This window comes from Myotis daubentonii, chromosome 1, assembly GCF_963259705.1.
Source record: "Myotis daubentonii chromosome 1, mMyoDau2.1, whole genome shotgun sequence".
Taxonomy (NCBI): domain Eukaryota; kingdom Metazoa; phylum Chordata; class Mammalia; order Chiroptera; family Vespertilionidae; genus Myotis; species Myotis daubentonii.
The window spans coordinates 136,505,842-136,780,894 of record NC_081840.1 but is presented as its reverse complement, the minus strand read 5'-3'; the positions used below and the strand labels follow the sequence as shown (position 1 = coordinate 136,780,894).

At 41.8% G+C, this 275,053-nt stretch overlaps 1 protein-coding gene, 1 non-coding gene and 2 pseudogenes across 17 annotated transcripts; 3 read left to right on the top strand and 1 right to left on the bottom strand.

Annotated features, from left to right (window-relative positions):
- Positions 1-18,820: 18,820 nt before the first annotated feature.
- On the top strand, positions 18,821-20,597 carry LOC132230336 (arginase-2, mitochondrial-like; annotated as a pseudogene).
- An 11,199-nt stretch (positions 20,598-31,796) lies between these two features.
- MLLT10 (MLLT10 histone lysine methyltransferase DOT1L cofactor) lies at positions 31,797-274,626 on the bottom strand. Of its 16 annotated transcripts, none has more exons than XM_059660730.1 (23): positions 274,200-274,623; positions 273,768-273,927; positions 271,123-271,202; positions 208,920-208,974; positions 202,382-202,491; positions 187,104-187,207; positions 184,841-184,934; positions 182,749-182,844; positions 151,250-151,345; positions 136,540-136,792; positions 132,785-133,354; positions 123,101-123,145; positions 122,258-122,290; positions 78,196-78,374; positions 60,511-60,628; positions 59,096-59,168; positions 49,525-49,679; positions 44,949-45,137; positions 44,447-44,535; positions 43,949-44,310; positions 42,778-42,874; positions 36,492-36,695; positions 31,797-33,573 (listed from the first exon to the last, which is right to left on the bottom strand). In XM_059660730.1, the coding sequence occupies exons 2-23, from the start codon at positions 273,925-273,927 to the stop codon at positions 33,529-33,531; spliced, it is 3,207 nt and encodes a 1,068-aa protein (XP_059516713.1). In that variant the 5' UTR covers positions 274,200-274,623; the 3' UTR covers positions 31,797-33,528. The 16 variants fall into 16 exon arrangements, with proteins under 16 accessions (XP_059516713.1, XP_059516702.1, XP_059516706.1 ...); XM_059660719.1 differs by having other exon boundaries at positions 274,103-274,621; XM_059660723.1 differs by having other exon boundaries at positions 274,077-274,207.
- Positions 211,843-212,650, top strand: LOC132229567 (large ribosomal subunit protein eL8-like; annotated as a pseudogene).
- Positions 240,066-240,131, top strand: LOC132224406 (small nucleolar RNA SNORD42). The gene has a single exon (XR_009450674.1). It is a non-coding gene; the product is annotated as a small nucleolar RNA SNORD42 (small nucleolar RNA).
- Positions 274,627-275,053: the final 427 nt, after the last annotated feature.

Below are 275,053 nucleotides of genomic sequence, written 5' to 3'. Positions count from 1 at the left end.
GAAAAATCGCTGGACTAATGTGTAAGAATTAAAACCGAATGTGTTTCTTTGACCAGAGAACTCCCCAGTTAATGCTTTTACTGGTAGCAGAGTGCAGGTGCCTCAGGAGAAAAATCCAGCTTGGTAGTAAGGAAAGTGGCTAAGAAGTGTGTGAGATTATCCTAGTGATATGTATCTGTAAGGGGAAAAGTCCATGAACAAGGACATAAATAAGGGAATAACCTCTGAGTTTGTTCTTGACTGATAGAATTTCCAGAGAACATGCAAAAAAACGTTTTTAAGAACTGATGAAATTGGGTCTTAAGTTAAAAATCACTATTTTGTCCTATTAATTTTTTTAAAATATGTATTTATTGATTTTTAGATAGAGAGGAAGGGAGAGGGGGAGAGAGAGAAAAACATTGATGAGAGAGACACATCTATCGGCTGCCTCCTACACACCCCCTACTGGGGATCGAGTCCGCAACCTGGACATGTGCCCTGACCGGGAATCGAACCTGGGATCTCAGTCCACTGAGCCATACAAGCCGGGCTGTCCCGTGAATTTTGATTGAACTTTTCCTTACTGTTTGTGTTTAAACTGTCACCATCAAGCTGAGTGTTGCTGTTTATATTTTCTATCGTTTGCTCAAGGCTCGGAAACAGTTTGCTAAGTGCAAACTGCCTAAACTTAAACCATTCAGATCACCAAAACACATTTCAGGGAAGTGATTTGATAAAGTATCTACAAAGTTGCCGTATTTCTGTAAGGATGGAAACCAGGTTACAGTTTCCCTCTTTTCCGGTTCCTCCCATAGAAAACCAGGGATGATGGTAGCATTCGTCACCCTGCCAGCTGAGCCCTCCGCCCCCACCCACCCCCCGGGGTGGCCTAGCTCCCTGCATGGACTCCTGGTGTCTGGGGAGCTGCCAAGTGTATGCAAAATCCCTATTTGGGGTGTGTAGTTCCGGGAGAGGAAGCACGTCTTTCACTAGGTGCCCAAGGGTCTCTCACCCAAAAAGGTGACAGCCTGGCTGTGGTGGCTCCTCTGCTGCAGCCCATGCAGGGCCATGGGGCACCAGGGGGGCTTCAGACTTGGCCTCGGACACAAGGCCCTGAATTCAAATCATTTCCGACCTTCAAATGCAGACAGGAACGTCTGAGCTGCCTCAGGAAAAGGTTTTCACATTAGGACAGCGGGTCTCAACCTGTGGGTCGAGGCCCCTATGGGGGTCGAACGACCCTTTCACAGGGGTCGCCTAAGACCACCGGAAAACACATGTATAATTACATATTGTTTTGTGATTAATCACCATGCTTTAATTATGTTCAATTTGTAACAATGAAATTGGGGGTCACCACAACATGAGGAACTGTGTTCAAGCGTCGCGGCATTAGGAAGGTTGAGAACCACTGCTTTAGGGGCTGCCTGGCCTTGTTTCCTCAGAGAGGACGGCTAAGAGAGCCCCATGCCTGAGTCCTGATCAGGTCTGGTGAGCAAGAAGGGGGACCAGATGGAGCGTGCAGGGTCCGGATGGCTTGGGGCTGGGCACAGGTGGCTGGGCAGTGAGAGTTAGAAGCCTTCTCCCGGGGTCTGGGCAGCCCTGGCCTGGCTGCAGGTACCTCACCCACACCCTCCTCCACCGGCCCCCAGCCAGGGGCTCCCAGAGCCTCTTCCTGAGGACCTGGCCTGTGCCCTGTAGTAACTTAGATTTTCTTTCTCCACTGGGCAAGGTCTTATAATCAGCCAGGTCTTTAAACTATTTATAGCACCATTTTCAAAACCCACTCACACACTCTCTCCTCTGTCCCCAGGACACCCCTGGCTGGTTGGACAGGTCCTCTCCTCCCTGCCAGGTGCTATCAGCTGCTCCGTAGGGAGTTGGGCTGTTTGGGGAGCTACAGCAGGGGCAGGAGGGGGTGTCATCGGCAGACCACAATGTTTAAATCCCCAGCAGGGAGTGCGGTTCTGTGAAATTGGCTCTGGGAAGCAGGAGCAGTCCTACACCCCTGTCTTGCCCAACTGATCCCCAGGTGCCTGCAGACACTGCCTATGGGGCCCGAGGTCTCCGGTCTCGCTGGAACCCACAGCCAGGGGCCTCTCTTTAACTGGCGTGTTTTCAAATTCCCATCTCACTTTTGGAATAAAGTCACAGGCAGCTCTAATATTTAAATTGCGGTTTGAATTGTGCTGTCCTATGTACATGGGGTGATCGTAGGCCCAAGGGGCTGGGGACAGCCCGCTCACTGCTCAGGGTGTAGGCCGCTTGCAGTCTGGTCCCCTCCGGGACCCTGCATTCCCGCCCCCGAGGACGGACAGCTGAGAGGGTCCGCATTCTATTTGCTTTTGGTTTGGAAAGCCCCAAAGATAGAGGGGCTTGCTGACCCTGACCCCCAGCTCCCCCTGAGGCACCCACCCCACCCAAGGGAAACTGAGGCACAGAGACCCCCGCCCTCCGATCTCCTGCAACCGGCTCTTCCTGCCGCCACGCTCGCTGGCCTCCCGCAGCCCAGCCCAGGACGGAAGGCCCGAGGGCGGACCAGGCGAGGCGCCTCCAGGTGGGACGGTGGGTGCAGGGGCCTGGCGAGGCGGGGTTCCTCCTTTGATAAAAGCAGACTTTGATGGTTCATCACCTGCATTTTGAAGTCCTCTCCCCCCACCTGGTCCCAGAACAAAGCCAGCTGTCTAGACGCGGAGCCGAGGAAGAGCGCGGCTCAGGTCCCGGGTCTGCCTGCGCCGGGTCTGCAGAGGAGGGCGCGTCCTGGGGGCCGGCCTGCGGGGAGAAGCAGGACCCCCGCCCCCACCCCGCGCCCTCCCCTCGCAGGCCCCGGCTTCCGAGGACGTTCAGGAGAGCCCTTTGCACCCCGTCAAGGCGGGGTGGGGGCGGCCTCAGGACCCAGAGGTGAGCGGGGTGAGCGGGTCTCTTGTAGCCGCTTGTAGCCGCACAGCGCCCGCTCCCCCTGCTGGAGCCGCGTGTCCTCGCCGCCTGCGCTCGGAGCACAGCCCGCAGCGTGGACGCCGCCGTCTTGGCACCAGTCCCAGCCTCCCGTCTGAGCAAACTGCTCGGCCTCCAGCCTTTGACTTCAGTCACCGGGAGCCACATTAACACGCTGTAAAACAGCGGCTACAGTCCTTTCCTTTGGGTCCGGAGGAAAAAGAATGGCTGCATGTAGGACAGAAAGAGGGACACCGCTTTAGCAATCTGACTCCCCGGGAACTACTGGTGTCTCAAAAGCAGTGTCCACACAGAGCGGGGCCCTGCCCCGGCCCAGGCCTGAGGGAGGGGGCGGCCTGGCGGCTCGGGAATGGGCTGGAAACACACACACACACACACACACACACGCACACGCGCGCGCGCACACACACACACACACACACACACACGCACACAATTATTCTGCAGGGAAGGTGGCTGCTTGCCTGCCTGCCGCCTCCCCCGCCTCTAATGAACAGCCCGGCCGGGAGCAGAGCCCGGGGCAGCCCCTCCTGGGCCATCACAGGAGTTTAACTCGATGAAGCCCACCGTGGGTTACCACAAGTTAAAAAGACACCCTAGTTTTTACAAAATGAAACCGACCAAGAGCAGGGGGCCATGAGGGAGCGTTTAACGTTAGTTTGTACGCCCTACGTTACAGGGGGAGATGAACAGCCTCTGCCAGGTTTTCTTCTATCACTACTCAGAAATATTGTGTAAATTCAGATAAAATACCAAATTGTTTATCCCAAATTATCTTGGTTCCAATCTGTTTCACAAAGGAAGACGTGAGCCGCAGTGAAGAGCCGGCTCTGGATCTGTGACCGCAGCAGCGCACCCCCCTTTCAGAGGCTTAAGAATCCTATTGGAAGTCTCCTCTCTGGCTGAAGTGAGGGCTGTTCTGTTAAAATGGGAAAATTCCGTGTGGAAGTTTTTGTTTGGGGCTCTCTGACCGTAATAGGAGAGGAGGGGTCGTGCCTGGGGTGAGAGAGGCAGTCGGGGCCCGGCTGTCATTGGGACAATGGACCCAAACTCGCTTTAATCCCGACACTGGTCAGCTCCAGACCCTCCACCTGCCCTGCTCCCAGCCCCTGGCGCACAAACGCCCACTCTGGTTCCCTGAGGCGCAGAGGCTGGGCACACCGCACCTGCCGAGGGCAGGCCCGTGGGCGAGGCGGGCGCAGGCGACGCTGCCAGGTGCGCGTCCTAGGTGTGCGCCTGGGCATGGGGTCTCTCTTCCTTGGTCTTGGGTTGGACCCAAGTCGAGTCCCAAAGTCGAACGGAAGGCAGAGCTGCAGGGGTGGAGAAGAAAGGCCGTCCTGACGGAGGGGCCAAGTGCTGGTCATAAGTCAGAAGAAAATAAAGACATTTCTGAGAGCCCAGCTGGCGTGGCTCAGAGGTTGAGTGCTGACCTATGAACCAGGAGGTCTCGGTTCGATTCCTGGTCAGGGCACATGCTCAGGAGGCAGCCGATCAAGGATTCTCTCTGACCACTGATGTTTCTCTCTCTCTCTCCCTTCCTCTCTGAAATTAATATAAATATATTTTTTAAAAAAACAAACAACAACAAAAAACGCCTGAGAACTGGAGCAGTGAGAGCTGTGGCCAGTGTTTCAAGGGCCCGCAGTCCTGCTGCTGCGAAGACTGAGGCCAGCGGAGCTGCACTGGGGCCACAGTAAAACCCAAGACTAAGCATTTATGTCCGCGATTAAAACGTCAAAGTTTCGCCCTGCCAGCAAGGTGTCTACCTATGAACCAGAAGGTCCCAGTTCGATTCCCGGGCATGTGCCAGTGGGGGACGTGCAGGAGGCAGCGGATCAATGGTTCTCTCTCATCATTGATGTTTCTGTCTCTCTCTCCCTCTTCCTTCCTCTGAAATCAATTTTAAAAAATGTCGAAGTTCCTCATTGGTATGAGCAACAGGCCCCCTGACTCACGGCTGGGAGAAGAGGCCCTCCTGCAACCACGCCGGTTCCTGGGGCAGCCGCACAGCCAACAGGACTCCTCTCCGAAGCTCCCTACGCAGGAGGCTTCAGCCAGAAGTCCGGGAGGAGGGCATTCCCCAAAGGGCAGAGGGGCCGGGAAGAGACAGGAGAGCAGCCTGAGGCTGGGCTGAGCCCCCAGGTGAGCGAGGCCCGGGGGCCTGTGGGCCCACCCCCTCTCCCCCTGGCTGCACGGGGGAGGTGCGGGAGCTCCAGCAGCTGCCCTGTCTGAGCCCCACTCCGAGGCCCCACCTCTCGGTCCTGGGTGAAGGGAACCTGCACAGAATTCGAATCTCCGAGCCAGGGCACAGCCAAGGAGAGCCGCTGCTTGAGGCCACGTGTTTGCAAAGAAAATGTGCGCCTTATTTTGTTCAAAGAATCCTATGTACGTGAACAGTTCAGCTGCACAAAACACCTGCCTCTACTCGCTTTGGGAGGAGACCAGGAGAAGCAGAGAGATGGCTGCGGCAGGCGCAGTGGTGGTGCCAAAAACGCAGCCTCCTAATTAATCCGTCTGCTTGTTGCGTGAGCCAAGCGAAAAACACCAGATGCATCAATCAGAGTTTGAGAGAAACCAAATTAACACGATCAGCAAAAAAAAGTGAATGTCTTGCTTTAATTTTAAACTTCAAAAGGCACCAGCACAATCACCACGCTGAGAATTGACTGTCGCAACCCCAGGGGTCACCCCCGTTATGACTGGTTTCACAGGACTGCCCTGTAACGGAGACACCTCCTGCTTGTCACCCGCCCCTGCCGCTCGGGCCACGGAAACTGCCCCTTCTATGTGGCCCACAGCCTTTCCAGCCACTGCTCTCAGTCCCGATGCCAGTGGGCGGTGCCGCCTTCAGCCCTCCCAGCCTCGCGTTCGCTGTGGGACCATCGATGTGGATGAAACGGGGGCTCTGCTCATCAGGGCCCCGTACACACGTGTCCTCTCCCACCTGCTTCTTAAATCTTAGTGACCGAAGGCTTGTCTCCAGCCTCTCCTCCCCCCTCCGCCCACCCGGGGACTTCACTGCCCCCTGAATTTGTGGTCAAGGGCCAACTTTCCGGTCCCCATGCCCTTGCCATCATCCACTGTCGTGGAACCTGGTGCTTCTGGAACACCCCAGACAGAGCACAGGCTTGGTTGGAGGCCTGCTTCTCGGCAACCTCAGCAGGAAACGAGAGAATTGGGAAACCGACACACATGCAGATCACTAGCCCAGGGCCAGCGACAGAGGCCCTGAGGCCCTTTCCCCTAAAAGCCTCTCCTCCCTCACCCCTTCTCCCACCCTGTGACTGCACCGGCCTCTGAACTTGCCAGACGTGGGCCAGCCCCCCCTTTCCCGGGCCTCCTAACTCAGCAGTCACTGCCCTGAAGGACGAGCTTGCCTCTCCTCCCCAACCCTCCCCATGACCTCAGCTGAATCCTTCTAAGAATCTAAGGGCTCAGTTCCAGTCCCTCCTCCCGGCCCCCCCTCCCGGTCCCCACGGTGCTTTCTCTCGCTGCTTCCCAGGCTGCTCTGCAGCGCCAGGCTCTTGATTCAGTCCGACTGCTCCGGGCCAGGCGATGGGACAGTGCCCAGCTCGCCGCGAGCCTCACAGCCCGGCCGAGGGGAGGTGGGAAGACAGCACTGGCTACTGCTGGGAAGACATGCAGGACGAGGCCAGAGCCGGTTCCCAGTTGCCATCACGCCCGTGAAGGCCCGATCTTAGAGGACAGGCCTGTTCCAGAGCCGCGTGGCTGGGTTTGCTGGAGGTGGTGAGGGGAAGAATTGTGGCAGCTACAGCTGGACACACGGCTGAGCCCAGACTCCGAGGGGCCGTCTGCCCTGCTCGCTTGGGGATGAACTACAGTAGATTTTGGGGTGGGTGGAAGGGTCAGCTTTTCTGGAATCATCATTAAGTGCGTCCTACCTCACTGGCCTCAAATATTGTTCGTATTTGTACCGATTCACACTTTGGCAGTTACGTGAGTGCGTAGCCTCGCCAAGCCTCAATTTCCTAATCTGTGAAATGAGGAAAACAAGTCATTCCTGGCAGGGCGTGTGAAGACTGACGAGATTGGGCACATAATGTGTTTAACGGAAACCCTGGCTCCTCGCAGGCCCTCACCGTGCAGCTTCACTGACCCCCTGTCCCAAGTCCCGCCCGACAAAAGGCCAGCAGCCACGGGGCAGCTAACAAGGGCTGATGGTGCGATGTCCTTACACACCAGCCAAATACCGGCAGCTGGTTTGACATAAAGAAACCAGAAGTGTCAGGCACTGAGAACAAAGCCTGGCACCCGGACAGGAGCCCCTGAAGCTGCCGATGGCTTCCGAGGACTTCCGTGAGGACTGTCGCTGAAGAGGCAGTCACTGGGAATAGGTCATACGGCTGCTGGCTACGGGTCCCAGATCTAGAAAACACGCAAGTCCTTCTGACGTCCCGCCTCCCGCCCCCTCGGCCCACCGGCTGCTCTAACTTTGCATGCTTCACGCCTCTCCACCTTCCTGAGCGCTGCCATCTCATTTCGTAACCGTGGAAATAGGAACCGCACTCCGGAGCGCCATCCAGAACCTCCTCTTTCTTGCAAACCCACAGAAACTCACCAACCCCCCGTTCTGAGCCCACTTGATACCATTTGAAAAGCTCATATCCCTCCCGCCTGAAACCTGTTCCGTTTCCACAGGGCTGCACGGTGGCCCTGGCGCTGGCCTGGCTTCCCCCCAGTTCCGGAGGCCCTCTCCCCTAAAAGCTCTGCTGTGACAACCACTCTGGTGATAGATCCCCAGATGCTGTCAGAGGCTTGGTCAAAGGCCTGGCTTTCCTCTGAAAGACTGACCGTGGATAAGGGTGGTTCCCAGCGCCGGGCCCTTTCCAGGTGAAGGGTGCATTCCCAGGGGAAGAGATGCACTGAAACGTGTCCCATAGGATCGGACAAGTCAGGACTTGGGAAAACTGCACAACTGGCCCAGAAAATAACTGAGTGACGGCATGCTACAAAATTCAACTTCTAAAATATTTCAGGTCGTTGTCTCCTCATCAGGGAGCAGCGTCCCACCGAGACCCGGCTATTATTCTCTTGTCTGTCTTTCCTTAATCCTTTCACCCCCCCCCCCCCGCCCCCCCCCACTCAGGATCACCCTTGGTCATGCTGGCGTGGCACAAACTGGCTTCATAATACATTGGTCTTTTTGTTTGTTTGCTTGTTTTTTCCCTTTCTTTAAATATATTTCATTGATTTTACACAGAGAGAGGAAGGGAGAGGGATAGAGAGTTAGAAACATCGATCAGAAGCCTTTCCAGGGAGAAACCAAGATGGCGGTATAGGTAAACACCGGAGATTGCTGCCTTGCACAACCACTTCAAAAATACAACTAAAAGATGGAACGGATATCACCCAGAACCACAGGAAGGCTTGCTGAGAGGAAATTCTACAACTAGAAGGAAGGAGAAAAGCATACCGAGACTCAGAGGAAGTGCAGTGTGGAAAATACAAAGGTGTGGAGGTGCGTGAGGAGCGGGCTGGTGGCTGAGGGCGCAGTTGTCTGTCTCAATCCGGAGGGAGTCTCAGGCTCTGAGCTCCAGTTCCAGGCGAGTCTCTGGGGACCCAGACTCAAACGGGAGAAGCGGGACTGTCTGGCATCGGTCGGAACTCGAGGGCAGCTTTCTCTCTGAGGTTTGCAGTGGTTGCTGGGACACTGAGAGGCAGAGCCTCTGGGGACGGGACTGAGAGCAGCCATAACTGCTCACTCTGTCCGCCTTGTAGATCCCCTGGGACCCGCCCTGCCCAAGCCTTGCACAGAGGCATTTGTGGGATAGCCTTAGGCAAAGGCTAGATTAGCACCTCCCTAGAGGACAGAAGTTCTCCCACTGCAGACACAGCTGATTCTCAAAGCCACTTGGCCTGGAGGTCAAATCCCCCCCAGTATTACCTACAACAATCAAGGCTTAACTACAACAAGACTGTGCACAAAGACCACTAGGGGGTGCACCAAGAAAGCATAAAAAATGTGGAGCCAAAGAAACAGGACAAAAATGACAGAAATGGAGGATACAGAGTTCAAAACCACACTTTTAAGGTCTCTCAAGAACTGTCTAGAAGCCGCCGATAAACTTAGTAAGGCCTTCGAAAAGACTGGTGAGACTGCCGATAAATATAATGAGATCCTCAAGAAATCTAATGAGACCCTCGATGTTCTGATAAAGAACCAACTAGAAATTAAGCATACACTGACTGAAATAAAGAATATTATAAGGACTCCCAACAGCAGACAAGAGGAGCGCAAGAATCAAGTCAACGATTTGAAATGTGAAGAAGCAAAAAACACCCAACCAGAAAAGCAAAATGAAAAAAGAATCCAGCCAAAACCGGTTTGGCTCAGTGGATAGAGTGTCGGCCTGCGGACTGAAAGGTCCCAGGTTTGATTCCGGTCAAGGGCATGTACCTGGGTTGCGGGCATATCCCCAGTAGGAGATGTGCAGGAGGCAGCTGATCGATGTTTCTCTCTCATCGATGTTTCTAACTATCTCTCTCCCTTCCTCTCTGTAAAAAATCAATAAAATATATTTAAAAAAAAAAAAGAAAAGAAAAGAAAAAAGAATCCAAAAATACGAAGATAGTATAAGGAGCCTCAGGGGCAGCTTCAAGCGTACCAACATCTGAATTATAGGGGTGCCAGAAGAAGAGAGAGAGAGCAAGGTATTGAAAACCTATTTGAAGAAATAATGACAGAAAACTTCCTCTACCTGGTGAAAGAAAGAGACTTACAAGTCCAGGAAGCGCAGAGAACCCCAAACAAAAGGAATCCAAAGAGGACCACACCAAGGCACATCATAATTAAAATGCCAAGAGCAAAAGACAAAGAGAGAATCTTAAAAGCAGCAAGAGAAAGAAACTCAGTTACCTACAAGGGAGTACCCATATGACTGTCAGCTGATTTCTCAACAGAAACTTTGCAAGCCAGAATGGAGTGGCAAGAAATGTTCAAAGTGATGAATGCCAAGAACCTACAACCAAGATTACTTTATCCAGCAAAGCTATCATTCAGAATTGAAGGTCAGATAAAGAGCTTCACAGATAAGGAAAAGCTAAAGGAGTTCATCACCACCAAACCAGGATTATATGAAATGCTGAAAGGTATCCTTTAAGAAGAGGAAGAAGAAGAAAAAGGTAAAGATACAAATTATGAACAACAAATACGCATCTATCAACAAGTGAATCTAAGAATCAAGTGAATTAATAATCTGATGAACAGAATGAGCTGTTGATTATAATAGAATCAGGGACATAGAAAGGGAATGGACTGACTATTCTTGGGGGGGAAAGGGGTGTGGAAGATGTGGGAAGAGACTGGACAAACATCGTGCACCTATGGATGAGGACAGTGGGTGGGGAGTGAGGGTGGAGGGTGGGGTGGGAACTGGGAGGAGGGGAGTTATGGGGGGAAAAAAGAGGAACAAATGTAATAATCTGAACAATAAAGGTTTAATTAAAATAAAATAAAATAAAATATTTCAAGCATTTGTTGCTTTTTTATTTAAGTTACAAAAGCAGGCCACAAAATTATGTGTATAATATAATTCAACTATGTAGGAAAAGTGCACATGAGAAAATATGCCGTCGCTGGCTTGGCTTCGTGGATAGAGCATCGGCCTGCGGATTAAAGGGTCCCAGGTTCGCTTCTGGCCAAGGGCACATGCCCGGGGTTGCAGGCTTGATCCCCCCCCTCCAGTAGGGGGCGTGCAGGAGGCAGCCGATCAGTGATTTTCTCTCATCATTGATGTTTCTATCTCTCTCTCCCTCTCCCTTCCTCTCTGAAATCAATAAAATATATATATATTTTTTAAAAAGAAAATATAGAAAAATTAGATATATATGTGTATTTTAATATAAAATTGTCAATAAAATGACAGAGCAATGGGAGGTTTTTCCTTTCTCTTATCTGGTTTTCAATTTATTTTCAAAAGTGGTCATGATAACTTTTGTAATTTAAGAAGTATGTTAATGCCAGCACTTAATAGTGTTACAAGAGCGGAGAGATAGACAGGGAGAGTCAGGGCAGCCACATGGATGTATGTACGAAGTGGTGCCGCCTCGCAGAGGGGTTCGCACTGCACAAACCGGCGCCGCCTCACAGAGGGGTTCACACTGCGTGAAGCGGTGCCGCCTTGCAGAGGGTTTGCTTCTGCATACAGATTGGCCAGACCTCAACGATGACCAAAGTCACAAAGGAAACTCACATGGCACAGAAATCTCTACTGTGCACACAGAATTGTAAACATTCAGGTCTTAGTATGAAAGAGATATATCTTTTAATGCCCATAACATTTCAATTCCTTTAAAAACACAACAGCTTCCAAATGTTTACAAAAGTTCACAACTATTTCATTTTGAAAAGCCCAGTTTAATTTATACAAAAAAAGTAGGTTTCATTTTCAATAAGTGAAAGTAAGATTAATAACATTTGTCTCCTTGAGAATTCTAAAATCCAACACAAAAGTCCATTCCCTACTTCTAAGAACAAAAATCTCAACGCCTGGCACACTGAGGCAGCCTTTGCCCACAATCCCAGTGCCTCTCCTGTCTGTTTCGGGGACAGTCCAGTTACAGTGACGGGTCACGCCATCCTCTGCCTGGTTGACAGAGAGCTTAAGAAAACAACTCAAAGCTTGTTGTTCTTAGCATTCACCCCTGGTGCTCACTTTCCAGCCACAGTGCCTGTCACACCCCCACAGGACTAACGCAGAAGTCCAGACGGGAGCCATGTGAGGGAAATCCCTCCCGCACCCTTTCCCAAGCATCACTACTGAGCACCGACCAGCAGTCGCTCAGAAATGTCCCGGAGAGGAATCAACAATGGGGCCACAGAGCAGCCGCCAGAAAGCTCGGGTACTGTTTATGGTGGAGGTGGAGGCTACCCGCACCTCCACCGAGTCAGCACGCTACAAAAGCACCAACGGCTAGCACAAATAGATGGCCAGATAAAGGACACATTTTTTAAAGGACACATTTTTAAGAAATGGAAAATGGCACAGCCACTATAATTTTGCTCAGATTAGATATTTGCAGAGTGAAAACTGGTGAGTTGATGAGTCACCTGTCATTCCTTAGCCTTGGAAAAGACATGTCAGAATGAAGTAATTACTTTCCATTTGTGTATAAAAAGTCTTCCTAGGAACCTAAAATTCACTCTTTAATAAAGGTAAAAGCATAGAACCAGTTTTTGTTGTTTATTCAATTCTTTTTCTTTGAAAGAGAGAGAAAGGGAGGCAGGGAGGGAGAGGGGAGAGAGAGAGACAGAGAAAGAGAGGAGAGAAAGAGAAACATTGATTTGTTGTTCCACTTATTTATGCATTCATAAATAACGAATGGTTGACTCTTGTATGTGCCCTGACTGGGGATCGAACCCGCAAGCCCTGCGTATGGGGGCGATGCTCTAACCCAGCGGTTCTCAACCTGTGGGTCGCGACCCCTTTGGCGGTCGAACGACCCTTCCACAGGGGTCGCCTAAGACCATCCTGCATATCAGATATTTACATTACGATTCATAACAGTAGCAACATTACAGTTATGAAGTAGCAACGAGAATAATTTTATGGTTGGGTCACAACATGAGGAACTGTATTTAAAGGGCCAGAAGGTTGAGAACCACTGCTCTAACCAAATGAGCTACCCAGCCAGAGCCTGTTTATTCAGTTCTTAATTAGGAGGAGCAAATGATGCATATCTGTATATTCTGGTTCAGTTAAGTCTGGGATAAGCCTGGCGCTTGCTAAGCACCACAGGTGATTCTGATGTATACCAACAGCCAGCACTACTGAGGAGATCTGGATTTTTCTCATTTCAATGTCTGTGTTTATTTTTTTATTTTTTTTAATTAAATCTTTATTGTTCAGATTATTACATTTGTTCCTCTTTTTTTCCCCCCCCCATAACTCCCCTCCTCCCAGTTCCCGCCCCACCCTCCGCCCTCACTCCCCACCCACTGTCCTCATCCATAGGTGCACGATTTTTGTCCAGTCTCTTCCCACATCTCCCACACCCCTTTCCCCCCCAAGAATAGTCAGTCCATTCCCTTTCTATGTCCCTGATTCTATTATAATCAACAGTTCATTCTGTTCATCAGATTATTTATTCACTTGATTCTTAGATTCACTTGTTGATAGATGCATATTTGTTGTTCATAATTTGTATCTTTACCTTTTTCTTCCTCTTCCTCTTCTTAAAGGATACCTTTCAGCATTTCATATAATCCTGGTTTGGTGGTGATGAACTCCTTTAGCTTTTCCTTATCTGTGAAGCTCTTTATCTGACCTTCAATTCTCAATGATAGCTTTGCTGGATAAAGTAATCTTGGTTGTAGGTTCTTGGTATTCATCACTTTGAATATTTCTTGCCACTCCCTTCTGGCCTGCAAAGTTTCTGTTGAGAAATCAGCTGACAGTCGTATGGGTATTCCCTTGTAGGTAACTGAGTTTCTTTCTCTTGCTACTTTTAAGATTCTCTCTTTGTCTTTTGCTCTTGGCATTTTAATTATGATGTGTCTTGGTGTGGTCCTCTTTGGATTCCTTTTGTTTGGGGTTCTCCACGCTTCTTGGACCTGTAAGTCCATTTCTTTCACCAGGTGGGGGAAGTTTTCTGTCATTATTTCTTCAAATAGGTTTTCAATATCTTGCTCTCTCTCATCTTCTGGCACCCCTATAATTCGGATGTTGGTACGCTTGAAGCTGTCCCAGAGGCTCCTTACACTATCCTCGCATTTTTGGATTCTTTTTTCATTTTGCTTTTCCGGTTGGATGTTTTTTGCTTCCTCGCATTTCAAATCATTGACTTGATTCTTGCGCTCCTCTGGTCTGCTGTCGGGCGTCTGTATAATATTCGTTATTTCAGTCCGTGTATGCTTAATTTCTAGTTGGTTCCCCAATATAAGATCGAGGGTCTTATTAGTTTTCGTGTAGATCTCATTAAGTTTATCCGCAGCTTCTAAACAGTTCTTGAGAGACCTTAAAAGTGTGGTTCTGAACTCTATATCTTCCTTTGACAATTTTGTCCTGTTTCTTTGTCTCCGCATTTTGTTATGCTTCCTTGGTGCATCCCCTAGTGGTCTTTGTTCGCAGTCTTATAGTTAAATCTTGATTGTTGTAACTAATTCCAGGGAGGGTTTGACCTCCAGGCCAAGTGGCTATGAGAATCAGCTGTGTCAGCAGTGAGAGAACTTCTGTCCTCTAGGGAGGTGCTAATCTAGCCTTTGCCTGAGGCTATCCAGCAAATGCCTCTGTGCAGGGCTTGGGCAGGGCGGGTCGCACAGGATCAACAGGGTGGGCCGGAGAGAGCAGTTATGGCGGCTCTCAGTCCTGTCCCCAGGGGCTCTGCCTCTCTGAGTCCCAGCACCCGCTGCAAAGCTCGGAGAGAAAGCTGCACTCGCTCTGACCGAAGCCAGACAGTTCCGCTTCTCCCGTTTGAGTCTGGGTCCCTAAAGACTCGCCTGTATCTGGAGCTCAGAGTCTGTGACTCCCTCCCGATTGAAAACAACAACCGTGCCCTCCGCCGCCAGCCCGCTCCGCTCCGCGCACTCTGCACCTCAGAATTTGACTTCACCACTGCGCCTCCTCTGAGTGTCCGTGTGCGTTTCTCTTTCCTCCTAGTTGTAGGACTCCCACTCAGCCAGCGTTCCTGTGGTTCTGGGTGATGTCCCTTCCGTCTTTTGGTTTCACTTTTGAAGTAGTTGTTCAAAGCAGCAAACTCCGGCGTTAACCTATGCCGCCATCTTGGTTCCAAGAAAACCTCAATGTCTGTGTTTAAAGCTAACTACATAAAGAAGAGACATTTAGTCTTTATCAAGCATAACTATAATGTGCTACATTTAACTAACTCACCTGGAATTTATTTCCTCTACTGTGACTGTTCTCTTCTTTGCAATTTTCAGAAAGCACATTTCTCTCATCCAAGGAGTACCTAAGCTTTAAACCCAGGGCGGTTTGCTCTGCACAGCGCTTAGCACAGTGCACCAAGTCTACTCATAAGCAAAGTCTGGGTAACGCCAAGGTGAAGCTACCCGGATGTTCTAAAGCACAGCCGGAGACGCAGAAGCTGCCACAGGGGCCACATCATCCTCTCCAAGCAGGAAGGGCACAGAGAGTGACGCCTCCGCGTTGTGACAGACGTCACTCCTGACTTCATCCCCCTCACAAGAACAATGACCACCTGTTCGTGGATAAGACACCACTGAGAGGAATCTCAGAACACGGGTAAGGCTGAAGCACCCTGCTCCTCAGAGAGCCAGACAAACATTGCGAGGGCGAGAGGAGGTACTGCACAGACTGCACTGCCCCGCCGCCGGCCAGCACAGCACCACACGGAGAGCTCTCCCCTGAGCCTACAGAGCCCAGGGCCTGACAGCCAGCCGGCTCCCACCCCCAAAACTCTGGGTCGAGTCATGGGAACCTATACCCCCGTTCCAGCCCATGGGGATCACAGGGGGATGTATGGGCTCCGCCACTAGGAATCTGATTGTGATGGAGAAGGGGCACAGGGCCTGGCAACCACCACCACTTGGGACTTGGCAGACCAAGTTCCTACCTGCAGTCCAAGGAGTAGTCCTGGTCAGCTGCTTCCCCCACCTGCAAAGCCAGGATGGTGCACAGTGTGAGCAGGAGCCTGGGAGGCAGGCCTGCAGCTGGAGCGCGGCGACCCCGCGCAGGGAGTGCAGCTATTTTACAGCTCTGCCCACAGCTGGTGTAGCTCCTCACCCTCCCCGCCACACAGCTTGACCAGGAGCGCCTGGGAGGTGGCTTGGACTTGGCCATCCTGATCCACCCAAGGAGGGAGCTCACTCAGAGCCCCGCCCAACCAGGAAGCCTGGGTAGGGACACATGGAAGCTGCTTAGCGGGCAACATGGGAGCCGAGTCCAAAGCCGATCCTCTGCAGAGCGAGCCAGCGCCCTCCTGTTCAGCCAGGGAAACGGATGTGAGCCCACTGCTGAGTGCAGCCTTCGGCCACCCGAACCTAACCAGGCACACAGGAAGCTAGCTGTGTAGCGATCTAATACCCCTGCTTACAGGGGCACTGGAGCAGAGAGCACATTCTACGGTTTCCCAACCTGCAGAGCAAATCCTGTGGCCCTATCTGACCAGAGAGTTCATTACTTACTAATATCCTCCTGATCCGGGTCCCCACACAATAAGCCACCCAGGCCCTGGGGCTATTCTGCTGCCCCCGGCGTGGGGGCATGGAAACTAATTCAGAGACCACCCACTACTTAGCATCCTAGTACCAACGGTCTAGTCAGCCTGACGAGAGCACCCAAGCACTGCCCACCCTTAGCCTCACGTGGGCAGGAAACCAGCAATCCTGACTCCCGGCAGCAGCACCCTCCACCCTGACCGCAGGGCTCAGGCAGTGGCTTTGCCCCAAAAGAGACCTTGATGGAAGGTCCTACCTCCCCAAGGATGTTACCAGCAGACACATTCAAAACCCCAAAATGGTCTGTCTAGGGCAGCCGTGGGCAAACTACGGCCCGCGGGCCGGATCCGGCCCGTTTGAAATGAATAAAACTAAAAAAAAAAAAAAAAGACCGTACCCTTTTATGTAATGATGTTTACTTTGAATTTATATTAGTTCACACAAACACTCCATCCATGCTTTTGTTCCGGCCCTCCGGTCCAGTTTAAGAACCCATTGTGGCCCTCGAGTCAAAAAGTTTGCCCACCCATGGTCTAGGGGAAAACTCACTCAAAGCAAACCTGTAAAATCTGGAAAAGAAAATTAGGGACACTAATTTACTCAGATGCACACACACCAATGTAAGGAATCAAGGATCATAAATAAAAACAGGTAAATGTGACACCACCAAAAGGAAACAAATAAAGCTCCAATAACTGACCCTAACGAAATAGAGGTCTGTGATCTGTTAAAGAATTCAGAATAATCCTCTTAAGGAAATTGAGTAAACTAGAAGAACACAAACAACTAAACAAAATTGGGAAAATAATGCACCAAACAAAATGTTTAACGAAGAAACAGAAAGCATTAAAAAAAAATCCTAGAGCCTAGCCGGTGTGGCTCAGCGGTTGAGCGACAACCCAGGAACCAAGTGGTCACAAGTTTGGCCCTAGCTGGTTTGGCTCAGTGGATAGAGCGTCGGCCTGTGGACTAAAGGGTTCTGGGTTTGATTCTGGTTAAGGGCATGTACCTCGGTTGCAGGCTCCTCCCCGTCCTGGGCCCTCGTCGGGGCAGGTGGAGAAAGCAACCAATCGATGTGTTTCTCTCACACTGATATTTCTGTCTTTCCCTTTCTCTTCCACTCTCTCTAAAAATCAATGGAAAAATATCCTTGGGTGAGGATTAACAAAAACAAAACAAAACAAAAAACCCCGAACAAAAAAAGAGGTCACAGATTTAATTCCTGATCAGGCTATCAATCCCAAGTAGGGGGTGAGCAGGAGACAGCCAATCAATGATGCTTCTCTAGCATCAATATTTCTATCTCTCTACCTCTCTCTTCCTCTCTCTAAAAACAAAAATAAATGAAAACATTTTTTTTTTTTAAATCCTGGAGCTGAAAAAATACAAGGACTATACTGAATAACTCAATAGGGAACTTCAAAAGCCGACTTGATCCTGAAGAAAAAATGACCTAGAACACAAGACATTTAAAATTATCTTAGAGTAGGAGAGAGAGAGAGAGAGAGAGAGAGAGAGAGAGAGAGAGAGAGAATATGAAGAGTTGCTCTGGCTGGGTAGGTCAGTTAGTTGGAGTGTTGTCCCGATATGCCAAGGTGGCAGGTTTGATCCACAGTCAGGGCACATACAGGAATCATCAACCAATGAATGCATAAATAGGTGGAGCAACAAATCAATGTTTCTCTCTTTCTTTTTCTTCATTCCTCTCTCTCTCTCTAAAATAAATAAGTAAAAATTAAGAAAAAAAGAACAAAAGGAGTGAAGAAAGCCTAAGGGATTTATGTGACACAACCAAAAGAAATAATAGCTGCAATATGGGAATTTCACAAGGAGAAAAGAAAGTATATTTAAAGCAATAATGGCTGAAAACTTCCCAAACCTCAGGAGAGAAACAGACATGCAGATCCATGAGGTACAAAGGACCCCAAATAGGTTGAACCCTAACAGGGCTACACTGAGACACAGTATAATTGAATTACCAAAAGTCAAAGAAAGACTTTTTTTTTTTTTTTTTATATATTTTATTGATTTTTTACAGAGAGGAAGGGAGAGAGATAGAGAGTTAGAAACATCGATGAGAGAGAAACATCGATCAGCCGCCTTCTGCACATCTCCTACTGGGGATGTGCCCGCAACCAAGGTACATGCCCTTGACCGGAATCGAACCTGGGACCTTTCAGTCTGCAGGCCGACGCTCTATCCACTGAGCCAAACCGGTTTCGGCAAAGAAAGACTTTTGAAAACAGCAAGGAAAAATGTTACATATAAGGGAACCCCTGTAAGACTATCAGCAGATTTAAAATATTGAAAGAAAATAATTATAACCAAGAATACTATACCCAGTAAACCTGTCTTTCAGAAATGAAGGAGAAACAAAAATTTTCCTGAATAAACAAAAGCTGAGAGGGAATTCATGGCCACTAGAAATCCTAAAGGGTGCTCTTTGAGTGGAAGTAAAGGGACACTAATTAACATAAAAAAATAACAAGTTAGTGGAAAACTCACTGGCAATGGTAAATATATGGTCAAAGATAGATTCTGTAATATGGTGATGGTGGTGCATAATTCACTTACAACTCTAGTTTAAAAAGCTAAAAACCAAACATATTAAAAATTACCATAACTACAATATTGTATACACAATATAAAAATATGTAAACTGAAATATCAATAATAACTTAAAATGTGAGGGAGACGGTCGCTTGGCAACATTCCGTACTGCCCACCATGTTCTTAAGCAGTAGCCTCTCGCATCTCCGGACACAACTGCATTTCATTCTTGAAAAGTCTGTCTGCTCCATGGCTGTGATTGGAGCCCCATTCTCACGGAGACAGAAAAGAAAAGGAGTGGAATATGGTCCTGCTGCTATTAGAGAAACTGGCGTGATGAAAAGGCTCTCCAATTTGGGCTGTGGCCTAAAGGACTTTGGAGATTTGAGTTTCACTCCAGTCCCCAAAGAGGATCTGTACAACAACCTGACAGCAAACCATCGCTCGGTGGGCCTCACCAGCCAGGAACTGTCTGAGGTAGGTAGTAGAGCAGTATCAGGAGGCTACAGCTGTGTCACAGGGGCAGGAGACCACAGCCTGGCAATTGGTACCATTAGTGGCCACAGCCGACACTGCCCAGACCTGTGATCTGGGTTAATACCCATGCTGACATCAATACATCCCTCACCACTTCATCTGGATGTCTCCAGGGACAGCCAGTTTCATTTCTCCTCAAAGAACTACAGGACGCCGAAACCGGTTTGGCTCAGTGGATAGAGCATCGGCCTGCGGACTGAAGGGTCCGAGGTTCGATTCCGGTCAAGGGCATGTACCTGAGTTGTGGGCATATCCCCAGTAGGAGATGTGCAGGAGGCAGCTGATCGATGTTTCTCTCTCATCGATGTTTCTAACTCTCTCTCTCTCTCCCTTCCTCTCTGTAAAAAAATCAATAAAATATATTTAAAAAAAAAAAAAAGAACTACAGGACAAGGTGCTACAGCTCCCAGGATTTTCCTGTATCAAACCTTGTATCTCTTCCCCAAGTCTTGTGTATATTGGTCTAAGACAGTGGTTGGCAAACCGCAGCTCGCGAGCCACATGCGGCTCTTTGGCCCCTTGAGTGTGGCTCTTCCACAAAATACCACATGCGGGCGTGCACGTACAGTACGATTAAAACTTCATGGCCTATGCGCAGAAGTCGGTATTTTGTGGAAGAGCCACACTCAAGGGGCCAAAGAGCCGCATGTGGCTCACGAGCTGTGGTTTGACAAGCCGCAGTTTGCCAACCACTGGTCTAAGAGATGGACCCTCCTGAACATTTTATTTTAAAGAATTATGATATCCAGTATTTTTCCATAAGAGACATAGACTTGGTATCCAGAAGGTCATGGAACAGACATTCAATCTACTGATTGGAAAAAGACAAAGGCCAATCCATCTGAGCTTTGATATTGGCTCCAGCCACAGGAACTCCTGTTGTAGGGGGACTGACATATTGAGAAGGCATGTATATTACTGAGAAAATACACAACACAGAGTTGCTATCAGCACTGGATCTTGTTGAAGTTAATCCTCAGTTGGCCGCTTCAGATGAAGAGGCCAAGGCTACAGCTGGCCTGGCAGTGGATGTGATTGCTTCAATTTTTGGTCCAGAAAGGGAAGGAGGGCACAATGTCTATGACCAACTTCCTACTCCCAGTTCAACACATGAATCAGAAAATGAAGAACATGTGAGAATTTAGAAAATAATGCATGATGACACATTCGTCACAATGGGCATTTCAGAGTTGTGAGGTGTTTGAGGGGGCAGATACTACATGGTCATCTGGGTCAATACTGCCTTAATGAGAACATTTGTGTATTCTCGCAATTGTAAAATTTCCTTTCCCTCTCCATTTTGGTGACCAATGATACTACTGTAAATGTATTTGTGGGTGTTTTTTTGTTTTTGTTTCTTTTTTTCCAATTCATGAGGTATTACTATGTTGGAGTACCATGTAAATTTAAAGAAGTCATAAACAGCATTTATTACCTTGGTATAATTTGGAAAAAAAAATGTGAGGGGAGAAGTAAAAGAGTAAAGTTTAGGAATAACAAGCTATCAAACTTGTTATCAATCTAAAATAGGATGTTATGAGAGTTCCAAAATGGTGGTGGAGTAAGTGGAAGCTACATTGACACTCTCCCAGGACCAAACTGGAATTACAACTAAAATACAGAAAAACTATCCTGAATAATCAACTAAAGACTAGCTGGAGAGAACCTGATAACCAAGGATGGAAAGTGGAGCCTGCATAGAGACTGGTAGGAAGTGTGAAGGTATGAAAGGGCTGCCCGGGCTCCCACAGACAGCAGCTGAAGGTCCAGAGGGATAACTCAGCTATGGGGGGTTCCCACTGAGAATATGGGGTCTAGAACCGGAGTGTCTGCCTTCCGAGCTCCAACCCCAGATCCCCCAACTTTGGCTTCTGCTCACGCAACTCCAGTCCACTCGGCCCTCCCTCTGCTGGAGCCCAAGGTTGACTGGCTGTGAGGACTGGCCATGATTACAGTGGATGAACTGTTGTACCCGGGCTGACCCCATGGAGTGGAATTCACTTTAGCAAGACCCTAGTACCTGGGGAACGGCGGAGGAATCCTTGAGAAATCGGATTGAAAGTTGGAGACTGCGGCTGAAATCTCTCCCGGAGCACCGGCTCAGCCGCGGAGACTGTGCCATCTTGAGTGGCTGTTTTTTGGAAATGTATACTGTACACCCAAAGACCCGGCATCCAGAGATCGGCTGCTAACCCAGAGACACTGGATCTGGGACAGCGCGACTACGTGTAGTCCTGCTTCTCACGGAAAGATCCAAGCAACAGCAGCCTCCTGATCACCACACCCTCTGTCTGAGGAACAGCAGCTGTACGTGAAGCCTCCCCCAACCAGCCAGAAGAGCCACCACAGCTGTGAACAGCACCCACCAGAGGAGCTGCTGCCAACTGAGGAGCAGCTGCTACCGCAACCACCCGAGGAGCAACCACAGCCCGAGGAGCCACTGCTACCCAGGGAGCAGCCACTGAACAACTCAACATCTAGATATGTCAGTGAGATCAAACATGGGTAGACAAAGAAACCCCCAAAGGAAAGAAAAGGCGGACTCGCCAGAAAAGCAGCTAAGTGATACAGAGGCATGCAACATGACAGAAAAATAATTCAGAATAAGGGTCCTAGAGTGCATAAACCAGATGGAGGAAAAAATCAACAACTTATGCAAGAAGCAAGAAGAAACAGATGAAAAAATCAATAACTTATGTAAGACCCAAGAAGAAATGAAGAGTGTTATACCATTGAAAGTATCAACAGTAGACTAGGAGAAGCGGAGGACCGAATTAGTGAATTAGAAGACAAGGAAGCAAAACACACCCAAACTGTACTGCAATTGGAGAAAAAAATTAAAAGACAGGAGGAGAACCTAAGGGAGCTTTGGGACAACATGAAACGAAACAACATATGAATAATAGGGGTGCCAGAACAACAGAAAGAGGAACAAGGATTAGAAAACCTATTTGAACAAATAATATCAGAAAACATCCCTGAGGTGGGGAAGAAAAAAGTCACACAAGCGTAGAGAGTCCCAAACAAGGTGAACCCAAAAAGACCCACACCAAGACACATCATAATTACCCTGGCAAATGTTCAGGACAAAGAGGGAATGTTACAGGCTGCAAGAGAGAGATGGAAAGTTACATACAAGGGATCTCCCATTAGATTATCAAATGATTTCTCAACAGAAACACATCAGGCCAGAAAAGAATGGATGGAAATTTACAAAGTGATGCAAAGCAAAGGACTGAATCCAAGAATACTCTATCCAGCAAGGCTATCATTCAAAATTGAAGGGGAAATAAGAAGCTTCACAGAGAATATGGGGTCTAAACCCCAAACTGGGCTCCCCAGCCCAGAGCACCAGAACTGCGAAAGGTGACCACATAACATGAAGCTGTGAAAAGCAGCAGGGTTGCTATCTGCCAGGGAGAGATAGCTAGAAATGCAGGTACCCTCTGAAAGAGCCAACACACAAAATTTTGTGTGCAGCCACTCACCTTGGGTTCTGGTAGAAGGAGGCAGAGTGGACTGGAGCTGTGGGAGCAGAAGCCAGGGTTGGGGGGCCCAGGGGTTAAAGCTCAGAAGGCAGAAACCCTGTTTTCTTGTGCTGAGTCATTCCCTCACACTGCAGAGGACATCTTTCTCGGGCACACATTTATCTTCCAGGCAGCTGTTGCCTAGGGGGGAAGCAATTGCCCCACCCTGTTGGAAAACCTCTCGCTCTACTCTGTGGTCAATAACCTGAAGCTAATCAAGACTGAATACAATCTGACTGCAGGCAGAGGCGGATCTCTGGAGGCTTTGAGTCTTCACCTGATCTATTTCTGGACCTGGGGCTAGGAAAAGCAGACCTTGGTGCACATCTGGTCCTTTCCAAAGGCATCCAGCCCCAGCAGCGGGATCCATAAGCTAGGGATAGCTGACAGCTCCACACAGCACTCAGGGCTAGTCAGAAACAGTATGTGACATTTCCTGCACTAGAGATTGGGAGGCATAGCAGATCTACCTAATACACACACATACCTAAACAGGCAGCCAAAATGGGGAGACAAGCCCAAAACAAAATAACAAGAGAATTCTCCAGAAGAAGAGCTAAATGAAATGGAGATAAGAAATTTATTAGACATAGAGTTCAGAATAATGATAGCAAAGATGCTCTACAGCATAAGAAAAGATATAATAATTACGAAAAATGACATAGCACTAATAAAGAACACAGTGGAAGGAATACACAGCAGATGAGGGGAAACAAAGGATTTGATCAGTGAATTAGAAGACATGGAAAAGAAATCACTCAGAGAACCAAAACAACAACAACAAAAATGCCGAGCCAGCATGGCTCAGTGGTTGAGTGTTGACCTATGAGCCAGAAGGTCGTTTGATTCCTGGTCAGGGCACATGTCCAGGTTTTGACTCGATCCCATGTGGGGCATGCAGGAGGCAGCCTATCAATGACTCTCTCTCATTATTGATGTTTCTATCTCTCTCTCCTTCTCCCTTCCTCTCTGAAATAAAAAATATATTTGAAAAAACAATTAAAAAACAAGAGGACAGCTTAAGGGAGCTGTGGGACATGAAATGTAACAATATTCGCATCATAGGACTACCAGAAGGGGAAGAAAGTGAGCAAGGGATAGAAAACGTGTTTAAAGAAATAATGGCAGAACACTTCCCTAACCTGGTAAAGGAAAAAGTCACACAAGTTCAGGAGGCACAGAGAGTGCCAAGCAAGAACCCAACCAGGTCCACGCCCAGACACATCATAATTTAGATGCCAAAAATTAAAGGCAGCAAGAGAAAAGCAATTTGTTACCTACAAAGGAGCTCTCACAAGGCTGTCAGCTGATTTCTCATCAGAAACTCTACAGCCAGAAGGAAATGGAATGAAGTATTCCAGGTAATGAAAAGCAAGGATCTGAAACCAAGATTACTATATCTATCAAGGCTATCATTCAAAATAGATGGTGAAATAAAGAGCTTCCCAGACAAAAAAAAAACAAAAAAAAATAGCTACCACCAAACCAGCACTGCAAGAAAGCTAAAGGGACTGCTATAACGAGGAGAGAGAGAGAGAGAGAGAGAGAGAGAGAGAGAGAGAGAGAGAGAGAGAGAGAGAGAGAGAGAACATAGCCATACAGAATTAAAATGACTATCAATAAGTACCTATCAATAATAACCTTAAATGTAAATGGCTTAAATGCTCCAATCAAAAGATATAGGGTAGCTGAATGAACATGAAAACATAACCCAGATATATAAGAAACCCACCTCAGAACAAAAGACTCATACAGGATAAAAGTGAAGGGATGGAAAAAATTTCCATGCAAATGGAAACAGAAAGAAGTTGGTGTGGCAATACTCATATCTGACAAAATAGACTTCAAAATGAAGGCCATCACAAGAGACAATAAAGGTCACTATATAATACTAAAGGGATTGATCCAACAAGAGGATATAACCCTGGGAAACATATATGTACCCAATATAGGAGCACCTAACTATAATAAAAAAAACTTCTGGAGGACTTTAAGGGAGAGATTGACAGCAATATAGTTATAATCAGGGGTTTTAACACCCTGTTGACTTCACGGGATACATCTTTCAGACAAAAAATTAACAAGGAAACAGTGATTCTAAATGACACACTGGATCAGATGGATTTGACATTTATAGAATAATTGACCCCAAAGCTGTAAAATATACATCCTTCTCAAGTGCGCATGGGTCATTCTTATAGAGAGACCATGTTAGGACACAAAACAAGTCTCTACAAGTTCAAGAAGATTGAAATCATATCAAGCATCTTCTCAGATCATAATGGAATGAAGTTAGGAATCAACTACAGTAAAAACTCAAAAACATTCAAACTCATGGAGGCTAAATAGCATATTATTAAACAATTACTGGATTACCAATGAGATCAAGAAAAAAATAAAAAACATCCTGGAAACAAATGACTATGAAAACACAACAATCCAAAATCTCTGGGACACAGCAAAAGCAGTCCTAAGAGGGAAGTTCATAGCACTACAGACCTACCTCAAAATACAAGAAAAATTAATAATATACTATTTAACCCTACAACTTAAAGAATTAGAAAAAGAACAAGAAGAAAAGCCTAGAGTAAGTAGAAGAAAGGAAATAATAAAGATCAGAGTGAAAATAAATGACACAGAGACTGAAAAAAACACAAAAGATCAATGAAACCAAGAGCTGGTTCTTTGAAAAGATAAACGAGATAATGAACCTTTAGCCAGACTCATCAAGAAACAAAGATAGAGGACCCAAATAATTAAAATTAGAAACAAAAGCGGTGAAGTAATCATTGACATCACAGAAATAGAGAGAATTGTAAGAAAATACTATGAGCAACTATATGCCAACAAACTGGACAATGTGAATGAAATGGACAAATTCCTAGAATAATACAATCTCCAAAAACTGAATCAGGAAGAATCAGAAAACCTGAATAGGCCAATAACAACTGATGATATTGAAGTAGTAATAAAAAAACTCCCAACAAACAAAAGCCCTGATCCGGATGGCTAAACAGGGAAGTTTTAACAAACACTCAAAGAAGAACTAATACCTATTCTCCTCAAACTATTTCAGAAAATCCAAGAGGAAGAAACACTTCCAAATTCTTTTCCTGAGGCCAGCATTATCCTAATTCCAAAACCAGATAAAGACACTACAAAGAAAGAGAATTACAGGCCAATAGTGTGTGTGTGTGTGTGGGGGGGGGGGGGGGGCGTGGTGGAGGGTGGCAGTTAGCTACAAGGGGTCAATGGGGGGAAAAGGGGGACATATGTAATACTTTCAATAATAGTCTTTAAAATACTAGGTGTACCAGTTAATAATGCAAATTGTTTTCAATAGATGGAGTTACACATATGTTGATATATATATGTGATTTGATATGTATGCTATTTTGTTGTATTGACAGCAAGCTGCAAAACTTCGTATGTCAAATTTGCTGAAGGTGTTAACATCATAGATATTTTTATGCTTAAAAATGTCGAATTTTGTGTCAAAAAAAGGGCATTTGAGGGAAGTTTTAATTCATTACTTTATTTTGAAGAAAAAGTTATCGTATACTTCAGGAAGCTTATGGTGAACATGCTCCATCTCAAGATGCTCGTGAACGCTGGTTTAAACACTGATGATTTCAATGTGAAAGACAAAGAATGTCCAGGTCAATCGAAAAAGTTTGAAGACCATTACAAGCATTATTGGATGAAGATGCATGTCAAGCTCAGAAACAACTTGCAGAAAGATTAAACGTTGCTCAGCAAACAATTTCCGACCATTTACAATCAATGGGGAAGATTTTAAAGGAAGGAAAACGGGCGCCACATCAACTGAACAAAAGACAAATGGAAAAACCAAAAAGTCATCAGTAAAATGTTGCTTCAATGGCACGAAAGAAAGTCTTTTTTGCATCGAATTGTGACTGGGATTGAAAAGTGGATTTATTTTGAGAATCCAAATGCACATCATGGGTTAATCCAGGTCAACCATCAACATCGACTGCAAGGCCAAATCGCTTCGGAAAGACAATGCTCGCTCTGCGTTTGGTGGGATCAGGAAGGTGTGGTGTATTATGAGCTTCTAAAACCAGGTGAAACCGTTAATACTGACCACTACTGACAACAAATAATCAATTTGAACCAAGCTTTGATCATGAAACAATCAGAATGGGCCAGAAGACACAGCAAAGTAATTTTGCTTCATGATAACGCACCATCACACACTTCAAAACCAGTTAAAGACACGTTAAGAGATCTTGCCTGGGCAGTATTAACCCACCCGCTGTATTCACCAGACCTTGCTCCTTCAGATTACCACTTGTTCTGATCGATGGCACACGCACTTTCTGAGCAGCACTTCAAAACGTACGAAGAAGTAGAAAATTGGGTCTCTGAATGGTTTGCCTCAAAACAAGAAAAGTCCTATTGGGACGGTATCCACAAATTACCTGAAAGATGGGGAAAATGTGTAGCTAGCAATGGACATTACTTTGAATAAAGCACTTTTGATGTTTCTCTTGAAATTATCGTGTTTTCTTTGATTACAAAATCTGCATTATTAACTGGTACACCTGGCATATCAGATAAAACAGAATTTAAAACAAAAACTGTAATGAGCAAAAAAGGGTGCTACATAATGATAACAGGGTCAAACCAATACAAGAATATAATATATTTAAATACTTATGCATCCAGTTCTGGCCAGGTAGCTCAGTTGGTTAGAGTGTCATCTAGATACCCGGGGTTGCGGGTTCGATCCCTGGTCAGAGCACATATATGAATCAACTAGTGATGTTTCTCTCTCTCCCCTTTCTTCTCTCTCTAAAATATAAATAAAAATCTATTTAAAAATACTTTTGCATCCAACACAGAAGCACCTAAATACATAAAACAAATATTGTCAGCCCTAAAGAGAGAAATAGAAAGCTAGACAATAGTAGGGAACTGGAATTCCCGACTTACTCAATGGAGAGATCATCCAGACAGAAAATCAATAAGGTCACATTGGTTTAAGCATGTCCAACCAGATGGACTACCAGATAGCTACAAAGCATTCCATTGGCAACACATACACATTCTTCTGAGATGAACATGCAACAATTTCCAACACAGAGAATTTTAGACCACAAAACAAGTCTTAATACAGTTAGAGGATTGAAACCATATCAAACATCTTTTCCAACCACAATGATATGAAACTAGAAAATACACAAGGAAAACTGGAAAAATCACAAATATGTGGAGATTGAACAACATTCTACAGAATAACCAATGGGTCAAAGAAGAAATTAAGCGAAAAAACACCTTGAGACAAATGAAAATGGAAATGTAACATATCAAATTTATAAGATGAAGCAAAAGCAGTTCTAAGAAGTTCATAGCAATAGATACCTACCCCAAGAAACAAAAAAGTCTCAAATAAACAACCTAACTTTATCTCTCAAGAAAGTATAAAAGAACAAATGAAGCCCCAACTTAGTATAAGAAAGAAATAACAACGATTAGGGCAGAAATAAATGAAATATAAACTAAAAAGAATATAGAAAAGATCAATTAAACTAAGAGCAGTTTCTTTGAAAAGATAAAACTGATACATTGTAGATAAACTTACACACAAAAGAGGACTCAAATAAAATCAGAAATAAAAGATGTTATAACTGAATACTACAGAAATACAGGGGATCATAAAAGACTGTGAACAATTATAATCCAACAAATTGGACAACCTAGAAGAAATAAATAAATTTTTGGAAACATAACCTATCAAAACTGAATCATGATGTAGAAAATTGAAACAGACCTTTTACTAGCAAGGAGATTGAGTCAATAATCAAAAACCTCCAAAGAAACAAAAGTCCAGGACCAGCCTGCTTCACAGGCAAACTCTACCAAATATTCAAAGAATACTAATCCTTCTCAAACTCTTCAAAAAATAAAAGGGGAGCCCTTCCAAACTCATTTTACATGGGCAGCGTTAACCTGATCCCCAAACCACACAGAGGACACCACACAAAAAAATCCCAATATTCCTGATGAACATAGATGCAAAAATTTTCAACAAAATATTTACGAACTGAATTCAAGGACACATTAAAAGGATCATACAACATGATCAAGTGGGAGTTATTTTAGTGAGGCAAGATGGTTCAGCATCCATAAGTCAGTCGATGTGATGCTCCACATTACCAAACAGGTTAAAATGACAGGCGTATCTCAGCAGATGCTGAAAAAGCATTTGACAAAAATTCAAAATCCATGTGTGATACAAGCTGCAAATGGATGGGTATAGGGAAAACATACTTCAACATAAGAAAGGCAGCATAATATGACACGCACATACCTAGCATCATACTCAACTGTGGAAAGCTAAAAGCTTTTCCTCTAAGATCAGGGACAACACAAGAACACACTCTCTCACCACTTTTATTCAACATAGTATTGGAAGTCCTAGTAGGAGCAATGGGGAAGAAAAAGAAAAGGCATACTAATGGAAAAGAAAGCACAACAGTCACTATTTTCAGATGACATAATAAACATATATAGAAAACTCTAAACACTCCATCAATAAACTATAAGAATTTAGTAAAGTTGCAAAATACGAAATCAATGTACGAAAATCTGTTTCTTTACACTAATAATAAACCATCAAAAAGAAAAATTAAGAAGACAATCCCATTTATAATGCATCAAGAAATAACTAGGAATAAATTTAATCAAGAAGGTGAAAGACCATGTTGAAAACTACAAAACATTTATAAAACAAATGGAAAAAGGCACAAATAAATGGAAAGAAATTTCATGCTTCTGGTTTGGAAGAATTAATATTGTTAAAATGTCCATATCTACCCCAAGCAATCTATAGATTCAGTGTAATCCCTATCAAAATTCCAGTATCATTTTGCATAGAAATAGAATTTGTAGGGAAGCACAAATAGCTAAACAAATCTTGAGAAAGAAGAAGGCTGGAGGCATCACACTCCGCTATTTCAAACTATATTAGAAGGCTATAGTAATTGAAACAGTATGGTATTTGGCATAAAAACAGACACATGCCCGGGTTGCAGGCTTGATCCCCAGTAGGGGACTTGCAGGAGGCAGCTGATCAATGATACTTTTCTCTCATTGATATTTCTATCTCACTATCCCTCTCCCTTTCTCTCTCTTTAAAAATCAATAAAAACATGTTTTTTAAAAAATGGGCAGAAAACCTAGTAAACATTTTCCAGAGAAGACATTTAGATAGCCAATAGAACCATATGAAAAGATGCTCAACATCATTAATCATCATGGAAATGTAATAAAAGCCACAATGAGATATCACCAGACACCTTTTAACCAACATCAGAAATAACAAGTGTTGGCGTGGAAGTGGAAAAAGGGAACCCTGTGCACTATTGCTGAGAATGTAAATTGGTGCAGTCGCTATGGAAAATAGTGTGGTGGTACCTCAACAAATTAGAAATAGAACTAGTATATGACCCAGCAATTCAACTTCTGGGTATTTATCTGAAGAAAACAAAAACACTAACTGGAAAAGATATACGTGCCCCCCCCTCCCCCCCCCCCCCCCCCCCCGCCACACACACACTCATGCGCATTGTAGTAGCCAAGATATGGAAACAACCTGCATGCATCCATGGATGAATAAAGAAATTGTGTTAACTACACTAATAAAAGACAAAGATGCTAATTGACTGTAACTTTGCCATGCCCCAAGCCACGCCCACCAGCCAATCAGAGCGGCTGCATGCAAATTAACCCAACCAAGATGGCGGCTGGCAGCCAGGGAGCTGGAGCAAGCAGGAGGCTTGATTGCCCAAGCGATGGAGGAAGCCAAGCTTCCTGCCTGCCCTGAGCTGGCTGTGGCCTCCGCTCATGGCAACAAAGTTTCAATTATAGAAGACAAATAAATCCCAGATACCTGCTTCCAGCCAGCCTCCACTGGGAGCTTGGGTGGCTGGGGGCTGTGGCCAGCCTGCAAACAGCCATCAGCCCCTCACCAAGGCTGGCCACACCCTCATGGGGTGAGGGTCCCCACTGGGGGGCTTAGCCAGCCTGAAAACGGCCCTCAGCCCCTCACCAAGACTGGCCAGGCACCCCTGCAGGACCCCCCACCTTGAAAGGGCTGTGGCCAGCCTGCAAACAGCCATCAGCCCCTCACCCAGGCTGGCCAGGCACCCCAGTGGGGACCCCCACCCTGAAGGGGGTGTGACCAGCTGCAAACAACCATCAGCCCCTCACCCAGGCTGGCCAGGCACCCAAGCGGGACCCCCACCATGATCCGGAACACCCTTCAGGGCAAACCAGCCAGCCCCCACCCATGCAACAGGCCTCTATCCTATATAATAAACGGGTAATATGCAAACTGACCCCAACAGCAGAACGACTGGGAATGACTGGTCACTATGACACACACTGACCACCAGGGGGCATATGCTCAATGCAGGAGCTGCCCCCTGGTGGTCAGTGCACTCCCACAGGGGGAGATCTGCTCAGCCACAAGCCAGGCTGACGGCTCCCAGTACAGCGGTGGTGGTGGGAGCTTCTCCCACCTCCTCAGCAGCACTAAGGATGTCTGACTGCAGCTTAGGCCTGCTTCCCGCTGGCAAGTAAACATCCCCTGAGGGATGCCAGGCTGCCAGAGTGATTTCTGACTGCCAGCTTGGGCCTGATCCCCCAGAGATCGGGCCTAAGCCAGCAGGTGGACATCCTCTGAGGGGTCCCAGACTGGGAGAGGGCATAGGCTGGGCTGAGGGGACTCCCCCCCCCCCCTCCCCGCCAGAGTGCACAGATTTTTGTGCACCGGGCCTCTAGTAAGATAAATAAATGCTAATGGATAAAATGTACATGATGACTATAGTCAACACTGCTTTATGGTATACTTAAAAGTTATTAAGAGAGTAAATCATAGGAGTTCCCATCACAGAAAAAAAATTTGTGTGTGTGTGTGTGTGTATCTTTATGAGATAATGATAACTAAACTTATTGTGGTAATCACCTCAATATATGTAAGTCAAATTATTATGCTGTACACCTTAAACTTACACAGTGCCATATGTCAATTATAGCTCAATAAAACTAGAAAAATGGCAGAGTTATAAACATTATTAAATTTTATTAACAAAAACTTTGTACATTTTCTTTAATACATGTGGATTTTACATCTAGGTAAAATAACAACACATTCAAAATTTGCCATTTATACAAATTGTTACAGAATAACAATCAGTGGGTTAAGTAAGTAAAATAAACCACACCGATTTTTTTAAATTATCTACAAAAGATTTGACTTTCTTTAAAATTCCCCTGAACATATAAAAATAAATTAATTTTACTTTTCAATTAAATCTACTAATTAGAAATATTACAAATCAAAATATCAATGTTATCTTATGAATTTTTCACAATACAAAACAGATTCACAAAACCTTATTTACAGAAATGAGGTAAGAACTGTGCAATGTTTAACCAAGAGACATATTGCAGAATTAACATGTTCTTCCAGCTAAGTACACAGTGGAGGTCTAATTACAGCTGGGTCTTTTCCACTAATAACTCACACATTTAAGAACAGTTCAATGATTGTGTTCCCAATTGTTTAATTTATACACAGCCATCCTGTCACACCAGGAGTGTGGCTACCCAAAGTAGAAGGTCTGTCATACAGATTTCACCTATTTCAGGAACTGTCGTGGTCGGTTGCTTGTCTTATTTTGTTTGTTTGAAATCAATTATCAGAAATGGGAAGTTTTTAAATTAAAAAAACAAAAATCCTTACCAAATCCACTCATTTCCTTGTGACTCATTAGTGGATAAATACCCAGGTAATAGTTTTGCCTGAGCTATCTATGGTGGCATAGAAAGTTTTTAATAAAGGCAGAACCATGGGGAAGGCTGCTGGTGCAACATGACTATCCCTGCTACTCACAAGGACTGACTATAGTATAGTATAGTGCAAGCTCAGCTGTTCAGAGCCATTTCAACACCATGGAGGTACTAACAGGCACTTGATTCAGGCCAAACTCTACCATCAGTTTCCAGAGTGGCCCCTCTTTCTGAAAGAAATCTTTCACTTTGAATTGATCTGGTTCCCCCAGCAGCCTTAGAACTCACTTAACTCAAAGCTTTTTTGAAATATGAGTAGGTCTTAACACTAAAGAAAAAGCATTTAGCAAAAGAAAATTACCTTTAGCAGAAGCAGACATTACCCTCCTAACTTGATTACCAAAATTGGCCAAATCCCATTAGAAAGGAAATTTTTATAACAAAGACTGCCACGTCCCTGTTGGTGACCTATTTATTTGCAATAACCAATAAAACTCCAGAAGAAATTGGACAGTTCCTTGAAATTTGTTTTAAGTTTTGACTCAAAGAGCAAGCACACTGTAATTCAAACAAAATATACTTGTTACTCAGACAAGCTTCATTCCAACTCATACAAGATAAAATAGTTTATAAATGAAGCAAGTCTTTAGTTTTGCTGTTCATCTCTCCAATTTGTAACAAAATTAGTTGTGTACCAACTATATTAAATTTCTCTTAGGTTGATAAACGCATTGCATGTAAATTATTTCACTGACAAAAATTTTCTTTCAAAGTTCAAAAAATCTGAGTGAGGGGTGGGGGACATGGGAATTCCATTTCAGTGCAACAAAGCAACAAGAAAATTAATCAAAGCCTTAAAAGAATGTCCTTGTGGCAATTAGTCCTTTGTTGTGCGGTTAGTTTCTTGTTGCGTTTCTTCATAGGTGTAGTAAGAGGACTGCAAGAGCAGCCAATGAAGTGCTAGGACAGCAGGACAGGCAATTTTCAGCCATTTCTCAACTGTCAACTTTTCTCTTGAGCAACAGGCCCGGTTTTATCACTAAGTCTCTGCAGTTAAAACAAACAAAATCAGATGCATTAGCTAAATCAGTTTTTGGCCCACAATTGAGGTAATACCCTCTAAATTAAAATTGTAAGTGAGGTAAAATGTGGTATATACGGTTATTCATTTTTTTTTCTATAAGTCAACATGGTTATTTTTTAGCATAATATAAACACATACATTTACTAGTAAACATTATCAGTTGTTTTATAAACATGAAATTCAGCGGTAAACAAAGACAGAAATGCCTATCTCAGGAACAGACTCAAGGAATGAATGTAGAAAGCATCTCTTTTTTTAAAATATATTTTATTGATTTTTTACAGAGAGGAAGGGAGAGAGATAGAGAGTTAGAAACATCGATGAGAGAGAAACATCGATCAGCTGCCTCCTGCACATCTCCTACTGGGGATGTGCCCGCAACCCAGGTACATGCCCTTGACCGGAATCGAACCTGGGACCTTTCAGTCCGCAAGCCGACGCTCTATCCACTGAGCCAAACCGGTTTCGGCAGAAAGCATCTCTTGAAATTGACTTATCCACAGAAGTAGTAATATGGTATTATGGAAAATGAAATTTTTATGGACTAACAGTCATGGGTTCTGATGTGACATGTGCCTTTTATCCTTTGATCTTTAAATTCTTTGAGTATACTCTTATTAAATTAATAAAAATGGGATTACAGCTCATTATTATTTTAAAGACTAAAATCCTGCATACTACTGTATCTGGCCCGGTCGGTGTGACTCAGTATTTAGTGTTGGCCAGTGCACTGAAGTGTTGTGGGTTCAATTCCCAGTCAAGGGTATGTACCTGGGTTGCATGTTCACTCTCAGAACCCTAGAGGGGCACATGTGGGAGGGAACCAGTCAATGTGTCTCTCTCACATCAATATTTCTCTCTCTCTCCTCCTCTCTTCCCCATCCCTCTCTCCCTTCTACTCACTCTAAAAAGCAATGGAAAAAATATCCTCAGGTGACAATTAACAACAACAAAAAAGATGTCTAGCCCTAGCTGGTTTGGCTCAGTGGATAAAGTGTCAGCCTGTAGACTGAAGGGTCCCGGGTTTGATTCCAATCAAGGGCACATGCCCGGGTTGCAGGCTCGATCTCTAGTAGGGGGTGTGCAGGAGACAGCCAATCAATGATTCTCTCTCATCATTGATATTTCTATCTCTCCTTCTCCCTTCCTCACTGAAATCAATAAAATAAAATAAAAAGGATGTCTAACATATAGCAGGAACTTATAAATATTATTTTCCAGCCTTGCTTTTCTTCATTAGGTAATTAATACTGTTTATTTTATATTATTTACTATTGTGATTTTCCATTAAAAAATACATTCATGCCTGGCCAGTATGGCCTGTGGTTAAGCATCGACCTATGAACCAAGAGGTCACGGTTGGATTCTCCGTCAGGGCACATGCCTGGGTTGCGGGCTCGATCCATAGTGTGGGACGTGCAGGAGGCAGCTGATCAATGATTTTCTCTCATTATTGATGTTTCTATCTCTCTCTTCCTCTCCCTCTCTGAAATGTATTAAAAATAATATAAAAAATACATTCATATTGTAGGAAAAGTTAGCTTGGAATTCACTTTTTAACACAAGAGGAAAAAAACAATACAAAAAAATTACTAAATTAATATAGAAACATTTAAATTTCCCATGTCGGCAAAACACGGGAGAAGTAACTAAGTTTGTGGTAAGGACTGTATGTATTCACAATCCAGAAACAATGGGGCAAACAAAAAGCACTAAAGAGTTGAGTTAATGAAAACCAATCATCTGCCAAAACCGGTTTGGCTCAGTGGATAGAGCGTCGGCCTGCGGACTGAGGGGTCCCAGGTTCGATTCCGGTCAAGGGCATGTACCTGGGTTGCGGGCACATCCCCAGTGGGAGATGTGCAGGAGGCGGCTGATCGATGTTTCTCTCTCATCGATGTTTCTAACTATCTCTCTCCCTTCCTCTCTGTAAAAAATCAAAATATATTAAAAAAAAAAAAAAGAAAACCAATAATCTAGATCTTAAACCAATTCTTGTTACTAAAAGTTTCTAAAGACCAAAAGCACAGTAAACAGCAAGCTTTCCAAGTTATGGGAAATAGCCAACATTGTGACTTTTAACACTTTTATTTGCCAAGTCTCACATCTCATTCTTTCCCTTTTTTCTTTTCCTAATATCCAGTCTCCACTCTCTTCCAATATCCTTCCCCTACCAGGTTCTGCCCTGAGCTGGAATTTAGGAAAAACAATCACACTCCAATAAAGTAAACCTATGCAAAGGGGAGCACTGATAGAAAGAAACAGCCATAAAATGTATGCTACTATATGTATAGTATACTGTTCCTCCATCCATTTTCAATTTATGTTAACTTGTACGTTGACAGGGTAAATTGCTATCACTTACATAAAATAAAAATTTAAATTCATAATAAATGTGATAATTTACTTTCTTTTTGGTAGAATAGTTGGATTATCCTAAAATTTATATATTAATTTTACTATAAGTCAGTTTTAGAAAACACTTCAGAACAAATAAAAATATTCCTAAAATATCTAGATTAGTTCGACAATTAAACAAATTATAGATACTCACAAAGCACCAAGTATTGTCATTTGAGTGAACTGTCCCCATAAGTAAAATGTATTTTCATTTTGAAAACTGCTGAATTGTAAGATAGCCTTCAAACCTTATGTGCATATTCAAACTGACATATTTAGGGGATATATAATTGGCTTAGGTCCTTTGTATTTACAATACAAAGCTGCTAAAACAACTAAATTTAAGAAGAAATTACCAGGGGAATAATGTATTCTTTTTTAATGGGAGAGATTGGAGATAATAATCTCTAATCAATAAAATTCTTCTGATTAATCAACAAATTTTTTATTTCACTAGATATAACAACACAAAGATACTTACTGTTCCTTTCTGACTTGCATTATCGCCATGGATGGTGAGAAATGGGTTGGTGGTAGCTGGGTGAAGCGGTGGTGCCTGAGTACCTGCAAGTAGGTTGTTGATTGGCATCTGTGTCGGTCCAGAGATCTGTAGCTGCTGCAGTTCGGGCTGGTGGTGCTGGTGGTGGTGCTGCATTAACTGATACAGAAGGGCCTGATGTTGCTCCTGAGGTAAAAACACGTGAGAGAAGGTGAGTCCCTTCACAGAATTCAGCCGTCAGTAAGGTCTGCCTTTTCTATTTTCTTCTTTTTTTTTTTAATATATTTTATTGATTTTTTACAGAGAGGAAGGGAGAGAGATAGAGAGTTAGAAACATCGATGGGAGAGAAACATCGATCAGCTGCCTCCTGCACGCCTCCCACTGGGATGTGCCCGCAACCCAGGTACATGCCCTTGACCGGAATCGAACCTGGGACCCTTCAGTCCGCAGGCCGACGCTCTATCCACTGAGCCAAACCGGCTTCGGCTTTCTATTTTCTTCTTTATTTTTATTTATTTTTTGTTGTTAGTACTCACCCGAGGATGTTTTTCCATTGATTTTTAGAGAGAGTGAAAGAGAGTGGGAGAGACAGAAATATGAACGCGAGACTATCGACTGGCTGCCTCCGCACGTGCTCAACCGGGACCGGGGTTCAAGCCCGCAACCAAGGTGCAGGCCCTTGACGGGAATTGAACTCGTGACTCTTCAGTCCATGGGCCGATGCTCTATCCACTGAACCAAACCAGCCAGGGTTATTTTCTTCTTTAATATTTAAATGTAAGTTACATTCATAATACCAAGAAAGAAAACTAGTATCTCATCTGGAAAAATATACTGCACTAGAAAATAACTGTCTAATATAAAATGTCAATAACATCAGTGAATGGCTTGTTTTCAATAAGGGCAAACAAATACAGGAGACCACTATTCTAAAATTAGGTTCTCCATGAAAATCAAGAACAGCAACTTACAGAACTCACAAGTTATCTGTATTTGACTTTAGAATGCACTATGTGGGTCAAATCCATCCTCTAATTCTGGGAACTTAAAAAATAAATTTAGAGTTCTCATTCATGCCAACAGGAAGGGTGCTTTTTTTATGTAAATGAGACCATTCTTCATAGCAAGCATATATTTCATTTCTTGAGTGATTACTATGTGCCAGGCAATGTTTTGAGACATGTATTTTGTGCTGGAGACATATGGGGGAGGGGGGAACACCCCTGTCCTTATGTAGTCCACTCTGGGGGGAAGAGGGAGAGACCAACAAAAATGTTAGAATATGATTATTGCTAAAGGTCAGGGGAACCCTGGTTGGTGTTGCTCAGTGATTAGAGCATCAGCCTACAGAAACTTGCCTTTAAAGGTCTCGGGTTCTATTCCCAGTCAAGGGCACAGAGCTGGGTTGCAGGTTCTGGTCTGAGGCAACCACTTGATATCACTCTCTCTCTCTCTCTCTCTCTCTCTCTCTCTCTCTCTCTCTCCCCTTCCCTCCCTCTCTCTCTAAGGGTCAATCAATAAAAAAAAAAATTAGCCTAGTCACTTTAGCTCAGTGGCTAGAACATCAGCCCACAGACTGAAGGGTCACGGGTTTGATTCCAGTCAATGGTATGTACCTCAGTTGCAGACTCAATCCCCGGCCCTGGTCGAAGCAAGTGCAGGACACAACCAATCAATGTATCTCTCTCACCTCGATGTTTCTCTCTCTGTGTCTCCGCCCTCTCTAAAAATCAACAGAAAAAATATCTTCAGGTGAGGATTAACAAAACAAAACAAAAAATAAAAATAAAGGTCAGGAGAAAGAGAAGGGTGTGAGAGAGAGTATGGCAGGGGTGGGGGGTCATGTGAAATGGATTCATCAGGGAATTCTCTGAGTGGATCTGGGGAGGGGGCGCCTAGGCAGATGGAACAGCCAGTGCTCAGAGAACATCCTGTATGATCAAAGAAGTTAGCAAGACCAGGGGTGCTGGAGTGGAGAGAGCAAAGAGGAAAGAGAATACAGCAGTAAGGCTTTTACTCAGTGAAATGGGGAGCCAGTGGAAGGTTTTGAGCAGAGGAGTGATACAGCCTGATTTAGGATTTCTTGATGGAATCAATGTGAGACATGAGAGGAAGAGGAGTGAAGGGTGACTGTAAGGTTTTTAGCTCAAGCACCAAGAAGAATGGATTTGCCATCAGCTGAGGAAGGGCAACTATGTGGAGCAGGTGTGTGGTGGAAGATTATCATTTCGGTTTTGGACATTTTGTGCTTGAAATGTCTAGCAAGATAGCCAGGTGGAGATATCAAGTAAGCAGTTGGGTAAAGAAGTTTGAAATTCCAGAGAGAGGCCAGGGCTGGAGAAGCAAGTACCTACATACGAAAGGTATTTAAAGCTACGTGACTGAAGATCTTTGAATTCTGAAACACAATAAGGGGCTGAGGAGGAGAGAAGGACCTAGGAAAGGAGGCACAGTTAGGTAGGAAAACAAGATAATGTGGTGCCCTGGAAAGTAAGGTCAGAAAGGGTTTCAAGGAGGGAGGAGTGATCAATTCTGTCAAATGCTGTCACCAGTCAGGTCAGGTGAGATGAAGAACTAGAACTGACCATGGGACTTAGCAATAAGAAGGTCATCAGGAGGAGACAGCAAGTAGAGAAACAGGGTAGCAGCTGGTGGGGGCTGTAGGGTCAAGCAGTGTGCCTTATAATAAAATTCTTGCTTACATAAATGAGCAAACTTTACCGGTTTCTGAGCAACAATTTGTGCTAAAAATTCCTTAACCATGTTCTGGAAATATGACATCGATATGTGCTATTATTAGAGTAAAAATCTTGATTAATAGGAAGAACTCCAAATAAACTAAATTTTAGTACTTCATATTAAGATGAGGCATGAGATAATAAAACAAGATCACATTTTAGTGTAAGCATTTAAGAATTTATATACAGCCCTGGCTGGTATTGCTTAGTAGAGTGTTGGCCCACACACCAAAGGGTCTCCGGTTCAATTCCTGGTCAAGGGCACATACCTTGGGTTATAGGTTCAATCCCTGGTCCTATTTGGCAGGGAGGGTATTGGAGGCAACCAATCGATGTGTCTCCCTCACATCAATGTTTCTTTCTCTCTCTCCCCCTCCCCGCTTCCATTCTATCTAAAAGCAATGGAAAAGTATCCTCAGGTGAGGATTAACAAAAATAAATAATAAATAAAAAAATTATGTACAATTTATCTTTGTATCACTATAAATACAGTGAGAGTGAAAATGCCTTAGAATTAAAACAAATATTTTCAGTATATTTTTGACTAAATCAAAGTAGTAGGTAGATATATTTTAGAAAGAAATGATAAAGGCTGAAATTCTGAGTTAACTGAATAGTACCTTCTCCAGGTAGCCTAACTTAATGAAGTGTGCTAAAGAAATGAAGCTAGAGAAAAGTCACACAACCATATCAACTTGGTCTCACTTTAAATTTATGACCACAGAGGGTCAATCAGTGCTGCCCTTGTATGTGAGCCACACACTTCCTTCCACACGTGTCTTAGTAAATTCTTTCTCCCTCTTCACCAAGGTATCTATTCACATCATCTTTGTTCTTTAATATATTTTTATTTATTTCAGAGAGGAAGAGAGAGGGAGAGAAAAAGTGATGAGAGAGAATCATTGATTGGCTGCCTCCTGAACAACCCCCCTGGGGATCGAGCCCACAACAAGGTATGTATCCTGACTGGGAATTGAACCGTGACCTCCTGGTTCATACGTCGACATCCAACCATTGAGCAACACAAGCCAGGCTGTTCCATATTCTTAAACACCAATACTCCATTCTCCCTCAGCTGATAACTTTACTTATAATTTAATTAAAAATGTAAAACAATAAAAGTAGATTTCCTCAACCTCCTATCAAAAAATCCACTGACAACTACTCTGCCTGCCCTCTTCTTAGAATACAATGCTACCCTTAGCTTCTCTCCTTTCTTAGGAACTTTGCTGTTCTGGCCCTATTCTTCCTCTCCTGCACCAGAAATTAACCCATTGATATACATATATGCTGTGATATTCAAAAAGAATAGAAGCTACCTCCTTAGACCATGTCTTTCTTCTGTTAGGTGCCTATTTCCCTACTTTTTACACTAAAACATCTTTGGTTATCTCTATGCTACCTTCACTTCCTCTCCTCCCATTTTCTTTTGAACCACTCAGTGAGGCTTTTACTTCTTACCAAAACCGCATTTGTGAAAAACTTCTCGACAGTCAAATCCAACGGTCAATTTTTGCTTGTCCTTCCAGAGGCGTTTTACTTGGCGGAAGCTTTCTCAGTTCCCTCCTAACTCAATGGCCACTTTCTTCCTAGCTCCTTTACTAGGTTATTCTCCTTGTCCAGGATGCCCAGGACTCAGGCTTCAGATCTTATCAAATCTTGTGAATCTAAACATCACATATGCAATGATGACCCCAAATTTATATATTCAACTGCATTCTTTCCTTGGACTAAAATGTAAAACAATAAAAGTAGATTTCCTCAACCTGCCTAGTGCACAGCTCATCTAAACAGCCATCTTAAACTCAGTATGTTCACATCAGACTCCTGTTTTCTCACCAAAACCTGTTCCTTCTGGTCATCCAAATCTCAGTAAAAGTCAACATCCAACTGTTTAGGACTCTTCTTTTTCTTGAATGTCCAACAAACAAGTCTTGTTGGTTCTAACTTCAAAATATACAATTCCAGCCCTGGCTGGTTCTCAATGATTAGAGCATTGGCCTGCATACCGCAGGGTCATGGGTTTGATTTCTGGTCATGGGCACGTACCTGGGTTGCAGGTTCGATCCTGCCCCATTTTGGAAACATGAGGCAGCCAATCAATGTGTCTCTCTCACATCAATGCCCCCCCCCCCGCCCCCGCGCCCACCCTCCTTCCCATTCTCTCTAAAAAGGAATGGAGAAAATATTCCTGGGTGAAAATTAACAACAACAAAATTTCAGACAGTTTTCTGCCATATTTATCGTGCTATTTTAAGAAGCCAACATCTACCTAGACTGCTCCTGTTTCATTGTTGCCACCATCTCCCCTCCTAATACACACAGGCTATTTTCCATAATGCAGCAGCTAAACTCATCTCCTCTTTTAAAAATGTAATTATCATGTTACTATTCTGTTCAAAGCCCTCTAATTAATTATTTTAAATAATCCTGAAAGAAAAACTGAGAATATATAAAACAAAACTCTTAAAAAAAACTTTTAAAAAATTTGGATAATTATTAAAGCTAGGTGATTAGTATATTATACTCTCTATTGGTACACTTTAAATTTTCCATGAAGAAAGTTAAAAAAAAATCACCGATGGCTTTCCATCGCACTTAAGATAAATCTAAATTTCTTGCCACAAACAGCCAAACAAGACAGTCTTATCTCTGGACCAAAACCACCTATCTGATCTTCTTTCCTCTGCATGAGCCTCTCTCATCCTATAGCAGTGATGGCAAACCTATGACACGTGTGTCAGAGGTGACACGCGAGCTCATTTTTTTTATTTTTCTTTGTTAAATGGCATTTAAATATATAAAATAAATATCAAAATTATACATCTTTGTTTTACTATGGTTGCAAATATCAAAAAATTTCTGTATGTGACACGGCACCAGAGTTAAGTTAGAGTTTTTCAAAATGCTGACAGGCCGAGCTCAAAAGGTTCGCTATCACTGTCCTATAGTCATGCCAGCCTATTTTCTAGTCTCGAAAACATAAATACTTGTACAGCTGAGGTCTTTTACAACTGCTATTCCCTCTACCTAGAGTGTGCTTTCTCGTCTATTCCCATGTCAGAAAGTCATGCTTCTTTGAACTTCAACTTGTATTTAGATCTGTGCTCAAAAGTCACCTACACAAAAAAGCTGGACCATCCTATAAAAATGGCCTTATGCCACTGTTCTCTATCCCTATCCTGCTTTATTTTTCTTCTCAATATTTGTCACTACCAAAAAGTATATAGTTATTGTCCATCTCCCCTATCAGAACGAAGCTCCATGAAAATACAAAATCTTGCTCACCACTCTATCCCAGAATGTACCACAGTACCATAGCACATGTTCTAATATTTGTAAGTGAATTAATATAATGTCACTACAGGAACTGCAGATAATACCAAATGACAAAGACAAACTATTTTTATATTATGCATCCCATGTTATTTCACAAAATGTATAATCAATAAGGTACACTGAATATCTATTACAACTTAGATCACTTTCTCCTAATAAAAATCAAATATTATCAAAAGGAAGCACTTACTGGAGTGAGCTGTTGAGAATTTAACAACTGCTGAAATTGCTGTTGATGAAGAAATATTTGTCTTTGCTGGTCAGAAAGTAATCCTAGTCCTGAGGCACTGAAAAAAGATTAAAATTCTTACTTTCTACTATATACCTTTAATGTTTTTTTAAATGTAAAATGAAAGACCACTCTTTGATTTGATGTTTAATAAGTTAAGTCAAGTTTTTAATTATAACATTCTTGGAAACAATGATGTACAAATTTATTTCTGTGTGCATATGTGTGTGCACACACTGTGAGCACGCATACAAATAAATAAGAATTCACATTGTCGAGAAATGTTTTGTTTTCCTTTTTTATTGTAAACCAAGCAGGCACTAAGTTATTTTATGGAATAGAAATTTACATGTGTTTATAACATGCACATGTAATAATTTATTCTTAATTATTCACGAATCATTTAACCCCCACTAAGTAACACATATTTAAAACAAGAAATAATCCAAACATACTACTGAGTGATTTGACCTAAGCTTTTTAAATGGTCCCAATGATCAGTAAAATTAAGCACCAATGAAGAGAGAGCCATAAAGAAGTTTACTAGTACCCACTGAAAATCCATTTAAAGTGATTTATTCCTCAAAAGTATGTTCAATAACATGATCTTAGTCTCCTTATGCTGAACAAACATTCAAATAAAATTCTAGTACAATGAAACAGAGAGTCTCACTCCCTAGATATTCAATATAAATATTTAAACCTTCATCCTATATCAAAGATTTTTTATTATAAAACTAAGGAAATTACATAGCTCAATTTTAAGAAACCAATATTCATATGTGATCTTCATTACAATACTTCTTTTCTTCAGAATTTATGATACATGAAGGCAACATACACAGGGATAAAAATTAGTATTTAAAATATACATCACAGATCAAGACTGAAATTTTCAGCACAGAATATAATGTTTTGTTACTAAAGTGGTTTAATTTTGCTTTATTCAGAGTTAGCTAAGTTTCAAAAATAAATGGCTCTCAATATTATATACTTAGTTTAAAAGTTTGGTTGGCTTTAATTTCTTAGAGTACATCTACAAGGAGCACATTAAAATCCCAATCTAAAACATGGACAACATGGTATTAGGTTGCACTGAAAAACCTAAAATATATTTAAGTAAGTTTCTCACCTGTTAGTCAGTGTAGCTGGCATTGGATGAGTTGCATTAGGTGGTACAGTTGTATGGGTGAGGGGGGTAGGGTTCTGGGATATTGTGACAGGAGTCTGAATAACCCCATTTAAAGCTCCTACAATGCCATTAATTGCCAGTTGGTTACCTGGCAAAGCTCCAATTATCCCACCCACTCCAGGCACTGCAGGAATGGTGGATGTTACAGTCTGCATTCCACTAGCCAGCGCCCCCACCGTCACACCATTGACCTGCTGAACTCCACTAACGCTTGAGCCCTGCTGAGCAGGACTCTGCCCAGCAGGAGGTGGAGTAGAAAGAGCTGATGAGCTGCTGGTGCTTTGTCCACTGGAGGTTAAGTCCTAATGGAAGAAAAAACAGAAATTTAAATTGCAAGGAACACAGAAAAACTGTTTAAGATAATTTAAAACCATTTAATGTGATATACTATTGTTTGTAAGTAAAATAAACAAATTAAACTAACCACAGCAGAATTACCTGATTTAGTACAGGAAGAGAATTCTCAGGTAAAAAACTGTTTCCTAGATGAGGGCTCTTACTGCTGTTCAAGGAATCAGTAGTAGGAGCTAGAAAAATAAAAGAAAAAAATAAACCTATTTACCCTGTTAAATTACATCAGGTATAAGATTAAAGGCTTATCTAAAAGCTTATCCTGTGGCCCACATTAAAAACACTTAAAAATTAAGTCTTGCTCTTCCTAAGACTAGTTTAAATAATAATAATAAAAATATTTATCTCTATTGAATATCTTGGCTTTCAATCAATAAAAAAATCATTACACATTTAAATAAAATTTATCATTAAATTATGTGATAAAGTTGGAACAAATTCAAGTTCATCCCTTAACAGGATTCTTTATGCTCTTTGAAATAACCTATCATTCCTTTTCTACATCTTCATGTAAGTTATTATTCACTTATTTAAAAGGTATTGAAAGTCTAGCCTACTTTTCATAGATACATGATAAATATTTTCATACCATTCTGTGCTGAAAATGCATGAATTTGATGAGATGGACTAGGATTTGTTGTTATTGCTGGAAAAGGCACTGAGAGCTGTGCATTCAATAACTGAAGGCGTTCCTTTTTGGCAGTTAAGTTTTTAATTTGTTCCTCTAATCTTCGATTTTCAACTTGAAGTTGGTGTAATGATTTCAGCATTCCTAAAACTAGCAAACATTTGGATAGTTTTTAACAAAGACAAGTTCACACACAAGGCTAAGTACATAAGTGTCGATAACTTTAGAAATAAGTTGAAATAGAAAAATAGAAATTCTGTAAAGCATTTCTAAATGATTAAGTTTTATTCCTAAATTTATATGTAGATATAAATATACCATAATGTATTTGTACATATATAAGCATAACCAAAAAAGCACCCACCTGGTGCAGGTAATTTCCATTCTCAAAAAAAAAAAAAAAAGACAAAAACATTTTATTTTCATCAAAATAAAAACCTAACTAAAGTCAAAGTGCCATTTTAGGGTATTTTACATTAATAGTATAAAGTGAGAAAGAATCATAACAATATCCTTCAACACAATAATCACCACATGCTTTTGTTTGCCGCTTGGTTAAGTTTGCTACCAGACAGGTGAGGAACCCCCAAGCCCAGCTGCTCAGAATGCTAATGCATACATCTCCCAGCAGGGGGCAGTGTGTGTGCACCACAACCCCCACTCCCAGAGAAGGCTCATCATCTGTAAACAGGCCCAGTTTCTGTCCTTCCTCATCACCTCAAAAAAAAAACTGACCTCTAGACTAACAACACAGAGTGCTACTGTTTTTTTTTTTAATGTCTTTATTGATTAAGTTATTACATATGTGTCCTTATCCCCACATTACCTCCCATCCCCCCTCCCACTCATGCCCTCACCGCCCTGTTGTCTGTGTCCATTGGTTAGGCCTATATGCCTGCATATAAGTCCTCAGAGTGCTACTATTATGCCACAGTGACAGACACTTTAAAAGTTCTATGTCTTAAAAAGTTGTATTTGCTTAACATGCTGCCAGGGCCTTAAAAAGATATAATTCTACTGGTATAAACACATATGGTCATCTCCCAAGGATTTAACTTTTAGTCCTCCTATTCAAGATCCCACAAAGAAACTCTTAGTGCACCCAAATGAGATGCAGTAAGACTAAGCAAAACCTGTTCTCCAGCTATCATTTAAAGGATTATCCCAGCATAAATTTTCTTACAATAAGCATTTTTTTTTCTGTCAGGGCACCATTCATAAATATACAATTTATGGCACTTGTCTACTAACAATAAGGAAAATAAATATATATAATAGTAGCCCGGTGCATGAAATTAGTGCACTGGGGTGGGGTGGGGGGCATAGGGGCCCCTCAGTCTGGCCTTCACCCTCTCCAATCTGAGACCCCTCAGGGAATGTCCAACTACCTGTTTGTGCCCACACTTTTAACAGATAACAGCTCCATTGTTGTTTCTTTCTTATGCTTAAAACCATTGGAATTAGTAGGTATTCAAAGTGTGTATACATTTTGGGGGGACACCCTGCATATCTCTAGTCAGCGGTGAAAGAAACCAACAGCAGATTTGGAACCCCCAGACAGGGAACCTCGCTCACTCCCCACATGTCTCCCCACTTCACTTTCCACCTTTGTGGGCAGCAGGAGAATCAACGTGTTCTCTCATTAATTCGGAAAAGCACGTCCTGTCACCCGCTGCCCAGGGGTGTGTGGCTAGGCCCCAAGCAAGCGAGGCTCAGTCAGAGCAGCCTTCGCTCATGGGTGCTGGCACCCAAAGTGCACATTCCTCTACAGTCGCCCCGACTATCCCACTGTTTCACTGAGAGGACGGAATTCCTCTCTACCTCTGGGGTCTTGATCTTGAACGCTGACAAAAGGCACCTCAGCGAGGGCCGCCTGCGCCCACCAGGTGTGTCTGTCTGCACCTGCTCCTGCCTCAGCACCTGCATTAACCCCCCAGAGGTGATCTCGTAGCTGCACTGGCCTCCGTGGGAACAGGGCATCGCCACTCTGCCCTCTCACTGTCATCTCACAGGCGCCCACCCTCAGCACCCAGAACACCCAGACACTCTCCAAAGGACGTGAGCGCATCAGAGGGTATGTGTGTACATCCTGTGGGGGTGTTAGGCATGCCGGGTTGATGAGGTGCGGTGGAGAGGTGGGGGGACCTTGTGCACGCCTTGGTTTGCAACTGTTGCAGGCGTGGGAGGGTGACAGTGTGCTGGGGGATGTTCGCATACGGGGGGGGGGGGGGGGGGGTATGTGCACACCGGAGGCCTCTGACTTTGCAGATCCGCAAACCCCCGTGGTGTGGCCAGGAGGACGTCAGTCTGGCCCACCATGGTGGCTGTCCCTGCGATCTTGCACCTTCTGGGCCAGGAGGCGGATCTTGCGCAGCCACTCCTGGGCGCTGATGGCCTGCAGGTGCTACTTCAGTTCAGCCTGCAGGCTCCGCTTGGCGTGCTCACAGCTGTCACCACCGCCATGTGGGGAGTACAGGCCGCCCTCCGCCGGCCTGCCTCCCCTGTCCAGAGGCTCTCTGCGCTGCTCACCTGCCCAGAGTGACTGGGGCTGGGCGGAAGCCAGGTGTCCTGCCCTGCCCAACCCTGGCCAATCCGCCCCTGTGCGAGCTGCCGCCCTGCCAGGAAGGGTCACAGATCCGGTCCCGGGACTGCGGACAGCCTCAAGCATTGCCCCTGGTCCGGCAGGGTCACAGATCCGGGTCCCAGACCACGGACAACCTTGCCCGCTGCCGCCTGCCTTCAGTATGCAAATTAGCCGCCATCTTGTTGCTTCAGGGTGGAGGTCCCCACTGGGGCGCCTGGCCAGTCTGGGTGAGGGGCTAAGGGCTGTTTTCAGGCTGGTGGGCAACTGAAGCTCCCAACCTCTCCGTTTTTTCTTTTTTTATTCTGGGATTTATTTACCTTCTATGGCTATCACTGGAGCTGAGAGCCGGCTTTAGCTCTGAGGCTCGGCTCCAGCTCTGAGACCTCGACGGCTGAAAGCAGGTACTGGGTTTGTTTGGGTTTTATAATTGTAACACTGTTGCGATCTTGCTGGCTGAAAGCAGGTTTCTGGAGTTTGTTTAGGTTCTATAATTGCAACATAGTTGCTTAGAGTTGTAGCTCAGAGGCCGGCAGCGGCAGGCGGGGAACCTTGGCTTCCTCCTTCACTGGGACAAGCAAGCCTCCTGTTCGCTTCAGCTGCCTGGCTGCCGGCCGCCATCTTGGTTGGCAGTTAATTTGCATATCGCCCTTATTAACCAATGGGAAGCGTGTCAGAGGTATGGTTAATTACCATGTTTGTCTATTATTAGATAGGATAAAAACCTAAGCGACCATTACAATCGAATGACTGGTCATCATGACGCACACTGACTACCAGGGGGCAGACGCTCAACGCAGGAGCTGCGCCCAGCCTGCAGACCCCAATCGCCCATGGGGCCTGCCAGCCAACCTCCTGGGTCCCTCCCCCCAGCCGGCAGGTCCCAATCACCTGATCAGGGTCAGGCCCCAGGCTGGGCTGAGAACCGGGAGTGGGTGGTGGTGGATGCGGGCAGCGAGGGAAGGAGGAGGCAGGGAGGCGAGCAACCTGATCAGCCCTGATTGCCGGCCAGCACTAGGGACCCCACCCATGCACAAATTTCATGCATTTGGGCCTCTAGTGTTTTAATAAAATAAAGCAGCAAAAGTTTATATCCCAAAATATAAAAACCACCTATTCCTCATCCTGCCCCCAAATATATTCTTAACACTAGGCCACTTTTCTAGCTAACCACCACCTTTACTGTAACTTTGCTGTTTGGCATTTTTTTACCTATGGTCTCCCTGCCAATACTCAAAATTGTAAAGATGCTAAATATGTATATATAACATATATTATATAATTTTAAAAAGTAAATGATATGTAGTATATAAAAATTATATATATTATTTACATATATATAATTTAGTAATTATTCTTTCTCATACAAATTATAAAATCAAGATAGTTGGCATACTTGACTATATGCACTGTTTACAATAAATTCTCCCGAAATAAGCAACTTTTATTCAAAATTAAGCTAAGAGAAAAATATAACTCGTGTATTTTAGTAAAAGTTAAAAATTTATCAGAACAAAATACAATGAGAAATAATATATCCATATTATAATAATTATAAACAGTAACAATCACCAATGAATAGATTAGAGTTTTCTATGAGTCAGACAATGTTCTTTACATTTTTTTATGTCATTTAACCCTCAAAACTATGATATAGGTACATTATTACTCCCATTCTACAAATGGGAGACTAAAGCACACTGACATTTAAGAAAGTTACCCATGATCATACTACTAAAGTATGTAAAGACAGGATATAAGATCATGCAGTAAAACTAGAATTTGTTCCACTAAGCCACTATATTATATTTTTCTTACCTTTTAATATAAAACATGTATCATCATTTCATTGCTATTCTTGATGAAGTGTGACTTCTGCACCTATCCACCTCTCTCATGTTTCATCCACCCATCCATCTATTCATCTTTCTTTAAAGACAAGAAAAGAATACTTACTGTCACTAGGAGTACCCTGTTCTAATAAAAATTGCTGTCCTTCACTCCACTGCCTCTCCAAAAGCTGTTCTATGCTGGCTGCTACTGGAGGCAGATTTTCCAAACTGCTGTTGCCTGGTGGGTCATAGCGAATCTGTAAGCTGCTTACAGGGGATCTGTTGAAAACATTAATTCTCAGGTTAAACAGCAGAACCCTTCAAAGGAGAGCATTCACATTTTTCAACTTACGCTGACCTTTTTCCTGTACAAGTTTTCTAACACCAGGCAGCCTATGCTAGAACAATCAAACCATAATCTACCCTAAGATTTAGTAATTATCATTCTTCCCCCTCAAATGCAAAACCAAAGGACTAGCTGGCCATACTTGATAATTAAAAACCACTAGAAAATATAAATACACTGACAATAATATCTGAAACAGGCTATACAAGAACTTATAGGTTTATAAGATAAAAGGGAAAAGGGGGATTAGAAAGATTTTAGCCTAACTAGCCAGAAGAGAAAAGAGTTCCACCATTCTGCTTTAATATGCAAAATATCAGAATTATAATAATGTAGAATGTATTTTAATTTACAACCAAAAAAAGCTCAATCAAATATTAGTAAACAGATATTTTTAATAATTTTGAAGGAGCCTTTTGTTCTAAATCTAAAATACTTATTTGTAAGTATTTTCAGTATTAAGGAACATTATCAAGACCAAAGTAATTTTTATTTTACAAATTTTTCTAAAATGTCTTATCTGCACTTCAGATGACTTAATTAGCACTTCCAAACCAAGTATCTCTATATAAAAAAGGCTGATATGCAAAGTGTTCCCTCGGGAGTTCGATCAGGAGTTCAATCGTTCGCTATGATGTACAATGACCACCAGGGGGTGGCGCAGAAAAAGGAAGGCCCTGGCGGCAGCTGGAAGGCCCCAATCACTGGCCAGGCCTAGGGACCCTACCCGTGCATGAATTTTGTGCACCGGGCCTCTAGTTACTTATACTGAGATGAATATGCAATGTACCCAATCACCCCCTTTTTTTGTTTTAAATTAGTAAATGTGGCTATTTCTAGTTCCCAGCTCCCATATTAATGTAACACATTAATAAAGGGTTTTAGAGTGTCCAAAGTGTTTCTACATAATCATCTCATATGATTTTCTCAACAACCTAGTAAGAAGTCAAAGCCTGGCTCTACTTCTGAGTAAACAAATGGGGCTTGAGTGTCCTATCCAAAGACACAAAGCTGATAAATGACAGAGTTTGGGCTACAAGGCAAGTCTTCTAACAACAAACAGTTGTTTTGCCACTGCCTTAAAATGTTTCTCTAGAAAAATATCTTTAAATAAGAAGTTAAACAAATGAGGCTTTTTATTCCATATGAAAACACCATGTGCTACATATACATACATTTGGCTATCACACTCCAAATAGATCATTATTCCAGGAAAATTTAGGCTATTACCTTTCAGGCTGATCTTTAAGGTATAATATAAAGTTGAAGATATATGATAAAAATAATTTTGTATCATTTATTGTGTTAAATCCCATCTAGCTAATGAAAAATAATGACACGAAACAAAATAGCACTGAAGGGTCTTAAATAATTTCTGAGTAGCTTGTACGGTATTTTAAGTTTTAAAAGGAGAACGCAGAAATGCTTCCTCTACTACACATAAGAGCAAAAGCCATTAACTTTCGTCTTTGAAAGGAAGAATAAAACAATATAGAAGTAAACACAGTATAAAATTAGAGATTAGTCAGATGTTGTTACCACTGTGTACTTCATATATACCTAGTTTCGAAAGAGAGGATATTTAATTTTCTGCAGTTAGGAAAAACAATACTACTTTTAGTTCACTCCAGAATTATATAGGATTAAGGGAGCTTTGGGACACCATGAAATGTGACAACGTCTGCATCACAGGAGTGCCAGAAGAAGAAAAATCTGAGCAAGGAATAGAGAACCTGTTTGAACAAATTAATGACATAAAACTTCCCTAACTTGGTTAAGAAAAAAGTTACACAATTTCAAGAAACACAGATAGCCCCAATCAAAATGAACACAAAAAGACCCACACCAAGACTTATCATAATTATGTCCTGGCCAGTCTGGCTCAGTGGACAGAGTGTCAACCTGCGGACTGAAGCGTCCCAGGTTCGATTCCAGTCAAGGGTGCATGCCCAGGTTGTGGGCTTGATCCCCAATGGGGGTTGTGCAGGAGGCAGCCAGTCACCGATTCTCTCTCATCATTGATGTTTCTATCTCTCTCTCTCCTTCTCCCATCCTCTCTGATATCAATAAAAATGTTAAAAAAAAAAGACATATCATAATTAAATTGGAAAATGTTAAAGACATAGAAAGAATCTTCTTTTTATAATTATTATTTTTTAAAAATATATTTTATTGATTTTTTGCAGAGAGGGAGAGGGATACAGAGTCAGAAACATCGATGAGAGAGAAACATCGATCAGCTGCCTCCTGCACACGTCCTACTGGGGATGGGCCTGCAACCCAGGTACATGCCCTTGACGGGAATTGAACCCAGGACCGTTCAGTCTGCAGGCTGACGCTCTATCCACCAAGCCAAACCAGCCAGGGTCAGAGTAGGGGATTTTAACACCCCACTGACATCACTGGATAGATCTTCCAGACAAAAAATTAACAAGGAAACAGTGACTCTAAATGACATACTAGGTCACATGGACTTAATCGACATTTACAGAACATTTCATCCCTAAACTGCAGAATATACATTCTTTTTAAGTGCATATGGAAAACTCTCAAAAATTGACATGTTAGGACACAAAACAAGTCTCTACAAGTTCAAGACTGAAATCATATCAAGCATCTTCTTGTTTCACAATGGCATGAAATTAGAAATCAACTACAGTAAAAACTCAAAAACATTCAAACACATAGAGGCTAAATAGCATGTTATTTAAATGAATGGGTTACCAATGAGATCAAGAAAAAAATTAAACACTTCTTGGAAACAAATGAAAATGAAGACACAACAACCCCAAATCTCTGGGACACAGCAAAAGCAGTCCTGAGAGGGAAGTTAATAAGCCTACCACAAAAAAACAATAAAAATTAATAATATACTATTTAACCCTACAACTTAAAGGATTAGAAAGTGAAGAATAAAAGCCCAGGGTAAGTGGAAAAAAGAAAATAATAAAGATCGGAGTGGAAATAAATGACACAGAGACTAAAAATAATACAAAAGATCAATGAAACCAAGAGCTGGTTCCTTGAAAAGATAAACCAGATTGATGAACCTTTAGCCAAACTCATCAAGAAACAAAGAGAGAAGATGCAAATAATTAGAAATAAAAGCAGTGAAGTAACAACTAACACCACAGAAATAGAAAGGATTGTAAGAAAATATTATAAGCAACTATATGCCAACAAGCTGGACAATGTGGATGAAATGGAAAAATTCCTAGAATAATACAATCATCCAAAACTAAATCAGGAAGAATCATAAAACCTGAATAGGCCAATTACAACTGATAAAATAGAAGCAGTAGTAAAAAAACCTGGCCAGGACAGCTTCATAGGGAAGTTTTACCAAACCTTCAAAGAATAACTAACACGTATCCTCCCCAAACTATTCCAAAAAATCTAAGAGGAAGGAACACGTCCAAGCTCTTTTTATGAGGCCAGCATTATCCTAATTATAAAACCAGATAAAGACACTACAAAGAAAGAGAATTACAGTAACATCCCTGACGAACTTAGATGCTAAAATCCTCAACAAAATATTAGCAAATCAGATCCAGCAATATATTAAAAAGATCATACATCGTGACCAGTGGGATTTATTCCAGGGATGCAAAGCTGGTACAATATTAACAAATCAATAAATGTGATACATCACATAACAAATTGAAAGACAAAAATCACATGATCATATCAATAGATGCAGAAAAAGCATTCAACAAAATCCAACACCCATTTTTAAAAATATACTTTTTAATTGATTTCAGAGAGAAAGGGAAAGGGAGAGACAGATAGAAAAATCAATGATGAAAGAGAATCATTCATTGATCGGCTGCTTCCTACATGCCCCCCACTAAGGATCGAGCCTGCAACCCAGGCATGTGCCCCTGACCGGAATCCAAGCTGGAACCCTTCAGTCTGCAGTCCACTGAGCCAAACTAGCTAGGGCCCAGCACCCATTTTTGATAAAAACTCTCATCAAAGTGGGAACAGAGGGATCATACCTCAATATAATAAAGGCCATATTTGAAAAACCTACAGGAGGATGTAAAATTGTCATTATCCACAGATGACATGATATTGTATACAGAAAACCCTAAAGACTCCACCAAGAAAGTACGAGATTTAATAAATGAATTCAGCAATGTAGCACGATAGAAAAATAACACCCCGAAATCTATGGCATTTAAAAAAAATCCTCACCTGAGGATACTTTCCCACTGATTTTTAGAGAGATTGAAAGGAAGAGGAAGAGACAACGAGAGAAAAACATCGATCTGAGAGAGTCACATGCACCCTGACTAGGGCCGGGGATCAAACCCAGGACCCTTCATTTTGCGGGCTGATGCTCTATCCATTGAATCTAACTGGCTAGGACTCAATGGCATTTTTATTATTTTTTAAAAAAAAATATATATTTTTTTGATTTTTTTACAGAGAGGAAAGGAGAGGATAGAAATGAGAGAGAAACATTGATCAGCTGCCTCCTGCACACTCCCCACTGGGGATGCGCCTGCAACCAAGGTACATGCCCTTGACTGGAATCGAACCTGGGCCCCTTCAGAGCCAAACCGGTTAGGGCCAATGGCATTTTTATACATCAATAATGAACTCTCAGAAAGAGAAACTAAACAAACAATTCCTTTACCATTGTAACAAAGAAATTAAGATACTTAAAAATAAACTTAACGAAGAAGGTAAAATACCTATATTTAGAAAACTACAGATGTTGAAAAAAAGAGACAGAAGAAGAGATAAGCAAGTGGAAGAATATACCATGCCCATGGATTGGTAGAATTAGCATCATTAAAATGTCCATACTACCCAAAGCAATATATAGATTCATTTCAATCGCTATTAAAATACCAATGGTATAGCCCAGCTGACATGGCCCAGTGGTTGAGCGTCGACCTATGAACCACGAGGTCACGGTTCAATTCCTGATTGGGCAAACGCCTAGGTTGTGGGCTCTATCCCTAGTGTGGGTCATGCAGAGGCAGCTGATCAATGATTCTCTCTCATCACTGATCTCTCTCTCTCTCTCCCCCTCCCTCTCTGAAATCAATACAAAAAATATATATATTATAAAACGGCATATTTCACAGATCTAGGACAAATACTCCAAAAATTTAAATGGAACCAAAAATGACACCAAATAGCTACAGCAATTTTGAGAAGAAGAACAAGGTTGGAGAGATCATAATACCGGATATCAAGCTATTCTGTAAAGCTACTGTAATCAAAACAGCCTGGTACTGGCACAAGAACAGGAATATAGATCATTGGAACAGAACAGAGAACCCAGAAATCAACACAAGCCATTATATTCAGTTAATATTTGATAAAGGAGGCAAGAGGGCACAATGAAGTAAAGATAGTCTCTTCAATAAATGGTGTTAGGATAATTGGACAGGTATATGCAAAAACATGAAACTAGACCACCAACTTATACCATACACAAGAATAAACTAAAAATGGATAAAAGATTTAAATATTAGTCGTGAAACTATAAAAATCCGAGAAGAAAACGTAGGCAGCAAAATATCAAACATCCCTTGTAGCAGAATTTTCCCTGATAAAATGTCTACAGCAAGAGAAAGAAAGGGGAAATAAACAAATGGGACTACAGCAAAATAAAAAGTTTGGCAGGGCAAAAGTAACCATCATCAAAATGAAAAGGGAACCCTCTGTATAGGGGAACATATGTGCCAATGATACATCTGATAAGGTGTTAATTTCCAAACATACAAAGTAATCATGCAAATCAACAAAAGGAAGACAAATAATACAATTTAAAAATGGGCAGAGAACCTAAATAGACACTTCTCAAAAGAGGGCATACAAATGCTCAAGAGACATATGATAAAAAGCTCAACATCACTAATCATCAGAAAAATGCAAATTAAGATGATGACAATGAGGTACCACTTCACACCTGCCAGCAAAATGGCTTCCATCAATAAATCAACAAACAACAAGTGCTGGTGAGGATGTGGAAAAAAAGGAAACCTAGTACACTGCTGGTGGGAATGCAGACTGGCACAACCACTTTCCTCAAATGTGGACTTTCCTCAAAAAATTAAAAATGGGATTGCCATTTGACCCAGTAATCCCACTGCTAGGAATATAGCCTAAGAAGCCTGAAACACCAATCAGAAAGAATATATGCACCCTTATGTTCATAACAACATCCTATCTAATAAAAGAGAAAAATGGTAATTGGCGTACGACGATACCCTTTTCATTGGCTAATCAGGGCTATATGCAAATTAACTGCCAACTAAGATTGGCAGTTAACTGCCAACTAAGATTGGCAGTTAACTGCCAACAAGATGGTGGTTAATTTGCATATGTAGGCACAATGCAGGGAGGCGAAAGGGAAAGCAGGAAGAAGCCCCCTGCCACTGACAGTGATTGGAAACCCAGGGGGGAGCTAAGAGCTGGGGGGAAGGGCAAAGGCGGCCCTGGGGCCGCCTTTGCCCTGCCACTCAGCCATGATCGGAGAATCAGGCGCCTTTGCCACCCTGGCCAGTGATAGCAGGAAGTAGGGGTGGAGCCAGCGATGGGAGCTGGGCACGGTCGAAGCTGGCAGTCCCGGGAGCTAGGGGTCCCTTGCCTGGGCCTAAAGCGGAGCCCACGATCGCGGGGCCGCTGCAGCTGCGGGTCCCAGCTGCCCGAACCGGACGCCTCAGCCAGAGGCGTTAGGCCTGGGCAGGGGCGGAGCCTGCAACCGCGGGGACCTGGGGGTCCCCTGCCCAGGCCTGACACCTCTGCCGGAGGCCTCAGGCCTGGTCAAGGGGCCGATCCGGTGATTGGTGATTGGAGGGTGATGAGGGTCAACTCCTCTGGCCGAGGCATCAGGCCTGGGTGGAGGGCAGAGCCGGGGATTGGGGGGATATGATGGTCCCCTTGCCCAGGCCTGAAGCCTGGGTCAGAGGCGTCAGGCTAGGGCGGGGGGTGGAGCAAGTGATCAGAGGGAGATGGGGGTCCCCTGCCCAGGCATGATTCCTGGACCAGAGGCCTCAGGACTGGCGGGGGCCAGAGCCAGTGATCAGGAGAGATGGGGGTCCTCTGTCCAAGCCTGACACCTCTGGCGGAGGCATCAGGCCTGGGCAAGGGGCTGATCAGGCGATCGGAGGGTGTTGCGCGTCTACGCCTCTGGCCGAGGCATTAGGCCTGGGCTGGGGGCAGAACCAGTGATGGGGGGAAATGAGGGTCCCCTGCCCAGGCCTGATGCCTCTGTCAGAGGCGTCAGGCCTGGGCAAGGGGCTGATCAGGCGATCGGAGGGTGTTGGGCGTCTATGCCTCTGGCTGAGGCATTAGGCCTGGGCTGGGGGCAGAACCAGTGATGGGGGGAAATGAGGGTCCCCTGCCCAGGCCTGACGCCTCTGTCAGAGGCGTCAGGCCTGGGCAAGGGGCCGATCCTGCGATTGGAGGGTGATGGGGGTCAACGCCTGAGGGCTCCCAGTATTTGAGAGGGGGCAGGCTGGGCTGAGGGACACTCCCCCCCCCCCAACACACACACCCAGTGCACGAATTTCATGCACCGGGCCCCTAGTTATTTATAATAGTTAAGACCTGGAAACAGCCCAGGTACCCATTTGTAGATGAGTGGATAAAAAAGCGGTGGTACATTTATACAATGGAATACTATGCAGCTATAAAAAAGAAGGATCTCTTACCCTGTGAGACAGCATGGAAGAAACTGGAAAGTATTATGCTAACCGAAATAAGCAATGTAGAGAAAGACAAATATCACATGATCTCACTTATATGTGGAATCTAATGAATAGATAAACTGGCAAACAAAATAAATCCAGAGACATGAAAGCATGCAACAGATTGATGATTCTCAGAGGGAAGAAGGGAAGGGATTAACCAAAGAACTTATATGCATATATGCAAAATCCATGGACACAGTCAATAGTGTGGTGAAGGCCTGAGGAGGGAAGGAAGTGAGAAGAAAGGGGTCAATGGAGTGGAAAAAGGGGACATCTATAACACTTTCAACAATAAAGATAAATTATTTTAAAAAAGGAATTATGTAGGAAAAAAGGCACTGCTAGGATATACTACTACCTAAAAAATAGCAAAATTAGAGGTTACTGTACTAATCTCTTTAATGACAAATATGTTTCTTAACAGAACATCCCTGGTGATATCAGAAATACAGTAACACTGATACTCATGGCAGCTATCACATAGAAATTTTAATTTTTTTTTTAATCCTCAACTAAGGATATCTTTCCATTGATTTTCAGAGAGAATAGAAGGGAGAGAGGAAAGGAGAGAGAAAGAGAAACATCAACATGAGAGAGACACATTGATTGGCTGGTTGCCTCCCCAACTGGGGCAGGGCATTGATTCTGCAACTGAGGTTCATGCCTTTGACCAGAAATCGAAGCTGAGACCCTTTGGTCCATGGACTGGCACTCTAACCACTGAGCCAAACCAACCAGGGCTAATAATTTTAATTTTTAACAGAATTTTAAAAAATTCCCATAGTTGAACATTTTTAGTTTGCCATGGTTGAAAAAAGTTTCTAGAATGGGCTTTTTTCTCCTTCTGCTCTACATTCTCACCCAGTCTAATTCCATACTTGAGGCAGAACTTACAAAATTAGAGAACAGAGAGAAAACAAACCAGGAGAAGGTGTAGAAGGTGAAAGTGGAATAAAATTAGTAAAACACAGACACAACATTTCCTACTATTATTCTCCCCATTAAGAGAGAAGATTTGGGGCACTTAGATTGTGCTAAGAGAAATTCAATCCTTCAGTACAACTCTGGTTAAGAGCGTCCTAATAAATGGTCCCTGAATTCTTCCATATAATATCTAAAACAATTTCAAAAAATAATGTAACACATTTGCTATACTTTGATTCAAACAATTCTAAGAACTAGAGGGATTTCAGAGATGAACAAGAACTTCATTTACTAAATTAGGAACTAAAGGTTTAAGCAAATTGCCCACAACAGAACTAAAACGGGAAACCAAAGTTGAAAGCCTCGACTCTGTAGCTGTAAGAGATTTGAAGACTATTTTATGAGCAAGGAGAATTACCCAAATTAATACGTTAATAGTACCAGCAGCTAAATATATAAATAATAAAAACAAGAGATTTCAAATTGATTGGAAATCTAAAGGAATTATAGCTTTAAAAAAGCTTAGAAAACTGTGTTTAAATGAATATTCAAATTAATTCAGAATCATTTTTCTTGACTGTCCAGACATGCCTTTTCTCCTCAGAGTGCTTTCATAGCCTCACAAATGTACACTCTGCTGATAGGAAATGAAGAAGTCTCCAATCTCACAACGCCTCTCGCCTGTCCTCCGCAGTGTGGGTAACGCTTACCTTGGTGAGAGACTTCCTCGGGGAGAGCTTCCTCTGCCGACAAGGCTGCGGCCATTGTCTCCAAGATCCTGATCTGCAGTGTAAATATTTCATAGCTGATAAAGTGACTCTCTAGATAAGAGGTTTTAATCTCTTGCCCTGATTTTTCCCTAAAACGTACATAAAACCTTTACCACTATCTTTGTAGTTACTATGAAAATAAAAGATTTAGTATGTTCCTAGTTTAGAATTGCTGAACTGTGGCATGTAAGGCGTTGTCTGTACACGTTTCTATGGGTGTAGAAGGCCATGGATTATGTTCTGTTCTTTCATTCCTTTCAATTTTACAGCACAGAAGTGTGGTTTGCATTTGCAGTACCCTCCCCTCAGCCACTTTTAATTTCTACGGTTAATGAATCACAGCAGTGGACAGGTAATCTACATGCTTATCACAGCAAATCCTTACACTTTAACACTTTGCAACCCAAGAGAAGTAATAAAATACATAATGTATTACATAGAGCCAAACACCAAGATTAAAATTATATATATGTATTAATTACATGGAACCTCACACCAAGAATAAAGTTAAATATAACATTAAATATCCAAATTGACAAAAATAAGTAGGAAGACAGAATTCTGTCTTTAAAAAGAAAAATTTAATTTCTTCAAAATATTCCTGAGGTAACAGAATATCTCTGCTTGAAAAGTAACTTGTATTTCCTAGTTAGTTGCTTAAAAAATCACCCTATCTGGCCTCTTTCAAGGTTGTCCTCCCCTTATTCTGAGTCAGGTAACCTTTGACCCTTAAAGGGTGAAGACATGACTGATCCATTCTTGGTGAACTGCTAAACCCATTCCCTTCCCCCAAACAGGCATGACTACTTGGACATGTCAACAAATCCATAAGGATGGAATGAAACAAAGCAAATCCAGCAACTCATTAAAATAGTACAAGAGGCAAATGCTAAAAAATGTCAACTGGTAAAAATTCACAGGATTACTAAACACTGTAGAAATTCTCTAACAGGATTTTTTTTAAACCAAGTTTGTGTAATGCAATTTCATGAATTATGCAAATAAAGGTTTAGGCTATTCACCGAAAAGCCCAGTGTTATGTTACTTTCATTGAATAGAACTGAGAACCGAACACATCAATCACAGAAGTCACATGAGACATTGTTGCATTCCTGCCTGCTGATGCCTCTGCTTAAACATTTACATTTCAGAGAGTGAGAAAGGCACATAACTATTTTGCAGCACAGCATACTATTTACTTCCAACTGTGATTCTTTTGGTAAAGGGGAAAAAAAAGGCAGATTTCTATATTAAGCATACCTTTAGATTTTTCAACTAAAATAAGCCATTGAGGGGAAAATTTCATTGGGTAAGAGGGGCAGAATTTTAGAGTTTAAAAATTCTTGAAAACTTACCTGTTTGAGTGTTTTCAGACTGAGCTATAAGAGCTGCCATTGAAGAATTTGGATTTAATCTATTGCCATACATATGAGATGGTGCCTGACTAAGAGAAGATCCAGATAGGGCATTTGCCTAAATAAAAAGAGTTACAAGGACAAGTGAATTATATTTGAAAATATCTTAATACTTTTCCTCCTGATAGACCCAATAACTAGTTTCTCCAACCTACGAATATAAGCAAAAATTCCTAACTATCTGAAAAGCAAATTTCATTCTCATTTGTTTTACCATTACAACATTTTAGTTTTTGAAGTTACATAACTCCATAAAAAAAAAAAAAAAGGAACAGAACATTTAAAGTTAAGTATTCCTGCTTTAATTTCCAAGTATGTAGTCAGTATCAAAACCCAGTGGGGCATGGTAACCACGTGAACATATGACCATTTAATCTTACTAAATCACTGTAAAATAAGGGCAGGTAGACAACAGATGTCTAACATGCTTTTTAGTCTCTTACATCATAGGATGCTAAGGAGGTCAAAACGTCCACCATCTATTCTTAGTATTTTAACTCCACAGAGCCTTATTTCCATTTACTGTCATTATTAAAACCTGCACACTATTTTGTTATTTTCTATATTGATAGACTTGGAAGCCTGCTGCTTTTTCTGTTTTGTTTTTATTTTAAAAGGAAGCAAACGGGCATTACAAGTATGTTTTCTATACAATGCAAGGCTCAACGAATCACAGCTTTGCTCTGACCCCATATAAGGCACTGTCTTTTTGGCAGGAAGCCAGCTCTACTAACTGAAGAGCTGGTCCAAAGTTTGTGATTCATTCATGTAGCTAACCACAATTCTGAAGGCCTCTACTGGGACTTGTGCCAAACAAGCAAAAATGAACCCTTAAACAGATGAAGCTAAGGAGGCTGGCCAAAGTCTTACGTAATCCATTGTAATAAAAATGCCTTCTTTGATATGAACAGTTTCTCCCACTTTCCAAGAATATTTTAACCTTAAAATGCCGCATTTTGGAAGCAAATCCCTTGTACACAAAATACTGTTATATTCACAGAAGGCTAGTACTAGCCTGAAATACTCTTCAGATTTAACAGAACCACAAAATTTAAAGTACACTTCATATTCTTTTTCATGAATGAAATCAAACTTAAGTTTTTATAAAATGAAATCACTGTATAGTTATTTCAGAACAAAATTCTGAAAAATAATTTCAAAGAATTGAAGCACATCTAATATAAAGTAGTTGAGTAACAGCAGAACAAAAGATGTGGGACATTTTGACATGTATAACTAACTACACACAAGAGACCAAGACGACATAGTAGTTATAAAAAGCGAAATCTTACAGAGAATAAACAAGGTTTCTGGAAAGACTTATACTCTGACATTATATCTAGCCTCCAGACAACTTATTAAGCAAGAAAATTTGACTTTAAATTCAGTCTTCTTGATGCAGAATCATGCCTGTCCTTGCTTTCCATCGTTTCAAAGGGTATATTTCACAGTTCAGACTTTAATGTCTAAGATCAATTGGTCAATTTCTGAGTTTCGTTTTTCCTCTTATTAAAGATATGTATACAAAGCCAGTAAGTTTGTATTGTAAAGTCCTATTTAACCATCAATTAGCTTTAGTAAAAGGTAAGTCATAATTTTAACCTGATGATCATACTAGATACTTGTCATGTATTTAGTGTTATATACATAAAATATACAATTCATAAATAAAAATATAGTGAGATTTTTTTTTTCTTGCCTCCCCAGAAGTCAAATACTTGGGAATCTTGGCTACTTATCAAATAACTTAGAAAAATAAAAATCCGAACAAACAGAAAGACCAGATGTTACCAGCGACATGTGTTAAAATCTCAGGTACCTTGTACTTAAAAATGCCTTTCACTGAGCCAATTTATTCTTACTCTAGACATAATTCCAAAAAGATCAACTAAGCATAAAAAAGATTAGAAGTGGAAAATTAATTAGACAGAGGAAGAAAAAGTAATATCTTGAGACAGTTTGTTGGCAGCAAGAAGTAACAGTTGACAGCAAAAGAGGAGAGAGAAAAATACGAGCAAGAATAAACATTTTAGAGTTCTGGTGGGGTGATGCTCAAAGAACATGGATATCTAGATGCCTTAGTACTGCATCTTAGCTTTAAAAAAAAACAAAAACGTGTTTCTATTGATGAGAGAGAGAGGAAGGAAGGACAGAGAGGTAGTAGAAACATCAATGAGACAGAAATATTAACTGGGTGCCTCCTGCACATCCCCTATTGGGTATCGAGCACGTAACCCAGGCATATGATCTGACAGGAATTGAACCAGTGACTTCTTTGTTCATGGGTCAATGCTCAACCACTGAGCCACACTGGCCAGGTTACACCTTAGCGTTTTGATTCTCCTTTTTCATGCAGTCATCTTTTGACTGAATCAGAACTAATATGATACCAGTTGGATTGCTTTTTTAGTTACAATTACCAGTTTTATGAGCTGCCTTAGTCTGTTGGTAAGAACCAAAAGACCCTGCCTGGCTGGTGTGGCTCAGTGGTTGAGCTTCGACCTAAGCACCAGAAAGTCGCTGGTCTGATATCCGGTCGGGACACTTGCCAGGTTGTGGGCTCGATCCTCAACAGGGGGTGTGCAGGAGGCAGCCGATTGATGTTGGTCTTTCTCTCTCATCGATGTTTCTATCTCTCTTCCTCTCCTTCCCTCTATCTCTAAAAAAACAAACAAACAAACAAAAAAAACCAATAAAAATATATTTAAAAAAAGAATCAAAAGATCCTACTCTAATCAGAAATACATCCTTTTTTTCAGGAAGGGTTCCTTCTATCAAGGGCTTTATATTTACATTAGCTTCAAATTTCTTGATGTAGTCTCCAAATTATCTTAGTTTGCATATCACATGACACACTATACTAAAAATTCAAAATGCAAAGTAGTACAACAGCATAATAACTGATCTGCATAATGACTATTATCAGGAAAAGGGTAAGTCATCTTTAACATAATTCCAAAGCAGAAAAGTACGTATTTAATAAAGATGGCAGGCAAAAGTAAATTAATACTAATAATAAACTAAAATGGGAATGCATTCTTTATTATCCTAAATGACCAATTTCCCAAATTTTCTGAATGGGCAAAAATTATCTGGTAGTAGTTGTTTTTAAATTATTGCATTTATCTAAATGAGAAACTTTCAAAAGAGATAAAAAGTTATTAATTTTACCAGGTAGAGTTTTGTGGTGTATTCAAACATCTAAACTACTCTACATTAAAACTCAATTCATTAACATCATATCATGTTAAGCAGATAACATGGGTCACCACAGACTCCACAAATGTCTGACACTATTTAGTCACTACTTCTGAAATGATATTTATTTAGAACTAGAGGCCCGGTGTACAAAAATTTGTGCACTCGGGGGGGGGGGGGAAGAGGGGGTCCCTCAGCCCAGCCTGTGCCCTCTCGCAGTCTGGGACCCCTCAGGAGATAACGACCTGCTGGCTTAGGCCCGCTCCCGGGTGGCAGAGGGCAGGCCCAATCCCTAGGTGCAGCCCCTGGTCAGGCTCAGAGCAGGGCCGATTGGGAAGTTGGGGCGCCGCCCCCTGTCACGCACAGAGCAGGGTCAATCAGGGGGTTGGGGAGCCCCCCCTGTCATGCACAGAGCAGGGCTGATCAGGGGGTTGAGGAGCTCCCCCCTGTCACTCACAGACTAGGGCCAATAGGGGAGTTGGGGCACCGCCCCCTGTCACACACAGAGCAGGGCAGATCAGGGGGTTGGGGCGCCGCCACTGTCACACTCAGGGCAGGGCCGATGGGGAGGTTATGGCTCTACCCCGTCACACACAGAGCAGGGCCCGTGGGGGGCGGGAGGGGGGGGGGGGTTGGGGCGCCGCACCTTGTCACACACAGAGCAGGGCCGATCAGGGGGGTTTGGTCGCTGCCCCTTGTCACGCTGATCCCGGTGCCGGGAGGCCTCATGGCTCCACTGATCCCAGTGCTGGGAGGCATACTACCCTTTTACTATATAGGATAGAAGCCTGGTGCACGGGTGGGGGCTGGCTGGTTTGCCCTGAAGGGTGTCCTGGATCAGGGTGGGGGTCCCCACTGGGGTGCCTGGCCAGCCTGGGTAAGGGGATGATGGCTGTTTGCAGCAGGTCACACACCCTTCAGGGTGGGGGTCCTCACTGGGGTGCCTGGCCAGCCTGGGTGAGGGGATGATGGCTGTTTGCAGCTGGTCACACACCCTTCAGGGTGGGGGTCCCCACTGGGGTGGCTGGCCTGCCTGGGTGAGGGGCTGAGGGCCGTTTTCAGGCTGGGGGTGACTGAAGCTCCCAACCTGTCCTTTTTTCCTTTTTTTTTTCATTCTGGGCCAGCTTTAGCTCTGAGGCTCGGCTCCAGCTATGAGACTTCCACTGCTGAAAGCAGGTTTCTGGCCTTTGTTTACCCTTCTGTATTTGAAACAATGTTGCGGTCCTGCTGGCTGAAGCCCCGGGTTTTGTTTAGCTTCTATTTTTGTAACATAGTTGCAGCTGAGAGGCTGGCAAGGCAGGTGGGGAAGCTTGGCTTCCTTCGTCATTAAGCAAGCAAGACTCATGTTAGCTTCCAGCTGCCTGGCTGCAGGCCGCCATCTTGACTCTCAGTTAATTTGCATATTGCCCTGATTAGCCAATGGGAAGGGTAGTGGTTGTACACTAATTACCATGTTTCTCTTTTATTAGATAGGATGGTTAATGCTGGGAACCCTTAATAACTGTTAGCACCATAGGTAGGGCCAAAAAAATCCCCAATATGTTAGTGAAAAGATTCCGTAACTTAGTATCAATGAAGGAGGGTACCTAAGAGAGTAGGGAAAAGAAAGACACCTTACTGAGAAGAGTACATGCATAATGCCGGGCAATGTGTAGACTCAAAAATCTTCATTATCATTAGTAAGTGAAATCACTAAGATTCAGGGGGGATGGAAGGATGTCCATGTGAACCTAAAGAAACAGTGGTTATGAAGCATAAAGAGCACTGAAAGCTTTTATATAAAAGAAATCTGGAACAAGGAATAAAGGAAACAATGTGCACACACTTCTCCACAGCATACTTTGGACATAGACTTTAAACAGTATATAGAAAGCAAATTACTAATGTAGCATAGGTCTCCTTCAGAAAACCTGGTATAAAGACTGGAAATCCTTTAACTGTAGGAATATGCTTCACTTTGAGGGGGGGGGGGAGCCTCCCCTCCCAGTTTTCTTGGTCTACATTTGTTTTTTTAATATTTGATCAAGACATGAATATAATAAATGTTTTCCTCTTTAACTATACTATGAGAACAACAAAGTGTAAGTACCAGGTCAAGCAACTGAGGACTAAGGCCAATTTTAGGGTACACAAGAGAGGACTATACTAAACAGGAGAGTGTGAGTCCCACCAAAGAGGGTTGACCATTACTCAGGTACAGCCCATGGTTGACATGTAGAAATGATGGTTCATAGTTACCAACTGTTCTAATTTTTAATTTTAAATACTGACAGGAAATTTAAATTTAAAAAATACACATATGAAAACATATGTTACCACAAAAATTCGCACATGAATGTTTAGAGAGGCATTATTCGTAATAGCTAAAAAATGGAAATAAATCAAATGTCTATTAATTCATAAATGGATCAACAAAATGTGGTTTAAGAAAAAAAAAAAGACTGGCAATTCTTTATAAAGGGAAGTACCTACCTTATGACATGTCAATTTTATCTTGCCCAAGTAAGGAAAATGGCTATGTGGACAGATATCCTCCTTGGATCTACTGGCACTATAAGAATATGAGTTGTTAACATTGAGTGAAGGGTACCCATGATATATGTGAAATCTACTCTGTACTGTTTTTGCAACTTTTCTATACATCTAAAATTTTTTCAAAATAAGAAGTTAAAACAAAAAGATATTGACTAAAAACAAACTAGGTACTTGACTTTACAGTGTCCCACTGAAATCAAGTCATCTCAAAATGTGAAAGTAGGTGTTAAATTAGTTCAAAGATAAAAATATTTTATAGAATTATAAATTCATATTGCCATAATAAACTTTTGCTTTAACTTCTAATATATGTTATCTTAGAGAAGTTATTTTGTTCTCTCCCCAAGATTAATAGTTGAAAGGAACCACTTCCATTCAAGATGTTATATTACTCTTACTCTAACAACACTTTTGTAAAAGCATAATTATTTTACAAGATAGAGCCAAGGACAAGCAAAGTAAGAATAAGCTGAACAATTACTGAGGTAAGGCTAAGTTATTTCGAAACAAAATATGTTTAGGTGCTCGAATCAAAGAATAGCCTTAGCAAAGTTCTAACTTACTATGTTAAACATCTAAAAGATATGTGAGTCTACCAAGGCAGTGTTCAAACTCAAAGCAAATCAAAGAAATTTACTGTTTTCTAAGTAGACTTGACATATTAAAATATTAATAGGATGAAAATTACATTTCAGCTTGAAATGTCCCTGTTAATAGTTTACCTCTTATATGAAACTAGAGGGCTGGTGCATGAAATTCATGCACGGGTAGGGTCCCTAGGCCTAGCTGGAGATTAGGGCCGATCTGAGGGGCGACCAGTGGGGATATCTGGACCCCCACTTTCCTCTTCCTTGGCCTGGCGCTGGCTACTCACCAGCCCCGCCCCCTGCTGCCAAAGTCATTTGCTGGGGCGACTAGAGGGGTGATCAGGGCTGGCAGTGCCTCCACTACTGTCTGCTGCCAGCGCTGCGTTGCTGACACCCGCCATGTTCCGTGCCGCCCCCTGGTAGTCAGCACACATCTAATTCCCAGTTGCTTGAACTCCTGCTCTTGGGCCAATTTGCATATTAGCATTTTATTATATAGGATGTCTACTTGTGACTACAGAGAAGTTTTAAAAGAGCTCTCATAGAGTAAAGTAACTACCAAATTCCTAGGAACTCGGCTCATTCTAAAGGAGTTAGTTGTGGAGGGGAAAAGGCTAAGTCTATTCAATTATGTGAATATCAGACTTAAAAGTGGGTACTGTTTTGGTAATTTATTTTCCCCTCTAATGTTGGTAAAATAGGAAAACAATAGTACCTATAGCAAAAATTTCACATGCCTGGGTTGTGGGCTCAATCCCCAGTACAGGACTTGCAGGAGGCAGCCAATGATTTTTTTTTTCTCAGCAGAAAAATAGGAAATGAAGAAAATTTAGGTTGGAAACAATTGTACCTATAGCAAAAATTTCACATTTAGAAAGTATCATGGCAATACATCATCTAGAGGTGGATATGAAACTTCAAACTTCAGTCATACAGAAAAAGGTTATAGTATTGGCCCGAACCAATATGCTCAATTAATATTTGACAAGGGAGGCAAGAACATACAATGGAGCCAAGATAGTCTCTTCAATAAATGGTGTTGGGAAAATTGGACAGATATATGCAAGAAAATGACACTAGACCACCAACTTACACCATACACAAAAATAAACTCAAAATGGATAAAGGACTTAAATGTATGACAGGAAACCATAAAAATTTTAGAAGAATCCAAAGGCAACAAAATCTCAGACATATGCTGAAGCAATTTCTTCACTGATATAGCTCCTAGGGCACTTGAAACTAAAGAGAAAATGAACAAATGGGACTACATTAAAATAAAAAGCTTCTGCACAGCAAAAGAAACCATCAACAAAACAACAAGAAAACCCACTGTGTGGGAAAACATATTTGCCAATGTCACATCTGATAAGGGCCTAATCTCCAAAATTTATAGGGAACTCATACAACTTAACAAAAGGAAGATAAACAATCCAATCAAAAAATGGGCAAAGGACCTAAATAGACACCTTTCAAAAGAGGACATTCAGAAAGCCAAGAGACATATGAAAACATGCTCAAAGTCACTAATCATCCAAGAGATGCAAATCAAAACAACAATGAGGTGCCATCTCACACCTGTCAGACTGTCTATCATCAACAAATCAACAAACGACAAGTGCTGGAGAGGATGTGGAGAAAAAGGAACACTTGTGCACTGCTGGTGGGAATGCAGACTGGTGCAGCCACTATGGAAGACAGTATGGAGTTTCCTCAAAAAACTGAAAATGGAACTCCCATTTGATGCTGTGATCCCACTTCTAGGAATATATCCCAAGAAACCAGAAACACCAATTAGAAAGGATATATGCACCCCTATGTTCATAGCAGCACAATTCACCATAGCTAAGATCTGGAAACAGCCTAAGTGCCCATCAGTAGATGAATGGATTAGAAAACTGTGGTACATCTACACGATGGAATACTATGCTGCTGTAAAAAGGAAGGAACTCTTACCATTTGCAATGGCATGGATGGAACTGGAGAGCATTATGCTAAGTGAAATAAGCCAGTCAATAAAGGAAAAATACCACATGATCTCACTCATTCATGGATAATAGAGACCATTATAAACTTTTGAACAATAATAGATACAGAGGCAGAGCTGCCTCAAACAGATTGTCAAACTGCAGCGGGAAGGCCGGGGAGGGTTGGAGGGCATGAGGGAGGGGGGTAAGAGATCAACCGAAGGACTTGTATGCATGCATATAAGCATAACCAATGGACATAAGACACTGGGGGGTAGGGGAGGCTAGGGGACTGTCAAGGGCGGGGGGGAAAAAAGGACACATATGTAATACTTTAAGCAATAAAAAAGAAAGAAAGAAAGAAAGAAAATGTGCTCCAGACATTCGAAAGCCTAAAAAAAAAAAAAAAAAAAAAAAGAAAAGAAAAAAGAAAAAGTAAAAGGTTATAGCAAGCATTTTTTAAATGCATAACTAACTTGTCAATACATGTTAAAGTCAAACAATTCAAACAAGTAGCTTTTCCTTCAAGCTCTCCAACCCTGACACATAATTTAAAAATACATTCTTCCAAAATTCTTCGAACTCACTAAACTTTTTTAAAAATTGAATATTACTTTTTAAAAAATTCCTATTTTACATATACTATTAGAAGGAAAACCTATTTATTATCACTGAATCTGCCATACACTAGGCCGTCTCACTTGGGGCAAGGTACTTAACCTCTCTGTCATCAATCTATAAAAATGGAGATAACAGTACCTATGCTCATAAAAATATTGTGAGAATTAGCTGAGTGGATATATGTAGAAGGCTTAACAAAATGCTTAGCACATGCTATACAAATTTTAGCTTGTATTTAAAGTATTGTTTTCATAAATTATTATGCTTCCATCTTTGCCATTAACTTTGTTAGACAATATAATCTAGCAATTATATTCTGATTAATATGGCTATACTTCAAAGACTGAAACGTATTTGCCTAAGAAAAATCAGCAGGTATAAATGTCTCATTATGCAATGATATCTTAATTTATATACAGGGGTAGGCAAAAGTAGGTTTACAGTTGTGAGTATGTGAAAGTTTATTCTTATAATTATTTATTTATTATTGTATTATTTATTATTATTATCCTACTTTTGCCCACCCCTGTATAACAGCATAGCAATATTACAAATACAATGTAAGGACACAAATATTTACATATTTTTTCAATTTGCAAACACATTTTGACTAGAAAAGCTTCCAGGAAAAATTGGGGAACACTGGAAAGCTTCATATATTCAATATTCAATTCAAACTGCACTATGAAACGTATTCTGGTAACAGCCCCTATTTCTATGTCAGCTCTACCACTAAGGCTTTAATACTGAGCGTGTGATGAGAGATGAAACCAAGTGTGAACAACTTTCAGATCCAATGAGTAGGCTGACTGTTAAAGCTGTCAGGTTCAATTGCATCATTCCATGTTATTCAATGCCCCAAACTGCTCCCTAATTGTTAGGAGCTTAACAGATTCAAAACCATTGTTTAGGCTAATGCTGAAATGCCCTACAATTGAGTTTCTAATAAACTCAGTGGGAGGGATTAAACTATAGTTAAATCACAACTGAACTCATGACTGGACAACAGGACTATATAGAATAGCCAACCAATTCTAAGGTGTTTCCTAATTGGTTAATATCTAATTAATATATCACCTATCTTCTGGGGGAAAATTAAGTCCCCAGTACTACAGTGGTTACTGAAATAACCTAAGAACTGGGAAAGACCTTAGTTAACAGCTGAACCTAAAATGGGTAAAATTGCCCAGCCAGAGCTGCTCAGTGGTAGAGCATCGACCCATGAATGAATCAGGAGATCACCGGTTGATTCCCGGTCAGTTCACATGCCCGGGTTGTGGGCTCAATCCCCAGTGCAGGACGTGCAGGAGGCAGCCAATGATTTCTTTTTTGTCTGTACTGATGTCTCTATCTCTCCCTTCCTTTCTCTGAAATCAATAAAAACACATTTTTAAAAAATAAAATGGGCAAAATTCATGTATCTGTGTTAACATGGAATTATGAGTTTTAAAGAAAAATGTAATACTATTTTTAGCAAAGGAGGTGCTTCTGTAACAGTTGAAATTAATTATGTCCTATAATATCAGTGTAATAACCACTAATTCCAAAGTACATTACAGTCTGCAAAGTACTTATTTTCATTTGGACTTCCTAACATACATGTATGGCAGGTAGAACAGGTATTTAAAATTTTTATTTTATGTATGAAAAAAAATGATGCCCACAAATTTATAAGACCTGTCCATAGTTACACTAGTGAGTGGCAAAGCTCTTGGAACCCAAGCTTTCTGACTCAAATTTCTGCTAGTTTTCACTGTGTGACACAAATGTAAACAGTAAAATTCCTAACAATGATTTTCAAAGAGATACCTCTTTCTAGTAACATAGAGACCCATGATTGGGAAATTCATTTTTATGTTACAGACTAGGGGCCCGGTGCACGAAATTCGTGCACTGGGTGTGTGTGTGGGGGAGTGTCCCTCAGCCCAGCCTGCCCCCTCTCACATACTGGGAGCCCTCAGGCGTTGACCCCCATCACCCTCTGATCACCTGATCGGCCCCTTGCCCAGGCCTGACGCCTGCGCCAGAGGTGTCAGGCTTGGACAGGGGACCCCCATCTCCCCCTGATCACTGGCTCTGGCCCCCACCCAGGCCTGAGGCCTCTGGCCCAGGAATCATGCCTGGGCAGGGGACCCCCATCTCCCTCTGATCGCTTGGTCCACCCCCCGCCCAAGCCTGACGCCTCTGACCCAGGCTTCAGGCCTGGGCAAGGGGACCATCATATCCCCCCAATCCCCGGCTCCGCCCCCCACCCAGGCCTGATGCCTCGGCCAGAGGAGTTGACCCTCATCACCCTCCGATCACCAATCACCGGATCGGCCCCTTGACCAGGCCTGAGGCCTCTGGCCTAGGCGTCCGGCCCGGGCAGCGGGGACCCGCAGCTGCAGCGGCCCCGCGATCGTGGGCTCCGCTTTAGGCCCAGGCAAGGGACCCCTAGCTCCTGGGACTGCCAGCTTCGACCGTGCCCAGCTCCCATCGCCGGCTCCACCCCTACTTCCTGCTATCACTGGCCAGGGCGGAAAAGGCGCCTGATTCTCCGATCATGGCTGGGGGGCAGGGCAAAGGCGGCCCTGGGGCCGCCTTTGCCCTGCCCCCCAGCTCTTAGCTCCCCCCCTGGGTTTCCGATCACTGTCAGTGGCAGGGGGCTTCTTCCTGCTTTCCCTTTCGCCTCCCTGCATTGAGCCTACATATGCAAATTAACCGCCATCTTGTTGTCAGTTAATTTGCATATAGCCCTGATTAGCCAATGAAAAGGGTATCGTCGTACGCCAATTACCATTTTTCTCTTTTATTAGATAGGATTGGTAAACCAGAGCGCAGGCTCAGTAGTCAGATTGCCTTGCTTCCAAACTTAAGTTTCACCACAAACTGGACATGATCATCCAAGTACGTTACAGAGCACTGATAAAAACTTATTTTGCTCAAAATGTTAACTTCCTTAAAATTATAATCTCTATAAATTTACTAGGGGCCCGCCACATGGATTTGTGCACTGGTGGGGTTCCTCGGCCTGGCCTGTGGGGATCGGGCCAAAACCAGCTCTACGACATCCCCCCAAGAGGTCCCAGATTTCGAGAGGGCAGTTCTCGGGTGACGCATCCTGGAACTGGGTTCACTCCTCTCTGGTTCCGGGTGTGTCACCTGAGAACCGCAGCTGCCAAGTCACCGCAGCTGCCAAGTCATCGCAGCTCAATAGCTCCTGAGTTGAGCGTCTGCCCCCTGGTGGTCATTGCACGTCATAGCTACCAGTGGGACGGGTGAATGGTCAGACGGTCACTTAGGCTTTTATATATATACTAGAGGCCTGTTGCACGAAAAGATTTGTGCAATAGGCCTGTGTCCCGGGTGCTGGAGGAAAACCAGTGCCGCTCCGGCTGGAGCCGCCTTCAAAGCCCTCGCTGCTCCGGCCGGAGCCGCCTTCAAAGCCCTCACAGCTCTGGCCAGAACCACCTTCAAAGCCCTCACTGCTCCGGCCGGAGCCGCCTTCAAAGCCCTCGCTGCTCCGGCCAGAACCACCTTCAAAGCCCTCACTGCTCCGGCCGGAGCCGCCTTCAGAGCCCTCACAGCTCCGGCCGGAGCCGCCTTCAAAGCCCTCGCTGCTCCGGCCAGAACCACCTTCAAAGCCCTCACTGCTCCGGCCGGAGCCGCCTTCAGAGCTCTCACAGCTCCGGCCGGAGCCGCCTTCAGAGCCCTCACAGCTCTGGCCAGAACCACCTTCAGAGCCCTCACAGCTCTGGCCAGAACCACCTTCAAAGCCCTCGCTGCTCCGGCCGGAGCCGCCTTCAAAGCCCTCACAGCTCTGGCCAGAACCACCTTCAAAGCCCTCACTGCTCCGGCCGGAGCCGCCTTCAAAGCCCTCGCTGCTCCGGCCAGAACCACCTTCAAAGCCCTCACTGCTCCGGCCGGAGCCGCCTTCAGAGCCCTCACAGCTCCGGCCGGAGCCGCCTTCAGAGCCCTCACAGCTCTGGCCAGAACCACCTTCAAAGCCCTCACTGCTCCGGCCAGAACCGCCTTCAGAGCCCTCACAGCTCCGGCCGGAGCCGTGTTCAGAGCCCTCACAGCTCCGGCCGGAGCCGCCTTCAAAGCCCTCACAGCTCTGGCCAGAACCACCTTCAAAGCCCTCACTGCTCCGGCCAGAACCGCCTTCAGAGCCCTCACAGCTCCGGCCGGAGCCGTGTTCAGAGCCCTCACAGCTCCGGCCGGAGCCGCCTTCAAAGCCCTCACAGCTCTGGCCAGAACCACCTTCAAAGCCCTCACTGCTCCAGCCGGAGCCGCCTTCAAAGCCCTCGCTGCTCCGGCCGGAGCCGCCTTCAGAGCCCTCACAGCTCTGGCCAGAACCACCTTCAAAGCCCTCGCTGCTCTGGCCGGAGCCGCCTTCAAAGCCCTCGCTGCTCCGGCCAGAACCACCTTCAAAGCCCTCACTGCTCCGGCCGGAGCCGCCTTCAGAGCTCTCACAGCTCCAGCCGGAGCCGCCTTCAGAGCCCTCACAGCTCTGGCCAGAACCACCTTCAAAGCCCTCACTGCTCCGGCCAGAACCGCCTTCAAAGCCCTCACAGCTCCAGCCGGAGCCGCCTTCAGAGCCCTCACAGCTCCGGCCGGAGCCGCCTTCAGAGCCCTCACAGCTCTGGCCAGAACCACCTTCAAAGCCCTCACTGCTCCGGCCGGAGCCGCCTTCAAAGCCCTCACAGCTCTGGCCAGAACCACCTTCAAAGCCCTCACTGCTCCGGCCGGAGCCGCCTTCAAAGCCCTCGCTGCTCCAGCCGGAGCCGCCTTCAGAGCCCTCAAAGCTCCGGCCAGAACCACCTTCAAAGCCCTTGCTGCTCCGGCCGGAGCCGCCTTCAAAGCCCTCGCGGGAGGGCTGGATTGAGGCTGGGCAAATGGCGGATCACCACGGTCCCGCCCGCCAGCCCCGGGTCCCCCTGCGGGAGGGCCGGATGGAGGCCGGGCGTGTGGCAGATCGCCGCTGCACCACCCGGCAGCCCGGGACGCCCGCCACCCCTCGTCTCAGATAGCAGGCCCAGATGGCGGCGGGGCAGATGGGATGGCGCTGTCCCGCCCTGCCTGCAGTATGCAAATTAGCCGCCGTCTTTGTTGGCGGTTAATTTGCATATTGTGCTGATTAGCCAATGGGAGGCATAGCGAAGGTACAGTCAATTACCATGCTTGTCTATTATTAGATAGGATAGATTTATTGAAACTTTCATTCTGACCAATCAAGCCAGGTGAATTGGTGGGAAAGTGAACCATTTTCTCAAACAGAATAAAAGTGTCATAATATTAGACACTCATTTGAAAGGAAATTAAGGACTACATCTAAGACAACTCCCCAAAACACATGCCAAAGTTATGCTACTAGAAAACAAAATATTCATAATTGAAATAAAAGTCACACAGAAATTTATAAAACCTTAGCCACTATATTGTACCTTCAAAATACTTAAATATCTTAATTTACTAAATATCACATAAACCTTAGAAGTTCCTTTATTTAAATTATTTTTAAGTCTATATCCTTTTTATAAGAGCAACACAGAGTAAACAATGAACCAGGATTATCTACATGAAGACTGTATCCAAAAGCAAAACCTAGAATGCAGAATATATTAGAATACAAATTATTTTCAACATATTCAGCCTTAAATTCTTCTATTAAAGAAATCATCCTTCAAACAAAAGCACTTGAATTCTCCCAAAGACAGAACAGAATGAATGTAGAACTAGGAAACAGGGGAATGTGAAAGGCAAGATGGAAAATTAATGGCAGTCCTACAGAAACCAATTTATACCTATACTCATGATACAACAAGAGCATAGCACATCATTAAGAAAATCACATGGACAGTAGTTCTATCTTCCAATAATGTAAAAAGAACTATAATTTAACTATATTGCTGATATGTGAAAGAATAATTATTCTAAAAACAAGTATACTGAATAAAACAATGATTTAACACTGAAGAAAACAAAGCTGAATTATCCAACATATTAACCAGTGAACTGCCACACACCCAAAATGGAAATCATCCCCACATCTTGTTTTTATTCTATAGACGCTTATGGCGTACAAAGGGCTGTAAGAGGTTTTTTCAAATCAGGGTTCTGAGCATCAGACATGTTTTCTCCCCCGCACCCTCCCTCCCCCCTTAACACACACAAACATCTCATTTTGTTCCCATTAAAGGCACAAATCTATTCCCAGTTTTAATTTCTGTTAGCTTCCTGATCTTACTTCCCTGACCACTTTGCAGGGAACAATTCTTAAAATAGCAATTAATCTAAACAAGAGGCCTATCTAAAAGCAAGGCCAGAAAGATCAAGAATCACCTATGGATTCTTCCTGCCAACACCAACCCAGTCACCAAAAATTACAACTTTCATTAAGTTTTTTGGGGAAAGGAGAGAGGCAAAACATTATTCAAATTTAACATTTCTATTCACTGATTTACATGTCATGGTTTTCTTAATAACTGTAACAAGACTTCTATAATTACATTTTAAATATTGATCATTTTAATTTATCTTACAGCACTGCTCTCTTAACTTTAAATCAACTACCTATAAAAAAAACCTATATAAAAGGCTAGGATCTGATTATCTAAACACAATGACTTGCGTGAACTGAAAACAAAGAGGGCCTATATGAAAGTAAACCAGAAATAAACTTTTGTCATTTTGAAAGTATTCAATTACCAACTACATCACAATTTTTAACAGTCCTATCTAAACATTCTATTTATTCTAAACATTTTTGTATCCTTTCCCTTGCATACGGCCTAGAAAATTCACATTTTGCACATTCAATACCAATACTATTGTCTCGGGCAGCTAAATTGAAGTAGTTCCGCTCTCAGTTCAACTGAGAGGTCAACCTGCCTCAGTTGCCTGGAGACTGATGGTTGCTACAGCAGCACCAGATAAGCCAGGCTAAATAAGCTGCAGCTTAAAGGCAGAAAGCCTTTACTGCTGGACTGAAACATAGATACAGTTGTCTCAGCATGTAGCTAGCATTTGAGTCTAACTGGCTGATCACATTTATAAGAGACCCATCTTATTGAAACATGGAAAGAGGATAAACACTAAAGATTTTAATTGGACTGAATCCTGGATTACTTGCAATTGTGATTTCTTTGTTCTTTAGTTGTGTCATATGTTAAGTGGAATTTTCCCTCAAGCTATAAATTTCTCTTTACCACCACTTCCCCCATCAACCTCCCTAATGCCAACCCCTAAAACCACAAACATAATGAATAAGAAGAAATGAGATTTTTGCTTAAATCAACCTGGAATTAACCAGAGAGTAATTAAAACAGACTTTATAAAGAAAGAAAAATGCAGTGAAAATGTTCCTGTGAGACTTTATCCAAGAATATAAAGCTATCAACAGCATATGGCTACACTCAATTAAAATTAAAAGAGATAAAATAAAAACATAAAGCTATTTATCTTTTCACCCTGTCTATCTCCAAGTCCCTATTATTATGGCTACTTCACTAAGGCTAGTGAAATACCCTAAAGAAGAACTCTCCGAAACCAGTCAAACTCCACTTATTCAGGTTAACAGGCTCACCAAATAGTTAACTTTCATTTTCAAAGATAATACCACTAATTATGCCATTGATTTTCTGTGACAAACTGTCCGTTGTTTATTCTAATATGTAACCTAATTATAATGGTGATTGTTTATACTGCACCATTATATACTTTAAGAATAACAATGCTGTGCTTTGATGTACAGCCTACAGAAAATACTAGAAAAGTATATACATTCTAAAGGCCCATACAATGGAAAGTATGAAGACATACATAAAGCATAAGTTTGTAGCAAGTTACAAACAACTATTTAGTTATTTGCCATTAGACATTTACCACTGTTATAGTTTTCTCAAAATGTTAACACACTTACTTCTAGAGCTTTGTATAAAATAAAAGTAAAATAATAAAGAATTTCAAATAAAATATTTTATATACTTTAGGAATTTTAATGTATTACATTTAGGGAAATGTGGGGGTAAGAGTAGGCTGGAGAAGGGGTGTGTGTGTATGTGTGTGTACATAGCTTTGCGCATTTGTTGTCCTTTTTAAGTAATTCAAGATCATGATATTTCTGATTTGACTCTTGCTTTTAAAGCATTCCTGTAGACTAGATCACCTATCAAATTACAGATCAAAAGTGGAGGAAAAGCATAAATAAATAAAAAACCAACAGCATAGTCACCATTATTTACAATATTTATGAACATTCCTTCTCTGCCACTAGGAGGAAAGTCATATTGTACTTAAAGGGATCATTCACTCTTTATTCTATATTCACTTTTTATTCTATATTCTCCTACACTGGTTTTTAAAAACTTAGAAGATATTCATACATTATTTGTGTGGGTTTTAAAATTATAAATTTAATTCCACAGGTCCAAAATTGGTTCATAGTTCTTTTAAAAAGTCCAACTTTCTAAAAGAAATAATAAAAGCACCCTCCAAATTACTATTTTGCATCATTAGAAAACATTTAGAAACTCAGAAAATAATCAGTTGGTGCCAACATTTGTCTTCTCTCATGATTATCATGTAAAAATGTCTATGATTTCCACTAACATGTCAATACAAATTGAGAAGATACTCTATAAATTCCTATAGGAAGCCCTATCTCATTTCTCTCTCCTCCAATAAAACTCACTTTCAAAACTGATAAACCATCTTCATGTTATTTTATAATATACCTGAGTTGTAGCAACAGTAGGGGTTGCAGATGATGCCACAGATGGAGACAGAGCTCCCACTTGCTGCAAATGCCCAGAAGACTGCTGAGGTAAATGAGAACTGGAGACAGGAGTACTAGATCCTGAGCCAGATACTAGATTTGGAAATGATACTGCTACATCATTGCTGTTATAAATACCTGAAAGAAAAGAAATATTTTACAACTTAGTGGTGAAATTTGTCACAGTCACACATTAATCAGTAAGTTAGAATACCCACATTTCCTCCTGATCCCTCCTCCAATGACAAATTTTATTGGTGATGACGGTAAAAAAAAAAAAGGTGCCAGTAACTAAATACATAGTGATTTTTCATAAAACATTTTTTAAAAGAGCCTAAGTCTCTATATATGTGTATATACATATGTGTATATATGTGTGTGTGTGTGTATATATATATAATGGCTTTGGCAATCGACAGGGATCACATCAGGAATTGCTTTGTAAAAGAGCAATGAAATGTTTCTTAAGTAGAACAAAGCTATTAGAGTTGCATAAAAAGTACTTGGTCAGCCTTTCAAAATGCAGATACTAAGGCCCCAGAACTCATGATTGAGAGGAGGTGAAATGGGAAAAGACTTTGTTTTAAAAAGGTCACCCACGCTAAAATGTAGAAAATAAAATGGAGGACTAGACTTGAGATTCAAAGGCCAATTAAGAACTGATGACATTGTGGGGCACAGCTGTGAGGATAAAGAACAGGTGGATTCTAGGGCTATTCAGGAGGTAGAATAGATAGGGCTTTGACTGACTAAATGGGGTGCAAAGGTGGGAGTAGGGGTGGGAAGGGGACAGAGGATTAGGGGATAATCATGACAGTGGACTACTGGGTGGTGGTAACAGTCTCTTCAAGGAACAAAGAACAAAGTGGTATCATGGTAAAAGCTAGGGAAAAAAAAGGGGGAAATGAGAGTGGCAGCAAGTTAATCTCAAAAAGTGGATGCGAAGAGGAGGAAAAGTGAAAAAAAAATATTAAAGAGAAAACACGGAGTTATTGGGGGAAAAAAGTGGTTTGTTTTCTGGTGTGTGTGTGTGTGTGTGTGTGTGTGTGTTTTAAGACGGGAGATCATGCCTCTGGCTGGGTAGTTCAGTTGGTTAGAGCATTGTCCTGAAAAGGTCCAGGTTGTGGATCCAATCCCGATCAAGGCATATACAAAGAATCAACCAATGAATGCATAGATAAGTGGAACAACAAGTTGATGTTTCTCTCTCTCTTTAAAAATCAATTTAAAAAAAAAAAGATGGGAGATCATGGTCATATGCTGAAATAGAGGATCTTTGCAGATAAAAGTAAGAGATGGGATCATCTATAAATCAGTGGGGTTCTCAATGAGGGGTGATTTTGCTCCATAGACGACATCTGACAATGCTTGGAGACATTTTTGGCTGTCAAAGCCAGGGAGTGCTACCGGTATTTAGTATGTAGAGGCAATGGATGCTGCTAAACCTCTTAGAATACCCAGGACAACTCTTCCCAACTAAGAATTATCTGGTCCATAGTGTCAATAGTGTGGAAATTGAGAAATCCTGTTATAAATTCTTGGGAGTGTGGGAAGAACTAAGATCCTAAGAACTTGACACTGTAACAAGAAGCAGGAAAATAATGAATATTAAGTGAACTACAGTAAAAAAAAAAATATTTTTGAGAAACTATAGCCCTTGAAGGCAACAACAGTTATTATATCAATAGTACAATATACTCTGTTCTAAAGTACATAAATATTATTGATTCATAATTTTTTTAAAAAGCACCTACAGTCTTTAAACAAGGGGAATAAAAGAATTGGGACATTATAAAGTCTTTACAACTATAATTGAGGTTCCTAAGATATCTACAATTTCTCCAGAAAAAAAAAGAACACCCATAATTTATTCATTCAACAAATACATCTATTACGCAAACACCTGAGAGCCCACTGTTTGCCAGACATTATTCTAAGCCCTGGAGATACAAAGCCATTCAAGATATGTGGTCTTCTCCTTCAAGAAGCTTAATGAAGGGAGGAGGGTTAAAGGGGGAGATGGAGAGATAATTTCATAAGACTGTGAAGAGTGATAGGAACATCCTCAGGGGACTATGAGTGCATATAAAGGGGAATCTAACCCAGATTCAGGGCAGAGAGGGTGGGGTGGAGGTGGGAGGTCAAAAAAACTCTCTGGTAAAAGCTAATTTCCAAAGGAGCTATATATAGAACAGAGGCAGAGGGTGGTGTGAGGAAGAAACACATATCAGAGAGTAGGGTAAATTCTAACAACTTTTAAGAACCATCTGTATAGGCAAAGCAAGAAGTGAGAAAAAAGAAGCAGGAAATAGATTAAGAACATTACAAGTTAAAATGTAAAAAGTTAAAAATTGTAGAGACAATAGGAAACTACTGAAGATTGTAAACAGAAGCTTGATGTGATCAGATTGGTGTATAAGGAAAACATCAATCACTGGCACACACAAAGAATAAATTGGGAATGATATTTAAACAAACACTGAGAAAGCAGTAAGGATTGCTACAATAATATTGCTGAACAAAAAATAGGAACTAAGGTAACAGCAGTAACGAGCTATTACAAAGGCAAAGTTCAGAGGACTGGTAACTAATTAGACCTGAAGAAGAAAAAAAAGGGAAGACTCAGGAATGACTCTGAAGCACCAGTAAAGTAGACATGAGGGTGGCGATACCAGTCACTGAAGCAGGAGTAACAATTGAGAATATCCTGCATTTGATTACTATATGTAGGTAGGTCACTAACATTATACCCCAATGAGGTAAATATCATTTCCATTTTACATATGAGCAAACATTAAAGAAATAACTTGTGCTGTTTGAGCTCTAGCTGAAGGAGAAGATTTCTATACCATGGCTCATACAAAGCAAATTGTCTGCAAATCAACCAGTGGTAAAGCACAAGGAAGCAACTGACTACAAAAGCTGCTCCCAAGGTGCGCCCTCTACTGGAGGGGTGAAGAAACCTCATGTTACAGGCCTGGTACAGTAGCACTCTGAAATTAAATGTTATCAGAAGTCCATTGAATTTCTGATTTGCAACTTCCCTTCCCGCATCTGGTGCAAGAAACTGCACAAGATTTCAAAAACAGATCTGCGCTTCCAGGGTGCAGCTATTGGTGCTTTGCAGGAAGTAAATAAAGCCTGTCTGGTTGGTCTTTTTGAATACATCAACAATTATGCCAAAAGACATCCAACTGGCATACCACATATGTAGGGAATGGGCTTAAGAATCCACTATGGCCCTGGCCGGTCTGGCTCACTGGAGAGAGCCTCGGCCTGCGGACTGAAAGGTACCGGGTTCAATTCCAGCCAAGGGCACATACCTGGGTTGCAGGCTTGATCCCCAGTAGGGGGTGTGCGGAAAGCAGCTAATCAATGATTCTCTCTCATCATTGATGTTTCTATCTCTTCCTCCCTCTCTCTTAAATCAATATATATATATATGTATATATATATATATTATTTTTTTTAAAAGAATCCACTATGATGGAAAGCATTTCATTCTTAAAAAAAAAAAAAAAAAAAAGGAAAAAACTAAGATGGCGGCATAGATAAACACCGGGAAATTGTCGCCTCCCACAACAATTGAAAAATACTGCAAAGGACAGAGCGAACATCATCCAGAAAAACAGGAAGGCTGGCTGAGTGTAAATTCTATAACTAGAAGGAAAGAAAAGCACACGGAGAGCCAGAGGAGCTGCAGAGGTGAAGTGCAGAGGTACTGTGGCTTGCGCGCGCCGCGCGGAAAGAGGGTGGCACCTGAGAACGCGGCTGTCTTTTTGAATCACAAGCTCCCGACTGCTCTGAACTCCGGTTCCGGCAAGTCTCTGGGGACCCAGGACTCATACCGGAAGCTGGACTGTCGGGCAGTGGGCGAACTTGAGGGCAGCTTTCCCTCAGAGGTGCTTGCAGCAACCATCGGGTCACTGAGACCCGCGACTCCTTAGGGCTGGGCGGAGAATCAGCCATAGCTGTTTGCTCCGCCCTTTGATTCCCTGAGACCCTGCCCCACCCAGGCTTTGGCAGAGGCTTTTGCATGTGAATGTACCTAACTGCAGCGGAGCCAGGCAGACCCAGAACTTTCAAGAGAAGGCCCAAGGCCCTGCAGTGGCTTGCATTGCTTCACAGCTGAGCCTCTTCGTGGCTCCTGCTGTGTGGCCTCAGGCAGAGGCTGAATTAGCACCTCCTTAGATCCAGGAGCCACTGTACCCAGTGGTCAGAGGGGGACCATCCAGATTGCAACTCCTCAGATCCATAAGGGACACACTCAGGGAGCAGACTCAGTGAGCACCAAAGCCCCACTGAAGCAAGTCTTGCCCCAGAAGGGTGTCTTCAGCACAGAAGTTCTCCCACTTCAGACACAGCTGATTCTCACAGCCAATTGGCCTGGAGGTCAATTCCTCCCAGTGATCCTACAACAACCAAGGCACCAAGAGTGCACCAAGAGTGTCCACCTCAGGTAACTGGGGAGGCTGAGCCACTGGGCCCTACAGGACACCTGGCGCGCAGGGCCACTCTATCAACACAGGGAAGCAGCCAAAATGCGGAGACAAAGAAACAGGTCACAAATGGCAGAAATGGAGGAAAGCAAACGACTGGATATAGAGTTCAAGGCCACGTTTATAAGGTTTTTCAAGAACTTTATGGAAACCGCCGATAAATTTAATGAATCCCTCAATAAGTATAGTGAGACCATGGAGGACATGAAAAAGGACCAACTAGAAATTAAGCATACACTGACTGAAATAAAGAATAATTTACAGAGATCCAACAGCAGACAAGAGGATCCCAAGAATCAAGTCAAAGATTTGAAATACAAAGAAACAAAACATACCCAACCAAAAAAGAAAAAAGAAAAGAGATTCCAAAAATATGAAGATAGTGTAAGGAACCTCTGGGACAACTTCAAGCGTACCAACATCAGAATTATAGGGGTACCAGAAGGAGAGAGAGGGCAAGATATTGAAAACCTTTTTGAAGAAATAATGACAGAAAACTTCCCCTACCTGGTGAAAGAAATGGACTTACAAGTCCAGGAAGCGCAGAGAACCCCAAACAAAAGGAATCCAAAGAGGACCACACCAAGACACATTAAAATGCCAAGAGCAAAAGATAAAGAGAGAATCTTAAAAGCAACAAGAGAAAGACAGTCAGTTACCTACAAGGGAGTACCCATACGACTGTCAGCTGATTTCTCAACAGAAACCATGCAGGCCAGAAGAGAGTGGCAAGAAATATTCAAAGTGATGAATAGCAAGAACCTGCAACCAAGATTACTTTATCCAGCAAAGCTATCATTCAGAATAGAAGGTCAGATAAAGAGCTTCACGGATAAGAAAAAGCTAAAGGAGTTCATCACCACCAAACCAGCATTATATGAAATGCTGAAAGGTATTCTTTAAGAAGAGGAAGAAGAAAAAGGAACTGTTACCATTTGCCACAGCATGGATGGAACTGGAGAGCAGATAAATACCACAGGATCTCACTCATTTGTGGAATATAATGAACAACATAAACTGATGAACAAGGGCTGATCCAGAGGCGGAGGGGCATTGATTGGACTGTCGGGCCTTGGAGGGAAGGTAGGGGAGGGGAGGGGTAAGGGGGTAAGATCAACCAAAGGACTTATATGCAAGCATATAGGCCTAACCAATGGACATGGACAACGGGGGGGGGGGGGGGGGTGAGGGCATGAGCGGGGGGGAGGGGGGGTAGAGGGTAACGTGGAGACAAGGACACATATGTAATATCTTAATCAATTAAAAAAAAATCAGAGAGAAGAAAACGGCGGAGGTATTGACGGAAATGTCCTGTGCCTTGTCCAGGAGCAGATAAGGGTGACCAGCAGAAACGGGTAACATGGAGCCCTAATAAGCAGAAGATATTCATCTGGGAGGCAGTTTGCAACCGGGAAAGACAGAGAACTCCCGGAGAAAGGGAATGGTTGGAAATTGTGGCTAAAATCTCTCCCGGAGCGCCGGCTCAGCTGCGGAGAATGCGCCATCTTGAGTGGCTATTGGAAGCGTATAAAGCCAAAGACCCGGCATCCACGGCATCCAGAGATCAGCTACTAATCTGGAAACAACGGAACCCAAGCAGCGCGACTACGTGAACTTAGAGGAACCCTGCTTCTCCCCACTGAAAGGTCAGACTTCCCCTAAAGGTGCAGTTTGCAATTCAGATTGGAGAGAGGAATGGGCGCACGCGCGTGCTCGTGCGCACGGGGAACATCTGAGCCCCACAAAGTCCGCGGCTGTTGGGGCCAGCGTGATCCGCAAGTGTGTAAGGGCTCCTGCAGGGCTGCTTGCAGAAGGGAATGCTAAAAATAAGCCCATAGCTGGACTGGGTGCAAAAAAAAGCAGCCTTGGATTTTGCCAGTATGCCGGCTGATTAGCACTGGGGAAGAGTGGGTACGCGGAAGGGACTGCGTACAGAGCTGAAAGGTGGGGAGTTGTGAATTCGCACAACCTCTCAGACCCTTGTTCTCTCTCTTCCCATTAAATCTTTGCGTTTGATTATTAAACCCAGTACATGGGATTGCCCAGTCGGGGTCACTCGCAGAGACTGAAGGAGAAAGTTGTTTTTGTGGTACCTGCGAAACAGAGCGGGAGTAACGACTAAAGAACAGGTTCTAGGACAGTCAACTCTCCCAAACCAGTTTTAAGTGCAATAGGGAAAATAAACCCAACTGCTGGATAGAGAGGACTTATAGCCTCAGAGGTCAATCCAGAAACACTGCCACCCAGAGGCTGAGCCACAAACTGACTCTTATGTAAACACAAATTAAGGCAGTCTGGGAAACCAATACGGCCTGCTTTAAAATCAGGACTATGGTTTACAACACGGAGGAACAGTGTATCGCAGGGAACTTCAACACTCTCCTGAATATCTGGCGGAACTAAGGCGTAACAGACTGAAGAGTAGAAGAACCAAAGGACCTTCACTACTGCACATTTTAATTTATTTTTTTATTCTTTTTTCACCTTTTAATTAAGAAACCATTTTTTTTTCTTTCTTCATCACCTGATTTTACCCTTTTAATTACTACATTTTAATTTTTAACCAGTATTATTACTGCTACCATTTTACCATTTTTTAAAGTCATTTTATTTTCTCTTTATTTTATTTTGGGATTAGCATTCTACATTCTATTTTCATCGTTCCTTTAGCATCATTTTTCTCTACCACAATTTTACCTTTATGCTAAAACCCTCTTCCTCACATTTCCCCTTCTGTTGTCCTGTTTCTCTTACCCTATTCCTGCTTTAGATTTTCCCTATTCCTTCTTTTTACCCCCGTCAAAATTTCACCCTACTTATATATCCTATTTCCAATCCCCTGCTCTAAATCCTTATACACCTCTCCCTTATCTTTCTTCACTATCAAAAATTTTTTTTCTTTTCTCTCTCTGTTGTTTTGTTGTTGTTTGCTTGATTGTTGAGTATATTGGGGTTTTTTTAAGGATTGTTTGTGAGGTTGTTTGGCTTTTTCTTTTTCTGTTTTTTTTTTCTCCCCCCCCAACCCCCCCCCCCCCCCGGTTACTTTTGTGATTCTGTTTTCCCTTGTTTCGCTTGATATTATTGGTTGTTTGTAGTCTGCATTCATCTCCAGGGATCTGTTGCTGGAATTTGTTGGGAATAGTGGCAGTTCTATCGGAGTTTTCTCCTCATATAAATAGTCTCTTCCCCTCTTCTACTTCATTCTCTCTTTTCTCTCTTCCTTTTTTGCCCCCTTTTCCCAATTTCATTTTTGCACTCCTTTTTCTTTTTCTTTTTTCTCTTTTATCTCTTCTTTCTTCCTTATCCCAATTCTCTTTGCTCGGGTGGTCACCTTTATGTGTGGTTATTAATATCATGAATACATTTGTGTTCAGTGCCTGGGACGTTGTGCCTTGTTGTATTGTATTTTGTGCCTTTAAATCAATGCAGCAGATCCAAGCAACAGCAGCCTCCTGGTCACCACACCCTCTGTCTGAGGAACAGCAGCTGTACATGAAGCCTCCCCCCACCAGCCAGAAGAGCCACCACAGCTGTGAATAGCACCCACCAGAGGAGCTGCTGCCAACTGAGGAGCATCTGCTACCACAACCGCCCGAGGAGCAACCGCAGCCCGAGGAGCCACTGCCACCCAGGGAAGCAGCCACTGAATGACTCAACATCTAGACATGTCGGTAAGATCAAACATGGGTAGACAAAGAAACCTCCAAAGAAAAGAAAAGGAGGACTTGCCAGAAAGCAGCTAAGTGATACAGAGACATGCAACATGACAGAAAAAGAATTCAGATTAAGGGTCCCAGAGTGCATAAACCAGATGGAGGAAAAAATCAACAACTTGTGAAAGAAGCAAGAAGAAACAGATGAAAAAAATCAACAACTTCTGTAAGAATAAAAAAGAAATGGATGAAAAAAATCAATAACTCAGGTAAAAACCAAGAAGAAATGAAGAGTGCTATAGCTTCAATAAAAAACACCATTGAAAGTTTCAACAGGAGACTAGGAGAAGTGGAGGACCGAATTAGTAAATTAGAAGACAAGGAAGCAAAACACACCCAAACTGAACTGCAATTGGAGAAAAAAATTAAAAGACAGGAGGAGAACCTAAGGGAGCTTTGGGACAACATGAAACGAAACAACATACGAATAATAGGGGTGCCAGAACAACAGAAAGAGGAACAAGGATTAGAAAACCTATTTGAACAAATAATATCAGAAAACATCCCTGAGGTGGGGAAGAAAACAGTCACACAAGCTCAGAGAGTCCCAAACAAGGTGAACCCAAAAAGACCCACACCAAGACACATCATAATTACCCTGGCAAATGTTCAGGACAAAGAGGGAATGTTACAGGCTGCAAGAGAGAGATGGAAAGTTACATACAAGGGATCTCCCATTAGATTATCAAATGATTTCTCAACAGAAACACATCAGGCCAGAAAAGAATGGATGGAAATTTACAAAGTGATGCAAAGCAAAGGACTGAATCCAAGAATACTCTATCCAGCAAGGCTATCATTCAAAATTGAAGGGGAAATAAGAAGCTTCACAGACAAAAAAAGGCTAAGGGAGTTTATCACCACCAAGCCAGCAATGCAAGAAATGTGTTAACGGGTAGTTTTGTTTGCAGGTAGTTTTTATCGCGCGCTAACAGGTGGCGCGGGCCATTTTTGCTAATTTTTTTGCGCAAATGGCAACGTTCAGTAAAATTACGATAACTGTAGTTTACGTATTTATACATTACCCGCATTCTACCGCTAGTCTATAAAAAACGTATTAATAGGTGTCCCGCGCTCTACTACACTGGTAAAACGTATAAATAATTAAAACGTATAAATACGTTTCCCGCATACAATGTGTTAACGGGACTGGTGTAAAAAGAAGAAGAAAAAAAAAAAGCTAAGAAAGAAAACAGGCACAAAAAATAGAAATGGCTACAAACAAGTGCCTTTCAATAATAACTTTAAACGTAAATGGACTAAATGCTCTAACCTAAAGACATCGAGTGGCTGAATGGATAAAAAAACATGACCCATATATTTGCTGTCTACAAGAGACCCACCTCAGAAGAAGGGACTCACACAGACTGAAAGTGAAGGGATGGAAAAATATCTTTCAGGCAAATGGAAAGGAAAAAAAAAAAGCTGGGGTAACAATACTTATTTCGGACAAAATAGACCTCAAAGTGAAGGCCATAACAAGAGATAAGGAAGGCCACTTCATAATACTAAAGGGATCAATACAACAAGAAGATATAACCCTGATAAACATATATGCACCCAATGCAGGAGCACCCAAATACATAAAAAAAAACTCCTGGAAGATATCAAAGGAGAGATCGACAACAATACAATCATAGTAGGAGACTTTAATACACCACTGACATCACTGGATAAATCCTCTAGACAAAAAATCAGCAAAGAAACAGCAATCCTAAATGACTCACTAGATCAGATGGACTTAATTGACATCTTCAGAACATTTCACCCTAAAGCCATGGAATATACATTCTCCTCAAGTGCTTATGGGACATATTCAAAAATAGACCACATATTGGGTCACAAAGTCTCCCCAAATTCAAGAAGATTGAAATCATACCAACCATCAGACCACGATGACATAATATTAGAAATAAACTACAATAAAAACAACCCAAAATACTCAAACACCTGGAAGCTGAATAGCATGTTATTAAATATTGATTGGGTCACCAATGAGATCAACGAAGAAATTAAAAACATCCTGGAAACTAATGACAATGAAAACACAACAATCCAAAACCTATGGAACACAATGAAAGCAGTCGTGAGAGGGAAGTTTATAGCTCTACTGGCCTATCTCAAAAAACAAGACAAAATGGTAGTAAATCATCTAACTCTACATCTCAAAGAACTAGAGAGAGAGCAACAAGAAAAGCCCAGAGTGAGCAGAAGGAGGAAATAATAAAGATTAGAGCAGAAATAAATGACATAGAGACCAAAAAAACAATACATAAAATCGATGAAACCAAGAGCTGATTCTTTGAAAGGATAAACAAGATTGATGAACCTCTAGCCAGGCTCACCAAGAAGCAAAGAGAGAGGACCCAAATAAACAAAATCAGAAATGATAGAGGCGAAATAACAACAGACCCCACAGAAATACAAATGATTGTTAAAAAATACTATGGACAACTCTACTCCAACAAACTAGACAACCTGGAGGAAATGGACAAATTCCTAGAAAAATACAACATTCCAAAACTCAATCAGGAAGAATCTAAAAATCTCAATAGGCCAATAACTACTGAAGAAATTGAAGCAGTCATCAAAAAGCTTCCAGCAAACAAAAGCCCAGGACCAGACGGCTTCACAGGGGAGTTTTACCAAACATTCAAGGAAGAACTAAAACCTATCCTCCTCAGATTACTACAAAAAATTCAAGAGGAAGGAACACTTCCAAGCTCATTATATGAAGCCAGCATCACCCTAATACCAAAACCAGGTAAAGACAACACATTGAAATAGAATTACAGGCCAATATCCCTCATGAACATAGATGCCAAAATCCTCAACAAAATCTTAGCAAATCGGACCCAGCAGTACATCAGAAAGATCATACACCATGACCAAGTAGGATTTATCCCAGGGATACAAGGATGGTACAGTATCCGCAAATCAATAAACGTGATACATCACATAAACAAATTGAAAGAAAAAAAACACATAGTCATATCAACTGATGCAGAAAAAGCATTTGACAAAATCCAACACCCATTTTTGATAAAAACTCTCAGCAAGGTGGGACTAGAAGGATCATACCTCAACATAATAAAAGCCATATATGACAAACCCACAGCCAACATCATACTCAATGGACAAAAACTAACACCATTTCCCCTAAGAACAGGAACAAGACAAGGATGCTCACTCTCACCACTCCTGTTCAACATAGTACTGGAAGTACTAGCCATCGCAATTAGACAAGAAGAAGAAATAAAAGGCATCCAAATTGGAAAAGAAGAAGTAAAAGTGTCCCTATTTGCAGACGACATGATATTATACATACAAAACCCTAGAGACTCCATCAAAAAACTACTAGACTTAATACGTGAATTTGGCAATGTAGCAGGATACAAAATTAACCCCAAGAAATCTGAGGCATTTCTATATACCAATAGTGAACCTACAGAAAGAGAGACTAAAAAAACAATCCCATTTACCATCGCTCCAAAAAAAAATAAGCTACCTAGGAATAGACTTAAATAAAGAGTTTTAGACCTCTACTCAGAAAACTACAGGCCGTTGAAAAAAGAGATAGAGGAAGACATAAACAGATGGAAGAACATATCGTGTTCATGGATTGGTAGAATCAACATCATTAAAATGTCCACACTACCCAAAGCAATCTATAAATTCAACACACTTCCCATTCAAATATCAACGGCATATTTCACAGATCTAGAATGAACTCTCCAAAAATTCATCTGGAATAAAAAAAGACCCCAAATAGCGGCAGCGATCCTGAGAAAGAACAAAGTAGGTGGGATCTCAATACCAGATATCAAGCTGTATTACAAAGCCACTGTTCTCAAAACTTGCCTGGTACTGGCACAAGAACAGACAGATAGATCAATGGAATAGAATAGAGAGCCCAGAAATTGGCCCGAATCAATATGCTCAATTAATATTTGACAAAGGAGGCAAGAACATACAATGGAGTCAAGAAAGTCTCTTCAATAAATGGTGTTGGGAAAATTGGACAGATACATGCAAGAAAATGAAACTAGACCACCAACTTACACCATACACAAAAATAAACTCAAAATGGATAAAGCACTTGAAACTAAAGAGAAAATGAACAAATGGGACTACATCAAAATAAAAAGCTTCTGCACAGCAAAAGAAACCATCAACAAAACAACGAGAAAACCCACTGTGTGGGAAAACATATTTGCCAATGTCATATCTGATAAGGGCCTAATCTCCAAAATTTATAGGGAACTCATACAACTTAACAAAAGGAAGATAAACGATCCAATCAAAAAATGGGCAAAGGATCTAAATCAGCCTTGGGCAAACTATGGCCCGCGGGCCGGATCCGGCCCATTTGAAATGAATAAAACTAAACAACAACAAAAAAAGACCGTACCATTTTATGTAATGATGTTTACTTTGAATTTATATTAGTTCACACTAACACTCCATCCATGCTTTTGTTCCGGCCCTCCGGTCCAGTTTACAAACCCATTGTGGCTCTCAAGTAAAAAAGTTTGCCCACCGCTGAATTCTAAATAGACACCTTTCAAAAGAGGACATTCAGAAAGCCAAGAGACATATGAAAACTTGCTCAAAGTCACTAATCACCCGAGAGATGCAAATCAAAACAACAATGAGGTACCACCTGTCAGACTGGCTATCATCAACAAATCAACAAACGACAAGTGCTGGAGAGGATGTGGAGAAACAGGAACACTCGTGCACTGCTGGTGGGAATGCAGACTGGTGCAGCCACTATGGAAGACAGTATGGAGTTTCCTCAAAAAACTAAAAATGGAACTCCCATTTGACGCTGTGATCCCACTTCTAGGAATATATCCCAAGAAAACAGAAACACCAATCAGAAAGGATATATGCACCCCTATGTTCATAGCAGCACAATTCACCATAGCTAAGATCTGGAAACAGCCTAAGTGCCCATCAGTAGATGAATGGATTAGAAAACTGTGGTATATCTACACGATGGAATACTATGCTGCTGTAAAAAGGAAGGAACTCTTACCATTTGCAATGGCATGGATGGAACTGGAGAGCATTATGCTAAGTGAAATAAGCCAGTCAATGAAGGAAAAATACCACATGATCTCACTCATTCATGGATAATAAAGACCATTATAAGCTTATAAACAAAAATAGATACAGAGGCAGAGCTGCCTCGAATAGACTGTCAAACTACAGCGAGAAGGCCGGGGAGGAGGCGGGAGGGGGGTGTAAGAGATCAACCGAAAGACTTGTATGCATGCATATAAGCATAACCAATGGACATAAGACACTGGGGGGTAGGGGAGGCCAGGGGATTGTCAAGGGAGGGGGAGAAAAAAAAAGACGTATGTAATACTCTTTGTAATACTTTAAGCAATTAAAAAAAAAGAGGAAGAAGAAGAAAAAGGTAAAGATACAAATTATGAACAACAAATACGCATCTATCAACAAGTGAATCTAAGAATCAAGTGAATAAATAATCTGATGAACAGAATGAACTGGTGATTATAATAGAATCAGGGACATAGAAAGGGAATGGACTGACTATTCTTGGGGGGGAAAGGGGTGTGGGGGATGTGGGAAGAGACTGGACAAAAATCGTGCACCTATGGATGAGGACAGTGGGTGGGGAGTGAGGGCGGAGGGTGGGGTGGGAACTGGGAGGAGGGGAGTTATGGGGGGAAAAAACAGGAACAAATGTAATAATCTGAACAATAAGGATTTAATTAAAAAAACAAAACAAAAAAAAGAATAAAGAAGAAAAATAAAAATAAAAAAAAAGACACTGGGGGGTAGAGGAGGCCAGGGGATTGTCAAGGGCGGGGGGGGGGGGGGGGGGGGAAAGGAGATATATGTAATACCCATTGTAATACTTTAAGCAATAAAACAATAAATAAATAAATGAATGAATGAATGAATGAATGAATAAAAATAAAACAAAGTAACCTTTGGACTGGGCCTAAAGCAACATTGAGTCCCAAAGAACTGTTTCTAAGGAAAAAGCACAAAGCAGATATTAAGAAAATGCACATAGTTTAGAATTAGCGACACTATGTTAACTTATCTGAACTAATAAAAATGTCTTCCTTCTACTGATGTAATTGTTCCCGTTCCCGTCCTCAAATATACCTTTTGCCCTTGTCTCCTAATTGGAACACTGGGTTTCTGCCTGAATCAGCACTTTCCAAATAGCTATTCCTTTTTAGCTCAAATAAATGCTTGTTGTCTTGCAAAAAAAAAAAAAAAAAAAAATCATCCTGGTTTGGCTCAGTGGATAGAGAGAGCATCGGCCTACAGACTGAAGGGTCCCAGATTCAATTTGGGTCAAGGGCAGATACCTCGTACCTTGGTGCAGGCTCCTGGCCCTGGTCAGGGCACATGTGGGAGGCAACCAATCAATGTGTCTCTCCTATATCAGTGTTGCTCTCTTCCTCTCCCTCTCTCCCTTCCTCCCTCTCCCTCTCCCTCTCCCTTTCACTCTCTCTAAAAATCAAGGGCAAAATATCTTTGGGTGAGGATTAAAAAAATAGTAATTAAAAAAATTGTTTTCTTCTTCCTATTATTGGTAGTTATAAAAGTTAGGTATTTTTTCCCCATAGGGTCAAAAGGTACCTAAGTATATGATTGCAAGTGGAAAATGGAGGGCAGAAATCAGGTACTGGCGGTTTTTCCATTTTCATTTGTGTGTGAATTTTTAAAACATAAATGTGGGCACTTATAAAGCATTAATGCAAGTCAAAATGTTTCAGTGAACAAATTTCAGCAGTTCGAGTTTAGAACAATCTTATATAATAAAGAGCTAATATGCAAATGGTTGTCACTCCCTCACACCATAACAGCTCAGACACTCAACACGGGAGAGAGGAATGGGCACCAGTCAGGCACAAATGAGCTCGCAAGAGAGGAATGGGGACCAGCCAGGCTGCGGCCCAGGAGAGGGACAAGCCATCCACCCTGCAGTCCCGGGCGCCAGCAGCTGCGCCTGCACCTGCAGCCCAAAAGAGGGACAAGCTGCATGCTCCACGGTCCCAGGCACCAGCAGCTGTGCCTGCGGCCTGGGAGATGGACAAGCCGCCCACCCCGCAGTCCCGGGCACCTGCGGCTGCAGCCCAGGTGAAACCACCCGCCCACAGTCCCCTGTGGCTGCGGCCGGCCCAGGCAAATCCAACCTGGGTCCTGGGTGCCTGCAACCGGCCAGAGGGAGGGAAGCCCGGGTCCCAGGTGCCTGCAACCGGCCGGAGGAGGAAATCCTGGGTTCCAAGTGTAGGGTGAGGCAGAGGCAGTTAGGGGCAATCAGGCCAGCAGGGAAGCAGTTAGGGGCGATCAGGCCAGTAGGGGAGCAGTTAGGGGCTATTAGGCAGGCAGGCAGAGGTGGTTAGGGGTGATCAGGCAGGCATGCAGAGGGGCAGGCAGGCAGTCGAGCAGTTAGAAGCCAGTGGTCCCGGATTGTGAGAGGCAGTCGGACATCCCCCGAGGGGTCCTGGATTGGAGAGGGTGCAGGCCGGGCTGAGGGGACCCCCCCCCCCGTGCACGAATTTCATGCACTGGGCCTCTAGTCTCTCTCTCTCTCTCTCTCTCTCTCTCTCTCTCTCTCTCTCTCTATATATATATATATATATATATATATATATATATATATATATAAAAGGCTAATATGCTAAGCATCCGACTGGTCGCTGTGACGCATACTGACCACCAGGGGGCAGACGCTCAATGCAAGAGCTGCTGTAACGCACAAAGAGAAACAGCACCACGGACCTGGCGCCCACAAAGCAACACTTGGCTTCCCCCAAGTGGGACTCAGGCCCCGCCACCACACTGGAGTGACAGCCCACCAAAACACAGCTGACTCTGCCAAGACCCCATGGCGCAAAATGCGGTTCCCAGCCCAGCCCAGAAACAGTCGCTGTGGGTGCCAGGTAAGGACATCATATAGCAATGCCTGGTTTCCTCACCCTAGCGATCACTAGCCTCTTTGCAGTTTTTTCAGCCCAGAAACACAGGTGGAAACATTTTACACTTTAACCAAATGTCTGTGAAGTGTTTTCCTGTGCCTCATCTCATTTGATCCTCACAGAAGTCCTGGAGTAAGGTAGATAGAAGACTCGGTGGAATCCTATTTTCTTTTCATTAGCCAGAAAACGGAAATTTAGGAAGCTTCAAAACTTGACCCGACTGAAAAGTAAGCAATGGTGGACCTTGAAAATTATTTTAGGTTTTCTCACTGCGCAGAATATAGTCAAACACTGCTGCAGTTAAATATCTTACCCTTTGTTCTCCCTGTGTGATCTACAATAATAATCTGCTTTGTGTTGATATTTACTGCTGTGTTGCTGACAATTACCTGAAAGAGAAGTTGAGGTGCTTCACTGGGCTGGAAAAAGTTTAGCTAAATCAGAAAGTAGGTCTAATTAAGCAAGTTTATTCTATATCTATAAAGGCTGTTGACTCGCACATGCGCGATACATATAAAGCTCTTGCTGGCACCAATTGTACACGTGTGTTTCGATCTGTCACTGTCAATTATGGATTTGGTTGACACTTCTATTGTAGAGAAAGGGCAAATAGCAATATTAAAATATTTCTTCTAATTAATTTCCTTTCAATGTGCACGAATTCATGCACCAGGCCACTAGTTATAAATAAATCTATTAAAATTTCCTGGACAATGACAGCATTTAAATTAAAAAACAAACAACAACAACAAAAACAAGTACATTTCTTATTGATGGCAACTAAATGGTATTTGTAGCATTAAAAAAAAAATCCTCACCCAAGGATATGTTTTTGTTGATGTTTAGAGAGAGGAATGGAAAAACATCGGTGTGAGAGAGAAAGATTGATAGGTTGCCTCCCTTTTGCGCCCTGACCGGGGATCAAGGGGATCAAACCAGCAACCTAGGTATGTGCCCTGATGGGGAATCAAACCCACAACCTTTTAGTATATGAACAATGCTCCAATCTAAGCCACCTGGCGAAGGCTGATGTTTGCAATATTTTTATCATCCAGTAGATGCCATCCACTCACTATACTTTCTGAGTTGTCCTACATATAAGTACATGTTTTTAATGTTGCCTGTCTTCTGTGCTGTTCCTATAAGTTTAATATTAAATACATTAAACTATTAAAAAAAAGAAATAAAGTAACTTGTTTAATGACCTAGGAGGTGGTGGAATCAGTATTCAAACTCACAGCTGTCTAATTCTATTAACTGAAATCAGTTCCTAGTACAAGTTTAAGGTTCAGGTTGATCATCGTGGTCTTTGAGGTGTCTGTGAACACAGAACTCTTAGCTAATCTAGAACAGAATAAGATGAGCCTAAAACTTGGCATAAAAATCAGGTCTGGAGATACAAATCTAAGAATTAGAAGCATAGGAAAGTTACAATAAGTAAACATGGAAACTCAATAAAGTTTTCTACTGCTGTGCACAGTGTTGACAATTTTAACTAGTTCTTATTTGGAAACGTATAAATTTCACATTAAGTACTATAGATTTCCAATTCCTCTGAAAAACTGAAGCTCTATCAACACTGAATACTATATTCTGAAATCCTAACAATCTGCTGAAACTGTGGATAGACAGATTCTCTAATCCACCCAAGTCCCGTCATTCCTTAATCTTCACCTCTTCCTTTATTCATTACAGATTCTTTTTTTTTCTTTTATCCTCATCCGAGGATATTTTTTGCATTGATTTTCAGATAGAGTGGAAGGGAGGGAGAAAGGTAGAGGGAGAGAGGGAGAGGGATAGAGAGAAACACTTGGATCAGTGACCTCTGGCATGAGCCCCGACACATGACCAGTGCCAGGGATCACACCTGCAACCCAGGGACACACCCCTGACAAGGAATCGAACCCATGACCATTCAGTAGCTGGACTGATGCTCTAACCACTGAAAACACTGACCAGGGCCATTATAGATTCTTTAATCCACCAGCATCCCATCATTCCTTATTCTTCACCTCTTCTTCATTCATTTATGTTACTTACCTATCTGGACCCAATAAGTATTTGATTTACAACTCCTGATACGAAAGTACGTCAAAGCCAAGGAATAGAAAAATGAGATCACCCAGGGAAAGTTCTCAGCATGATCAAGAGAAAAGGACTAAAGACAGAAAATTAGGAAATATTACCATTTAAAGGGTTGACATAAATAAATACATACATATATACATACATACAAAAAAAGGCAGACCACACAGAACAAAATAAAAATATGAAGAGAGAATCTTAGGAACCACTTGTAGAATTTCAAATGAAAGATCAAATGATCCTATTAGTCATTTAAGGGAAGGCCAGAAAAAGGAGTCATTAAATGTGATAATATATCTTGGCAAGATAACTCTTATAGGTTTGGCTGTGAAGAACAAAAAAGCGCCCTTCTGGCGTGGTTCAATGGTTGAGCGTTGAACTATGAACCAGGAGGTCACGGTTCAATTCCTAGTCAGGGCACATGCCAGCATTGCGAGCTCAATCCCCAGTGTGGGGCATGCAGGAGGCAGTTGATCAATGATTCTCTCTCATCATTAATGTTTCTATCTCTTTCTTCTCCTTTCTTCTCTGAAATCAATAAAAATATATTAAAAGAACAAACAGAGAAGAGATAGCATGTAAATGAAGCAAATATCTGTAAACCTTATATTCCAAAGGACAGGGACACAACTGAGGGTAAAAAAATGTTTTAGTTTTTTACCCCATAGTTCATTTATCAAATATTTATTGAAGTTCTTATTTATTTTTTTAAGGTTTTTTTTTTTTACAATATATTTTATTGATTTTTCACAGAGAGGAAGGGAGAGAGATAGAAAGTTAGAAACATCGATGAGAGAGAAACATCGATCAGCTGCCTCCTGCACATCTCCCACTGGGGATGTGCCCGCAACCCAGGTACATGCCCTTGACCGGAATCGAACCTGGGACCTTTCAGTCCGCAGGCCGACGCTCTATCCACTGAGCCAAACTGGTTTCGGCAAGGTTTTTTTTTTTTGTTTTTTTTTTTTGAATGTAGTTTATTGATTTTATTTTTATTTATTTATTTTTTTTTACAGAGAGGAAGGGAGAGAGATAGAGTTAGAAACATTGATCAGCTGCCTCCTGCACACCCCCTACTGGGGATGTGCCCACAACCAAGGTACATGCCCTTGACCAGAATCGAACCCGGGACCCTTCAGTCTGCAGGCCGATGCTCCTTCCACTGAGCCAAACCGGTTAGGGCGAAGTTCTTATTTAAAAGACACTGAAGACTGCAAAGAACAGGAAGAAATCCTACCTTTAAATAACTTACAATCTCATAACAGAGCTAATAAGTACTGATACGGGAGAGAAATGCTAGGTACAATGAGAAGGACATATGCCATGAAGGATGATTTAAGTTCAGAGGAACAGACTGAGGTGGAAAAGTTCCAGGGAGAAATACTTATTGAACTCTGCTTTTCAAAAGTACCTTGAAAGGTAGAATGCTGATTATCTATGTGTTTTTTTTTAATGGTGAGAATCATACTATACTATACATTGAATCTACAACTTCTATAACTAAAAGACAAATAATCAGCTGGAGGCAGTACCACTGAAATTGTTCTTTTCTATAAAACCAAGATAATAACTACTGTAAAGTCTTTTACTTGAGAATATCCTTGTAATGGTTGCAGCAATTCCTAATACACAGTAAGTTTCCATAAATGGCAGCAATAGCTATTTTAGAGTTAATGCTCTAATTAAAAATTTATCTTTAAGTCAGGAAAGTACAGTATTACAATTGTCAGATCCTCTTATGTCCCTAATACACTTTGGAAAATGGCAAATACCATTACCACATGCAATAATATATTGTAAAAGTATAATACTGAGAAGCAAAACTGTGGTGATTGAGGACCTTTGATCTCTAAACTTAATTTGTTTTTAACATGACTTAAATGGGAAAGTGCACAGCTAAATGCATAATGAAGTGATTATATTTTGAAACTGTGTCTGGTACCCAGGTTACTGCTATAAAATAGAATAAATCAAATTTTCCTTTCCTATCAAGGCAGGAAAGCATAAAATTCGAAATCTTTTTAAAAAAATGAGAATCACTGACACTTCAACTCCTTCATACTTCAGCTATAATGGGTACAGCATGAGCAGTTTACTAAGATCTCTAGATCTTTTTTCACAAGGCAAAGAATCCACCTTAGACTTTTCTATACCTGCTTTCTATTTAACTTCACTCTATTTCCATCTTTTTAGAAGTCATTTGCTATTTCAATCCAAATAAAGGTGACATTCATCAAATTAAACAGAACTGAGTCCTGCAATGTACAGTTCTAGGAAACACTGAAATTCATTTATTCAGGATAGAGAGCAGGCACTAAGATGCAGAATGATACAGAGGGTGGCAGTGACATACTGATTCATTCAGTCATTAATCCATCCAGCCATCAAACAAATATTTATTGCTTCTCTATTAGGAGACAGGTACTGTGCTAGGGGCAGGGAATAAAGTAGGTAATAAGACAAACAAGATCTCTGGTCTGTAGGGATTTACCACTTAATAAGGAGGCAAATGTTAAAACAAACATGACTCTAAATTGTGACAAGTCCTATGATGGAAGAGAAAAGAGAACAGTAAGAATGAAAAATTAGAAAGCAGAAAAGACCTGTCTAAAGAAATGACAATAAAGCAATGACCTAAAAGTTAGGTTGGTAAATGTTAACTGCACAAAGAGTTAAGTAGAAAAGCTTGTTCAAAGGATAAGGAAAAAGGTAAAAAAGGTAATGTGGCTAATGCACAATGGAAAAAGTGATAGAAGACAATGGAGAGAGGGGAGGAGCAGATCTCACAGGACCTTGTAAGCCACGTAAAGGTGTTTATAATTTATGTTGAGATTAATAGGAAGATACAAACAGCGAAGAATATGACAGTTTTTAAATGATCATCCCTCTAACTGCTATGTAGCAAATGAACTGAAAGAGGTAAGAGTGGAAACAGAAAGAGCATTTAGGACAGCGGTTCTCAAGCTGTGGTTCGCGACCCCTTTGGCGGTCGAACGACACTTTCACAGGGGTCGCCTATGACTATGCTGCATATCAGATATTTACATTACGATTCATAACAGTAGCAACATTACAGTTATGAAGTAGCAACAAAAATAATTTTATGGTTGGGTCACAACATAAGGAACTGTATTTAAAGGGCCAGAAGGTTGAGAACCACTGCTCTATATAAAAAAGAATGTAAGATACTGGTATGGTAGGCAGATAATAAGGCTGTCCTCCCAAGTTACCCATCCACTGGTTATTCAAACACTAATCTAGGTACACCTGTGAGGACTTGGCAGATTGAATTAAAGTGCTGATTAGCTGATCGCCTTAAAAATGGATGGATTATTCTGGATTATGAGGGTGGGCCCAGTGTAATCACAGGAGCCATTAAAAACAGAAGGGCAAAAGAGTCAGTAGAAGATGTAGCAGAAGGGGGATGTTAGAGAGATTCTAAGTGCAAAAAGAATTCAACTCACCTTTGCTGGTTCTAAAATGTATGGACACATGTGCAAATACAGAAGAGAAGCCTCTAAGCCAGTGGTTCTCAACCTTGGCTGCACATTAGAATCACCTGGGAATCTTTTTAAAATCCTGATTTCTGGGCCTCATCCTCCGGAAATTCTGTTTCTTTGTTATGGGGTGAGGCCACAACATTAGTAACAAAGAAACAGAATTTCCAGAGGATGAGGCCCAGAAATCAGGATTTTAAAAAGATTCCCAGGTGATTCTAATGTGTAGCTAAGGTTGAGAACCACTGCTCTAAGCTAAGGAAGGCCCTTAGCTGGCAGCCAGAAAGGAAATGACAACCTACCTGTCTTATAACTGCAACAAATATACTGCATTCTGACAAAAACCTGAATGAGCTTGAAAGTGACTCTTCCTACTCCTCACATCATCAGAGCCCAGCTGGCCACCTTGATTTCAGCCTTGTGAGACTCTACCAGCAGTTCTCAACCTGTGGGTCGCGACCCCTGAAAATACATCCTGCATATCAGATATTTACATTACAATTCATAACAGTAGCAAAATTACAGTTATGAAGTAGCAACGAAAATAATTTTATGGTTGGGGGTCACCACAACATGACGAACTTTATTAAAGGGTCGCGGCATTAGGAAGGTTGAGAACCACTGCGAGAAACCAGCTAACCCAACCTGCAATTCCGGTGTGCTAATAAACTTGTATGGTTTTAAAATACTAATTTTGTGATAATTTGTTGTGGCAGCAATAGAAAACTAATATACTTGTAATGCCAGAAAGTGAGAGCGCGTTCAAAGAATAATGAGGCCATATCAAAAGGACATAAAGCCAACTTAAGGGGCTCCCACTGGCTAATCTGTAAACAATTTGACCATCACAATAGATGGATTATAACCCATACTTCCATAAATCCATACTGATAGAAAATGAAAGTTTGATTAAGAATGGGTTTTTATGTGGTCTCACAGTTTATTCCACAAAATACTTACTAATTTATTAAATAGGAAAAGAAAACCTTTTCATTGAAAAAGTCTGATTATGTGCCATCTGAAAAGATTCAGTGATAGATCACTTCTATATGTTTCAAAAAACCTGAATCTAACAATAAAAAATAAACAAAATCCAAAATACCTAGCCTATAATCTTCAAAAATGTTGATGACTGGTAAAACGTAAATGGCATCTGAAGACTAGATGGTAGTAATATGGCAATGCTAATTTCCTGTTCTTGACAGTTGTACAGTGACTTTGTAGGAGAATATCCTTGTTTGTAAGAAATATTTAGTGTTCAGGGCTAGATGGGGTACTATATCTGTAACTTACTCTCAAATTGTTTAGGAAAATAAAGTTCTCTATACTATACTTGCAAGTTTTTTGTAAGTTTGATATAATTTCAAAATAAAAAAAAATTTAGATGTAAGAAAAGAGCTACATATTCTTAAAAACAAGAAAGAAAAAGAAAAACAAAAACAAAACTAGACCAAATCAATTTTAAAAAGGTTCACAAAGAACTCCTAAAATTGGAAAACATGTTCAATAAAATGACTGAATAATCAGGTAAAACAAATTAATAGAGCTAAAAAATGATAAGTAAACAAAAAAGATAAAAAGAAATTACCCAGATATAGCACAGAAAGATTAAGAAACGAAAATGATAAAAGAGTGATTAGGGAACACGAAGGACAGAATCCAAGTTCAAATATGTCTACCAAAAATTCCTAAAGAATAGAAAGAAGCACATTTTAAAGCATAATGGCTACAACTGTGTCCAGAATTGATTAAAACACAAATTCTCTCAAGAGGAAGCACAAGAAGTTCCAAAAATAAAGTTAAATGGAGATATACTGTCCTAAACAGAGAGAGGATCTTGAGTGGGTGGCTAGAACAGTTTGAGGGGTAGGCAAACAATTAGGAATGTGGAATTTTAAAAGTTTGGGTTTTTTGGTTTGGGGTTTTTTCAAGAGGAGAGACAGACAGTAGAGGATGTTTACATAAAGATAAATGATTGTGAAAAGCGAATGAGGACACTACAATGACAAGGTCTCTGGGGCGGGCAGAACAGGATGAGATCCAGAGCAAAAGGACTAGTCTTTGCAAGCAGAGCTGGAGAGAAGGAAAAGAGAATGGATACAAATTAAGTTGGGCTGCAAAACTGGGAAATAAAAAGATGAAGTTTTTTCTGGGAATAAGAGACACAGACATCTAATATACTGCAGATGGGGAAGAGGAAGGAACTTAAAAACAAACAAACAATCATGGCAAAAAAAGTAAAAAGGATTTCTTACATGTGTATTAACATTGTCAAGCAATTTAAAAGTCAGTCATGGCCAGTATCATGAATCAATTATATGAATTGGTACATAGTGTTAATTTTTTAAATCTAGAAACACTAAGCTCATATGAAATATAAGTGGACAGAGTAATGAGGGAGAGTACTTCAACTAGGAAGAGAAGAGATACAACTAAATTAATACCAATCATAAACCTAGATGAGAAACATCATGCAATGCATCACATGTTGATTTTTTGTTTCTTTAGTTTAAGGAAATTAAAAGGAAGGTTTAGTAGGGGAAAAAAAATGCCAATTAAAATGAAGAACATAATCTTATTGGATGTGGCAGCTACTAAAAAAATTTACCATTCTTCATTAAAGGTTTTCTATAATTTAATAAAAACAAAAGTAATGACATTAAATTTCAGAAAATGAAGGCAAGAAAAAAACTACTCTGAAACCTATACTTTTAACACAACCACTTTGATAATTTTACCTAACATTTTATTCTGCAATTATTCATTTATATTTCTGACTCTTCCAACAATAATCTGAACCCTATGAAAACAAGAATCATATAGTAAGAAACTGACAGTCCTTTGTCATGTATATATTATCTAATCTAATAAAAGAGAAACATGGTAATTGGCGTAGGACCGCTACCCTTCCCATTGGCTAATCAGGGAGATATGCAAATTAGCTGCCAGCCAAGATGGCAGCCGGCAGCCAGGCAGCTTGAAACTAACATGAGACTTGCTTGCTTCAGTGACAGAGGACTGCAACGTTCCCCGCCTGCCTTGCCGGCCTCTAAGCTGGCAGTTTGAAACATAGTTACAAAAATAGAAGCTAAACAAAACCCCAGAAACCAGCTTTCAGCAAACCGGGATCTCAGACCTGGAGTTGATACAGAGTTTCGATTGTAGAACCTAAAGAAACCAGATACCTGCTTTCAGGAGCGGAGGCCTAAGAGCTGGAGCCTCAGAGATAAAGCTGGCCCAGAATAAAAAAAAGAAAAAAAGAAAAAAAGGAGCAGTTGGGAGCTTCAGTCACCCCCAGCCTGAAAACAGCCCTCAGCCCCTCACCCAGACTGGCCAGGCACCCCAGTGGGGACCCACACCCTGAAGGGTCTGTGACCAGCTGCAAACAGCCATCATCCCCTCATCCAGGCTGGCCAGGCACCCCAGTGGGGACCCCCACCCTGATCCGGGACACCCTTCAGGGCAAACCAGGAGCCCCCACCCATGCACCAGGCCTCTATTCTATATAATAAAAGGGTAATATGCCTCCCAGCACCGGGATCAGTGGAGCCGCGAGGTCTCCCGGCACCGGAATCAGCATGATAGGGGACAGGGCTCAAACCCCCTGATCGCCCTGCGGCTCTGTGTGTGACAGGGGGCGGGACTACAACTTCCCTATCGGCCCTGCTCTGTTCCTGACAGAGGAATGCGACCCAACGCCCTGATCGGCCCTGCTCTGTGCCTGATAGTGTGGAGCTCCCCAACCTCCTGATCGCCCTGTGGCTGTGTGTGACAGGGTGCGGCGCCCCAACCCCCCCACCCCACGGGCCCTGCTCTGTGTGTGACGGGGTAGAGCCATAACCACCCCATCGGCCCTGCCCTGAGTGTGAGAGTGGCGGCGCCCCAACCCCCTGATCGGCCCTGCTCTGTGGGTGATAGAGGGCGGCGCCCAAACCCCGTGATCTGCCCTGCTCTGTGTGTGACAGGGGGGAGCTCCCCAACCCCCTGATGGGCCCTGCTCTGTGCATGACAGGGGGGGGGGGCTCCTCAACCCCCTGATGGGCCCTGCTCTGTGCGTGACAGGGGGGAGCTCCCCAACCCCCTGATCGGCCCTGCTCTGTGCGTGACAGGGGGTGGCGCCGCAGCCTCCCCATCGACCCTGCCTTGAGTGTGACAGGTGTCATGCTCTGTGCATGACAGGGGGCGGCGCCGCAATTCCCCAATAGGCCCTACTCTGATCCCAACCAGGGGCTGCACCTAGGGATTGGGCCTGCCCTCTGCCACCCGGGAGCAGGCCTAAGCCAGCAGGTCGTTATCTCCTGAGGGGTCCCAGACTGCGAGAGGGCACAGGCCGGGCTGAGGGACCCCCCCCACCCAGTGCACAAATTTTTGTGCACCGGGCCTCTAGTTTTATACATAATACATATACAATTTGTTGTTCTGGGTTTGGTGTATGAGAAAATATGTCACAGATATACTTCCAAGTTCCTCAGTAAGCTTCCTAAATATCACTTGATAATCAAGTCCAGGTGTTTACAAGAAAAATATGAATGTAATTTTTACATTTCCAGTATTTCAAATTTTTTGCTATGATAAATACCCCTACAAGTCTAGCCTTTTCATATGCTCCTTAGGATAGAAGTCACTTGTATTTAGTCCTTTCAGATCTCTTCCCAAGAAGCACTTCATTTTAATAGTACATGCTTTAGAATTCTTTCCTTGTTTTTGGTATTTTTAAAATATGTATTTTTATTTATTGCAGAAAGGAAGGGAGAAAGATAGAAACATCAATGATGAGAAAGAATCACTGACTGGCTGCCTCCTGCATTCCCCAACCTCCACTGGGGATGAGCTCACAACCCAGGCCCTTGACTGGAATCATACCAGGCAGGCTGACGCTCTATCCATTGAGCCAAACCAGATAGTGCTGTTTTTGGTATTTTAAAATTTCCTATAACATGTCCAGAAAAGAACTTTTTCTCGCCCCTTTTTTCTTTGGCACTCTATGAGCCATTTCAATCTAAGATCTCTTATCTTTGTAAAAGTAGTTTACCTCCATTATTTCTTCAAATTATTTCTCCCATCCATTTCTCTCTCTCTCTTCCTTTCTGGGGCTCCTGTTTCCTGGGTTTTACTACTGTCCTCCATATAATATAGGTTTTATTTTGTATATGTGTATGTGTCCTCTCCTCCTTCCTAGGGATTTCCTTAAATTGACCTAACCATTATACTATTTTGATCCTTGGCTATATCTGTTGTGCTATTTATCCCATGTGCTGTGTTCTTTACTTTGACTATTATAGTTTTCCATACCCAAAGTTTCTAGTTGTTTCTTTTTTTTTTTTTTAATATATTTTATTGAGTTTTTTTTTGGAAATATATTTTATTGATTTTTTACAGAGAGGAAGGGAGAGAGATAGAGAGTCAGAAACATCGATGAGAGAGAAACATTGATCAGCTGCCTCCTGCACATCTCCTACTGGGGATATGCCCACAACCCAGGTACATGACCCCGACCGGAACCGAACCTGGGACCCTTCAGTCCGCAGGCCGACGCTCTATCCACTGAGCCAAACCGGTTTCGGCTAGTTGTTTCTTTTTAATATTTTGTTTCAAATTATTATCTTCTCTCATGTCTTTTATATGTTTATCACACTAATGTGTTTTCTCTCTATAGGTCCATAAGGACTGATCTGGGTAGAAAATTAGATTTCCTATTATTGCCAACGTGGTCTCCTAAATCTTGACATACCCAGAAACAATTTTCAGTAAAAGCTTCCTAATACACCTTTTGAATGAAAACATTACTTGTTCCTAATATTGTTAATATAATGGAGAAAAGTCTAAGAAGCATAATTTCAAATACATGGCTGTTATGTAACTAGAGGCCCAGTAAACGAAATTCGTGCACTCGGGGGAGGGGGTCCCCTCAGCCTGCCCTGTGCCCTCTTGCAGTCCGGGAGCCCTCAGGGGATGTCCGACTGATGGCTTAGGCCTGTGGGGAGGGGGTCTAAGCTGTCAGTTGGTCATCCTTAGCACTGCTGTGGAGGCGGGAGAGGCTCCTGCCACTCCCGCTGCACTTGCCAGCCGTGAGCCAGGCTTCTGGCTGAGTGGTGCTCCCCCTGTGGGAGCTCATTGAACACCAGGAGAAGCTAATGTATTGAGCATCTGCCCCCTGGTGGTCAGTGCACATCATAGTAACCGGTGGTTCCAACATAAGGCCAAAACCAGCTCTCTGACATCTCCCAAGGGATTTTGGATTGCAAGAGGGCGCAGACCAGGCCGAGGGACCCCACTAATGCATGATCAGGGCCAGGGAGGGACGTGGGAGGTTGGCCAGCTGGGGAGGGACCGAGGGAGGGTTGAAGGGTATGTCCGGCCCCTCTCGCTCAGTCCCGATCGGCCCAACTCCAGCAGCACGCTAACCTATCGGTCAGAGCGTCTGCCCCCTGGTTGTCAGTGTATGTCACAGCTACTGGCTGACCAGTTGACTGCCTGCCCTGTTGGTCAGTGCAAGTCATAGCAACTGGTCGACTGGTTGACTGACCCCTAGTAGTCAGTGCACATCATAATGAGTGGTTGAGCGGCCTTAGCATATCATTAGCATATTAAGCTTTGGTTGGTTGAACGGCCGACTGGCCAACCAGATACTTAGCATATTAGGTTTTTATTATATAGGACTAGAGCAGCGGTTCTCAACCTGTGGGTCGCGATCTCTTTGGGGGTTCAACAACCCTTTCACAGAGGTCGCCTAAGACCATTGGAAAGCACATATATAATTACATATTGTTTTTGTGATTAATCGCTATGCTTTAATTATGTTCAATTTGTAACAATGAAATTGGGGGTCACCACAACATGAGGAACTGTATTAAAGGGTCGCAGCATTAGGAAGGTTGAGAACCACTGGACTAGAGGCTCAATGCACAAAATTCATGCAAGGGGCTTAGCCCTCACAGCCACGGCAGGTGCGTAGGCCCTCGCAGTCCTTCATCCAGAAGGTCGTCTGGAATGTCGTCTCGCTGTTCAGTTTAATGAGCATATTATGTTTTATTATTATAGACTAGAGGCCTGGTGCACAAAAATTTGTGCACTCGGGGGGGAGGGGAGGCCCCTCAGCCGGCCTGTGCCCTCTCCGCAGTTTGGGACCCCTCGGGAGATAACGACCTGCTGGCTTAGGCCTGCTCCCGGGTGGCAGAGGGCAGGCCCAATCCCTAGGTGCAGCCCCTGGTCAGGCTCAGAGCAGGGCCGATTGGGGAGTTGTGGCGCCGCCCCCATCATGAACAGAGCAGGGCGGATCGGGAGGTTGCGATGCCACCCTCAGTCACGCTCAGGGTAGGGCCGATTGGGGGGTTGGGGCACCACCCCCTGTCACACTCAAGGCAGGGTTGATAGGGAGGTTGCAGCGCCACCTCCTGTCACGCACAGAGCAGGGCCCATCAGGGGGGTTGGAGCTCCATACCCTGTCACGCACAGAGCAGGGCCCATCAGGGGGGTTGGGGCTCCGTACCATCACGCACAGAGCAGGGCCCATCAGGGGGATGGGGAGCTCCCCTCTGTCACGCACAGAGCAGGGCGGATCAGGGGGTTGGGGCGCCTTCCCCTGTCACTAACAGAGCAGGGCAGATAGGGAGGTTGTGGTCCCGCCCCCTGTCACACACACAGCCGCAGGGCGATCAGGGGGTTTGGGCGCTGCCCCCTGTTACGCTGAACTCAGTGCTGGGAGGCTTCGCGGCTCCACTGATCCCGGTGCTGGGAGGCATATTACCCTTTTACTATATAGAATAGAGGCCTGGTGCACGGGTGGGTGCCAGCTGGTTTGCCCTGAAGGGTGTCCTGAATCAGGGTGGGGGTCCCCACTGGGGTGCCTGGCCAGCCTGGATGAGGGGATGATGGCTGTTTGCAGCTGGTCACAGACCCTTCAGGGTGGGGGTCCCCACTGGGGTGCCTGGCCAGTCTGGGTGAAGGGCTGAGGGCTGTTTTCAGGCTGGGGGTGACTGTAGCTCCCAACCGCTCCTTTTTTTCTTTTTTCTTTTTTTATTCTGGGCCAGCTTTAGCTTTGAGGCTTGGCTCCAGCTCTTAGGCCTCTGCTGCTGAAAGTAGGTTTATGGCCTTTGCTTACAATGTTGAGATCCTGCTGGCTGAAGCCTGACAGACTAAAGCAGGTTTCTGGGGTTTTGTTTAGCTTCTATATTTGTTAATAGTTGCTTAGAGTTGCAGCTCAGAGGCCTGTAGTGGCAGGCGGGGAACGTTGGAGTCCTCCATCACTGAAGCAAGAAAGCCTCATGTTAGTTTTAAGCTGCCTGGCTGCCAGCCACCATCTTGGCTTGCAGTTAATTTGCATATTGCCCTGATTAGCCAATGGGAAGGGTAGCGGTCGTACCCCAATTACCATGTTTCTCTTTTATTAGAGAGGATATGATTCCATCCAGAAATCTTGAAATAAAATGACCCTGAGTATGAAACTAGTATTAACCATCTAGAGAAACAGTTCACCATAATACATGGTCTATAACTCCATAATCAAGGTGATCGGGATATAATTTCTATGACTACATGACTAGAAATTAATGTGAAAGGAAGCTGAAAAACAACTGTATTATAAAGAAGGAAAAGAATCTTATCAAGAAGGTGATAATCTTTAAGCATGACTTCATTAACTGTCCTTACTCTGGTGTCAGATTCACTAAGCAAGCAACTTCCCAATTATAATTCGTTTTCCCAAGATTACTTAAGAATGAAGCAAGCAACATTTGTCATTATAGACAGTTATATTTTTAGCATAAATAGCTAAATGACATACTTCCCTATCATCATTTCTGAGATACTGGCTTGAGTAAGCCCACTTGATCAACTCTAGGTATATTGGACAAAACCAAAAGAAGCTAATCTATGTATATATATATATATATATATAATAAAAAAGAAAAAAGGTAATTGGCATACGACGCTACTTTTTCATTGGCTAATCAGGGCTATATGCAAATTAACTGCCAACTAAGATTGGCAGTTAACTGCCAACAAGATGGCGGTTAATTTGCATATGTAGGCACAATGCAGGGAGGCGAAAGGGAAAGCAGGAAGAAGCCCCCTGCCACTGACAGTGATCGGAAACCCAGGGGGGAGCTAAGAGCTGGGGGGCAGGGCAAAGGCGGCCCCAGGGCCGCCTTTGCCCTGCCCCCCAGCCATGATCGGAGAATCAGGTGCCTTTTCCGCCCTGGCCAGTGATAGCAGGAAGTAGGGGTGGAGCCAGCAATGGGAGCTGGGCACGGTCAAAGCTGGCAGTCCCAGGAGCTAGGGGTCCCTTGCCTGGGCCTAAAGCGGAGCCCACGATCGCGGGGCCGCTGCAGCTGCGGGTCCCCGCTGCCCGGGCCGGATGCCTCAGCCAGAGGCATCCGGCAGGGGCGGAGCCCGCGCAATTGCGGCGCCCCCCGCTGCCACTGCAGGTCCCCGCTGCCCGGGCCGGACGCCTAGGCCAGAGGTGTTAGGCCTGGGTAGGGGCGGAGCCTGTAACCGCAGGGAGCTGGGGGTCCCCTGCCCAGGCCTGACACCTCTGCCGGAGGCCTCAGGCCTGGTCAAGGGGCCGATCCGGTGATTGGTGATCGGAGGGTGATGAGGGTCAACTCCTCTGGCCGAGGCATCAGGCCTGGGTGGGGGGCGGAGCCGGGGATTGGGGGGATATGATGGTCCCCTTGCCCAGGCCTGAAGCCTGGGTAAGAGGTGTCAGGCTTGGGCGGGGGGTGGAGCAAGCGATCAGAGGGAGATGGGGGTCCCCTGCCCAGGCATGATTCCTGGGCCAGAGGCATCAGGCCTGGGCTGGGGGCAGAACCAGGTGTCAGGCCTGGGCAAGGGGCCGATCCTGCGATCGGAGGGTGATGAGGGTCTACGCCTCTGGCTGAGGCATCAGGCCTGGGCTGGGGGCAGAACCAGTGATGGGGGGAAATGAGGGTCCCCTGCCCAGGCCTGACGCTTCTGTCAGAGGCGTCAGGCCTGGGCAAGGGGCCGATCCTGCGATTGGAGGGTGATGGGGGTCTACGCCTGAGGGCTCCCAGTATGTGAGAGGGGGCAGGCTGGGCTGAGGGACACTCCCCCCCCTCCACACACACACACCCAGTGCACGAATTTCGTGCACCGGGCCCCTAGTGTGTGTGTGTGTGTGTGTGTGTGTGTGTGTGTGTGTGTGTGTATATATATATATATATATATATATATATATACACACACACACACATATATATATGTATATATATATCCCTAATTAATATGCAAATAGGCTGAATGGCAGAACACCAAAACACCCGGTCGTTATGACATGTGATGACCACCAGGGGGGCGTGCGTGTGGGCATAGGCAGCATGCGGTGGAGTGCGAAACATGGAGGGCATCGGCCACAGTGGGAGGGTGGAGCAGGTGAGCGGGGGCGCCAGGCCAAGGCGGTGTGCCAGTTGCTGTCATTGGGGGGCAAGCCTCTGGTGGTTACTGAAAATTCTTTGCTTCCACATGCCATGGTTCCACCAGGCACTCGCACCTGCTGCCGGCGTTGGCCCTGCTTGCACCCACTGCTGGCACTTGGTGCCTGCTCCTGAGGGGCGATCGGGGCTGGCAGCCACCTCTTGCACCCACTGCCAGTGCCAGCCCGACTCACACCCGCAGCTACCACTGGAGCCGCTGCTCGCACCCGTTGCCGGCGCCCAGTGCCAGTCCCTTTCGCTCAGCGCCATCAGCAGGTTCAAGCGGCAGCTGCTAAGCCCAATCGCCCCTGAGGGCTTCTCCACCTCCTCCTGCTCCTCAGGGGTGATCAGGGCAGCGAACAGACAGAGGATGGGAGGGGAAGAAGGCCGCGGTGGGAGGGGCCAGGCGGGGGCGAGGAGGATGGGCCAAGACCTGCTCCTGTGCCCACCATAGCCTCGTGTCCCACAGTTCCCTTCAAGGTGCACGAATTCATGCACTGGGCCCCTAGTATTGTATAATGACCCGTGAAAGAGATAAGGATCTGAACCAACCCATAGCCATGAGGAAGATGGATTTAAAAATAATAAAGAAATTAGATATAAAAGTCATGTTAGGAAGCTTCCAATTAATTAGAGAAAAAGACTTAGAAAGTACCACCTTGTTGAAACATTCAATTAGGAGTAAGCAGAGAACATACTCTTACCAAAGAATATAAGAGGAGAGGCAATAACGTTTTAAGAGACTGTGAGGTTACAAAAGAAAATAATTGTAGCTCAGAAGCACAATCTTTACATATACTAGCATAAGTGCTATTCTATGTAATGATTAACCCTTTGCGGTCCAATGTTATTTTTGGAATTCAAACAGTCTGGTCCAAATTAATGGATGGGATTGAATGTTGAACTTTTTAATTGTTCTTATTGCTCGACGTTGGACCTGCTCCTAGCACCTGGTCTGTCGAGTCAGCCTCGAGGTTGGACCAAAAAGGGTTAAAAGATTAGTCTGAAGTATACTAAAAGAAAAACACTTTTATAAACACATTTGTTACTATATTAAAAGCAATAATCATCTCTTTTGTGGGGAAACACGTTTTAAATTCCTACTAATATAAACATTAATCCAAAATTGTGAAGATTTAAAAAATATTTTTTCATTGCCCTGACTGGTGTGGTTCAGTGTGTAGAGCATCAGCCTGTGCACCAGAGGGTTGTGAGCTCGATTCCTTGGTCAAGGGCATGTACCTGGATTGCAGGTTCGATCTCTGAACCAGGTCAGATCAAGTACGGGAGGCAACTGATTGATGTGTCTCTCTCACATCGATGTTTCTCTCTCTCTCTCTCTCTCTCTCTCTCTCTCTCTCTCTCTCTCTCTCTCTCTCTCTCTCTCCTCCTCCTCCTCCTCCTCCTCCTCCTCCTCCTCCTCCTTCCATTCTCTCTAGAAATCAATGGAAAAAATATCCTCAACTTCTTTTTAGAGAGAGAGGAATATAGAGGAAAATATCAATGTGAGAGCAAAACATTGATTGGCTGCCTCCTGCATACCTGCCTATCAGGAATTGAGCACACAATCCAGGCATGTGCCCTGATTGGTAATCAAAGGGATGATGCCCAACCAACTGAGCCACACTGGCCAGGCAGAATTTTTTTCACACTGAATGTTTTCACAGCTATCCCATCTTCCTTCACATTGACTTTTTCTATTTGTTCACTTGATTGCTTCCCATCTGTCCAGATTTTGGGTCAATCAAATATTACTCTCTTGCATCTTAATCCATTATCCTTCTAGAGCAGCTGTGGGCAAACTACAGCCCGCGGGCCAAATCTGGACCGTTTGAAATGAATAAAACTAAAAAAAAAAAAAAAAGACCGTACCATTTTATGTAATGATGTAATGATGTTTACTTTGAATTTATATTAGTTCACACAAACACTCCATCCATGCTTTTGTTCCGGCCCTCCTGTCCAGTTTAAGAACCCATTGTGGCCCTCGAGTCAAAAAGTTTGCCCACCCCTATTCTAGAGTCTTCATTTTCACCTGTTAAGACTTTTCTATCTGAAAATAAAATAAACCTGAGCCAACCTCTTTTTCTCTATCAACATTTCTAAGCCATGACCAATCTCAGACCTTCAGTTATTTACCCCTATATATGGACTACTTTCAATTTTACTTAATGTCCAAACTCTAATCTCATCTATTCATTTACATGCAAAATATCCCTACTTAAATATCTTGCTAGTAAATGGATACCCATCCTCTCTCAGCCACTACCATTCAATTCATTAACAATTACTACCAGTTCTTGGGTAATATACACACCATCAGTCTGACTTCCAGTATCCTTACTTGGGCCCTTTATATTTGACTAGATCAGCGATTTTCAACCACTGTGCCATAAGAACTTTTAAACAGGCAATACCTGAGTATTTAGTCAGGGGCACTGACCTCTTTTCTCTTAGATTATCAAAGGAAAAAAATGACACAACACAACAATAGCTGTCCAGTGTGAATGAATCAAAAGTGTAACTATATTTTTGTCAGTTCGCCAAAAAATGTATTTTTGGTGTGCCACAGAATCTTAGTAATTAGTTTATGTGTGCCATGATGTGAAAAAGATTGAAAATTGTTGGGCTAGATTGTAAAAAAATCAAACTGGTTCCTCTGCTCAAACATTAGCTCCTTTCAATCTCATATGCTCTACAACCAGATAAACCTGGGTTTTATCTTTTATCTCAGCTTGAACACTAACAACTTTCAACTCCTTGGCCAATTATTTAAGGCTGTTATTTCTCATATCCTATATAATAAAGAGGTAATATGCAAATTGACCATCACATCCTCGCACAAGATGGCCACACACGTGGTCACAAGATTGCCACGCCCATGTCATCACAAGATGGCCACCCCCATGTCATCACAAGATGGCCACCACAAGATGGCTGGCATGGGAGGGCAGTTGGGGGCGAACAGGCCAGCAGAGGAGGTCAGTTGGGGGTGACCAGGCCTGCAGGGGAGGGCAGTTAGCGATGACCAGGCTGGCAGAGGAATGGTTAGGGGGTGATCAGGCTGGCAGGCAGAAGTGGTTAGGGGCAATCAGGCAGGCAGTCAGACGAGCTGTTGGGAGCCAGCAGTCCCGGATTGTGAGAGGGATGTTCTACTGCCGGTTTAGGCCCAATCCCACAGGGGTCTCAGATTGGAGAGGGTGCAGGCTGGGCTGAGGGACACACCCCAGTGCATGAATTTCATGCACCGGGCCTCTAGTATTTCATATAAAATATCAATGTCACCATCACTTCACACAGCCTGTGCCACTGCTGGTGCTATCTGTATTCCTGGGATTGGGCATCTAGCCTTGATCCCTATCTCCAACTAGCTAAATTTTTCACATTCTTTAAGCATCAGGTAAAATTTATATAAGATTTTCTGGACATCTTGTTCCCTTAGTTGAAAGTAGTTTTCCCTAACTTTAAACTCTTATTGTACTGCAGATAATCAGAGAAGTTCTAACTATGTACATTGAAATTTTTATTTATATACACATTGCTCTTCCTTTTAGCTTTTATGTCCCCTAAAGGTAGGATCCAGGTGCAATATAGTATACTTATTTCCCCCAAGCAACTAACCAGGATCTCAGATACCAAAAGAATATATACTTGTCAAGTAAAAAACAGCTAAGACACTCTTGAGAAGTTCCATATTTCAGATACAAATATCATGCAAGATGAGTCTTATTAATATGCGATACTGGGGTTTTTAGAGGAAAGAAAGGGGTGGAGTAGATGCACACATTAATTGGTTAAGATTAGTGAATTCAGAATACTTAATGTGGATTTTTTCAATAGATGGAGTTACACATATATTGATATATATGTGACTTGATATGTATGCTATTTTGTTGTATTGACAGCAAGTTTCAAAACTTCATATGTCAAATATGCTGAAGGTGTTAACATCATAGATAATTTTATGCTTAAATATGTCGAATTTTGTGTCAAAAAAAACCATTTGTGGGAAGTTTTAATTCATTACTTTATTTTAAAGAAAAGTGCTGCTGAAAGTTATCCTATACTTCAGAAAGCTTATGGTGAACATGCTCCATCTCAAGATACTTGTGAACGCTGGTTTAAACACTTTAAAAGTGATGATTTCGATGTGAAAGACAAAGAATGTCCAGGTCAATCGAAAAAGTTTGAAGACCATTACAAGCATTATTGGATGAAGATGCATGTCAAGCTCAGAAACAACTTGCAGAAAGATTAAACGTTGCTCAGCAAACAATTTCCGACCATTTACAATCAATGGGGAAGATTTTAAAGGAAGGAAAATGGGCGCCACATCAACTGAACGAAAGACAAATGGAAAACCAAAAAGTCATCAGTAAAATGTTGCTTCAACGGCACGAAAGAAAGTCTTTTTTGCATTGAATTGTGACTGGGATTGAAAAGTGGATTTATTTTGAGAATCCAAATGCACATCATGGGTTAATCCAGGTCAACCATCAACATCGACTGCAAGGCCAAATCGCTTCGGAAAGACAATGCTCGCTCTGCGTTTGGTGGGATCAGGAAGGTGTGGTGTATTATGAGCTTCTAAAACCAGGTGAAACCGTTAATACTGACCACTACTGACAACAAATAATCAATTTGAACCAAGCTTTGATCATGAAACAATCAGAATGGGCCAGAAGACACAGCAAAGTAATTTTGCTTCATGATAACGCACCATCACACACTTCAAAACCAGTTAAAGACACGTTAAGAGATCTTGCCTGGGCAGTATTAACCCACCCGCTGTATTCACCAGACCTTGCTCCTTCAGATTACCACTTGTTCTGATCGATGGCACACACACTTTCTGAGCAGCACTTCAAAACGTACGAAGAAGTAGAAAATTGGGTCTCTGAATGGTTTGCCTCAAAACAAGAAAAGTCCTATTGGGATGGTATCCACAAATTACCTGAAAGATGGGGAAAATGTGTAGCTAGCGATGGACATTACTTTGAATAAAGCACTTCTGAAATTATTGGGTTTCCTTTGATTACAAAATCTGCCATTATTAATCAGTACACCTAGTACACATGCTCCCTCTCAAATGATCTGGAAGTACTTGAGAGATACATTACATAATTAAAGAATTATTAAAAATCATAGGATGTGGTCTCAGCTGCTTTCCCTCAGTAAGAAAGAAGGGTCACAGATTTAGAAAATCAAAACCTAGGTATCTAGACCCTTATGGGTTAAGTAGTTTTAGGAATCCTAAAACACATCCCACCACATTGTAAGCAATATGACAAATCCAATCAAGTACAATAGGTAAGAACATGATACCATAGTTCATCCCACCAACCATTCAAGATTATGGAGAGTTCCTTTCAGTTATCATTTTTGTGACTACAGACCTAATAGTGCTTTATACAGGAAAGTTTCCAAACTACCTTAGGATTAACTTAACACTATTACTTTGAGAATCAGGTCTGAGTTAGGTACATACCTATGAATTTAAGTTCCTGATTGGTAGTATAAAATTGGCATCTCTCTGTCTAATAAAAAGACTTATTTGAATTCTGTGTTTTTAATACCAGTCCCTAAAAACACCCATTATAGACAAATTGAGGAATTTAAGTCATATAGGAGGGAAAAAATCATTAGGGTTACATTAAAAAAAAAAAAAAAAGCTATGGAAATTTTAAGTAATTATAAATTTATATGTTTTTACTAACATAAAAAGGCAGCAGCACTCTAAACAAATTATTAATGGCATTACTAATTCCTTCACTCAAAAGGAACTTTTCAGGTTCTGTGTCTCTTGTACAGTGGGGCCTTGACTTACGAGTTTAATTCGTTCCGAGACCGAGCTCGTTAAGGAGCTGGTTAACTCAAATTACTCTGTCAACTCAATGCAAAAAATCGGCCGAGAGACAGCTGGTATCTCAAAAAACTCGTTTGTCGGGACACTTGTAAGTCAAGGCCCCACTGTAGTTTCAATGAGAAGCTTTTAAATTCATTTTACTTTGTAGTGGTTAACATGCATAATGAAAATAACTTTTCCTCCCAGTGGCTGACTCACCACCCAAATGTTAATATCCTTCTGTGTTTATCACTTAAGAGTCTTTGAAGCCTATCTTCTAGAAACATACTGATTTAAGAGACAAAGTAGCCTGGATGCTTTGAAATGTAAAAGGTCTTACTGTCTTAACTATATAGTACATATATGCTAAGGCTGTATAATATTAGTCCTTCTTACATAGGAACAAACACTGGAACAAACAGTACCATTTGTTGTATCCTGGGATGTAACAATTTATTGTATAGAAGTAAAGAACACACCAACTAATCAGGTAAGAAGAATAAAAGAAGACTACTGTGATTATAAAGAAATTAGATCTATGTCAATGGCTCACAATCAATCACTGTTCAGAGCTGACAACTCCACCTCATCAGTAATATCTCATTATACATAGTGAAACTCAAAAGATTAACAGACTACAGAACTGTTTTGCCTGAACTAACCTCTGTTCTTAGATCCCTACCTTCTTAATGCTTCCCTGAAATAAAAATGGGATACGTGAATAACAAAAATCTAGTTTCCTATAAAATATTCCAACAAACCTGAATAGGATACCATTCTTATGGGACAATGTTCATCCTAAGATCAATTAGCATTCATATATATTCTCAATCCTATAGCAGATATCTATGAGTAATTTATGGCATTACTTTACCTCTTCCATCCAATGATATCTACTTATATAAAAACCCTGGGTGGTGTAACATCATGACTGGTCTGGGGACCAAGCAGAAGGAAGTCAGTCCTGCAGGGGTAGTCTTGGAAACAGCTGCACCCTCCTTCGAGCTGTTTCCTGGAGCTGTTTCCAGTGAGGGCGGGGTTTGAGGCAGGAACCCGCCCTTGGAGCGTGGAGGCATATCTTTATAAAGTGTGCCGCGCCAGCACGGCCAAGGGTGAACCTGAGTGGGGGCGGATGAAAGGCTTAGAAAAGACAGACAAGAGAATGAAAGCCGGGTCTCGGTGGGATGCTGCTTCTCTGACAGTGACCACGCCCATAGCCGAGTCTTTATTTTATAGCAGAGGCCACCAGGGCAAGTAAGGGCATGACCAAGATGTTTACAACATTCTCCTGGGTTTCAATCCTACTCAACTACATGCACCTGAACTCTATCAAGCCTACAGCACTCAGGCACGTGGGGCCACGTGTTTGGACCATAGGTTCAAGCTTACAACTATAGCTGTTGGCTATAATTGTGCTGGGAGGGCCCTGCCCTCCAAGCTGGGACTTGCACGTGGCAATGAGAAGACTGCCCTCTCATCAGTCCAAGGCTTGAACCTGTCCAAAACACTGTAGCGGCTCTCCACAATAAAGTTTTAATCTACTTATATAAAAACCCTGGGTGTAACTTCACGGCCAGAAGCGCGTCCAACCGGAAGGAAGTCAGTCCTGCAGTGGTCATCTTGGAAACGGCTGCGCCCTCCCCCAGCTGTTTCCTGGAGGGCGAGGTTTCAGGCAGGAACCCGCCCTCGGAGCGGAGCATGGAAGTGAAATGGTTTGTAATGGATCTATTATTGAAGCTAACTTTGGAAATACCATATCTATAGATCAGTAGTTCTCAACCTTGGCTGCACATTAGAATCACCTGGGAATCTTTTAAAAAATCCTGATTTCTGGGCCTCATCCTCCGGAAATTTTGTTTCTTTGTTACTAATGTTGTGGCCCCACCCCATAACAAAGAAACAATTTCCGGAGGATGAGGCCCAGGAATCAGGATATTAAAAAGATTCCCAGGTGATTCTAATGTGCAGCCAAGGTTGAGAACCACTGTTATAGATAATATTAAAAATATATCTAAACATGCAATTCTTTGTCCAAAAAATAGCATGTTCAAAAATTAAATGAAGAAAATTTGGATATACTCGATGGAGATTTTCACACATATTTGAGTGATGATTCCATTGATTCCACGAATGATGCTGAAAAGGAAAATTTTCCCATCAAATTTCTTAATAGTATTACTCCTTTGGGAATGCCATGTCATAAATTAAAATTGAAAGTGGGTGCAATCATCATGCTATTGAGAAATCTCAATAGTAAATGGGGTCTTTGTAATGGTACCCGATTTATTATCAAAGATTACGACCTAACATTATTGAAGCGGAAGTATTAACAGGATCTGCAGAGAGAGAGGTAGTTCTGATTCCAAGAATTAATTTGGCCCCATCTGACACTGGCCTCCCATTTAAATTGACTCGATGATGGTTTCCCATGATGCCAGCATTTGTGATGACTATTGATAAATCACAAGGACAAACTCTAGACAAAGTAGGCATATTCCTACCTGAACCCATTTTTGCACATGGGTGTACAGGGAGATATTAGAGTAAGTTTAATCACTTTATCAGTCATTGTTTGAATCACTGTTGTTTCTATATCATGTTTTTGTTGTTTCCATATCATGTTTTTGTCATTTTTATATAATGCCTCTGTTGTTGTTATATCCTTTTGTTACTGTTTATTTATTAATAAATTTATATATTATTTTCATATACATTTTACTAATTTCCTTTCATCTCTCACACTTCTATTATAGAGAAAGGGCAAACAGCAATATTAAAATATCTCTGCTAATTAATTCCCTTTTTAAAAAAAAATATATTTTATTGATTTTTTACAGAGAGGAAGGGAGAGGGATAAAGAGTTAGAAACATCGATGAGAGAGAAACATCGATCAGCTGCCTCCTGCACTCTCCCCACTGGGGATGTGCCCACAACCAAGGTACATGCCCTTGACTGGAATCGAACCTGGGACCCTTGAGTCTGCATGCCGATGCTCTATCCACTGAGCCAAACCGGTTAGGGCAATTAATTCCCTTTTAATATGCACAAATTTCGTGCACCAGGCTACTAGTAATAAATAAATAAAAAATGAGAGGAGATGAACAAACATTTTCCAAAGATGACATTCAGATGGCCAACAAGTATATGAAAAGGTGCCAACATCGCTAGTTATCAGGGAAATAAATGCTATCAACATCACAATGAGATAATCATCCCAAATCTGTTAGAATGACTATTAAGGAAAAGAGGAGGGCCTGGCCGTTGTGGCTCAGAGGTTGAGTGTTGATTCATGAACCAGAAGGTTAACAGTTCTATTCTGGTTCACGGCACATGCCCGGGTTGCAGGTTCGATCCCCAGTAGGGGGCATTCAGGAGGCAGCCAACTGATGCTTCTCTCTCACTATTGATGTTTCTATTTCTCTCTCTCTCTCCTTTCCTCTCTTTGAAACCAATTTTTAATAAGAAAAAAAAAAGGGAAGGAATAATGTGTTGGTGAGAAATATTGTGAGATGGTTCGTTATAGTGTACCGGGAGAAAGGGAACACTTGCGTACTGTTGGTGGAAATATAAATTGGTGCAATCATTATGAAAACCAGAGTAATCCAGAAGATTGTCTATCTGTATATATAAAAGCCTAAGCAATCGAATGGCCCAACAACCAGTCGCTATGACGCACACTGACCACCAGGGGGCAGATTCTCAATGCAGGAGCTGCCCCCTGCTGGGCAGTGTGCTCCCATAGCCAGCCTCCTGCAGCCGGCCAACCTCCTGCGGCCTCTCCCCCCAGCCGGCCCTGATCGGGAATGGGAGAGATGGCCCCTATCAGCCCTGATCACTGGCCTGGCTGGGGGATCCCCACCTGTGCATTAATTCCTGCATTGGGCCTCTAGTTTAATGTATATGAGAGGATTTCTGTAGGCCACACACAAATACTATGCCATTTTGTATAAGGGACTTGAACATCCACAGATTGTGGTATCCTAAGAGGTGTCCTGGAACCAATCCCCTGTGTATACGGAGGGATGATTGTATATCCACCCCATATTCACTGCTGCATTATTTACAACAGCCAAAACATGGGAACAACCTAAATGTCCATTCATGGTTAAATGGATAAAGAAAATATACACAAGTGTGCACACAAACACTAATATATTATTCAGCCATAAAAAAGAACTAAATCTTCCCATTTGTGATAACATGGATGAACTTTGAGGGCTAAATGCTAAGATAAGTCAGAAAGAAAAAAATAAATGTTATATGCTCTCACTTATATGTTGAATCTTTTCAAAAAAAAAAAAGAACTCATAGATATAGAGAACAGCTGTGGTTGAATTGGGGAGAGAGTTGCGGGGAGGGTGAAATGGATAAAGGAAGTCAAAAGGTACAAACTTCTAGTTATAAAAAATGTAAGAAAAATAATAAGTCCATTACTTATTTTCTCTATATGATGTGATTAATACTACACAAGTATCTACCTACACTATTAGAAAGTTCTCTCAAACATAATCTTGTAAAACCGAAAAAAAATTTTAAGTCCTATGTTCATTATATTAATCCCATGACATGAATTTCATTTATCCATACAGAAAAGCATAGAAAATGTCCCATTAAATTAATATACCCCAATACTTTGTTAGTTAATAAAGGCAAAAGATTTATGTGGTAGTTCATTCACAACATCTCCCTCTGATATGATATCTACTTTCTTTTTAGCCCAAGTATACTCTTTTCAAACTTTCAGCATGCCTCCAAATTCTAATATTCCAAAATTAAAGACCAAGTGTAAATTTACCTATGCAAACCGAAAAAAAATGTTAAATCTCTTCATTTTTTATACTTCCCTATCAAAGAATGAGTAATATGTTTAGTTTATTCTCAAGAATGCTTCCATTCCTTTTCTGCTAAATACCTAATGATCAAGAGTTCCTTTTTATCTGGAATATTCATTATCTAAGACTCTTCAGTTCCAGGTTACATAGGAAAGCAAGAGCTATAAATAAATGTAGGCATTAATAAAATATCACTTATAAAACCATGTTCCAACCACCCCCACCTTCAAATCAACATGAGTATTTATGCCTGTTCATCATGCCATTATTGTCTTACTGGCCATAGATTTGTAAACACCTGACATATAATGCAAATTGACTGTAAATTAAACTACATTAGAAAAATGTGCAAGATTTCATTAAGTTAATGAAAACATATTGGAAAAATGCTTAGAATCATATAAACAGTTTTGAACAAATGAGTTGTGTCAGTTGAAAACTGAAAATCAATAAAGATGACACTAGATTAACAAAAAGTTTTTTTGAACATAAAAGAATTACAGGTTATTGAAAACTAAACGCAAATATTTTTGCAAAAATGACTTTCATTATCATTACAATGCAAAAGTGAACACTGATAGTAGCATTTGCCTTATGTCCTGATTTCAGAATCCAAACCTACATAAGTTGCAATTCCCTTTAGAAAACCTGGTTCCAAACTAGACATAATTTAAAAAGCTATCTTCCTTCATTCATTATATGGAATATAGGGTTAAATTATTAAAAATATTCCTTACATTAACTTAAAATCCTAAAAATAATTTTTCTTTTCAAGATGTGGAAGAAGCAGTAAATTCCTTATGCAGGTACTGATTACTAACTGTGCTGGCAAGAGAGAACTCAAAAGAACTACAAAACCTATTTGTAAAAATAGAAAAGACAAGACTTTCATAAAGTTAGAACAACACTATTACATTCTGTCTCACAAAGAGACAATAAAAGCCAAACTGATGAACTACATTGACCTATTATCCTCCTATAGGCAGTCTATAAAAAGTTTTCACTAAGGTGCTGAACAATTGACTCACTGCAGAGCCAGATTTCATCTCATCAATAGAACATGCAAGCTTTCAATCGAAATTCTCTGTAAAAGGCAACCTTTGTGATAAATGAACCACCAGAGAAGATTCTAATACAACTTACCATTGTGTATTGCATTCAGCAACTCTGAGAAAGCTTTTAAGTAAGGAAAAAAGGACTTCAGGTTAAGATCATTCTCAAACACACAAAAGAAATACATAGGCATAGACTGAACTGGTGTAATAAAATCTAGGGAAGTCTATCATGTATCGTTTGAATCATTAAAACTGCAAGCTCATTTTTTACATGGCATAAAGTTCTAAATATTAGATTTGTCAATATATTACCTACTAAATTTAAATGTTAGATATATTATCACATTTCCTTAGTAAAAAATACATATGCAAAATTACTTTTATTTTGTTTTGCAAAATCACTTCTAAAAAGATACTTAGTAGTAAATTATGTGATGTTTTTCTTGTAAAAAGTGAGTACCTAGATGCAATTCTATATAGGTAAATCCACCTTTGGTCACACTTAACAACCTTTATTATTAAAAAAAAACTCATTTTATCATCTAACCCGATCAAACATGCTCATATCTTGGAATTCAGTGTAATAGTCTCAACAAATATAGCAGTCTAAGCAAGAAAGCTAACAACTGCCAATATACAAATATTGAAAAATATATTAACATCAAGATTGGTGACAGAAGTCACAATTCTGCAATGGAAACACCATATTGAAGGGCCAAACAGTAATTAAAATTTGTTCACAATTTGACTGTAATATGGATACTGAACACCGGACAAAGCAGCAATCAAGATCTTTGTATGAGAAAGAAATCTATTCAATAAAGAACAAATTGCACTTTGAAAATTAAAACTTATAGAGGTTAATACACTAGGAAAAGCACTAGAGTAGGAGTCAAAAAGCCTGGGCTACCAACCCAGTTCGACAACTTACTAGTTGTTGGACAAGCTCCATCATGCCGATACTGCATGGAAATTTCTGTTGGGAGGGAGGAGAAAGGAAATCAGCAAAGAAGTTGCCAGTGATTCAAGAGTAGAAAAAGAAACAGGCCAGAAAAAATGGGAAACATTCACCTAAAAGTCTAGCTGAGAAAGGCAAACAGAACTATGGGAACAGAAATTGTAAGCTAGTAATTGGGACATGAGGGAATATGTGTGTGTGTGGGTGGGCAAAGGATGAGGAAAAGACATAAAGGCTTACAAATGAATCTGCATAACAACTGTCTAAGAATGAATGGATTCACTACTAAAAGCAAGTGTAGTTATGCAATGTAATAAACTAATGTGTTTCATATAATTCACTAGATGTGAAGTTTATCAAAAACATTTGAATGCTGTGGTCAATTAGAAATTACAATTTAAGTATGAAAATTATTTAGTTTATATACGATCAGAAACCCATTATGATTTATAGAACAGTATAAAACTCATTAAACTACACTTCTTGTAACCTTTCATTTTTTGATGACGCTAATGAATGAGTAAGCCATTACTCTTATTCCTTTACTCCACCCAAATGAGAAGCAGACGTTGACATGAGGCAATAAAACACTGTTAAAACCAAAGCTGCTGAGAAAATGGGAAGTAATTTCTACATGACATTGGAAAGGCAAAAACAGTTGATAAAACCAGGACTAAGGTTGTGATTCACAAACCCTGCTAATCCTGGAAACAGCTGGTATTCCATTGTGGCTAACACTGTCGGCCAAATTCTTTTAAAGGAGGAATATCTAGAAATTCTCTGGATATTACAAAACCAAAAACATGACCTCTAGAAACCATGTGTACAACAGAACCTTTCAGGCAACCATCACTCACATGTCTACCCACATATGTAACTCAGAGGTCGAACCTAATCTTGGGCACACTCTGAATAACCTGAAATAAGACAAAGCAAGATAGACCAAGCCAGCACTCACTTTCAATGACTGTAATATTAAAAGAACTTTATATTCGATGCTATTTAAAAAAAAAAAAATCAAACGTTTAGCCCAGTTTAGTGTAAGTCCTATCCAGGGAACACTCAAAAATGAGACCTAGCAAGAGAATTTGACACCCCAATGCTTCATTAACAAATCCAATACAAGTGAGATTTAAAAGGGGAGTGAAGGCTACAGAAGAGACTGACATGGTACATTACAGAGAAATAGTAACTGGAATGGTACTGAAAAATAATCAAAGGACACTCAGAATAGCCAAAGAACTTTCTCAATTGGGGGGGTTGGGGGGGATGAAATATGGCTATTCTGGCCTTTGATCTAGTACTTTTGTAGAAAGGCAGGTTATAGGCCTAAATTTTCAACTCACCGAAGACCAAAACAAAATCAGGGAATTTTCCAAGAAAGCAAAGGCCAAGGTATATACTGGTTTTAGTAGCATCCAATTTCCTATATGGTTTTCATTATAATCAAAGTATATGAAATATAATCCCAATATAATCAAAGTATATGAAATCATGAACCTGAGTCATTAAGATAGGTTTGAATTATTCTCAATCATTAATCCACTTCTTGGTCTACTATACTGTATTAGTAACTCTACTCTTGTGAGTTTACTGGGCTAATTTTGTATTTTTGTTTGTTTACAGAATCAGCCTATTCCTAATTAAAATATTTTACTAGGGAACGACTTCTCAGTTTCATTTTATAACCTAGGTAGATATGACATAAATAGGGACATATTTAATAAGAACCCTTTCATAGTTATATGGGCTCAAGTTAAACTTTCTTAACCTTCATACTTCAGTGTAAGTCAGAACAAATTTCTCTAGAAGTGATGTTGGCATTAATAACTTATCTCTGTGAAATCTTTAAGATTTTAACACAACCAAAAGAGTGCCTTTCCAGAATCTTTTTTTTTGGTAGCATTTATCACCACTAGAGAATTCCATCACTGAAACAGATTTCAAGTATCTTAATTAAGAAAGGTATGACATTATATTAAAGAACTAGAGACAACTAAGATTTTTTAAAAACAGGAAACCGTATACATTGAAAGACAGTAGCCAAAAGAAAAAACTTTCATGTTAAACCATCAACTCCTTATCATTTAATGAATACCAGATTTTCCTCAGAGAAAATAACAAGATGTTGCTTTTTGTGAAGAAAAAATTGTTAACTTTCTTTGAGGGTGAGTACACAATGGAGTATATAGATATTGTATAATAAAACTGTACACCTAAAATTTATATGTTATTAACCGATGTTACCTCAATAAACGTTAGCTTTCACATGAGAAAATCATAAACTCTCATAATGTTGTTGAGATAAATAAGAAAAAGGAAAAAGACAAACACAACACGTCAACTCTTTCAAATGCTGTAGTAATTTTATTATTTTATTTTTTCAAATGCTGTAGTAATTTTCAATGTCTCAAAAGATTTAGTGCCTACTTGCTAGGATCTCAAAAGAATATCTGTAGGAAAGAAATCAAGCAAAAGCTTAAGACTGCACATTCTATTATAATTTGAACATGTCTTAAGAGAATCACATTATAAGGATCTAATTTCTACTTCTGCTTTATATTCCTGTTGTGGTAAAACAGGAGAAATAACAGCAGCAGCAGCAGCAGTAGTAACTGTTCTGCCTATTTACAAGGCAGTTCCAAGTATCAAATGAAGTAGTAAAGAGTTCTTTAGAGACTCCTGGGTGCTCTAAAATATAAGATACCAGTGGTGTCCCTTGGCCTGGCCCGCGGGGATCCGGCCGAAACCAGCTCTCTGATATCCCCCGAGGGGTCCTGGATTGCGAGAGGGCGCAGGCCAGGCTGAGGGACCCCACGGGTGCACAATCGGGGCCGGAGAGGGACCGTGGGAGGGTTCCAGGGCATGCCCGGCCTGTCTCTCCAGTCCCGATCGGATGGACTCCATCTGCAAGCTAACCTACCAGTCGGAACATCTGTCCCCTGGTGGTCAGTGCACATCATAACGACCGATCAAACAACTGGACACTTAGCATATTAGGCTTTTATTATATAGGACTAAAGGCCCAGTGCACGAAATTTGTGCACTCGGTTGGGGGGAGGAGGGGGAGGCGCGCGGGGCGGGAAGGGTGTCTCAGCCAAGCCCTCTTACAGTCTGGGAGACCCGTGATCAATTGCCTCAAAGAGGTAGACCCCACCCACCCGCTGCAGCACCACCATGGGATAGCCTGGGCGTCCCTATTTGGGGCGATCGATTGCACCGCGCAGAGGGAGGCCCTGCCCACCCACCACAGCCTGCCAGTTGGCAGCTTGGACCTCTCTCTTTGGGGCAACAGTGGAGCCCCCCCAATTGATCGCCCCACCGGCCGATGGACTGGGCCTCCCTCTGCAGGACGATCAGGGGTGATGGCGGGACCCCCGACCAATCGCATCGTACCCGCCTTGGCTGGCCTGGCACTGCCCACTTTCCGTGCCCCCCCCCCCCCCCGCTGCCAATGGTTGCCTCCCTCTGCGGGGCAACTGTCAAGGCAATCAGGGGGCCCCCGCTGGCACCTGCCTTCGTTGCCTGGGGCCTGCGAGCAGCTCCTGCGTTTAGTGTCTGCCCCCTGGTGGTCAGTGCACTTCATAGCGACTGATTGTTCCACAGGTCGTTCTGCCGTTCAGTCAATTTGCATATTAGGCTTTTATTATATAGGATTGCTATTATTATAAGCTGACAGAAGCAGTACCTTTTTTTCCCATTAACAAAATTATTTTAATAGTAAGTTGCCAAAATTAAGTTCAGGATGTATATTCTGGAAAAAGACTACTAGCCTATTAAGTTTGATTTCTTCAGCCTGGCATTCAACTCTTCATAAACCCATTCTTTTCTTTTTTTTCTTTTTTTAGTTAAGTTCTTACTGATTTTAGAGAGAGAGGAAGGGAGAGGGATAGAGAGATAGAAATATCCATCGGCTATCTCCTGCACGTACCCAACTGTGGATCGAGCCCACAACCTGGGAATCAACCAGTGACCTCTTGGTTCATGGGTTTATGCTCTGCCATTGAGCCACACTGGCCGGGCTAAACCCATTCATTCTAACCTATTGAATTATTACCTCCATCCCACAAACACACGCTTCTCATTTCTATTGGGTTTATCTTTCAAATATACCTACACTTTCTTTTTTGATAATATTGCTGGCCTTCTTTTTCTACCTACTCTGAAGTACAATCCAAATTCCATCTTCTCCATCCTAATTACATATGCTAAACTGGCCTGTAGTACTACATGAAAAGCTTTACAAATAATTTCACTTGCAACCTGGTTATAAAAACTTGGAAGGCAGTTACAAAATAACAAAATACTACTAATCACATGATATATTCTCAACAATTACAGTAGCATTCTTTTTCTTTTTTTTAAAGATGCTTAACATTTATTAAACTCAAAGTACTGTGCTAGCAGTGAGCAGACAGTGGCAAACACAACAAACACAGCCCCTAGCCCAGCCGTGGGCAAACTGTGGCCAGCGGGCCGGATCCGGCCCATTTGAAATGAATAAAACTAAAAAAAAAAAAAAAAAAAAAAAAAAGACTGTACCCTTTTATGTAATGATGTTTACTTTGAATTTATATTAGTTCACACAAACACTCCATCCATGCTTTTGTTCTGGCCCTCCAGTCCAGTTTAAGAACCCATTGTGGCCCTCAAGTCAAAAAGTTTGCCCACCCCTGCCATGGAGCTAGGATTATAATGCATATGATAGTCTAACATCATAGCCAATAGCTGCTCACAAAGGTCACTTTCATCATTACTAAATTATAAACCTGTCATTACAGAAAATAAATGTTTTTTAAAGGAGACCATGAATAACAATTCTTGATAACAAAGTAGTACACAGTAAACACTTTCTCCTTCCTACTTATTTTTTTTATGTATATATATATTTTATTGATTTTTTTTACAGAAAGGAAGGGAGAGGGATAGAGAGTTAGAAACATCGATGAGAGAGAAACATCGATCAGCTGCCTCCTGTCCACCTCCCACTGGGGATGTGCCCGCAGCCAAGGTACATGCCCTTGACCGGAATCGAACCTGGGACCCTTCAGTCCACAGGTCGACGCTCTATCCACCGAGCCAAACCGGTTAGGGCTCCTTCCTACTTATTTATATAGGGAGAAACTTTCCTGCTTTTACAATTACTAAATGATTTCTGAACCTAAAATTAGTCCAAATAAATTAATATTTTCATGCTTGCAACTACTGTTGCCAAAAGTAATGGTTCAAATTCTCTCATTGATCCTGTTCCTTAAAGTATGATTGTCATGTATACTAGAGTGTGGTTTTAGACTCTCATCGGAAAACATCCCTTGAGCTCTAACCGGTTTGGCTCAGTGGATAGAGTGTCAGCCTGTGGACTGAAGGGTCCCAGGTTCGATTCAGGTCAAGGGCATGTACCTTGGTTGCAGGCACATCCCTAGTAGGGAGTGTGTAGGAGGCAGCTGATCGATGTTTCTTTCTCATCAATGTTTCTAACTCTCCATCCCTCTCCCTTCCGCTTTGTAAAAAATCAATAAAATATATTTTTAAAGAAGAAAAGAAAACATCCATTGAATTTTTTAACTGTCTGAAATCAAGGAAAATGCATAGCTCTATGACTTAGAGCTGTGAGAATTTTGTCTCAGTTTCTTCTTCCATCCTATCTAATAAAAGAGAAAAATGGTAATTGGCGTACGACGATACCCTTTTCATTGGCTAATCAGGGCTATATGCAAATTAACTGCCAACTATGATTGGCAGTTAACTGCCAACTAAGATTGGCAGTTAACTGCCAACAAGATGGCGGTTAATTTGCATATGTAGGCACAATGCAGGGAGGCGAAAGGGAAAGCAGGAAGAAGCCCCCTGCCACTGACAGTGATCGGAAACCCAGGGGGGAGCTAAGAGCTGGGGGGCAGGGCAAAGGCGGCCCCAGGGCCGCCTTTGCCCTGCCCCCCAGCCATGATCGGAGAATCAGGCGCCTTTTTCGCCCTGGCCAGTGATAGCAGGAAGTAGGGGTGGAGCCAGCGATGGGAGCTGGGCACGGTCAAAGCTGGCAGTCCCAGGAGCTGGGGGTCCCCTGCCCAGGCCTGACACCTCTGCTGGAGGCCTCAGGCCTGGTCAAGGGGCCGATCCGGTGATTGGTGATCGGAGGGTGATGGGGGTCAACTCCTCTGGCCCAGGCATCAGGCCTGGGTGGGGGGCGGAGCCGGGGATTGGGGGGATATGATGGTCCCCTTGCCCAGGCCTGAAGCCTGGGTCAGAGGCGTCAGGCTTGGACGGGGGGTGGACCAAGCGATCAGAGGGAGATGGGGGTCCCCTGCCCAGGCATGATTCCTGGGCCGGAGGCCTCAGGCCTGGGTGGGGGCCAGAGCCAGTGATCAGGGGGAGATGGGGGTCCCCTGTCCAAGCCTGACACCTCTAGCGCAGGCGTCAGGCCTGGGCAAGGGGCTGATCAGGCGATCGGAGGGTGATGGGGGTCAACGCCTGAGGGCTCCCAGTATGTGAGAGGGGGCAGGCTGGGCTGAGGGACACTCCCCCCCACACACACACCCAGTGCACGAATTTCGTGCACCGGGCCCCTAGTATGATTAATAATACTTGATGCTTTTCAAGTGCTTAAGACAGTGTGTAACATATACTAAAGTGTCAACAGCAGTTAGGAATTCTTAATTTATTTCAAGAAGGCATAATTTCTAAATATTCATGGCATTTAGCCAGCTTCTTCTAGGTAAGAACACACTTTTTAGTACTGAGTTTATCAATAAGAGAGTGCTCTGATCTAATCCTAAAACTTTATTAAAATGTATAAAATTAAAGAATATATTATCTTAAATAGCTTTAATGAATCTTATATTATAGCCTTGACTTTAACAAAACATACAAGTTTAAGAAACAACTTAGACACAAGTTTTAAGTTTTTTTGTTTGTTTGTTTGTTTGTTTTTTTAATATATTTTATTGATTTTTTGCAGAGACAAAGGGAGAGGGATAGAGAGTTAGAAACATCAATGAGAGAAACATTGACCAGCTGCCTCCTGCACACCCCCTACTGGGGATGTGCCAGCAACCAAGGTACATGCCCTTGACTGGAATCGAACCCGGGACCCTTCAGTCCATAGGCCGACACTCTATCCACTGAGCCAAACCAGTCAGGGCAAGTTTTAAGTTTTTTAAGCACAACTTTTAAGAAAAAAATCCTGGGAAGTCTAAATTTAAGTCATTTATTGTCAGGAAATAAAATTTATGGGAATTTCCATCCTAAATTTCTGTTTACCTAATGGTGAGGTAAAAGGAACACAAATTCATATTTTTCTCTCACAGATGTACCACAAAATCGCCCTCTGAAAGTAATCATTGTGTAAAGAATGCTATTTCCCATGCCTAAAATCTTCCTAAATATGTAACAGGTAGGAAAATATTTTTAGGCATGTAAATCAATTATTTTAATTCCATTAAAGATATGTATTTCAAATGGCATCTAAATGCAATTTCTGAATTTCACTAGTTATCAGACTTGACTTCTATGTATAGGAAATCAGTGAGGTTCTCTTTTCACAAAAGCAAACTTAGGCTTAATTTTCTCAGTTAAGTTATTCATCTGATTACTGTGCCTCTAGCTAAAAATGAATATATGAACTCAATTTTTTTCTGAGTAAATTTATCTGAATTTACTTTTTGTGACAAAAGGCTAAAGCTAATTGCTAAGAAATCCTGATTTCAAATGTCAAATATGTTTCATGTTACATAAATAAAATATATATTCCAAGTGTGCAATATCTTTAAATATTTTCATGAACTTATTTTTCAATGCAATTTATATATTTTTCCCCCTTTGAAACAGTGATTCTCAGCCAAGGGAGATTTTTGCTCTCTACCCCGGGGGGTTGGGGGGGAGAGAGACAGTTTTTGACTGGGGTTGGGGGTTCTTGGGTGCTATAGGTATCTAGAGGGTAAGGCCTAGGGATCCTGATAAATATCCTACAATGCACAGGACAACATTGCACAACAAAAAGCATCCTGATCAAAATGGCAATAGTGCCAACATTGAGAAACCCTGCTCTAGAACTATCCCTAATGCTACTAATGAAACAATCCTTCCATACTTTACACTCATTTCTAAAAAACAAAACAAAAACCACTTGTCAAACAAGTCTACCACAAGCACTGAAGCTAGCTAGCTATGAGAAACAGCTAGCCTGGTGTGTGACCTTAGGCAACTTATTTTACCTGTCTAACCCTTGGTTTTATCAGCTGTAAAACAGAGGCATTAATAGTTTTTACTTCATAAAACTATTGTGAAGATTATCCAATAATTATAAAGTACTGAACAGACCCTGGCATAAAACAAATGGTAGTTATAATTACTGTTTTTCACATTAAACCTTTAAACATGCTCTTTTCTTCCTCAGAATATTTCATAAGCTTGCTTACTGAAATTATCTGCACAGCTATAAAATTCCAATGTTCTGTGTTTATAAAATATGCATAAACATTCATTAAATTATGTTTTTCCCATACCATTTCCTACTGTCCTCTCCATCAACTAATAGAACTGATAAAATCCATAATAGTTTATTTTAGCCAAAATCTCCTCATTTCTACAATCAGACATCTAAAACCAAAAAAAAGGATGAGCTTTACAAGCAACCATTTAAAATCATTTACCTGAAATTCAAGATACAATTTAAAATATAAATGTGGACATTTAACGAATATCTAAACTATAAAGTTTATGTAAAAACATGAATCTCAAAAAATTTTTTAATTGAAAATAAGTCATTTATTTCTCCCTAAATATGTAACAGGTAGAAAAACTGTAAAAGAAGCATCCCAATGGTGTGAATAACAACATATATAAATGCAGTCATACTTTAATAAAGATAATGGTAAAAAATGTTAAACATACTGGAAAACAAAAAGAATATAAATCATTTCATATATTTCCTGAAAACAAAGAGAATATAAATCATTTCATATATTTCCTGCTAAAATCCATAAATTAAAATCATTTATAAGTGATTGAAAAATATTCCAGATGGAGCAATTCAAGTAGAATTTGTGTGAGGAATTGTTGAGAAATGAAAACTGAAATTTAGAGAAAGAAAGCTCAAAAGCAAATACCAATCAAAAATAGAGTGCAAAAACTGTCACACTTCAAATGCAAATTCTGAGTTGGGTTTTTAAAAAAAATGTTTTCACTGATTTGAGAAGGGGGAGACCATGGATGTCAGAGAGAAACATCGATCTGCAGCCTTCTGCACCACCACCCCTCCCACCAAGGATTGAGCCACAGGTGCCTTGACCGGGAATTTAACCACGACCTCTGGGTGCATGGGACAATTTTCAACCAACTGAGCTTCACCGGCTGAGTTGGTTTTAAAATCTCTGTGCAAGTGAAGCAGAAACAAAAATGGGAATTAATCCTAGGTGTTTCATAAAAAATGACCAATAAACTATTTAGCCTATACTTAAGTTATGTCAGATTAGTGCCAAATGTCTTTTCCAAACACCAAGTTGTCTAAGATCATTACACATTTTTTCATGAAGATAATCAAATGTCACTTAGCAACTCAAGTATTATCATAACAGTAGTTTAAAATGAATTTACTTTTTGGGGTAATGAAAGAGTGATGGTGGTGGAAGTAAGGGAGAAAAACAATGGGCAAATCCCTACCTGAACCAACTGGAGATGAGCCAACACTAAGACTTTGTAAACTTCCATTCCTGAGCAATGTAGGAGATTTCTGAAGACTAGAGCTTGTTATACTTCCTGCAGCTGATGCTACAGATGATGTTGGTGAAGCAGAAGAAACTGAGAGATGAGAAACATTCTCTTGATTTTTGTTTCCTTTGGGTCTACCAGGCCCATGCTTACTTTGTTTATTTCCTTTTCTTTTCTTTTCCTTTACAGTTTCTTCTTCTATGCCAGAAGTTTGAGCCCGCTTATATCCTGCTGTAGGAAGGCTGGAATTACCCAAATCTCCAGGTGAATTTTCAAAGTTTTTAGGCTGTGAAATAACAGCCGAGGTCGAAGGGAGACCAATTATGGAACTAAAACTATTTACCCCCCCTTCCTGGCTTCCAGACTCTCCTTTATGTACATCTTTGGTTGATGATGACTGTTGGGAGTGAGTATAACTGTCATTACGTAGATCTGAGTCTGTAAAGCTCAAGAAATCCTGGGGAGACTGTACTGAACTTCCCGAAGATGATTTTACACTGCCTGGAGTTCCTGAAAAACTACCTGTAGTTAAAAAAAAAAAGGGGGGGGGGGATAGGAAAAGAAAAAATTGGATGCAAAAGTTCCCATGAGCAATAGAAATGAAACAATCATCAAAAAGAGAGGGTAAAAAAAACCACTATAAAACTTAGGACATCACTTATGTAACAAAGGTAGATTTTTAAAAGGGTTATTACTGAAAACAAGTTTATCTATAAAATTATCTTTAAAAATACTTGTCATTTTATAGTCATTAAATTGAATATTAAGCTATTACTTATACAACTACCAAGATATAAGTTGTGCTTTATTTAACCTACCTTTTACCATGGCAGCATTCCTCAATTCTTCCCCAACTATGTGTATACTTGAGGAAGAACTGATGAATAGCAAAGTCTCTAGGAGACTTTGATAAGACTACAAATGGACTCTGAATAGCTAAAGGAACTTCCTCTTTTTTAATTAGTAAAGATATGATTATAAATGTTTCCAACATACAAGAACCAAAAAACGTTTGTTAGGTTATAAGTTCTGAGTTTTAACTTACAGATAATGTTGGTGAATGTTGTCATTTAGTTAAAGCTATCCCACCAAAACTCAGATTTAATCAAATAATAATAATCACATAGAACCTAATCTATATGCCTTACATTCTCCCAGTCTACTTCCCATGGAGCTGCATAAAGAAAAGAAACCAGCCACTGACAATCTGCTATTGTTTTTCTGAAAGTAGTCATTGGAAAGGCTCCTCTCATGAATCTCTTTCACAACTGCTTATTCTTCCCATACTCTTTCAGCGGTTCTCAACCTGTGGGTTGTGACTCCTGAAAATATATCCTGCATATCAGATATTTACATTACGATTCTTAACAGTAGCAAAATTACAGTTATGAAGTAGCAACGAAAATAATTTTACGGTTGGGGGTCACCACAACATGAGGAACTGTATTAAAGGGTTGCAGCATTAGGAAGGCTGAGAACCACTGCTTTAGATAAAGAACATTAGTAGCTCTACACACCATTACAAGCTATAAGAGCCTCAGGTTCTTATTAAACCTGACAGAAAAATAATATTGTTGAGATGAAACAATAGTTTGGTTCATCATCCCATGTCACCAAACACACTTGCCAAATAAATACCCAGACTTAGTTGTGATCACATGTTTCATAAAACTAAACTCTGTCATATTTTAACTAATGGATTTAGAAACAAAAGCTCAAAATAAAGTGTCTATTAGAGTAGGAAGGAAATTCCAAGCTAAGTGTTAAATTTTATTGCAGAGCACATTCATAAGTAATCACACATAAATCCACCTAAATATTTACAGATATATTTTTTCTCGCACACAAAAATTTATTTTTAAAGTATCAAGGTTTTGATTTTTAAATTTTAGCTCTTCTGAAATGGCTTATTTTAAAAGAACATTACTAGTTTAAAGTTTAACTCTTCCAAGACAGTATCTGTTTTATGCATTTATAAAAGTACTTGTTCCTATGTTAAGCGTTTTCCTATGTTAAGCACGTCCATATAGAAAAGCATACACATTAAGAAGCTATTTACAGTTCATCAATGATTTGCTACTTAATTAGCAACTATAAAGAAGTTCTTTATTATCCATTCTGATCTGTCTTTATCTACCTTTTTTCTACACATTTTTGTTTTTACAGCTGGTGTTAAAAGCTTACTACACTATGGCAAATACTTTAAAATATTTAGTATACCCAATACTTTAAATGCATGTTTTCTAATATTCACATATTAACTGCAATGAAAAAAAATAAAACCAATTATTCTAAATATCCTATCTTTATAGTTCAACTCTTAAAACTCTTACAGCCTATTACTTCAGATATAAAAACATAACATATTCGCTACCATATCTTAACAGAGGCGGGAAAAGACTCAATGTTGTGAAACTTAAGAAAATGAGAGATTTCTTTTCTAAATGGATTGTACCTCAAAGACATTAAAAACTCAATACAATTTTAACAGTAGAAAATAAGGTCTTAATTGTAGAGAACAGGTGACTGACTTCTGCTAATATCACATTTAAAATGTGAATGAAGTTACATTAAAATTAAATTATTTTCCATAGTGGCATAAAAATAAAAAAAATATAAACTTATTAAAATAAAACAGCAAATTTGGCATTTTATTTCTTTTCTATTTGTCTATTTTTTTTTTTGTATTGTAAGGAAAACAAAATATATATGGGACTTGAAGATCTTGAAGCCCAAAATAACTATTAGTTTAAAATATATATAGTTTTTAATAAAGGCTGCCGACTAAGCAATCTCTCTACATATATAAATTATATTTTGGTACATTTTAGATATAATTTTTATTATTATCAAAACCTTGAATGGAGTAAAGAAAAGGGCTATTTCCTCCTCCTACCCTCACTTACTCGTAGGGAACAACGGGGGGCATTTACTGTATACTTTACTAATATATTTACCTCAAGCAGTTTTAACATTTCTCAAAAAAGTTATGTTCATGCTAAAAATTATACAAAGTTAACACTTAGAACACAGGGCTAATGTATTTTAAAGTTTAGATGCATTACTCTGTTCTCCATAAGAGGGTTGCCATGTAAAATGCAACATGCCCAGTTCATTTTAAATTTCAGTTAAACAACAAATTGTTTTTCAACTGGGCATGCTGTAAATATAGCAGCCTTACCAAAAGATATGTAGGCTGAGCAAAATTCTACTTTAAACACCAAGCTTTAAAATAAATGCCTTCATAATCAACAACTACTATTTACCAAGAACTATTTAGATCCCTTAAAAAATTACCCAGCATTTGTTTACTTACTAAAAATATATCTTAACTATTTTAGTATATAATTAGGAAAGGTAAGTAAAAACAATTTATAAAAAAGAATAACTGGTCTATCGAGCAGAAAGGAAAACTCAAGCTTTTGTTTTTTTCTCCCCAGACTTAAAAACTTTACTTCAGATCTATTTAAACATTAAAATTACAGTTCAACTTTGGAAGGACATGTCACAACATAAAAAGAAAGCAAAAGTCCCAAAAACATTTAAACAAGGAACACTAGTTTGGAAAGTAATCTTACTACAGCAACTAATTATAAAATAATCTCCAATGACCCATTAGTTACAAATAAAAAATAAATTATTTTATAAAACTTAACTACTATTGATCATAAGAACAAATATTTTAACTAAAACATCATAATTTATACCTTGCTGGAAAGGACTAGCAGCTGACACAGCCGTTCCTGGATTTCTTCCACCAGGCTTTCTTCCCCTTTGACCTGAGCTGTGAGTTGAAGATTTCTTCCCTTTGCCCTCTGACCCTCTAGCCTCTGAAACATCTTTTCCACTAGTTGTATGAGCAGAAACTTCCTGGAAATTTGCATTTGTAAATCGTGCTGCAGTATCTTCCAAGCGCTTCAATGATCCAGATATAGAGTTGCTGCTAGTGCTCGTATAAGTCTAACATTTTCATTGGGAAAGGAAGTAAAAGGAAAAAAAAATGATTATAATTTCACTATAGATAAAAATAAGATGGGACATTAACAATAACAAATAATTATTGGACTGTAAGATAAACATAGGCAAGTTTCTGTTATAAAAATAAGTCAATCCACCTAAGCAAATTATGTAAAAACAGCTATTTTAGATTCTTTTATAAATATTATTTTTAAAAATATAAATGACTTATATTATGGCTGTTTGAGCATCAAATTGCAGCAATCAGTAAAAGTACATATTAGACATTTTTATTCAGTGACACATAGTAAATAATATTGACGGTATTTGTTTCTCAAGCTACAGCATTCTCAACAAGAACATACTACTTCTTACACATGAAATTAAAATCAGCTTTATTGTTCAGCACAGGGAGGCAACAGTTAGAAATGAGGTGCTACAAAGTGATTAGAGGAATATATCCATGAGATTATAAGGCTAGAGCTAGCACAGGCTAAATTTTAAAATTCAGGTGAAGGCTACTTTTCAAAAAGAAAGATTAAAGCCTTTGAAACAGATATTATTTATTCCAAGTACTAAGGTGAGAAAACAGTTATATTTTGCAGTTAAGATTTTTAAAGCTTAAAGTATTATTATACCCTAAAATTGATTCCCAATCATCCCGTTGATCTAGATATGTTAGGGAAAAGAGTAAAATAAAGATTTGCTTAAACAATTAGTTTCCACTTTTTAATAATCATTTTAATACAAGGCGTGTGGAAATAACAGCAAATTCAATGACTATGAAAATGGGAAAATGTATTATACCTGATGTACATTTTGGGAAATAATGGGAAAATCTATTAAACCAAATGTAACATGTTTCAAAATGAAAGATGTGTAAGGTCCATAGGGTCAGGGACTTTTGCTGCTGTTAAATTCACTAAGTTCCTAGAATATAACCAGTACTAAATTTCTGTTGAATAAATAAATTATTAAATATTTTTCTAATACATGTATCTGAAATCTCTGATGCAATACAAATGAAAAACCTAAAAACACACAAAACTGAAATTTCCCACCTATAACCACCACTCAATACAAATGTCACATAAATCTGAAAAATGAGAAAGTGACAATAAAATCGAGTTTCAAAATAGTTGGCATTTTTAGTAAAATCAATGTTCAGAAAAAAAATAAGAGAATACGTCAAATGTTTGGAAAACGAAGTATTCCCCATTACTACTTTTCTGCTATCACTTCCTGGTGCTTCCCCACCCCACATCATTTCACTGCTGTAATAGATTTTCATCATCAAATACGAGATATTACCTCATAAAAACAAACTATAATCAGTATTTTAGCAAACTATAATCCATAAATATAAAAGAGAAAAATGGTAATTGGCATACGGCACTACCCTTTTCATTGGCTAATCAGGGCTATATGCAAATTAACTGCCAACTAAGATGGTAGTTAACTGCCAACAAAGATGGCGGCTAATTTGCATATGTAGGCACAATGCAGGGAGGTGAAAGGGAAAGCAGGAAGAAGCCCCCTGCCACTGACAGTGATCGGAAACCCAGGGGGGAGCTAAGAGGTGGGGGGCAGGGCAAAGGCGGCCCTAGGGCCTTTGCCGCCCTGGCCAGTGATAGCAGGAAGTAGGGGTGGAGCCAGCGATGGGAGCTGGGCACGGTCGAAGTTGGCAGTCCCGGGAGCTAGGGGTCCCTTGCCTGGGCCTAAAGCGGAGCCCACGATCACGGGGCCGCTGCAGCTGCAGGTCCCTGCTGCCCGAGCCGGACGCCTCAGCCAGAGGCGTCCTGCAGGGGCAGGGGCGGAGCCCGCGCGATCGCGGCACCCCCCGCTGCCACTGCGGGTCCCCGCTGCCCAGGCCGGACCCCTAGGCCAGAGGCGTTAGGCCTGGGCAGGGGCGGAGCCTGCAACCGCAGGGAGCTGGGGGTCCCCTGCCCAGGCCTAACGCCTAGGCCAGAGGCGTTAGGCCTGGGCAGGGGCGGAGCCTGCAACCGCGGGGAGCTGGGGGTCCCCTGCCTGGCCTAACGCCTTGGCCAGAGGTGTTGGGCCTGGGCAGGGACAGAGCGGGAGATCGTGGGGAGCTGGGAGTCCCCTGCCCAGGCCTAATGCCTCGGCCAGAGGCGTTAGGCCTGGGCAGGGGCAGAGCCTGCAATCGCGGGGAGCTGGGGATCCCCTGTCCCGGCCTGACACCTCTGCCGGTGGCCTCAGGCCTGGTCAAGGGGCCGATCCGGTGATTGGTGATCGGAGGGTGATGAGGGTCAACTCCTCTGGCCGAGGCCTCAGGCCTGGGTGGGGGTCAGAGCCAGTGATCAGGGGGAGATGGGGGTCCCCTGCCCAGGCCTGATGCCTGGGCCAGAGGCATCAGGCCTAGGCTGGGGGCCGATCCTGCGATTGGAGGGTGATGGGGGTCAACATCTGAGGGCTCCCAGTATGTGAGAAGGGGCAGGCTGGGCTGAGGGACACTACACACACACACACACACACACACACACACACACACACACACACACATCCAGTGCACGAATTTCGTGCACCGGGCCCCTAGTCCATAAATAAGAACAAAGAGTTCAATGTAAATTTCAGAAGAAAACACTCTCATTTAACAATGGTTAAACTTCACAGATTATTTCAGAAATATGAATGCATGCTGGGCAGATCACTTAGGAAACCACCCACTTCACTTCTTAAATAATTTTCCCAAGTAACAAAAGTTATTCCTGAGGTTCTCCATGCTACTCACATCTGACCCTAGTAAAGTTCAAAGTCATCTAAACAAAACAGTATTTCTTTATTCTTGTTTGTTACTTTCTCCATGCATAAAATAAGGAAAGGAGAGAAAACTGGGTGGAATAGCAAAATCAATATATTATTTGCTTCCATCTAGCAATCTAAATTAGGATTGGTAAACTTTCCCATTCATTTACCAGAATATCCTTGTTTACCCCCTGGAGTAAATATTTATGCCCATAAATCTAATGAAAACATGACTTTTGGAAGAAAAGGTATTACAAAGAAAGCAATGAATAAAAAGCAAATTTCAGTGACAAAAGTCCTATTAAATAAAACTTAACATTTTTAAAATTAATTTTTCAATTACAGTTTATATACAATATTATATTAGTCTCATGCGTACAATGTAGTGGTTAGATAGTACTTATTATATACCTTATGACACAACATTTTATTTAAAAAAACTTTTAGCCTGACCAGTGTGACTCTGTGGTTGAGCGTAAATCTATGAACCAGGGACATGCCAGGGGATTGTGGACTCAATCCCCAGTGGGGGGGCATGCAGAAGGCAGCCGATCAATGATTCTCTTTCATCATTTAAGTTTCTATCTTTCTCTCCCTCTCTGAAATCAATAAAAATATTTTTAAATAAAAAATTTTAAAAAATTTTAAATTTCAAATGATATCACAAATTTCTTTTTAATCCTTACCGAAGGATGTTTTTTAATGCCTTTTTAGAGAGAGAGAAAGGGAGAGAGGGAAGGAGAGACAGACACACAGACAGACAGACAAAGAAACATCGACGTGAGAGAGAAACACTGATGGGTTGCCTCCCGTACTTGCCCAACCAGGGATGGAACATGCAACTTGTGTATGTGCCCTGACCAAGAAGAATGGAACCCACAACCTTTTGGTGAATGGGGCAATGCTCCAACCAACTGACCCAACCCGCAGGAACTATCAAAGATTTCTTAAGCAAAAACAAAACAAAACAAAAAACCTTTAACATGGGGAAAAAAATGATTTCTACTAAGTGAAAGAAACAAATCTGAAAGGGCTATATACAGTATAATTACAATTATGCGATATTCTAGAAAAGGCAAAACTTGGGAGACAGTAAAAAGATCAGTGGTTCTCTTTTGTCTTGGTGGCAGAAACAAGATGACGAAGGGGACAGCTCTTAGATCTATGGAAGCTGTGAGATCAGAAAGCAAACCACTGCCCAAAGATTGGAGAGAAAGGCAGATAGACACAGAGAACCCCAATATACCTCTGGAGAAATCTCCATAGAAACCAGTATCAGAGTAGGAAAATCTCAAGTGTAATCAACAAATTGCTGAAGGTTCAGTGTGGATAAGTCTGAGAGATAAAAACTCCAAGATGACTGAGTCATAGGGGAGCCCTCAAACTTTTTTGAATTTTAGCTCCAGGAGCTCTACAAAGTCTTCACAGTAAACATCAGAGCATAACCTGCTGAGGTTATATCAGAGATAAAGTCCCTAGGTAAGGGATATACCCAACTCCCTACCCCCACCCCCACTGCCCCAACAGCAGCATCCTGTCCGACCTAAGTGGGGGATGTGAGAATCACTTGTGAAGTTCATAATCCGAGAGCACAGGCTAATCGAAAGACTACAGATTGCCCCCCCAACCCCCAATGCCTTACCACCGCATTACTAAAGGCCTACTTACAATAGTTCCTTTTATGCAGGAAATCTTATCATCCTTTCTACAAAAACTTACGAGGCATACTAAAAGCATCAGAACCAGAGGCAGGTTCTCTGGCAGGATTGTTGGTGTTATCAGAACAGGAAAGAGAAAAATGCATTGAATCCGGTAGGAGGTGCAGAGTTGTGGAAGTGTGGAGGTACGGAGGCATGCAAAAGGGGCTGGCAGCTGGGTACACTGATGTCTTTTTCAATCAGGAGGGAGATACAGCTCCTGATTGACCTGAACTCTAGTTCCGGGTGAAAAACTATGATTAACAGGCTAAGGATTTTAATATAAAAAAACAGATGGCATGAAAGAACAGATGGGTAAGCCCTATCTGGTTTGGCTCAATGGGTACAGTGTTGACCTGTGGACTGAAGGGTCCCAGGTTCGATTCTGGTTAGGGCACATGTCCGGGTTGTGGGCTCAATCCCCAGTTGAGGGCGTGCAGGAGGTAGCCAATCAGTGATTCTCTCTCATCATTGATGTTTCAATCTCTCTCTCCCTCTCCTTTCCTCTTTCTGAAATCAATTCTATACAATAAAAGCCTAATATAATATGCTAAGTGTGTGACCATTTGTTCGACCAGTCGCTATGACACACACTGACCACCAGGAGGGAGATGCTCTGACTGGTAGGTTAGTTTGCTGCTGGGGTCCGGCCGATCAGGGCTGGGAGAGACGGGCCGGACATGCCCTGGAGCCCTCAAACAGTTCCTCCCTGGCCCCGATCATGCACAAGTGGGGTCCCACGGCCTAGCCTGTGCCCTCTCGCAACCCGGGAACCCTTGGGGGATGTCGCAGAGCCAGTTTTGGCCCAATCCCCACAGGCCAGGCCAAGGGAGCCCACTGGTGCATGAATCTGTGCATCAGGCCTCTAGTAAAAATATATTTTAGAAAAAAAAGAACAGATGGGTAATGTAAGCAGAGAGAAGGAAATTATAAAAGAGAATAAAAAGGAATGCTTGAGATTAAAAAACAACAACACTGTAGCCCTGTCCAGTTGCTCAGTGGTTAGAGCATCAGCCTGCAGACCCAAGGGTTTGATTCCCAGTAAAAGGGACGAACCTTGGTTGCAGGTTCCCCAGTTCTGGTGGGGGTGCATGTGGGAGGCAACCAATCGCTGTGTCTCTCTCATGTCAATGTTTCTCTCTCTCCCTTCCTTCTCCTTCCCTTTCACTCTCTCTAAAAATTAATGGGGAAAAATATCCTTGGGTGAGGATTAAAAACAAAATAAAAAAACAACACTGTCACAAAAATTAAGAATTCCTTTGATGTGCTCATTAGTAGTCTGGGCATGGCTGCTGGAGTTACCACAGCATAAACCTTTTTTATTTTTATAATTTATTGATGGTCCTAGCTAGTTTGGCTCAGTGGATAAAGCATCAGCCTGCAGACTGAAAGGTCCCAGGTTGGATTCTGGTCAAGGGCATATGCCTGGTTGCGGGCTTAATCCCCAGTAGGGGGTGTGTAGGAGGCAGCCAATCAATGATTCTCTCTCATCACTGATGTTTCTATCTCTCTCTCCCTCTCCCTTCCTCTTTGAACCAATAAAAATATACCTAAAATATATATATATATCCTATATAATAGAGGTAATATGCAAATTAACCCTTACGCCCTCAGAGGACAACCAAGATGGTGGCACAGGTAAACACCTGAACTTGCTGCTGTGCACAACCACATTAAAACTACAACTGAAGGACAAAACAAATATCATCCAGAACCATGGGAGGCTGGCTGAGTGGAAATTCTACAACTAGAAGGAAAGAGAAAAATGCATTGAATCCGGTAGGAGGTGCAGAGTTGTGGAAGTGTGGAGGTACGGAGGCATGCAAAAGGGGCTGGCAGCTGGGTACACTGATGTCTTTTTCAATCAGGAGGGAGATACAGCTCCTGATTGACCTGAACTCTAGTTCCGGGTGAAAATCTGGGGACCAAGACTCATACGGAGAGAAACTGGACTGTCTGGCATCAGGCCAGAATGCGAGGGCGGCTTTCTCACAGAGGTGCTTGCAGTGGTCATTATTCCTGCACGGGGCTGCAGGACACAGAGACTCAGGAACCTATCCAGGGCAGGCCCGACAGGCAACCACTGCTATTTGCTCCACCCTGGTGATTCCCTGAGACCCTGCCCCACCCAATTTACAACCACACCCAAGCTGTTCAAAGAGGCTTTTGCATACGAATGGCCTGGCCTTTCTCCACCTAAAAACCTGTCAAACTGGACCTGGATCAGAGAACCCCAGAGCTTCCAAAAGAAGGCCTAAGGTTCATCAGCAGCCTGTATTGCTTCACAGCTGCGCTTAATCTGGGCACCTCCAAACCCCAAACAAACAGGAGGAATCTGCAGATCTCTCTGTAGCTCCTGCTGGGTGGCCTCAGGCAGTGGCTGACTTTGCACCTCCTTAGAGATCCAAGAGCCAGTGTACCCAGTGGTCAGAGTGAGACCATCCAGATTACAACTCTTCACATCCATAAGAGACACACTCAGGGGGCAGATTCATTGAGCAACAAAGTTCCACTGAAGCAACTCCTGCCCCATAAGGGTGTCTCCAGCACAGTTCTCCCATTGTAGACACAACTGGTCGTCACAGCCAATTGGCCTGGAGGTCAATTCCTCCCAGTGATACCTACAACAATAAAGGCTTAACTACAACAAGACTGTGCACACAGCCCACAGAGGGGTGCACCAAGAGTGTCCACCTCAGGTAATTAAGGAGGCTGAGCCACTGGGCCCTATAGGACACCTAGCACACAAAGCCACTCTATCAACACAGGGAAGCAGCCAAAATGTGGAGACAAAGAAACAGGTCACAAATGAAAGAAATGGAGGGAAGCAAACTACTGGATACAGAGTTCAAAACCACGGTTATAAGGTTACTCAAGAATCTTCTAGAAACCTCTGAGAAATTTAGTGAGACCCTCAAGGATATGAAAAAGGACCAATCAAAAATTAAGCATACACTGACTGAAATAAAGAATATTATACAGACTCCCAACAGCAGACTAGAGGATCCCAAGAATTAAGTCAAAGATTTGAAATACGAATAAGCAAAAAACACCCAACCAGAAAAGCAAAATGAAAAAAGAATCCAAAAATACGAATATAGTGTAAGGAGCCTCTGGGACAGCTTCAAGCCTACCAACATCCGAATAATAGGGGTGCCAGAAGAAGAGAGAGAGCAAGATATTGAAAACCTATTTGAAGAAATAATGACAGAAAACTTCCCCTACCTGGTGAAAGAAATAGACTTACAAGTCCAGGAAGCGCAGAGAACCCCAAACAAAAGGAACGCAAAGAGGACCACACCAAGACACATCATAATTAAAATGCCAAGGGCAAAAGACAAAGAGAGAATCTTAAAAGCAGCAAGAGAGAGACAGTCAGTGACCTACAAGGGAGTACCCATATGACTGTCAGCTGATTTCTCAACAGCAACTTTGCAAGCCAGAAGGGAGTGGCAAGAAATATTCAAAGTGATGAATGCCAAGAACCTACAACCAAGATTACTTTATCCAGCAAAGCTATCATTCAGAATTGAAGGTCAGATAAAGAGCTTCACAGACAAGAAAAAGCTAAAGGAGTTCATCACTGCCAAACCAGTATTACATGAAATGCTGAAAGATATCCTTTAAGAAGAGGAAGAAGAAGAAAAAGGTAAAGATACAAATTATGAACAACAAAGTGAAAACAAATACGTATCTATCAACAAGTGAATCTAAAAATCAAGTGATTAAAAAATCTGACCAACAGAATAAACTTGTGCATAGAATAGAATCAGGGGCATAGAAAGGGGGTGGACTGACAATTCTCAGTGGGAAAGGGGAGTGGGGGGTGCGGGAAGAGATTGGACAAAAATCGTACACCTATGGACGAGGACAGTGGGTGGGTTAAGGGCAGGGGGTGGGGTGGGAACTGGGTGGAGGGGAGCTATAGGGGGAAAAATAGGAAAAACTGTAATAATCTGAATAAAGATTTATTAAAAAATAAATAAATTAAAATAAATTTAATCTATTTTTAGAAAAAAGAAAAAACCCTTACGCCCTCACAAGATGGCTGCCTACGTCCAGGCCGGTGGGGGAGGGGGGGGGGTTAGTGAGGGACGACCAAACAACTGAACAGCAGGCTGCTTGGGGCGACCAGGCCAATGGGGATGGGGTGCCGTGAGGGGCGACCAGGCTGGCAGAGGGGGCCAGTTGGGGGCAACCAGGCCAGTATGGGGGGGGGGGGTGCAGTAAGAGGCGACCAAGCCATCAGAAGGGGCAGTTAGGGGCAACCAGGCCAGCGGGGGTGGGGTGGGGGTATAGTTGGGGGCGACCAGGCTGGCAGCGGGGTCAGTTGGGGGTGATTAGGCTGGCAGGGGGGCAATGAGGGGCCACTAGGCCAGCAGTGGGGGGCAGCTGGGGGTGACCAGGCTGGTGGAGGGGACAGTTATGGGCGACCAACCTGGCAGAGGGGGGCAGTTGGGGGGCAATCAGGCCAGCAGGAAGGGGGCAGTTGGGGGCGACCTGGCCGGCAGCTGGGGGCAGTTAGAGGTGACCAGACCAGCAGGTTGGGCAGTTAGGGGTGATCAAACCGGCACACAGAGGCAGTGAGGGCCAATCAGGCCAGTAGGGGGGAGCGGTTAGGGGCAATCATGCAGGCAGGCAGGTGAGCAATTAGGAGCCAGTGGTCCAGGATTGTGAGAGGGATGTCTGACTGCCGGGTTAGGCCCGATCCCCGGGATTGGAGAGGGTGCAGGCTGGGCTGGGGGGGGGGGGGGACTCACCCCCTGCACGAATTTCATGCACCGGGCCTCTAGTTATAACATATAAAAAAAAGTTATTGATGGATTTTAAAGAGAGAGGAACAAAAGGAGGAGAGGATAAACACTGATGTGAGAGACACTTCCTCTAGTTGCAGCTATGTGCAAAAAAATGAAACTAGACCACCACAAGAATAAACTTAAAATGGGTTAAGAGACTTAAATGTGAACTGTGCAACCATAAAAATCCTAGAAGAAACCATAAGCAGCAAAATCTCAGACATCTCTTATAGCAATATGTTTACAGATACATCTCCTAGGGCAAAGGAAACTAAGGAAAAAATAAACAAATGGTACTACATCAAAATGTGGCCCAGCCGGCATAGCTCAGTGATTCAGTGCCAATCTATGAACCAGGAGGTCAAGGTTTGATTCCCAGTCAGGGCATATGCTGGGGTTGCAGCCGGATCCCCAGGGTGGGGCGTGCAAGAGGCAGCCAATCAATAATTCTCTCTCATCACTGATGTTTTTATCTCTCTCTCCCTCTCCCTCCCTTTCTCAAATCAATAAAAATATTTTTTAAAGACTAAAAAAAACCCCAACAACTGGCTATGTAGTACAGGTATTTCAAAGTTAGTTAATTAGGAAAACCAAGATGGCGGAATAGGTAAACACCAGAGTTTCCTTACTCGAACAACCACTTCAAAAATACAACTAAAAGACGGAACGGACATCATCCCGAACCACAGGAAGGCTGGCTGAGGGGAAATTCTACAACTAGAAGGAAAGAGAAAAGCTTACCGAGACTCAGAGGAGGCGCAGTGCGCAAGTAAAATACAAAGGTGCGGAGGTGCATGCGGAGAGGGCTGGCGGCTGAGGGTGTGGTTGTCATTTTCAATAGGGACGGAGTCTCAGGCTCAGAGCTCCAGTTCCGGGCGAGTCTCTAGAGACCCAGATTCATACGGGAGAAGCGGGACTGTCTGGCATCGGTCGACACTCGAGGGCAGCTTTCTCTCGGAGGGGCTTGCAGCGATTACCAGAACACTGAGAAGCTGGGCCTCTGAGGGCAGGACTGAGAGCAGCCATAACTGCTAGCCCCGCCCTGTTGATCCCGTGGGACCCGCCCCGCCCAAGCCCTACAGGGAGGCTTTTGCTGGATAGCCTCAGGCAAAGGCTAGATTAACATCTACCTAGAGATCCAGGATCCAGTGTGCCCAGTGGTCAGAGTGGGTCCATCCAGTTTGCAGCTTCTCGGACCCTTAAAGGACACAGTCAGGGGGCAGACCCAGTGAGCACCAAAGCCCCACTGAAGCAAGTCTTGCCCCAGAGGGGTATCTCCAGCACAGAAGTTTTCCCACTGCAGACACAGCTGATTCTCACAGCCAATTGGCCTGGAGGTCAATTCCCCCCAGTGATTAACTACAACAATCAAGGCTTAACTACAAGACTGTGCACAAAGACCACAAGGGGGTGCACCAAGAGTGTCCTCCTCAGGTAATTGGGGAGGCCGAACCACTGGGCCCTAGAGGACACTTAGCACCAAAAGCCACGTTATCCACACAGGGAAGCATAAAAAATGCAGACAAAGAAAAAGAACACAAATGACAGAAATGGAGGAAAGCAAACTACTGGATATAGAGTTCAAAACCACACTTTTAAGGTTTTTCAAGAATTTTCTAGAAACTGCCGATAAACTTAATGAGATCTACAAGAAACCTAATTGGACCCTCGAGGTGGTGATAAAGGACCAACTAGAAATTAAGCATACACTGAATGAAATAAAGAATATTATACAGACTCCCAACAGCAGACTAGAGGATCCCAAGAATCAAGTCAACGATTTGAAATACGAATAAGCAAAAAACACCCAACCAGAAAAGCAAAATGAAAAAAGAATCCAAAAATATGAATATAGTGTAAGGAGCCTCTGGGACAGCTTCAAGCCTACCAACATCCGAATTATAGGGGTGCCAGAAGATGAGAGAGAGCAAGATATTGAAAACCTATTTGAAGAAATAATGACAGAAAACTTCCCCTACCTGGTGAAAGAAATAGACTTACAGGTCCAGGAAGCACAGAGAACCCCAAACAAAAGGAATCCAAAGAGGACCACACCAAGACACATCATAATTAAAATGCCAAGAGCAAAAGACAAAAAGAGACTCTTAAAAGCAGCAAGAGAGAGACAGTCAGTTACCTACAAGGGAGTACCCATATGACTGTCAGCTGATTTCTCAACAGAAACTTTGCAGGCCAGAAGGGAGTTGCAAGAAATATTCAAAGTGATGAATGCCAAGAACCTACAACCAAGATTACTTTATCCAGCAAAGCTATCATTCAGAATTGAAGGTCAGATAAAGAGCTTCACCGATAAGGAAAAGCTAAAGGAGTTCATCACCACCAAACCAGTATTATATGAAATGCTGAAAGGTATCCTTTAAGACAGCCATGGGCAAACTACGGCCCGCGGGCCGGATCCGGCCCGTTTGAAATGAATAAAACAAACAAACAAAAAGACTGTACCCTTTTATGTAATGATGTTTACTTTGAATTTATATTAGTTCACACAAACACTCCATCCATGCTTTTGTTCCAGCCCTCCGGTCCAGTTTAAGAACCCATTGTGGCCCTCGAGTCAAAAAGTTTGCCCACCCCTGCTTTAAGAAGATGAAGAAGATAAAGATACAAATTATGAACAACAAATACACATCTATCAACAAGTGAATCTGAAAATCAAGTGAATAATCTGATGAACAGAATAAACTGGTGATTATAATAGAGTCAGGGACATAGAAAGGGAGTGGACTGGCTATTCTTGGGGGGGAAAGGGGTGAGGGGGATGCAGGAAGAGACTGGACAAGAATCGTGCACCTATGGATGAGGACAGTGGGTGGGGAGTGAGGGAGGAGGGTGGGGTGGGAACTGGGTGGAGGGGAGTTATGGTGGGGGAAAGAGGAACAAATGTAATAATCTGAACAATAAAGATTTAATTAATGAAAAAAAAGTTAATTAATTAAAGTTACATTCAATTTGCAATTTAAATGTGCTCTACTAATGTGAACCATGGTGTTTTAAAAGAGCCCTGCAGCTCAGAGTAACATTCAGCCTTACATTCCCTGATCTATCCATTTCCACAGCAGCAGGTAAGTGTGGTGAACGAAGAAAATGACACTGTTCTCCTAAATGAAATTTATGACTCAAGTGTTCTACAATCCAAATCACTCAAGACCTCACCAGATTATTTATCTTAATCTACCAGGGCTGATCTGATTGTGACATTAGCCCTTTTTAAATCAGTTGATGAGAGCTGATCAGATTCTGAAGCCTGGAAAACACATGAGAATGAAAGGCAAAATATGTACATATACATGTGTGAGAATATAAGTATATGTAAGTCATCATGGAATAACTACAGAACTCCAGTCCTGTGTGATACATCAAGAAATGTGTCCTGAGATGAAGACTGCAATGTTCAACAGAATGGACTATGAATAGATTACATTAGTATTAGCCTGTAAAATATTAATCAAAGCAGTCTAATGACATTCATTAAAGACAGGCTGACTTTAATATATCAATAGAACAAAAACAAATTTCAGGAAAAGATTCAATTATATATAAATACTTAGTATATGATAAGGAAGGATTCCAAACCTGTAGCGAAAAACTGAGACTATTTAATAATGGTACTAGAAAAACTGGTTAGTAATTTGGGAAAAGTATCTTATACAAAATAAAAAAAAATCTAGATGGATTATTTTAAAGAAGCACTTAAAAATTAAAATAATCTGCCCTAGCCAGTTTGGTTCAGTCAATAGAGCGCTGGCCTGCGGACCAAAGGGTCCCGGGTTGGGTTCTGGTCAAGGGCATATACCTTGGTTGCAGGTTCCTCCCTGGCCCAGGCCCTTTTCGGGGAGCATGCAGGAAGCAACCAATCGATATGCTTCTCTCACATCGGTGTTTCTCTTTGTCTTTCCCTCTCTCTTCCACTCTCCCTAAAAATCAATGGGAAAATATCCTCAAGTGAGGATTAACCATAAAAAAATAAATAAATAATCTAAAAAGCTGGAAGAAAATATTTTAAAAATATTTACATAAGTTTAAGGAAGGAAAGAGTTTGCTAAGCATCAAAAAGTAAAAAAAATCAGAGAAGGCAAAGGCAGATTTAGTTTTTCAAATTTATACTTCTACGACAATTCGAAGCCATTAAAATGTATTCAATCAGCCGAAACCGGTTTGGCTCGGTGGATAGAGCGTCGGCCTGCGGACTGAAGGGTCCTAGGTTCGATTCCGGTCAGGGGCATGTACCTGGGTTGCGGGCACATCCCCAGTAGGAGATGTGCAGGAGGCGGCTGATCGATGTCTCTCTCATCGATGTTTCTAACTCTCTATCTCTCTCCCTTCCTCTCTGTAAAAAATCAATAAAATATATTTTTTTAAAAAAATGTATTCAATCAAAGTCTAGTCACCTCAATTATTCTCCATATTACCCCCGTCTCTCTCTGGACTGTTTTAATTACCTTCTAATGGTCTCCCTGCTGTCATACTTGACTGTCCACAGTCTATCTACAATAAAGCAGCCAATGTTACATCTAAATTCAGAACCTCAATGGCTCACTTTTCACTCAACCTAAATAACAAAGTCCTTTCACTGGCTTACCTAACCCTACTGGCCCTCACATGGCCTCATCACCTACTGCACTCTACCCGCCCCGCCCCCCCCCGGCCCCCACCCAACCCTTGTTTACTCTGTCCCAGCCACCTGTCCCTGTATCTATTCGTTTTTATATTAACCATGTGATAATAATCTTGATAATATTTAACATTCACAAAGTAATACTTACTATGAGCCAGACATTGTTCTAATTGCTTTACATATATTTTCTCATTCAATTCCAATAGCTACTTCCTTCACTTTACAGATGATGAAATTGAGGTTAATTAATCTGTCCTTAGAGCTGTCAGTTAAGTAAGTGGTGAAGCCAGAATTCAAAATCACAGGTGAACAAAGCCTACTCCACAGCCCAAATTCTAACCTCAGTGATATTTTCCCACTGCTTATCTTTATTTAACATTTTTCAGAAACAAGTATAATATAAATAGAAGGTAGGTTAAGGACTAAGATATGGAAATACCCAGTGCTTGATATAGAGTTAGAGAGGTTGGGAACCAGGACGCTGGAAATGAAAATACTTCTTAAAGGTAAAAGTCAGCACATAATTTGTTATTATATAAAACAAAATATGACATTTAAAACTTACTTTTTCTGTAGTAACAGTCAAAGAAGGAACCAATGCAGGTGATGGTTCTGGTTGCTTCTTATGTTTTTGTTTGTGTTTATCCTTTTCCTTATATTTCTAAAAATTAATAGAAGTAAAATCCAATTTAAATAACAAGCACAAGATGAGATTTTTAAAAATAATTGTTTAGTATTTGAAATGTTAACAAATACTTGTCAAAAACTATAAAATCACTCCTAATGACAATTCATATATAAACAAGATCAGTAGTATATTTACATAATAGCATTACTATACATTGAAATCCAATATAATAAATCTAATATAATATGCAAATCAACCAAACAGCTGAACGACTGGTCACTATGACGTGCATTGATTACCAGGAAGCAGACGCTCAATGCAGGAGTTGCCCCCTGGTGGTCAGAGCGCCAGAAGCCAGACTCACTGCTGATGAGCACAGTGGCAGGAGCCTCTCCTACCTCCACGGCAGCACTAAGAATGTCTGACTGCCGGCTTAGGCCCACAACCCACGGGGAACAGGCCTAACCTGGCAGCTGGACATCCCCCGAGGTCTCCCGGACTGCAAGAGGGTGCAGACTGGGCTGAGGGGAAGGACTCCCCCCCCCCCCCGTACGAATTTCATGCACAGGGTCTCTAGTATAATACTAGTATAAGTTATTTAAAGTGACTTCAGCTTCCTTCTCCTTGAACAAGATAAAATATAAGTAACTGAAGTCTACAATTATTTGCTACATTTATATCTGGCAAACTATTGCATTTTTTTCCTCATTAAAAACAAAATACTTTTGTGTATCTTTTATAAATAGAACTTAAAATTTACATAGCACACTGACATGCATTTTTCGCATTCGAATAGTGTCAGATTCTCCATCAACATACATTAAATTCTATGGCCCACAAACTAGAAACCAGAACAAGAAATCTTCCTAGGCTTATTCAGAAAATAAATGATTCAGTTATCACTAACAAAAATAATTTAAAGTTATGGTTTGCTGCTTTACTTTGAAGTCCTAACATACTCTCCTGATAGACCAAGTGGAGAATGAGGCCCTACATTCTGAGGTACCCCAGCCTACAGCCAGTACCAACTAGGCCCAGGCATGTGTAAAGATGATCTTGAACCATCTAACCAGCTGAATGTAGTCCCATGAATATATCTAGCTATTACCACGTGGGGAAAACATTAATGTTCCTGCTAAGCCACTAAAAATTGTGAGGTGGTTTATCAAGCAACAGTATATAAGCAAAACAAGACTAGAATTCACAAATGGGTCATGGGAGTTAAAGAAAGTACAAATTAAAAGTAACGCACATTAGGTTTTGTTGGGCTATTTTTGTATTCACCAAATAACAAATATAATTATACAATATAATTTTAAATACGAGGTTCAAATGATCCTGGTCTATTAAGTTCTATATCAATATTTTTCTCCCATAAAGATAATAAAGGAACCTTTTCTACCTTTATTCATGTTCTACTTCCCATACTGGTTTTATTCTGAGAGGATACAAGAGCTGGGATAATTGAATAATGAATGACCCTGAATAACAAGGTAAACAAACTCTAAAAAACTTGAAAAGCACATGAGAATAAAAGGCAAAGAAAGCACACACATATACATGTGTGAGAATGTAATTAAATGTAAGTCCTCATGGAATATTACAAAACTCTGGTCTGTATGATACATCAAGAAATGTATTCTGAGCCCAGCCAGTGTGGCTCAATAGTTGAACCAGGAGGTTCACGGTTCAATTCCTGCTCAGGGCATATGCCTGTGTTGAGGGCTTGATTCCCAGTGTGGGGCGTGCAGGAGGCAGCCAGTCAATGATTCTCTCTCATCATTGATGTTTCTCTCTCTCTCTCCCCCTCTTCCTTCCTCTCTTGAAATCAATAAAAATACTATTTTTTAAAATGTATCCTGAGATGAGGATTGCAAATGTTCATGGAAACAGACTGTGAATAAATTATATTCATCTTATTAGCCTGTAAAATATGAATCGAAACAGTCTAATGACATTCACTAAAGACATAGGACAAAAGGAAATTCCAGCCCTCGCCGGTTTGGCTCAGTGGAGAGCTTGGGCTGCAGACCAAATGTTCCCAAGGTTCAATTCCAGCCAAGGGCACATACCCGGGTTGCAGGCTCAATCTCCAGTGTGGGGGGTGCAGGAGGCAGCTGATCAATGATTCTCTCTCATCATTGATGTTTCTATCTCTCTCTCCCTCTCCCTTCCTGTCTGAAATCAATAAAAATATATTTAAAAAAACAAACAAAAGGAAATTCCAGGAAAAGACTCAATTAAATACCAATATATATTAAGTATATGATATGAAAGGATTCCAGGGAAAGACTGAAATTATTTAATAATAGTACTAGAAAAACTCGTAATTTGGGGAAAATTACCTTATACAAAATAAAATCCAGGATTATTTTAAAGAGTCAAGTAGAAATTAAAATAATCTAAGAGGTTAGGAGAAAATATCTTAATAGTCTAACTTTTTAAAAAGGAAGGACTTTTCTATGTTTTCTAGAGTAAAAAATCAGAAAGGGAAAAGGCAGGTGTGGGGATTCAGAATAAGTCACCCCAAGATGTGCCTCTGGTATGTGACTGTTTTGAGCTAAAGGCAACTTTAGCCTCTGGCTCAAGAGGAACTTCTGCCCCTCCCTTAACTACCTAGAAGAACTTGAATTAAAAGCCTTGTCCCTAACAGAAGATTATTAGAGATAAACTCTTTTGACCTAGCTAAGGGCAAGGTAAACTTCTATTTATTAACATCTGTTCTTCTTATCATCCTGTAATGACCCTTTGAAGACCCCAAGGCACCTTACCTATCCCTGGCTCAAAATGTCTTATATACTCATTTTCCCTTTCTATTCATGTGGGACCTATACTCTCACATGTATAAGTGATTCCCATATATACATATGTATTAAACTTGGTTATTTCCTCTTGCTAATGTCTCATACCTATTTAATTATTAGGCCAGCTGAAAGAATCCTGTGGGCAAAGGTAAGTTTCTTCCTTTCCCAGATAAGGTTTATTCAAGAAATTACCTAAATTACAGTACAGTAAATGTCTAGTGCAGTGATGGCGAACCTTTTGAGCTCAGCGCGTCAGCATTTTGAAAAACCCTAACTTAACTCTGGTGCCGTGTCACATATAGAAGTTTTTTGATATTTGCAACCATAGTAAAACAAAGACTTATATTTTTGATATTTATTTTATATATTTAAATGCCATTTAACAAAGAAAAATCAACCAAAAAAATGAGTTCCCGTGTCACCTCTGACACGCGTGTCATAGGTTCGCCATCACTGGTCTAGAGAGCCTCCCAAGCATGAACAAGATGACAAAAAGTTGAATGGCAAAGAAACTACATCCCCAAATAAACAATATAAAAAGCATAACATGAATAAGATAAATATCTCAATCTAGGAGTAAATATAACTCAGCATAAAGATATTTCTCAAAACTGCCCATGCTAAATGAAACTTAATTATTCAAACTTAAGTTCAAACAAAGCTCAAAAAGGAGATGTTAAATAAAGAAAGGTTAAAAATAACAAAAACAAAAAATACCTTGGGATATGCAGAACCAAAGTAATTTAAAAGCAAAAACATTAGTAAATTAAATAAAATTAGTAAATAAAATAAAAGCAGCAAGGAAAAGAATATATACTGTTAAAAAATAAAAGTACTGCTAAAAGAAAGGCATGAAATAATCACAGTGATACAAATGAGAAAAATAGCAGATATTAAAACAGTTAGAGAGGAACTACAAAAAAACAAAGATAGCCCTGGCCAGTGGCTAAATGGGTTGGTGCATCATCCTGTACACCAAAAAGGGTGTGAATTCAATTCCCAGACAGGACACACACCTAGGTTGTGGGGTCGATCCCCGGTCAGGGCACGTATGAAAGGCAACTAACCAGTTTCTCTTTCATATCAATGTTTCTGTCTCTCTCTTTTTTCCTCTCTTTCTAAAATCAATAAAAACATATCCTCAGGTGAGGATTTTTTTAAAAGGAGTAAAAAAACAAAACAAAGATAATTAAACATAAGGATAATTTGTGCCCTTACAGTATTGAATTTAATAAATGGGAAACTGAAGATGTATTAAAACTTTTGTAAAAGGCCACAAAACAAAAATTGAAAAAAAATGCATTCCGAAAAATTCTGTTATAAAATGTTTAACGGTAAGAATTATTGGAGTTAAATAGAATGCAAAAGGGAAAAAAGTATGTGTAAGGGAGGGAGAGGAGAGATTGGCTTTAGTCCTCTCCCTAGCAATATTCCAGACCCAGTTCAAATTCATAGGAGGAAAAAATGTGACCCAATGATATTATATACAGCCAAGACATAATCTGAAAATTAAGGCAAGAAGGAATCACTTTGCATTATGAAAAAAATCAGGATACAGCCCCTAATATCTTATTCTTGAAAAAAATTACTTGACAATAAAACTGAGCCAATTTAAGAGATGATATACAGAATTTAGTGGAGAAATGTGGTAAAAGGACTGGTAGTGACAGTGACCATCTAACAAATTTAAATTAAATACAGAACAAATGCCTAACTGATTCTGAGGATTATGTTTACACAATATAATGTTACAAACCTGAAAAATAGAAAGGAAATGTCTTTAAAAACAAACAAATTGGGTAGCAGGAAACCAGAGGAGCATGGGGATACTATTAGTCTTTCATAGCAGGAGATCAATATTGATTTTAAGCATGCAGTTAAAACAAAACATAAGTTTGACACCAAACAGTAATTACACACAAATCCCTTCTTGTAGACAAAGTCCCTGGGTTTCTTTAGCTAATTACCCTCTGATAGCCTCATAAAAGTAGCCCCATACTCCAGCTCAGAGGTGAACATGAGTGTATCTAAGTTGAATTGGCTATTGTTAAATTAACCATTAGAAAAACCTAGCCTCTGAACTTCTTATTCAAAAGATTATAAATTCCCTATTGCTCTAACAATATTCTGTTACAGCCAAGAGCATTTTAAACTGGAAAGACAGTCTTACCTTTCAATGTTTTTTGTTTTTTTGTAACCTCTATTATTCAATTTAAAGGTATATATATTTAAGGAAATATCTCTTTTGGTAAGGAAATTTTATTTGAAGCTCAACAATGCTATCTATTTTACTTCACTTTCTTTTTCTTCTATATAGCCAAGTAAATCTGACCTTGATATTTTAAATTTTTTATAGCATTATATGATTTTAACAAAATAATTTTTATCTATTGAACCATCTTTTTTATCTCTGTACAGAAAAAACATTTGGAATGTTAACTTAGTAGTAATGGCTATTTCTAGATGGTAGATTCTGGAATGAGTTTTTAAAAAATTAACTTGCATTTTTAAAAATGTATAATTACCAATAGCTTAAGAACAGACTAAAATGAAGTAGACAGCTAGCTGTTAAGCAAACCCATTTATTTTTCTTTTTTTTAAAAAAAAAATGTTTTTATTGTTTTCAGAGAGGAAAGGAGAGGAAGAAAAATACAGAAACATCAATGATAAGAATCATCAATCGGCTGCCTCCTGCACACCCCCTACTAGGGATCAAGCCTGAAACCCGGGTATGTGCCTTGATCAGGAATTGAACTGTAAACTCCTGGGTCATGGGTTGATGCTCAATCACTGAGCAACACCGGCTGGGCCCATTTCTTTTTCTTACTCAAAATATAACTAGATATTTCCCAGTTTCGCAGTTAGATGTGGCCATTTAATTGAATTCTGGCCAAAAGCAATCTGAAAGAAAAGTAACCTGTGTCACCTCTAGGCCTGGTTCTTAATAGCCTCGACTATTTAGTGTCCAAGCTCCTTCCTTTTTCCAGAGATGAATACAAATAAGCATGGCAACCATAGAAGCAACACTGAAAAGAAGGCTGAGCCACAAGATGAAAGGAACCTAGTTCCTGATTCATGGCTTGGAAATAAGCTGGCTGCCAATTGAGCACACCTGTTCTGCAAAGGCTATAATGAGACAAAGAAGGACCTAGCAATTCTACTTCTATGAATTTATCCCAATAAACCCAAAACAATAATTTGAAAATACATACACATGCATATGTACACTGCAGCCAAGATATAGAAGCAACCTAAGTGTCCACCAATAGATGAATAAATAAGTGGCGCATATACACAATGGAATATGACTCGGCCATAAAAAAGAATTAAATCTTGACATCTGCAACAACCTGGATTGGACCTAGAGGGCATTGTGCTGAATCAAATAAGTTAAAGACAAAAAGACAAATGACGTATGAATTCACTTACACATGGAATCTAAAAAAATAAATGAACAAGCAGAACAGAAACAGGCTCACAGATACAAAGAACATTTTGACCGTTGCCAGATGGGAGGAGGGGATGGGGAGATGGAAAAGGTGAAGGGATTAAGAAGAACAGATTGAAACTAACAAAATAGAAACAGACTCATAGATACAGAGGGGTGAGGAGTACAAATTGGTAGTTACAGAACAGTCATAGAGATGTAAAGTACAGCATAGGGAATATAGTCAACAACACTGTAATAACTATGTATGGTGTCAGATTGGTACTAGATTTACTGGGGTGATCACTTCATAAGTTACATAATTGTCTCATCACTGGGTTGTATACCTGAAACTAATATTGTATGTCAACTACAATTGAAAAAAAAAATGTTTTTTAAAGAAAAGATACCCTATGTTGTTTCTTGCCCTATGGCAGGCAAGTGATTTAGCAGGGCAAAGCAAAACAATAAAATGGCAATTATGAGTAAACTGCAGAAATTGGGGGGAGAAAAACATTTTTTTCTGATAACATGGAAATGATCAAAATCAGTACCCAAAACAATCACCAAAAAAAGACCTAATTGTGAATAAAAAAATAAACATTGTATCGAACCAAACATAATTTGAGAACTGTTATGTATTAGGAGACAATTCTGTATGTCTCTACTATTTCTGCATGTCTTTTGAGTGAGGCAATGACTTGGTTGTTTTTCTGGACTATCAGAGCATCTGTGCCACACTTACTGTCCATTAAAAAAAGTTCAAATGCATTAAGCTCAGGGTTCCTCTACTGTAATACAACAGACTCTATGAGCAGATATCATCCGGTCCTCTCTGCATTACCCTATGGAAACTGGGTCTCAGGGGAACACAGAATTTTCCTGTCTGCTAACTACCCATATACCTATGGTAAAACCAAAGACCTCTTTCATAGTTCTTAACAACTTGATAATGAGAATGTGATGCTGCTTTAGTCCTATTAGGGAGATTTCCCAAAGATAGATCCTCTCTCATGGGAAATTATAGTTGAGACCTTGGCTGGGATTTAGGCTCCTAGTGCCCAGACTGGGTTTACAACATTAACAGAGCATTTACAGTGTGATAAAGGTGACCCACTGCCAAATGAAAAATCTAGGTTAATTCTTATAATTGGCACTGCCACCCTGAAAAATTCTCCCAGCCCTTACAGAACTAGGCACTTTACAAAACTAGGTGAAAACTTGAGAAATTATATTAGTAACAGGAGTAGCAGATGCCACAGATTAAGGAGAGCTATCTAAAACAGGTCCCTGCTTATGTGAGCCAAGATTCAGTCAACCAGAGTGTACAAACTGGCTGATGAGTCAAGAGATTCCCAGGGCTGAAATAACTGGTTTCACCCTTGAGTATTGTGAGTGCTAAAAACAAGGAAAATTTATTTAGTTGACCCACAAGCAGCCATCATACCCTTCCAAATTCAAAGTAATTACAAGGCATATTTAATGGCATGAAGCCACTCTGTACCCCCAAAATCTCACTCTTTATCAACCTCCTCACTCTTTAAGGCAACCTCAGTTGCTTTAAGAAAAGTGAATTGAGATGGGGACGAGGTTTCCCTATCCCCAGGGAGGAATCAATCAATTGCACCCACCCAAGTAAGCTGGGGAATTTGGAGAGAGGAGAGACACAAATTTTTAAAGTTCTGTCACACAGAGATACCTAGATCATTATGCTACTTGGAGCCATGGAAGAAAAAGGCATCAGGATGCAGAGCAGAGATTAAAAGTGGGGTTAAGGAAGCTAACATGACTTTGTAGGCTGGGCCTTTCAGCAGCTAGCTGTACTTTTGTAACTTTTTATACATATCAAGGTAGAGCAGGAATTCATTTATCAGGAGTCACCAAACTATAGCACCCAAGCTAGCAATGATTTTTGCATCTTTTAAGAGTTGTTTTAAAAAACAGAAGAATACGTGACAGAGATTGTATTATATCTATAAAGACTGAAATAATTATCTGATTCTTTACAGATAATTAGGGTTGCAAACCCTTGTGTTGTATACTATCATTACCCATCTTATAAGTGCCAAAGGGTATTCTCCCAATCAGAAGATGCTAATCAAACGGAGAAATTGCTCCCCAAATCACTTTGCTTTCCTTGGAGGTCCAACAGAAACAGAACAGAATTACAAGAGGACAAAGGGAAACCACAACCTTGATTAAGAACTTAAAGTACCAGGGATTTATGTAATATCTCAACACAAAAGCCCTGCTAGGCCAGTGGCAAAAGGTTAACAGAAATTGGAGGCATATAATAAATTATTATTAACTGAGTTTAGTCATTGCTATTATAGCCACTGCTATTACAGACTAAATCCATTACATAAAGCAATTGTACTTAGCTGGTTGTCTTGGACACTGCTAATAACTTCTTTGCCATTCCTCGCATACTCAGGGATCAAGATCAGTTCATATGCATGTTTCAAGGCCGCCATTAGAAGTTTGTAGTACTTCCCCAAGAAAACCTAAATTTCCTTGCCATTTGTCACCAACAGGCATATCAAGATTTAGTGCAAGTGTCTCTATCTGATTTCCAAAGCTTTCACTATTGGTTGTAAATTAGCAGCATGAGTCTCAACAGCTCTTACACTGATGGTATCACACCTCTCCCAGCAGGGCTGCTGAAAAATCCCAATAAAATTCAGAGACCTGCTCAGCAAGCAAAGTTTCTCTGAGAACTATGTGAGTAGATTTACAATGTCCAATCCCTCTTTTCAGACCCCCAACATAAAAAAAAAAAAAAGGCTGAGCATCTTGTTGAACCTTTTAGGCAGTTAGAGGCTGTATGTGATTCACTTGGACATTTTACTTGGACTTTTTTTATCAGCTAATTAATAATAACTGATTATTAATGTTCATTGTAACTTCTCTCTGCCTGATAAGTATATCCATTTTCAATATTTAATACTAAAGCTTTTTCTTCCTTCAGGGATAAAAGTCCATCAGATATTATCCCTTTTCATGACTGTAGCAAAGTCCTTTTACTTCCATTAACATCTCATGCTCCAGTTTCATATTCCACCTATAGGTGTATGTAACTACTACATTGTATTCAATGCAACTAAAATAAAATTTTCTCCTTAGTTTCCTTTGCCCTAGGAGATGTATCCATAAACATACTGCTACAAGAGATGTCTGAGATTTTGCTGCCTATGGTTTCTTCTAGGATTTTTATGGTTTCCTGACTTACATTTAGGTCTTTTATCCATTTTGAGTTTATTCTGTATATGGGTAAATTGGTGGTCTAGTTTCATTTTTTTGCATGTAGCTGTCCAATTTTCCCAATACCATTTATTGAAGAGACTGTCTTGATTGTATGCTCTTGCCTCCTTTGTCAAATATTAATTGACCGTAATGGCTTGGGTCGATTTGTGGGGTCTCTGTTCTGTTTGTCCACCATACCTTAAATTTTAATGTGATAAAATCAAACTCATCCATTCCTCCTTTTTATAATACTCACTAACAAGCTTTTCCTAAAGTCCTTACTTGTACTTATGGTACCACATCCCCAGTTAAGACAGCCTATAACCATCCATCACCTACAATACACCTTTTCCCTTGTCCTACCACTCCCAATCAGATCCCAGGCCGTATAGATTTTATTCCATTAGCTTCTTGAATATTATTCCCCCATATCTGTCCATTCCTATAGCCATTAAACCCTGTTTAGTCTTCATTACTTTTACTCTGATTCAGGCTAACATACTTAAGGAGCATAGTATAGGTTCAAGAGCATAGACTTGGGAGCCAGATTACAGGGGTTCCCATTCAGCTCTATTTTAATAACTATATTAGTTGTTCAAGCTGTTCAACCGCTCACTATGATGTGCGCTGACCACCAGGGGGCGGCACGGAACAAAGGAAGGCCCCGGCTGGCAGCTGGGGGAAGGCCAGCAGCTGAAAGGCCCCACTCACCAACCAGACCTAGGGACCCTATCCATGTACGAATTTCATGCACTGGTCCTCTAGTTACACTTAAAAGTACTTGGCACAGTGTCTGTAGATACCACACACATTAGTTATTGTTGCTTTGTTATCATTGTAGTCATCATCATTCTACAAACTGTCTCCTAATTTCAATCACTCATTAAGTAAAAATATTATTTATCGGGCACATAAGCACAAAGGTTAATAAAACTTATAAAGGCAAATAAGACTTATGAAGAAATTCCATTGTTTTAATGAGGAAAATATATAAAATTTAGATAAATGCTATAAATAAAGCTATCAGTCATCACAGTGGTTCCCAAATTCTGTCACCTCATACAACACTGGTGAATAGTCTTCCTCATTCCATTACTAAATACAAACTCCCCTTACTGTGGTTCCATAAATGGCCCCAACCTGTGTTCACCCTTATCATTTCTACCCCATTACCCCATGTCCTTTCAAGAAACTGAACCTTCTCTATGTTTAAACGCTGAACTTTCTGATTTTTTTTACTTGTCATTGAGAACACTGTACCTGCATAACTCCTTAAAACCACTAACATTGAAGACTTTTCTTAAATGCCACTTCTTCCATTTAGCATTTCCTACTGTCTCACAGGAAGCTTCCGCTAAATTCCCACAAACACTTTATTTTCCTCTGACTGTCCCTAACTCACTCTGGATTACCTGTATATTTATTTTACCTGTATATTTATTTTATTCAGAAACCACTACAACTGTACACTTTTTAAAAACTCAACTGTGGTTACATGTGACAACTAAGGCTAAAAAGAAAGTAAGCCTACACAAGAATTTAGTAAAAACATCAATTGAGTGACTGATTTTACTACATAAAATCATTGGGTAACTATCCTCTTTCTAAGTACATTGTGCTAATAATTCATCAATTAAGATTAAACTATTAATACATCCATAATTATTTATCATAAAGATTTTATCAAGTCTACTTGATTCCTGAATGACTTAGTATAAATTCTTTCTTTTTTAAAATATATTTTTATTGATTTCAGAGAGGAAGTGAGAGAGATAGAAACATCAATGATGAGAGAGAATCATTGACTGGCTGCCTCCTGCATACCCTCTACTGGGGATCAAGACCACAACCCAGGCATGTGCCCTTGACTAGAATCGAACCCGGGAACCTTCACTCCGCAGGCTAACGCTCTATCCACTGAGCCAAACCATCCAGGACTTAGTATAAATTCTTTATGTATTATTGACTGACTTAAAACTTTTTAGTGCCCATATTTGAGAGTAATGCACTTCATGACAAAATAAATAAACAAAATACAAAATTAAATAAAAATCCTTGTAACTCAAAAACAAGTAACCTAATGTTTATCCAGAAAACCTTAAATATGAACAAACAGGCTATAGCCATGCTGTCCAATATACTTGCCATATGTGGCTATTTACATTTAACTTAATTAAAATTAAATATTCAGTAATGTGATACATTTAAAGAGCTCAATAGGCATATGTGGCTAGTGGCTACTGTATTAAAGAACACAGTTACAGAACATTTCCATCATTTCACAAAGTATTATTTGAAAGTGTGATCTAGAACATTATACTAAGTCAATAAAAATTTACATTTTATTTACTTCTCTTACTTTTCCTTTACTATAACTATCAAACAATAATCAGTCCCAAGTAGCTAAACAAAAGAGGAAAACACCGAGTAACTTATCATAACGAAAGTACAAAACCACTACAGAGGGAAAAAAATTAGCAAGCATGTGGAGAGATCTGAACCTTGGTGGGAATGTAAAATGGTACAGCTGCTATGGAAAACAGTTATAGTGGTTCTTCAAAAAATTAAATCTAGCAACTCCATTTCTAGGTATATACCAAAAAGAATTGAAAGCAGAGTTTTGAAGAGATATTTATACACAGATGTTCATAGCAGCATTTATGCACAAGAGCTAAAAAGTTGAAACAACCCAAGTGTCCAACAACAGATAAATGAATAAGCAAAATGTGCATGCAAAAGATTATTCAACCTTAAAAAGGAAGAAAACACTGACATATGCCACAACATGGATGAATCTTAAGGACAGTATGCTAAGCGAAATATGCCAGTCATAAAACAAATACTGTATGATTCCATTTACGAGGAATCTATAGTAGTCAAATTCCTACAAACAGAAAGTAGAATGGTGGTTGCCAGGGAATTGGGGGGCAGGGGAGAGAGTTAGTGTTTAATGGCTACAGAGTTTTGGTTTTAAAAGATGAAGAGTTCTGCAGATAGATGGTGGTGGTGGTAGATGCACAACAATATGAATGTATTTAATGCCACAGAACTGTACACACTTAAGATAGTAAATTTTTATGTGGAAGGAAGAGTACTACAGAGAGGACCTAGGAGGCCATGTCATTATCACTTGCATAAGAGAAGTACAACAAGCTTAAACAGAGAAGTATAAGTGGTTGGAGAGCTACCCTAAATAGTTTATTAATATGTTCTGTCTATATACTAAAACCCTTTTTGTCATCCATTCCCCTTGTTAGTTAAAATGCTACAAGTGAAAGTTTGAGACTGATTTGTTTCTGCTCTTGTCCATTTTTAAAGTGAAGAAATAAATCACTTGCTTTTTAAAATACAGGTATTATAACACCAAGGATTTGGTAATGCTGATCTTTGGGGTGGAAAGCAGAGAGGTTGAGGGACTCAAGACAAAGGAAAGGGGCAGGAGCACCTGATACTGCAAGGGTGAGAAAGGGAGAGCAGTCAGAGGAGCCAGCCCCAGTGAAGTTGTTTTCTTCTGACCACACAAATGTGGGAGATGCACCATAAACCTTGACAATTGCAGAGTTTAGGAGACTGCTGCGAGGTATCTTGGGCCCACTTGAAAAAGCAGGCTCCATCTTGCTAACCTGAGTCATTATGTGCCATGTTCTAGGATTTTCTTAATACAGTAGTTCTCCTGTCCCTTATCTGTGATTTTATTTTCTATGATTTCAGTTACCCATGGTCAACCACACTCCAAAAATATGAAATGAAAAAATTCCCAAAATAAATAATTCATATGCTTTATATTGTACTCAGTAGCAGTTCTGAGTAGCAAGATGAAATCTCATACCATCCTGCTGTGCCCTGGATATGAATCATCGCTTTGCCCAGCATCTCCACACTGTATATGCTTAGTAACTGTCTGGTCCAGTGGTCGGCAAACTCATTAGTCAACAGAGCCAAATATGTACAGTACAACAATTGAAATTTCTTTTGAGAGCCAAATTGTTTAAACTTAAACTATATAGGTAGGTACATTGTTATTAACTTAATTAGGGTACTTCTAAGGCTTAGGAAGAGCCACACTCAAGGGGCCAAAGAGCCGCATGTGGCTCGCGAACCGCAGTATGCCAACCACGGGGCTCTAGACTATCAGATTAACTATCAAGGTATTAGAGTGCTTGTGTTCAAGTAGCCCTCATTTTACCTAAGAGCCCCAAACTGCAAGAGTAGTGATGCTGGCAACTTCAATTAGTTTCTTCTCCCTTCTATAACACTGAAACTCCACTTCAACAAATTCTTTAGCATTAAATCTGTGAAAGTTGACATAGTGAAGCCATTTCAAAATGAAGTTGGAACTGCCATTCCAGAGGATTTAACTGCCTTGTGTGTCTTATAGACTTGAATTAGGCCAGATCTTTGGATTGGGCCAAACCACCACTGTCTAACAAACAATTATTTGTAAAGCCAGAGAAAAGCAGACATCCTGATGATAAGAACTGATGAATGTGGACTCTCTAATCTGAAGAATCAGTAGCCAATCATGTATATCTCAAGAGTAACACGGCTTACTAGCACCAATAGGAGTTTCTTCTGTTCGTGTAATTATTTATTCCTTTCCTTTTCTCATAAAATCTCCTTGTCCTCACTCTGTAACTGGAACATCATTTGAGAGTCAGCCTGAATCTGTGCCCCCCAAATTTCAATTCTTTGATTCCCCCCAAAAATGCTTCTTGCCTCTCCACTTTTTAATTTCAGGTTAATAAACCCAAAGAACATACATTTATTCTTATATTACTTGATCTTTCATATGCACCTAACACTGCTGAGCACTGACTGGCTTTCGTGAAATATTCCCTTTCCCTGCATTCCAAAATACCAATCTCTCCTAACTTTCTCCTGTATCTATTGCTACTTCTTGATTTCTTCTGTAGATGCCCCCTGCCCTGAGAAAGGGAGAAAGGGCCCAAGCCCATTTGGCTCAGTGGACAGAGCACTGGCCCTCAAACTGAATGGTCACAGGTTTGATTCTGGGTCAAGGGCACATACCTCGGTTGCAGGCTTAATCCCAGCCTTGGTCTGGGCAAATGCAGGAGGCAACCAATCAATGTGTCTCTCTCACATCGATTTTTCTCTCTCTGTGTCTCTCCCAGTCCCTTCCACTCTCTCTAAAAATCAATGGAAAAATATCCTCAGGTGAGGATTAACAAAAAAAAAGGGAGAAAGGGAGGGAAGTTCTACTTTACAGTAGAACGCCAATTTATGGATGACAGAATTAGAGAATCACCTTGCGTCAAACTGTTTTAGGTAAAATCTTCAATGAGTGCTAAGACTTGTGGGTGAAAAAAATGATAAGAAACAATAGATTTGCCCAATTCTCAAGGTGTGATAGCCAGCCTCCAAGATAGTTCCCAATGATCTTTGCCCCTAGGTCAGGGGTCCTCAAACCTTTTAAACAGGGGGCCAATTCACTGTCCCTCAGACTGTTGGGAGGGCCGGACTATAGTTTAAAAAAAAAACTATGAATTCCTATGCACACTGCACATATCTTATTTTGAAGTAAAAAAACAAAACGGGAACAAATACAATATTTGTATTTTGCCGGGAGCCGGTCCATCCTTGCTGTTTCAAAGGACCTGGCATATATGGCATACTGTTATTAATATGTTTGCTCACCTTCTTGGCACTATGTGTTTTAACCAAGGTCTCCTCTCTGAGAAAGGTTGCTTCCCTAGGTAGGGATTTTCCCCTGAAGTTAGGGAGGGAATAAAACCCCTCAACTAGCCGTAACCGGTTTGGCTCAGTGGATAGAGCGTCGGCTTGCGGACTGAAAGGTCCCAGGTTCGATTCCGGTCAGGGGCATGTACCTGGGTTGCGGGCACATCCCCAGTAGGAGATGTGCAGGAGGCAGCTGATCGATGTTCCTCTCTCATCGATGTTTCTAACTCTGTATCTCTCTCCCTTCCTCTCTGTAAAAAATCAATAAAATATATTTTAAAAAAAACAACAACAAAACAAAACAAAACAAAAAAAACCCTCAACTAAGTGCCAGGCGGGCAATTAATCACTTTAACTATGAACAATCATGCTTAAGCTACATAATCTTTACTCCCTGGAATGGAGATAAGAAACGCCCTAACCTTTGTAATAGAGATTGATAGGATTGAATCAACTGGTATAAATACAGATGTAACAAGACAGAAAGAGACAGAACTTAGAAGTAAGAACAGCAAGACACAGAACTAAGAAGACAGAACTTAGAACACAGAACTAAGAAGAGAGAACCTACAGACAGAAGAACTTTGCTGGAGAGAACATGGCAAAAGATCCTGGACTGAACCTGACTACAGAAATTGGCAAGAGAACCTGACTAGAACCTGGTGACCGAACCTGGCTGGAGATCTCAGACAGAACCTGGCTGGAGAACCTAGCGAGGGAACATGGCTACAGAACCTGGCTGGAGATCCTAAGCAGAACCTCTCTGGAGATCCAGACCAGAACTTGGCTGGAGATCCTGGCTGGAGATCCTGGCTAGGCTGCTGATCAACTGAACACTGTCCCAGTGTCATTCCTTCTTCGCCGACTCCGTCCACACCTTTGGGGACCCCTGGACCTGCTGGGGTTGGACCCCAGCAGTATTTGCATGTGGCCCACGGGCCGTAGTTTGAGGACCCCTGCCCTAGGTAGTATCCACTCACATTGAACAGGCTGTATTAGGCCACTAATAGATATTGCAAAAATGGTGGTGTGTCTTAAAAGTGGTTAAAATGGCAAATAATATTTATATATATTTTACTACCAATAAATAATTTAGAAAAAAAAGGCATTATAAAAAGACAACATGTGACATCTTGTCACAAAAAAATAATGCAGCTTTCACCCTGCCCTCTCTTAAAGCATTCTCTGGGAAAAGGTAGGTGCCATGTTACAAGGACACTCAAGCAGCCCTATGCAAAGGTCCATGCAGAAAGAAACTAAGGTTCTTGATCAGCCAGCATCAACTTGCCAACCATGTGAATAAGCCATTTTGGGAGAATATCCTCAATTTTAGTCAAGCCTTTAAATAATTGAGTCTGGCCAACATCTTTGACTGCAATCTGACGAAAAACCTGAGCTAGAAATAACCAGCTAAATCCAAATTTCTTACCTATAAAAACTATAAGACAGTAAATATTTATTATAGTTTTAAGCCACTAAAATTTAGGGTAATTTGTTATGCCGCAATAACAGGCTAGAGACATTGTTATGAGGAGTGGGATGCTACCATAACAACAACAACAACAACAACAACAAAACTAAAAATATGGAATTAGGCAGTGGGCAGAAGCCCGAAGGACTTTCAGATTATGAATGAAAGCCTAATAAGCACTAAAGTCCCTGTTAAGGATCCTTATGGCCTTTCAGGAGGCTGCTATAGAAAGCTTAAAGTGGGGGCGGGGAGGGGGGAAATGTAGTAACAAAGTTTAGCAACATTGTTTCTTATGGTGATATAGGAAACAGAAAATGTATTTAATGAACTGTATAACTTACTTAAAAAGGAGATTTTCTAGATTATATGAAGGACTCTATTATCTGACTCCTGTGACTTTTTTGGTCCCGAGGAATGAGAAGGGCTATTTTAAAGGCCACTTTCTCCTTTGGTCTCTTCTTCTGTACTTGATTCCATCAGTTCCTTTAGAGTCCTGACTCCAGAACCTATCCAGATTTTATCTTCATTCCCAGTATTTGGGAGACCTCTTGGGAGATGGATAAACATTGGCTGCTCTTTCATTGCATTAGAGGCCCAAAAAGCTAGCTGTCTGCAGGCCTCTTTGCCTCATCAGGTCTCACAGCCATTTCTTTAGTCTGTGTTTGCCACATGTCAGGAGAATATAACAGGTCAGTGCAGTGGATCTTATAAGATTATTACTCAGCAGTAAAGAGAGTAGACAGGGAGATTATCTCTTTGAAATTCAGTCCTACATGGAGAGCATATCTCAGTCTATTAGGTCATCAGCCTGGAGTTTGTGGACAGAGCACATGTTTCCTTTTCGGGTACCCTGCAAAATCTGACCCCCTTGCCTTACACTCCAGTGTCTTGCCTTTTTCTCTTTCCAGCACTAGGCTGGGGATGTCAACAAACCCTGGCTCCCCCACATTTTGAATTTTTCTAAGTCTGTACACTTTGCTTCTGAAACTTGCTTTTCCTAGGGTCAGAATATCATCTTCTGTTGACTATAACTCATCTTTAGATGAAAACTTCTGGTCGACTTATCCATGGAAGGGGTTTACTGGGCAACAGGAAATTTTTAAAGGAGAACACTGGTTAATGTATCACAATGCCATCCTCCTACTTACAGAAGTGCCCATTTGAGCCACCAAGCGGAATGATCAGTAAGTCTTAGGGTGCTGAGATAAGGAGTGATCAGTAGAGTCTGACTGGTAAGTGATTGCAGTTGTCTTTCTGCTCTGTGTGGAGTGCTATGGTGTCTCTCAGGGGAAATGAGGCAATTTTGACCAACTTTCTAAAAATCATTCGATTTTGCCACATTCACAAAGTGTCTGAATTTATCCCAGGGAGAACACTGTCACAACGCATATCTGTGAGGCTTTGACGAAACTAGCTCAGTGGTTCTCAACCTTCCTAATGCCGCGACCCTTTAATACAGTTCCTCATGTTGTGGTGACCCCGAATTTCATTGTTACAAATTGAACATAATTAAAACATAGTGATTAATCACAAAAACAATATGTAATTATATATGTGTTTTCCAATGGTCTTAGGTGACCCCTGTGAAAGGGTCGTTTGACCCCCAAAGGGGTCGCACCCACAGGTTAGAACCGCTGCTCTTGTTCATGCCAAATTGTTCGTCCTTTGCCAGTTCCTTCTCCTTCAAATATGATTGTGAAACATCATGTAGAAGGAACTTATGAATTTAATTGATGCCTCCATTTTTCGACTCTACCCTAATTTGTTATGGGTATGTCACTGCTGGTTTCATCATGCACATTTCCATGTATAAAAAATACATTCAAAATTTTAAATTATTAATCATTGTTTTTATGATACTCCGAATCTGTTTTATATCTGCAAATTACGGGACTGTTGGAATAAGTAACATATTTAAATATATTTTACAAGATTTTCTTCCTGTTTGTGGAGTTATGGGTCAGCAGCAGTTTCCCCAAAACTTACTCAAACTCCTAAACTCTGTGAAAAAATTACTTTACTCCTTTTATTTCTCTTTCACCTGATTAAGTATCTACCAGTAAAGTACCTTTTTCTCAAATTAATAAGATTTTTTAAATTGCACATATTGAATATCTTGAGAATGTACTTTTTAAATTACGATACTGGGTTCATCCAAGAAATATGATTAAATTGCTTTGTCATAATTTGTTATATAATATGCCTTGCTTTTTCTATAGTATATTTAATTGCCCTAAATACAACTTCTTGGATTTAAAGAAAAAATAATCCCAGTTTCTCCACACAGAAAACAATGCTAAGAGTAAGAAATGGTTTTCAAAGATGAAATCTAGGCCATTGTCAGAAAAACAATATATGAAAAGTAAAACAAGGGTGTGGCTGTAAAATCCATTGTTAAGATCTAAGGCATTGCTTCAGAGAACCAGAAACCAAAAGGGTTCAGAAATGTCAAGGTCATGAAAGACAAAGAATGAGGAAATATTCCAGGCCAGGAAAAACTGAAGAGACATGACAACTAATTGCAATGTATGATAGTGGATTAGGTTTCCCCCTTCAGTATAGATGACTTTAATGAGTGAAATTTGAATCTGATTGTAGATTAGCTAATAGTTTTGTAACAATGTTAATTTACTAATTTTGATCACTGTACTATAATACTTTAGGATTTTAATCATATTTATTAAAACTACATATTAAAGGGGAAAACCAAGATGGCGACATACGTAAACACCTGAAATTGTTGCCTCACACAACCACTTCAAAAATACAACGAAAAGACAAAAGGGACATCATCCAGAACCACAGAAACGCTGGCTGAGTGGAAATTCTACAACTAGAAGGAAAGAGAAAAGCACACTAATACTCAGAAGAGGTATGGAAGTAAAGTGCAGAGGTACAGAGGCGCACGTGGAAAGGGTTGACAACTGAGGACGCGGTTGTCTTTTTCAATTGGGAGGGAGACACAAGCTCCCAATGGCCCTGAACTCCAGTTCCGGGTGAGTCTCTGGGGACCCAGACTCATACGGGGAGAAACTGGACTGTCTGGCAGCGGGCGGAACTCGAGGGCAGCTTTCTCTCACAGGTGCTTGCAGCGATTACTGCGGGACACTGAGATCCGGGGCCTCTTAGGGTAGGATTGAGGATCAGCCATAGCTGTTCGCTCCGCCCTGTTGATTCCCTGAGACCCAGCCCCACCCAAGCTGTGTGCAGAGGCTTTTGCATATGAATGACCTGGCCATTTGCAATCTAAAATTACCTAACAAACTGTAGCTGGGTCAGAGAGACCCAGAACATCCAAAAGAAGGCCCAAGGCCCCACAGCAGCTTGCACTGCTTCACAGCTGGGCCTCATCTGGGCACCTCCAAACCCCAAACAAAGAAGAGGAATCTGCAGATCTCTCCATAGCTCCTGCTGGGTAGCTTCAGGCAGAGGCTAAATTAGCACCTCCTTAGAGATCGAAATGCCAGTGTACCTACTGGTCAGAGTGGGACTATCCAGATTACAACTCCTCAGGTCCATTAGGGACACACTAAGGGGGCAGACTCAGCGAGCACCAAAGTTCCACTGAAGCAAGTCTTGCCCCATAAGAGCGTCTCCAGCACAGAAGTTCTCCCACCATAGACACAGCTGATTCTCACAGCCAATTGGCCTGGAGGTCAATTCCTCCCAGTGATACCAACTACAATCAAGGCTTAACTACAACAAGACTGTACACAAAGCCCACAAAGGGGTGCACCAAGAGTGTCCACCTCAGGTAATTAAGGAGGCTGAGCCACTGGGCCCTATAGGACACCTAGCACACAAAGCCACTCTATCAACACAGGGAAGCAGCCAAAATGTGGAGACAAAGAAACAGGTCACAAATGAAAGAAATGGAGGGAAGCAAACTACTGGATACAGAGTTCAAAACCACGGTTATAAGGTTACTCAAGAATCTTCTAGAAACCTCTGAGAAATTTAGTGAGACCCTCAAGGATATGAAAAAGGACCAATCAAAAATTAAGCATACACTGACTGAAATAAAGAATATTATACAGACTCCCAACAGCAGACTAGAGGATCCCAAGAATTAAGTCAAAGATTTGAAATACGAAGAAGCGAAAAACACCCAACCGGAAAAACAAATAGAAAAAAGAATCCAAAAATACGAATATAGTGTAAGGAGCCTCTGGGACAGCTTCAAGCCTACCAACATCCGAATTATAGGGGTGCCAGAAGAAGAGAGAGAGCAAGATATTGAAAACTTATTCGAAGAAATAATGACAGAAAACTTCCCCTACCTGGTGAAAGAAATAGACTTACAAGTCCAGGAAGCACAGAGAACCCCAAACAAAAGGAATCCAAAGAGGACCACACCAAGACACATCATAATTAAAATGCCAAGGGCAAAAGACAAAGAGAGAATCTTAAAAGCAGCAAGAGAGAGACAGTCAGTGACCTACAAGGGAGTACCCATATGACTGTCAGCTGATTTCTCAACAGAAACTTTGCAAAAGGGAGTGGCAAGAAATATTCAAAGTGATGAATAGCAAGAACCTACAACCAAGATTACTCTACCCAGCTAAGCTATGATTTAGAATTGAAGGTCAGATAAAGAGCTTCACAGACAAGAGAAAGCTAAAGGAGTTCATCACCATCAAACGAGAATTATATGAAATGCTGAAGGATATCCTTTAAGAAGAGGAAGAAGAAGAAAAAGGTAAAGATAAAAATTATGAACAACAAAGTGACAACAAATAAATATCTATAAACAAGTGAACCTAAAAATTAAGTCAGAATAAACTGGTGAATATAATAGAAGCAGGGGAACAGAAAGGGAGTGGACTGACAATTCTTGGGGGGAAGGAAGTACGGGGGTGCGGGAAGAGACTGGACAAAAATCTTACACCTATGGATGAGGACAGTGGCAGGGGATAAGGGCATGGGGTGGGGTGGGAACCAGGTGAAGGGGAGCTATGGGGGGGGAAAAGGGGAACATCTGTAATAATCTGAACAATAAAGATTTATTAATTTAAAAAATTACATATTAAAGTACTTATGCTAAAAGCCATGATATTTGTAATTTACTCTCTAACAGTCCAGAAAAAGATGGGGGTAGGAGGTAGGGGTGAGTATAGACAGCAAGGAGGGTAGAGGGGACATGATAAAATGTATGAATAGTAGAGAGAAATAATGTTTTTTTTGTAACTTTTCTCAAAGTCTAAAATTCTTGCAGCCCTGCTAATGTGGCTCAGTGTTTGAATGTCAAACTATTACCCAAGAGGTCATGGTTCAATTTCCAATCAGGGCACATGTGGGATCGATCCCCAATGTGGGGCATACAAGAGACAGCCAACCACTGATTCTCTCTCATCCTTGGTGTTTCTATCTCTCTCTTCCTCTCCCTTCCTATCTGAAATCAATAAAAATACATATATAAAAAAATAATAAAGTAAAATTGTTCGAGGCAAAAAATAGAATATTGGAGACTAGCTATGGTTATGGGAAATATTATTCATGCTCTGTTAACCATGATTGCCTTGTGTTGGTTAAAGAAAGGACATTCTAACCTGGCTGGAAGTTGTACGCACCCAGGACATAGGAATTAACCTTGGACCTGGGAGTCAACCTTAGAAACATTTTCATTCAAGAACTCTCCCTCTGCCCTTCCTTCCAATCTCTGAAAAAATATCCTCAGCCTGACTGGCATGGCTCAGTGGTTGAGTGTCAATCTATGAACCAGGAGGTCAAGGTTCAATTTCCAGTCACGGCATATGCCGGGGTTGCAGGTTTATACCCAGTGTAGGAGGCAATCGATAATTAGCTCTCATCATTGATGTTCCAATCTCTCTCTCCCTCTCCCTTCCTCTCTGAAATCAATCCTATATAATAAAAGCATAGTATGCAAATTATCCGCTCTACCAAGAGTTCCTCCAGGAGTTCGACTAGGGGGTGGGGCCGCCTGGGGAAGGGAGGGAGACCCCTGGTCGGCAGCTGGCAGCTGCTAGGGACCCTACCACACCAGTGCACGATTTTCTGGGCTTCTAGTAAAAACAAATTTTATTTTTAAAATTTAATCCTTCTGGCTAGCTGCCCAATGCCCCAGAATGAAAGACAAAATTAGCATTACTTATAAAATTCCTCATGAACTGGCCTCTTCTTAACTAAATAATCTCATGTCATTCTTCAGCACCAACACACACACACACACATACACAACAGACTTTCTGAATAAACTGCTGTTCCTGAAAAGCTCTGCCTTCTCTTAACTCTGCACATGTAGAGGTTTACACCTTTAACTAGAATTTGAGTGGAAGATTTTCAAAAGTGAAGGGGATTTTAAAAAGGCAAGGGGATTACAGGTAATTCTCAATGCTGAATTTTTAAAAAGATAGAGCAGCCCTAACTGGTTTGGCTCCGTGGATAGAGCGTCGGCCTGCAGACTGAAGGGTCCCAGGTTCGATTCCGGTCAAGGGCATGTACCTTGGTTGCGGGCACATCCCCCAGTGGGGGGTGTGCAGGAGGCAGCTGATCAATGTTTCTCTCTCATCAATGGTTCTAACTCTCTATCCCTCTCCCTTCCTCTCTGTAAAAAATCAATAAAATATATATTTTTTTAAAAATTAAATTAGCCGAAACCGGTTTGGCTCAGTGGATAGAGCGTCGGCCTGCGGACTGAAGGGTCCCAGGTTCGATTCCGGTCAAGGGCATGTACCTGGGTTGCAGGCACATCCCCCAGTGGGGGGTGTGCAGGAGGCAGCTGATCGATGTTTCTCTCTCATCGATGTTTCTGGCTCTCTATCTCTCTCCCTTCCTCTCTGTAAAAAATCAATAAAATATATTTTTAAAAAAAATAAAATAAAATAAAAATTAAATTAAATTAAAATAAAAAATAAAAAGATAGAGCAGTAATGACAACTCTGATTGAGAGTTTTCTGAAGGCCACAGCAGTAGCCCAGTTCTCTTCCAAGAAATAAATAGTCCTAAACAAAAGGAAGTCCAGTCCATCTTTGAATTCACAAAACACTAACCAAAAAACCTATTTCCCACAAAGCCCAACCACACCTTAACAGTGTTTATATTAGCAATAGCTCCTTTATTTGTTGCCAACTATCTATAATAATAAAAGTGTAATATGCTAATTAGACCGGACATCCTTCTGGATGACCTTCTAGACAACTTTCTGGACGAAGCCAGAGCTGCGAGGGAAGCCAGTGCCAGCAGCCGGGGGAAGGAAGGCCTACTCTCACATGAATTTTGTGTATCAGGCCACTAGTCTATCCTATATAATAAAGGGGTGATATGCAAATTAACCTTCACGCCCTCACAAGATGGCTGCCTATGACCAGGCTGGCAGGGGGTGTCAGTGAGGGATGACCAAACCAATGAACAAGCAGGCTGCGGGGGGCGGGGGGGGGGGGGTGGGTGTGAGGAGCCAATATAGGGTTAAGCCTCGGACTGACCTGTTGGCAAAGTCACAAACAAGTCTTCTTCTGAATCTTAACCCAATCCAAGAGGTGGCCGCTGATTTACATGCGCTGTCATTTACAAAATAAAAATGGGGGAATGTGCCGGAAGCCGGTCCACCCTTGCTGCTTGACACAGTTGCTGCAGGGAAGAAACATCTACACAGCTTATGTTTCAAGAGACCTGGCGTATATGGCACATGTTTGCTCCCCCTCTTAGCGCTATGTGTTTTAAACAGGACCACCTCCCCGAGAACAAGATTAAAATCAACAGAACTAGATAGAGACAGGATTTTTGGCAAAGGTCAGATAAGAAACGAGGAACTGTAGAACGTTACCCAAAACATACCATTATGTGATTATAGAGGCATGCTTATAGGATCAAATGGTATAAATACAGATGTAACAGGACAATAAAGAGAGAACCTAGCTATGATGATTAACTGAACGCAGTCTCCGTGTCCTTCATTCTTCGCCGACTCTGTCCACACCTTTGGGAATCCCTGGACCTGCTGGGGCTGGACCCCAACGGGGGGGGGGGGGGGAGGTGAAAGGTGACCAGGCTGACAGGGGAGGCAGTTGGGGGCGACCAGGCCGGCAGGGAGGGCAGTAAGAGGTGACCAGGCTGGTGAGGGAGAGGGGGGGGAGTTAGGGGCGACCAGGCTGGCGGGGGGGGAGGTGCAGTTGGGGGTGACCACGCCGCAGGGGGGACAGTTGGGGGCGATTAGGCTGGCAGGAGGGGCCGTGAGGGGCGACTAGGCCGGCGGGGGGGAGGGGGGCTAGTTAGGGGGGATCAGGCCAGCACAGAGTCAGTGAGGGGCGATCAGGCCAGCGGGGCAGTTAGGGGTGACCAGGCAGGCAGGCAAGCGATTAGGAGCCAGCAGTCCAGGATTGTGAGAGGGATGTTCGACTGCTGTATCAGGCCCAATCCCAGGGATCGGTCCTAAACCGGCAGTCGGACATCCCCTGAGGGGTCCCGGATTGGAGGATGCAGGCTGGGCTGAGGGGACCCCCCCCACACTCGTACACAAATTTCATGCACTGGGCCTCTAGTGCGTGTGTGTGTGTGTGTGTGTGTATGGCTAAGTGACCATCCGACTGTCCGGTAGGTATGACGCACACTGATCACCAGGGGACAGATGCTCAACATAGGAGCTGCCGAGCTGCAGTGACTTGGCAGCAGTGGTTCTCGGGTGACTCACCCCAGAACCAGAGAGGAGGAAGCCCAATTCCTCGCAAGGTCTTACAATTGGGTTATGTTCTTGCTGGGGCACTACTGGCCCTGAATCTGATTTACTGCACACTTGCATTTGTGTCCCACACCCTGTACGACAGCAACTTTGCAGAATGCCCTCTTGCACTCCGGGATCCCTTGGGGGATGTCAGAGAGCCCGTTTCTGCCTGATCCCCGCAGGCCAGGCCGAGGGACCCCACTCACTCTGCAGATGCCCTTCGAGCCAAGCCGCCCCAGGTGTGGCCAGGGAGGGTCCGCGGGAGGTTGGCTCCAGGGTGTGTCTGGCCTCATCTTGCCCAGTCCCAGCCCACTGGCCACCTTCTAATAAATTTTCTTTCGGTGTGCACAAATCCGTGCACTGGGCCACTAGTCCTATATAATAAAACCCTAATATGCAAATCAACCAAACGGCGGAACGACTGGAGAAACAACCAGTCACTATGATGCACACTGACCACTGGGGGGCAGATGCTCAACGCAGGAGCTGCCCCTGACTGGGGGAAGCTTGGCAGCTCCTGCACTGAGCGTCTACCCCCCAAGAGGAAGGCGACCGGTGGTGGTGATCAGAAGGCAGGGCCAGCCAGCGGGGGCCCCCCAATCGTCCCACCCGCCAGTCACCCCACAGATGGCCCTGATCGCCAGCCAGGCCTAGGGACCCTACCCTATATATTGGGAACAGTCTCTAAGATTTAAAAATAAAAACCTGGTAAGGTTACTCTAACACTGAAAAAAACAGGATGATGCACTGATGACATGCATGGACTCTGGCTTGCACATTTTGTGGTCAGCCCTGATCCTGACACTTACAACTGTTTGACAAAGCCAATTACTTAACTTCTCTTTGCTTCAGTTTTTCCACCCATAAGATGGGGAAAATGGTACTACTGCCTCAATAGGATTATGTTATGTACTACTTTTTATAATCAGGGCAAAAAAATGTAGCTGCCCATACAACAGCAAGATGCCTTTCACCTGTATAAAAGTATGGTCACTGGTACATGCAGCATCCTGGATTACAAGAGGGATGTCCAACTGCCAGTTTAGGCCCGACATCCCCCGAGGGGTCCCAGATTGCGAGAGGGCACAGGCCGGACTGAGGGAACCTCCCCACTCCCCTGTGCACGAATTTTGTGCAGCGGGCCTCTGGTTAACAATAATATGGAAGTAGGGGCAAGTAAAGGGGGTGGGATCGAGGATGGGTGTAAATAAATCTCTCTAGCTATAGTAACGCGCCCCCCCCCCGCCCCAGCTCTTGTCAATCTCATAAGAAATATTTGAAGCAAAGCAAGTGAATTTATTAAGAATACAATTGGCATATAGGACAAGTGGACAACGCAGCTAGTCTAAGTGCCCTCACCTGGTGGAGGTTTAGGGGGTTCTACACTTTTCTGTCTACAGGTTTCAAGGTTCCTCTGCCAGATATATTGGGTTGAACAGACTAAATTTCAAGGTCCCTTTTTTACTTCGTTGTGGCTTTTCCCAGAGTTTATAAGAACATCTGGCAATTTTATCTTCACAAGTCCCAAGACTGCTGACTTCTCTGTTTAGTGGATGAGATAAAACTCTCCCTTCTTTTCCCTTTCCCCTCCTCCTGCCTTAGTGGTTTATCTTTTCTGCCTAACATCCCCCAAGTGATATTTGTCTTTGGGTTTAGCTAGCCCAAATGGCATTAATTGGGTCTTTGTTCTGTATTTTCTCAGGCCAGGGTTATGGAAGAGAGGTATTAACCATTTGCTCTCAAGTGTCCTTGTTTGGGGAAGATAAGTTCTTTATCTTAACTTATCACTGCAAGCTGCCCAAACTGTTTGACCTTGTTTAATTTTGTCTCAGTTTCCCCATTTCACTTGCTCAGAAATCTTCCTAATTTCTTACTATCCTGCCACAGGAGACAGATGGATTTCTAGCATATCTAATTGGAACTGAGTGCATGTCCATACACTACATAGTCATTAATGGTGAGTTGGCTGTAAGATGTAAGAATAGTATTACATTTTTGATACATTATGGATTAGTTACCATTGATGAGTGGGAAAAGGGTGACTCTAAGGATCAAATGAATTGGTGCAAGATTAACTCTATGTAATAAATAACCACTGATTTCTAAATAATGACCTACAACTTAGCCTTTAGAAAAACGTTATTTCTGAAGCTGGAAGCCTCCCAATAAAACCACATATATATGATGTGCCTCTCCAATTCCTAACCCTTGCCCACATTTCATTCTATGGCAGTACTATGTAAACATAAGGCTGAAAAGAAAATTCTATTTTACAATAAACATTACCTCTTGAATTACACTCTTCCTGTAACTTTAAGTCATTTCAAAAATGTACTTTGGTTCCTTTAAAAATATGTCAATTTCTCAATTTTTACAGAAACTGTCCCTTATTCAAAGTCATATGTCACTATTAACTTTTCTTATGTCCTTGCTGACATTTCAGTTAATATCTATCCAATATTAATATATCCTGGGTCACACAAAAATTCTCTAAAAAGCAAAGGTTACATATTTTATTATTTCATTATAATTATATAAAAGGTTAATTTATAAATTATTTCACTTTTAAATAAGGGATTTGGATAGCACAATATTTAGTATTAAATATTTCTTATCATTGCTTACTTAAAATTTAATATATTTTAAAATATGTGCCAGGCCCAGCCAGGTGGCTCATTCGTTGGAGCGTTGTCCTATACACCAAAAAGGTTGCGGGTTCGATCCCCAGTCAGGGAACTAACATCAAATAGTCTCTAACATCAAATTTTTTCAGCTATATTATCATGTAACATCATAACATAATAAAAAGTTCCTTCCCAAATATTACCAAGGCAAGCAAACAAGTCTAACATTAACTTTATAGTATATTTACCACAAATTAGATTATCAGAAAATCTTAGTTATTACAAAATAAAATGCACAAATGAATTTTAAGTTTGATTAACAAAACCAAGTTGTAGTAAATTTATATATGCTAAAAGTACAATTCAAATATCATTTGCATACTAATGAATGCCAATTGCTAAAATTTAAAGCTAAATAAGTTTCACTAAATACAATGTTTTTTACTTAAGTATTCAACAACTGCAAAAATTTTCATAGAATAAAAAATCTAATTCATTCCTAGAGCATAAAAAAAATGATTACTAAATAAAGTCATCAGCCCTGGGATTTATTAAACACTATACCACATTTAATAATTGTCCATTAAGAATACCATGACAGGGTATATATTAAGAAAAATATAATCATTTTTTTTTCTTCACAATTTATAATGAGCCCTACCTAAGAAGCCCATGTTCGTGGATTTAAAAGCTTAAATAAAATCTGAGAGTGCTTCTTACTAAAACTGCTAATTAAATCAAGTCTGCCATTCTTCCGTCAGTAATCCAAACAACAGACAGCAAGACAAAGCCCAACTATTGTCACTATCACAAAACCACCTCACTAAAGAAGTGAAAATTAATACGTATACTTACTGCCTAAGACATATAAAAATTTTTATAAACCTAACCAGTTCTCTAAAGGTGAATATAAAGTTATAATTATTATTTAACTCATAATTGCAGTATTAATCTAAAAATTTTAAACTTGAGCTTTTAAAATATTTACCTTAAAAAAACCACAAACATAAATTCAAACCAAATTTGTTTTAAAGTAGCATTAGCTTTTTAATCACCTTCCTGATCTCAAGTATTTACAAACATGAAAATGTTACCTGACTTAGCTTTTAACACAATCTGACAAGTATGTTCCAAACTGGTTGCATAAACTGGTTAAAAGTTTTCCTGTGTTGGCAATATATCCAATGAATGATTCTACAGTCCTTACTAGTTTACTCTTAGCCTTTAAAATAAGTGAAAATGTAAGCAGAAAATAGGTAAGTAAGAGGATGACAGTGGTACTAGGCAAACTTTTGATTAAAAGACAAAATAGTCTCAAACAAATGGTTTGGCATTTGGCCATTTAAAAAATAATAAACAATTAATACCAGTGGGGAAAAAAAAGTCAAGAATATACAGAACTTCCTCCCTAGCAGGTTTGGCTGAGTGGATAGAGTGTCAGCCTGCGGAATGAAGGTTTCCTGGTTCGATTCCAGAATAGGGCACATGCCCAGGTTACAGGTTCAATCCCCAGTAGGGGATGTGCAGGAAGCAGCCAATCAATGATTCTCATCATTGATCTCTCCCCCCATCTCCCTTTTGCTCTGAAATTAAAAAAAAAAAAAAGAATATATAGAACTTCCAAATTGTTCTATCATGAAGAAAAAAGCTGATTAGATTTTTACTTACATTCATCCTATATAATAAAAGCCTAATATGCTAAGTGTCCGGTTGGCCAGTCAGCCGTTCAACCAACCAAAGCGTAATATGCTGATATGCTAAGGCCGCTCAACCTCTCACTATGACATGCACTGACCACCAAGGGACAGACGCTCCGACCAGCAGGTTAGCTTACTGCTAGGGTCCGGCAAATAGGGACTGAGTGAGCCTGGCCAGACACGCCCTGGAACCCTCCCGCAGTCCCTCTCTGGCTGGCCAACTTCCTGTGTCCCTCCCCAGCCCAGATCGAGCACCAGTGGGGTCCCTCGACCTGGCCTGCGCCCCCTTGCAATCTGGGACCCCTCGGGGGATGTTGGAGAGCCAGTTTCATTCAGCCCGATGGCAAAACGACCAGTCGCTATGACGCGCACTGGTCACCAGGAGGCAGATGCTCAACACACGATCTGCTCCCTGGTGGTCAGTGTGCTCCCATAGGGGGAGTGCCGCTCAGCCAGAAGCCAGGCTCACAGCTGACAAGTGTAGCAGCAGTGGCAGGAGCCTCTCCCACCTCCTCGGCAGTGCTAAAGATGTCCGACTGCCAGCTTCCAACTGTCCGACTGTCCGACCCCATGGGGAGCGGGCCTAAGCTATTAGTCAGACACCCCCAAGGGCTCCCAAACTGCGAGAATGCGCAGGCCGGGCTGAGGGAGCACCCCCCTGCCCCGCCCACCGAGTGCACGATTTCGTGCACCAGGCCTCCAGTGTATAATAATAAAAGCATAATATGCAAATCGACCAAACAATCAAACAGCTGAGCAACTGTCCTGACAACCTTCCAGACGACCATGCTATGACACACACTGGCACCGGGCCAGCAAGGTGATTGGTTGGGGGGCCCTGCCATCACCTCACGATCGCCCCGCAGAGGGTGGCCCAGGCCACCCTCTGCAGGGCAATTGATTGCGGAGCCCCGACCAGATGAGTGGGGCCTCCCTCTGCTGGGTGATCGATCATGGGGGATCATCCCAAAGAGGAAGGCCCAGGCTACCTGGACGGCGGCCACAGAGAGTGGCCCAGGCCACCCAGCTGGCAGTGCTGCGGCGGGTGGGCGGGGCCTCCCTCTACAGGGAAATTGATCTAGTGGCCCTGCAATCAATCGCTCCACCCAGGCCACCAGCCAGCACACTGTGACAGGTGTGCAGGGCCAGCCAGCAATCACCCCACAGAAGGAGGCCCAGGCTAGCCAAGCAATCACACCTGACGCCTATCACCTGCAGAGGGAGGCGACCAGTGGGGGGTTGAGGGTGGGGGGCAGTGCTGCACAGATGGCAAGCAGTGGCAGTGGCAGGGGAGGGGGCCAGCTGCTGGCGGCCAGGGGAAAGAAAGTACCAATAGGTCATGATCATCGGCCAGGCCTAGGGACCCTACCCAAGGGGTTCTGGATTGCAAGAGGACACAGGCCGGGCTGAGGGACACTCTCCCCCACCCACTGTGCACGAATTTTGTGCACTGGGCCTCTAGTGTGAAATAATCAGTTAATAATATGTAGCAATAAACTATTATTGCTTAAGTCACGTAAAGATTTCACAATATGATCACAGTAACACATTCAAGAAATCCCTCTCATGTTTTCAATCAAGTTGTATTTCAAATTTTCAGCTAAATGGGTACAACTATATTCACAAATATGGCATTATTTTAGACCTAACTCTTTGACTTAAAATTCTATATTAATAAAAAATTTCAGTATTTCATTGTCTACATTCAGCTATCGAGAACTTAATTTTATCTAACAAAGGAAAAAAAATCTATTAAGTCGATGTGCTACATATTTAGCAACAACAAATCCACTTACTTTTTTCTCTTTCTCATGATGTTTATCCTGAGAGTGAGAGGAAGAATCACTTAAACTTTGATCATATGACCTATTAGATCCCCGTTTGCTCTTTTTCTAAAAAAGAAAATATATATACATATATGTATATGTATATAAAAATTTTTAAATAATCTTTTTGTTAGGGTTAAACCAATTCAAGTGTGAAATATTTCAAAATGTCTACTGAAGATAAAATGTCTCACTATTTTAAATCACATAATCTGTTTACACACCCTCCATTATATTACCTATTAAATTATAAAGAAAAATCTAAACTTAAATTTAACATTAATGCCATATTTTTGTACATTTACTAAAATGTGTGAAGACTATTTTCAAACAAGCAGTAGCTTATTTGTCACTTTATCACAAAACCACTCATTAAAGAAATCGAGTATAATTTTCAATTTCTGCTTTAAAAAAGTTTCAACCAAAATTGAAAATGCCATATTGAAGAAGGATGCCAAGACTAGAAGAAAAGAAAATATTTGAAGAGTTACTTTATGCCTCTAGGAAAAGCAAAAAGCCTTTTGATCTCAAAAGTATTAAGGCATTACAGCTTTCTAAAAAACTTGTTTCTGCAGTTAAGAAAAAAAAATTAAAGAAAATGTCAGTAACAGACCCACGCATTTTTCAAAGCATTGTTAAAAGTATTACACGTTTCTGTTTAAAGTATTTACACAACTTCATAATAAAGTACGGTGAGGGTTATTTGAGGTATTTAAAACTTGGTGGTACCATAATTATTTACACTATATAAAAATGACTATAAAAGGTGCTCAAATTCTATATAAATATAGACCTTATACAATCTTATTAAATTGCTAAAAAACTTTTTATTCCTCTACTAGCAAATGGAAGAACAGCATGTCAATAACTAGCATTTATATAAACTTCTATTTATATAAACTTCAAAATCCATTTTTATTATTTCTGTATTTTATCTATTTTCATCTCTCATTTAGAAAATGAAAATCCAATGCTTTTAACATTCAAGAAGCAAAATTTTCAATTTTACTATCTCAAAATTTCTCTTACACACTTCAGTATTCTGTCAGTCACTAAAATACATCAGTCTTCAACATCCAAAGAATATATATACATATGTATATATACTTTTAAGTATTTCATATGCATGAATCAGAATATTGAAGTTATGAGCTGTTCATTTCAAGAGAAAGGGGCCCCTAATAATATTATTTAGAAGGAAGGAAGAAAGGGAGGGAGGGAGGAAGGGAGGAAGGAAGGAGGGAAGGGAGTCCCAACCACAAGGGAAAGGTAATAATAGAATTTTTTTTAATTTTTTAAAAAGACACTAAAGAAAAACAAAGAAGCCTGAAACTTCAGTGTGTGTGTGTGTGTGTATGTGTGTGTGTGTGTGTGTGTGTATATATATATATATATATATATATATGACTGTTATCAATGACAACTGAGAAATAGACACTTGAGACATTAAAGAAATTCTATCCTTCAAAGGACGTGAACACAAAATAGTTAACAGGTAATCAAATACTACGTAGTCACCCATGCTATTATGTAACAAAAAAGACTGACCAAATCTAAAATATTCCCCGAAGTTGTACTTAAATATAGTTAATTAAGATCTTTAACTAAGAAGTCACAAAGCAGCCTTATTTTAGTTTTACTATCTCCTAGTAAGTAAATGTATATATAAAAATAAATAGTAATATAGCAAAAAAAAATGAGAAGTGATAGAGAATCATAAAATGTATATAAATAAGTGTTAAAACCAAATTAAATGAAAATAGTATTGAGTTATAGTGTTCTTTAAACATGTGCTTTTTCTACTAAATGTATACCAACATTTACTATTAACTATCAATATATGTTTTAAATTAGAATTTTAGAATAGTCACCTTTATAAATGAACTGAAACAAAGCAAAATCTTTTAAAATTAATAGATCTTTTCATCCCCAGTGAAGAGCATGCTAAGCAAACCTAATCTCAAGCAAAAATCAAAGGAAAAGGAATAGCTATTATGCCCTTTTAAAAAGAGTCAACTCTTGTCAAAACTAATCACTTAGCATTTTAATATTAAATTCTTACCAGCTTACTAAAATGGTATTTACAGTAGCCACAGTATTGGACATTATCTGCACCATTCCCTTCTTCTTCACAAAGTAGTCCAGCAAACTGAGCACTGAAAACAAAAGCCAACTTATATCAATAACATTTCAAACCACAATATATACACAAATTGAAATTAACTTCAAAGAATGTAAGACTTGTAAGACCTTAAATCTCTTAAGAGAAAAAGGGAAGATAAAAGTACGCTTACCCCAACATGTAGTTGATTTTAAGTTGTATTTATGGTTTAATATATACTTTTCACCCATCTCTAACAAAGATGAAGAGTTATACATGTTTTACATCACAAAAGAGACAATTAATTCTTTAAGAACCACTCCGAGGCCCCAATAATTAACACTTGATTTTACTTTTTCAATCTGTACCAGAGGTACAACTGGAAAAGCAAGGCCTCTAAGGGGCTGAAATGACATGTGATAGTATTTGCCCATGGATAAAGATTACATACTGTTAGAAGGAAAATGCTTCAAGTCATAGCACAGTATAGTAGTAGGCAAGAAAAACATAAGCTGTGTTCTTCAATCAAAAACAATTGAAGAAAAGGAATTGAAACCTAAAGTTATGATATTTATATATTTTCAAAATACAAAGTGCTAAAGTTTATAATCATCATCTTCTCAATTTAATCTCCCACTTTTAGCATTCCAAAATTACAATATTAGTATATATCTCATTCCCAAAAAGTCAACTTTCATCATTGGAAAATTAAGTACAGTATTAAGAGAATTTATAAAGACCAAAAATGTTTTCCATTCCCCCAAATAATCTAAAATAGATTTCATAAATCCACACAGTAAAGAGTTTAGGAAATAAGGTATACACCTATATTGACTATTAAATATAGACTGATTCTTAAAATTAGTAGGTAAATAGATTCTTTGCAGACTTTTATTTTTAACTGGTTTATTATATTGAATATTTTAGGATAATTTTTGCTCTTGAAATTTTATGCTGAAAAACCATTTACACTTAAAAGGGTAATATGCTAATTAGACCGGACATCCTTCCAGAAAAGGCCACGGTGGAAGGGGCCGAGACAGAGGTGGTTAGGCATGATAAGGCCGACAGGAGAGAGCAGTTAGGGGGATCAGGACGGCAGGGGAGAGCAGTTAGAGGATCAGGCCAGCAGGCAGAGGCGGTTAGGGTCAATCAGGCAGGCAGGGGTCCTGGATAGGAAAGGGTGCAGGCCGGGCTGAGGGACACCCCACCACACCCACCATGCACGAATTTCATGCACCAGGACTCTAGTCCTATATAATAAAAGCCTAGTAGGCTAAGTGTCCAGTCATCTGTTCAAACAAAGCATAATATGCTAATGATATGCTAAGGCCACTCAAGTGGTTGCTATGACGTGCACTGGCCACCAGAGGGCAGACAGTCAACCAGTCGACCAGTCAATATGACGTGCACTGACCACAAGGGGGCAGACACCCCGACTGGTAGGTTAGCTTGCTGCTGGGGTCTGGCAGATCAGGACTGAGCGAGATGGGCCGGACACACCCTGGAGCCCTCCCGTGGTCCCTCCCCAGCTGGCCAACTCCCCGTTTCCCTCCCCGGCCCCAATCGTGCACCAGTGGGGTCCCTTGGCCTGGCCTACGCCCTCTTGCAATCCAGGACCCCTCAGGGATGTCAGAGAGCCGGTTCTGACCCAATCCCACAGGCCAGGCTGAGGGACCCCACTGGTGCACGAATCCATGTACTGGGCCTCTGGACCTTCTGGAATGACCTTCCGGAATGACCAGTGGGCCGGGGATGGGGCCGAGGCAGCAGCCAGGGCTGCTGCAAGGGCCGAGCCCCTTGCACGAATTTCATGTATTGGGGCTCTAGTAATAATAATGATGATGATGGCAACTGCTTTTTTTCGGCCTTAAAGCAAAGACAGCAAAGAAATGCTACTATCATTCATTAAATCCTTTCTGGCACTGCACTAAGAGTACCAACATCAGTTCTTTTAATCATAATAACAAATGAAAGGGTAGGTAACTAAAACTAATATTTTAAACAAAATGAAACTGAATAAAGTACATTAGAACCAGCGTCCATCTACTGAAAATTCACTCTGGTAAGTTCAATTATTAGAATTATCTTTATTACAAGTAAGTAAATATAAACATAAAAACTATCCCAATAAAATTTACTGTAAATAATATTTGGGCATATAACTAAATCTTTCATTTACAAGGTATTCCTCATTTCTGTACAATGATGAAAACATACTTACCATGTCACATGGAAAGCCTGTCTACATCCATGTTTATTACATGTCATACAAGCACCAGTGGCTGCTTTGCTTTCTCTTCCTTGTTCATCACAAATGTAGCAAGTCTTAGGATACAGAAACAAAAACAAAAATAAAACAAAACCTTACATGAGCTTGAAGGAACTGAAAATATTCAGAAGTCAAGATCATGGTTTACTATCTAATCTACTTTACTTCTAAACATGAATTCATTTTTTCTGACAGTAACCTAATTTTTACAAACAGTACAAATATGAAAACATAAACAAGGACATATAAGTAGACCTAGAATTTCAGAAAGGGTTTTTATCTCCAACTCAAAAACCCTGCAAGATAATAATCTTCACAGGCCTGAGACCAAAGACCAAAACACAGCCTTACCACATCTTGTTCTTAAAACCTCCTCAAAATATTCAGATTCCTGTTAAAAAGCTGTAAAAAAAGGTTTTGCCCTTCCTTTCTTCTGGAAGTAAGCACATCTAAAGGAGTTTGACAGAGGTAGTTGGGAGCTAAGAGATGAAACACAGTCCTATGTGAGTGAGCAAGGTTTAGGCCATTCCAACTATCCACCAGAATCTTTAGCTATGAAGGTCAGAGATGCCCCCAAGAGATATCAGCCAATGAACAGTCCTAGCAACTCTGGCATCGATCTGTTTCCTTTTCCCAAATGAAAATAGCTGATAGACGGTACCACTTTTCATGAAAGACTGAATTATATAAATGGCAATCTACAAGCATCTGTATAATGAATAAAATAATCAGCTAAATAGAAGTTGTATATAAAAAAATGTTTACATATACACAGGTGATAAACGTCTCAAATGAGACCAATTTCTGAACAATAATAAGGTATAACATAGCCAACTTCAATAGGATCACATGAATTTTTAGAGCTAGAGAGATTTCCCCACTATGTACTGTGGTACCAAATAACCATTCAACAATATTTACCAAAATAGCCTAGTATCTAGTCATGTAAATGAATATCAAATCCTGTTGAAAAATATGGATTCATACTAAACTGAATTACAAAAATTATTTTATACCTATAAAAAGTCCCGAGTTACAATGAAAGAATTAAACATACGTTCTTAGTCTAAAAATGATCAAGAAGATTAAAAAAGGAAAGGACAGAGCTGACTAAAATAGTAACATTTTAGATAGTGAAATTCTGAGAAAATATACAAATAGGCCTCAAAAGAAAAATATCTTGGTAACTTCCAAAGAGCTGACAGTGAGAAGATACCATCATTTCACCATTCTAAAATTACAATGGGTCTTTATAAAAAAAAAAAAAAACAAACAGGAAATACAATGTCCAGGCTACTAGAATGGCAGAGTGAAGAGCTCCATGGATCTTTTCCCTACTTAATTAACTATTTCACAGGTGAAAAACAGCACTCTGAAGTCTCTAAAAATTATCCTAAAGACATACAACCAATAGAGAAAATTTTATCCAAGAAAATCTACTAAATTTCAATAAGAACAGTTTCTGTGACATTTGAGCCATGATCTGCTCCCATCAACACCACCCCACCTCCACACACAGAGCTAGATTCCTGTGATATAAGGTCCCTTCTGTTGAGTGTGATTAAGATGAGGGCTTCCTTTCACCCCAGCTCCTAGTCTAAGGCTACCAGTATAAATTTACCCGAGGAAGGCCAGGTCTCCAGTGACTCTCATCCTACACATTTCTGGTAGCTCCCACTCATAAATTCCCACCTACAAGAGGCCAAGAATCCTGAGGTCCTATCATCCCTTCCCCCGCTTGCTAGTAGAATGGACAGGCTAGGAGGGATAAGCAGCCAGCGGTTATTATCCCCTTTCCTCCTAGCACCCTGTCAAACTACAGGTGACTCTTGTGGAGAAGCAGGGTGCTGTCCTATCCCCAGTTCCAGCTCCAGAGCAGTACTGCAGAGGTTCTGCCCTGTGCATCTTAAGAACAAATAACTCAGCAGCTCTGCCTGAGAGGACTGACATTTGGGACAGACCTTAGAGAAGTTCAGAACTAAGGGCTCAGTCAAAAACACTTAGGTAGTGACCAATTAAGATAGAACTACCAGCTCCAGCCAGAAGGTTAGCAAATAAGGGCCCTCCTAGATCACACTCCTATCTGGGGGTCCAAAAGGCTATGTATATGAACTAGGTTGCACCCAATCAGGAGAAATTGAAATGGGATTTGGGGCAAATTTAAAAGCATTTCCTAAAGCCACAAAATTACACAAAAAGGCTCAAGGGGCTTTTGTACAACCTATGATCAAAAACTGGCTGAACAATAAGTTACTCTAAAGGTAACTCCTAAGAATTCAGACTTAAAAATAAAATCACGCTCACACCTGATGGTCTAAAGACTGTGTGCATGCTCAAGACTGCATGTTCTCAAAAAGGACTGAAAAGAGAACCTTGGGGATGATCTCCTTGGAAAATAAATCTAAGTCACACACACACACATGAAATGACCAAAGGACTAAAATCTAACTAGCTAAGGGTGTTCAAGCACAATCTTTGACTAATAAGTGGTTGATGCTGACCCAAAGGCAACGTAAGAAGTCAGGCTTGAAAAAAACAAAAAACCCTTGCAGAGTGGCTAAGTTGGTTGGAGTGTACACCAAAGCGTGGAGGGTTCAATTCCTGGTCAGGAAATATACCTAAGTTATGGGTTCAATCCCCAGTAGGGATATATATGGGAGGCAACCAATCAATGTGCAGATGGTGAGCTACTATGGGTTGGACTGTGTCTCCTTCAAAAAGTTACGTGAAGTCCTAATAAACCACCAGTGCCTTAGGTGTGATTTCATTTGGAAATCGGGTAATTGCAGGGTTAACTGGTTAACATTAGGTCATTGTGGGGTACAGTGGGCCCTTAATCCAATATAACTAGTGTCCTTATAGGAAGATGGCCATATAACACAGAGACAAAGGAAGAACACCATGAGGATGAAGGCAGAGATTGAGGTGATACATCTACAAGACAAGAAATGACCGGGGGAAAAAAAAGAAAGAAAGAAATGACCAGGATTCTCAGCCATCACCAGAAGCTAGAAGAGAGGCATGAAACAAATTCTCTTTCAGAGTTTTCAGAAGAAACCAACCCTGTCAATGTCTGCATTTGAGAATTCTAGCATCCATAACTTTGAAAGAATAAATTTCTGTTGTTTTAAACCACCCAGTTTGTGGTACTTTTGTTACAGCAGCCCTAGAAAATTAATACAGAAGCTGTATAAAAAGTTGGCTATGATTTGGTAATGTTTTGGAGTTAGGTGATCAATGTGTGTGTGAGGGGAGAGGGTGGTTTCATTATATTATTTTAAACATGACAATTTATAAAACAGTTAAAAATAAACAAAAGAAACAATGTTATAATAAAAATTAAAACTTCACAAAAGCAGAAGTAAGCAAATTAGAAAACATTTGAACAATAAAATTAGAAATAAACTCACAAAATGTTCAAAGGTAAAAAAATCCCTATCAAATTTTTATTTTTTAAATTTTTTTAATATACTTTATTGATTTTTTACAGAGAAGAAGGGAGAGGGATAGAGAATTAGAAACATCGATGAGAGAGAAACATCAATCAGCTGCCTCCTGCACACCTCCTACTGCGGATGTGCCCACAAGCAAGGTACATGCCCTTGACTAGAATCAAACCGGGTGGCCTCGTGGCTCCGCTGATCCCAGTGCTGGGAGGCATATTACCCTTTTACTATATAGAATAGAGGCCTGGTGCACGGGTGGGGGCCGGCTCATTTGCCCTGAAGGGTGTCCTGGATCAGGGTGGGGGTCCCCACTGGGGTGCCTGGCCAGCCTGGATGAGGGGATGATGGCTGTTTGCAGCTGGTCACACACCCTTCAGGGTGGGGGTCCCCACTGGGGTGCCTGGCCAGTCTGGGTGAGGGGCTGAGGGCTGTTTTCAGGCTGGCGGGTCACTGAAGCTTCCAACCGCTCCTTTTTTTCTTTTTTTATTCTGGGCCAGCTTTAGCTCTGAAGCTTGGCTCCAGCTCTTAGCCCTCCACTGCTGAAAGCAGGTATCTGGTTTGTTTGGGTTCTATAATCGAAACACTGTTTCAACTCCAGCTCTATGATCCTGGCTCGTTGAAAGCAGGTTTCTGGGGTTTTGTTTAGCTTCTATATTTGTAACAATGTTTCAAACTGCAAGCTCAGAGGCCGGCAACGGCAGGTGGGAAACGTTGGAGTCCTCCGTCACTGAGGTAAGCAAGCCTCATGTTCGCTTCAAGCTGCCTGGCTGCCGGCCGCCATCTTGGCTGGAAGTTAATTTGCATATCACCCTGATTAGCCAATGGGAAGGGTAGCGGAGGTATGGCTAATTACCATGTTTCTCTTTTATTAGATAGGATAGATGCCTGGTGCACGGGTGGGGACCAGCTGGTTTGTCCTGAAGGGTGTCCCGGATCAGGGTGGGGGTCCCACTGTGGTGCCTGGCCAGCCTGGGTGAGGGGCTGAGGGCCGTTTTCAGGCTGGTCATGGCGCCCACCCCTCCCACCCCCGGCAACTCAAGCTCCCATCCTCTCCTTTCCCACCCCACCCCCCCCCCCCCGCCGGGCTTTATTTATCTTCTATAATCGACAAACATAATCTATCCTATATAATAAAATCCCAGAGACCATAACAGCAGAACAACCAGAACAACCGCTCGACCAGTAACTATGAGGTGCACTGACCACCTCTTGGGTCCTTTCCCCAGCCGGCAGGCTCCGATCACCAATGGCGACTGGGAACTGGGGCAGGTGGTAGCTGGGGCCAGGACTGGCGAGCGGGCGAAACGGCCGACCTCTTGGTCCCTTCCCCCAGCCCACAGGCTCTGATCGCCAATGGCGAATGGGGAACTGGGGTGGGTGGCAGGGGATGCAGGCAGCGCTAGGTCAAGGCCCCCACCTTGCCAGTCACCCCACACACATAGGGCGACCCGCAGCATGGGTGGGGCCGGCCGACCTCTCAGTCCCTCCCCCGAGCCGTCAGTCTCCCATTACTGGATGGCAAATGGGGAACCGGGGTGGGTGGCAGTAGGGAGCAGGGCCAGCTGCTGGCAGCCAGGAAAGATGGCCCTGATCACAGGCTAGGCCTAGGGACCGTACCCGCGCATGGTTTTGGGCTCCGGGCCTCTAGCATATATAAAAACCTAAGCTACCCAACGACCGGTCGACTGGTCTCTATGACACGCACTGACCACCAGAGGACAGATGCTCAACGCACAGGATCAGGCTCCCTCCTCTCTGGATCGGCCTGCGGGGATCAGGCCTGCGAGGATTGGGGTTGCTCCTGTCTTGATCGGGCCTGTGGGGATCGGGCTCCCTCCTGTCTGGATCACTCCTGTAGGGTTCGGGCTCCCTGTCTGGATCAGGCCTACGGGAATCAGGCTCCCTCCTGGCTGGACTGGGCCTGTGGGTATTGGGCCAAAAACAGCAGTCCAACATCCCCTGAGGGGTCCTGGATAGGGACAGGGTGCAGGCCAGGCTGAGGGACCCCACCGGTGCACGAATCCATGCACCGGCCCTCTAGTAAAATATAAGAAACATATATAGGAAACACATACAAGGAACACTACAGAAAGGAAAGAAAAAACACACTTGGTAAATGGATACACCATGTTTCTGAAACAAAAGATTCAATATTGTAAAAAGATAAATTCTTCCCCAAAGTATTTTGTTGTAATGCCAATATAATAAAAATTGTGTTTTGTTAGTCGTAGTGCTCATCTGGAGAAATACATGACGATGTCTGTTCTACCATGTACTAAGATGTATATAAAGCCATAATAATTTAAAATAGTGAGCTATTTTAAACAGATACATCAATGGAATAGGAAAAATGTCAAGAATACCCAATAATTCAATAATGATCCAAAGAATATTTCAAAACCTGTAAAAAACATAGATTATTCAATAATGTTTAAGAAACTGTCTGACCATGTGGGAAGGAAAAGTTTCAATACTCAACATATTTTAACTATATTCTAAAATTAACTCTAAGTGGACAAAAGATTTAAGTCAAAATAATTCATTCTTCCCTCTACCCTCCCTCCCTACTCTCTGTTTTAAACTTTAGACTTAAATCATGAGGTGGGGCCAAACATGGCAGCATCCATGCTGGTAAGGAGGGGCAACCCCACACAACTGTCAGAGCCCCAGTAGGGTTGACTCCCATGAGAGGACTGAGGACAGGGGTGGGGTCAGTGTCACAACCTGAACAAGGTAAGGAGACCAACCATGGAGAGGAGTGGGAAGGAGTGGTGGTGAAAGAGGCAGCTATGCAGGGAAGCAGCTACCAGCCCAGGGTGAGGTGCAGAGCCTGAATAAGGTTAGAATGGGCCTTGCATTAAGGGATGGCAGCAATAAAAGACTGCATAATACACACATACACACAAATTGATCAAATAAGTAAATATATTGAGGATAACGGGAGTCAAGTTTCTCACTGTCTGGCATGAACGTCTTAAATATAAAAAGAAAAAAATTAGAATAAATCCGGTATAGGTAGATTTGGAGAAGTTACTAAAATCTGTGGTTCTCTATATAGAGGTCAATAGATACAAAAATAGGTATGTGTGGATATATATAACTCCATTTATTGAATCAGAAGAATCACTGTGACCTCACAGTCTTCAATATATACATAAGTACAGTAAAAATGCAGATGTAAATGTGTGTATATCTCCGTATCTAGATACATACATTTATTTCCTAGCTATCCTCATTTAGAGGGTTTGGGAGTAGCAATATCCTAATAACAATAAGCACACTTGGTGCCCATGTTGGTTTCTAAATCGATTCTCACCTAAAAGGAGAAATGGTGATTCCAGGGCTAGGGCAGGAATGATACAATAGAAATCTGAAATATACTATTGTGTCAGAAGTAAAGAACTGCTCACAGAATGGTAGAAACATGTCAAAAACAAAGAAAACAGCTTGAAGAGGTCCTATCAGCCAAACCTGAGATAATAGGAGCATCGAAATAAACGTAAGTAATGAAAAATGACCCATTAAAATAAAATAGTGACACACTGTCCATATTAGTCAATACTAATATAAATAATTGGAGAGAGGAGAAATCTATTTCTTAAAGTGGAATGCCAACGGATGAATGTAAAATAAATGATGGAATTAGAAAAGCACCACTTGCCATTTATCATAGTAATAAGTTAATTAAGCTAAGAAACAATAATGGATGCTAGAATCAGTGGGTAAAAGGCATAAAGAACAAGATATTTACATACAAAGTACTTCCCACAAAATGCAAAATTATTGATTATAAAGGAGAAAAAGATTAACCTCCCAATGGAGAAATCTTACAGGCAACACCTTAACCAAGTGATCAAGGTAACATCTCCAGTAATGGAAAAAACTAAAATCATGTACCACCTGCTAAGATGTAATGAGAAGAACTCAGCATCACTTCCGTGATATTCCTGCCAAAAACATATAATCTGAATTTAATCATGAGGAAACAAACAAACAAAAATCCAAATAGAGGGACATTCTATTAAAATATCTGCCTGCAATCTTCTGAAGTTATAAAAACCAGGGAAAAACTGAGTTACTATTTCAGATTAAAGGAGACTTAAAGAGACAAAATGCATTCTGCAGTCTTTTGGCTATGAAAGAAATATTTGAAGAAATATTTGAAGAAATTTGGGAAATAATGAGATCTGTGGGGTAGACAGAAATAATGTACAAATGTTAATTTCTTGATTTTGATGGCCACATTCTGGTCAGGTAGGAGTAAGTCCTTCTTTATAGGAATTATATGGTAAAGCATTCAGGGGCATCAGTATCATATTAATAAACTAGAGGCCCGGTGCACAAAAATTTGTGCACTCGGGGGGGAGGGGGAGGGTCCCTCAGCCCGGCCTGTGCCCTCTCGCACTGTGGGACCCCTTGGGAGATAACGACTTGCTGGCTTAGGCCTGCTCCCGGGTGGCAGAGGGCAGGCCCAATCCCTAGGTGCAGCCCCTAGTCGGACTCAGAGCAGGGCCGATTGGGGAGTTGGGGCGCCACCCCGTCATGCACAGAGCAGGGAGATTGGGAGGTTGTGATGCCACTCTCAGTCACACTCAGGGTAGGGCCGATTGGGGGGTTGGGGCACCGTCCCCTGTCACACTCAAGGCAGGGTCAATGGGGAGGTTGCGGCGCCACCCCGTCATGCACAGAGCAGGGCCCATCAGGGGGTTGGGGCACTGCCCCCTGTCACACACAGAGCAGGGCCCATTAGGGGTTTGGGGCACCGCCCTCTATCACCCACAGAGCAGGGCCAATCAGGGGGTTGGGGCGCCGCCTCTGTCACACTCAGGGCAGGGCCGATGGGGAGGTTATGGCTCTACCCGTCACACACAGAGCAGGGCCCGTGGGGGGGGGGGGGTGCGGGGGGGGTTGGGGAGCTCCTCCCTATCAGGCACAGAGCAGGGCTGCTCAGGGGGTTGGGGCGCCTTCCCCTGTCACAAACAGAGCAGGATGTATAGGGAGGTTGTGGCCCCGTCCCCTGTCACACACAGAGCCACAGGGCGATCAGGGGGTTTGGGCGCTGCCCCCTGTCACGCTGATCCCGGTGCCGGGAGGCATATTACCCTTTTACTATATAGGGTAGAGGCCTGGTGCATGGGTGGGGCTGGCTGGTTTGCCCTGAAGGGTGTCCTGGATCAGGGTGGGGGTCCCCACTGGGGTGCCTGGCCAGCCTGGGTGAGGGGATGATGGCTGTTTGCAGCTGGTCACACACCATTCAGGGTAGGGGTCCCCACTGGGGTGCCTGGCCAGACTGGGTGAGGGACTGAGGGCTGTTTTCAGGCTAGGAGTGACTGAAGCTCCCAACCGCTCCTTTTTTTCTTTTTTTCTTTTTTTTTTATTCTGGGCCAGCTTTAGCTTGAGGCTTGGCTCCCGCTCTTAGCGGCTGAAAGTAGGTTTCTGGCCTTTGCATACAATGTTGCGAATCTGCTGGCTGAAGTCCCCTGGTATCTGTTACAATGTTTGAAACTGCAGGCTCAGAGGCCTGTAGCCGCAGGCGGGGAACGTTGGAGTCCTCCGTCACTGAAGCAAGCAAGCCTCATGTTAGTTTCAAGCTGCCTGGCTGCCAGCCGCCATCTTGGCTGAGAGTTAATTTGCATATCTCGCTGATTAGCCAATGAAAAGGGTAGCAGTCGTACGCCAATTACCATGTTTCTCTTTTATTAGTGTAGATTGCTCTTAAATGGTTTAGGGGAGGAAAAGCTCTTTGTATTTAATATTAATGCAACCTTTATGGAAGTTTGAAATTATTTCAAAATAAAAAAGAAAAACCAGTATTTTTAAAATGAACTTTGAAAGTACAAAAAATATTTATTCGTTAGTGTTGAGAAAGATTTTCTTTGCATGTCATCAAAGAAAGAAACAATAAAGAGCAGCTGTGTAAATTATATAAAAGATTTAAGTTTCTGAACTAGAAAAAATTAACATGCTAGAATACCAACAATAAAAACCATGAAGACATAGTGAAAGTTTAAAATCAAATGTTAAATTATAACCAAAAGCATACACAGCAAGTACTAGTAAGACAAAAGAATATCTGTAATATAAAAACACTTTGAAAGAAAAAAAGAGTATTACAATGTTAAAACAAAGTGCTATTCAGTCAATTAACAAACATGCATAACCTTTAAAAAACAAAATATTTAAAATATTTAACCTTACCAGTATTCAAAAAAAAAACAACAGATACTCTTAATATTTTCACTAAAAAGAATAGTAAACACTGTTTTAACACAGTGATTACAGTGCATAAGGAAATTAATAAAAGATAAGGTTATAAACCATCTCACATAGTATAAATTAGAAAGTGCATGCTAGAGGACAATTTCACACAATATACATTTTGAATCTTCTAAAATGTTCATACCCTTTTACACAGAGATTCTGTTGGTGTACACATGCCAAACGTCACATGAGGCACTTCAACAATAAGGGGTTCCTTAATTAAACTGTAGTTTATCAAAACTAGTAATACTCTATTACATGCTAAACATTCACTAAAAATAATGGCACAAATATAATTTGACACAAAAAGGTGTTCAGGTGATAATTAAAAAACACACACAGTATAATCAATATAATCAATATAATCTAATATTGTAAAAATGCATACACAAAAAATCCAGAAAGATCTGAATGAGAAGATTAAGGATGATTTTTGTCTTGCATTTTTCTATGTATTTTTCTGTATGTTCAAATTTTTATTTGTTTTGGATTTTTTTTTTTGTTAATCCTCACCAGAGGATATTTTTCCATTGGTTTTTAGAGAGAGTGGAAGAGGGAGGGAAAGACACAGAGGAAGAAACATTGATGTGAGAGAGATACAACGATTGGTTGCTTCCACAAGCGCTCCATGACCAGGGCTAGGAATCGAATCCACAAGCGAGGTACCTACCCTTGACTAGAATCAAACCCGTGACCCTTCAGTCTGCAGGACAATGCTCTATCCACTAAGCCAAATTGGCTAGGGCTGTATGTTCAAACTTTTTAATTAAATTTATTGGGGTGACATTGGTTAATAAAATTATATAGGTTTCAAGGGTATAATTCTATAATATATCGTCTGTATAATGCATTGTGTTCACAACCCAAGGTGAAGTCTCCTTCCATCCCTACAAATTTGACCCCCTTTACCCTTTCTACCTCCCCACCAAAACCCTTTCCCACTGCTGGCCACCACATCATTGTCTGTATCTATGATTTTTTGTCTTATTTGATAGTGAAATCATATCATTCTTGTCTTTTTTTACCTGACTTATTTCTCTTGGCATGATATTCTCAAGATCCATCTGTTGTCAAAAATTACAATATTTTATCTTTTCTTATGGCTAAGTAGTATTCCATTGCATATACATATATACCACATCTTATTTATCCAATCATCTAGCGAAGGACACTTTGGTGGTTTCCATATCTGGGCCACAGTGAATAATGTTGCAATGAATATATGGATACATATATCTTTCCGAATAAATGTTTTCAAATTTTTCGGATAGATACTAAAAAGAGGGTTTGTTAGGTCATATGGTAACTCTTTTCTTAATTTTTTGAGGAATCTTGATACTGTTTCCCACAGTGGCTATACCAGTTTACATTCCTATCAGCAGTGTATAAGTGTTCCATAACTTCTCCAACACTTACTTGACTCGTTGACAATAGCCAATCAAACAGGTGTGAGGTGGTATCTCATTGTAGTTTTGATTTGCATTTCCATAATAGCTAGTGAAATTTCACATCTTTTCACATATCTGTTGGCCATTTGTACGTCTTCTTGGGAGAAGTTTCTATTCAGGTCCTCTGCCCATTTCTTAATTGGATTGTTTGTTTTTGTTGTTGATTTATATAAGTTCTTTTTATATTTTGGATATAAACCCCTTATTGGAGGTCTTGTTTGCAAATATCTTCTTCCATTCTTCCAATTTTTCCAGCACCATTTATTGAAGAGACTTTCTTTTCTCCATTGTATGACTGTGGCTCCTTCGTCAAAAATTATTTACTCATATATATGTGAATTTATTTCTGGACTCTCCATTCTGTTCCATTGATAAGTGTGTCTATTCTTCTGCCAAAACCATGCTATTTTGAGTATGGTCACTGTGTAGTATTAACTTAAAGTCAAGGAATGTGAAACCTCTGGCTTTGCTCTTTATTCTCAGGATTGCTTTGACTATACAAGGTCTTCTATGATTCCACACAAATCATGTTCTATTTCTTTTAACAATGCCACTGGAGCCCGGCTGGCGTGGCTCAGTGGTTGAGAGTCAACCTAGGAACCAGGAGTTCACGGTTCAATTCCCAATCAGGGCACATGCCCGGGTTGTGGGCTCAATCACCAGTAAGGGGCTTGCAGGAGGCAGCCAATCCATGATTCTCTCTCATCATGGATGTTTCTATCTCCCTCTCTCCCGTTCCTGTCCTCTCTGAAATCAATAAAAATATATATTTTTTAAAATCCCACTGGAATTTTTTTTAATATATTTTATTGATTTTCACAGAGTGGAAAGGGATAGAGAGTTAGAAACATCGATGAGAGAGAAACATCAATCAGCTGTCTCCAGCACACCCCCTACTGGGGATGTGCCCACAACCAAGGTATATGCCCTTGACCGGAATCAAACCTGGGACCCTTCAGTCCGCAGGCTGACGCTCTAGCCACTGAGCCAAACCAGTTAGGGCGCCACTGGAATTTTTGATGGGGATTGCATTAAATCTGTATATTGCTTTGGATAATATGGCCATTTTAACTAAATTGATTCTTCCATCCATGAAAATGGAATACCTTTTTGTTTCTTTTTATCTTCTTCAATTTATTTTAATAATAATGTCTTTTATTAAATAAGGTGTGAACATCAACCTATGAACCAGGAAGTCAGTTTGATTCCCGGTAAGGGCACATGCCCGGGTTGCGGGTTTGAACTAAATTATGGAGCACGCAGGAGGCAGCCAATCAATGATTCTCTCTCATCACTGATGTTTCTATCTCTCTCTCCCTCTCCCTTCCTCTCTGAAATTACACACACACACACACACACACACACACACACACACACACACATATAGAAAAAAATAAAATACAGAGACATGGAAGCATGAAAGCTGGAGGGGGTCAATGGGGGGAAAGGGGATATAGGTAATACTTTCAACAGTAAAGAATTATTTAAAAAATAAAATAATATATATTGAAGAAGATACAAAGAAAGGGAAGCATATAGGTCCTTCACATTTTTTGGTAAGTTTATTCTTAAGTATTTTATTCTTTCAGTGGTGATTGTGAAAGGAATTTTTTCATTTCTTTTTCTGAAATTTAATTGTTAGTATAAAGAAACACAATATAATTTTGTACATTGATTTTGTATCCTGCAACTTTATTGTATTGGTTTATTGTTTCTAATAGTTTTTTGGTGGAGTCTTTAGGGCTTTCTATATAAAGAAATAATGTCATCTGCAATAAGTGACAATTTTACTTCTTCATTCCCAATTTAGATGCCTTTTATTCCTTTTTCTTGCTTGACTGCTCTGGCTAACATTTCCAGTGCTATCCTATATAATAAAGAGGTAATATGCAAATTGACCCTCACTGTCACACCATCACAAGATGGCTGCACCCACAGCAGAGACTGGGTTCCCATAACAAGCTGTAATGAGCGAACAGCAGGGACCTGAGGCTGCGTGGCACAGGGACAGGGGACCTGAGGATGCGCCCCCCACCCGGCAGAGCTTGATGGGGGCCTTGAGGCTGCACACCCCCACCCAGTAGGGCTTGACGGGGGTGGGGCCAGCCAGGTCTGGGTCTCGTGCAATCTCAAGGTGCACTTGGGTGGGCGAGGACTTTACTCTGGGTCCCGCAGCATGCCCCAGACTCTGACAGGAGGAAGATTTTCATATACATTTTACTAATTTTCTTCATCTCTGACACTTCTATTATAGAGAAAGGGCAAACAGCAATATTAAAATTTATTTTCCTCTAATTAATTCCCTTTTAATGTGCACAAATTACATGCACCGGGCGACTAGTATTGATTAACAGTGGTGAGAGTGGGCATCCTTGTCTTGTACATGATCTTAGAGGAAAAACTTGTTTTTCAGCATTGAGTATGATAATAGCTGAGGGTCTGTCATATATGGCCTTTATTATGTTGTGATACTTCCCTTCTATACCCATAGTATTAAGTGTTTTAATCATAAATGGATATTGTATCTTATCAAATGCTATTTCTGCATCTATTGATATGCAAATATAACTTTTACCCTTTACGTTTGTTAATGTGGTGTTACATTGATCAATTTATATGTTGAAGTAACCTTGAGCCCCTGTAATAAACCCCACTTGATTGTGATGTATTATCTTAATGTATTTTAATTTCACACAATATACTTTCTGAAGCTTACAAAATACATATACCCTTTAAACAAAAATTATGTTGTGTGCATGCCAAATATTAAATGAGGTACTTCGACAAAAAGGGGGGGTTCCTTAATTAAATTGCAGTTTATCAAAAACAATAATACTCTGTATTACATGCTAAATATCTACTAAAAATAATAGCAAAAATATAACTTATTGATACAAAAATTTATGTTCAGGTTAATAATTATTTAAAAAATATAGTATAATCAATATAATCCAATACTGTATACATAAAAATGAACACAAAAAATCTAGAAGGATCTGAATGAGAAGATTTAGGATGATTTTTGTCTTGCACTTTTCTATTTATCTTTCTGTATTTTCAGAATTTTTAAATGTTAAATCTACATTATAAATGTTTAATAAAAAATTTCTAAAACCTTAAAACTGGCTGCAGTAATACTTTCTCCCGCTGATGGAATAAATCAACAGGTACTTTAAATAAATGGTAACACTAAAAGGTGCATTGGGTAATGGAAAAATCATCTAATATGCAAAAGAGAATCAAACAATAATAAATATGTATGAAATTTTAAAAACACATAATGGAAAAAAGCAAACATTAACTTTAGAAATACATAAGGGAAAAAAGCAAACATTAACTAAGGTTTTAAGAAAGCTAACAACAAATATCCAATCGTGGTGGTAGAAAATAATTTGAGGAAGGGAGAGCAGCCAAGAAATATTCTGCAACAGGATTATCTTTTAAGAAAGGATGTATAATGTCATAATGGGTATTATACCAAATAGTGATTAATTCAAACTTAATGGAACCTTGCTATGTGAAAGAACACAGAATTTCAATAATTCTTAAAGGACAAATCCATAAGGACTAAAATGTCATGTAAATGTTAGGATATTAAATACCTAGATTCATATAAAAAGGTAACATATTTTTGTTTATTTGTTTGTACTCCTGTGACCTTAGTAATGTATTTCTTTTTAAGTATATTTTATTGATTTTTTACAGAGAGGAAGGGAGAGGGATAGAGAGTTAGAAACATCGATGAGAAACATTGATCAGCTGCCTCCTGCACTCCCCCTACTGGGGATGTGCCCGCAACCAAGGTATATGCCCCTGACTGGAATCGAACCTGGGACCTTTCAGTCCACAGGCTGACACTCTATCCACTGAGCCAAACCGGTCAGGGCTAATAATTGTAGTTTACCAGAGTAATTATACTTTGTCCAAATCTCTCTGGAATTTGATGAAGACCTATACTTTAAATTTTCTAATGTAGGCCTATAATAAAACAAAATTTTTAAAAATTCCTTTACACTTCCCACCTTCATAACAAAAAAATTTTATGCAAACATCAATAGAATAATATCTACTGTACCTTATTATAACGATCATGTGGAACAGACTGTAAAACAATTGGTTCCATTGTAGAAACATTGGCAAATTGTACCTCTGGAATATACAGGGCACAAACCACATGAGCCCAACCTAAAATAAATAAATAAAAATAACATCATTTTCCAGTTTTCAATGAAGCTTTTTCAAAGGTACATAAAATCAGTGATCTTATAAAGAGAACCATTAAGTGCTTACTTAAGCGAATATACAACAAAATAAATTCTCATTATTGACTGAATAGTCAAAACACTACTAATAAAGCACTCTTAATCATTCCTCTAGTTATATGCACAGTAACACAAATAAGGGAAACATTTTAAAATTCAGATTCTGGCACTGACTGACTTCTTATAAATGATTCGGATCAACACGCCTTCTGAGAACCACTGTAAAAATGAGAATATTTATAGCTGAATATCTAAAATAAAAAATTTAATACTTTAATCTTGAATGACAACATTAAATTGTTTAAACAGATCACCAACCAAACAGAAAAAGTATATGAACAGACCACAAAAGAGAACAAATTGCTCTTTAAAATATGAAAAGATGGTCAGATTCGCTTATAAAAACAGAGAAATGTAAAAATACCTTCTCAGTGCCGAAACCGGTTTGGCTCAGTGGATAGAGCGTCGGCCTGCAGACTGAAAGGTCCCAGGTTCGATTCCGGTCAAGGGCATGCACCTGGGTTGCGGGCATATCCCCAGTAGGAGATGTGCAGGAGGCAGCTGATCGATGTTTCTCTCTCATCGATGTTTCTAACTCTCTCTCTCTCCCCCTTCCTCTCTACCTCTCCCCCTTCCTCTCTGTAAAAAATCAATAAAATATATTTTAAAAAAAAATATATACCTTCTCAGAGACACCAATTTCCACCTATTGGGTTACCAAGGGTATAGAAAACAGCTTTTATGATTTACTAGAGGCCCGGTGCACAAAAATTTGTGCATTGGGGGGGGGGGGGGGCCTCAGCTCTACCTATGCCCTCTTGTAGTCTGTGACCACTCAGAGGATGTCCACCTGCTGGCTTAGTCCCGCTCCCTGGGGTATCGGGCCCAAGCTGGCACTCAGACATCCCTCTGGCAGCCCAGGAGCCCTCGGGGGATATCCACTTTCCAGCAGGGAGCAGGCCTAAGATGTAGTCGGACAGCCTTAGTGCTGCCGAGGAGGCAGGAGAGGCTCCCACCACCACCACTGTACTGGCAGCCATCAGCCAGGCTTGTGGCTGAGCAGAGTTCCCCCTGTGGGAATGCACTGACCCCAGGGGACAGCTCCAGCATTGAGCATCTGCTCCCTGGTGGTCAGTGTGTGTCATAGTGACTAGTCATTCCCAGTCATTCTGCTGTTAGGGTCAACTTGCATATTACCCTTTTATTATATAGGATAGAGGCCTGGTGCACAGGTGGGGGCTGGCTGGTTTGCCCTGAAGGGTGTCCCAGATCAGGGTGGGGTCCCGCTGGGGTGCCAGGCCAGCCTGGGTAAGGGGCGGATGGGTGTTTGCAGGCTGGTCACACACCCTTCAGGGTGGGGGTCCCCACTGGGGTGCCTGGCCAGCCTAGGTGAGGGGCTGATGTCTGTTTTCAGGCTGGACATACCCCCTTTAGAGTGGGGGGTCCCCAATGGGGTGCCTGGCCAGTATGGATGAGGGGCTAAGGGCCATTTTCAGGCTGGCCAAGCCCCCCGGCAACGGAAGCTCCCAGCCTCTGCTTTTTTTCTTTTACTTTTTTATTCTGGGATTTATTTACCTTCTATAATTGAAACTTTGTAGCCTTGAGTGGAGCTCAGAGCCGGCCAGGGCGGGCGGGAAGCTTGGCTTCCTCCATCACTGGAGCAACCAAGCCTCCTGCTCGCTCCAGCTCTGTGGCTGCCAGCCGCCATCTTAGTTGGGTTAATTGCATATAGTCACTCTGATTGACTGGTGGGCATGGCTTAAGGCATAGCGAAAGTACGGTCAATTTGCATGTTTGTCTTTTATTAGTGTAGATTGTTGCTGGGAATATAATTTGGTACAAACACTAGGGAGAATAATTTGGAATTATCTACCAAAATAAATTGTAAAATCCCTTTGACCCTACAGTTTCACTTCTGGGAATTAATAATCTTACAGATGTACTTGCATATAAGAAAAATGACATATATAAAAACATCTCTAAAAATAAAAGTGTAATATGCTAATTAGACTGGACAACCTTCCCGATAAAGCCGGAGCTGCAAGGGAAGCCAGGTCCAGGGCGCCAGAGGGAAGCCAGTGCCGGCAGCTTTCGGAAGGAAGGCCTACTCTTGCACGAATTTTGTGCATCGGGCCTCTAGTTACTAAAAGCAGATTAGAAAGTCCATCAGTTGGTGACTAATTATATAACAGGATAAAAAAAAAAAAAGACAGCTCTATACTGATAATAGAGATAAAATGTTCTGTGAAAATAATTAGGATGCAAGAGTATGTTTAATATTCATACAGAATAAAAATTGGAGTCTTGGCCAGTGTGGTTCAGTTGGTTGAGTGTCACCCCATGCACTGAAAGGTCACCTGTTCAATTCACAGTCAGGGCACACACTCAGGATGCAGGTTGACCCCTGTTGGGGTACATAAGGAGGCAACATTTCTCTCCCTCTACCTCTCTCTCCAAAATCAATTTTTTTTAAAACTGGAGGAAATATTTGACTATTCATATTTATCCGCATATGCCAAAAGACCTAGAAGGATATGCAAAAAAAAGTAATAACAGCAATTGTCTTGGTGGTAGGAAAGTTGTTGGTTCAGGAACTAGGCAAATGGTGAACAGGAGTAAGAGAGACTGTTATTAATACTTTTTTAAATTTTGGGAAATGTGACAATATAATAGTTTAAACAATAAATTAAGATATGTAAATATATGTATTGCCAAAAACATTGTATTTTTCCCTTTTCATTACTAAGACCATTAGTGTATTCTTTGCCAAAAATACTTTAATCTATTCAATAAATGGTGTTAGAAATATTAAACAGATATGTGCAAAACAATGAAACTAGACCACCCTCTTACACCATACACAAGAATAAACTCAAATGTATTAAATATTAAAGACTTAAATGTTAGACTCAAAACCATAAAAATCCTAGAAGAAACATAAGCAGTAAAATCTCGGACATTTCTCTTAGCAATTTTTTTTCTACTATATCTCCTCAGGCAAGGGAAACAAAACAAAAAAATAAACAAATGGACTACATCAAATTAAAAAGCTTTTGCTCAGAAAAGGACACCTTCAACAAAATGAAAAGACAACCACTCAATGGGAGAACATATTTGCTGATACATCTGATAAGGGGTTAATACCCAAAATTTATAGAGAACTTACAAAACTCAACACCAAAAAACAAACAATCCAATTAAAAAAATGGGCAAAGGATCAGAATAGACATGATATAGGACCTAACTAGACCCAGCAGACCTCAAAAGGGGTTAATATCCAAAATTTTTAAAGAACTTATAAAACTCAACACCAAAAAACAATCCAATTTAAAAATGGGCAAAGTTCCAAAGAGGACATACAGAAGGCCAATGGACATATAAAAGATGTTAAATGTCATTCACTAATCATCAGAGAAATACAAATTAAAACTGCAATGAGATATCACCTCACACCTAGCAGAATGGTTATTTTATCAGTAATCAACAAACAAGTGTTGGGGAGAATGTGCAGAAAAGGGAAACCTCATGCACTATTGGTAGGAATGCAGATTGGTGTAGCAACTGTGGAAAATGGTATGGGGTTACATCAAAAATTTAAATATAAAACTGCTTTATGGCCCAGAGATTCCACTTATGGAAATATACATCCAGAGAAACCCAAAACACTGATTTGAAAGAATATATGCAACCCTACGTTCATTGCAGAGTTACTTACAATAGCCAAGATTTGGAAGCAATCCAAGTGCCCATCAATACATGAATGGATAAAAAAGCTGTGGTACAATTACACAATGGAATACTACTCGGCCATAAAAAATAAGGAAATTTTACCCTTTTTGACAGCATAGATGGACCTGGAAAATATTATACTAAGTGAAATAAGCCAATAAGAGAAAGACACAGACCATATGATTTCACTTATGTGGAATCTAATGAACAAAATGAACTAACAAGCAAAATAGAGACAGACTCAAAGTCAATAGACTGACAGCTGTGAGAGATGCTAGGAGAGAAGGAACTGAGGGGGAAAGGGGGAAAGAGAAAGAACTCATGGACAGGACAACAGCATGGTGATTGCCAGGGGGAGGGAAGTGGAGTGAGGTGGAGGGTATAAGGGGTATATATGGTGATCAATGGAGACTTGACTTAGGGTGGTGAACAAACAATACAGTGCATAGACAATGTGTTGTAGAATTGTACACCTGAAACCTGTTTTTGTTAATCAATGTCACCCAAATAAATTCAATAGAAAGACAAAAAATACTTTAGAGTTGGCTACCCAAAATGTAAATGTATACTAACAGAAATTATAAAGGGTGTCCCAAAATTCACGCAAGAAGTAATTTTGATAGAAAACACAGGTTTATAATTAAAAGTTGTAAATTTTTTATTGATTCATAAAGTATACAGTATAGGGTTACGTATGGAATAGCATATCAGGTAAATGGCCTCCATGACTTTGCTGGCACATACGCACACTTTTGTTGAAATTTTCCATGACCGTTTTGCATAAATGTGGCTGAATTTCGTTGATCACCAAAACAGGAAATTACATGACCAGGAAATGACTCATGCAGTAACTGAATTGTTTCTTGGGCTGAAATTGTCGCATTTGGGGTTCAGAAAAATCCACGAGTGATTGTTGAGAAACAAATGTATCCACAACATGTCACTGTTTGGTGCAGATTTGGGGCTGGAGGCATCGTCGGACCATTCTTCCTCGAAAATGTGGCTGCTCAGGCAATAACAGTTAATGGTGCTTGCTATCGCGACATGATAATTCAGTTTTTTGTGCCTAAATTGCAAGATATGGATGTGGATGACATGTGGTTTCAACAAGACGGTGCCACATGCCATACAGCCTGAGAAACAATTCAATTACTGCATGAGTCATTTCCTGGTCGTGTAATTTCCCATTTTGGTGATCAGAACTGGCCGCCCAGATCATGCGATTTAACGCAATTGGACTTTTTCCTTTAGTGTTTTTTGAAGTCTAAGGTTTATGCCAACAAGCCCACGACCACCCACGCCTTGAAGGAGGAAATTGAGCGCTGTATCAATGAAATTCAGCCACATTTATGCAAAACGGTCATGGAAAATTTCAACAAAAGAGTGCATATGTGCCAGCAAAGCCGTGGAGGCTATTTACCCGATATGCTATTCCATACATAACCCTATACTGTATACTTTATGAATCAATAGAAAATTTACAATTTTTAATTAAAAACCTGTGTTTTCTATCAAAATTACTTCTTGCGTGAATTTTGGGACACCATTTATCTCTACTTTTTAAAAACTTATCTTTATTATTGAAAGTCCCATCGCCCCCCTTCCCCCCAGGCCTTCATCACACTATTGTCTATGTCCATGGATTATGCATATACGAATATAAATTCTTTGGTAGATCTTTTCCCACCCACCCCCACCTTCCCTCTGAGATTCAATAATCTGTTCCATGTTTCTATGTCTCTGGATCTATTTTGTTCATCAGTTTATTTTATTCATTAGATTCCACATATGAGTGAAATCATGTGATACTTGTCTTTCTGTGACTGGTTTATCCACTTAACATAATACTCTCCAGTCCCTCCATACCATCTCAAAAGGTAAGAGATCCTTCTTTTTCATTGCTGCATAATATTCCATGGTATAAATGTACCATAGCTTTTTTTATCCACTCACCCACTAACGGACACTTGGGCTGTTTCCAGACCTTAGCTACAGAAAGAATGTATCTCTACTTTTTAAATTTCTTCATGAGTTATTTGACTTTCACAGTATGCTACAGTTTAATAAATTTGTGGTACTGAGCTATAAGGAAATATAGATTTCTCTGAGAGAGATAACTAAAAACAGAAATGAAAATGAGAAATATGAAAGGTTCCTCAGAAAAGCACAACAAATTTTAGAAATCAGCAAAAAGGCTCTCAAGTGTGTTAAAATTAACATTCAATAAAAACATCATCTGTCCTGCAATACACAAAAGGGGGGGGGGTGTCTAAAACAACAGATTTTAAGTCTAGCTGAGAGAGAGAGAGAGAGAGAGAGAGAGAGAAGCTTATTTTTTTCAAAAATAATTTCTATAAGGAACTGTATCCATTAAAAAATCAAGATTTTAATTAAAAGTATGTGGACTGTTCTGCATTAAGAAAAAACAATGCTTAATTCCATCCACAAAATAGAAAAACTTTTTCAATAAAAAATAATTCATAAATTATATCCACTGCTATAAAAATATTTGAGTGGTAAACACTATTCAGTTTTATATAATAATATGATCTACCAAATACCTTAAAATACTTTCCCAATCCAGTTTTCAATAAAAAAATTTTCAAAAATCTCTGCACTTACCCCCATTATCTGTTCTTTTTAAAGCTCCATCCTTATGAGGACACAGTTCACATCTCTATTTAAAAAAAAAGAAAGAAAAGAAACAAAGATATTTTTCAGATTACAAAAGTATAACATCTTCCTTGTAACTTCAAAACTATTAGAAAGGTAGGAGCAACATTTGTACTAGTTGCCACCAAGAATGACGTTTCAGAAAATTCCTCACAAGGTAATTCTCCTTGATATGAGATCTTCTTCAGAGCACCAGATAACTTTTACAAAGTAAATTATTGCTTAACTTTTAAATTCCTGCCAAGATATTTTTGTGTTAAATGAATAAAAACAAAAAGATCATCTCAACATAGGACTGGGGCACATTTGCTTCTAGCTCTTTACTATCTACTACCTACGATCAGCTAGGCTTAGTCTACTCAGTTAGGTCTGGTTTGTTCTAAAATAAAGAGCCAAACTCAAAAATTTAGAATTGTGATTTAGGTGGCAAGGCATGGTCTCACATATGCTGACCTGCCTTCTGAAAGGAAGTGCTCTAATTATTTTAGTTACTCTTATTCACACACAATGGTACTCGGAAGTTATCGTGAATCCCACCGCCTACCACTCCCCAATTTAAAACCAGAAATAAACAGAGCCACTACTAACATTTCTTTTCACTATTGACAAAAGGACAAATATAATTATAAAATTAATAAACAGAGTAAGTTCTTTTTATAAGATTTTTTCATCGATTTGTATATAGAGAGAGAGGAATGGAGAGGGAGAGAGAGAAATATCAACGGGAGAGCAAAACATCAATAGGCATGCCCCCCTACCGGGGATCAAGCCCAAAATCCAGGCATGCGTCCTGACAGGGAATCTAATGGCAACCTTTGAGTGTACGGGACTACTAAGCACAACCAACTAAACCACACCAGCCAGAGTAAGTTTAATGGCATTGTCTTACTCAGGGGTCCTCAAGCTACGGCCCGCGGGCCACATGCCAATACAAATATTGTATTGTTCCCGTTTTGTTTTTTTACTTCAAAATAAGATATGTGCAGTGTGCATAGGAATTTGTTCATAGTTTTTTTTTAAACTATAGTCCGGCCCTCCAACGGTCTGAGGGACAGTGAATTGGCCCCCTGTTTAAAAAGTTTGAGGACCCCTGGTCTTACTATAAAGAATATGTTCCTGGAGGTCACACTTGAGTACCCCATCATGCTCCCCAACTTGCAGCATATAATATAGTAACATAAATAAATTATAAAGAAAAATAACAGGATATTAAGTATACAAAACATAAGCCACGTGATGCTATTTCTTGTCATCCAGTATTTCACTTTCCTGATTTTCCTCTTACCATTTTGGCAGTACTTCTCTGATCATCTTATCCAACCTTTAAATGCAGAAGTTCCTTAGCACCTGACTTAAGATGCCTTCTCATTTCATGTTAAACACTCGGCAATTTCATTCATTTTCCATACATCTATCACCAATTAAATTATTAGGATATGCCAGTGACTCACAAATTTTACCTATTCATTTGTCGTTGGATACATATGTAAAACTTTCTATAATATATAGGAACTTTAAATTCAGTCCCAAATTTATGACTACACTTACTCTTCCTGCAGTTTTCCCTATCTTTGTAATAATACTCTTAATCACATATTGCCCATATCTAGGCATCATCTTTTGACAGCTTTACCCTATTTCCTAAATTCATATGATTTTAAAATGTTTTTATTGATTTGATAGAGGAAGGTAGAAGGAGAGAGAGAAACATCAATGTGAGAGAGAAACATCAACAGGCTCCCTCCTGCACACCACCTACTGGGGATCAAGTCCGCACCAGGAATCGAACCGGTGACCTTTTGGTGCATGGAACGACACTCAACCAACTAAAGCCACAAGACTAGGGCTAACCTCATATTTAATCAATCACCACAATTTGGACATTCTTCCTCCTAAATACTGGTGAGATTTGACTACTTCTCTCCTTCTACACTAGTATTACCCAACTGCAAGCCAACATCAACTTTCATCAGGACCACTTCAGTCTACAGAATGAACTTCAAAAATGCAAGTCAATATATATAACTTCACCACTAACACCCTTTAAATGGTTTCCCTACATGATCTACTCCTTACTTTACTCTTTGACCTTCTCTCTTTTCATTTCATTGTCCGGGCAATACTGACTTTCCTTCTTTCAGTTCAGTAAATACTCCAAAGTTCATTCCTGTCTCATAGCCTTTAAATGTGTTGCTTTTACTCTATCTGAAATACTGTCCTCACCCCAAACCACTTTCACAGTTGGGTAACTTCTTACTTTCCTCAGGTCCTTGCTTAAAGTCACTTCCTCAGAAAAGGTTTCTCTTAATACCTTTATTAAATTAGGTGCCATTTCTTCTTATCACATATTGCAATCACAATTAATTATTTATGCAATCATGTTTATCTCCTCTGCTAGATTGTAAGTTTCATTTCATGGCTGTAGTCCTAGCATCTATCACAACTGGATACATGGAAGGAGCAAAAACATAAGCAGACTAGCTAAAGACAGGCAATAATTTGGTTCTAAGTTATACCTCCTTCACAGATGGAAACATTATTAGTTATACAATTTACCTTGGAGGAAAAAAGTTACTTATAGAAGTATAACTAAATCTAATATAAAGACTACAGCCAGTGATAGATTACTTTTTAGGATGGTTAGGTATAAGAACAATGTTCAACAATTGGGGAAGAAAAAATTCAAATTAGACCCTTGAAACTTTACTGATCACAAATATAAATTCAAAATGTTTGAAAAACAATTTCAATATAAGAATTAAAACCAAAAATAATCAGTAGTCAAATCTAAAAAATTAAAAACTTCTATAAAAGAAAAACATTAGAATAGACAATTCAAAACTTTTATTTCTCTCTCCTCTTGTGGCCCAAGATGCTGAAAGGAAAGACGGCAAAGGGAAAGAAGGTGGTACCAGCCCCTGCTGTTGTGAAGAAGCAGGAGGCCAAGAAGGTGGCATATCCCATTTGAGAAAAGGCCCAAGAATTTTGGCTTTGGACAGGACATCCAGCCCTTAAGGGACTCACCCACTTTGTCAACGGCCCCTCTAACATTCGGTTGCAGCAGCAAAGGACTATTCTCTATTAAGTATCTGAAAGTGCCTCCTGCCATTAACCAGTTCACTCAGGCCTTAGACCACCAAACAGCTACTCAACTGCTTAAGCTGGCCCACAAGTATAGACCAGAGACAAAGCAAGAGAAGACGCAGAAATTGTTGGCCTGGGCTGAGAAAAAAGCTGCCAGCAAAGGAGATGTCCCCAAAAGGCCACCTGTCCTTCCAGCAGGGGTTAACACTGCAACCACCTTGGTGGAGAAGAAGAAGGCCCAGCTGGTAGTGACTGCACATAATATGGAACCCATCAAGCTGGCTCGTCTTCCTGCTTGCACTGTGCATTAAAATGGGGGTTCCCTACTATATTATCAAGAGGGCGGCCAGGGTGGAGCATCTAGTCCACAGGAAGATCTGTACCACCAGGTTAACTCAGAAGACAACAGATCTCAGGCTAAGCTGGCAGAAGCTATCAGGGCCAATTGGAATGACAGACATGATGAGATCCACCGCCAGTGGGGAGGCAATGTCCCAGAACCAAAGTGGGTGACTCACACTGCCAAGCTAGAAAAGGCAAAGGCATTTTTGCCCACTACATTAGTAAAGCTTTTCCTCATGTTCAGAGTACAGTGAACATTTATTTTCATATACTATTGATGGCACCATAATCCAATTCTTTTGGAGAGCAATTTAGCAATATGATTCAAGAAAATTACTGATTCCATTAATTCAGAGAGCCAAAGGAAATACGATGGATATAGCATGTATTGAGTATTGTGTAATTATTATAGCATTATATAAGTTCAAGACATGAAAAGAAGGTGTATAAAAATATTTAATATGGTTGTTTATAAGTAAAAAAACTTTATAAAGAGTCTTAACTGTGTAACAGTGAGGGAACAAATGCTATATTCACAAAGATTTTAACTGAGTTAACAAATAAATGCATAGAAAAAAACTCTAAAAGAAAACACACAAAAGATATTAACAGGCTTGTGATGAGAATAGTAAGATATGAGTGAATTTATTCATTTCAAAATACTTTGTTTTAAAATTTAAATTCTTATAGACACATTATATGCTAAGTAAAATAATATGACTTTGTCTTCCCACTAAAAGGAAAAATAGACAGGAGACTTGAGAGAAAACATGATTACAGAAAAAAAGGAAACAAGAATAAAATATACTTAGAAGACTGTCCCATAATATCAGAAAGAAAGGATCTGGTATGAGGCATCTTGGACAACAGAGACTTCAGATCCTATAGTAAACCAATCCAAACTGAAAAGTTTCACAGGGTAGGCTGCAGCTACACGTGTTTGTACTAGAATTCCACAGATCCAATCTTATTTTAGTTAGATATAGTTACAAGTAAATCCTGTGAAAAGGGAAACATTTTAAGGAGATCTGCTCCTCCAAAAAAAAAAAATATATTAAAGATCTCAACACAATTTACCAAGAAAAAATACCCTTTAATTGTAATGGCCCAAACAAGTAGAAATTATACAAGGAGGTTCCTTCTTTTTTATATCATGTAGTATAGTAAGAAAGCATACAACTATTTTTTTTAAATATATTTTATTGATTTTTTACAGAGAGGAAGGGAGAAGGGATAGAGAGCTAGAAACATCGATGAGAGAGAAACATCGATCAGCCGCCTCCTGCACATTCCCCACTGGGGATGTGCCTGCAACCAAGGTACATGCCCAAGGTACATGCCCTTGACCAGAATCGAACCTGGGACCCTTGAGTTTGCAGGCTGACGCTCTATCCATTGAGCCAAACCGGTTAGGGCCATACAACTATTTTCCATCTTTATAATGTAAGGTAACATTACTTGTTCTACTTTATATTAGACTAGAGGCCCAATACACGAAATTCTAAGCAGCAGCCCCAGCTGCCGCATCGGCCCTCACAGCCCCAGCTTCGTCCAGAAAGTAGTCTGGAATGTCGTCTGATCTAATTAGCATATTACACTTTTATTATAGGTTCTCTTGCAAAGTACTCACTGTACTTCACTAAGTCAAGCTCACCCAAAACACTGAGCTTTAGGAGGTCATGACTATGTAACTATGCATTCAGCTATACTCATTTACCCAGACTGTGATCACCATTACATTACAAAAAGCAATAAGATAATAATTAAAAATAGTATTACAGAACCAAGATGGCGGCGTAAGGTACAGACCTGTGCGTGCTGTCTCCCACAACAACATCGAGACTACCAACTATAAAAGAAACAGCTGTCATTCAGAACCATGGGAAAGCTGGGCCAATGGAACCTCTACAACTGGAAGGAAAGAAAGAAGAGCATTGAGACTGAGTAGGTTGTGCAGAGGCTCCAAGAACGGAGGTACGGAATCGCGCGCCAGGTTGGCTGCAACTTGATGAGCGGTATTTTTCAACCAGAAGGGGATGCGGACTATCAAATCCACTGAGCGTGGCTGGGGCGGGATACTAAGGTCCCAGACCTCTATGGGGAGAAGCGAGACGGCCTTGCAATGACCCGGAAAGCGAGAGTGACTGTCTCGCGGAACTGCTCGCCGGCACTCGGAGACACGAGTCGCTCAGTTGCGGAGAGGAGAATAGACGCGGAGATGCCATTGCCCTTGGCCCCGCCCTGGTGATTCCCAGGGACTCTGCCCTACTCAAATTATATCCTCAACCAAGCTGTGCTAGCGACACAAAGAGAACCACTGATGCTTTCGCATTCAGTTCAGCAGAATGCAGATTTCAACTCCTCGCATACATAAGGGACACAATAAAGAAGCAGAATCAGGTTTGGAGGAAGCCGGAGCCGGACACGGCTGGGCTGGCGGCGTGGAACCACTGTACCACCAAACGCATAGGCAGGCCCACCAGATCCAGTATCACATGGGACACTGGGTGACAGCAGACAGGCAGTCTGTGCACTTGATAGAAAACGAAATCCAAGCAAGCATACCAGATATTCAGCCACCAGGAACACCTGGAGATTTTGTCCAGCAAGGAGCCACCCAACAAAGGATAAAATGCCAAACTTCGTATCGCTGAGGCGGCCCCAGTAGGGCAGAGGCGGCCCCCGTAGGGCTGGGACGGCCCCGGCAGGGGTGGTACGGCCCCAGTGGGGTTGAGACGCCCCAGTGAGGTTGAGACGGGCCCGGTGAGGCTGAAACGGCCCCAGTGAGGCAGAAATGGCCCCAGTGAGGTCGAAACAGCCCCCGTGAGGTCAAAGCAGCACCGGTGAGGTCGAGACGAGCCCAGTGAGGTCAAGACAGCCCTGGGGAGGTCAAAACGGCACCTGTAAGGTCGAATCGGCCCCGGTGAGGTTGAAACGGCCCCTGTGCGGTCGAGACGGCCCTGGTGAGGTCAAGACGGCCCCGGTGGTGTCGAAATGGCCCCAGTGAGGTTGAAACGGCCCCTGTGAGGCTGAAACGGCCCCCGTGAGGCGGGGAAGGGCCCTGTGAGGCTGAGATGGTCCCTGTGAGACTGAGACGGCCCAAGAGAAGCTGAGAAAAATACCACATGAACTCACTCATTTATGGATAATAAGAAACATTATAGAATGATGAACAAAAATGGATACAGAGGGAGATCAGCATTGAGCAGAATGTCAAACTACAGTGGGAACCGTGGGGAGGGTTGGGGGGAGTAGGAGATCAACCGAAAGACTTATATGCATGCTTATGAAAAAACTAATGGACACAAGACACTGGGGGGTGGGGAAAGCCGGGGGAATGTCAAGGGGGAGAAAAAAGGAGACATGTGTAATACTCTTTGTAACACTTTAAGAAATAAAATTAAATGCCCTGGCCGGTTTGGCTCAGTGGATAGAGCGCCGGCCTGCGGACTGAAGGGTCCCAGGTTTGATTCCGACCAGGGGCATGTACCTTGGTTGTGGGCACGTCCCCAGTGGGAGGTGTGCAGGAGGCAGCTGGTCGATGTTTCTCTCTCATAGATGTTTCTAACACTCAATCCCTCTCCTTTCCTCTCTGTGAAAAAATCAATAAAATATATATTAAAAAAATAAATTAAATTAAAAAATTAAAAAAATAGTATTACAGGTTAATAAGAAGTATAAATTCAAGTTTTAAGTTTGATCTTCCTCATATAAAAGATATAATTGTGGCATAAAATGTGGCTCAGTTGCTTGAGTGTCATCCCCTGCATGGAAAGGTCACCAGTTCAATTCCGAGTGAGGACACATGCCTAGGTTGCGGCTCAATCCTGATAGGGGGCATGCAGGAGGCAAACGCTGTTTCTATCTCCTTCTCTGCTCCTCTCTCTAGAATAGTAATACAAGCCTTAACCGGTTTGGCTCAGTGGATAGAGCGTCGGCCTGCAGACTGAAAGGCCCCAGGTTTGATTCCAGTCGGGGGCATGTACCTTGGTTGCAGGCATATCCCCAGAAGGAGGTGTACAGAAGGCAGCTGATCGATGTTTTTCTCTCATCGATGTTTCTAACTCTCTATCCCTCTCCCTTCCTCTCTGTAAAAAATCAATAAAATATATTTTAAAAAAATAAATAAAAATAAAATAAAATAGTAATACAAAATATTTTTTTTAAATACCTGTAGGATAAAACACATACCATCATCATTTCTTTATTTAAGCAAAAGATAAAAATAAATCTAAATTAACACATCTTTTCTTGTGTTTTAGAAAGATCACAACTACCACTCTATAAATTAGTGCCCAGGCTGTGGTCCAGGACATCTAGGAGAAGTGATGATTACTGGTCTAAGTCAAATAACCCCAGAATAGTTTGTTCTATTAGCAAGAAAGCTACAAAAGTCTATTCTAATCATGTCAAAAGGACTTACGGGCTAACCCAGTGGTTGGCAAACTGCAGCTCAGCAAACCATGGCTCACGAGCCACATGCGGCTCTTGGCCCTCCCTTGAGTGTGGCTCTTCCACAAAATACCAACTTCTGCACATGGACCACAAAGTTTCAGTCGCACTGTATGGGCACGCCTGCAAGTGATATTTTGTGGAAGAGCCATATTCAAGGGGCCAAAGAGCCATATGTGGCTCGCGAGCCGCGGTTTGCCGATCACGGGGCTAACCTAAAGAGACTTCTGCTGGCTAAAGATAAAATTAATTAAGGCCAATGAAAATAACTTCAACGAACTGAAACATACCAAACATGTTTAAATCAATGATAAAATGATTTTCTACTTCAAAAGTAAACTTATATAAGACAAACCCTTACACAGATAACAAACAGATTCTAGTTTCCCACCAGAAATCAGAACTAGAAGGTTTTTAGTCTGAAGACAAGCTAGCCAGCCATATATTACAGTGGCTCCTGTGGTTTTAAAACCTGAAGAACCAGAAGATAAAAGTTCAGGGAAACCAAGAAAGTGAGGTCTGAATCAAGAAGAGGAGAGAACCAGGAGAAGCCCCCAAATATTTACATATAGAATCTCACTGAACTTAAAAAAGGCAAGCTAGAGTCCAGTTACGGAAAGAGAAATAAAATGAAATTTAAACAACTGCTCAAAATACATAATAGATGGTTTGAATCTAACCCAATCAACTTCTTATAAAAGTAATAACAATTATTTTTATTATTCTGCAAAGGAATATAATAAAATCCAGACTGCCCACATATAACACAATGTATAGGAAACAATCGAAGTCACCTACCTGATCTATGAATAGGAAAATGTTAATCATGCTCACAAATATAATCAGCGAAGGTAAACACTAAGATGACCTAGGCATACATTGGAATTAGACTTTAAAATCCTATCTAATAAAAGAGAAACATGGTAATTAGCCGTACGTCCGCTACCCTTCCCATTGGCTAATCAGGGTGATATGCAAATTAACTGCCAGCCAAGATGGCGGCCGGCAGCCAGGCAGCTTGAAGCTAACATGAGGCTTGCTTGCTTCAGTGACGGAGGACTCCAACGTTTGTCATTAATCTTTTTAAATATGCTGGGTAATCTGGCCAGGCACCCATTTGGACAGACTTTCCCTTTGCTACAACATCGAGTAAATTTCCCACCGGATGGTTTTTCATCAGAGAAATTTAGGGATAGGCAAAATTCACATCAAACAGTCATTCCACCACAACTATGTTCGAGGATTGCATCCTCATGTACTCCATTTTCGCTGAGAAGGTAGTTCCTACCGTATTGACAGTACTTGCTGATGACTGTTCTCTAGACATAATCTGTCGCCGCCACCGCCTTCTTTCAACTTCAAAGGCACGTTGGTCTTTAGACATTTTCTGTCGATAACGCCGGTGTTTTTCAGCATTGGAGCGACGTTTTTCCAGTGGCTGGTGTTCAAATACATCCTGTTGCAGATGCCTCCTTCAAAGATCAGACGCACGCTGCTCTCCAGACACTTTCTGTCGATAACGCCGGCATCTTTCGGCTGCAGAGCTACGTAGTATCAACAGTTGTTCTTTAGACATAGTCCCACCTCTCCACTGTCACTGTCTGAGATGCAGGTGAATGACAGTCCTGACTATCAGGCCGCTGAGAGCTGTCTGACCAATGGCTGATTCTGGCTGATTCTGTGGGGGTGGGACTTCCTACTCCCTGCTGTCAGTTTCCACAGCTGTGATGAGGAAGCTGGGGTGACAGAGGGAGCTTCCCTCTCTCTTGCTCTGCTCTATGTCCAGCGGCCTCCTGCCCTGCCAAGTCCTCCAAACCTCCTGCTTTCCGCCGGCAAGGTCCTGGGAGCTCACAGGGGTGGCTACAGCCTCGCCTCCCAGGGCCAGCAAAAGTCCCGGGAGCCCACAGCCGCCATCGCCTCCTGGGGTGCTTGATACCTGCGTATGCAAATTAACCGCCATCTTTGTTGGATAATTTGCATAGTCACTCAGATTAGCTTATTAGCTTGCGGGTGTGGCTTGAGCATAGCAGAGGTATGGTTAATTTGCATGTTTCTCTCTTATTATATAGGACTAGAGGCCCAGTGCACAAAATTTGTGCACTCAGGGAGTCCCTCAGCCCAGCCTGTGCCCTCTCGCAGTCTGGGAGCCCTCAGGGGAGGTCCAACTGCTGGGGAGCGGGCCTAAGCCAGCAGTTGGGCATCCTTAGCGCTGCTGTGGAGGTGGGAGAGGCTCCCACCACGGCCACTGCGCTTGCCAGACGTAAGCCCAGCTTCTGGCTGAGCGGCACTCCCCCTGTGGGAGCGCACTGACCACCAGGGGGCAGCTCCTGCATTGAGCGTCTGCCCCTGGTCATTAGTATGCATCATAGCAACTGGTCATTCCACTGTTCTGTCAATTTGCATATTATCCTTTTACTAGGGGCCCGGTGCACAAAATTCGTGCACTGGGGGGGGGGTGTCCCTCAGCCCAGCTTGCCCCCTCTCACATACTGGGAGCCCTCAGGGGATGTCCTATTGACGGCTTAGGCCCGCTCCCACCTCCCCTTGGGGAGCGTGCCTAAGCCGCAGTCTGGACTCCCTTTGTGGGAGGTGACCGGCTGATCAGGGGAAGGCGCCAGCCCCATCACCCCACTGCTGCAGCTACTGCCAGTCACCGCAGCCAGCAAGGTTTTTTCATCAACACAGACTCCAGTCCCGTCACCATGAAAAAATGACAACTTTTTTTAGGTATTTTCAAGATGTGTCTTTCATATAATAATAATTTATTTTTTTTTTAATCCTCACCTGAGGATATGTTTCCATTAATTTTTAGAGAATGTGAAAGAGAAAGGGAAAGACAGAGAGAAACATCAAAATGAGAGGAACACTTTGATTGGTTGCCACCTGCATGAGCCCTGACCTGGGCCCTGGACAGGGAGAAGCCTGCAACCTAGGCACATGCCCTTGGTCAGAATTGAACCCAGACCCTGCCATCGGCAGGCCAAGGCATTATCCACTGAGCCAAAGTGGCTAGGGCAGGATATGACATTTCTTAGCCCTCTCGCAGCGGACCTTCGTTTTTTTCACCAGGAGTGTGGTGAAAAACCCTAGATCACCGTTTTGGATTCTTATTACCCAAGTTACTAAGAATATAACCAGTGGCATACAGGGAGCTTAACCAATGAGCAGTCAGAAAAGGTGCTTCCTCTGTAGTTCACACCAATCTGCGGCTTGGCACCCTACCCACCCCCGCCCCAGGCTTGACGCCTCTGGCCCAGGCTTCAGGCCTGGGCACGGAAACCCCATCTCCCCCAATCACGGGCTCCACCCTTGCCCAGGCCTGACCCCTTGGCCAGAGGCGTTGACCCCCATCACCCTCCGATTGCCGGATTGGCCCCTTGCCCAGGCCTGATGCCTCCGCCAGAGGTATAAGGCCTGGGCAGGGGACCCCCATCTCCGTCCCATAGCTGGCTCTGCCCCCCACCCAGGCCTGATGCCTCTGGCCCAGGTATCAGGCCTGAGCAGGGGACCCGCACACCCTTCCAATTGACGGCTCCACCCCCTGCCCAGGCCTGACGCCTGGGACAAAGGCGTTGACCCCCATCACCCTCCAATTGCAGGATCAGCCCCTTGCCCAGGCCTGATGCCTCTGCCAGAGGCGTCAGGCCTGGGCAGGGGACCCCCAGACCCCTCCGATTGCCGGCTCCGCCCCTGGCTCAGGCCTGATGCCTTAGCCAGAGGAGTTGACCCTCATCACCCTCCGATCCCCGGATCAGCCCTTTGCCCAGGCCTGAGGCCTCCAGCAGAGGCATCAGGCCTGGGCAGGGGACCCCCAGCTCCCACCATCCCTGGCTCCGCACCTGCTACCAACGATCTCTGGCACTACCCCTGCCCAGACCTAAGGCCTCTGGTGGAGGCATTAGTCCTGGGCAGAAGACCCCCAGCTGCCCAGGATCGCTGACTCCGCCCCGCGATGGCTGGTTCCGCCCCTGCCCAGGCCTAATGCCTCTGGCCAAGGCGTTAGGTCTGTGCAGGGGACCCCCAGCTCCCCAGATTGCAGGCTCCACCCCTGCCCAGGCCTAACGTCTTTGACCAAGGCTTTAGGCCTGGGCAAGGGACCCCTAGCTCCCCAGACTGCCAGGAGAGCGGGTTGGGGGCGTGACTGCAGGCGGATGCCGCAGCTGCCCCGCAAGTCCCGGTCTGCCAGCGGGAATGCGAGTCGGGGGCGTCCGCCTGCACTCACGCCCCAACCCGCTCTCGGGGGTTGGGGGCGTGACTGCAGGTGGACGCCGCAGCTGCCCCAAGATAGCCCGGGTCTGCCGGCGGGAGCAGGTTGGGGGCGTGACTGCAGGCAGACGCCACAGCCGCCCCACCAGCCCCGGTCTGCCGGCGGGAGAGCCGGTTGGGGTCTTGGCCAGTAGGGGACAGCTGCGGTCACGCCCCGCCAGCCCTGGGTTGGGTCGCCCGCCATCCAGGTCACAGATAGCAGGCCTGGATGGCGGAGGGGCAGGCAGGATGGCGCTGTCCCATCCTGCCTGCAGTATGCAAATTAGCCGCCATCTTTGTTGGCGGTTAACTGCCATCTTAGTTGACAGTTAATTTGCATATCGCCGTGATTAGCCAATGGGAAGGGTAGCGGTCGTACGCCAATTACCATGTTTCTCTTTTATTAGATAGGATTATATAGGAGGATTCTGAGAGATAAATGAAAATGCACCTATAATAAGTGAAATAGAATATTGAAGCTACATTAATATATAAGATCTAATCTGAAAAAGAAAATTGTGAAAAAAAGGAAAAGAGCTTCCAGAACATACTGAACAGTACCAAGAAGTCTGTATAACTGAAGGCCTAGAGCACTGATGGCGAACCTATGACACGCGTGTCAGAGGTGACACACGAACTCATTTTTTTGGTTGATTTTTCTTTGTTAAATGGCATTTAAATATATAAAATAAATATCAAAAATATACACCTTTGTTTTACTATGGTTGCAAATATCAAAAAATTTCTATATGTGACACGGCACCAGAGTTAAGTTAGGGTTTTTCAAAATGCTGACACTCTGAGCTCAAAAGGTTCGCCATCACTGACCTAGAAGGTGGGGGAAGGGAGGGGTGAATAAATAAATAAATGTGAGAATACAGTGGGAAAGAAAATTTAGAACACATAATATATGAAAACTTCCTCAATTCGAAGGACATATTTATGGATTCAAGAAGCTCAATGAACCTCAAGTAACCAAACTACTTACTGAAAAGAAAACAAGGGGAAAAGTATTGAAAGCAGCGAAGAGAAAAATGACACATCAAATACAGCGGAACAGTAACTGGATAAATGACTGCTTTCTCATCGTAAACTACAGAAGCAAAAAGGGAAGAAAATAACATCTTTAAAGTATTTGAAGAAAAAGAACTGTCAAACCAGAATTCTGTATTTAACTAATATATCCTTCAAAAATGAAGGTAAAATGGGTTTTTACATATAAAAGAAACAGAATTAATCATCAGTAGGCATGGGCTACGATAAAGACTAAAATAAGTCATCAAAATTAAGGGAAATGGTACTAGATGGAAATGCAAGCCTTCAGGAAGCAAAGAAGAGGACCCCAAACAGTAAATATCTGGGTAACTATAAAATACTTCTAGGTCTTATTACTTAAAATACATGTTATTGCCCAGTCAGTGTGGCTTATTAGTTGAGCATCAACCCAGGAACCAAGAGGTGACCAGTTCAATTCCCAGTGAAGGCACATGCTCAGGTTGTGGGCTCGATCCCCAGTAGGGGGCATGCAGAAGGCAGGTGATCAATGCTATTTCTCTCCATTAATGTTTCTATCTCTCTATCCTTCTCCCTTCCTCTCTAAAAAAAATAATAAAAAATATTATTTTTAAAAATACATACTATTGAAAGCAAAAATTATGTCATCTTCTGGGTTGTATAATATATGTAGATCTAATACATATGACAATAATATAACTGACAGCAGGCAGAGGTGATGTAAAAGAATCTCTGAAGGCTCCAAGTTTTCTACACTTTACAAAAAGTGGTACAATGTTAACTATAAGTGGTATGCTATATACTGTGTATTGAAACTAGAGGCCCGGTGCACGAGATTTGTGCACGGGGGGCAGGGGCCCCTCAGTCTGGTCTGCACCCTCTCCAATCTGGGACCCCTCGGGGAATGTCCGACTGCGGGTTTGTGCCCACACTTTTAACAGATGACAGCTCCATTGTTGTTTCTTTCTTTTCATGCTTAAACCCATTGGAATTAATAGGTATTCAAAGTGTGTATACATTTTGGGGGGACACCCTGTATATCTCTAGTCAGCGGAGAAAGGAACCAACAAGCAGATTTGGAAGCCCCAGACAGGGAACCTCACTCACTCCCCACTTCACTTTCCAAATTCCCGGGCAGCGAGAGAATCAATGTTCTCTCTCATTAACTCGGAAAAGCATGTCCTGTCACCCACTACCCAGCAGGAGTGCGCTAGTCCCCAAGCGAGCAAGGCTCAGTCAGTGCAGCCTTCACTCATGGGTGCTGGCACCCAAAGTGCACATTCCTCCTCTGCAGTCGCCCCTACTATCCCACCATTTCATTGAGAGGATGGAACTCCTCACCTCCTCTGGGTTCTTGATCTTGAACACTGACTGAAGGCACCTCAGCAAGGGCTGCCCACACCCACCAGGTGTGTCTGCACCTGCTCCAGCCTCAGCACCTGCATTAGCCCCACAGAGGTGATCTCGTCGCTCCACTGGCCTCTCCAGGAACAGGGCATCACCACTCTGCCCTCTCACTGTCATCTCACAGGCGCCCACCCTCAGCACCCAGAACACCCAGACACTCTCCAAAGGATGCTGGAGGGGACGTGCGCATGTCCTGTGGGGGACGTAGGCATGCTGGGGTTGATGGAAGTGCGGCGGATTTGCGGGAGGAACTTGCACACGCCTTGGTCCGGGACTGTTGCCAGTGTGCAAGGGCGACAGCTCGTTGGGGGGACGTTCACACGCCAGGGTGGGAGGAGAGGATGTGCGCACCGGAGGCCTGTGGCTTCGCAGATCCGCAAACCCCCGTGGTGTGGCCAGGAGGACGTCAATCTGGCCTGCCACGGTGGCTGTCCCTGTGATCGCACACCTTCTGGGCCAGGAGGCGGGACTTGCGCAGTCACTCCTCGGTGCTGATGGCCTGCAGGCGCTACTTCAGCTCGGCCCTCAGGCTCCACTTGGCGCGCTCATGGCTGCCACCTCTGCCGTGTGGGGAGTACAGGCTGCCTTCCGCCGGCCCGCCTTCCCTGCCCAGAGGCTCTCCACAAACGCTGCTCACTGGCCCAGAGCGGCCTGGGCGGGGCGGGATGCCAGCATGCGCTGTTCACCGGCCCACGCTGTTCACCAGCCCAGATCAGCCTGGGCGAGGCGTGACGCCGGCGCATGTTGCTCACCTGCCCGGAGTAACGGGGGCAGAAGCCAGGCGTCCTGCCCCGCCCCAACCGCTCCTTGCCTCCACGCGGTGCGCACCAGCCCGGAGCAGCCAGGGCGGGGCAGAAGCCAGGTGTCCTGCACCGTCCTACCCCAGCCATTCAGCGCCTGCACGCACTGCCCACCGGCGCAGAGCGGCCAGGGCGGGGCGGGACGGGATGCCTGCCCCCAGCCGCTCAGCGCCTGTGCACGTGCGTGCTGCCCACAGGTCCGCCATCTTTGTCAGGTTAATTTGCGTACTGACTCCTGATTGGCTGGTGAGCGTAGCAGAGGAACAGTCAATTTACATGTTTCTCTTTTATTATACAGGGTTACTAAAGGGATGCTAAGAAACTAATACAAAGAGAAATAACTTTACAAAAGTTATGTTAAAACTTATCTACATGTAAAAGAATTAAGTTGAACTCTTTATTCATTATACATACATATATACATACATATATATATATATATACATATATATATCCTATCTAATAATAGAGAAACATGGTAATTAGCCGTACATCCGCTACCCTTCCCATTGGCTAATCAGGGCAATATGCAAATTAACTGCCAACCAAGATGGTGGTTAATTTGCATATACTGGCTCTGAGCAAAGACTGAAGACAACATGGAAGCCAAGGGCTATAGAAGGGAGCAAAGTAGAGGCCACGGACACAGTAAAGGAGCCAAGGCTGTAGAGGCAGGAAGCGGGAGGGGAAACCCAGCCACAGCAGCTGGGATTGGATTGGAAAAACCCAGCAGCAGTGGCTGAGGGAGGGTTGGGCAAACCCATCAAGCTGGAGCAGCTGGGGGCGGGTTGGGAAAACCCACCAAGCCGGAGCAGCTGGGGGCGAGTTGGGCAAACCCAGCATCAGTGGCTGTGGGCAGGTTGGGCAAACCCACCCAGCTGGAGCGGCTGGGGGTGGGTTGGGAAAACCCACCAAGCTGGAGTGGCTGGGTCGGGCTGGGAAAACCCACCCAGATGGAGCGGCTGGGGGCAGGTTGGGAAAACCCACCAAGACTGAGTGGCTGGGCACAGGTTGGGCAAACCCACCAAGACGGAGCGGCTGGGGGCAGGTTGGACAAACCCACCAAGCCGGAGCGGCTGGGGGAGGGTTGGGCATACCCACCAAGACGGAGCGGCTGGGGGCAGGTTGGGAAAACCCACCAAGACTGAGTGGCTGGGCGCAGGTTGGACAAACCCACCAAGCCAGAGCTGCTGGGGGAGGGTTGGGCATACCCACCAAGACGGAGTGGCTGGGAGCAGATTGGGAAAACCCAGCAGCAGCGGCTGGGTGCGGTTGGGCAAACCCACCAAGCTGGAGCAGCTGGGAGCAGGTTGGGAAAACCCAGCAGCAGCGGCTGGGTGCGGTTGGGCAAACCCACCAAGCTGGAGCGGCTGGGTGCGGGTTGGGAAAACCCACCCAGCTGCAGTAGCTGGGGGCGGGTTGGGCAAACCCACCCAGCTGGAGCGGCTGGGTGCAGGTTGGGCAAACCCACCCAGCTGGAGCGGCTGGGTGCGGGTTGGGAAAACCCACCCAGCTGCAGCGGCTGGGTGCGGGTTGGGAAAACCCACCAAGCTGGAGCGGCTGGGGGCGGGAGCGAAGCCCACCTCAGCAGGTTTTGCTCCCTTCTCTGCTTTGCTCCAGCCATAGTAAGCCCTATTCTTACAGGAATCTTCCTGCAACAGGCCTCTAGTATATCTATATCTATATCTATATCTATATCTATATCTATATCTATATCTATATCTATCTATCTATCTATCTATATATATATATATGCCTAAATAACCGTTACGACGGAACAATGGGTTGACCAGTTGCTATGACGGCACACTGACCACCAGGGGGCAGATGTTCAATGCAGTCCATTCCTTCCACACCAGGCCCAGCGACTGTCACCTCCTCTCCCAACCTCACCGGGGCCTTTGGGCCCCGGGCTGGGACAGGGAACCAGAGGTGAGTAGCAGCAGACGCGGCCCCTTTCCCAGGGGGGCTGAGGGCTGGCTCCCTCCTTGGGGCTGGTGGCGGCCAACCTCCTGTACCCTGTCTTCTCCCCCCAGCTGGCAGGCCCCAACAGTCCTAGCCCAGATCAACCCTGATCGCCAGCCAGGCCTAGGGGCCCCACCCATGCACGAATTCGTGCACCAGGTCTCTAGTTATATTAGTAAAAAGGCTATAGTATATTTACACCTTGGAATACTATGCAGTGCCGGGGTCCAGGCCCAGCGGGTCCAGGGGTCCCCAAAGGTGTGGACAGAGTCGGCAAAGGAGGAATGACATGGAGACAGTGTTCAGTTGATCAGCAGCCTAGCCAGGATCTCTAGACAGGATCTCCAGCCAAGTTCTGGTTAGGATCTCCAGCCAGGTTCTGCAGGTTCTCCAGCCAGGTCCAATCACCAGGTTCTAGTCAGGTTCTCTTGCCATGTTCTATAGTCAGGTTCAGTCCAGGATCTTTTGCCATGTTCTCTCCAGCGAAGTTCTTCTGTCTCCAGGCTCCGTGTAGGTTCTGTCTTCTGAATTCTGTGTTCTAAGTTCTGTGTTCTAAATTCTGTCTGTTGTTGTCTTGTTGCATCTGTATTTATACCAGTTGATTCTAATCCTGTCAATTTCTATTACAAAGGTTAGGGCGTTTCTTATCTCCATTCCAGGGAGTAAAGATTATGTAGCTTAAGCATGATTGTTTGTAGTTAAATTGATTAACTACCCGCCTGGCACTTAGTTAAGGAGTTTCATCCCCTCCCTAACTTCAGAGGAAAATCCCTACCTGGGGATTCAACCTTTCTCAGAGAGGTGACCTTGGTTAAAACACAGCGCCAAGAAGGTGAGCAAACATATTAAGAACCGTATGCTATATATGCCAGGTCCCTTGAAACAGCAAGGATGGACCGGCTCCCGGCAATGCAGCAATAAAAATGAAGGATTTCTTACCCTTTGAGACAGCATGGAGGGACCTGGAGAGTATTATGCTAAGCGAAATAAGCCAGTCACAGAATGACAAGTATCACATAATCTCACTCACATATGGAAACCAATGAACAAAATAAGCTGATGAACAGTAGAGATCCAGAGATACAGAAGCATGGAACAAGACTACTGAATCTCAGAGGGAAGGCCAAGGTGGATGGGTGGGTGGGAAGAGATCAACCAAAGAAGTTATTTGCATATATATATACATAACCCATGAACACAGACAACAGTGTAGTAGAAGGCCTGGGGTGGAGGGTTGGGTATGGGCCAGAAGGGACCAATGGGGGGGAAAGGGGGACATATGTAATACTTTCAACAATAAAGATTTAAAGATAAAAAAATGTTTAAATATATCCTGTTGGCAAGGATATGGAGAAATTAGACCCCTCATATATTGCTGGTGGGATAGCTGCATTGGCAGTTCATCAAATGGTTAAATATAGTTACCACAAGCTTGATCAAAAACTCTAAACCCAAAAGAAATAAAAACAGATTTATACGTAAAAGTTTGTACACAAATGGTCATAACAGATTTATTCATAACAGCCAAAATGTAGATACAACTTAAATATCCATCAATTAATTAATGAGAATATAAAATGTGGTATATCCATACAAGGGAATGTTGTTTGGCAATAAAAAGAAATAAAGTTCTAATACATGCTACAACATAAGCGAACCCTAAACACGTTAAGAGAAAAAAAGGCATTCACAAAATACCAAGTATTGTACGATTCCATTTATATGAAATGTCCAGAACAGAGACAAAAAGTAGATTCATGTTTTCCAGGGACTGGAGAGGCTGGGTAATGGATAGTGGGTGCTAATGGGCACAGAGCTTTTTCTGAGGTGATGAAAATATTCTTAAATTGATTATAGTAATGACTGTACAATTCTGTGACTATACTAAAAAACAATGAATTGTACCCTTTAAAAGGCTGAATTATCGACACAGAGCTTTTTCTGAGGTAATGAAAATATTCTAAAACTGATTATAATAATGGTTTCACAATTTTGTAAATATACTAAAAAACACTGAATTGTACACTATATGTGTGAATTTTATCATTAAAACTTTTTTAAAAATATATATTTTATTGATTTTTTTACATAGAGGAAGGGAGAGGCATAGAGATTTAGAAACATCGATGAGACAGAAACATCGATCAGCTGCCTCCTGCACGCTCCCTACTGGGGATGTGCCCACAACCAAGGTATATGCCCTTGATCTGAATCGAACCTGGGACCCTTCAGTCCGCAGGCCAACGCTCTATCCGCTGAGCCAAAGTGGTTAGGGCAGTGGTCGGCAAACCGCGACTCGTGAGCCACATGCGGCTCTTTGGCCCCTTGAGTGTGGCTCTTCCACAAAATACCACGTGCGGGCGTGCACATACAGTGCGATTGAAACTTTGTGGCCCATGCGCAGAAGTCGGTTTTCGGAAAGGAGACAGACGAAACAAGTATACAAGACGAGTGTGGATGGGAGAGTTGAAAGGGGTCGACCTCAGCGAATGTACCTCAATCAGATTGAGGACGTTTTTAGCAAAGGCCAGCTTAGGAGTACCCTAATTAATAAACAATGTACCTACCTATATAGTTTAAGTTTAAAAAATTTGGCTCTCAAAAGAAATGTCAATCGTTGTACTATTGATATTTGGCTCTGTTGACTGAGTTTGCCGACCACTGGGTTAGGACATTAAAAGTGTTTTTAATACTAATTTTCAAATATATTTTTAAAAAACCAGACAAACAGAAAAAAACCTACTAAAATGGTAGACCTAAATCCAAGCATGTAATGGCATCAAATGTTGAGACTCATAAGCATCAAATAATGAGGACATAAATATGTACCTCATAACAATGATTCAAAATAGATGACGCAAAACTGTCACAAGTAAAGGGATAAATACACAATTCCACAAACATAGTACAGTATGTTAACATTTCTCTCTTGGTAATTAACAAAACTAGATTTTAAAAAATCAATAAATAGCCCCAGCTGGTTTGGCTCAGTGGATAAAGCATAGTAGGCCTGTGGACTGAAGTGTCCGGAGTTTGAATCCGGTCAAGGGCACATGCCCTGGTTGAGGGTGCGATCCCCAGTAGGGGGCATCCAGGAGGCAGCCAATCGATGATTCTCTCTCATCATGGATGTTTCTATCTATCTACCCCTTCCTTTCTGAAATCAATAAAAATATTAAACACACACACACAAATAACCAATATAAGGAATAAAGAAGAAATTATCACTATAGAACCAATAGATATTAAAAGGACAAAAGATTATTAATAATTTTACACTAATCAACAACTTGGATGAAATGGAAAACTTCCCTGACAAATACAACTTACCAAAATTGATAAGATGAAACAAATATTTAAAGAAACCTTTATATTGAATTCATTATCAAAATCCTTCCTCAAAATTTTTCACTGGTAAATTCCTTCATATCACCAAAGAAGAAATAGCATCACTTTCAGAAAACAAATACTTTCAAAAAATAGAGACTAATTCCAAAATCATTTTCAAAGTTCAGCATGAATATAATATTAATGAATATATGAATAATACTAAAACCTGAAACTACAAAAACAATTGCAGACTAACATTCCTCATGTACATAAATGCAAAAATATTTAATAAACTATTAGGAATTTAAATCCAGCAATATATAAAAAGGGTAATACACTGTAACCAAGTAAAGTTTATCCCAGAAATACTAGACTGTTATAACATTTGAAAATAAAAACAATGAAATTTACCATATTTATTTTTTAAAATATATAATCATCTCAACAGATGAAGAAAAAGCATTTGACAAAAAATATCCATTCAGGACCTGGCTGGTAGCTCAGGTGATTAGAGCATTATCCCAATATGCCAAGTTTGTGAGTTCAATTCCCAGTCAGGGCTCATACAAGAATCAATCATTGAATGCATAAATAAGTGAAACAACAAATTGATGTCTCTCTCTCTCACACTCTCACTCTTTCTCTAAAACAAACTAACAAAAAAACTCATTAAAAAAAATTATATATATATATATATATATATATATATATATATATATATATATATATATATATATATATGGCCCTAGCCAATTTGGCTCAATGGATAGAAAGTCATCGGCATGTAGACTGAAGGGGCTCGGGTTTAATTCTGGTCAAGGGCACATTGCCCGGGTTATAGGCTTGATCCCTAATGGGACATGCAGCAGGCAGCTGATCAATGATTCTCTCTCATCATTATGTTTCTATCTCTTCCTCTTCCTTCCTCTCTGAAACCAATAAAAAAATATTTTTTAAAATATATATACATATATAAATACATATATGTGTGTGTGTGTGTAAATATACACACACACACACACACACACACACACACATATAAATCCAACTATAAACTGCCAGAAAACTAGGAATAAATCTTACTCAACCAGTATATTAATCATATCTTTTCATTTTGATATTTGATACTTTGGGGCCTGCTAATGAGGAACTGCCCCTCCCTCCGAAGACTGGCTCTAATTCCTGGAGACAGCAAACAAACTCCCCAGCTAACTTTCATATATAGAGTGTCCCCCCAAAAAATGTATACATACACCTTAAATAATTATAAAGGCAGTATTTATGAAAATACATTTCATTTTTAAAATTGAGCTATCAGCTGTTAAAGTATGTATACAGTTTTTTGGAACAACCTTATATGCAAAGCAACCAATCCAGAGCCCATACCCCCAACCGTCTTTATTTTATACTCCAGCCACTATATTTCCCTGCCCTGATCACCGCAGGGCTAGGTACCAGACAACTAGGCAAAGTCCCTATGCCCCCAGAGTCCTTGAAATTATTCGAGCTAGATAATCCTAAACCTGATGACCATTCCTTATCTATTTCTTCCCACAAAAACCAAAATAAAGGTTCCTGCCTTTACTTTTTCCCTTTTGTTCCTTCTGCCTAACTAACCCATATGGCTTCCTTGGTGTAACTCCTTCTCTAGGGATCTTTGAATATAACAAACTATCATTTCAATGGCAGTCCTTCTGATTCTTAATAATAATGAAATCAATATTTAAAACAAATTGGTAACAATCATCAATAAAAAGCCTACAGCTGACATCATAATTAATGGTACAAAACTGAATGCTTCCCCCAATGAATGAGAACAAGATTTAAGTATATGTAATAAAGGAAGAAATTTTTTTAAAAAAAAATACAAATTGGAAAGAGGTAAAGTTTTATGACATTATCATGTACTAGAAAAAGCTAAGTTATCACCAAAAATCTCACAGGATTAATGTAAGTATGGTTGTATGACACAGGTCAATATACATAAGTCAATTCTACTGCCATATACTAAGAACAAATAATTAAAAACTGAATTCTTTAAAACCACTTACACAATCACATAAAATATTGAAAAATAAAAAGACATATAAGGCCAAAGATTAAAAACCACAAAATTTTTGCTTGGAAAAAAAGCAAAGATAACCTAAATATATTGTATTGGTTTTTTTACAGAGAGGAAGGGAGAGGGATAGAGAGTTAGAAACATGGATCAGCTGCCTCCTGCACACCTCCTACTGGGGATGTGCCCGCAACCAAGGTACATGCCCTTGACCGGAATTGAACCCGGGACCCTTCGGTCCGCAGGCCGACGCTCTATCCACTGAGCCAAACCGGTTAGGGAAAGATAACCTAAATAAATGGCGATCCATACCATGCTAGTAAATAGGAAGATTCAACATTGTTAACATGTCAATTCTCCTCAAAAAGATCTATAGGTTCAAAGCAATTGTAATCATAATCACATCAGCCTTTCTGGAAATGGAAAAACTAATATTAAAATTTATATGGAAGTACTAAGGACTTAGAATATGCAAAGCAATCTTGAAAAGATGAAAAGTGTTGAAGGATTTGCAAATCTGACTAAAAGACTTCCTATGCAGTTAAAAATAATCAAAATAATGTGGTAAATGATATAAGGATAGACAAACAGATCAAAGAAACAGAATAAAGATTCCTCAAATAGAGCTCACTTATGCAGCCATGTTATGTTTTACCAAAGCAATCCAATGAGAAAAGGAGAGTTGCAGAAACAATTGGATATTCATTCTCAAAAATTAAAACCTATAAAACTTAATTTGAGATGCATCACAGACCTAAATATAAATTAGCAAAAAACAAAAAGTTTTTGAGGAAACAAAGGAAATTACCTTCATGACTTCAGGGTTAGCCAAAAGTGTCTTAGCTCACAGTAAGCAATAACTATAAAAGAAAAAACTGATAAATTAGACTTAAATATTTCTGCTCATTAAAAGCCATAGTTAAGAAAATAGGAAACCACAGACTTGAAGAAAGTACTTACAAAATATTTATCTAACAAAACACTGGCATATCCAGGACATATAAGAAGTTCTCCAACTCAAAAAGAAAAAAAAAAAGACAAACAAAGTAGAAAGAAAGAAAAAGAAAAGAGAGAAAGAAGGAAAAGGGCTAAAGGTTTGAACAAATTCTTCATACGAGAAAACACATGAATGATCAATAAGCAAATAAAATGTACTCAATATCACTAGTCATTAAAAATTGCAAAATAAAACCAGTTCTAGTCAAGATGGGAGTAAAAGGGGCCAGATTTAGCCTTCTGTATGAAGTAATAAAAACCTAACAAAATGTATGAAAAATTAGCACTAAAGTTTTTAGACAACAAATAATGAAAGACAGTGATTCCTAGGAGACAAGAAACAAATGACATGAGCCATACATTTGCCAGCTTACTGCCTTGAGAGTTTCCAGGCGGTGGAACAGGGAGAAGAAACCCAGGCAGGGCCTGTCTCCCCAAGGTGTGGAAATGGAGCTGCGAGTCCAAGGAAGCCAAGGTGGCTAGACCTCACAAGGGAGACCAGCACTGAGTAGAGAGCTGAGGAGAGAGAGAAAAATGAAGAGATCTACAGAGGCTGATCCTAGAATATGTTGAGTAACTAACTAATCAGCCATGCATGTGAGAAACCTATTCAAGTCTAGGGAGAGAACCACCAAAAGATTTAGAAGTAATAGCACCCAGAATTCATACAAGGATGCAGATAATGCTTGTTCCCAAAAGCCAGAATGCAAAACCTAGTAATTCATATCACATCAGAGTACTAAGAAGGGTAATGCCTCAGGAGGAGGGAAAATTTAACCCTAAACATAGCTCTGGTCTGTCAAACAAAACAAAAACAAAACCTAAAAGGAACAAACTATTTTTCAGTAAATTAACCATGTCATAGAACAAAGTCAAAAAATATTTTTAGGCATACAAAAACAGAGAACCAAACAAGGTAAAATTCATAATGACTAAAAGTCAATAAAGACATACCCAGATACAGGAAATTATACCCCTAATGAAACAAAAATCAACAAATCTTAAAATAACATAGATAGAATTATTACCCAAGTCCTTTTTTTAAAAATATATTTTTTATTTCAGAGAGGAAGGGAGAGAGAGATAGGAACATCAATGATGAGAGAGTCATCGATCAGCTGCCTCTAGCATGCCCAGCACTGGGGATCAAGCCCGCAACCCGGGCATGTGCCCTGACCGAGAATCAAACTGTGACCTCCTGGTTCATAGGTCAATGCTCAACCACTGAGCCATGCCAGCCAGGCACCCAAGTCCTTTAAAACAATTATTATGAATACATTCCATATGTTTAAGAAACTAGAGGAAACACTAAACATGTTAAGTAAATACATCCAAGAATAAAAAAAAATTGGACATTTGGAGATGAAAATTACAAGGTCTAAGATAAAAAAACATACTGTATGAGATTTACAGCACATGAAGCCAAGTAATAGTTACTAACTAAAATGAAACCCAGAGGGAAAAATACCTTAAAAAAGGAATAAAGCATAAGTTAGCTGTGAGATAACTTCAAGAGGCCAAAATACTTGTAATTGGAGCCACGGGAGATAAATACAGAAAACGAAAGTCTGAAGAAATAATGCCAATAATTTGCCATATTTAATGATAATTATCAACAAAGAACAAAGTACTCTTTAAATAAACAGTAAGCAACAGAACCATGAAACAATGTAAAGCACACTATATCATGATCAAATTACCTAAAACCAAATAAAGCAAAAATCTTTAAAAAGCAGCCAGAGAAAAAGGTCCTATTACGTACTGCAAAATCAAAAGAAAATTGAAATGATTATATTAATTTCATGTAAAGTAGATTTGAAAATCAAAAAATTATCAAAAAAGAGGGCCATTTCACAAAGATAAAGGGTTTAACTCATTAAGAAGATACAAAAATCCTCAACATTTACTCACTATTTGAATAAGAGTTTCAAAATGCATAAAGTAAAAATAACTACAAGAAGAAATTTAAACATCCACAATTACATTTAGAGATTTCAAAAGAACTCTCTCAATAGCTGATAGAACCAGTAGACAGAAAATCAGTGATGATACAGATCCTTGAACAATATTATCTACCAGAATATCCACAACCAAATTGACATGAAGTAACATTTACAGAACACTCTACACAAACTAGAATACACATTCTGTTCAAGGACAAATGAAACACTCACCAAGAGATCATATCAGGCCATGAAATAACTCAATAAATTTTTAAGTTTTGGGTCATACATACAAAAATTTTCTCTGACCAATTTTAGAAATCAGTGTAAAATCCCTAAATATTTAGAATAAATAAGTAAGCAATGGATCAAAGAAGAAATTAAAAAAGGAAATAAAAAAGAATTTAAATAAACAAAAGTAAAACCGAAATTTGTGGAAGAAAATTAAAGCAATAATTGAGGGAGAAATTTATAGCACTAAATGCCTATATTAGAACTCAAATCAGTGACTTCATCTTGTACCTTAAGAAACTAGAAGAGGTTTAGCTCAGTGGTTGAGCATCAACCCATGAAACAGTAGGTCATGGTTCGATTCCCAGTTGAGGAACATGCCCGGGCTGAGGGCTTGATCCCAGTAGGGAGTGTGCAGGAGGCAGCCAGGGGAAAAAAAAAAGATCAGAGCAGAAAATAATGAAATATAAAACAGAAAAATACTGCAAACTCAATGAAATCAAAGGCTAGACTTCATTTCTGAAAGGATGGAGTAGATAAACTTTTTCCTATTCCAAAATACAAACAAAAACTGTGAACATCCTACATAATAAAGAGCTAATATGCAAATGGTCATCATGCCCTCACACAGTCACACCATGATGCCCTCACACTATCACAATCCATCACCAGGAGGCTGTGTGCACAGTGGGCGTGTGCAGCGAGGTGTGCGGGGACTTGATGCTGTGTGCGCGGTGCAGAGGCAGGTCCCGGCAGCTCCACGCGGCGATGCTGGGGGTTCCGGCGGCTCTGCGCAGCGAAGCCTGGGGGTCCCGCAGCTCCACGTGGCGCGGAGGCGGGACCCCCAGCTCCAGCCTACCTCTTTAGGGCAATCCATCGAGGAGTCCCAGGTGGGTGGGCGGGGCCTACCTCTTTGGGGTGATAGATTGCGGGGCTCCTGCACTGTGAGAGGGCACAGGCCAGGCTGGGGAAGCCCACCCCGCCGCCCCAAGTGCACGAATTTCATGCACCAGGCCTCTAGTTATAAATAAAACAAATATGTTTTAAAAGGTGGTTAAGAAGGCAAATTAGGTAGAGACCACAGGACCCAAGGAACAACAGAGCAGTGAGTTCCCTGAGTTTTCTTTTTACCTAAAATATCCCATTCTTGAAATGGAAGAAGTCAATACCTCAAAACCACCAACAAACACAGACCCCTCCAAAAAGAGCCTCTCTCTCTCGGTAAGAAACTGGGAAGGGGGAATATTAGTTAGAAAGAATACTTTTTTAAACAGCAGCAGCTCCATATCACACACAAAAATACCCCCTTTCTATGCCTTCAGTGGTTGAGTGGGGAACCTAGACATTCACCCACGTGAGACTATGAGTCATCCCAAAACTGCTACTGGGGTAGTGTAAAAACAGGTTAAGTAGGGAATCAGAACTTTCATGCTTACTGGCTTGTTATGAGAACTTCCCCCACTGGTGTCAATGGAGACAAAATGGGAAGTCTGAACGTCCATCCCAATCCAGCAGTAAAGAGGGAACCCACCACAATGTGTCTCCACGGGTGTGGTGTCAGAGAGAGTCTAACAAGAAGTCAGGACTTTCACCAACACACAGTGGTAAATGGGGCCACATCCTTTGAGATCAGATAGGAAACCATAACTCCCAAGTCTACTCTGCAATAACAAGCAGCTTCCCTCAAATGTCAACAGAGGCCAAGTAGGGCACTTGAAATTCATCCCCTACCTGGCATAAGGAGATAGCACCCGTACTCTTCCCTTGTCAGACAAATGTCAGGGAAAGTGAACTAAAACAGCTTTATATAAGATGCAAAGTCACAAAAATGTTTAGGTTTCAAAAAAACATTTGTCATACCAAGAACTCAGAAGATCTCGAACTGAACTGAAAAAGACACTCAGATGCCAACACTGAGATATTTGTAATTTTGACTTCTGACAGAGATATCAGAATTATCTGATGAGGATATGAGGAAACAAGAGAAATGAAAAACAGAAAGCCTCAACAACAAAAAATTGAGGGCATAAAGAAAACAAATGGAAATTTTAGAACTGAAAAGTACAATAAGCAAAATAAACAGCTCAATGGATGACCTCAATAGCAGTATAAAGGAGATTAAAAGAATCAGTGAACCAGAAGACATAATGAAAGTTACCTAATGTGCCCTAGCTGGTTTGGCTCAGTGGATAGAGCATCAGCCTGAGAACTGAAGGGTCCCAGGTTTGATTCTGGTCAAATGCCTGGGTTGGGGGCTCAATCCCCAGTAGGGGACGTGCAGGAAACAGCCGACCCATGATTCTCTCTCACCATTGATGTTCCTATCTCTACCTCTCCCTTCCTCTCTGAAATCAATAAAAAAAAATCTTAAAAAAAAAAGATGAAAGTTACCTAATGTAACTTTCAGAGAGAAAATAGACTGAAAAAAATAAACAAACAGAGTCTCACAGATCTTTGGGACCCTAACAAAAAAAGCAGCCATCCTTTTTAGTCATCAGTGCCCCAAAAAGGAGAGGAGAAATAAGGTAAGACTGGAAAAGTGCTCAAATAAATAACAGCTGAAAAATTCCCAAATTTGGCAAGACAAAACTAGATTCAAGATCAATAGAACAGAACAGAAAACCCAGAAAAATAGTCAAAAATTCCCAGCTGTATAAAGCTGCCAGAGAAATTTTTTCAGCAAATGGCATTGAGCATTTGGACACCCACAGGAGAAAAGAACCCACAAAAACCCTTCACCTGAGTTTCACACCTTATACAAATATGATCTCAAAATGTATCACAAGTTTAAGTGTATAGCATAAAACTATAAAACTTTTAAAAGAAAACAGGAAATTTGGTGGAATTTAGAGTTAGAGAAAGTTATTAGATGTTACAACAAAAGCATGTATCATAAAAAGAAAAATTCATAAACTGAACTTCAACAAAATTAAAGCCTGTATAAAAAAGACCATTAGGAGGAAAAACACAAGTTCCAGCACTGGAAAAAAAATAAAGAGCAAATCACAGACTTGACAAAGTACTCATATCTACAATATATAAGAACTGTCGATAGAACCAAGATGGCGGCATAGGTTAACGCTGGAGTTTGCTGCTTTGAACAACTACTTCAAAAGTGAAACCAAAAAACGGAAGGGACATCACCCAGAACCACAGGAACGCTGGCTGAGTGGAAGTCCTACAACTAGGAGGAAAGAGAAACGCATACGGACACTCAGAGGAGGCGCAGTGCTGAAGTCAAATTCTGAGGTGCGGAGTGCGCGGAGCGGGCTGGTGGCGGAGGGCGCGGTTGGCGTTTTCAATCGGGAGGGAGTCGCAGACTCTGAGCTCCAGATACAGGCGAGTCTTTAGGGACCCAGACTCAAACGGGAGAAGCGGGACTGTCTGGCTTCGGTCAGAGCGAGTGCAGCTTTCTCTCCGAGCTTTGCAGCGGGTACTGGGACTCAGAGAGGCAGAGCCCCTTGGGACAGGACTGAGAGCCGCCATAACTGCTCTCTCCGGCCCACTCTGTTGATCCTGTGCGACCCGCCCCGCCCAAGCCCAGCGCAGAACCATTTGCCGGATAGCCTCAGGCAAAGGCTAGATTACCACCTCCCTAGAGGACAGAAGTTCTCTCACTGCTGACACAGCTGATTCTCATAGCCACTTGGCCTGGAGGTCAAACCCTCCCTGGAATTAGCTACAACAATCAAGATTTATCTATAAGACTGCGAACAAAGACCACTAGGGGGTGCACCAAGGAAGCATAACAAAATGTGGAGACAAAGAAACAGGACAAAATTGTCAATGGAAGATATAGAGTTCAGAACCACACTTTTAAGGTCTCTCAAGAACTGTTTAGAAGCTGCCGATAAACTTAATGAGATCTACACGAAAACTAATAAGACCCTCGATCTTATATTGGGGAACCAACTAGAAATTAAGCATACACGGACTGAAATAACGAATATTATACAGACGCCCGACAGCAGACCAGAGGAGCGCAAGAATCAAGTCAATGATTTGAAATGCGAGGAAGCAAAAAACATCCAACCGGAAAAGCAAAATGAAAAAAGAATCCAAAAATGCGAGGATAGTGTAAGGAGCCTCTGGGACAGCTTCAAGCGTACCAACATCCGAATTATAGGGGTGCCAGAAGATGAGAGAGAGCAAGATATTGAAAACCTATTTGAAGAAATAATGACAGAAAACTTCCCCCACCTGGTGAAAGAAATGGACTTACAGGTCCAGGATGTGCAGAGAACCCCAAACAAAAGGAATCCAAAGAGGACCACACCAAGACACATCATCATTAAAATGCCAAGAGCAAAAGATAAAGAGAGAATCTTAAAAGCAGCAAGAGAAAGAAACTCAGTTACCTACAAGGGAATACCCATACGACTGTCAGCTGATTTCTCAACAGAAACTATGCAGGCCAGAAGGGAGTGGCAAGAAATATTCAAAGTGATGAATACCAAGAACCTACAACCAAGATTACTTTATCCAGCAAAGCTATCATTCAGAATTGAAGGTCAGATAAAGAGCTTCACAGATAAGGAAAAGCTAAAGGAGTTCATCACCACCAAACCAGGATTATATGAAATGCTGAAAGGTATCCTTTAAGAAGAGGAAGAGGAAGAAAAAGGTAAAGATACAAATTATGAACAACAAATATGCATCTATCAACAAGTGAATCTAAGAATCAAGTGAATAAATAATCTGATGAACAGAATGAACTGTTGATTATAATAGAATCAGGGACATAGAAAGGGAATGGACTGACTATTCTTGGGGGGGAAAGGGGTGTGGGAGATGTGGGAAGAGACTGGACAAAAATCGTGCACCTATGGATGAGGACAGTGGGTGGGGAGTGAGGGCGGAGGGTGGGGCGGGAACTGGGAGGAGGGGAGTTATGGGGGGGAAAAAAAAGGAACAAATGTAATAATCTGAACAATAAAGATTTAATTAAAAAAAAAAAAAAAAAAGAACTGTCAAGCTCTAAAGCAGTGGTTCTCAACCTTCCTAATGCCGTGACCCTTTAATACAGTTCCTCATGTTGTGGTGACCCCCAATTTCATTGTTACAAATTAAACATAATTAAATCATAGTGATTAATCACAAAAACAATATGTAATTATATATGTGTTTTCTGATGGTCTTAGGCGACCCCTGTGAAAGGGTCGTTTGACCCCCAAAGGGGTCTCAACCCACAGGTTGAGAACCGCTGCTCTACAGCAAAAAAAAAAAAAAGGAAATGATGGCAAAATCACTATTTGAGGAGCAAATTACATAAACAAAGGAACCACTAATGCACCAGAAGATTGAAGAAGGAACAAAGAGTATGGGGATAGTAAGGATAGCAAGGACTGATGAGGATTCATTCTTTACCCTAGACCCAAGGGAGAGAAGAAGGCCTATGTTTGACTGGCTCTGTCAATGATGCTTTTGAATGTTACCAATAAAATTGGAATATCTAAAATAAACTGAGTCCAGCAAGCTAATTCAAAATATATGTTTTCAACCCTGGCTGGTTTGGCTCAGTGGATAGACAGTCAGCCTGCAGAATGAAGGGTTCGATTCCGGTCAAAGGCACATGCCTGGGTTGCAGGCTTGATCCCCAGTAGGGGGCGTGCAAGAGAAAGCCAATCAATGATTCTCTCTCATCATTGATGTTTCTATCTCTCTTTCCCTCTCCCTTCCTCTGAAATCAATAAAGATACACACACACACACACACACACACACACACACACACACACACACACATACACTAGGGGCCCGGTGCACGAAATTCATGCACTGGGTGTGTGGGGGGGGGGGAGTGTCCCTCAGCCCAGCCTGCCCCCTCTCACATACTGGGAGCCCTCAGGCGTTGACCCCAGCCCAGGCCTGATGCCTCTGACAGAGGTATCAGGCCTGGGCTGGGGGCAGAACCAGTGATGGGGGGAAATGAGGGTCCCCTGCTGGGCGGGAGAGCGGGTTGGGGGCGAGTCGCCCTGCCGGCCCACGTGATCGGGTCCCAGGCGACCACCGGCACTCACACCCCCAACCCGCACTCCCGGGTTGAGGGCATGAGTGCAGGCAGACGCCGCAGACGCCGCAGACGCCGCAGCCGCCCCGCCGGCTCGCGTCCCGGTTTGCCGGCCGGATCGGGTCCTGGGCGACCACTGGCACTCACACCCCCAACCCGCTCTCTGATGGTGCTGTACCATCCTGCCTGCAATATGCAAATTAGCCGCCATCTTTTTTGGCGGTTAACTGCCATCTTAGTTGGCAGTTAATTTGCATATCTCACTGATTAGCCAATGAAAAAGGTATCGGTCGTACGCCAATTACCATTTTTCTCTTTTATTAGTATAGGATATATATATTTTTTTTCTAAACAAATAAACAGGTAAACAAGCAAGCAAAAAGCAAGTCAGAAAATATGCAAAAATGCCATGGCCGGTGTAGCTCAGTTGGTTGGGCAATGTCCTGGGCACTGAAAGAAAGGTTGCTGGCTTGATTCCCGGTCAGGGCACATGCCCAGGTCTCAGGTTCAATCTCCATGAGAGGGCATGTAGGAGGCAGTCGAACAATGCTTCACTCTCACATGCATGTTTCTCTCCCTCTCTCTTCCTCTCTCTCTGAATATCTTCTTTTTTTTTTTAATAGGCAGAAGTTGCCCTAGCCCGGTGGTCGGCAAACTGCGGCTCGGCTCAAAATACCGGCTCTTTCACAAAATACCGACTTCTGCACATGGGCCACAAAGTTTCAATTGCAATGTACATGCACTCCCGCACGTGGTATTTTGTGGAAGAGCCACACTCAAGGGGCTAAAGAGCCGCATGTGGCTCACGAGCCAAGGTTTGCCAACCACAGCCCTAGCCGGTTTGGCTCAGTGGATAGAGCGTCAGCCTGAGGACTGAAGGTTCCCAGGTTTGATTCCAGTCAGGAGCACATGCCCGGGTTGTGGGCTCAATCCTCAGTGTGAGGCGTGCAAGAGGCAGCCAATCAATGATTCCCTCTCATCATTGATGTTTCTCTCTCTCTCTCTCTCTCTCTCTCTCTCTCTCTCTCTCTCTCTCTCTCTATGAAATCAATGAAAATTATTTAAAAAACAAAAAGCTTCATTAAAAAAAAAATAAAGAAAAAATATCCTCAGGTAGGATTAAAAGAAAAAAGAAAGATAGCAAATAAGCACATCATCAGCCATTAGGTAAATGCAAATTAAAACCACATATGACAGCACTACACATCCATTAAAATCCTATATAATAAAAGGCTAACATGCAAATTGTCCCCTTGGGAGTTCGATCACTCACTATGACGTGCACTGACCACCAGGGGGCAGTGTGGCACAAAGGAAGGCCCCAATTGGCCCTGATTGCCGGCCAGGCCTAGGGACCCTACCCATGCATGAATTTCGTGCACCAGGCCTCTAGTTACTAAATAAAAAGAATAGTTACAAAGTCACATGCTGGCAATGATTGCTCACAGATTTCTGATGGAAATGTAAAATGGTACACTCACTCTGGACAAAACCTTGGCAATTTTTTTATTTTATTTTATTGATTTTAGAGAGAGGAAGGGGAGGGAAGTACAGACAGAGGGAGGGGGAGAGAAAAAGAAACATCCATCGGTTACCTCTCCATGCACCCAACCCAGGACAGAAATGGCAACATAGGTATGTATTGAGACAGGGAATCCAACCTTGAACCACACCAGCCAGGGCACTGTGGCAATTTCTTTAAAAAAAAACAAAACTAAACATGCAGCTACCATACAACTCAGCAACTGTGTAACTGGATATGCATCCCAGACAAATGAAGACCTATATTCACACAAAAACCTGCACATGAATGTTTATAACAGCGTTATCATAATAGCCACCAACTAGAAGTACCTGAGGTATCTTTCAGTAGATGAATGGTTAAACAAACTGTGGTTTGTTCCTTAATGTTCTACTCATAGCAAAGAACACTAAGGAATAAAAAGGAACAAACCACTAATATATTCAACCACTTGGATGAATCACCAGAGAATTATGCTGAGCGAAAAAACCCAATCCCCCAAAGTTATTATGTTCCATGATTCCATTTATATAACATCCTTGAAATAACAAAATTACAAAACTGGATAATATATTAGTGGTTACCAAGGACTAAGCCTGGTGGTGTAAAGAATCAGATGTGGCTATAAAAAAGGGCACCTGAAGGATCCTTGTGGTGATGGAATTATTCTGTTAACTATATTAATTTCAATATCCTGGTGGTGATATTGTCCTATAGTTCTTCAAGATGTTAGCATTGGGGAAACTGGGTAAATGGAAGATAATGTCTTTGTATTATTTATTACAATGGCATGTCTCTACATTTGACTCAAAAGGTTTAGTATTAAAATAATTGCATAGTGCTCCCTCCCATCACACCCACACCCTTTCCCCTCCACCTCTTTTCCCCCTCTAGGCAAGATACCTTTACTTTCCTACCTTCATGGGCCTTTCCTATGCTTCTATAATTTGTTTTCTGAGCCTATTTTTTCTACCACTCACTTCTTCTACCTCTGTGACTTTCTTTTCTTTTTAAATATATTTTTATTGATTTCACAAAGGAAGGGAGAGGGAGAGAGAGATAGAATCATCAATGATGAGAGAGAATCAGATCGGCTGCCTCCTGTACTACCCCCTACTGGGGATCAAGGCTGAAACCCAGGCATGTGCCCTGACCAGGAATCCAACCGTGATCGCCTGCTTCATAGGTCGATGCTCAAACACTGAGCCATACCAGCCAGGCTACCTCTGTGACTTTCTAAATAAACTTCCCTTATTTAAAAAAAGGAAAGAAAGGAAAAAAAGGAAGGAAAGGAAGGAAAGGAAGCAAGGGAGGGAGGGAGGGAGGGAGGGAGGGAAGGAAGGAAGGAAGGAAGGAAGGAAGGAAGGAAGGAAGGAAGGAAGGAAGGAAGGAAGGAAGGAAGGAAGGAAGGAAAAGAGCCCTGGGCCAGTGATTTTAGCGGGTCACAGGGTTAAGGGCATGTACCTGGGCTGCAGGTTCAATTTCCACCCCCAGTTGGGGTGCTTCCAGGAGGCAACCAGTAGACGTGAAATCACTCACATCGATGTTTCTCTCTCTCCTTTCTCTCTCCCCTTCCTCCCCCCAGCCCTTTCCTTCCCTCCCTTCCTTACACGCTCTCTGAAAAGCAATTGAGAAAATATCCTCTGGTGAAGATTAACAAAAAAAGAAAGGAAGAATGAAGCAACTGCATCAAAAAAATACACGGAAAAACCTTAAGATAAGATTACCTAAGGCAGGGGTCCTCAAACTTTTTAAACAGGGGGCCAGTTCACTGTCCCTCAAACCATTGGAGGGCCGGACTATAGTTTAAAAAAAAAACTGTCAACAAATTCCTATGCACACTGCACATATCTTATTTTGAAGTAAAAAAACAAAACGGGAACAAATACAATATTTGTATTTGCATGTGGCCCGTGGGCCATAGTTTAAGGACCCCTGATCTAAGGAGTCAAAGAATTTGTACACCTAAAACCACACAATGCTGCTGAAAGTATAGATAACACAAGTAAATGTTCATGGATCAGAAGATCCAATGTTGTTAAGATGTCACCACTCTCCAAAGTGATCTTCAAATTCAAGGCAATCCCCACTGAAAATCCCAACATTTTACATTAGTAGAAAAATGCATTGCAAGACATTTGGTCTTGTCCAAACATCCACAGACATATTTGGTCCACCCCAAGAGACCCTTGATATTTATTTGATTCTGTCCAAAACATCCACACAGACATTTGATCCACACCAAAATGTCTTTGAAATTGGTCCTGAGGGGGAGAACCAAGATGGTGGCATAGGTAAACTCTGGTACTCGCTGACTCACGCAGCCACATCAAAATTACAACTAAAATACAAAAAAAAAACACATCATTCAGAACCTCCTGAAGGTGGCTGAATGGAAATACTACAACTAGAGAAGGTAAGTACATCGAGACTGATAGGAGGGGCAGAACAGGCTGGTCTGAAACCCATGTGTGGACTGTTTTTAATCAGGAGGGATATCTTGGCTGCAGGATATCTAGGACTTCCCTGAGAAGCAAGGGGTCCCAGCCCCACACCAGACCCCCAGTATAGGGTTCCAGAACTGAGAAGAGAAATCTCTATAAGTTCAGGCTGTAAAAAATAGTGGCAATTGTGGATGAGTGACACACAGGCTGTCGGAGACCAAGCAGATCCTCCCAAAGGGCGGGTGCACAGACTTACATGGTCCTGCACCCGCTGAGCTTCAGCATCAGGAGACCCAGGGACATACGGTGAAGAACTGGATTATCTGGCATCAGGGTAGAAACTCAGAGTAAGCCTTCTGCCAAATGGGGGTGCTCACAGGTGTCATTGTTTCTGTGCTTACAACCAGCCCATCTCGTACTAAGACCTCCCCTATTCCAGGGTTGATTGGCAGCCATGTCTGAGTTTCCATCAGCCTGGCTAACATTGTTCACTCCACCCTGGTGATTCCCTGAGACCCCGCCCCATCCTATTTGCAGCTAGACCCAAGCTGTTTCTATTGGCTTTTCCATATGAATGGCCTGTCCCAGCGCAGTCTTCAGACTTCTAAAATCTCTCAAACAAGCAGCAATAAGAGGCCCAAGACCTGTCACTAGCACCAGCCTACCTTGTCTCAAAGCTGGGCCTTGGCCCTACCGGTTTGGCTCAGCGGATAGAGTGTCGGCCTGCAGACTCAAGGGTCCCAGGTTTGATTCCGGTCAGGGGCATGTACCTTGGTTGCGGGCACATCCCCAGTGGGGGGTGTGCGGGAGGCAGCTGATCGATGTTTCTTTCTCATCGATGTTTCTAACTCTCTATCCCTCTCCCCTCCTCTCTGTAAAAAATCAATAAAATATATTATAAAAAAAAAAATCTGGGCCTTGGCTGGGCATTTCCAAGCCCAATACAAATAGCAGGCATCTGCAGATCTCTCTGTAGCTCCTACCAGGTGACCCCAGGCAGTGGCCGACTTTGGACATACCAGGAAGCCCCAGAGCCAGAGAACCCAGTGGACACCTTCAGATCATATCAGATTACAAATCTATACATCCACAAGCAACACTCAAGGGACAGACTCAGTGAGCACCAAAGCCCCACTGAAGCAAGTCCTACTCCATAGGGGTGTCTTCCTGCATAGCAGCTCTTCCAGTTGCAGCTGGTCCTCACAGCCAATTGTCCTGGAGGTCAAGTCCTCCTAGTGACTCCAACAGCAATCAAGGCTCAACTACAACAAAACTGTGCATACAGCCCAGAAAGGGGCACACCTAGAGTGCCCAGCTCAGGTGACGGGGGAGGCTGAGACACTGGGCCCTATAGGACACCTACTACACAAGGCCACTCTACCAATTCCAAGAGACATAGCAGCTCTACCTAATACATAGAAAGAAACACAGAGAAGCAGCCAAAATGCAGAGACAAAGAAACATGTCACAAATGAAAGAAACAGAAGCAAGCAAACTACTGGATACAGAGTTCAAACCAATGGTTATAAAGTTGCTCAAGGATCTAATGAGAGCATTAAGGGACTTAATGAGACTTTCAAGGATCTTAGTGAGAATTTCAAAGACATGAAAAAGTACCAATCAGAAAATAAGCATACATTAACTGAAATAAAGAATAATTTACAGGATTCAACAGTAGAGAAGAGGATTCCAAAAATCAAATCAATGATTTGGAATATGAGGAAGCAAAAACCACCCAACAGAAAAGCAAAAAGAAAAAAGAATCCAAAAATATGAAGATAGTGTAAGGAACCTCTGGGACAACTGCAAGCGTACCAACATTCTCATTACAGGGGTTCCAGAAGGAGAAGAGAGATTCCAAGATATTGAAAACCTGTTTGAAGAAATAATGACAGAAAACTTCCCCTACCTGGTGGAGAAATAGACTTACAAGTCCAGGATGTGAAGAGTCTCAAACAAGAGGAAGCCAAAAAAACCCACACCAAGACGCATCATAATTAAAATACCAATGGTTAAAGACAAAGAGAGAATCTTAAAAGCAGTTAATTACCTACAAAGGAGCACCCATACAACTGATTCAGCTGATTTCTCAAAAGAAACTTTACAGGCCAGAAGAGAGTGGCAAGAAATATCCAAGATGATGACTAGCAAGGACCTACGACCAAGATTACTCTACCCAGCAAAGCTATCATTGAGAATTGAAGGTCAGATAAAGAGCTTCACAGACAAGAAAAAGCTAAAGGAGTTCATCACCACCAAACCAGTATTACATGAAAAGTTGAAGGGTATTCTTTAAGAAAAGGAAGAATAAGAAAAAAAAGATTTAAAAGATCAGCAATAAATGGCTATAAAATACCTATCTATCAACAACTGAATCTAAAAATCAAAATAAATGAACAAGGTATATATTGAACAAAATAAACTGATGAATAAAATAGAATCAGAGGCATGGAAACATGGAAGACTTACAAATCTCAGAGGGAAGGGGGACCGGGAAGAGATCAAGCAAATATCTTATATGCATATGCTAACATGCATTACCTATGGATACAGACAATAGGGTGGTGAAGGCCAATATGTCCAATAAGGAGTTAATAGCCAAAATATGTAAGGGACTCAAACAACTAAACTAAAAATAAATCCAATTGAAAAATGGGCAGAGAACCTGAATAGACATTTCTCCAAAGATGTCACACAGATGGCCAAGAGACACATGAAAAAATAATCAACATCACTGATCATCAGGAAAATGCAAATCAAAACCACAATGAGATAACATCTCACACCTGTGAGAATGGCTATTATCAAAAAGACAACAAAGAATACGTGTTGGCAAGGATTTGGAGAAAAAGGAAACCTTGTGCAGCCACTATGGAAAATAGCGTGAGAGTTCTCAAAAAATTAAAAATAGAAACACCATATGACCCAGCAATCCCACTTCTGGGTATTTATCCAAAGAAATTGAAAACAGTAGTTCAAAAAGATACACGCATCCCTATGTTCACTTCAACATTATTTACAATAGCCAAGATACAGATGCAACGTAGATGACCAACAACGTATGAATAAAGATGTTTGATGTATATATCTATAGATATAGATATAGATATCACATCTTTATATATGTATCATATGTGGTATATATGCAATACATATCATACATACATATATACACAATGGAATATTATTCAGCCATAAAAAGAATGAGATCTTGCCAACTACAACAATGTTGATGGACCTGTCTATATACAGTGAGTGGCCATATTATTATGACCACCTGACATTTGTAGGCAAATTAGCTATAATTTGGCACTGAAGTTGCTAGAGGGTCAGACCATTATAAATAGGGAAGCAGGTTGTTTACCACGACAGAAGTGATTTTTTTTTCCAGAAGATATGGGTAAACAACGCGATTTAACAGACTTTGAATGTGGGATATATATGTATACACACACACACACACACACACACACACATACACACACACTGAGTGGCCAGATTATTATGACCACCTGACGTTTGTAGGCAAATCAGCTGTACACTGCATCGTATATGGGATATGGAAGCCGAATTCCTGTTTGAACACCTTTGCTGTCTGCAGTTACCAAGATAAAACATTTCCAATACGGATTGGACAGTTGAGCATCTGAAAAAAGTCATGTGGTCCGATGAATCACATTTCCAGTTGCATCATGCAGATGGAGAGGGAGAATTTGGCAGAAACAGCATGAAAATATGCACCCCAGAGGAGAAACCAAGATGGCGGCATAGGTAAACACCAGAAATTGCTGCCTCCCACAACAAATTCAAAAATACAACTAAAAGACAAAACGGTCATCATCCAGAACCACAGGAAGGCTGGCTGAGTGGAAATTCTAAAACTAGAAGGAAAGAGAAAAGCACACTGAGACTCACAGGAGGTGCAGAAGTGCGGAGGTGCGGAAGTTCAGAGGTACGGAGGCACACGCGGCAAGGGCTGGCAGCTGAGGACGTGGCTGTCTTTTTGAATCGGGAGGGAGTCACAAGCCCCCAACTGCTCTGAACTCCAGTTCTGGGTGAGTCTCTGGATTGTCTGACAGCGGGCAGGACTCGGAACTCGAGGGCGGCTTTCTCTCAAAGGTGCTTGCAGCGATTACCCGGACACTGAGACGCGGGGCCCCTTAGGGCAGGGCTGAGGATCAACCATAGCTGCTTGCTCCGCCCTGTTGATTCCCTGGGACCCCGCCCACCCCAAGGTTTGGCAGAGGCTTTTGCATATGAATACCGTGGCCCTTTGCAATCTGAAAACTACCTAACAAACTGTAGCTGGGCCAGACAGACACAGAACTTCCAAGAGAAGGCCCAAGGCCCCACAGCAGCTTGCACTGCTTCACAGCTGGGCCTCATCTGGGCACCTCCAAACCCCAAACAAGGAAGGGGAATCTGCAGATCTCCTTTGTAGCTCCTGCTGGGTACCTTCAGGCAGAGGCTAAATTAGCACCTCCTTAGAGATCCAAGAGCCAGTGTACCCAGTGGTCAGAATGGGTCCATCCAATTACAACTCCTCAGATCCATAAGGGACACACTCAGGGGGCAGACTCAGTGAGCACCAAAGCCCCACTGAAGCAAGTCTTGCCTCATAAGGGTGTCTTCAGCACAGAAGTTCTCCCACCGTAGACACAGCTGATTCTCACAGCCAATTGGCCTGGAGGTCAATTCCTCCCAGTGATACCTACAACAATCAAGGCATAACTACAACAAGATTGTGAACAAAGCCCACAAAGGGGTGCACCAAGAGTGTACACCTCAGGTAATTGGGGAGGCTGAGCCACTGGGCCCTATAGGACACCTAGCACACAAAGTCACTCGACCAACACAGGGAAGCATAAAAAATGCAAAGACAAAGAAACAGGTCACAAATGACAGAAATGGAGGAAAGAAAACGACTGGATATACAGTTCAAAACCACACAAGAACTTTCTAGAAAACACCGATAAATTTACTAAGACCCTCAAAAAGACTGGTGAGACCGCCGATAAATGTAGTTGAGACCCTCAAGAAATATAGTGAGACTCTCGAGGTTATGAAAAAGGACTAACTAGAAATTAAGCATACACTGACTGAAATAAAGGAAATTATGCAGAGCTCCAACAGCACACTAGAGGATCCCAAGAATCAAGTCAAAGATCTGAAATACGAAGAAGCAAAAAACACCCAACCGGAAAAGCAAAATGAAAAAAGAATCCAAAAATACAAAGATAGTGTAAGGAGCCTCTGGGACAGCTTCAAGCCTACCAACATCCGAATTATGGGGTGCCAGAAGAAGAGAGAGAGCAAGATATTGAAAACCTATTTGAAGAAATAATGACAGAAAACTTGCCCTACCTGGTGAAAGAAATAGACTTACAGGTCCAGGATGTGCAGAGAACTCCAAACAAAAGGAATCCAAAGAGGACCACACCAAGACACATCATCATTAAGATGCCAAGAGCAAAAGACAAAGAGAGAATCTTAAAAGCAGCAAGAGAAAAACAGCTAGTTACCTACAAGGGAGTACCCATAGGATTGTCAGCTGATTTCTCAACAGAAACTATGCAGGCCAGAAGGGAGTGGCAAGAAATATTCAAAGTGATGAATAGCAAGAACCTACAACCAAGATTACTTTAGCCAGCAAAGCTATCATTGAGAATTGAAGGTCAGATAAAGAGCTTCACAGATAAGGAAAAGCTAAAGGAGTTCATCACCACCAAACCAGTATTATATGAAATGCTGAAAGGTATCCTTTAAGAAGAGGAAGAAGAAGGTAAAGATACAAATTATGAACAATAAATATGCATCTATCAACAAATGAATCTAAGAATCAAGTGAATAAATAATCTGATGAACAGAATAAACTGTTGATTATAATAGAATCAGCGGCATAGAAAGGGAGTAAACTGACTATTCTTGGGGGGGAAAGGAGTGTGGGGGATGCGGGAAAAGACTGAACAAAAATCGTGCACCTATGGATAAGGATAGTGGCGGGGGGGGGGGGGGGGGAAGGACCGGGTGGTGGAGAGCTATGGCGGGGGGGGGGGGGGGGGGAGGGGAGGAACAACTGTAATAATCTGAATGAAGATTTAATTAAAAAAAAAAGAAAGTATGCACCCCACATGCATGAGTACAACCCTTCAAGCTGTTGGGGGCAGTGTTATGGTTTGGGGCATGTATTCCTGGCATGATTTGGGCCCTTTAATTTGTGTGGAACAACATCTGAATAGCACAACATACCTAAGTATAGTTGCTGTTCAAGTTCATCCTATCATGTTGATGGCATATACCAATGGAGATGGCTTCTTCCAACAAGACAATGTGCCATGCCACGGTGCTCGTATTGTGCAGGAGTGGTTTTAAGAACATGAGGGAGACTTTACCTTGCTTAGGTGGCCCCCACAATCACCAGATCTCAATCCAATTAAGCATTTGTGGGATGAAGTTAAAAGAGCCATCAGGCAGCTGGTTCCACAACCATCAAATCTCACAGAACTGGACAGTGCTATTCATCAGGCATGGTGTCAGATTCCTTGCATCACTTTCAACATCTCGTGGAGTCAATGTCAAGAAGAATCGCCGCATTATTGAAGGCAAAAGGTGGCCCAACGAAGTATTGTTGGGGTGGTCATAATAATCTGGTCACTCAGTGTGTGTGTGTGTGTGTGTGTGTGTGTGTGTGTGTGTGTGTATCCCACGTTCAAAGGCTGTTAAATCACGTTGTTTACTCATATCTTCTGAAAAAAATCACTTCTGTCGTGGTAAACAACCTGCTTCCCTATTTATAATGGTCTGGCCCTCTAGCAACTTCAGTGCGAAATTATAGCTAATTTGCCTACAAACATCAGGTGGTCATAATAATCTGGCCACTCAGTGTATATAAAAACCTAAGCAACCATCACAACCAAACAGACGACCGAACAGGCTGCATGGGGCAACCAGGCCAGCAGGGGGTGAGTGAGGGACAACCAAACAATTGAACAGCAGGCTGCAAAGATGGCGGCGCCCACAGCCAATAAGGAGGGAATATGCTAATTGACTGTTACGCCTGCCCAAAGATGGCGGCGCCCACAGCCAATAAGGAGGGAATATGCTAATTGACTGTTACGCCCCCCCAAAGATGGCGGTGCCCACAGCCAATAAGGAGGGAATATGCTAATTGACTGCCACGCCCTCAAAGACGGCACCATTCACAACCACAAGATGGCCAGCAGGAAGGGCAGTTAGGGGCGACCAGGCCAGCAGGGGAGGGCAGTTGGGGGGGACCAGCCCTGCAGGGAACGGCAGTTGGGGGAAACCGGGCCAGCAGAGGAGGGCAGTTGGGAGCAACCGGGCAGGCAGAGAGGGCCGTTGGGGGTGATCAGGCCGGCAGGGGAGCAGTAAGGCATCAATCAGGCTGGCAGGGGAGTGGTTAGGGGGTGATCAGGCAGGCAGGCAGAAGCAGTTAGGGGCAATCAGGCAGGTAGGCAGGCGAGAGGTTGGGAGCCAGCAGTCCCAGATTGTGAAAGGGATGTCCCAGATGGGAGAGGGTGCAGGCTGGGCTGAGGGACAACCCACTCCCCGTCCGGTGCACGAATTTCGTGCACCAGGCCTCTAGTAGGATATAATGTGAAATAAGCCAGACTGAAAGACAACCATCATATAATTTCACTTTGATGTAGATCTAAAAAACAACATAAACAAACAAAGCAAACTCACAGATATGGAGAACAAACTGATGGTTGCCAGATGGGGATGAAGGGATAGGCAAAAAATAAAGAGGATTAAGTATAAACTGCCAATTATTAAATTAGTCATGGGATGTAAAGTACACAATAGGGAACGTATACAGTCATTGGTATTGTAATAACTATATCTGGTGTCAAATGGGTACTAGACATATGAAGGTGATCACTTCATAAGGCATATAAATGTCTAATTACTATGTTGTACATCTGAAACTAATATAATACTGTATGTAACTATATTTTTAAATTTTTTTTTTAATTTCTGGATATAGGCATTGGTGATGGTTATACATCATTGTGAATTAACTTAATGCCACTGAACTGCACATTCAAAAATGGTTAAAATGCATATATGCATTGTTGTGTATATTTTATGTTGTGTATATTTTACCAGAATTAAAAAATGAAAACCGCCGAAACCGGTTTGGCTCAGTGGATAGAACGTTGGCCTGCGGACTGAAGGGTCCCAGGTTCGATTCCGGTCAAAGGCATGTACCTGGGTTGCGGGCACATCCCCAGTGGGGGATGTGCAGGAGGCGGCTGATTGATGTTTCTCTCTCATCGATGTTTCTGACTCTCTATCTCTCTCCCTTCCTCTCTGTAAAACATCAATAAAATGTATTAAAAAAAAATGAAAACCTAGTAATTAGAGATTACCATATTCATAGATTGAAAGATTCAAACTGTAAAAAGTCTCAAATTGAATCAATGCAAAGCCGATCAATACACTAAAGGGATTTTTTTTTTTTTGCAGAATATGATTCTAAATGGTTATGAAATGCAAAGAGCAAGAGGAAAGATATTTTTTAAAAAGAGGTAAGGACTAATTTTACCTGGTATCTCATTTCCAGAATTATAACATAAGCTAGAATAATTTTAAAACTGTGGCATTGCTCTGGCTGGTGTAGGTCAATTGGTTGGGCATAGTCTATGCCAGTGATGGCGAACCTTTTGAGCTCGGCGTGTCAGCATTTTGAAAAACCCTAACTTAACTCTGGTGCCATGTCACATATAGAAATTTTTTGATATTTGAAACCATAGTAAAACAAAGACTTACATTTTTGATATTTATTTTATACTAGAGGCCCGGTGCACAAAAATTTGTGCACTCGGGGGGGGGGGGGGGGGTCCCTCAGCCCGGCCTGTGCCCTCTCACAATCTGGACCCCTCGGGAGATAACAACCTGTTGGCTTAGGCCTGCTCCCAGGTGGCAGAGGGCAGGCCCAAACCCTAGGTGCAGCCCCTGGTCGGGGTCAGAGCAGGGCCGATTGGGGAGTTGGGGCGCCGCCCCCTGTCATACACAGAGCAGGGCGATCGGGAGGTTGTGATTCCACCCTCAGTCACGCTCAGGGTAGGGCCAATTGGGGGATGGGGCACCATCCCGTCACACTCAAGGCAGGGTCGATGGGGAGGGTCGATGGGGAGGTTGCGGCGCCACCCCCTGTCATGCACAGAGCAGGGCCAATCAGGGGGTTGGGGCGCAGCCCCGTCACGCACAGAGCAGGGCCCATCAGGGGGTTGGGGCGCCGCCCTCTATCACCCACAGAGCAGGGCCGATCAGGGGGTTGGGGTGCCGCCACTCTCACACTCAGGGCAGGGCCGATGGGGAGGTTATGGCTCTACCCCGTCACACACAGAGCAGGGCCCGTGGGGGGGGTGGGGGGGGCACCGCACCCTGTCACACAGAGCAGGGCCGATCAGGGGGTTGGGGCGCCACACCCTGTCACACACAGTGCCGCAGGGCGATCAGGGGGTTTGGGCGCTGCCCCCTGTCATGCTGATCCCGGTGCCGGGAGGCCTCGCGGCTCCGCTGATCCCAGTGCTGGGAGGCATATTACCCTTTTACTATATAGGGTAGAGGCCTGGTGTACGGGTGGGGGCCGGCTGGTTTGCCCTGAAGGGTGTCCCGGATCAGGGTGGGGGTCCCCACTGGGGTGCCTGGCCAGCCTGGGTGAGGGGATGATGGCTGTTTGCAGCGGGTCAAACACCCTTCAGGGTGGGGGTCCCCACTGGGGTGCCTGGCCAGTCTGGGTGAGGAGCTGAGGGCTGTTTTCAGGCTGGGGGTGACTGAAGCTCCCAACCGCTCCTTTTTTTCTTTTATTTTCTTTTTTATTCTGGGCCAGCTTTAGCTTGAGGCTTGGCTCCAGCTCTTAGGCCTCTGCTGCTGAAAGTAGGTTTCTGGCCTTTGCTTACAATGTTGAGATCCTGCTGGCTGAAGCCTGGCAGACTAAAGCAGGTTTCTGGGGTTTTGTTTAGCTTCCATGTTTGTTACATAGTTGCTTGCAGCTCAGAGGCCTGCAGCGGCAGGCGGGGAACATTGGAGTCCTCCGTCACTGAAGCAAGCAAGCCTCATGTTAGTTTCAAGCTGCCTGGCTGCCAGCCGCCATCTTGGCTGGAAGTTAATTTGCATATTGCCCTGATTAGCCAATGGGAAGGGTAGTGGTCGTACGCCAATTACCATGTTTCTCTTTTATTAGATAGGATATTTAAATGCCATTTAACAAAGAAAAATCAGCCAAAAAAATGAGTTCTCGTGTCACCTCTGACACGCGTGTCATAGGTTCGCCATCACTGGTCTATGCACTGAAAGGTCACCAGTTTGATTCCCAGTTCAGGGCACATGCCCAGGTTGTGGGCTTGATACCCAGTAAGGGTGCATAAGAGAGGCAGCCAATCCATATTTCTCTCTCACATTGATATTTCTCTCTCTCCCTCTCCCTTCTCTCTCTAAAAATTAATAAACATTTTTTTTTTAAATGTGCTATTGGCACAAAGACACATCAAAAGAACAGAATGTCCCAAAACAAATCCATACACATATGAACTGCTGGTTTATGACATAGTACCAATGTACAGCAGAAAGGAAAAGAATTGTGTTAAAACAACTGGATATTTAATATAACATGTAACACATATAATATGTATAAAATATATAAATATAGAAAATACATGTTTTCTCCCTATTTTACTCTATGCACAAAATCAAGCCACACGGGGTGGTTATAGACCTAAATGTTAAAAAATAGGGGAGAATAATCCTTTTAGAAGATTATATAGGAGCCCTGCCTGGGTAGCTCATTTTGATATTCAATGCCCGGTCAAGGCACATACAAGAATCAACCAATGGCCCAGCTGGTGTGGCTCAGTGGGTTGAGCATTATCCCATGGACCAAGAGGTCCCAGGTTCGATTTCCCAGTTAGGGCATATGCCCAGGTTGTAGGTTTGATGTGTCTCTCTCATCAAGATGTTTCTAGCTCTTTCTCCTCTCCCTTCCTCTCTATCTAAAAATCAATAAAAACATATTTTAAAAAAGAACCAACTAATGAATGTATCAATAAGCGGAACAAGAAATCGATGTTCCTCTCTCTCTCAAAAAAAATAATTTAACAATTTTACAAAGTATTATATAGGAGAATAATTTCATGATCTAAAGTTAGGAAAAACATTTGTTTTAATAGATCCCATGAAGCACTAACCATGAAAGAAAAAAAAACTGATAATTTTGGCAATGAAATTAAGAACTCTTCATTAAGAGTTTTAAAAAATGGAACCACTGCCCTAACCGGTTTGGATCAGTGGATAGAGCATCGGCCTGCGGACTGAGGGGTCCCAGGTTCCATTCCGGTCAAGGGCATGTACCTTGGTTGAAGGCACATCCCCAGTAGGAGGTGTGCAGGAGGCAGCTGATCGATGTTTCTCTCTCATTAATGTTTCTACTCTCTATTCCTCTCTATTCCTCTCTGTAAAAAATCAATAAAATATATTAAGAAAAAAATGTTTAAAAAATGAACCACTAACATAGAAAAGCCATCTCCAAGTCATAAGTGAAAAAATCCAAATGGCCTATAAATATATGAAAAGAAGCTCACCATGTTTAGTAATCAGGGAATTGCAAAGTAAAATCAATGACATACCACCACACAACTAGGAAAATCACTAAAGTTAAAAAGATTGACATACTAAGCACTGGATAAGGATGTAGAGCAGAGAAGCCATTCATTGGTGGGAAAGTAAAGTAACCATTTCTGAAAATGGATTGGCCTTCCTGACAACCTAGCAACTCCACTTCTAAACGTATACCCCAGAGCAATGTTTTTCAATCAGAGTGCCACAAGAATATTTAAAACATGCAATATCTAATTATTTAATCAGAGGCACTCTTTTCCCTTAGATTGAAAATATGCCTTATATTGCAATCCTGTATACATACACAGGATACTGGAAATACACTGAGTTTTTTCCTGTCCTCCTTCATTTTTTAATACTGGTCAGTCCCCACTAAATTGATTTTATGATCCTTCAAACTCAGCTATTTGAAGAGTAGTGAGCTAGAGAAATTCTTGAGCATGTACAAGAATATTCAAAACAGTAATTGTTCATAATTACAAAACACTGACAAAATCAACATGTCCATCAACAGCAGCCTGGATAGTGGTGTAATTTACATGTAGAAATATCATACAATAATGAAAATGAATCAACTACAGCTACATGCATTAAATAAATGAATCTCAACAGTATACTATGAATCAGAAAAAATAGAACATTATTCCATTTACATGAAATTCAAAACAGCCACAACTCAATTATACACTGTTTAGAAATAAAACAAGAGAACAAAGAACAATTAATACAAATATCAGGAAAGTGTTTCCTTTCTCAAACGGGAATGCAATCAGGGAGAAGCACAACAGGGGTCAAAGGTATGAACAATGCTCTACTTATTAATCTTGGTAAGTACCGTGTATGTGAATATTCATTTTATTATTTTAACTGTCCACATAGTGGGTGCACCCTCTTTTCTTGGAATCACGTATCTTTCAATTAAAGACAAGAAAATCCTATACACACACACACACACACACACAAGTAAAGTAAATAAATGCACAAGGTTGACCGCAAGAAAACGGGAGTCTTTGGAAAAGAGTAAAATATTAATTCTTTCATAGCTTATAATATATGGCTACTTGCTCAAATAACAAAAGAAACATACTTTGACATATATATGATCCATAAATCAAAGAAGACCAAAGGATGGAATGTGTTTGGAAGAGAAAGCTCAGAGCTTCTCCCAAAAAATCAGTTAGCAAATGCAATTAAACATCCATAAATATTAATCATGTGTTACCAAATAAGATGTAAAAAACTTCTAGAAAATCTAAAATGAAACTTTCCTGAACTGAGATACAACTCATCAAAATATTTCCATCCTTTAAAGCAGTGGTTCTCAACCTTCTGGCCCTTTAAATAGTTCCTCATGTTGTGACCCAACCATAAAATTATTTTTGTTGCTACTGTTATGAATCGTAATGTAAATATCTGATATGCAGGATGGTCTTAGGCGACCCCTGTGAAAGGGTCGTTCAACCACCAAAGGGGTGGTGACCCACAGGTTGAGAACCGCTGCTTTAAAGATACAGAGAATATTGCATTTTCCCCCAAAAGAGGGGACTTCTGTAATACTTTCAACAATAAAGAATTATTTATATATATATATATATATACATATATATATTTTATTATTGATTTTTTACAGAGAGGAAGGAGAGAGATAGTTAGAAACATCAATGAGAGAGAAACATCGATCAGCTGCCTCCTGCACATCTCCCACTGGGGATGTGCCTGCAACCCAGGTACATGCCCTTGACCGGAATCGAACCTGGGACCCTTCAGTCCGCAGGCCGAAGCTCTATCCGCTGAGCCAAACCAGTTTCGGCAAGAATTATTTTTTTAAAAAAGAAAAAATGCCCACCTTGCTTGGCTCAGGGGTTGAGCATCAACTCTGAACCGAGAGGTCACATGCCCGGGTTGCAGGCTCGATCCCCAGTAGGGGGGGTGTAGGAGACAATCGATCTATGATTCTCTCTCATCATTGATGTTTCTGTCTCTCTCCCTCTCCCATCCTCTCCCTCTCTCCCTCTCTCTCTCTCTCTCTCAAAACCAATAAAAATATTTAATAAATAAATAAAATTTAAAAAGAGAAAAAATATTATAAAGACAAACAGAATAAAATAAGAACCAGGGGTTTGAAACATACACACACAATGGCAGAAACTAATAAACCTCCAAAAAGATCCAACCATGAAGGAATACAGTAAACCCTCAATTTTGCAGACCTCAATAGACTTTAGATTTACAAATATTCTTGTTCTGTATGTCATATGTGAAAATTAACACCCTATTAATTTTAAAATGCTTTTAACCAAGATTTGCTTATAATTAAATTAACAGGTTATTTTTTAAACATATTTTAGTAAATAAGCCTTATGTTGGAAAAACACTAGTAATTTCATCAACATAAAAATTACAAGAATCACTTGTAAATAATGTTCAGGGAATGATTAGCACATGACCATACAGCATTTCCAGTGGTAACTGGTGGAGTGACTTTCTGCAGCAGTTCCAGCCATGCCCCACCCATGTGTATTTGTTTACTCTCGGTGACAGGTGATTGCATGCATTTACTAGCCCTATTCAGTATAAATTTAAAATTACTATAGTAATGAAATTAAACTTTCATACATACTTAATTTTTATCATACAAACATGTCTACATAAGTAAAAACAGCAAACTAATTTGTCAATTTTTTAGCATACATATTCAGAAAAACCTATCTTATTATATAATGGAATTTCAGCTTTTAAGGGACATCCCCCTCGCGCAAATTAGTCCATTATAGTGAGATTTTTTAAAATATTTTTATTGATTTTAGAGAGGAAGGGAGAGGGAGAGGGAGAGGGATAGAAACATCAATGATGAGAGAGAATCATTGATTGGCTGCCTCCTGTACAACCCCAACTGGAGACAGAGCTCACCAACCAGGTATGTGCCCTGACTGGGATCGAACCTTGACCTCCTGGTTCATAGGTCACTGCTCAACCACTGAGCCACGCCAGTCGGGCTACATTGAGATTTTACTATAATATCCTTAGAGCTGATATATTTCCTATTTCTACCACATGGATGCTATTTTCATTTTTCCCCTAATCTAAAATATCAAGACAAAGATAGTCACATACACACATGTCTTAACACTTCTGGTTACTTGCTTGAACATTATAGCATAGCACTTAAGAGTATCATCTCTGGAGAACAGCATGTAAAAAATCTTTTGGGGTTCTTAGTCTACTCAGAGTTATATAGAAGATGGAGCAGGGAAAGTGAAAACAGGAGCAGTAGGGACGAGGTACTGGGGATAGAAAAGTTTACATCACATTAGAGCAGCTTTAGTTTCTATTGGCTCTAGAGTAATACCCCCATAAATTTCTAACCCTAATGAGTAACTACAGAACTAGAATTTTTAGTGTTGGGGGTGAGGGTAGGTGGTGTTTACCCAGCTATGTACTATGCAGAAATTAAATGTGTAAGTGGACATAACATACTTTTAGTGAAAATACCATGGACCAGAAAAAAAATCTTCCCTGAACTAAGTTAAGAGACAGTCTAGTAAATTTAGAAACAGTAATCATATTTGCTTTGTAGAAGAAAATTCTGAAACAGAAAAGATAAGGGAGCTCACTAAGTATGTGTAATATGCTATCTTTTTGTAAAAAAGAAAAAAAAGAGTCTATATATGTATAAGCATGTACATACATAGAGGAGCCAGTAAAATAAATAAAAATCAAATTACAATGGGAAATCTGGAAACAAAACTGGGGGAATAAGAGAGGTTTAGGAGGAAGAACTTCCACTGTGTGTTTTTATATTTTTGAACTGTATCATATCATCTTATCAAAAATTAAATAATTTAAACTGCTGCAATAATCTAGACCAAAAAAAAAATAGAGAAGTAGAGAAGTTAAATTTAAGATGCCTATGATACCTAAATAGATAACCAGGAGGCAACTGCAAATATGGATCTACAGACTAGAAAAAAGTTGTTCAGGTGATACTGATGCCTACAGGTATCCATAAGCATGCCTAAGTTTACCTCAAGTGAAGTAATCAAATAAACAGGCCAGAAAAGCAATCATATAAGTTCAGCTTTAAAGAAGCAAAGAATACCAAATGGGAATCCAAAAAAGCACTAGTTAAAGATATCAGAGAAGAAAGCAGCTTCCCAGAAGTCATGAGGAGAGTGTCTTGCAAGAAAGGTCAACCGACCAGTTTTAAATACTGAAAGTAGATCAACTAGAATAAAAACTGAAAAGAAAATTTTAGACATAGCCATTTAAAGTTAACAAAATCAACAGAATGGTGGACTTAAGACAAATATAATGGTTTGAAGGGTGAATGAACAAGAAGGAGCTTGTGATATTTTATGAAAATTCATTACATTAGTTTTTTTTATAAAAGGATTTGAGGCAGCCTACATATAAGGGACCTATATTATAATAATAAAAAATAGAAAAATGAACTTTGAAAGCCAATATGAGGGACAGCCCCTGATTTAGGGAAACTCTCTTACCCCTGACTCCAACTATGTAGTTCTAGTGAGGGTTGTCATTCATAGTACCCTCCCCACTCCAGCCACAGGGATGTTGAGTACATGATCCAAGACAGGCCAATCAGAGTCCTTCCCAGGATTCTTCAAGAGAGCCCCTTCTTCTGGTTGAAGGGGCTAGGAAGATGAGAGCCAAGAGCTGCCAGCAGTCATTGTTCCCGCCTCATGAAGTAGAGAGTCTGTAGTATGAGAGAATGAAATCAACACGCAGAGAAACAGAGGTAAGAGGTGAAGTTCTACACCCCACAGGAGGAAGATGAGGAGGGAACAACTATAATAATAGTCAGATAAATATAACTGATGTAGCTAAAGACCTGATTTGGTTCTAAGCTGCCTGGTAGCCAAAACAAAAAGAAAAACAGAATGTATGTCACAGAGCTATCAAAAAGGAGGAAATATACCAGATCCTCACGGGAGACAATTTTCTTTATGCTAAATTATTAAAAGAATTTCTTGTACATGGATCTTTATATAACGCTCACTGAAAGATAAAACAGTGTCCATGATGAAAGCATTTAGCAATTACAGACTTCATATGCTATTTTTTAAAATGAAAACTAGGCCCGGCCAGCATGGTTCAATGGTTGAACAACAACCTATGAACCAGATCACGGTTTGATTCTTGGTCAGGGCACATGCCCGGGTTTCAGGCTCGATCTCCAGTGTGGGACCTGCAGGAGGCAGCCATCAATGATTCTCTCTCATACCTGATGTATGTCTGCCTGCCTGCCTGCCTGCCTGCCTGCCTGCCTGCCTGCCTGCCTTCCTTCCTTCCTTCCTTTCTCTCTCTCTCTCTCTCTCTCTCTCTCTCTCTCTCCCCCCCCATCTCCCTTCCTCTCTGAAATCTATAAAAATCTATTTTAAAAATAAAATGAAAACTAAGTTATATCTCAATCATTAAGCACAATTAAGGTTAGACTATAAAAAGAAGTTGGAGAAGCAAAGATAACAAATGGTGTTATTCTTCCAGGAGTTTGCTAGTGAAAAGAGGAAAGACAGAAAGGTGAAAAATGTGAAGGGAAAGTAGAAACCATAGAAAGATTCAAAAATGTTTGTGAGCTGACTGGGGAAAAAGTAAAAATGACAGACAAAAAATAAAACAAGACACTGGGAGAAATGGGAAAAGACAACATCACAAGCTACAGGTGTTTAATTCTACTTAAAAACTACCTTCTCTCCTTCCTAATATCCCACTAAATTATATAAAAAGGGCATAACACCACATAGACAAAAAGAACAAAAGGGAAGACAACAACTATAAAGTTTTGCAAGCTATGAAAGAGACAAGTATAGTATATGACTTAACAGATCAGAAAAGGTTGCTGCAATAAGACAAGCCCAAAGGCAATATATCTTGGACCACATAGCACCAGAAACTGGAAGAATTTTAGGCATCAGGCATCGGGGATGGGGAGTTGTACAAGCGCAGTGGTGGTATATGTACCTGGGAGGGATGGGTTCAGGTAAGGCTAAAAACAGAAAGAAATGGGTATAAACTGAAAAACAATCACACACCTCCCTCCCAATCTCCTTCTACACTACACATTACCTGTCTCTCTCCCACACTAGAAAACTGCAAAAAGAGTAAAGGAGGAAATCCAGAGTTGGAGACACCAGGCACAGCTAAGGAAAGGGATATCATAGTGAAAAAGGAAGTAACTGAGAATCTAATTCTAAATAGTGAAAGTCCAGCAACCACCTGACTCAAAAAATACTGGTAACTAAGTTGGTCAATCCTAAATGGATGATTTTCCTCCAAATAAACTAACCCAGTTGGTGGTCTCCTAATAGAAGAACCCAGCTAAATCACCTTTAATGAAGCCAACCAGCCAACAATCCCTGCCCATACAGAGCTTCCAATCCACTCATTATGAATTTGATGGCTAAGAGTGGCCAGATTTTTAAGCAAAGTCTTTAACAAGACAGGCCAAAACAAATAGTGTAGAGAAACTAATGAAAAGAGTCCTAAGAGCTGAAGAAAACATCAGAAAACTGAAACAAAACAAAAATAACCATCTGATTAATATTCTCATAGAGTTAAGAGAAGATATTGCACCAAGAAACAAAATCAGAAAATGAAAATAAGGACCATTCAAAGAGCATAAAAGAGCCTTGGAAGTTAAAAGTGTAATAGAATTCAGGAATTTAAGTTAAGGTTTGGAAGATAAGGCAAAGAACTACTTCAGAAAGTAGGACAAAAATAAACACAAAATATAAAATATTAGATTAATTCAAATGGCCCAACATCCAAATAAAGAAACATACAGAAAAAGCCAACAAGGACAACATAACTGAAGAAATTATCAAAGAAATAACTCAAAAACATTTCTCCTAACTGAAATGTTCTCCAACATGATTTAACAAAACAAAAGGGCCACTGTGTGCCCAGTAAAATGAGTAAGGGAAAGCACACTACCATGAAAAGTTATCAGAGCCCTGGCCAGTGTGCCTCGTATTGTCCCATGAACCAAAAGGTCACCAGTTGGATTTCCAGCCCGGGAATACGGGCACCATTCCCAGTAGGGGGCTTACAGAAGGCAGCCAATCGATGTTTCTCTCTCTCCCCCTTTCCCTTCTCTAAAATCATTAAAAAGTACAGCCGGCCCTGGCCGGTTTTGCTCAGTGGATAGAACTTCGGCCTGCGGACTCAAGGGTCCCGGGTTCAATTCTGGTCAAGGGCATGTACCTTGGTTGCGGGCACATCCCCAATAGGGGGTGTGCAGAAGGCAGCTGATCGATATTTCTGTCTCATCGATGTTTCTAACTCTCTATCCCTCTCCCTTCCTCTCTATAAAAAATCAATAAAATATATTTAAAAAAAAAAAATACAGCCGACGTCGCTCAGTGGTTGAGCATCAATCTATGAACAGGTTGCAGACTTGATCCCCAGTAGGGGGTGTGCAGGACGCAGCCATTCAATGACTCTCTCATCATTGATGTTTCTATCACTCTCTCCCTCTCACTTCCTCTCTAAAATCAATAAAAATATATTTTAAAAAAATAAAATCAATAAAAACATGTAAGTATCAGAGATAAGGTAGATAAGGAAAACATATTAAATCCAGAGAGAACAATCATATATAAAAGATTAGAAATCAGAACTTCGTGGGACTTAACAAAAATACTGAAACCTAAAAAGCAGTGGAGAAATATCTTCAAAATTCTGAAGGAAAATGATTACCAAATATTCTACTCAGCCACACTATCAATCAAGCAAGATGGTAAAACTACATGCAAGAATTTAAAAATTTCTTTCTCATACACCTTTTCCTATGAAGCTGCTAGAAGATTTACCAGCCAAAACAAAAAAATAAAACATTAAAGAAGAAATGGGAGAATGAAGAGTTAGAAAACAGGGAATTCAAAATAAGCAAAAAGCAAAGAAACTCCCAAGATGATAGTGAAGAAAGTTCCAGGAGTAAAGAGAAACCAGCCAGGATGGGAGCAGGGGAGATGGTGCTTAGAGGAAGGTCTCCCAGTTTAAAAGGGAAGGAGGAAGAGGGAAAGGTAGAGGAGGGAAAAGTAGAGAAGGGGAAGGAGGGAGAAGAGGAAGGAGAGAAAATATGTTGGCAGAAAGGGAGAAGAACAAAAGAGAAAGAGGGGAGAGGAAGGGGAGAAGAGAGGAAGAAGACAGGAAGAGAAAAAGGAGGGAGAGGAGATGGTGAAGAGAGGATGAGGAAAAGGAAAGAAGTAGGTAAAGAAAAGAAAATTTGAATTTATAGACTACCTGACTCATTAACCAAATGGAAAATTGTATGAAGAAAGCAATCATAGTATACTTTGCTTAAAAATTAACAAAACATTTAAATAATTGGGATAATGTAATTATTATTTAGTATTATTGATTTAACCAAAATGTGTGATGCAGTAAAAGACAACATCTAAAAATGGTATGTCAAATATTGATGTTTAGACATTCATTTTAGAAATACAGAAGTAGCCCTAGTTAGATTGGGTCAGTGGATAGAGCGTTGGCCTGCAGACTGAAGGATCCTGGGTTCAATTCCGGTCAAGGACATGTGTCTGGGTTGTGGGCTCGATCCCCAGTATGGGGCGTGCAGGAGGCAGCCAATCAATGGTTCTCCCTCATCATTGATGTTTCTAGCTCTCTCTCTCTCTCTCCCTTCCTCTCTGAAATCAATAAAAATATATTAAAAAATAAATAAGTATAGAAATACCAAAAGGTGTTGCCCCTGAAGAATGAGATGAGTATTCAAGAGTCAAACAGTGAGGTACTATTTTGTGTGTAAAGAGAAGCTTTTGGTATTACCTGACTTTGACTAAGTGCATAACACTTAGTCAAAGTCAGGTAATACCAAAAGCTTCTCTTTGATAAACATAAAATTAAGTCTAAACAACAAAAAAAGGAATAAATAGGTACCATATGCTGGGCAATGTATCTTACAAAGATACCATGTTGTCTCTCTCTCTCTCTCTCTCACCCCCTCCCTCTCTACCCTTCCTCTCTCTCTAAAATTAATTTTTAAAAGGTTTTAAATGTTCAAATAAATAAAGGAAAGCATATAGCCCTTAAAGCAATAATAGCAAGATACTATTAAAAATACAAGCAGTTGCCCAGCCAGTGTGGCTCAGTGGTTGAGTGTCAACCCATGCACCAAGAGATCGCAGATTCAATTCCTGGTCAGGGCACATGCTCAGGGTTGCGGGTTTCGGGCTCAATCCCCAGTGGGGGGCATGCAGGAAGCAGCAATCAATGTTTCTCTCACATCGATGTTTCTATCCTTCTCCCTTCCTCTCTCTAAAAATCAATAAAAACATATTTTTTTTGAAAACTATACTGTGTTGTATATCTGAAAGTTTACTAACAGAGTAGCAAATCTTAAAAGTTCTCATCAAAAGGGAAAAATATTTGCAAATGTGAGATGATTGATGAATGTTAACTTATTACAGTAGTCATTTTGATACAACATATCTAATATGCTGTACACATTAAATTAATGTTATATGCCAATTATATCTCAGTAAAACTGGGAAGAAAAAAAATATAGAGAAGGGCCTAATAGATACTAAAGGATAATGGTGGACTCAGACTGAGGAGAGTACAGAAAGTACTTCAACTTAATCTTTTATTATTCCTTTTAAGTAGAAGGGAAGGTTTGAAGCAAATATGAATAAGTAACATCTGTTCATTCTGGGTGGGGAATACATATGTATTCATTTTATGTCCTATATTGCTCAGAATTATTTGTGATAATTAAATGTATATCAATATAATTTTACTGGAATTAAATATAATTAATATAGTTAAGCATATAATTTATATGGTTTTATAGATTTATAGTGATTTGCTTGCATTATATAGCTTCATTAAGCAAAAATTTTAAAATCCTATATAATGAAAGGCTAATATGCAAATTGTCCCCTCCACCAGGAGTTCAACCAGGAGTTCGACCAAGGGGAGGGGCAGGCCGGCCAACCACCTTCGGCCCCTCCCCCGGCCCTGTCGGGCCTGATGGGGCGGGCTGGCAGGATCCCATCCATGCACGAATTCATGCACCAGGCCTCTAGTAAAATAATATAACCCTAGTAAAATAATATATCCCTAAAACCTTGACTTTTAATTCCATCTGGCAATTTCTCCCTAACAATGTAAGAAACAAGGAAGAACTATAATAAAGAGGCAGAGAAAAAAATTACTGTAGGAAAGAAATAGTCTTTCATTTAGCACTAGAATAGCAATATCTAATTAATGCAAATTCTTAACTGGCTTTTGGCCATTTTTTTTTTTCATGATTCACTCTCTACTTGTTTTTGAAGTAGAATATTTAAAATATAAAATATCCTCACTGTATCTCATTGAAATGATAGAAGTAGATAAAATTTCTAATCTCTCTCTTCAGCCTGGTAATTAAGAACGACAAATACACATTAAATACAAAAATAGTCATCAGTATTTTAACCTCTCACCACTATGATAATGATCAGTAAGTAGTATAAGTCTAAAAAAATTTCTCAACAAAACATTCATACTTGCGGTGAGTAAAGCAATTCAAGCACTTTCACTAAATTATGAATGCCTATCTACAAAGAGCTTCCCTTAAAAATCAACCAAACTTTCCCCCAATCCTACTTTTATTTTCCTCTTTCCTAATGTTTTTAAAATTCAATCTAGCCCTAGCTGGTTTGGTTCAGTGGATAGAGCATCGGCCTGCAGACTGAAAGGTCCCAGGTTCGATTCCGGTCAAGGGCACATACCTCGGTTGCAGGTTCCCTGGCCCTGGTCAGGGTGTGTACAGGAGGCAATCTATGTGTCTCTCTCACATCGATGTTTCTTTCTGTCTCTCCCTCTCCCTCCCACTCCCTCTCTCTAAAAATCAATGAAAAAATATCCTTAGCTGAGGATTAACCAAAAAAAATTTCTTTCTGAAAAATAAAATTCAATCCAATCCTACAATCTCTATTCTCTTCAATGCCCTATATAGAGCATTCTGCCCAAACCAGGGAACTATCATTGCTGTCTCAAGAACTTTTTTTATTCCAGCACCCTTGGCAGCAATGTCACTATCAACTATTCTTTCCTGAAAAACCAATTGCTTGTCTGTGTTGCTACTATACGTGTAATTCTCCCTTCCTGAAGTTCATTATTCATCCTTGGTATCATGTTTTCTTAGTCTTCCACATGTGAGTATTCACCATAGTCCTGTCTTCACTTTTCCTTTTCTCCAGCAAAAAAATATCATTTGGTTCCCAGTATTCCTTCTATGTAGCTCCAACTTTAACCTGACTTCATTATTTTAATCATAAATTTCCAATGAAAAATCCTAGCAGCATCAAAACATGCCCAAAACAAAAATTCTCCTTACTCTTCAATTTTGTTCTCCCTCCTCTATTACTATCACTGTATTACTATTAATGGTATCACCATTCCCGAATGATCAACCTTGACATTTCAAGGTCTTTGATCATTCCCTCTCCTTTACTCAATATCCATTTCTATCATTTCATCCTTCAAAATGCTCCCTTTCTTTTTACTCCCTCCCTTTCAACTCTCACAGTTTTATATTAATAGCATTCTAAGTCTGTTTCTAAATTCCCTTTCAAATCCATTCTATATACTACCAAACTACTTGTCTAAAAATACTGTTTCACTGTTCTGGATTTTTACTCTTCAATATCTGTCAAGGTACCACCAGCTCATAATTCCACTTTCTCTGAGAAGTGAGCTATCCCAAAACAACAGAGATCTCCCTGTGTCTGAACCACTCAACCATATTGTCTAGCCATGGCCAACTGATGATCTAGGTACTTCATCCAAGCCAAGCCAAAAGTTTTGTTTTCGTTTTTTCCCCCAAAGGAACATGACATTCAGACTGAGATGTAGTCTCTTGATACAGGAGGTAGAAAATATTAGGAGCTGAAGTATGCCCATCTTTCACATATAACATGATAGCTGAAAAATTAATCACAGCCCAGACTCCAACTAGATATGTATTGCTCTTAAAACTATGTTGTCCTTATCCATAAAATGAGAATGAATAACCTCATAGATTTGATAGGTTGATTAAAGGAGAGAATTGGTATAGAACATTCAGCAAAGTATCTGACAGACAGTAAACAGTCAAAAAAAGTTAACTATTGATTGTTGTAGAAAGCAGCAGAGAAAATCTGCAGAAAGAATAAAGCAGACACAGAGAAAACCAGAAATAAGATTAAGACTAATTCAATTCCCTTTCTAGGTCATGCATACATTTCCATGTTCTGGTTCTTAGCTCCTTTATCCTTAAAATAAAATGCTCTTTCTTCGCTTATTTTAGCTTGGAATAAGTTTTTGTTTCTTACAAAGGACCTAACTTTTACAACTGTACACTACAGAAATTTAAAGGAGGTTGTGTCTCTTCTTTAAAACCTTTAATTGCCCCCACATCATCTCATCAAATAAAGCTGAAATAAAATGCATCCTCCAGCCCTGGTCAGGTAGCTCAGTTGGTAAGAGCATCATCCAGATACACCAAAGCAGTGGGGTTGACCCCCAGGTGGAACAAACAGATCTCTCTCTTTCTCTTCTCTCTTCTCTCTCTCTCTCTCTCTCTCTCTCTCTCTTTCTCTCTCTCTCTCTCTCTCTCTCTCTCTCTCTCTCTCTCTCTCTCTCTTCCCCCTTCCCCTCTAAAATCAATAAATAACAAAATTTAAGGATTAAAAAATGCATCCTCCAATATACTTTTTAGATAACTACTTTATTCACCCTAATATCTTGACCATGCCCTTAGAGCAGTGGTTCTCAACCTTCCTAATGCAGCAAACCTTTATAATACAGTTCCTCATGTTGTGGTGACCCCCAATTTCATTGTTACAAATTGAACATAATTAAAGCATAGTGATTAATCACAAAAACAATATGCAATTACATATGTGTTTTCCGATGGTCTTAGGCGACCCCTGTGAAAGGGTAGTTCGACCCCCAAAGGGGTCGTGACCCACAGGTTGAGAACCGCTGCCTTAGAGGCTAAAAGAATAAAAACAGGCAACAGGGGGCATTTAAGACAAATAATGTTGGCATTTTATCAATCCCATTCACAATACCTTTATCCTCCCTCTATTGATACCCACCTTTCCTATTTTCTAATCTTTCTCTGGCCCTGAATCTGTTGTAACACCGCTGGAAGAGCCTCACCTTAATTGTCAGTGTTTACTAATAAAGCATAACTTCCTTTGCTTGGTGACTCAAGAACCCCAAATCATAACATGCTACGAAGAGGCAAAAAAGACATGAGTACACCTATGTATGCTACCACATCAAATCTTAACATTTTTGATTGATTTCATCCTCCATTTGTTAATTCCCATTATGGTAACATTTGATCAATACCTATAATTCTGCTACAGTGCGTTTTCACACTCAAACAAAACATATCAACAGAATACTGCTCTGAATTTCACAAACCTAGATAGGCTATTCAGCCATTTACTCAGGCTATAAAAATAAAAGATTCTGTTTTTACTATACATGTAGAGAAATTGAAATGTTTCTTCCCTACCTTCTGTCAAATTCTCTAGTCAATACCAAAAGGAGCTATAACATTTCAAATGATAATGCTTTTATATGATTAATGAATATTAAATCTATTTCTCCCTGATAGATCCAGAAGTTCAACTAGAAAAATGCTTTTGGCCATAAAGAATAAACATACCACCCAGGCAGCATGGCTCAGTTGAACATTGACCTATGAACCAGGAGGACAGGTTCAATTCCCAGTCAGGGCACATGCATGGGTTGCAGGCTTCATCCCTGATAGGGGGCGTGCAGGAGGCAGCCAATCAATGATTCTCTCTCATTGATGTTTCTATCTCTCCCTCTTCCTCTCTGGAAGCAATAAAAAATATATTTAAAATAAATAAATAAACAAACATCCCTCCCTCACTGTTACAGGTGGTTTACAAAAGTGTTCAGGACCTGCTGGTGTGGCTCGGTGGTTGAGTGTCAACTCATGAACCAGATGGTCATAGTTCAATTCCCAGTCAGGGCACATGCCCAGGGTTTCAGGCTGGATCCCCAGTCGAGAGTGTACAAGAGGCAGCCAATCAATGATTGCCTCTCATCATTGATGTTTCTATCTCTCTCTCCCTCTTTCTTCCTCTCTCTGAAATCAATAAAAACTTTTTTTTTAAGTGTTTAGAAAGAAGGTAGCCGCCAGCTAAGTAAAAAAGAAAGATTTTTTATGTTGTTTTGCCAAAGGGATTGAATGTCTGAAAATATTGAGCAATGTTAAACCATACATGTGCAGACATAGCAAAAAGTATGAATCGCTAAATTCTTAATGTGTTTTTTATTCACTAAAAAGAACGTGACAGAATCAGCAGTATAACTTATGTCCTACTGTCATTATATTCTAACTATGATTAGCCAATTTAACCTTCAAACCAGTAGTCAGGGCTAATAAACTAAAATACAACTTTATACATTATCTGCTCAAAGTATCCATCAACATATGCTTATGTTGTTCAATTTCTTTTTCAGGTTTTATAAAATTGGTTTAAAACTGTAAGTTAATGTTTGGCCCGAAATCAATATTTGAACAATAGACTGACAACCCTTCAAACTGAAACATGTACATAACATCCTAAGCTACTCAGAAAAGTATTTTAATGTTTTTGATAAACAGTCCTTACCACTCTGGCTGCTCTCTCCTGAGATTCACATTTCCGGCAAAACCATGGTCCAGTGGGTACTTGAACAATGCCATAGCAAGCTGTCGGGAAATAAAATATTTTAAATTATGTTAAGAAAAAAGAATTATGGAAAATCAAATACCCTTTCAAAGCCCTATTAAACTAATTACCTCTCGAACTATTAATGTAAACCTCCTGCTTTGTAGAAAATTAAAACATTTTATATCTATATTTAACACATATATTATCTTAGTTGAAATCGTATGACATAATAAAAATGTTAAAATGCCAATTATGTTATTTCATTTAAGTATAAACATTACAATTTTAATTATTCTTTTATGATAGGAATATTAGGCAAAATTTAACACATGATTAGATTTTTATAGACTAACTCAGAAATTAATTCATTCCTATATCCTGCAGTTTAAGAAGCAATCATTTTAGATAAGTCTAATGAAAATATTTCCAAATCATCTTTCAAAATGAGCAACAGATACTGCAGAAAAGAAAATTACATGTAAAAGTGAAAGGAGCCCGGCCGGTGTGGCTCAGTAGTTCAGTGTCTCGACCCATGAACCAAGAGGTCATCAGTTTGATTCAGATCAGGGCACATGACTGGGTTTCACTTTCTGGGCTTGATTCCCAGTAGGGGACGTGCAGGAGGCAGCCAATGGATGATGTTTCTCTCTCATCAATGTTTTTATCTCTCTATCTCTCGCCTATCCTCTCTCTAAAAATCAATAAAAACACATTTGGAAAAAAAAAGTGAAATGCTTCCCAAATAGGCAAATCTATAGAGACAGTGGTTGCCTGGGGAGTTGAGTAGAAATGAGAATACAAGGTTTCTTGTTAGGGTGGTGAAAATGTTCTAAAATTGTGGTAATGGATGCAAAACTTAGTGAATACACACAACAAAAGTGAATTGTACACTTTAAGTGGGTGAATTGTAAGGCATGTAAATCACATCTCAATAAAGCTGTTACTTATAAAAAGTGAACATTCCTAAATATAGGTGAATGTTCCAATAAGTATGAATATATATCACATATCTAAGTCTAGTTGTTTTTTAAAAATTGTTTTTATAATATGTAATTAACTCAAAATTGAAATTTTCCTAAAAACACTAACATCTAATTGACATTCTGAATGAGCGCACTCAAAGGAAACTTGAAAATATCTTAAATATTGGAAAGCACTTAAAGAATATAAAATCAGCACAAGTTTTTAAATCTCCAAAATGTTCTATCAGCCAAGAAACACTACATGAGTGTCCAAAAACATATTTCAATTCAGAAGTACTGTAGAGAAGAAAATTAACTTTAAAAAAAAATTTAAGACTTAAATGAACATTTTCTATATTGAGATGAGATTACTTATCAAAACCTGATAATTTATCATCCAATTCATAAGAAATACCTCCACCAATGCCAATAAATACTGGAATGCAAATACTATATACCAGTTTTCTAAGATCATAAAATTAGTATCTAGTTTCAACACATTTTTTACTCCTTAAGAAAGCTGTGCAACCTTGTTCTTCAAAGGAAAATGGGAATAACTGCGTTCTCAGGTTAATTCACTACCTCCTAAGTCTCCCTTCCCAGTTCTAGGATTCCATGCTAAAGAATGCACTTTAGCCCCACTTATTCATCACTCAATGCCAGGTTCAGAAATGGGAATGGGACGGGTTGGTGAATAATAAGGAGTGTAAGAGCCACCAAAAAATTATCTAGATTGCCTCACTTCCTTACCACATGAAAGGTCAATGTCCAGAAAACTGTCTTGCTAGTGTCCTAGGCTTTTTCTGAGTATCAACCAACCTCACTGAGTAGAAACACCCAGAAATAAACTACGATGCTCCCCAAATCACTGGTGGCACCGCCTCCTCTTTTTCTCTTCAGTCACTGACGCTGAGGAAGTGGCCTGATTTGGCCAGGGAACACATCCCGCAGCCCAAGCCGGTGCAGCCAGGCACTCCTGCAGCAGCACCACTGCGGCGCGACCTCCGCCCTCCTCCCGCAGCGAGCTCCCGGTCCCCAGCAGCGGAGCCTCCGCCAGAACGCCGGAGGGGCGGCCGCAGACGCCTCCCCGCCCCGATCTCCAGCGGCCAGGCAGCCCCTCGGCCCCCTCCCCCACGCCCCGGAGCGGGGAGCGGCGTTCCCAGGCGGCTTCCATGCCACAGGAAGTCCCCAGACACACTGCGGCAGACGGGAGGGAGCGGGCCCAAAGGGGGAGGGGTCTACACGTGCCCGAGCCCACCGCCAAGGTAACCCCACCGAGGGGGGCAAGCCCTGCCGCCCCCCGCACTCCACCCCCTCCCGCAGCCCCGCAGCCCGCAGCCCCCTCTTCCAACCACGGCCCCCGAGACTCCAGACCCCCGAGTCCGGGCGCAGGCGGCGGCCAAATGACACTTGAGAGAGTGAGCGCCGCATCACATGACAGTCCAGGCCACACGCACTTTCTCCCACACGCACAGCCCACCCCCGCCGCTCCCCGCCGAGGCCCCGCGGAGTCCACCCCGGGCCGCGGAACGGGGCGGGGCGGGGGAGGGGCGGGGGAGCTGGCAGTTGCCGCCCCGGTGGGGGACGCGGTGACGGTTGGGAGCGGGCCCGGTTCGGCCCGGCGGGCGGTTGGGTGTTTACCTTGATGCACCGCGACGCTGCATCCGTGCCCGTCGCAATAAACCAGTGGGTTCTCGGCCCAGCCTCTCTCGTCTGAGCAAACGCAACAGCCTCCAATCATCTCCTTCATACTATGGGAGACCTCGTCCTCCAGAGACACGGGCCGGTCGCTAGAGACCATCTAAGAGGGAGTTGGGGGGACCATTAAAAAACACATGCAAGCCAGTTAGTGCTTCCCGACCCCCCCCCACCCCCCCGCACAGCCAGCCACCCGCGCTCCCGCTCCCTCCCGGCGCCCGGCCCACGCCCGCCAATCGGCCACTCGCTCACTCGGGCTTTGCCGCTCAGTCACTCACGTTCCGCACAGGAGTCAGGAGCCATGTCCTTGCTGACTCCCCCCCACTTCCCCTCCACCGCCTCCTCCGCCTCCTCCTGGTCTTCTTCCCTCCCCACCTCCGCCCGGCGGCTAGCGCTGCAGCCCGGAGAGGGCACACATAATCAAGTAGGCCTCCGCACAGGCGCACTGGGGGGCTCCCGCTGGGCCCGGGCGGCGAGGGAGGGGAAGGGGCGCTGCGCTTCCTCCTCCAGCGTCACTCGGCGTGCGCGCCCGCCCGCGGCCGGCGTGAGAAGGCCGGGGAGAGGCTGGTCTGCGTGCGCGTCGCCGCGGACGGCGGGCAGCGCCTACCTCCCGGCGCCGGGCCCTCCCCGGGCCGCTCGCCGCCGCCGAGGTGTGCTAGAGGTTGGGGGCGAGGGGAGCCGGCGGCGCGCCGAGGCCGGAACGCGCCAACGGGAGGGCGCGGGGGTGCGCGCGCGGGGCGGGACGTTGGGCTGCCTCCGCGGCGCGGGTCTCGCGGGCCGCGTGTGCCGCCGGGAGAGGCCCCAGGGGAGGGGAGTGGGCTGCCGAGGCCGGGAGGGAGGGCGTTTTGTCATCGTAGCCGGAGGGGATTTCCCGGGGCATCTCCGTGCACGAGGATCTGCCTGCCGGCCTCTTCCTCCAGCACCGGCCCTGGACGGACCGGGCCGGGGCTAGCCGGCCGGCTTCCGGGAAGGCTGCCGCGAAGCCCGGCTTCCTGTCGCTGGCCGTGCCGACTTCACTGTCCTGCCGCAGCCTCTCCACCCACTAAATTCCCATCCTGGACTCGACCCAGAGTTCAGCCAGTGGAAGGGCCACCAAATCTGCCGCCCATTTACATACCACGTTGGCCCCAGTGACAAATGGGGAAGTGCCTTACAGACGGAAGGTCAAAAGCCTGGTTAGGGGTATCGCTGGAGAGAGAACACCAAGGCTACCCTCAGCTTGCTGTGTA

Coding starts and splice junctions, on each gene's coding strand:
- MLLT10 (XM_059660730.1), bottom strand. CDS start 273,927: ATGGTCTCTAGCGACCGGCCCGTGTCTCTGGAGGACGAGGTCTCCCAT. Junction 182,845..184,840: donor AATACCATTTTAGTAAGCTG/GTAAGAATTTAA, acceptor TTTCTTTTTTAG/AAAAAGAGCAAACGGGGATC. Junction 123,146..132,784: donor CTCATCTCCAGTTGGTTCAG/GTAGGGATTTGC, acceptor CCCTCCCAACAG/AAATTTCCATGCAGTATCGG.